The 284771-nt window shown below is 33.0% G+C and overlaps 4 protein-coding genes across 54 annotated transcripts; 3 read left to right on the top strand and 1 right to left on the bottom strand.

Annotated features, from left to right (window-relative positions):
• The first annotated feature begins 28898 nt into the window (after positions 1-28898).
• On the top strand, positions 28899-198666 carry LOC147069105 (alaserpin-like). Of its 50 annotated transcripts, none has more exons than XM_085951308.1 (10): positions 28899-28967; positions 68438-68565; positions 68819-68962; positions 69491-69700; positions 70382-70480; positions 71588-71728; positions 72509-72718; positions 73168-73312; positions 105786-105954; positions 198343-198666. In XM_085951308.1, the coding sequence occupies exons 1-9, from the start codon at positions 28940-28942 to the stop codon at positions 105926-105928; spliced, it is 1248 nt and encodes a 415-aa protein (XP_085807434.1). In that variant the 5' UTR covers positions 28899-28939; the 3' UTR covers positions 105929-105954; positions 198343-198666. The 50 variants fall into 50 exon arrangements, with proteins under 50 accessions (XP_085807434.1, XP_085807438.1, XP_085807428.1 ...); XM_085951312.1 differs by lacking the exon at positions 105786-105954 and adding an exon at positions 106298-106469; XM_085951302.1 differs by lacking the exon at positions 105786-105954 and adding an exon at positions 114709-114861.
• A 5495-nt stretch (positions 198667-204161) lies between these two features.
• Positions 204162-234159, bottom strand: LOC147069106 (uncharacterized). Its single transcript, XM_085951355.1, has 19 exons — positions 233901-234159; positions 233227-233393; positions 232096-232266; positions 230180-230387; positions 229107-229444; positions 227515-227678; positions 224184-224368; positions 221442-221629; positions 220754-220853; positions 219803-219892; positions 217627-217739; positions 216551-216740; positions 213149-213254; positions 210660-210769; positions 209814-209998; positions 208397-208494; positions 207974-208160; positions 206423-206587; positions 204162-205044 (listed from the first exon to the last, which is right to left on the bottom strand). Exons 1-19 carry the CDS (start codon positions 234049-234051, stop codon positions 204655-204657), a joined length of 3306 nt encoding a protein of 1101 aa, XP_085807481.1. The 5' UTR covers positions 234052-234159; the 3' UTR covers positions 204162-204654.
• Positions 234160-239695: 5536 nt separating this feature from the next.
• Positions 239696-241062, top strand: LOC147069107 (uncharacterized). Of its 2 annotated transcripts, XM_085951159.1 has the most exons (5): positions 239696-239743; positions 239835-239896; positions 240133-240269; positions 240544-240729; positions 240821-240955. In XM_085951159.1, exons 2-5 carry the CDS (start codon positions 239845-239847, stop codon positions 240953-240955), a joined length of 510 nt encoding a protein of 169 aa, XP_085807285.1. In that variant the 5' UTR covers positions 239696-239743; positions 239835-239844. The 2 variants fall into 2 exon arrangements, with proteins under 2 accessions (XP_085807285.1, XP_085807286.1); XM_085951160.1 differs by having other exon boundaries at positions 239721-239896; positions 240821-241062.
• Positions 241063-245886: 4824 nt separating this feature from the next.
• On the top strand, positions 245887-280464 carry LOC147069108 (uncharacterized). The gene is made up of 17 exons (XM_085951359.1): positions 245887-246074; positions 249169-249327; positions 250658-250853; positions 253367-253560; positions 258414-258577; positions 259630-259829; positions 261167-261300; positions 262623-262734; positions 262895-263053; positions 264922-265034; positions 266057-266246; positions 267832-267934; positions 268675-268787; positions 274065-274234; positions 275086-275183; positions 276473-276644; positions 278415-280464. Exons 2-17 carry the CDS (start codon positions 249202-249204, stop codon positions 278586-278588), a joined length of 2418 nt encoding a protein of 805 aa, XP_085807485.1. The 5' UTR covers positions 245887-246074; positions 249169-249201; the 3' UTR covers positions 278589-280464.
• The last annotated feature ends 4307 nt before the right edge of the window (positions 280465-284771 follow it).

Genomic DNA, 284771 nt, shown 5'->3' on the forward strand with positions numbered 1-284771 from the left:
AAGTAATTTTTGATGTTTTAAGAAAAGTGTGTCACAATTTTCAATGACTAACTCATGAAATAGTGTACTTTATTACGATTTATTGAATATTTTTATATGCCAGGACAGGAATATTTTTATATGCCAAAATTCGAATTAAAGGTATGTTTTTATATGAAAATAGTGTTCAAGGGACTTTTTTTTTGCAAAAATTTCGAATTATCAGGGTTCTTACTAACGAGGTTTTAGTGTAATATGTACAATATCAGTTATCTCCATTTATTATGAGATACTTATAACTGCTTGTCACACTAAGGACTTAGGCAAATATGCAATTAAATAATAAGATTTACACCGATCTAAAACCAAATACTTTGTACCATACCTAGAGTGATTCATAAAATTTTGTGATATTGCAACACTTTTATTTAAATTTGGAATAATACTTTATGCTTTGGCAACATTGAAACATGACAGGTTCAACAAGATATCAGCATAATCAGATATTTCTGGTATAATGACAATTTACAAATTTTATTTGTTATTTGGGTTTTTTTTTGATTGTCAGTTAACCGGTTCTATGCCTTCAATGATTTTTCTCGCTCTAAGTGATCGACGAGACGAGTTATCTCGTCTGACTTTAAACTCAAATTACTATCCACTGTTGATTGAGTAGCATGATCTGAAAATTAAACACACTGTGACACCTGTTTGAATAATTATGAAATACTAAGCCATAAATTATTGGTATTACAGCGATTTTAGTAAGAGCTTCGTTCTACATTGAACGTGTGTCATTTAAAATCTGCGGCCTGTCAGATACTGCCGTAGTAATATCGTGAGGCATAGAAAAGGTTAAAATTACAGTTCATTGTATAAAAGCTTGTCGCAGTGCGGCCTTGGTAAATAAATATCAGCACAATGGTGGAGTGTTCATTTCTAATCAATCTGCAATGTAAAATTAGTTGCAGCTAGGGGTTACCCGAAGAAAAGTATTAATAGCAAACTTTTGAAGTATTGATTGATATTGCATGATTGTTGTCTGTGAAAGTTTTTTTGCTAATGAAAAATCTCAAAAGATCAGTATCATATCGAAAAAAGAATATTGATACTTTTTTGACATCCCTAAATGCAGCTAACTGAACCATAAGCTACCTTTTTTCAACTTCACTTCTCTATATTTAGGCTCCACCTTTCTTCAACATTTTTGACTATTTTATCACTATTTTTAAGTCCACGTAAATTGTTGATATCTATCAAAAAAATATGTACATATTCTACATTATGTAATTTCACGCAATAAACTTCCAAAACCGTATGTAAAAAATTTAATGATCGATTAATTAAAATGATACAAATATATGCTGATATGTCCAATTCTATTTCATTTAAATTTATTGTGATAAACAATTTATTAGTTAATAAAAATGGGCTGTTCAAAATTAAGAATACACTACAATGAAAACAATAAACTAAATTAAAAAACAACCTCTTACGCAAAAACATTGCTTGCCACAATGAAGCTGTTAGTTTCAAAGTCAGTAGCCTCCGTATTCAATGTTGTTGAGATAATTGCAAAAAAACCGTCAAGCACATTAAGGACTGTTTTTTTTGCAAACATTTTAGTAAAAAAAATTAGAAAAAGCAAATGTCAATCAAAAATCATGTTTCAATTTAGTCGTAAAATAAAGAAAATTTCAACTGATTTGCGATCGACCACCGGTTAATTTCTCTTTAACTAACAGACAGAACTGTATTTGATATTGTTATGAAAATACATATGATAGAAAAGAATGTATTTAGAGAAATAGAATCAAGAAAAATGTTAAAATAAAAATGGACATTACCGATTTTGAAACCGATATCCTCAAATATATTATTGTGGACTTATCGGTGTTTGGAAATAGACGGCTAAAATTACGTTTTGTTGCACTGCTTTATTTTTACTATTAGGCTACTAATCTTATTTAATTTTTCATTCCTAATACTCTTATGTTATATTATTATAAAAATGGTATTCTGACAAAAACTCCTTTATGCATAATATATCCGTCTATGGCGTGAATATGTTAGTATGTGAAGCCTAAAAACATCAATTCTCAGGATAGCTATTTGTAGGTTGGTATTCTGTGGTAAATCAGGAGGAAATTTTAATTTGTTGAGAATTTACAAGCATTTTACTAAAATGTAAAATCATCCAAAAACATTAATCTGATTTACCACAAAATACCAACCTTACAAACAGCTGCCCTGAGAATTTATGTTTTTAGACTTATCAACATATTCACGCCATACACGGATATTTATTAAAAGTATTGTATTCAATTATATTTAAAATAATTGGAAATGTCTGTATCATAAAAGTACATTCCCATTGGTGGGGAGATTATAGAATTAAGTACCTATTGAATTATTGTTTTTTATACAAATTAATTATATTAAATACAACTACCTAACAAATATTTGTGTTTTATTACATATTTCATATTAAGGTTGCACCCATGTTGGCCTAGTTGGTAAAGTGACTGTCTCTGCCGTGGGTATCGATACTTTCTTGATGGCCCTACCGGCGACGTGTCGCACCGTCTAGCGGTTGTCGTATACGAGTCTCACTATTATTTATTTACTAACAATTTTATGATATCATTACACACGATTGTTTTGAATATTTAAATGATGTCAGGTATGCCCTTAACATCATAGTATCGTATATCGTGGGTATTCTGCGAAAAAGCACTATTTTGCTGTTTTGACTTAATGATGAGGTAATCTTATTAAGAGTACGCTCTATAGTCTACAAAAACACACACAGTCATATCTATAAAACTGGCGAAGATAATTTATGTTATAAGTCAAAAAGACATACATCAATTCAGAGAAAAGGCACTAAAGGGACTTAGTGCATTTGCTTCTCTCATTCTCAGGCTGTATTCACAAAATTCTGCGTGCGAAACTGCACTAAGTCATACTCAAAACAATATCGCAGAAAGGAATTTGCCTTTTATATGTATAAAACAAGTTAAGACCGTCCAAACTTTCAAACTCGATTATCTCGAAACTAGTATTTTTGACTTAATGCTTATTAGCAGAATACCCACGAATATTTAGTTAAACTCATACAGTGCTGACAACACGCCTGCCGTGTCAGCATTGGATGGTCATTAGATACTATTAGCATGAGAATTAAATAGTAATTAACTGGTCCGCAGTGAATGAGTTATTATATTATACCCCTTATTATATTAAACGTGTAAGGGGTATTTTCCGATATATTATGCTTTATATGTAACCATTCGAAATTCAAAACGCATTATTTTGATATCCACTCATTCTATACAAGATTTAAAAAAAACAAATGAAATTCCCATCTACTGTCACTTACATAAAAACTACATTTATATGACAATTTATTTTCTAATGTCAGAAAATGCACTTATGATAAACGTACATTCAATTTTTTCCCGAGCTTAGATGGATCTAAGAATTTTTCCTTATCTAATAAAATTGCATGTGGAGTGGGCAAGGTAAACAAAGTACTTCAAAAAAATTCAAATGCACTATAACAGCATAACATACAATTATATCGAAGTGATTGGACCTAAGTACCTGCAAGGATGTAATGGTATTATTCGGGTATGGGATAAACTTAAACACATGTAAAGAATACGCTTGTCCTTCATTCTGACCACTGCTCTTGGCTTATGCGCTGACGCTCGTTCAATATTGGTGTATTTGATGGTTGCAACATACTATTAATTGCATGTACCTATCATGTTCATTTTCGTAGGACACTCGCACATTCAAAACCCTGCGTCAAAATGTAGTGTATTAAGGAATAATCTATCGGAATTATATTTATTAATCTGCCAGTCCCCTATAGAACGAGACTTTGAAACCTTGGTTTACGCATTAATGTCGATCAAGTCATAATACACAAAAAAGTCAAAGCCCGCCTAAAAGTTCTCAAATATAATCAATATTGAATGCCCGTTTCGTTTGCGTGGCAAACTTTAATGCATATTATGATAGATTGAATTAAGTTTATTCCATATTACAGCCCTTGTTACAACGCTCGAAATGGAACACTTTACGAACTGGAGCGCTCAAAAATTTTACGAAAATATTAACATACCTAATTATCTAATTTTATGTATATTTTGGGTATACTTGTTATATGGCCTATCTAACTCGATGGTCAAACTATTTTTCCACGAGACGGAGCGATAATTTTAGGGATTTTATGAACCGGAACGGCGCTCCGGTGCGCTCTGGTCCATTTAAAACTCTGCTTTGTTAACAGATTCACTACCCATTATTTTTGTGTTTCTTGATACCTACTTATTTAAACAAGCGATTAAAATAATTAAAAATTTTCACAATAATTATTGCTCCCAGAAGAAGCAGTACAGGGCATAATAATAATAATAATTAGTAGGTAGTCATAATAATAGTTGTAGGTTATTATAAAAAATGTTGTTATGTATATTTTTATGTAAATGTAGCGACTTTTGTAATGTGTAGCGATTTTGTAACAGGTATCATTGACCCCAGATTTTTTGTGTAGGAACCTATCCTAGATCTTTTTCGTTTTTTTTTATTTACATACCTACGTAATAAAATAATATATTTATATTGTATACTATTTCCCACTACAGGTTTTGCAAGACTTGAATGCTAATTTTCCATAGATTAAATTTAATAGATAAGATAATATTACGATATTCTATACGTGTCTTCTCAAAATTGTTTGTTTTAAACATTAATAACATCTAATGGTTTTTGTCTGGGTCTAATTAATTGATCTATAGTTAGTGGCCATATTTTCTTGAAATAAATTTCCTTAAATTAAAAAATATAATATGTTTCAGTGGAGCAGACTGAAAAGTCAGTAAATATTCTTCGATACAGAAGGCACTGAATATTTTTCCGAGAATAATGAATATGGCCAGCACCATTTTTAGATACAAAGCCTGAGCGTATCTTTTTGTAGGTACAAGCATATTTATTAAACGACTGGTCCCACTGTTCAGCTGTCAAAACCACATCCCTTGACATATTGATTCGCAAAACCACATAATTATAAGCTCTTTCTCGTTTTGAAATGAATTATAAAAAAAATCGCAAATCAAATATATTATCTATCAGTGTTATTTATAAATATTCATTCCTGTTACTCATCCAGTGATGTCCCTAGATAAAATGCCGTCCCTAGACAGCGCCAAAATGCCGCCTCACTTACAATACAATTACTTATTGTTTTTCAATTTGTGTATGAGTCGTATGGACCTAATAGGTTGAGCAAGTGGCTGACATCCATTTCTCGTAAAAAACAAAATCTGTTAATACAAACCTCTACTCTGTGGAGGCCCATTTATGATCCTATTAGGATCGGACATGGTCAAAAAAAAAATTTTTTTTTAGCATCCTTTCATGAGTCCAATATCTAAGAAATGTGTTGTATGTATACCTACATTACTAATAACATATCAGACTAATAATTATTCGCAAATCTGGTCACCAAGGACGTCGAAGGGCAACGGAAGTAAACTAGATATCGCGAACCCGATAAAACCAGTGAGCTGATTTTTTAATGGAAAATTTTTCGTTATTACTAAGTTTCGGTCAGTACCTAGCTATTTCTTTAAACTCCAAATGTTTCTCCTTGATTTGCCGCCCCCAAGCGATGCTCAATCTGCCTACCCCCACAGGACGTCACTGTACTCATCAGCTGTCAAAGTCAGACTATTCCTTCACACAAAAACCGGTGGTAATATCGATTTCCAAAAAATGTATTATGTATCATTGAACTATGCATTACGTTTTTTGAAGGTGTGTTAATGTTAGTGTATTATTTTTTATCATGTCACGCAAATCATCTATCAAAATCAAACCATTCCCTATGTCGGCTGTGATTGGCTGATAATATGATGGTCGAATTCATTCCCGACTTCCGATAACGGATACGGCACGGAAAGAAGTCGCCAGTCTGTAATATCAGCAGTTAAAAACTTATAAAATTATTCTATTAAATAAAAAATATTTGTAGCCTGTCCGTGTAGACTGTAGACGTCCCGTGGGGGTAAGTAGGACATACGTTGCTTAGGGGCGTCAAACGACGGAAACAATGTTACAACTTTTGAGAGTAGTGGCGGTTTCCGTGAAGCAGACGATGCAGTCGTTTCGTTATAAAGTTGTGACATCTTAGTGAAAAAAATAATGGAAGCATAAAAAGTCCTGATAACCTATTCTATTTTGTGTTGTAATACGCTATCGAGGTCTATGTATATTTTTGAATTGGGGCCTCCAAACCTGGCAGTGTCTCAGACCTCAAAGTGTGCCTATAATACTCTTGTTCGAAAGTACGTTTTGTGGAAATGCCCCAATCCTCAGTAGATTATGTGTACCTAAATACTTATATCAAGTTTTTTTAGCTACACTTATCCGTGTAAGATAGCCGAAAATAAATAGGTACATACCTAACTAATAAAATAGGTAGGTAGCTCGCAAAAGCGATCAAATGAAGGAGTTTTAGTAGTCTTCACTTTGCAGTCTGCCAGCGCTCGAAATGGAAAAGTTTACGAACCGGAGCGCTCGAAAATTTTCTGAATATATTAACATAGTTATCAAAAATTTTATGTGTATTTTATAAAAATAAGTGTGTTAGATTTTTTTTATAATGCCTATCTAGCTCAGACGGTCATATTATTTTTTCCACGAGACAGAGCGATAATTTTACCGATTTTACGAACAGGAACGGCGCTCCGGTCCATTTCGAGCCCTGGTCTGCCCTGAGAGTGGCAGAGAGACTGTGAGGTCGGGCAGAAGATGACTGCACTTCAGGGTATTCATGATCCTCAGCCACGAAGGAACGACTGATAAGAGAGATAAGGCAGTGAAGTTCAACTTCTTAAGGTTAACTTTGATTGTTGCATGAGTTAATTGAACAAAACCGAACTAAATTCCAGTGAAATATTGGAATGTGAAAGCGGTCATCTGAAATTCGTAACGGACGTGTATTTTCTTCGTGAATTTCATTCGTGTGTTTGTCTTCCAGTTGTCCCGTCATCCAGTCGTCGCGTTGGCGTCAAATCAACCAAGAAACAAACTAACATTTTTCGGGTATCAACTGAAAACTATTTAATATATCAATTAAACTATACCTCCTCCGCAGACTTCAAACTAAACAAAAAAGAATAGATTAGAACGATTAAAATTAAGAATATGATGTCTGTCAAGGTGAAGAATTACTAAAAATATAACAAACACAAAATTAATAATCATCATCAGCCTGAATCTATCCACTGCTGGATGAAGGCTCTTCAAGCTGCTTCCACTTCTCTCGGTCCAGTGCATTGCGTTGCCACGTACTTCCGCAGAACTTTATCATTTCATCGATCCAGCGACCTCTAGGTCTACCGTGCGGACGTTTTGTACTTCTTGGATACCACTGGATGACTAGATTTGTCCAACGATTGTCTCTTCTTCGAGCTGTGTCCAGCCCATCTACATTAAGGCTTTTAATAAACTCTATTACATCGCAAACCCGTGTCTGCTTCCTTATTCACTCATTCCTCTTTTTGTCCTTTCGTGTTATGCCCAGCATGCACCTCTCCATACCACGTTGTCCTACTCTAAGTTTCTGGATCTCTCTTTTACTTAGGGTCCATGTTTCACACGCATATGTGATCACGGGAAGCACACACTCGTTGAAAACTTTGCGCTTTAGGCACAGTGGAAGGTCATAAAAAATATTAAAGAACTAAAATATTCGCTTTCGCTTCGTTTTGTTGTTACATTTTTGATCAGAGGTTTTTGAATGTCAGAATAACTTGCTGTCTTTGGAGTCCAAGCGATTTCTGAATAGGTTTTTTCAATTATTGTAACAATCAACTATGTTAAAACATACTTAAAATATTATGTAAAACACAAGGCAGTCTACTGAGTGAGTATATACGACGGATATCTCATGAACTTACTTATAAAACAAGAAACCACTTAAACACACCTCACTCTAGTGGAATGACATATACCCGCAGTTATTTTGCTAAACATGTACGTATTGAATGTCTTAAACCAGAGCTTCCCAACCGGTGTGCCGCGATACGCCAGACTGCCGGGAGCAGTTGCGTAATGAACCCACTGCAGGATATTTTCGGTGATTTAAAAATTGCATATTTTGTGTTACCCCCCCCCCCCGGTTTCGATAATGCTGTAATAATATTATTTATTGGTGACACAAAGCTCTACGTCATAAATTATATCCGTTTACAAGATATAGTTGGGTAAATTGTGCTTTTTTACCATCTTTTGGCAGTATCCCCACGATATATACCTATATATCAATGGCGAAGGGTGGAGGTAGGCTGTGAATATCCAGCATAGATAATGCACATTAAACTTGTCAGTCATACTTGTTTGTTTTCATTGAATTATGAATACAAATTGCAGATGTTATTGTTTTTAAAATAATTCTAGCTAAGTGCGAGTTAAATTTATTGTTAAAATGTGAAACGGCGGGTTTTGTGAGTCGGTGTGCAGCTAAACATTAAAAGTCATTCAAAGATAATCAATTATTTTATAAATGCTGCCGAATAATGGAGCCGAAGTTATGTCTCCCGGATTCGATAGCAAAGAAATTAAACTTAAACATAATAATTCCATATTAATACTATCAACCGAAGGTACTTGATGGAATTTGAATTTAAATTTTGTACTCTTAGATTATAGAAAAATATAGATGGAGCTATTGCATGTGTTTGTCCTTCAAAACATGAGGAACTTTTTCATGCACTTGCCTCGCCCCCTTCACGCTTCCTCCGCGACCCTTTCCTGGGTTATTCGAAAATATGTGTGACAGTGTGCGTGTCGTAGTGTTGTTGCCAGATATCGAATATTTATTCCAATGTTATAACTTTACAAGCGATGTTTTTATAAATTATATTATGGCAACACTGGCGTGTTGGCTATGCACTTGGTAAAACATTACTCACTAAAATCGACTCATGCGGAGGACTTGTTTGTACTATTCCATTTTATATCTCATTAGTTAACTCCATTAATTCCAAATGCGTTGCCATTGTTCCCAGAATGGACGATTTTACACCTCTTGAGTGTAGTATTTTTATTGTTATAATGTAATAATTGTAATAATAATCTATTATTAAGTTTTGACGATTTATTTTATCATGCTTATCGAGTGTATCAATAAGGTGTGGGGTTTTAACACTTCAACTATTAGTAGGTTATAGACAGCGCTCGAAATGGAAGATGTTACGAACCGGACCGCTCGACAATTATTTTCCGAAAATATTTACATATTCAAGTATGTAGCTATTATATAGAAATGCCGAGCTTAGACCGTCAAATGGAGTAACTGTCTTTAAACTTGTGGCATGCGGCATAACATTGTCGATGACGCTGACGAAAATCGAGATTTAGGTACCTACGTCACATTATATATGTATTATATTGTACATTTTTTTTCTATAGTTCCATTTTACTAAGTTTCGTATTTTAGTAGATATCTAATTTTAATGATTCACAAACCACAATGCATTATTTAATTATTCCACGAGACGGAGCGATAATGTCCGGGATTTTACGAGCAGAAGCTGCGCTCCGGTGCGTTCCAGTCCATGTGCTGGTTATAGAGTTTTTACCGACTTTATTGTATTGATTTGTTATATAAATTAGAGTTAATAGTATTCTTTGTCAGTATGTATTTGCGTTTTGGTGAGTGTACACAGTGCCCGAAGATGCCGAAAGGCGAAACCCGGGTCGCAAAAAAACGACTCAAATGGAATAGTACAAAACTTAAATCCATTAGAATAATAATTCCGATAGTGTGCCGCGACGCGAAAAAGGTTGGAAAGCGCTATCTCAAACTCTCAAGGATTGAGAGTGGTTAATTTAGTAGTATAAGAAAATAAATTTGTTTAATATTGGTGTGTTTTATTTACTTAATAATTTCAAACATAAGAGGTATTTTATATTTATGTGTTAAATTAATTGTATGTTTGTACTATTAGACAAACATTATATAAAAACTGCATATCTGCAATCTTGTCAATGTTGTTTGACGTAACGATATTCAGTGGGACATAGCCGGAGGCCCTCGTTGCCATTTATTATGGTCTACGACTAAATTATTAAGGCTATACTTCAGCTGAGGCATGATCTAAAAAGATCGTGACTAGGCGATGCGCGAATTGTGCAAATGACGCGAGCCGAACGAAACATAATTTGTCATAAAAATTCAACATGCGTCCATTTAATGTTATGTTTATTGTTATATTAGTAATAATAATAATATATTCATTGACATGTTTTCTTTTTAAAGTACATGCGGAACGTTTTTTAGTCATCTTTACACGATTTTAGAATATATTCCCCCGCCGCCATCACAAAACAAATTGAAGTGTTCACAGCTCGACTTTCGCTCTCCGATTGCCAGCCAGTCTGAAATTTAGTCGCACCTATAGTTGAAAATTATTTGCCGTTTTCAAGTAAGTGAGTAACCATGTACTTGAAAAAGAAAACATGTCAATGAATATGTTATTATTGTTACTAATATAACAATAAACAGAACATTAAATGGACGCTTGTTGGATTTATATGACAAAATCTAATTTGTCATAAAAATTCAACGTGCGTCCATTTAATGTTATGTTTATTGTTATATTAGTAATAATATTAATATATTCATTGACATGTTTTCTTTTTCAAGTAAATTGGTAAAGTTTTTTGGTCATCTTTACACGATTTAAGAATATATTCCTCCGACGACATCACAAAACAAATTGACGTGCTTACATCTCGACTATCGCTTTCCGTCTCCGATTGGCAACGAGAGCGAAATTCAGTCCCACGTATCGTTGAAAATTATTTGCCGTTTCACTGATGTATGCTCTTAATAATATTTTTAAAAAATCTTCGCATATCGACAATGAGCCCTTCTCCAATGAGGAAGTAAGGTTATCCTGAATCTTCGTATTGAGATATTCAGGAATGGTTTTTTAAGGCCTGATAGAACTTGAAATAATTGTAAAAATAACACAAAAATAAAAAATAAATATTCGCAAGATCAAAACATGGCATTCATATTTTAAAATAACTTCGGCTAGGTATCCGGCGACCACGGTATGTTCTTGAGAAAGCGCATTCTGATCGTCCAGTTTTGGGGAAAATTTTCGGGCACTGCTGACCGTATATTTCCTACGATTAACACGAACAATGTTGACTTTCAAGGCGTCTATTGTTGCTGGTTTATCAGGAAATAATCCAGAGGTGTCAAATCGTACGACCTTGGATGCCAATTTATTGACAGGTAAATTTCTCGAAATGTACTTATCGCCAAATTTTGTTTTCAATAAGTCGATGGTTGCGGTCGTCGTATAGCACATAGCGCCATTCTGTTTAAACCACGTCCAGACCAATGCCATCCATATTTAAATAAAAACCATTGATCATGGTCCAGTAATGATCTTCACTGGCCGTAACGCGAGCTCAGGCATCATTTTTGAAGAAATAAGGTCCGATGATGCTACCAGCGTGTAATCCTCACCAAACGGTGTATTTTTGTGGATGTTATGGAGTCTGTAGGGTCTCTTTTCTGGATTGGTCTAATTCACAATTTTGCTTATTAATAAACCCGTTAGGCCAAAATTAATCGATAATCTGGTAGCGTTATTCAAGCATGACTGTATACATGATGATTTGCCAGATTATCTTCTTCTTTCACCTTGTCACGAACCGGCATTACACACGGCAAGCACAAGTTCGCGCCACTTCCCTCGATCCATCGCCAACTTTTGCGCCTCATGCCATGCCAGACCTGCAGCGCGTAGACCACTTTTGTAGCGGCCACGGCGACGGAACACTAATTGAGGCTGTGAAAAACAAAATATATTGTGTATCCAAAAGAACTTCAATAAAGAGAATTGAAACACAAACACTTTCTTTCTTTGAATGGCATTGCAACGCATGCCGGGTACTCGCTAGTCTATAATTTTGTTAACGACAGTTTCTAACACTGGTGTAGGTACCTACATATTTAATTAAAAGTAAAGAAAATAATAGCATTATCCGCGACACTTGGGTGGCCAACAATTTAATATAAAATGGATAAATTATTGGCCTTAATCATCTATTAAAAGGCTTTGCATCACTGAGATAAATAAAGGTAGTATTATTTCTATCTTCACAGCACGTCGTCCATTGAATTATTAATGCCGTCGTAAGACATCTTTTAAGAATAAATTATTTGCTATTATTTACTCACCAAACGTGTTTTTTTCTTGATAAAATTAACAGTAGATTAAATATATCCATAACCTTTCCTTGAATATCAATCTGCATTTCGGTTTATGCAATGATTTCCGTCTGAAGCTCGGCATTTTAAATATAACACTAATTTTAATACAGTCGAACATAGTTATTACGAGGAAGATGGAACCGACTGAATATGGTCGTTATAAGCGTTACTCGGTATATCAGAGAATAGATATTTTTAAATGAGAAGGTCACATAACACAAAAAGTCGCAATTCAAACAATACAAAAGAAGACCCAGTGACTTCACAAACCTTGGATATTTTACATGCAATTTCAACCATGTGCGTGTATACTTTTTCAATATTGTCGGCGAAAACCGCCGATTCCGGCGGCACCCTGTCCGGTTGGATTTTATTGCTAGGGTCGAAATGTTTTTAAACGATCAACACAGTAATAATTTTAAGAAAAATTTTGACCATATTTTAGCTCAGAATAACCGATAACTAGCTCGTTATAAAAGTGAATAAATGTATGGAAAAAATCATATACTAAATAATGTGAACGAATGTTTTCTCGTAACATCCGATATCTCCCTTTATCCGTGATCGTTCATGGTGGAACTGCATTGTATTGTTGTTTAATTTAATAAAACGCATTTTTTTACTCATTACCCACTTTAATCAATAAATTAGGACCGGTTTCGTCCGCCTCAGAGGGACATTTTCAACTGAAATGTCCCTAAAAAATCATACATGAATAGATACAGATATTTTTTTTTATCAAGTTATGGAAATTGAATCCACAGATCTAGCATGATATGCCCGTGGTAACCACTGCGCCACGGTGGGCGCTGGTGAAGTTAACACGTATTTTGTTATTAACTATACGGAGTTCATGAATCAAGATCAATTGATTAATTGCAACTTCAATTTACGTTAATCAAAATGATCAATTTTAGCCAAGAAAATCTTAAGGTTGTATGTGATTGGTGTAGGTAACCGATATGTAGTAGGTATCTATGTTACAACAAAGTTTCTCGTCATAATAGCACCAACGATAACTATTATGAGAATAGCATGAAGAAAATCTAAGCTTGATTATTTTGCAAGTGAGAAAGCATTAGGCATGCGTGTAATCTACGCAGTTTACGTTAGAGCAGCGTTTTCCAACCGGGTGACAGGTCAAAAATCAACTTTTGAAGGGGCACAGTTAGAATAAAACATTAAAACTGTACGGAAGCCAATGAAAACGTTTACAATCCAAATAAGTAAATAATTGTTAGGTACAGAAATAGAAATTCATAAACATAATAACGATGGTCTAACATTGACACCTCGTATCTGACATTCAATATTTTTGATAGGGGGTAGTTAAAATGTTATACATAAACTATTAAATTATAATAAATAAAAACAAAAATATAGTAATTAAAAATAATTACATGATAAAAAGAACTTTTTAAATTTTCTGTTGAATCATATAAACTTGACTTGACTAGCTTAAACGATCAAAAAAAATGTACTTGGTAGAAATAATACTGGAATGTCATTTTGACATGTCATATTCATTTCCATAGTAACGCACGTATATATTAATAATTTAGTTGCTAGGATCCCAGACCACTAGCAACCATTAATGGTGTCGAAATAACTTTTCATACAAAACAGAATTAACTGAAAATGACCTCAATTCTACTTAAAGATGGCTAATAGTATTAAAAAAATGCATTGGCATCGTGTTCTGATATATTCTAAAAGTTTCAAATGTCTAGCTAGTCGGGAAGTTAGTTAAAAATCGATTGGAAGATTTGTACCGGACAAAGAACCACCGGACGAATAAGAATACGAGCTAAGAAAAAGTTGTAATAAACTAAATTATTTTTGCACTAAGCGTATTTTTGTTTTTATTTAATATCATTTAATAGTTTTTGGATAACATTTTAACTACCCCCCTGTCAACAATATTGATTGTCAGATACGAGGTGTCAATGTTTGAGTATTGATAATTTAAATTTGATAGGAAATGCTCGCATATTTTGTAAATCACACACAAGGACAAAAAAACAAACGAACTTCGAAGCGAATTTCAGAATGCCGGTCACATGCTCTGGGAGTGTCCCCAGTGACGGCCCTAGACAAAATGCCGCCCCTAGGCAGCGTCAAAATTCCACCCCATTATACAGTATTTTTTATTATCCTTCCATGACTTCAATATCTAAGAAATACATTATTAACAAAATATATACCACAAAATTTAATTTAAATGTCATCTCTACTTCAATAGACAATATTGAGACTATTGCGAGTCCACGGTTTCAGATATATTTAAAAATACACCCGACAACTTTCAAAACTCGCGAATGCCTGACAAAAATATTTGGATAAATTAATTAGGTACCTAAGTATGTACCTACCTATAATTTAAATATAATTCACAAATCTGCACGTGTCATTGCTGGTCATCAAGGAGTGATGTCCAAAGACAACGGAAGTAAACTAGACATCGCGAACCCGACGAAAAACTTGTTAAACCTTTTATGCTAATTAATACATTTTGTTTCCAACCAGTGAACTGAATTGTTTAATGGAAAGATATTTCCGTTATTACTAAGTTTAGATACCTATTCCTATATATTTAATGATTCTTCGAGATTTTCCGCCCTTCGAGTAACTGCCGCCCCCAAGCGACGCTCAATCTGCCTACCCCCACGGGACGTCTCTGAGTGTCCCCATATGTCTGTTGAAAGGAAAGAGTTTCTCAAGTTGGTCAGACCCTCAGTTAGACTGGTTGGTCATTGGGACTTGGTATCTACGAGGGATTGCGCCATTTTACGGCGAGCGAGAAGGTCTACTCTCATCAAGGATTGACCGTAATATATTGTATTATCAACATAGAAAACACGCAAACCATGGTCTTGGGAAGTTGCGCATTGGACACTCTCAGCACAACATTGACGGGCGTCTAACCTTCGTTATGCACGATATAGCCTAAATAACGGATGTGGAGACATGGCGAGTGGGGGAAGGAAAAGCATGTGGACATGATAATTTCAGATTGGGTAATGAACCATTTTTATGTGAATGCAATGATTGGCACTGAAATTGAATTCCAAAAAAGTCTCACATAACGGAAAAGTGAGATAATAATTGTGGAGTTACTGCCATAAGTTGGTAAGTCTGGAAATCGTGCTATGGAGTATATAATTGCAATTTGAAGTTTGACATGCCCTCTGAAAGCAGGCATAAGTGTACGTCCTGAGTGGCAGCGTTCGGCGTAGCGTTGAGCGTTTCGCGCAACTCAAACGTATAACCGTGTGTGAAAATGTTCATAGGCAATGTCTTTTTTTGGTTATACATTTATATGGTTATACGTTTGAGTTGCGCAAAACGCTCAACGCTGCGCCTAACTCTGGCACTGAGGCCTCACACTAATGCTAATTCTGCTTTTGTGCATGGCCTATATATCGGATGAGCTTGAATTTTCTTCTAGCATACTACATAGTTATATATATTGTCTGACAACAGGAAATCGGCCATGACATGAAGTCGCTGTAGTCGCATGTAGAAGACTTCTCAGTGACGTACCTGCCATGGCGGCGACGCATGCTGAAGGTGTGTTTAAATAATGTATCGGCAATCCTTTTCTTCTTCGCAATGAACCAAAATTTTACTAACAATAATTCTGACATCACCTCTGATCGTTTTAGATTTATATACTTATTATATTACGTAAATTGACAGATCCGTACACCACGAGAGCGTAAAATGACATGATACATTTGGGGGTGTTCCTCATTTGAAAACGAAAGTGCGAATAGCTGCACTGGATTGGATTGTTGGTTCACAAGAAGTCAAGTTATTGTTCGACAGTAGAAAAATACTCTGTTACATCCTTTAAATACTTAAATTATCGACTTACCAGCTTTTGGCAGCAACGCCACGATTATTACATGCGTGTGGTGAATCAGCGAGTAGGTTTTCTTAGCTATAAGAAAGGGTTAACTTACAGTTTATTGCAGTTCTCACATCTTATTTTCAATTTATAGGCCATCCATGGACTGAAACCGTATGCGGTTTTGAATCGTCTGCCATACTAAGCTTATCTTTTCTGGTCACGGAAATATATTTTCACAAAGTATTTATTATAAGCATCTGATCGTATCCGTTTATACCATACACTTACTTACCTTACAAACTTAGTGAAAATATATTTTCATGAACAGAAATCATAAGTTTAGTATGGCACACGGATCTAAGCCGCATACGGTTTCAGTCCATGGATGGCCTCTTAGTCGCGTTAATCATCTGCTCTCAAAAATACGTATTGATGTTGTAAATAAAGCAACCTTCGTTTTTTGTCACTGACAACATTTCAACAATAAGTATATTAAAATATTTGCTAGTTTGCATCAATCACATTTAAATTAAGGAAATGTCGGTTTTATTACTGTATCTTATATCACGTGATTAAAGGTTTTAAAATTAAGATTATCATCGTTATCGATTGGCTCGTTTGGATGTTCTGAAACAGGGAACTCAGAAATAATGAAAAAATGTTACTTTTTATGTTCTAACAACAAGTGTCTATAGATGGATGTATATTCGATGAAATTGTTCGCAGAGTAAAGCTAGGCTGGAGTGCTTTTGGCCGCCTGAATAATATCTTCAAAAGTGACCTTCCACTGTGCCTAAAGCGCAAAGTGTTCAACCAGTGTGTGCTTCCCGTGATCATCACATATACGTGTGAAAAATGGACCCTAAGTAAAAGAGAGATCCAGAAACTTAGAGTAGCACAACGTGGTATGGAGAGGTGCATGCTGGGCATAACGCGAAAGGACAAAAAGAGGAATGAGTGGATAAGGAAGCAGACAAGGGTTTGCGATGTAATAGAGTTTATTAAAAGCCTTAAATGGAGATGGGCTGGACACATAGCTCGAAGAAGAGACAATCGTTGGACAAATCTAGTCATCTAGTGGTATCTAAGAAGTACAAAACGTCCGCAAGGTAGACCTAGAGGCCGATGGATAGATGAAATGATAAAGTTCTGCGGAAGTACTTGGCAACGCAATGCACAGGACCGAGAGAAGTGGAAGCAGCTTGAAGAGGCCTTCATCCAGAAGTGGATAGATTCAGGCTGATGATGATGATGATTGAACTGATAATATAGTTATACCTACCTACATTATCTTATTTAGTATTAATACTTTGCAAGCAGCATAGACATAATCTATCGTTGATGTTAATATACCCAGCTATCTTGATCCAAGTGGCCTCCAAAATAATTATTCTACATCCAGAGACTATTTTTTGTTGACTTCATTAGAAGGTTATCAGTCCAGGCAATTCTTATTACTGCTTAATTAACCAACTTAATGTTTTCTTGTTGTTTTGTATAAAAAATATAATATATATTTATTTATCTGTCTTATTATTTCAACATAAGTTGTTGATAAAGTTCAAATAATATTAAAAGAAATTATTTTTGGACATACTTACTAAGTATCTCTTTATAAAAAAAATATTAGCAAATAATGCGATGAGATTGTTAATATTGTAAAGGTTCCCAAAATTCATAAACAATATTTTGGATGTTTTATTCATCCATATTATGGATACCACGTTTTTGTACCCTAGAGCAGTGCTCCGCAACCTTTTCTCACCCACGGCACACTAAAGGTTTTCCCAGAATTCCGCGGCACACCCACCTAAAACAATTTACACACCAAAACATGGACCCCAGGCCAGAATATTCGCCACCCCCCTACCTATCGCTACGGTTAAAGACAGTGTGATACTTTAAAATAACGTTTTTCAAATGGTGTTCGAGGTAAACTTAACCGTATTGATTATATATTTAGCGATTTTTTGTACTTATTAATACTTTGGACGCTGAAGACGCACATGCGCGTAATGAACAGGCGGCCGATCGATGTAATTAACGTGCATTTTAAAGGTGCTAATTAAAAAATCATTATATAGTCAGCAGCGAATGAGTTAATACATCCACTTGCATTATGGTTAATTGTCGGGTTAACAATAATTAATTGTATCCCACAATCGTATGTGTTAAAATATTAATGTCAGCGAAATAAAACAGCGCAGCAGGCGACTTTTCTTACTATTAGAGAAAATTAGTATTCTGTGTTTATCTTATCTTTCTAATTTATCAGATCACGTCAATATATTTTCATTTTGACCTTGCATTGTTTTATTAAGTTCATGCAGGTGCTCAAATGTATTACCAGCCATGTACGCAAGTATTGTATGATAATATACAAAATTATTTGTGTTTCTTTTTGGAAGATATGCTCCGCGGCATCTAAAATCGTCTCGCGGCACACCAGTTGCGGAGCACTGCCCTAGAGTACATTTTAAAATATCGGTACACCACCTATTTTTGTTAAAACAAATTTATTAGTTGGACATAGGTAATAAATTACACACAAAAACTAATTTTAAAATATAAAAATTATTGTTGATTTTCTGTTAAACGAATACACGTCATAGTTGCATCATATATACAAAGAAAACGTTATATAAAAATTATAATATCTATCTTATAGTCAGTGTGATCTTTGGCATTACATTTCTTTGGCCAGTTAAGAGAGTAATATGATGATATTCCTGTTAGTAAACAATCATAAAGATGCTCATCGGTGAGTCGACATCTATATTTTGATTTTATTAAATTCATGATTGAAACAATGATTTATATGCCGTTTTTTTATTAAATACTCGTTAGTATATTTCATGAAACTCGTGAAAACAAAATTGGAATATAAAAAAATCCGTCACGGTCGAATAGTGGTGGGCGAACACAAATCGGTCAGCGGGCGCCATGGTGCCCGCCAGTGACGTCCCGTGGGGGTAGGCAGATTGAGCGTCGCTTGGGGGAGGCAGTTACTCGAAGGTCGGTCCAACCAGCTGTGGGCCCATCGGGCCATCCGACTTGGTTGCTACTAAGGCCAATTATCTTGCATTTAAAAAAATTGCGGCGTCTTACTGCGGGCGTGAAGATCTCTTCACATAATTTTTGCTGTCCGTATGATCAGCTTCATTATTTTGTTTTATATAAGTACACTAGCATCATTTTTATTTTCATAACTTCCCTGTGCTCTTCTCTCCCCGGCACTTTGCATTAGAAAGTAACTTTAAACTCAGTCAGAGCTCACTTTGAGCGTAGCAACCTTGTCCTGGGTATCTCCTCCTAGGGCATTCCCGGCCTAAAACTTAACTAGATGCTTCACATCGCCAATCGAGGGCCACGTGATTAAGACCGGGTGTGGTGCGTGGCGGGTTTTGGTTTGGAGGGATTAACTTCAATAATCCGAAGAGAATCATTTGGTATAATATATAGAAATAGCTACCTAAGCTTGGTGACAACGAAAATATCTTTCCATTAAAAAATTCAGCTCAAGACAAAATGTATTAATAAACATAAGAATTTTAACAGGACTGTAATTTTTTGTCCGGTTCGCGATGCTTAGTTTACTTTCGTTGTCTTTCGACGTCCGATAATTACAGTGTGACTTTTGTTAATTGGAAGCTAATTCCTCAAAACAGAGCAAATGAATGCATCGCAAATTAATGTATCGCAAAAATGACATGCAAGAAGCAACTATATTACCAACGTCAAAAAAACCCCCACATTCAAAAAAATTTGATAAATATAATTTAATGTTTTAGTGGTATATATTTTTTATATATTGGCGTCATGAAAGGATAATAAAAATTACTGTATAAAAAAATGGGGCGGACATTAAGCGCTGCTTAGGGGCGGCATTTTGTCTAGGGACGTCGGTGGTGCCCGCGGGTGCTGGGTTGGTAATACCTGAACAGCTTATTTATTAAAAACAATCAAATTTGGCAGAGCTATTGATTCCGTTATATATCTAGATCAAAAATATCACGGATATCGCTCGAGTCAATTCTGTATACAAGGCGGTTATCTAAATGTCATTTTGACGTTTGTTTAACCTTAAAAAAAGAAGGAACTTAAATTGTATTGGTGCTATATCTCGGTTAGGTTTAATGTTGTATTATATATTGGGCTTATAATCTCTATATATAAAAATCTCGTGTCACGATGTTTGTGGTCGAACTCCTCCGAAATGGTTCGACCGATTTTTATGATTTTTTTATGTATATTTGTTAGGTATGAGAATAGGTCAACAAGTATATTTCATACCGCTAGGTGATTAGGGTATCTCTATCCAGAAAATTTTTCTTTGATTTTTTTGACAATTTTTTTTATTATTTGGCATAAAAAAATACCTATAACCCCAAATTTTCACCCTCCTACCCCCACCCTCCCATTTTTATATCGCGATTTTATTATTTTTGTATGAACAAATTTAACCGTCGTTCGTATTTCAAACAGAACGAAATTATTTATGTTGTTGAATGACAGATGGCGCTACGTCCGAGAAGAATTCAAGAGAAGCGTCGCTCATTTTGACATTTTATTCGGCATATCACAACGCAGTGCGTGCAAAATTTTGTACGATTTATTTCAATTTATCTATTTTTATGTGCGTGTATTACAGTGCACAATGCCAGCAAGACGCAAGGGGGGCCGTTTGGGCCTTCAAACGAATAAAGCAACAAACATGTGAAATAGTAGAGCAGAAAGAACAGACGAACAAATCCAACAAGATAACAAAAACGTGCGTGTAAGCATGTCACAATTGCGTGCATCTCAATCACAAGAGGCACGAGCTGAACGAAATCAACAACGACAATTGTAACGGAGCCAAGCGCGCCGGTTTGTAGTTAACACACGCAGAGCAAATGACCGACAACGCCAACAAGTAGATCGAGCATTTACATCCGCTTCGTTCCTTCGTCTCGCATTCGATTACGAGCCAGATGTTGAATATTCCGCTCATCCGAAAGTGCTGATTGGTGCTATGGACAAAGAATGTCCCCATTGTCATGCGCTCAAATTCAAACATGAGTCAGCCGGGATGTGTTGCGCATCAGGAAAAGTGCAACTATCAGAAATTGAGATACCACCAGAACCATTGAACGGCTTGCTCATCGGCACGGTTCCAGATTCAAACCTGTTCCTGAAGTCCATTCGCACATTCAATTCATGCTTCCAAATGAATTCGTCCGGAGCAACAGAAATAGTTCACAATACTGCATTTTTTCAATTAATTTGAATTTAATTTAATTAATTGAAATTAATTTCAATTAATCATTTTTCATGATTTAGGCAAAATTTTGCCCATTTCATGTAATATTCAATTTCGCACATTCGGCGTAACATATATACAGCCGCGATTTGTGCACGGCCACCATCCATGAGGCTATAAACGTTCGTAAATAATTGTGGAATAGAGCATCGGCGCCCCTGGCAGTTGCGGCACACAGTTTGGATACCACTAGCACAGGAAAAAACGACGCTGAACTCTCTGTTTGCAATATTATTGTCAATAAAGACAATAATAATATGATAGGTGAATTCTGCGAATGTGGAGAAACCCCATTTTTATTTCGTGTTTACGTATTCAATGTAACATTGTTATAATACGTCAGTGTAAGCGTAAGCCTTGTGTGTACACAGTTAAACACACAAGCACAGAAGCATAAACACGGCAGTACAATACAATGTTGTTGATTGATTATTAATCAATTCAAAAAATAACATACAACGTGTTGTTGTCAACTGATTTGACATTTTTTATAAGAAATTGAACTACTTCCAAGAGGCTTCCAAATAGTTTATATACCTAATACAGATAGGCATTCCTGGATTTATAATAAAGCTAAAGGGGCTGTAGCACAGGTTCCCTAATTGGCGGAGGCCAATTTTCTCCAAGAGGAAAACTTTATTAAATAAATAAAATAAAAAGAAGAAAAGTCCTAACTGATTTCTATAAAATAAAAATGTTTTACCTGATTGGTCAATATTGATTACATATAAAAAATTTAGCGGCGTAGTCCTGCAACATAAATTATTTTTAATTTATTGCGACCATGACTTTGAAAAGAGACCCAAAAATGACGCTGATCGCTTGCCTGGAAGTCGCAAGCGTTATGCAGACGGGATAGGATTTAACCCTATGTTCACTTCGTAATCTTCACTCATAATCTCTAGTCTGATTAGCTCTGACCTTTTTGATCGCACATGTCCTCCGTTTTGAGACTAACCACCTTACACTACTGAGATCCATTTCTAGTGCTAAGTGTGGTTATCTAGTTGTCAAATGCGATACACATCTGAAGCGAACTAATCCTTTGGCATGGCAAGTTCATCTGTTTATTAGGTCGATAGAGTCATCTTATCTTGTTAATCTATTTCCGTGTACCGTTTGAAGTATTCTCTTTCATTGTTGATCAGTCTCTGTGAACTCTGAATAAAGGTGTTTGTTAAACATATTTTTATAATAAATAATAATCTTATAGATTATAATTGATCTGAGTTTTGTACTATTCCATTTTACTCATTTTATTCGACCCGGGTTTCGCCTTCGGCATTTTAGGGTACTATGCGCATTCACCAGTGGCAAATCACTGGCAACGTATACTTACTTACTTAGGATATGTGCTAAATTTTTGGGCCACCTAGGCGATATTTATGGCCTAAATCCCCTTTATATGTCGTAGCTATATGGAGGGTTGCATGATTTTTTCAGTTGAATGGAAGCTGGTCTCGGTGGCTTCGCAACCGACCGGGGCCAGGTTGGAGGTATGTGTGAAGTGATCTCTGGTGAATTTAAAGTGAATCTTGCATCCACATTCGGGTGTCCGTCGATTCAGGTGGACTTCTTCGGCATCGTATCTTCAATCTGGTGATTCGGTTTTAAGTTTTCGGGTTTTTTAGGAAGAAGGTGCGCTGGTTCCTCTGGCTGCCCTGCTCCGTGAGTGGGCATTCCTCGTCGCTGTCGTTTTGCGTCGATTTTGGGGCTCTTTACTTTTTGGAGCTTTTTGACTTCTTCTTCTTTTTTTGAATAGTTGATAGGTCTGGGTCCGGATTGGCTGTTGTGTTGTATATTTTGGCGATTGGTTTAAGTTTATCAATGAGTTCTGCGTCACTATATTTTATAGTTAGTGTGATTTCCAAGGAATTGTCATCTTCTATGAGCTGCTCCAGCTCTAGTACCGCTTCGATATCGCTCTTGTTTTCACCTTCTGAGAGCATGAAGTGAGATTTTATTTTCTTCAGGATCTCCATCAGTTTGGCTCTAAATTCAAAATCTGGAGGGGCTGTTGGTTCCTCTTTTCTGGTGAGGATTTCATCCATATGGTCATTGTAGTCTGTAAGCGTTGGTGTATTTGGCTCCAATTTGTTTTCATCGGTGGACTTGTCTGGTGATTCATTCTGATTCTTATCTGTTTTTATTTAGAATTATTAATAACCATGTCCTTGCTTTTTCGTACAAGGTGGTTGTTAGTAATTTTGAACAATCACAAAGACCCAGGCTTTAAGAAAAACACATAAATATTGTGTGTCGTGACCAGGAATCGAACCCAGGAACTCTCGGGTGGAAGGCAAGCGCCTTACGCACTGCACCACGAGAGCCGCAGGATTCTTATCTGTTGTTGGTGGTTCTTTCGGCACTTCATGCTTTGCGGAAGCGTCTTGTGTCGTTTCAAGGCTGTGTTTACCTTCCTCGGCATCGAGTCCTATGGGAATCCCTCTAATTACTATTTAGAGGGTCTGTTTCAAGGCTTGGGAGGAGATCGCCGGGGCAGGTTTCGTTTTGAGGGCCTGCTGCCTGAGGGCTTCAAATTCCATGTCTTTTTTTCCCTCTTCGTTCGGGATTTGTTTTCCGGTTACTTGTACAGGATTATCTGTATGGAGTGGTGCGGAGATCGGTGCGTTCAGGAATGCGGTCAGCAGTAGCATGTGTAGGCCGAGGCAGTCACGTAGAGTGAGGGCCTTGGCCCGGGCCAGGCTGTTCAGTTCCTGAGATATGTTGGCCATGTTTGTTTCAGTAGTTCCGTAGTAGTTCATCTTGGCGAAACTTGTGTTGTCTGGGCGGAAGTTGAAAAATCTGGCGGGCTTGATTCACGGTTTTGGTTGTATCTGTGAGAGTAGCTGGATAGGTAATACGGCGGGAAAAGATGATGCGGCGCGCGCAATAACCTATGAGCGATATCGATAGATATTGGGTTGATCGGTACGCGATTTAATGGATAAAATTCAGTAATTCGAATATGTATCTGTTTGTAAGCGTTGTGATTATATCGGATGGAGAGCGATTGCGGAGTGCGTAACGTGCGACTGACCGCGGCGAGTGCCAGTTCGTGTTGATTCTTGGTGGCAACGTATGCAGTTAATTATTGTTTATATAGCAATTACAAAACCTAACCTAGCACTTTATAATTTCTGTATTGATGTAATAAAAAGAATCAAAATAATAAATGGTGACATGTAATGATGATTCATGCCTTTCAGATCCAGTGTACTGCAGTCATATAAGATAGGATATGTATATGCTCAGAATATCAGTCCTATGCGACATTTATTTTACCACGGGAAACTCGGCTACAAATCTCCCCAATGAATGAGTACGACAAAATATTCATCAGAATCACCACCGCCTTGCGCCACAAAGAATTTTCCAGGGTTTTTGCAAGGTGGTTTCATAGGCCCTGGCTGAATTCAAATTGGCAATACCTGATGCGGGTAGAAGAATAGTTTTCAATGAGGCATATTCTCTCAGCCGGCACAATTTTCATTTGACTAGCATTAAGTAGAGTAGTTTGCGTGCCAAAGTCCTTAAAGAAGCCTCGATAGTAAATGCGAGGTATCCATAAAGGCATCTAGGAAAAAAAACCTAACCTAACCTAACCTAATAATAATACTATTATATTATGTCTAATTATAACTAATAAAACCATCCGTATTAAATTTACTTTTTCTACTGTCATGTTGTCAGTAAGAATTCCACATCCTGCCAAATTCACACACTCGGCAGATAATTTGCCTAATTCATGAATAAGGCAACGGGCTTGCATTTTTCATGAATTAGGCAAAATTTTGCCGGTTTCATGTAATAAGCAATTTCACACATTCGGTGAAACATAATAATATATACATAATATATATCATCGATTATTATTACTGTGTTATGTAACGTTTTGGTTAGCATTTTTATTGGTATAACAGATAGTTTTTTACTTACAAAACAAAGTTAATTCAATCTAGGCTGAAACTAAAATAAATTGAAATTTTCCAATTTTTAATTTTCCCACGAAACGGATAGTCTCGGAGATTTCACGAAACGGGGTTGTGCTCCGGTCCATTTCGAGCCCTGCTAAATGTGTACACAATATAATATGCGATTTGGTTGAAATATGAATATGGCCGCGATCGACATGTTGGCCATATCTGGTATCTATATCATTATCATCAGCCAGGGTCGATACATTGCTAGTTAAGCCCTCCCCATAGCTCTCTCCACTCTTTTCGGTCCATAGTTATTTGCTGCCACGTATATCCACCAAACTTTATGAGTTCGTCTATCCAGCGGGTTTTGGGGCGTCCCTGTGGGCGTTTAGTGCCCCCGTTTGTCCAGCGGTTGTCTACTCGCCGAGCCACATGACCAGCCCATTTACCGTTTCGTCTGCTTAGCGACCTTTATCATATCGCGTACTCTTGTCTGCTTCCTTATCCTTTGTGATTTTTACGCGTTATGCCCAACACGCACCTTTCCATGCCACGTTGCGTTAGTCGAGTCCATACGTGAGCGTTGGTAGCAGTGATGTCCCTAGACAAATTGGCGCTCCTAGGCAGTGCCAAAATGCCGCCCCATTTTTATACAGTACAAGCTGAAGTACCCGGCTTCGCACAGGGTCGCTTCATGGATACATTTATCTTAGATATTTAAAAAATAATAAAAAATCTTTTTAATATTGAAATATCTGTGTAATACAATATGGCAATATGAAAATAATTCTAATAGGAGTAAAGGTCAAACAAAAAAACACTAAATAAAATCGAATTCAAAATATGCAAACGTTATTAATAGTATTAATAAGTAGTAAAAAATTCAAAATTGGATGGAACAAACAGACAACAAACTTTGTATTTTATATAATACTAATTTAGAAACCTTCGCAGGTGTGCGCACAACGACTGACAAAAGTTTCATCGCAATCGGATTAATGGTATAGGAACGCATACGAATAGAAGAAGAAGATTTTTTCTAATTCAGAAATCTTCGCAGGCGTGCGCATGACAACTCACCAAAGTTTCATTGCAATCGGATGAATGGTATAGGCAAGGAACGCATACGAATAGAAGAGAAGAAAATGGTTGTACTAATTCAGAAACCTTTGCGGGCGTGAGCACAACACTTGATCAAAATTTCATTACAATCGGATGAATGGTATAGGAACACATATGAATAGAAGAAGAAGAAAATAGTTGTACTAATTCAGAAACCTTCGCGGGTGTGTAAACAACAACCGGTCAAAATTTCATCGCAATCGGATGAATGATATAAGAACGCATACGAATAGAAGAAGATATAATAGAAGAAAAAGAAGATGAAAATGATTGTACCAATTCAGAAACCTTTGCGGGCGTGAGAACAACACTTGATCAAACTTTCATTGCAATCGGATGAATGGTATAGAAACGCATACAAATACAAGAATATGGAATAGAAGAAGAAGATGGTTGTACTAATTCAGAAACCTTCGCGGGTGTTGGCACAATTACTGACGAAAGTTTTATTGCAATCGGATGAATAGAATATGAACGCATACGAATAGGAGAAGAAGAAAATAGTTGTACTAATTCAGAAACCTTCGCGGGTGTGGGCATCAACTGACGAAAGTTTCATTGCAATCGGATGAATGGTATAGGAACCATACGAATAAAAGAAGATAGAACGAAGAATAAAAATTAGAATATGGTTGCACTAATTCAGAAACCTTCGCGGGTGTTGGCACAACAACTGACGAAAGTTTCATTGCAATCGGATGAATGGAATAGGAACGTATACGAATAGAAGAATATGGAATAGAAGAAGATGGTTGTACTAATTTAGAAACCTTCGAGGGTGTGGGCATAACAACTGGCGAAAGTTTCATTGCAATCGGATGAATGGTATAGGAACCATACGAATAAAAGAAGATAGAACGAAAAATAAAAATAAGAATATGGTTGCACTAATTCAGAAACCTTCGCGGGTGTTGGCACAACAACTGACGAAAGTTTCATTGCAATCGGATGAATGGAATAGAAACGTATACGAATAGAAGAATATGGAATAGAAGAAGAAGATGATGGTTGTACTAATTCAGAAACCTTCGCGGGTGTGGGCATAACAACTGACGATAGTTTCATTGCAATCGGATGAATGGTATAGGAACCATACGAATAAAAGAAGATAGAACGAAGAAGAAGAAGATGTTTATACTAATTCAGAAACCTTCGCGGGTGTTGGCACAACAACTGATGAAAGTTTCATTGCAATCGAATGAATGGTATAGGAACCATACGAATAAAAGAAGATATAATGATGATGAAGAAGAAGAAGATGCTTTTTTTAATTCAGAAACCTTTGCGGGTATGCGTACAACAACCGACGAAAGTTTCGTCGCAATCGAGGAACCATACGAATAAAATAAAATATAACGAAGAAGAAGAAGAAGAAGATGATTTTTCTAATTCAGAAACCTTTTGCGGGTGTGCATACAATCACTTACCTGTACTATTTTTGGTTTATATTAACTTTCCATACAAAACAGAATAATTAACTGAAAATGAATTCAATTCTGCTTAAAGATGGCTAAAAGTATTAAAAGAATGCATTGGCATCGTGCTCTGATAGGTATATTCTAAAAGTTTCAAATGTCTAGCTAGTCGGGAAGTTAGTTAAAAATCGATTGCAAGATTTGTACCGGACAAACAACCACCGGACAAATAAGAATACGACCTAAGAACAACGTTGTAATAAAATACTATAAGTCCAGATACAGAAAAATCACTCTCAAATTTAATGTTTTTTGGATGCACTATGAATGTTGGATCAATAGTTATAGAATAATTGTAAATATCTGCCACGAATGTTTTCTTTTTCGAAATATGAATCGTTAATCCATCACGACAATTCAATAAGTATATTATAGGGATTTTGTTTTAATATTAATTAATTTTTGTTGGTTTCAGTCAATATATTTGCGGTTTGGCAGCATTAATATTTACACTAAATTTAATATAAGTACAGTATAGTAGTAAGTAATGAAATAAAACATAATTAATTTTCAAAAAACATTAATGTGTATGCTTTCTAAATACCGAAAATACCGGTATTTTGGATTTTTGAAACCGGTATTTCGGTATTGATAAATGATTTAATACCGGTTTTGAAATACCGGTATTGCAATCCCTGATTGAAGGGACTTGACAATGGTTTTCAAGGGGAGTGAATAACTACTAACTATTGACATTATACAGTATTGCTTGTTTAGAATAAATTGTATATTTTGACCATGGTGTTCGTAAAAGCTTTTTTCCATATGCTCCGTCTGGGACGTGAAGCGAATCCAATAATCTCCCTCGCATGGCAATAATCGCATGCCCTCTTGGCCTTCCGGGAAAATTGTCATAATTTTTGTTTTGATTCAATCGGCCGAAACTCGAAACTGAGAATCAATAAAAGTTTCCGTTGAAAGCGAAATCTTTAGTCTTGTTCCAGCCGTCGATCAGTGAGCATCGTCGTCACCATGGCCTTCATTACCAAAATGCTTTTCGGTGAGTGATGCCATGATATAAATTGTTAACAATAACAAAAAATATATTCTATACATATTATCATGATGTGCAAACGTGTTTTATGTAAATAATGAACAAACAATGGAAATCTAGTCTATACAGTAAAATTAATGCACGCGCGGATAAATTCACAAGCAAAACTATTCATTTATAAATGTTTATACTAATAATATATTACAACGTTTTTAGCTCGTATTCTTGGTTGTTTGTCCAGTACAAATCTTGCAATCGATTTAACTAACTTCCCGTCTAGCTAGACATTTGAAACTTTTAGAATATATCAAAACATGATGCCAATGCATTCTTTTAATACTTTTAGCCACCTTTAAGCAGAATTGAATTCATTTTCAGTTAATTATTCTGTTTTGTATGGAAAGTTATATTATATATATTAGAAAGTTATATTAGCATAGTAATATAATACATAAACAATCCAAGGTTCGGTAGTAAATTAAAGTTTTGGTTTCATCTGAGATAAATGAACTTGAAATATAAATATCGGAGTTTTCATGGAAAATCATTAATATTTCTTATTTATTCGTTTTATATTAGTTAATACGATTAAATCGTTAATATTGTGTACTATCCAATGCTTATAATTATAAATTATAATAATATCAAGAATTTAATGTGATTTAAGATAAAATAGCTCCGATATGTTATGAGTGTTATGACTATTAACTGATATCAGATCTGGTTTCGCATTTTGTAATATTGAAGACATTGAAGAGTTTGTCTGTTTCTCAGTAAATTTCGAAATTATTTAATTACCTTTATAAATACTATTAGGAACCGGTTTCAAACAGGATTCTATGAATTGTTGTGAACATATTGACCAGTTTCATTGCATAAATCATAATTAGTTGTTGATTTTATTTGACACTGAATTAATAATTATGAAATGTTGGACTTGACTCTATGGAATAGTAAACGCAGGCCCGCATCTTCCTTACTTGCGAAATGTGCATTGCGCGTGGGCGACCAAAACTAGATTAGTAACCACCGATGTTCACGGAAATATGAAGCGCCTAGTTTCAAATGCCCTTAAAACGACTTTATGTAGTTCTGAGAAAAATGAGAAAAACGATTTTAGGTAGTTTTGAGAAAAATAAGAAAAAATCATTTCTATTAAATTTGTGAATTTTATGTATTTATTTTGTAATTCGTAACATTCTAAAGAGTATTTTGGCTTTCCGTTTTAGGGGTATTTGAAAAGCACACCCAACCATTTTAGCGGATTTTGAAATGTACCCTAATCTTTTATCATACATATTAACGGTTTTTGGCGTTTTTTCAAGCTCGATCTTTGGCCATCATATAGGTAATAAAAATATCCATCTAAATACATATCTAACTCAAAAAATTTCAAAAACGTTTTAGGGGCTTTTGAAACTAGGCGCTTCATATCCTCCCAGGCAACAAAAATGAACAATAACTGTATTATATATACTATTGTTGAAAGAAATGATCCAAATGTAAACATATGTTTTGTCATAATCTATCTAATCTAATTTGGGCCACCCCCATATCAACATATGAATACGTGTATTAATGAAGGCGCTAAGTACCAAAAACAAAAAAACAGACATTTTCATAGAAAAGTGTTCTACATATTAACGCCAATAACTTCAACTATGCTCTAAGTGCCTCAAGCGAGTCAAAAAAATACAACAAAATATTTAAACCTGTCGACGTTGTAAGTCCGTTGGCCTGTTTTATTTATAATGGTGTAAATAGCACTACAGTGGTCAATGTCATTCAATATAAAATGGCTGACGATGGTGTGTTGACACTTGCGAGTTCTTAATACCTAAAATTATAGAAGCTGCCGTGATTGCTTCACATTGAAAAACCACATTTTACAAAAGGTCTGCTTCATGAAATTTTACTGCAATGACTCGGTATTTTGTAACTAAAAGCAATACTACTTTTTGGTACTTAGAGCCTTATTTAATACACGTATTCAAATTATGTTTTGTTCGTTTGCACAATCTGAGCGTCGCGTAGTCACGATCGTTTTAGACCGTGCCTCAGCTGAAGTATAGCCTTAATATTAAGATTATGTATTCATTAATTGGATTTAAAAATATATTTAATTTGCATAACGTCGTGTCAAATCTAAGTTTCTATAATCTAAGGCAATGACTCAGTATTTTGTAACTACAGGCAATACTACTTTTTGGTACTTAGAGCCTTAATTTATTAATACACGTATTCATATGTGCATTTTAATTAGTAACTACAACAGAGAACACAACATGATTAGGAGCTGGCTTATTCTACAGGGTGTGTGATAACAGACTACGGATCTCAGAGAATATATAATTTTCAAGAGTTACATTCTGTATCATTAATAATACGCATTAAAATTTGTAACGTAATAAAGTCATAAAGTATCCTGCTTCAAAACCTCTCTTTATGGCAATGAGGCAAAAAGATTCCGCAAAAAATAAATAAACAATGACATTACCAATACTATAGCACATAGCGGCTCTCGTGGTGCAGTGTGTAAGGCGCTGGCCTTCCACCCGAGAGTTTTGTTTTCGATTACCGGTGAGGACAAAATATTTATATGTTTTGTTGTGTTTGTGTTTATACAAAATTACTAACAACCACCTTGTACGAAAAAGCAAGGACATGGTTATTAATAATTAATTCAAAAAAAAAATACTTTAGCACAGGGATATATCAAAATATACACATGTGGAACTATTTAAAAAAAATAGTTTTTGTCGTTGTTAATAATTTTCATGTATTTTAAATTGTCAAAGAACGGGGACGGCTTTTTGGATTTCGCAAAAGGGCGGCCGACATCCGAGAGGTGGTTCTGACTACAAACACGTCATTCTTATACATTATTAATTTCTTTACTGTTAAAGTAATACCATACTACACATTTAATATACGCAATATAATTTATATAGTACATATTGTTCTTAAAATAGAAATCTACTAAGTACATTCTAACTCAATTAACAATGCAGACAAATATCCTTGTTCATGGGTTGCGAACCTTTTTTTATATGTGTGTATATGCCTATTTCTTAAAAGAAAACACCGCGTTTTAAATTGATAGAATGAGAATATAAAAAATAAAAATATATTTTTACGTAATAATTTATTGTAAATATACCAAATTACGTATTCACGTACTTATGTATATTTATATTTTTAAAATTATGTAAAATATTTGTAGTGGTTTGTCACATAATAATTAATTCGTTTACATTATATAATTTAACGTTAAATATTGTAAAAATATTTGTTGGTCATTTTTAGATAACTGTTAAGGCTATACCGCAGTTGAGGCAAGGTCTAAAAAGATCGTGGCTAGACGTAACTAACGTACTAACATAATTTGTCATATAAATACAAAATGCGTCCATTTAATGTTCTGTTTATTGTTCTATTCGTAGCAATAATAATATATTCATTGACATGTTTTCTTTTTCAAGTAAATGGGTAACGTTTTATAGTCATCTTTACACGATTTAAGAATTAATACCCCCGTCGCCATCACGAAACAAATTGACGTGTTCACAGCTCGACGTTCGCTCTCCGATTGCCAGTGAGTCCAAAATTTTGTCGCACCTATAGTTGAAAATTATTTGTACCGTCTTAATTTCAATTGTAATAAATCAAGTCAACTTTACTATATACAATTTTAAATTTGACGGCGTGTCACAAACTTGGTGACACGCGAGTGTTAGGTTCGTCATCCCTGGAGCTAGTTCACTAATCCAATATTATATTATACCAATAATTTTATCGGCAAAACTACTAATATAAAAATATTTTTTGAAATAAATAATATGAGCCAATCATGCAATGCGAATTCATTTGATATCCTGCACTTATTACGAATTATTACGAATGACATTATGGTCTAATCGTCGTTGGTTATTAACCACAATCTACATAATTACCTATAGTATTATTATTATTTATCAAACAAGCCATCTAATACAGAGGTTTTTAAACTTTTTCGTTTCACGGCCGCCCTACATAATATTTGGGAAAATATTTTAAACACACGTTGTTTGCAGCCATTTTGTTAAGATTTTTTAGTCGGCGAGCAGTCTTTTTATAAAATACAAGCTGAAGTACCCGGCTTCGCACAGGGTCGCTTCGTGGATACATTTATCTTAGATATTTAAAAAATAATAATAAAAATATCTTTTTAATATTAAAATATCTGTGTAATACAATGAAAGTAATTCTAATAGGAGTAAAGGTCAAACAAAAAAACACTAAATTAAAATCGAATCCAAAATATGCAAACGTTATTAATAGTATGAATATGTAGAAGAAAATTCAAAATTGGATGGAACAAACAAACAACAAACTTTGTATTTTATATAATACTAACCTTCGCATGTGTGCGAACAACAAAATTTCATCGCAATCGGATGAATGGTATAGGAACGCATAGGACAGACAGACAGACAGACTTTCATTTTTATGTATAAGATATAGCCTATAATCTGCGCGCAAGTGCAGGCAATAAGTTGACAAAGTTTTATCGCAATCGGATGAACGGTATGGCAGCGCATAAAATACGAACAAACAAACAAACAAATATTGATTTTTATATTATAGATATATATTTTATAAAATATTTGTGTATTTTATTTAATTTATAAAAGGCGTATGCACCTAAGAAAGAAAATTTATAAAATACAACAGTTAAACTGAGAACATATAATAATAATGATAAAACATTAGGTATACAAAAACCAAAAATACATTTAAAAAAATATAAAACATACAAGCAGTATTTAAAATTATGAAAAGAAATTAAATAAGGAGACGGCACAAAAAAAATCATTTAATGGAGTGCTTGAGTGTTTGAGTGGAGGTGTTGAACATGTCAATAAATGAACTATTTGAAAGATAATGAATCCTTGGCATTGAAGACTAGATAGAGAAGTTCAATTGAAAAAATCAACGTGAAAAGGGTCGCAATTTTTTTGTCTGTCTAGTAGGGACATGAAACTAGATCATATTATTCAATAGTTTGGGGCAGTTGAAAAGTGAATCTTCAATTTTAAACATAACCAATAGGTCAGCTATTTTGCTGCATTGATTTTAACGTCTGTAGATTAGTTATCTCTTACAGAATAATGTATACAATAGATTCAGATGGTATACCAAGTATAAGGTTTTTATGACCAATCTTTATTAATAGCCTTTATAATGTAACGTTCCTGTACTTCTTCGCACATTTCATTCATATGTGCCTAGAGTTGGGTATTTCCCGAGAAAATCTCAATCTCGAGATTCGGGATTTCCAGAAGAGAATTCTCGAGATATCGGGAAACATAAAAAAAAGCCTGTAAAAATCCTAAAATCAGTGTAAAACAGACAAATTCCATTTTTTTTTTATTTACGTAAGAAGACAAACAAAATAGAAGTAGGAAAACAAAAATAATTCGAAACATTACTTATTAAAATGGAATTTCAAAAAACACAGACTGTCAATCGCTGCGTCTGACAATCGCGTACGCTTTTGAGACACAAAATTCCCTGATGTTGCAAAAATTTCACTCATTTTGAGTCGACGTTGGCTTAATTGTGTGATCACTCTTTGAACGTTTTGTGTTTTCTGTCCACTTTTTTCATATAGAAAATTGTTTTTTTCAATTAATATTTGATAATAAAGAAATCCCGAGAAAAGATTCTCGAGATCCGGTATTTCCCGAAATGTTAAAAATTTCCATTCTCGAGATTCGGGATGGAAAATCTCGAAATTTTCTCGAGAATTCCCGAAACCCAAATATATATATATATATATATGCCCATAGCTTCTCAGTCCTTGGCCCAGTTGATCTGGCGGTCCAATCTTTCCATTCCCATTTTTTTATTCGAATTTAGAACAAAATTATGCAGTGGATAATTAGTTGAACAAACATTTTAAAAAGTCATAGACAAAGATGTCAAATAAAACTTAGGTAGGTAATCAAAATATATTAGGTAGGTATATTATATTTGAGTGTTAATTCAATTCGTGTATTTAGTATGAGTAGGTAAGTTAATATATCCTTAGATAAATTTTCCATATACTTATGTAATCTTTTTATAATAATTATTATGTAAATTTGTCTTTTAAAATGGAAAACACTATATTATTTATTTTATATTCAGTTCACACGTGACTCGACTTATGGAATACGAGTCCAAAGTGTTGGGATTTCCCCCGTTCTTTACCAATGTACTAAAACATGGCCTTCTCTGATAATAGCTTTAATTGAAGCAACAATTTTCCAGGTGTGAATTATTTGATTACTCACTCATAATATGTAAAATGCGCAGGTACAGTAAAGTTGAAGGGCGAGGACTCACGTGATACAAGTAACATTAATGCAAAATAACTTTATAGCCCCCTTTTACCCATAATAAGGTTCAAAGAATAGGTGCGTAAAATAGGTATCTAGCAAAATAAAAATGTGGAATAATATGGGTTAAACATGTGTTAAAGAATACGTCATTTTCATTTGTAACTTTTGTGTCATACATGATAAATTATGACATGCAAACAAACTGTATGTCACGTAAACAGAATGCGTATTCAATATTGGTACTATTTTAGGACACTCATCGCGTTTTGTGTTTTATTACTTGTATGGTCATAAAATAATAAACTGAATCCTGCTTCAAAGGCTTGGTCCATGGCGACTGGTTTCTACATTAAATTTATATTTTATTGATATATTATGTGATATCAAATAATATTGTTTCACATTGTATCTACTTATTGATTGAAAAATATGTTATTATAATCGTTTGAAAAAGTCGTCCTTTAAAGCCGCATTTAGACCAAGCGAGCGAATGTTTGTTCTTTCCCCACTCCAGCGAAATTAACTAAAGCGACAACCATACAGCGTCGTCTCCAATTAAGTTAAAAGTGCAAATGATTTTTTCCTTAATCAACATTGTTGAGTCAAATTTTTGTTACTTACCTACATATGACTGTCAATTAAATTGCACAAGCGATGCTGGGAGTCGTTGGATTTGTATAAGAGCGGTCATCTCATGAAATATATTTTACACATATTGGTGATAATATAACATATTACACTTGAATTCGTTGTCTTCTTAGCACTCAAATCTACGCAAAAAAATGTATGCGCTGGCCGTCAGTAATTAATGATGCACTGTGGTTTTATTGTAATGCAATGGTTGCATTTTCTTTACGTTTGCATATAAGTATATACTAATAATATATAGGTATATGAACAATACGACATGGTCATACTCTTGACATTAGATTTATTTGGTAAATAAAATTAATGTGACCATTGTTAAATTTTAAATTCGTGAATAATTATCGATAATTATGATAACATTGGTAGTGTGAAATTGGCGTGTAAGGTTAAAATGTTTATTTACAATTTACGTGGATCATAATTATATACGCGGTATCAGAAACACAATAATATGTAAACGCAGAATTTTATGCGAACCGTGAAAATAATCATAAATATGATCAGATTAACGTTTGCCTAGTAGCCAGAGAGGACAAAGGTTTTTCGACTGATTCTAATTTAGTTTTTTTCGTTGATTACTAATCTGCCAGGTGCAAAAAACGCCATATTGGTAAAATGGTGACCAAAAACGGTTTTTGGGTAATATTTTCATAATCGTTATCCCGACAGAAAATGTATTCTAAGATAAAATAAACCTCGTTAAATTATACTCAAAAAGATATTTAAAATGTTTTTAGTACATAAACGGTTTAACTATAATTTGATAAATTAATGTTATCATTTAGTTGTCCTCTTGTTTTTTGACTTGTGTCTATTGCGAAATGAAAACAAACAATAATTCTGTTTTATTCTTTGTATCATTATCAGACTGTTTCCAATATGCTAGATAAAGAACTCCTCAAGTTCAACTTAGGCCCGTTTCAGACGGGACACCGGTATCGCGCTCGATATAATATAGGAGGCCTTTGTATTCGAATAAAGGGGCATTTGTATTATGTTTATGAACGTCTAGAGCTAATGAGTCAACTCATAATTTCGCGTTATAAATTAGAACATAAAACTGGCTGCGGTAATAAAAACAAGTGTATTGCCGGCTTGAGAATGTAGCGGCCGACGAAAAAGTGTACCGGACACGAGTTGACTGATTAGCTCTGGGGCGTTCATAAACATAATACAAGGCCCACTTATTCGAATACAAAGGTCTCCTATACTATATCGAGTGCGACACCGGTGTCCCGTCTGAAACGGGCGTTACGTTTATTGGTTCTTTGCCGAACCAATAGTTCGTCTATCCAGCGTACCTTTGCCACGCTACGCGATGAAATGTCACGTGTGTGGAGTGCTATCATAATACATTACCTATGTTCTATTAACTGTGAACAGAGCATGGTAACATATTATGATATCACTTCACACACGTGGTATTTCACAGTGTAGCGTGACGTGTTCCCAATCTGTTCCGATCGTAAGTTTATTTTTATGCCCGTTCAAAAGTCTCAGCAAAGAAAAACACTGTTGGTTCAAAAGAAACAGAACATACGTTGACATAATAGGTTCTAAAGCAATTTATTTGATTTTTAATAAAACAGTCCCTCAAAATAACGTAAAATCGAGGATTCCGTAGTAAAATGTCTCTATAAGTCTTGTTTCGCTCTCTCGTCCAAGCATGCTGCATCATTATTCAAAAGCACGCAATCTTTACAGAGGTAATCCTTCAAAATGATGTCTTGATGATTCCAATACCAATATTCGATATCGTCTTCGTGTTTCTCCAGCAATGTCTCGCATTGGGTTTTCATGGCTGTGATTTCAACAGAGGGCTTGTCCCACAGCTCGTAAGGCATTCCAAGCTCGTCTCCCGTGGAGAGTTTTAAACGTTTCACCACTGGATCATAAAATTGTTCCAGCAACTACTGTCTATGATCTATGTTCGGCCCATTAAACTGAGTGACACCCAGTCAAAAAAACCTTTGTCCCCCGACAATACTATGTCATGCTACGTTTGTATGGGCTAGTTGACCAGACTACTGGGCCATAGGGCTATCGACATAATAAATGTTTGAAAGAATTAATTCTTGTCTATTCTACCATCCCCACGTTTGGTGCCCTGGTTTTAGAGTCTCCTTTGAGGAGAAATAAACTTAAACTGATACTGAAGCTAAGAACAGGACACACAATAGGTAAAAGATTTGATTACCTCATGGGAAGAAGCGATTCGCAGCTCTGCGATGAATGTAATGTTTTGGAGGACATTATACATATTATTATAGCAGTACAAAGCCCTAAATATGAACGACACAGAGTACAGCTGTATATTGCGGTATCTTTTAAAATGTCGACGAATTGAAAGGTGCCCTGGCGGTGAGTAGCACGGAAGAGCTTGTCAAAATTGTAAAGTTCTGGAGTGAGGACCTGATCGGCGGATCCTCATCTAGATGAGAAGAGGCGATATGACAGCGAGTCACAGTCAAAGCCTCGATAAAATCATAAAAAAATCTTTGTATTCAAATTTATATACTCAGTCATTCTACGAGTACCATATTGCTAGGAATAAAATGCTTGTATTTTTTTTATATTGAGTATAAATTTTTCAAGTGTTACATTTAAAAAAATCTATTAATAACATATTGAACTTGACAACTGACCCCTCCTTTACAAAAATATATTTACGTATTTAACGATATATCTCTATGATTATTTTTATAAATAATATTACATCATAGTATGTAGTAATCGTTACGTAATTTATTTATTTAAGAAAACAACATTGTGGATATAACAAATCTAAATTTAAGACGTTCACAACATGAGTTTTACATTATAACAAATATTACTGTACAACTAATCACTGAAAATGTCTACATCTTTGGGGAGTGTATTCAGTGACGTCCCGTGGGGGTAAGCAGATTGAGCGTCGCTTGGGGGCGGCAGTTACTCGAAGGGCGGCAAATCGAGAATCAATTGATATACCTACATAAAAATAGCTACCTAAAATTAGTAATAACGGAAATATCTTTCCATTAACGAAATTAGCCCACTTGTTGGAAACAAAATGTACCTACCTATTATTTAACACTTTAAGGTTAACAGGACTTTATTTTTTATCTGGTTCGCGATGTCTAGTTTATTTCCGTTTTCTTTGGAGGTCACGTCCTTGAAGACCAGCAATGACATGTGCAAATTATCGAATTATAGGTAAGTAGGAACGTATACTTACCTATTTTAGAATTTATCCAAACATTTTTGCCAGTCAATCGCGAGTTTTGAAAGTTGTCAATTGTATTTTGACGCAGATATGGCATTTAAATATTAAATTAGATTAAGTGGTATATATTTTATTAGTAACTATACAACACATTTCTTAGATATTTTAGTCATGAAAGGATGATAAAAAAATACTGTATGGGGCGGCATTTTGGCGCTGCCTAGGAGCGGCAGTTTGTCTAGGGACATCACTGAGTGTATTGACTAGTCTTGCACCCCTCGCTAATGGTGCCTAATAGGCTTGACACGAGAAAACGGCTTCGACCCAGAATAGATCATGTCTGCGACCACGTGGATAATTGCAGGCGACATGAATGAAGTGTCATGGATAGTGGGAATATTATCTAGCTTGCTAACGAACGTAGCACCACTACGCCGTAGAGGGTGGCGTAGATAGGTTTTACCGTAGATTTTCGTAAAGATATTAATAATATAGTAAGATCAGAGCTTCTCAATTAATTTTAGACAAGGAATCCCTTTTTAGCATATCAAACAAACGACGTGATTCTACCACGAAGTTCGTCTGTAATTTATTCAAATTATTGACAACACGTCTCAAGACAATTTTGAGTAAACGAGAATATTGCTCAATCATGTTTATCGTTTGGTTCAGGAATGGGAAATCTACGACCTATAGGTCATTTGGTAACGGCCCTTTGAATGTATACAGACAATAATTAGTAGATTTTTTTTTAATAATGTACTTTTTGAAGACCATATATGTGATGTTTATTGAATGTGACTGAAGTAACTAAGTTCCAGGTACCTTAATGTGACCTTTCAATATTAAAAACTACCACACATTTAGTTTGGTGGATATGTATTAAAGTTTTTTTTACAATATATTGTGCCAATTGAAAGTTTCTTTCAGAATTTCGACCAATATTGTAAATATGTACTATTGCACAATATTGCTGCAGTTTAGTGCAAGATTATAGTGTAAAAAAAATCATCGACATGAGTATTTGCAATTACTATAAACCATGATTTATTATATATACTTTATATTGGATTTTTTCGTCTATTATCTGTTGGTTCGGATCATTCAGACGTATGTTATCAGTAGCCATTAGACACGCAATCGAGTCATTTTCTCTTCTTCTTCTTTCTCGGCACTACATCCCGGGGCGGGATTTGGCCTCCTCTACAATTGTCCTCCACACGCTTTTTTCCCTGGCTGCTCCTCTCCAGTCTCCAGCCCTCCCCATCTTTCTTCAGTCCTCTTCGATTCGTTTTAATCGATCATAATCCAGATTGAACATATGATCAGATTGATGGATTGATGCGCTGAATCGAATTGGTTTTCGACACATGTCGTCCAGCCTCAGTAACGTCCCTAGACAAAATGCTGCGAATTTTTTTTATACAGTATTTGTCATCATCCGTGGACATGTCGTTTCTGGTCACCATGTACGTCAAATGGCAACGGAAGTAAACTAGACATCGCAAACTCGACAAAAAATTACAGTCCTTTTTAATGGCAAGATATTTTCATTATTACTACGTTTAGGTAGCTATTATAATATATAACAAATGATTCATCTCAATTTGCCCCCCTTCGAGTAACTGCCGCCCCCAAGCGATGCTCATCTGCCTACTGCATCCAGACGACGGCGACGAATCATCGTAGAGATTTCAGACCGAGCGTAATCTATTCTTTCCGCTCCGAATATGTCATATATAACTTAATTTTGAAAAACCTCAGAAACATACATATTAGAAAGAAATCTAGAAAAAAAAGTTTGACCGGGTGGAATTTTAACTCACTTCTTTCAATTTCCAGGTGTGTGCTTTACTGCTTTAGCCTCTAAGTAATCGATACGTCTATGATTCGTGCTAATTATTTCTTTACTTTGAATCACACCATTCGAAAGACAATTTGTTTTGTGATCAATTAAAGTAATTGATATTACTAACATAATTGAAACACGTCTGGGCGCTAGTCACGTATTTATTATTGACGTTCTTGTGCTTACGAATAATGATGTTTTTAAATTCAATATTGACTTTATTATAGTAACTAATGACATATTTTGAAAAATATCTTGTCTCTATAATAATTATTAATAATCTAACATTCTTAAAGCCTTGTGTATATTCAATATTGAATAAAAAATTAGTAAATTCATAATATTATATAACTGTTAATACATAATGCAACGGCTAATATCATATTAAAACAGCAGTAACTTGAATAATAATGTATATGGATATAAAAAAAGACATTTTAATCACCGGGGTTTCCATTAGTTATTTAATATGACAATAATCTCATAATATCTGTTGCCAACGCATCTGAAGATAAGTGGCAATATTGTCCATAATAAACATAATGGACAAATATTAATATTTTATAATAAGTTATCCTCTCCGTTATAAAAATAAAATATTATTCATGTTGCACTAGTGATGTCCCTCCGTGTATTAATTATTATTTTTTTGGAAGTTTGTATTTCCACCCTGTCCCTCGTCCTACTCATCGCCAGGCAGTGTTGCCATCTTTTTCTATGCTGATTATAGTACAAAGGCTTAAAAAGAACATTTTTTGGCTTAAATCCTTTAAAATTATAGTTTTTGGCATATTTGGCGTAAAATTACAGTATTTTACATTTTTTGCAGAATCAAAATTACAGTATTGTACTATAATTATAGTACGGTTGGCAACACTGCTGCTAGGGCACCTTTCAATACGTCGACATTCTCAAAGATATCCTCAATTCGCAGCTGCACTTTGTGTCGTTCATATTTAGGGCATTGTACTGCTATATGTACAATGTCCTACAAAACATGACATTCATTGCAGAGCTGCGAATCGCTTCTTCCCATGAGGACATAAAATCGTTTACCCATTGTATGCCCTGTTCTTGACCTCTCCAAAGGAGACTCTACAAACCAGGGCGCCGAACGTGGTGATGGTAGAATTTACTTCATTTTCCCTTTTCTAAACTATAACAGTTCAATAATATATTTGGTGTTCATAAAGACTAAATAGACAATAGCCTGTTCTAAGAGAACCGGTGCGATCGATTCGGGGGCATCACTGATATAACCGCACACATACACAGGCATTTACAATCGTGAACAGGTTATGTAATAATAAATTTAATTATTAGGCATTATTGAACACGTTTCAGTCTGTGATTGTGTAAAGATGGGAGGCAGGGGTCAGGGTTGTTAATAATATTTTTATTACCGGACAAGCTAATATTGTTGTCAGATAAAAATAATATGTTTATGCTAATTAGTCCTAAAGTTGTTTATTGAAATTAATAAACATGATAATACAATCATAATTTGGTGTTAAAATACCTACTTGTATCTATTTATCTATTTATAATAAATAAACAAAATTAATGTCTCTTGTGATATTTTTGAAATCATTATGACGTCCCAAATATGAGAGCAGTAACTGTGTTCAACTTTTCGGATATTGAAATATTCCACTTGCGTGAAATGAGTCCACATGGACATTGTTTTAGTCTACTCCAGTGACGTCCCGAGACTAAATGCCGCCCCTGGGCAGCGCCATAATTCCGCCCCATTTTTGTATCTACGTACTATTTAAGTACCTACAATATTTTTTATTATCCATGTTCGTGCCGTTTCTGGTCACAAAGGACGTCGAATGGCAACGGAAGTAAACTGGACATCGCGAACCCGACAAAAAATTACAGTCCTGTTAAAAACCTTTTATGTTAATTAATACATTTTGTTTCCAACCAGTGAAGTGTTTTTTTTTTTAAGAAAGATATTTTCGTTATTAAGTAGGTACTCAGTTTAGGTAGCTATTTCTATATATACCTACCAAATGATTCTCCTCGATATGCCGCCCTTTGAGTAACCGCCGCCCCCAAGCGACGCTCAATCTGCCTACCCCCACGGGACGTCACTGGTCTACTCTGTGTACTCTTATAATAATTACGCTGTTTAATATTGTCAATGCTGTCACATGTTTCGACGTCATTCACTGGGAATTATGTATTTTAAAAAGACACACTGAGCACATAACAAATTATTAATTCAAAACGTTCACAACATGACATTTAGAATAAAAAGTACAGGTAAATCAACTTAGTAGAGAAAAAACAAAATATTATAGCAAAAAAAAACAACAATAATTCAAGAAAAATACAAATTAAATAATAAATAAAATTTAAAAAAAAATACATATTGCATTGCTAAAAATGTCTACATATTATATTATAGGGAGTGCATTAACCAGCCGCACAGCCCTCGCTATTGGTGACTGGTGAGCCTGTCATGTTATGAACGTCTTGTATTAATAATTTGTAAAGTTGATCTGTTACATCAAATTTTTGTATATATGTATTAAAACAATTTAAAAAGCACTTAATTGACGTCAGTTAGTTAACGATCAGGACCGGGTTCGTCCGTCCGAAGCAGATTAATTTTAATTGTTTTTTAATGTCACAGTATTTCTGGAATACTGTAAATATTTATTTCTGTACTTTGTCTTGATAGATATCGTCTTTATTATTATTAATTATTTTTCAATGTAAACACGCTTAATAATCATTTAGTGAGGACTAGGAGTCTTCTGGGTTACCTAACCACCTAAGAACTGTTTATATTGTTATTTATTTCGCTATATTGTGTAGGTATGACAAGGTTCTAAAGTCTTGCCCCAACCACAGTTTTGGAACCGCTGTATTCGGACAAGGTATAGTCGAATAAATCGTACTGTCAGTGTGATATTATTTAAAAAGAATCTAAGAATACGGTATTAAAAAAATAAACAAGAATTTAAAAAAATACGTACATAGGTACCTACCTACCTAGTTTTTTTTTTACCTTGAACTTGATGAATAGATAATATAATAGACAAATAAAATTAATGTACGGCCATGTTTAGAATTATTTGAACACACAAAAACTTCATTTGCATTATTTGTTATTCGAATTTCAAATCAGGTTTATTTGTTTTGTTTATCATTATTTCCCTGTGATGCAATTCAAATGATTGTCTATTCCTAACACAACACTGTTTATTGGTTTTTATAACAATGGTATTTATTATACCTACCTATCGAAGTTATTATGTATATTTGAACCATTATTACTATAATATATCACTATTGAATTATTATTTTTCGACATTTTTTGTTGGGCTACGTGAATTTATTATGTTTGTTTTGATACAATATTTTCCACAAGGTGAATTAGGACAGTTAATAAAATAATCATAAATAAAAATACTGTTTCTAAGAATTATGTTGGTTAGCGTTATGTTATATTAGAATAGTAGATAGGTACATACTTGTTCATTGTTTTTTTTTTACAACGTTTTTATTAGCTCGTATTATTATTTGTCCGGTACAAATCTTGTAAATCGATTTCTATCTAACTTCCCGACATAGACATTTAAATTTTTTAGAATATATCAGAACACGATGCCAATGCATTATTTTAATACTTTTAGCCATCTTTAAGTAGAATTGAATTCATTTTCAGTTAATTCTGTTTTGTATGAAAAGTTATTTCGGAAGAAATCCGTAATCCAATCCACTATTATTGGTTGCTAAGTGGGTAGTCCTATCAACTAAATTATTAATATATACGTGCGTTACTATGGAAATCAAAATGACATTTCAGTATTCAGTATTTCTATGTATTTGTTTGTTTGTTTTTTATTTACTTCATAATCAAGTACAAGTTTGAGCATATTGTGCATAATACTCGTAATTCAACAAAAAATTTAAAAACGTTGGATATAAAAAGTTCTTTTTATCTTGTAATTATTTTTTGAATATGTTTCTATCTTCTAAAAATATATTCCTACATTAATTTTACATAAAAACAAATTTTAATTATGTTCAAGGCATTTGAGTAATATTATATACATACCTACCAATAATTTGGTACACCTACTATACTTAATAATCGTAATATCATTATAATAGAATTAATTTAAGTATTTACATCTAAAATATATACAATTATTATGTAGCTACGTACCTATATCGTTTAATTTTACATCCTTTGTTTTTCAATTTGAGTATGAGTAAGTACAGGAACATTTTTCGTCTTGAATCCTTTAAAATTATAGTATTTGGCGTAAAATTATAGTATTTTACATTTTTCGCGGAATTAAAATTATAGTATTGTACTATAATTATAGTACGGTTGGCATCACCGATACGTAGGTACCTACATAATATTTGTATGTATTTTCCATGTAATTACTTAAATTATTATTATTATTAATGTTTTTCTATATAATTTATTAATTTTTCGTATAATTCTCAATGTGATATAACTGTTTATTTGCAAATAATTTAAAAAATAACATCTAAATACCTAATATATTTCCTTTCGATATAATCCTAATAAATAAAATATCAATGCAAAATAAAAATTCGTGTACATTATTCTACTCATCACGAGATGTCGTTGAATTAAAAAAATATAGCGACATCTATGTACAAATAGCAAATTTATTTTGTATATATCTATTATTGTAGATATCTACTCTAACCGGTATTAATAAATTAATCTACTCACAGATGTCACTGCCTATTTTTTTTCTAAAATTCAACAAGAATCTGATTCGAATGAGCTTCGATGCTACCTACCTAGTTCGATTTTTTTTAGAAATAATAGTAAATTAATGGATTGTGGATTGTAAATAATTGATTGTATTTATGGACATTCAAAACATATTTTTCTATTTGATATACCTAGATAGATTACTGAAGTGGTATGTAAAAATTGGGCCGCGGCGCCCGGAATTCTATGGATAAGGTCACACCACCCCCAATCCCTAGACCACTGACTCCCAACCCATGGGGTCGCGAGGGTATTTATATTTGCACCTATAACCTAGTAATGTTAGTCTTTTATGTTGAACAAACACTGTAAACAGATAGGTAATTTGAAGTCTCTTTCGGGGAAAATCTTTTCTGACCAAACTGGTTTGACGATATTATTAAATATATCGCGAAATCTTTCGTGTTCCTTCATTTATTATGTGGTATTTACACGTAATATCCGCCATTAAACCTGCTGGATCCTAAAACCGATTATATTCGCGAAAAATACGAGACAGTAAAGCATTAAGGACAGGTAGTGACAAAAGAAACTATTGAAGGCCTTCATTATGAAGTGGATGAAAACCTCCATTATTTAGGTATTAATATTTTACCATAGATAGACGAAGATAGATAATTTTAAATAATACGAGTAATATTTTTTCTGTTTTATATTCTTCGTTTTATTTTCGCAGATTGTGAGGGTGGGTTCACAGCCCGAAACAGCTATCGATATCTACAATAAAATCAACAAAATTCTTTTTCTAAACCATTAGCAGCCACATAATAACATGTGATGGTTACTGATCAATAAACATAAACGAACACAGTCAAAGTGAGAGAAAATTTAATAATACCTAATATGATTATTGATGGCGGCTTTCGTGGTGCAGTGCTTAAGGCGCTGACCTTCCATCCGGGAGCTTTGGGTTCGATCCCGGCGAGGACACAATATATATATATATGTGATTTTCTCAAAGCCTGAGTACCTGGGTTTCTCAACCACCTTGTACGAAAGAGTAAAGACATGGTTATTGTTATTAATAATATTAAAAAAAAAATCTTACCATTATCACGATATTAACTACCTTTGCCACGACATTACCTTACTTCGAGGACCTAGGAGTTCAAAAAAATATTATTATTTTAATAGATGCTAAATTTACAAATCCTGTTTAATGTCGATCACTAAAGTAAAGCCCAGGATTTTTACTACCATACCTATATTGCAATTCTAATATGATGTAAGTCCACATTTTCATAGAGTACTTCGTAAAATCTATCACGGATTTACCTCCCCTTACCCTGTATATGAAAAACACAACCACAAACGGCGTTAATGGGTGCGCACGCCTAATATTGTCAAACTCCGGTTTATTTATTATAATGCATCTGAAATAGTTCATCACCTTTTGCGAGACTAAAAGATGAAATTCGCAAAATAGGCACAATGATTTATCGATTTATTTCATGAGCCAAATATCATCGGTTCTTTTTTCTTAGTTTTTTTTCTATTTGTTTATACGATTATCTGCTGATCTTTCCGCGTGTGTTGTGTGTACGATCACATCGAGTGGCGGCACATCGCATGAATATGATTCCACCATTACGTATTAAAATAAATTCCCGAATTTCTACTTCAAGTAGAAGGTTATCTCCTTTTAGCACTATTTTACAATTCCATTGTTGGAACCAGTTGGAACTCTATAACGTACGTAATTAGAGAATCAGCAGATTGACTTTGGGACAACGAAATGTTAATTGAAAAAAAAACAAACAAACATGTCGATCGATCGATACACATTTTTGGTCAAGGTCTTTGGAAGTGGGGGAGGAAAGAGTAGGTATATTTTGCATTAGATGAGAATTAGATGACAGCATTTCTGGCGCCAGATAGTCTGATTTCCCACACCACATTCTGATATTTACGACGCCTTTGACCTGGTGTCCTGAATATGAAAAGCATTTTAGATATTCGTATAAACAATAATATAAGGAAACGTACCCATTTCTTCTGAAATATCTTTTGCGGATTATTTCACAGGCTAGTACTACCTAGTACTGCTAGTTCCTGTCGTAAATAATTATCAACAAATTTAATACAATAATTGATACATGATATAAATAAATAAAGTAAGTATAAATAAGTACATTTAAAAACAAATGCAAAAAAATATTTATTTAAGTAATTAAACACAATATAACAATTTCAGTGGCGAAGGGTGGAGGTAGGCTGTTAAGATGAGCCATAAATAGTGCATATTAAACTTTATCAGTCATACGTATTTTTTGTTTTCATTGAAATAAGACTACAATTAGTGATTGCAATACCGAATGAAAATATCAATACCGTTTTACGGTATTTCTTATTGAATACCGGTATCAATACCGGTATTCGTTAAAGCACAAAAAAAAACAGAATAAATTACTTATTAGTGAATATTGCTATTAAAATCTCTTTAAAACATTATTTTACAGCAAAAACCAACCTCCTACATTTATTATGTTGACATTTAAAAATAAGTATTAGGTATTAATATTGTAGAAGTGTAGAACTAGTGATTTTTACAAATAATTTGAATAAATTGATAATTAAGTGCAAATAAGTGCGAATGCAGGAAAAGCTTATTTAAATCAATACAGTCATCAACAATTTTATTATAGAATAATTGAACATTTGTCACGGATGTTTTCTATTTCAAAATAATATTAGGTAGGTATTTAATTATGTTAATAATAATTTATAGCGACAATTTTATAAATACTTTTGTTTTATTTTATTATTATTCTGTTGGATTCAGTCAATATATTTGCATTTTAGCGCCACATAGCTTATACCTTCACCCAATTTAATAGGCAATACACTACACAGTAACAAAGATATTATAACATTAAATTAATCTTCAAAAACGTTAACGAGTGTGGTTTCTTAATACCGAATATTCCGGTATTTTGGATTTTTAAAACCGGTATTTTGGTATTGATAAATACTGGAATACCGGTTTTCAAATACCTGTATTGCAATCCCTAACTACAATTTACAGACGGCGTTAGTTAGTTTTTAAAATTCAATTAAATCCTGCGAAACCAAGCCATAATGAATAATAATCAAAAAATACTCGTCTATATATAAAATATCTAAAATTATGCAATTAAATCATACATAATTGGATTTCGGATAATTTATAGATAAGTAGAATAATATTTTTTTATCTATTAATTATAGTTTGGATTAGGCAGGGGTTAATGAATTAAAAAAAATGAACCAACAATGTGTGTAAATAATATGTATTCTTAATCCAACGAAAACAAATAAGTATGAATGAAAAAGTGAGCACAATTTTGTCGTATCACCCAAATTATACCAAAACTTGGTTTAGTTTGGGCAGGGTTTAATTGGTTTTTAAAAACTAACCAACATCATCTGTAAATTGTAGTCTTAATTCAATAAAAACAAATATGACGTATGACTGATAAAGTTTAATGTGCACTATTTATGGCGGATCTTGACAGCCTACCTCCACCCTTCGCTACTGAACAATATGATATTTACGTTTCACAACATTTTGATTCGTTTAATTTCATATTATGGGTTCTCAAATCAATCAGCATCTGGAACCTCCCCTAATTGAAATCAATCGTAATCAAGTGTAGGTATAAGAAGTACGTTTTATTTCATACTATATTATAAAATGGTAGTGCACACTCTTCGATTTTAATTTAATTTCGAGGGCAGTCTAGAATCGCTAGCGCACTTGGTTTTCGTAACACTTTTATGACCAAAGGAAAAATCATATTTTAATTAAAATTGAATTCAGCTGGCTGGTGTAATATTATTAGGTAAAAATACATTTTCGAGCGTGTGCGGTTTTTCGGTAGATATATTTTTGGCATCTAATATAATTATATGTAACATTAACAGCCGGTAGAGTATTACCAGACACACTTTAGTGACGTTTCGCGACTAAAATTCAGTAAATCAGTTATAGCCACTGGTACAGTGACGTCCCGTGGGGGTAGGCAGATTGAGCGTCGCTTGGGGGCGGCAGTTACCCGAAGGGCGGCAAATCAAGGAGAACCATTAGGTATATTATATATAAATTGCCACCTAAACTAAGTAATAACGGAAACATCTTTCCATTAAATAGTTCATCTCACTGGTTGGAAACAAAATGTTCCTATTCATTACTATAAAAGTAGTAAAAGGACTATATTTTAATGGGTTCGCAATGTCTAGTTTACTTCCGTTTTCTTTGGACGTCACGTCCTTGGTGAACATCAATGCCACGTGCAGATTTGAGAATTATATTTGGTATAGGTAGCTACATTATTACTCAAATTTGTGTAAAATGTTTGCTAGTCACTCGCGAGTTTTGGAAGTTGTCAGGCGTATTTTTAAATGTATCTGAAGCCGTGGACTCGCAATACCTATTGTCTATTGAAGCAGGGATGGCATTTAGTGGCATACATCTTGTTAGTAATGTATTCATACAACACATTTCATAGATATTAGAGTCATGAAGGGATGATAAAAATATTGTACTTATGAAAAAATGTGGCGGCATTTTGTCTAGGGACGTCACTGTACTGGTATAATACTTAGGGCCTCAGGTTTACGTTTACGAACGTTTTACGAACAAACCACATCTTCTGGGAATGTCCTAAAATGTATACGGAAAGCGAAGAGCTGCTCAAGTCGGTTCAACCAGCTGTTGGGCCCATCGGACCGTCCGACCTAGTCGCTACAAAGGCCAATTTTATTTTATTGCATTTAAAAAAATACTGCATATCATACTGCCAACGTGAAGATCTCTTCACTTAGAATGTTCGGCAGTTTTGTATTAGCCTTTGTTACTTACTACAATTTTTATTATTGCATCTACGTGCTCATCTCTCACGTGGGTACTCTTAACTTAAAGTCATGTAAATTTAGCCAAAGCACGTTCGAGTGTATGGTGACCTTAGTCTTGGGTAACTGCTCCTGAGACATTCCCAGTCATAAAAAAAAAATACTTCACATCCAAACTTAGGTGAGTACACCCACCGGGTGTGGCTTGGTGGGGCCATTAACTACATTAAAACAATAGCGGTTTGTCTTATTCTTATTACTAATGCACCAAAAAGCTTTAGTTAGATAGTAAATATATTTAAATTTTGTTGTATAGTATAGAATATAGATAGACTATGGGTAATAATGCTATAGACAGATTTATAATAAGCTGAAGACGTATTGAAGTGTGTGCACACAAAGTTTTATTATGCGAGAAAATTTGTACGAGCAAACATTTTTTTTAATATAAACAAAACTGTGAAGAAACTTATGATACACACAGGTCTGGTTTTACGCATAAACGGCCCCTGGAGATATATTGGGGGCCCAAAACAACATACTAAAACGTATCTATTTTTTTTTTAAATAATAAACCATTTGGTTTATACATGCTAAATCGATAATTTTATGAGACCGTAACATACTGCCTTAAAACCGGGGGTGTTTCTGATATAGTTGTTCAATGTAAATATTAGTTAGGTATTACATTATTAATGCCGTATTTTTTTACGATTCACCTATTTCAATTATAATATTATTTTAAATTAAAAGAATCTATGTAGCAGTGGCGAGGGGTGGAGGTAGGCTGTTAAGATTCGACATAAATACTGCACACTAAACTTTGTCAGTCAGATTTATTTGTTTTATTTGTACTAAGAATACATATTGCAGATGGTGGTAGTTAGTTTTTAAAATTCAATTAAATTCTGCCTAAACCAAACCATAATAGTTTAGGTATGCTATGCGCGATCCGACAAAAATAGTGTAGACTTTTTCAGTTACACTTATTTGATTTCGTTGAATTAAGAATAGGTACATATTATTACAGATGGTGTTAGATACTTAGGTATTTAAAATTCATTGAGTCCTGTCTATACCAAACCATAATCAATAAAAAATATTCTTCTATCTATAAAATATCTAAAAATAATTAATGATGTATGGTTTTGACTGAAAAAGTTTAGTGTGCACTATTAATGTCGGATCTTAACAGCCTGCATCCACCCTTCGCTACTGCTATGTTATAGGTATCTACTTCTGTCGAGTACTGGGGTATAGTTTCTTATATGTTTGTTAATTGTAAATAGGTATAGCGGTTAACGCGTCGGTTTATAATGTCGTGGGTCCCATGTTCGGTTCGAATCCTGGGTCTGGCAGATGTACATATTGTTTTTCAATGTGTGTTTGAAGTCAGAGGAGGGACCTAATAGGTTGAGCTAGTGGCTAACAGCCATTCCTCGTAAAAACAAAAATCTGTTAATACAATCCTCCATTTTGTTGAGGCCCATATTATGTTCGGATACGGTCAAAGAAAATATATCTAGTTTGTGATAAAAACGCATTATTTTCAAATTTCGGTATAATTTAATGGCTGCATGACTGGTTTGAACTGTTTCGAGGCCCCATTTTATTTTTGGCGAATCGATCTGGTTATTTGCGTCAAATAAAATCGCCGCTGCTGACAGATACTTATCAGTGGAATTGGATTTTTTTCGTGAAGGTAATTTGGACATACCTACATAGTTAGTTTTGTAACACTTTTGGTTGCTTAGCAATGATTCACGATTACCTACACTATGTCGAAATATGTACAATACTTCACGGTATTAAGGGCCCACGTGCGCCACGTAGGTCAACATGGAGATTTTATGGTATTTTCAGAGCATAATCCTGGACATTCCTTAAGCATTTTAGATAATCTATTTATATAATTTTGAAGCCTTATTATCCTATATATTTATTTTAAACATTTGATGACTGCATAAAGCATTTTTATTACATAAAATAGTATTCTTTTAAACCTCTCGATATAATGTTTTAGAATATAATCATATTTCAGTACATCCATGTGCAGTGGTGTTAAATTTTTTTAGGTTTATTAATTTTTAAACGCATTTATAAAACCATTGGTAAAATTAATGTTAACATTATATAGTGAAATATTTACGATAAAAAATTATATTTTATAATCTCTGTGATCCCAAATTTGACAAGAATTAGGCATTTTATTATTCAAAAAATGGGCACGATTAACACATTTGAAGATAATTCTAAAGATACTGATTATAAGCTATGTCTTTGACCATTCAAATGTGATAAAACATTCTACGAATAATGATTGTTTTATAATAATTATTGACCTAAGAATAAGGTAGTATTTTTTTTGAAATACGCCATTTCTATTGGCATTTCCCAGTGGTTGAGCTACAACATACGGCAAATTAATAAATAAATAATAATTATAAATTATAAACATAGATTGACAAACGATAAATGTAGCAAGGAGTAAGATCATGTTATCGCGCGTGTTTGAACATGTACCCAACCAAGAAAAAAAAAATCGTTTTTTTTTTTTTTTTTTAATTTTGCCATGTCACCAGTTTGTGTACTCAAGTTTCGGATGAAACTTCCGATACTTAGTATGTGTGGCCCAATAAACGTATTCCAAAAAACTTGTGATGATATCATCGCGAGTCGGTCGCCAGCTGGTAGACTTTCAAAAATATTGACATTAAATGCGCGCGAGAGAGGTAGCACTTGAATATAGGAATATTTTAATTTATTAGTATATTGCGTTCGAATGTATGAATAATAGGTCATAAATTTTGTGTCGCAGCACAGTGGTGAGATGACGCACAGGCTTAGGTTTGTTATATGATCGCTCAAAACATGTTTAAAATTTAAAAAAAAATCACTGTTATTCATTTTTGTTAGTAAGAATATTGTAACCTAACAGAAAAACAACTCATAAATTTAAAATGTGTCTAAAATTTTATAATAAATGGGACTATTCGACAAGCGGAGCTCAGCGTATTTTTAGCGATTTTATTGAAGCCGAGCCGTATTTCACATATTATATGGAGTTGGTTTTAGTTTCAGTTGAGTATGAAACTTTTGTCGCATACGCACGCCAAACGCTCTATATAGTATATACCAAATACTAGAAAGTATTTTGGAACAAGATTCTATACTAAGTATTTTTTTATACTGGTAGTAAGTATGTATACTTATTCAAAATCGACCAGTTTTTCCATCTCTAATTTTGACCTACGTGGCGCACGTGGGCCGTTAACGGAAGTTAACACACTTTTTCACGTAGGCGCATACCTGTACGGGAAACTAATTACCTACCTGGGTGGGAAATAATCGATAATTCCATGTTATCTACTCACCTACATTAAAAGAGTTGACTGCTCCACGCTATCACACATAGTTTGAGGAAATCACCGTAAATAGAAAATAAAATTGTGATAAATGATAATACAATATATTGATAAAACACTTCAACGTATTATCGACATGTTTAGGAAACGGGTGTAACCCATAGAAACCAATATGATACACGTTATATTATAGGAAAATGTATATTCATTGATGTGATGATGACTCAGCTAAACAAATAATTGAGTCGGTCGCAAAATCACTCTGGGAATTTTACAAAACCCGCTTTAGATATTTTTCAAACCTTCTTTTTTCAAAATAATTGTAAACATACCCTTTCAAATTAGGCTACAGACCTACAAACTTATCTGTAGAATGGCCAAAAATGGACCAACGAACTACCATAGGACGCCATTTTGAAAATGTCATTCGAATGTCAGATTTTGTCCAGTTACGAGTCTGGATTGGGTAGTTTTCGACAGTGGCTCCCCCATCCCATTCTTCAGATAAGTCTGTACTGCACTATTTGCATCATCGTAAGACATTATTATAGGGCAAAATCGATTTAAAAACATTCAAATACACATTCCATCTCACTCTAGCGTGATGTCGGATGTCTTTTCACTCGCACTCATGATTAGATTTTGTTCATGCCTTGGTCGTAGATACCTACCTACTTCATTTCGCAAACAATAAAATTACATTTTTTCTCCTAATTAAATAATTAGTACTAAAACATCCGTATTTTTTTGTACACGCTTAGCCTTGAATTTAGATAGGTAGGTGAGATGTCTGCTGTATAGATACTTCTATTTTTACCTATATACATTTTACTATGTAGGTAAAATGATATTTTACAGGCGTGCACACAGAAAATAGTTTGGGGGAGAATCCATTTCATAAAAATATCCATAATAGTTCATTTTTGATTGCTAAAGGCTAAAGGATTAACACAATATATTAATCCGTGGGGTTGCTACCAAAAACTGGTAAGTCGATAATCTAGGTAAGTATTTAGATTTTAGAGTTAACAACGGATTATGTGTATATATATATATATATAAATACTTATGTAGGTACCTATACCTAATAGAAAAAAAATCAAAGCCTTCCGATATACCTTTATAACATGCACATAGATATTAGCTCCGCTTTTTGAGTCTCGCGATGCTCCTGTCGCTATAACAACGGGTGCTAGTCTACGAGTTATTGCGGCATACCGCATCTATGAATACGCGCGGTTTAACGTTAATAATAAGTCAGAACATTAAGGGGGGACATGCTCGTCGAAGGTCAAAATTGAGTTTTTATTGTATTTTCAAACCATGATCCTGGACACTCCTTAAACGTTGTGGATAGTCTATTTATATAATTTTGAAGCCTTATTATCCTTTATAGTTATTTTAAACATTTGATGACTGCATGAAGTATTTTTGTTACATAAAATAGTATTCTTTTAAACCTCTCGCTCTAATGTTTTAGAATATGGTCATATTTCGGTACATAACTGTGCAGTGGTGTTAAGATTTTTTACATTTATTAATTTTTAAACGCATTTATAAAACCATTAGTATAATTTATTACGAGATAATTTTTGTAAAATATTCACGATAAAAAAATATTTTGATAATCTCTGTGATCCCAAATTTGACAAGAATTAGGCATTTTATTATTCAAAAAATCGGCAAGATCAACACATTTGAAAATGATTCTAAGGATATTTATTATAAGCTATGTCTTTGACCATTCAAGTGTGATAAACATCTTATGAATAATGATTGCTTTATAATAATTATTGACCTAAGAATAAGGTAGTGTTTTTTTGAAATACGCCATTTCTTTTGTCATTCCCTAGTAATTAAGCTACAACATACGGCCGTAGCCATAAAATGACAAACTATAATTAAAATAGGGAGTAAAATTATGTTAACGCGCGTGTTTGAACATGTACTTAACCGAATTTTTTTTTATTTTTTTTTAAACGGTACATGTTCAAACACGCGCGTCAATATCATTTTACTCCCTACTTCAATTATAATTTTTCAATTTATGGCTACGGCCGTATGTTGTAGCTTAACCACTGGGGAACGACAAAAGAAATGTCGTATTTCAAAAAAACACTACCTTATTCTTAGGTCAATAATTATTATAAAGCAATCATTATTCATAAGATGTTTATCACACTTGAATGGTCAAAGACATAGCTTATAATAAATATCCTTAGAATCATTTTCAAATGTGTTAATCTTGCCGATTTTTTGAATAATAAAATGCCTAATTCTTGTCAAATTTGGGATCACAGAGATTATCAATATAATTTTTTATCGTAAATATTTTACAAAAATTATCTCGTAATAAATTATGCTAATGGTTTTATAAATGCGTTTAAAAATTAATAAATGTAAAAAATCTTAACACCACCTCACATGGACGTACTGAAATATGACTATATTCTAAAACATTAGAGCGAGAGGTTTAAAAGAATACTATTTTATGTAACAAAAATACTTCATGCAGTCATCAAATGTTTAAAATAACTATAAAGGATAATAAGGCTTCAAAATTATATAAATAGATTATCTACAACGTTTAAGCAGTGTCCAGGATCATGGTTTGAAAATACAATAAAAACTCAATTTTGACCTTCGACGAGCATGTCCCCCCTTAAAGCAACATTGGATGCCTCAGATGGTCTCATCAACAATTCATGAGTTCACTGCCATACAATATCAAGAGGTGACAGGATAATACGTTGAGAAGGCTATTCAACAGCCAAATAGACCGTGTCATCATACATATTCAGTCATGAGGTTGCCTTGAAGGAAGAAAAAATCCCTTAATAATTATAATTCTGAATGGCAAAATATCGGTTGACAAAAAAGTAGATTTTTCTCTAATTTTTGAAGTTATACTTCTTTTGGCGCGTTTAGTAGAGGGTAAAATTGAGAGCTGCGCGCGCACACCATTACGAAAGTGCGACATGATGAAGTTAGCCGTCAACTTGATCAGGGTTTACCCAACGCGCATGTGCGAATCAGTCAGCTGTATACATTGATATACTACTGGATGAATCATATGCTTCTTAAAATGACGCCCGATTTTCATTGACTCGGCCTTTGTTAAAACTTACTGAGTAAGCCCGATCTAGCTTGCATCTTACTCTAACTAATAGTCAGCGCATGACGACTTGCTCTGTCTGCTTTGCGTTGCAGCACCCTTAGGTTCACTATTCCAAGAACGCAAATTTAGTTTTACAGCCAGGGCAATACGGGTGAAATTCGGGAATCCATGTTATCGGTCTTAACGCATTATACCTACAAGGAAATATTATAAGACGATATTCGTAATATCTTTTGTGGTATATTTTTAAAATGACACTTGTATGGGAACTGCTCATCTAGTAGTATATCAATGGCTGTATACAAACGCAAGGTACCTACTCGGCATTACACATGGTTATTTTTTTGTTTAATTGTGTAAAAATAATAATTGAATTGTGTATAAATAAATATCATTTTAATTTGATTATGCTTTTTAATCAAAACTTTATTCATTGTATTAAATATCTTGGTACTGTTCGGTTATCAGGAATACAGCGGAAAACACATTTTGAAAATAGCCGATAAACTGGGTTATTTGTTAGGTTAACCTAACCAAACATAACCTAACCAAACTAACCCAAACTAACAAATAATCCAGTATATCGGGTATTTTCAAAATGTGTTTTCCGCTTCTTCAATTATTTTATCGTATTTTCTACTTACGTAAATTATCGGCTCGCGGGATAATATTTTTTGTTTTGTTTTTTTCTGCCTTTTCTATGTGTTTTCGATTGAATTCAGTGCGCCACTGACACGATATGGCGGGCTATTTTGACAGCGCAATGTAAACTACAATGGTAAAAAAATGTAGACAACATTCTGGGCAAAAATGCGAATATTTGAATATCGCTGTACTGATTTAAAAATACATTTTTAATACCTACTACGATACTTGATCTCTGGTGTGCATGTTAACTTTTAAATGGCGCCTGTAAAATTCATCAGGGAATTATTATACTTAGGTACCTACATAATATATATGGCACATTTCCAAATAGGTACAAATGCATAAATATTACGTCTTTTAAGCAATAGTGTAATTTAAATGTATTGCAGATCGAGGGGATAGTGGGTAAGGCTCATGGTCCCCCACAGCGGGGGGGGGGAGGGCTGCAGGGCTCTAGCCTAGGGGCCCGGGCTCAAGGGGGGCCAGGCGTAGCGGGTTGACCAGATAATTGAGATAAACGCACATCTTATATTTACTCAAATTGTAAAAAATTCGCCCGTGGCGCTATTTTATTTCGGGGTTATTTTATAAACCTATCTACGTTCATTATATTGTCCTAAGTCTTCTGAACGCGTTTTTAGATTTATTGTAAAAATACAAATGGTATACGGACTCCACTTAAATTACAATAAGGGTGATTTTATAGGGTTTCGTCAGATGTATTGGATCTATTCTTTCAAAGCGTGTCTACTTTGGTGTTGAGATTTTATAGGAATGTGAGGAAATACCTATACTCAATAGGTAATATAATTAATGCGTGTACATTTATAAAGGAAAACCAAAAACACAAATAATTATATAGCAGAGCGAACTCAGATTAAGTTAAATACACAGATGTAGTTTTTATATACAAAAATGTTACGCAATAGTTTGTAATACAATTTTGAAGAGACTTCCAAGAATCGTAGTACTGACCAGATGACACGTCACGCTATTTTGCAACAGAAAATTCGTCACATGACTATGGCCAGTCAATGCAAATGATATACTAAAAGTTAGGTACCTAGATACTTTATTTTGAATCGAAGTATGCTCCATACTTGAGAGTACTTTTTTATTTCTGAAAATGGAGAAATGAATTAGTTAACCGCTTCATCTCAAATATTTTTGAACGTGTAAGCAAAAATTATAACTTTATTTTCCCGATATTTCAACAATAATATCTTTTTTGTAGCAACACTGCTATGCTATGGCATAATCGCTGCATTGTATCCACCGGCCGGCTAAAATGTTCATTTATAAAAAAAAACGAATAGCGAGCGGCGTCATAGATCCAAGGTCAAACCAAAACTAAGTTTTGCTAATGGCGAGCGCTAACATTATAAATTTATCAAGATTACTCGAAAGCGCTGTAAAAGGTAGATATTTTTATATTTATATAGAATTTAATCGTTGTCACTAAATAGGGAATGTTTATTTACTTTATTGTCTATTGTTTATAGTACTACTTTATATTATTATATTTATTTTGTCTATGAGTCATAATTTTATAGGTTATGCTGTCAAGAATATCAGAATCAAAATAATCAAATAATGTCTGTTAATTGTTTTGTCTGTTTGTCACCTCACAATGCAGTTAATGTTACGTTATAATGATCACTTTACGTTACTGACAAATGTTTTTGGGTTTAGGTAATAGGTAGGCAGTTGGCGTAAAAAATAATCACTGTTTTAGAAAAGATTGGAAGTACCTATCAACGGTTGGACGACTTCATTTATTAGTATTTGAATCTATTATAGACGTAAACAATAAAAAAGTAGCTATTTCACAACAATTCTGTGTATTCCATGGAGTCACAGATGCGTCAGATATACAAAATATGCCGGTCGATCACTCACTTCGCGTGATTCTATTAAAAAATCAGCCAAACGAAACGTCAGTTGACATTTGAGAGCGGTGCTTGCCGGTCGTTCAGGTCTCTGAAGTAATTTTCATACAGTAAGATAATTATTTCGCATTTTTTATATTATTTATACAATCGCTGTTATTAGCACAGCTTATGTTTGTATTTCAAATAAAAAACTCTCAAGGAATACTGTGCTCATTGAATAAACACGACATTTATCGGTAAATTAAAACAATTTACTTAACAAAACTCGTCATTCCATGAGTATTTTTGTCTGGATCTAATTCGTATAAAAAGTGGGTGCGGTTTTTTGTGATTAGTGGCAACACTCCTACAATATAGTTATTTTATATTAATTTATTGATATTTTTATGATCTTTCTTTTAATATTGTGTTTTAATAACAGTCACTATGAATAACGGTGAGATATATTTCCGTCTAAATAGTTGCAATGTTGAAAAAACGTATTTATTGAGTACCTACCTACTTTTTTTTAGGGAGCTGTGTAACAATACTAATATAGAGTCTGTGCTGTGTAATTAAGACAACACATCAGTGGCGTTCAAAATGTACGTCGTCGGCTGTTTGGAAGAAAAATTATATTATTTAATTCCCGACAATGTTAATTCAATACACTGATACACAATTACAATGATAGATTCGTATGCTTCGGTGCCAGTTTTTTTCAGGCGATATCAAAATATAAACTGCTCTTCTCTTATCTCTAAGATGACTACCATCCTTTTTCTTTTAAAAAATTACATTTTATATTAATTTATTGATATTTTTATGACCTTTCTTTTAATATTGTGTTTTTAACAGTCACTATGAATAACGGTGAGATAGGTATATTTTCGTCTAAATAGTTGCAATGTTGAAAAAACGTATTTATTAAGTACCTACCTACTTTTTTTAGGGAGCTGTGTAACAATACTAATATAGAGTCTGTGCTATAGTAATTAAGACAACATATCAGTGGCGCTCAAAATGTACGTCGTCGGCTGTTTGGAAGAAAAATTGTATTATTTAATTCCCGACAATGTTAATTCAATACACTGATGCATAATTACAATGATACATTCGTATGCTTCGGTGCCAGTTTTTTTCAGGCGATATCAAAATATAAACTGCTCTTCTCTTATCTCTAAGATGACTACCATCCTTTTTCTTTTAAAAAATTACATTTTATATTAATTTATTGATATTTTTATGATCTTTCTTTTAATATTGTGTTTTTAACAGTCACTATGAATAACGGTGCGATATATTTCCGTCTAAATAGTTGCAATGTTGAAAAAATGAATTTATTAAGTACCTACCTACTTTTTTTAGGGAGCTGTGTAACAATACTAATATAAAGTCTGTGCTATAGTAATTAAGACAACATATCAGTGGCGTTCAAAATGTACGCCGTCGGCTGTTTGGAAGAAAAATTGTATTATTTAATTCCCGACAATGTTAATTCAATACACTGATGCATACTTAATTACAATGATACATTCGTATGCTTCGGTGCCAGTTTTTTTCAGGCGATATCAAAATATAAACTGCTCTTCTCTTATCTCTAAGATGACTACCATCCTTTTTCTTTTAAAAAATTACATTTTTCTTTATTTGGTTTTAATTAAATTTTAAACAAAAATGGAAAAATTAATAATACTACGCATAGATTGACATGTAGATGAAACCTCTTAATAGAAACACTTTCGATTGGCAGGTCGAAAAAGTTAAAAAAGGTCTCGTAAGTAATTCTAAAGTTTACATTTTAAATTGCATGCTCAGAGTGAATCGAAAAAGTTTTAAACCCTGCCATAGATTATGGTATACTTTGCAAAATAATTATTGTTATTGCTCTGGTGGCAAGGTTGCCACAAAAATGCTATGCCAACAGCCAAAGCCAAATACACAATTTTATTATTGTCCAATTTAGTTAATTAGGTATTTAAAAATAAAATTTCTATTTTCATCTTCTGGTGATGAGTAATAATAAATGGATATTATCGTAATAATATTATCTGCATTTTAATACGTAACCGATATAAATCATGATAAAACGATATGATAAAAACACTCAGCAGTTGAGAGTATTAACACTTTGTCAGTCTTTTATAATTGATTAAAAATAAATTGTCATTTTGTTAGGTAGGTATGTAGTATGTAGGTATTGACTTTGAAAGCTATTGGTAAAATCATTCATTTCAATTTTGTTAACTTTCTTAGTGGACAAAAAACATTAGGTAGGTACATACGTAAAATATAGCAAAATGGTAAAACTGTGTTTAAGTGGAGACATCTATGCATGACGTCAACCTTACAACTTACTCAATTACTCAGTACCTACTAACATTAAGTATGATTCATTCTGTATAGATTATCAAAATCTAACCGTATCTTCAAGGATGTCGGTAAATGTATCACTAATTCAATAACCCTCTTTACTACAGTTAACTTTAATATTGAACATTCATAATTATTAGAGGTTGCTATTGAGAGTTCCCGCCCGAGAAATAATGATAAAAGTTGATTCTCGTTTCACGAGATATTTTTCCTGAGTCCCGTATGACTTTTCTGGATGATTCTATGCCATCCACCGATCTGATAAAAATGCGCTCGCATGGATCGGTGCTGTACCGGTGCCTCTCCGGTGATAATAATTTTGTTTCTGTGGATATTTTTATATTGTCATGTAAAATTGCCCCCATCTGCTGCTGGTTGATTTTGCCACCCCTGTTTGTAGAATCTAGGCTAGACAACCAAAATGCATTACTTATATTGAATTTAATTCATGCAGAGGTGTCTGAAGTATTATTTATTCCACCCCCATATATTTCATGTCAAATTTTTAACGGAACTACCTACACATTTTTTCAAAATAGTCTCAACTAAATAAAAAAATATATTTAGTGTATTAATAAAATCCCTAACTTTATTACAATATAACGTGCATAAAAATTGTGCTTGAATTATGCCATGCGGGCATTAATTTTTTTTTGCACGTTACGTATCTACTGCTTGCAAATTCAATTGATACTTGAACTTTTTATACAGCTGGCCATTTCTGTGTGATTTATGGCTATCGCCCACTATATATGATTCCATTTTTAAATGATCCAAACTGTATTATTCCATTTTAAAATTCAAATTTGACATTCCATCTCTATGATGCATATTTGCCCATTAATAATTAAAATTTATCCTAGTATATTTGGATTATTAGCATCAATCAAATTAAAATAGACATTCTCATTTTAGAATATCTAGAATAAGTATGTAACATTTTTATACTCAAGAATGTTGGAGAAAACCTACTTATCATCGCTTAAGAAACAACACGCGGAAGTCAATTAATTAAAATTTTCAGGGGAAACAAAAAACGTCTCAAAAAATTGTAAACTGATACCTTTTAACTTATTTTTTTTTGTGTTTAGTTAAAAAAAAACATTTTTTCATTCAAAATTTTTTTTTCCATAGAAGGAACACAGTGTAGGATTTTTTTACCTACCGAATGTTATTCAAAACTCAAAACCGCCAAATGGGGACTTACGCGGTGTTGTTTCTTAAAAGACGTTATGGTGATTTTAAACGATCAGTTTTGCTGTCGGATCAGTCTCCGTTTCAACCGAGCTATCAGTTAAACTGATGTGTAAATGCAAAACTGAAGCCTGAGAAAACTGAGACGGGACAAGATGGGTTATCTATCAGTTATCGTATCTGTTTTAGAGTTGCCAGTTAAATTAACGTGTAAATTACTATGTTGGTGTATTTTTTATACTACTTTTCCAATTTCGATTTAAATATTATTATTTTTTCATATATAGGTACTGCATTATACCAACCAATGTGTTTAGAAAGTTATTATAAGAATAACATTAGTTTTGAGTGGATAAAAAATACGTAAATATACATCGCCGTTTCCCAACTGAATTATCAACTGAGACTGAACGGACAACTAAACTGATCGTCTGAATACATTGCCGTTTCAAAACTGAACAAACAACAGAACTGACATCTAAAAGGACCTTAGTATAGAGATGAAACCTAAACATTTTTGTAAACTTTCATAGGGCACTTTATTTTTTACTGTTTTTCATACAATCATGGCATGCGTCTGCAATTTTTATTGGGAAGTCACAGAAGTCTTCATGTAGATGTGGAAAAAGATTCAATTTCCATCATTGATGGTACTTTAGTAACTGTTATAATGTGACCAAATACCATTGATATAACATATTCTATTACAGTAAATAGTAACTTACAGATATAGCAATAAAATATTATAGTTAAAAAATTCTTCAATTAAAATTATATTTTAACTAGTCGAACTTTGGCCAAGATACATTATTTCATATGGTCAAAATGACAGCTTTCATTTTCATGAATTGATCACAGTGTTGCCGACTGTCGTTGACAAAAATACGCCAGACGGGGTATGAAAACATTGGCAGGAAGAAATGCTAGATTTTGTGAAAATAAAATTGCAAGTAATTTTTTTTATTCTAACAGGGACAAAGTCAACTTTTGCTTTCGCGTATCGAAAAAAAGTGCAAAAATCATGTAAAAACAATACATTTTTAGAAAAATATATTTAAAAATTGACAACAAATATTTATATTGTGTCAACGGCGTTCAAGTTTCATTTCATGTTTGAATACAAGAGCTTCTTTCTTGTAGGACAGACAGAGAATTAAAGAAAATACCTTTAGATGAAAAATTATTATTTTATATATGCGGAAATTCGGAATAATATACAAAAACATTAAAAATAATGCATGAAATTGTTTTGCCTTGTTTTATTTCTCACTAAAATAGGTAACGACCTTCCTGCATTAAGTATCTGATAGTCAGAAATTTGATGCGCATGAAAATAATTAAACTTGTAGGCTATTGGAGACATCAAAATATGCTAGTAAAAACTCCACGAGCCAGATGCGTTTTTTACAAGATGCCTATGGAAAAATGCTAGATCTGGCAAAGCTGCTTGTAAACGTCCAACAAAAAAATCTCACATACTAAGACTGTCTCCTTTTGACAATAATCATGGCTTATATTATGTTGTGAAAAAAAAGAAAAAAAAAATCGCCATTTCTACAATATGGAGTACTTACTGGCGTACTGTATAATTACCTTATCATTTAATAATCTTTGCCAGTTAAATATTATCTATTTAAAAATGTGTTAATTTGAACAACACATCGATAAAGACAAATTGTAAAATATATAAATGGTTTTAAAATTATCGTCAAATACTTCAGTTTATCTCGTAGATTAGGTTTAATCTATGTTTATATGTTCGTCATAAAACAATGCCAAGCTCTAGATTATACCAGAAGTACTCATTAGCTGTATAATATTTTTTAAATGATTATAATTCTCCGTCTTCCTGTGTCATCAACCAATGAAGGCTGGCCACCATCAGGGAAACCTTTTGTCATCTGCTACCTGGAACAGTTTCTCCTTCAATTGGCATTATAAATACAGCCTAGAATTTTTCTTTAAAAAATATTTTAATGTCCAGGTTTCGTAGGCGTACGTGACCACAGACTTTATAGCTTTTATTTGTAAATCTTGCTTTGGTAAACGTGCAGCAGTTTTTATAACATTCTTTTTAGACTAAACCCAACCTAACCTAACCTACCCCAACCTAATATAGCCTAATATAATCTTAGTACATGTAATGATGCATCGAAATGTATGAAACTTTCAAATTTTAAATTAACAATTATTGGATCGAAAAGCATCTGCGCCAACAGAAAAGGGTATTTGATAAAAATATCTACATGGAATAAACTGTGTTAGTAAAAAAAATATATGACTGCGGCATATTTACCCTTGCTTTTAGTTTAGCATCCAAATAATACCGATCATAATAAAATTATTGCCATTAATTTTGTCAGTATCACCAGTGGCTCGGTCAAATTTGAACTGTTAGGTCATCACTTGAACCGACAGGTCACCTTTGAAATATTTGATCACTAAAGACTGTGTTGCCATTATGAAAGAAATATTTTCCATATTACCTTTTTATCCATATCCACCAGTGGCGAAAGGTAGAGGTAGAGTTTTAAGATCCGACATAAATAGTGTACACTAAACTTTATCAGTCATACATATTATTGTTTTCATTGAACTAAGAATACAATTTGCAGATGGTACTGGTTTTTTTTTTTTTAAATTCAAATAAACCTTGCCTCACCACCAAACCATAATAGTTTAGGTATGCTATGGGCGATTCGACAAAAATAGCCCGTCGTCAAAACCTTGGTCCGGGGTAACTGGCTTTCATATTTTTATTTTATTGATCTGTGTAAATGTAAGCGCTAAAGTAAGTTACATTTGGTGATTTTGAGTTAAATATGGACATAGTTATGCAAAAAGTAGCCAGTCCACAAAAAATAAAAAATGAGATTTGATATAGATCAGATGCGAGAAGGTTTTCTCTACATTCTGCTGAAAATAGCCAAGCTGCAAAAAAAATATTCTTGAAATAAAATACTATTTACAATTTGACATTTTACATTTTTATATATATTTTTAATAATCATGTTGTTACTAAAGTGCCATTATCTCAGCTCGACTTTAATATGGACTGGCTACATTCTGCATAACTATGTTCATATGAGGTTAGGTTTAAAAAAAAATGTCTACAGACTGGCAAAAAGGCGTTCTTCATAGATGATTGTGAACAGAGTTATGATTTTCCAAATTGGACGTAAGTGATTACCCTAGACATAGAAAGCCAATAAAAATTAACGTACCTACCACTAACGTAACATACCAAAATTAAAATGATTATAATAAACAAATATAACATAACAGGAATACATACAAAAACATGAATAAAATAATGGCAAAAAAAACAATTAGGTGTTTTCCTTATAAACTATAGGTATAACTGTATTTTTTCTTGGACAGCCAAAAGGAATTAAGTGATTTAAAAATTCTAATTGCAAATAAATAAATAAATTAACACTACATACTCCAAAATAATATTATTCTACCGTAAATGAAAGAAAAAAAACTACAATAGGTACTAAGAAAGAAGTTGTAAAGAAATGAAGTTGTTCTTATTAAGATAAAAAATTTTCACTCTTTTTGCTCTCCTGAAAAGTAGTGATTTGTCGCCCTTTTGGCTTGGAACAGTCTATATAAACAAAATTTTGTTGTTGCAAGTCAAAAACTGTGAAATTCGCTAATGACTAAGTCCTGTAAGATAGGTAAATATTTCAGTCGTCATGACTATAGAATGTATTAGAATATTGCACATTAAAATTCATTTGCGTGGGTACATTCTTAATATAGAAACATGATACAATGTAATAGATTTTCAGTACAGGCGGTTTTATTTTCTTATTTTGATGTTCAAATTTGTAGACAATAATATTATAATATTAATTATTTGATTTAATTATACATTCTGGAAGAAAGTTCTAGTTTTAATCTAGCTGGTTTCTATAGTTAGAATTATAGTATGTCATTGGTTCATTAGTCAACTGTAGATTACGCTATTATTAAAAATTCTCAAATTACTTTACAACATAACAATTGAGTCACTAGGCATCATGTGTTTATAAAACAGCAACTGTATTGCATATATTATATATATGTATAATTATTATTCATATTAACATGTGATATGGTATGCTATTTTGATAAAATTACCCAGTACTGACATTAGTTCCTGTATCAGAGGCTTCATGGTTCAGTGTTTTAAGGCACTGGGCTTTCATCTGGGGGCTCCGAGTTTGTTTCCCGGTGAGGTCACAATATATTCATGTGATTTTCTCAAAGCATGGGTGTTTATGTGATCGTTTCACTTCTACTATTAACTCCAATACTGTCATTTGGCCTCATGGCCTGCTGTGGTGTTAAAAATAATATATTATATTATGAAAGTTGCATAGGTATATATTTTTTATCTTAAGAAACAAGCGTAAATAATTGTGGTATACTATCTGTGAATCTTCTTTTTATTGTGCCATCCCTGATGGGAAGTCAGTCATCATCAGGACGATCTTTGCTCTATGATCTGCTACCCCGGAACAGTTCAGTGGAGTTGCACTTATACCAATCACGGAGGTGCTTTAGCCACGAAATGTGTCGTCATCATCTGCTATGTTTACTGTTGATCTTTTCTTGGATAACGAGATGGGGAAAGTTATACTTTTATTGTAACGTAATCTCCGACGTACTGTAGTTTTTTAATTTTGATATTACGCAGAAATTCTCAGTTATTTTCCCATTCGTTTGTGTCACCATGTCAGTATAAGAATTTTTGAGGACGCATCTAAATACAGCCACATCCTGAAAGCCTTAACTCTCCTCGATATCTGGCTTAGTGTGTCCATACCCATGACATACTATAATAAAAATAAAACTCTCTTTAAATTTTTTATCTGTCTGTATCGTTATAACTCAAGAACTACTGAAGCAGTTTTGATGAAAGTTGCACAGTATTGTAACACTTCTTAATTAAGTTTCTAAGTTAAGATAAAACTTCTTGAAAATAACACACTTGCAAAAATTCATCATGAGTAGTTAAAGTGTTCAGATAGCAACTGTATACCGAAAATTATACAGATATTATATACAATGTATGTCCTTGTTTCTTGGATATAAATACCATTGCACCGATTGCATATGTATTAAAATATGTCAACACTTAAAGTCAATTATCTCTATTGGCATGCGCATACATACCCATCAGGCGAATGAAAGTTATTTATTTATCGTTTACTAATTATTATGTATATTTTTTTGTTCACAGCTTTCCTCTTTGTGTCGTTTGTTGTCTTTGTGGCATCCAAACCAGCAGATATGGCGACCGAAAAGGAACAGCAGGAGGCACTTACCCTCAAAGAGTCAATCAACCAATTCTCCGCACAGTTCTACAAGGTAAATATTATAAACACATTCATTTTCATACAAAACACTAGGAATAACAAATAATTAGAGATAATACTTTTGAATTTGGAACAGATCAATTTAAAAACAAAAGGAAATTTTTGAATTTGGATCAGAACAACTTTTAATAGGAAATCATTAAAAAAAAAATGCCGCTATGAAAACACAATGTTCTCTAGTGTTTTCATAGCGCAATTTTCCGATGTTTCTTTCGTGTACTTATATTATTATATTATTTGTTTAGGAAACTGCAGCTGAAAACCCCGGCAAGAATCTGATTATGTCCCCCCTGTCTGCCGAGATTGTGTTGGCTATGCTTTCTCTCGGAGCTACTGATGAGACCCTCGCCGATCTCAACAAAGCCCTCTACCTTCCCGACGCTAACTTCGTAAGTTTTTTTGTCACTGTTTGTGTTTCTTTTAATGACTGTTGAAAATTCACGCAAAATTCATTCAATTAAACAGCTCGGGTGTCACAACAAAGCACCAGGAATTATTTATTGTTTCAAAATTTTGTGATATCATATTTGGAATTTACGAGTATTTTGTATTCACGCGTTCTCCATGATTTGCAATAAAAATGCCAAGCATCTTTTTGACCTTTGGGGTACCTATGGCGCACTGAGATTTCTCATATACGGAATATTACTTATGCATATATAGGTACCTCAGTAACAGTGGATAGAAAATACCAAAAGAGAAACCAATGGGCCAGGATCCAAATAAGAGTATGTGATGTAATATGTTTTCAAATAATTGAAATGGCAATGATCCGGACATGTTGTTCAGCGTATGAATAATCACTGTCTGAATTGAGTTTTAGTAACCGGTATTTTGTCTTGAATAATTGAATGACTGTCACAAATTATCTCAACTGTACACGATTAACTTGAATTCTCTTGTCTTTCTCCCAACAGACCCGGTCCGCTTTCAAGCCTGCCATTAAGAGGTTGAACTCCGTCCAGGGAGTGACCTTGAATGTCGCCAACAAAGTCTTCGTCAAGGACGGACCAAAGTACCTTCTCCACAAGGACTTCAAGGCCAACGCCGTTGATATCTTCCAGTCCGAAGCCGAGAACATCAACTTCGCAAACTCAGTAGCGGCCGCTCACACCATCAACACATGGGTAAGTTTATCTGCATATGGTTCATCAACTGATACTGTATCATAATTTCCTTGCGTCGTTAAGTAGATATTAACATGATCAGCTTATGATCTGCGGGTGACATACTTGAATCCTGCTGCCTGGGTCACTCTTTGGACTTAAGTTAATGGACAATAATCGATCCTCTTAATATAAATTCTTCTCAACTGCATCATATTGACTTTGTCGATGTGATATTGTTGGCATACATAAAATACTATTAAAGTAATTTACAGTCGCACACAGCGTTGATGCAATATTGTTGGTTGGAAAAAAATCTGTTGGCGCTAACAACATAGTTGAAAGTGTTTGGTGTGAATCCATACTATTCATAGAGTGCCAGTTGCTTTTCAAACTAGTCAAATCGCGAGAGGCGAAAATGACAATAGTCGCAATCATAATGAAATGACATTTCACATTAATTAATATCATTCCAACAATTGAAACACTGTGCATTGGTGTATTTCTATTGATAACTAATGCATTATATTGTCTTGTTTTCTTAACCGAAAATACATACATGTCCTGTCCAGATGATGGCACCAATCCAATATTAATTAATGACACATTTTTTTAAAAATAAAAACAAAAAAAAATTGCACATGTTTTAACTATGCATTGATAAGAAATGTTTGAAAAAATATGATTTTTTTTATTTTTCAGGTTGAGGACAAGACTAACAAAAAAATCAAGGATCTGATCAAGTCCGACTCTCTCACCGAAGATACCAGACTGGTCCTCGTAAATGCTATCTATTTCAAGGTAATGATGAATCTATTAAACCAGAGATTACCAAAGTTTTCTTCCTTCATGGGCTCCCTTGGTTTATCAGGATTTTTCCACGATGCCCTAAAGTGAATTTGAAAGTTATTGAAATTGTAATGTAGTAGGCATGCCTTGTATGGAAACAGGTGTTTCGTGCATTGTATTTTGCTGCACTAAAGTTGTGATTATATTGACATGCACGTCGCGTAGTCTATAGTTTCTTCATTTTGCAGAATATTTTGAACGATCACCATCTCTGTAAATTCAATGATGGAGAGTGCCAACTCTAATGTATTAATATTTTTAATGATTATTTATTATTAATTAAAATTAATTTTAACATTTTCTACGTTAAAATTACTTGCGATTTTACATCCATACATAATATTTTGAATAGAACCCAACCTGCAGTCCATAGATAATGGAGAACATTCTTATAGAAAATACATAGTGCCAACCGCTAAAAACAAAAAAGACGCGATTTTGACATGAGTTGAAAATGTGTATGCATGTAGAAAAGATAAAAAACGTTCATTGAGTCATGCAGGTGTCGATGCAGTGCGACACAACGTGAGGTGACCTCATTGTTTTGCTGATTTCGGCAAATTTTTGACTTGGGAAGGGAGCATCAGTCTGATAACATTTTAAACACCAGAAAAATGACAATACACACTTTTTTCCCGTAGTGGCAGCTTACTGTGACGCCACGTGATAGTACGCGTCGTGCAGCATAGTATAGTCACAACTTTATAGACTTAGTTATCGGAGTGCCCCTATTTCATTATGTTGAGTCAGATCTGCATTGCCATAGTTTTCAGTCTGTTGAAGGTTTTACATGTCTGTTGCTTGAGAGTTGTTTCGGGCGGGAGATGCTCTTCTGGCTTCACTCGTACCTACAAAACAAGAGTCAAGCTAGTTGAATTAATATTTGAATCTTTGTATGCAATTGTTCACGACAATCAGTATGAGTCTGCTCATGTAATTAGACCTTTATAAATAAACATCAATACACCCAATGGTTGTCAATGACACAATTTCCATGGAAAAGGGTTTTCTTTCCATGCCGTTGTATCACATACTAATTTTTTTTATTATTTTTGACAGGGATTGTGGCAGAACAAGTTCAACGCCGGGGAAACCAAAAAGATGGACTTCCACCTCAACAACAAGGAAAAGACCCAAGTCGATATGATGCACAAGACTACTGATTTCTTCTACGCTGACATTCCTGAGTGGGACGCCAAGGTGACTAGCTTACTTCAATTATACTACATTATCCTATAATCAAGCTGTAAGAAGTCATATAGCTAGATTGGACATGTTGTCCTTGTCTTTTGGCATAATATGTAACATTATATCTACATAAACCATTTCTTTTATTCAATGACTAATTCACACGATTTTGAGAATGTAACATTCCATATATTGAACATACATAACTTGAAAACACCCAAAAAAATACAAAACCTGACGGGATTTGAACCTGTATAACCATCGGTGTCGGGCCAATTTGTGCATTAACCAATTATGCTATGAGCCTCCTATCTAATTATAACAATTTAAACTAGTAGGTCATACATGAAATGATTATCAAATTGCGTTATTATTGACTATCGGTTTTTGTGTATTAAATCAAGGAATATTAATTACTAAAGATTACTAAGCATTTCAAATATGACCTACTAGTTTAAATTGTCATAATAAGATAGGAGGCTCGTAACATTGGTTAATGCACAGATTGGAGCGACACCAATGCTTATACGGGTTCAAATCCAGTTGAGTTTCTAATTTTTTTCAAATATGATTTTTTTCTAGTGGGTAATATATCTGAGGTGTTTTCAATTTTTGGAACATACACAATTATGTCAAGAACATGAACAAACTAGTTACTAGAGCAATCCCGTTAATATGCTCCATTCTGTAGTAAACATTGTGATCTACCTTACGTGTCAATTGAAGACGATTACGGGTCTATTTCTCCTAATTTTTGACTGAACTTATGATTATGTATTTGTCCGTTTGCAGATCCTCGAGTTGCCGTATGAGAAGAACGAGATGTCCATGGTCATCGTCCTCCCCAATCAGATCGAAGGTTTGGCCGCCCTCGAAGAGAAGCTTGCCGCAGGTGCCAGCCTCAACGAGATGCTCCAACGCATGAGGAAGGTCGAAGTCACCGTTGACCTGCCCAAGTTCAAGATTGAGACCACCATCGACCTTAACAAAGTTCTGCCTAAGGTGAGACATGCCTCCTTATTCTTATTTCCTATTTCAAGTTTTTAAATACCTACTGTTATTTCTTCACATATTTTATTCATCTTTACTAGCATCAAGATGGATGTTGTCATGGTGTCCAAATTGCGTTGTCAAGTTGTCCGATTCCTCAACAGAAATACACAGATTTGAGATAGAATGTAATGATAATTTAATATAGTATGAAAAAAGGTTTTGATATGTTTACCCTCTGATTGGTCAAGGTTAATATTTTTTTTCATTTAGTGACCTTGATTTGTTTAAAGTATTATCTTTGGTACTATGTATGTTACGGGTATATAAGCAAATGTCAGAGCTTTGAGAATTCAGAGAATTATACCGAAACACTCTGAATTCAATTTCCACAAAGCATGCTCTATTAATGATTGTTAAAACATACATAATTTTATATACAAATGTTTTCTCTTTCACAGTTGGGAATGGCCCGTATTTTCGATGAAGTTAACGCGCAACTCAAGGGATTGTTGGAAAATGATGAGCAGCTGTACGTATCCGAAGCCATCCAGAAGGCTTTCATCGAAGTCAATGAACAGGGAGCCGAAGCTGCCGCAGCTACCGGTAAGCACATTCACAAATCTGCACGCTTCGAAAGAATGCGAATCTTTCTACCGCGCGCTGCAGGAAAACGGGGCTAAGTCGAAATCAAAAGTCCGTACAAAAGGAGACAACCAAATGCTCGGGAGGACAGCTATGTTTGAAATTTAGTTTGTCACTGAATTTACATTATGTATTGAAAATAATGCTCAATCTCCCTGACTCCACACAATGGAGTTATAGCAACAGCAATTCACATTCAATTCAGTGAATAATATACGGTATTTTAAGAATGTATAGTTTCGGTAAAATTTGCATCGACATCTTAATCGGTAAAATGTCATGGGTTCAAGTCCCATTTGTTACAAGTTTTTTTCTACAAAAACTGAATACAATACGTATAGAAACTCTAATATTATATTATTAACATATAAATTTTCTATGGATTAGCGATATAAGTCTGACATGTCTCTTTTACTTAACCCTGTTTTTCTGTATACCGCAATGCATTGTGTGTTTTCGTTTTTTTTGTTGTGAACAGCTTAGTAATAAGTCCCCGATAATCTATTAAATACGAAGGAGTTTTTCTTGACTGTTTTTTAGTTATAACGGTATTCCGCTTCAAGAAAAATTGTTAGATGTTTATAGGTTATAATTCAAATGACAGATTTGTCACTATTTGACACAGGAGAATTAATATTGAATATTAATAGGATATTAAATTAAAGTGTAATAATTATTTATTATTTTTATGAATATATTCTGACTATTCATCATAAAACATTATTATCATTCATCATAATATATTATATTTGCACTTTTATTCATACAAAAGTGAAAGTTAGAAGTATATCATTATATACACGTCTTTATTTTATTTCTTTTCTATTTGATTGGACAAGTTTTTATGAATTGGAAAGAAAATTTTACCGTTTCACCATCATATTTTGAATTGTCACATTATTCTTCTGAAATGTGGTTTTTTTTTACCATTTATAAAATCTTGTCTAGTGATGTAATAAAATATTATCTCTTTATTACACGTTTATTATACTTTACCATTAAATATCCATTTATATATTTTTTAATATTATTATAAAGTATTCAGTTCTTTTGAAATCTAGTTATGACCCAATCTACATTCATCATCTTGTACATGCCTAATTTCTTTTCAAATACTAATATTACCCACTATCAAAATATCTCTAAAACCCTATGATTTTTCACTATTCATAGTTTAATTTCAAGACCGTCATATATCAGATCATGACAGATATAAATCAAAATATATCTATCATTATAAACTATGCCATGGCTGTAGGTTTTCTATTATTAACAGTAATTATTATTATTAAACTACAAAAAATATTTTTTTACATTTTTACCATTTATGAGATGTATTCGTTTTGATATTGATGCTGTTGGTAAATGCACATATTTCAAAATTAGTATTGATGCAAAAAACATATTTTGCTTCTGAGGCAATGATATGCCACCGTTGATAAACTAACCTAAGTCAATTGATTTGGTATTGATAATAATTTTTGTTAATAATGGTAAATTATTTGTTTTCTGTTCATCTTTCACACATTTTTCAACATAATTAATAATTATTTTACCATAATTTTTACCGTTCTTCCAGTTTCACAAGATTCTGTTTGTGTTTCACATTATTACACTGTGTAGTCTTATCACATTCATGTTATAGTGATAGTGTCGGAGATTTACCGTTTACTCTCCTTCTACTAAATGTGTCAGCACATTTCTGAAAAGCCTGAAATCAATGTCATTCTATATGAGAATACATACGTTGTCATATTACCATTTTATTTCCGAGAGAAAGGATAGTTTATGCCATGACGGTAATTTATAGTGTAAACCTTATAGAATTCCATATATATTCTATAGATAGTTAATAATATTTAGTAGAGATAACTATGAAAAGTGTAAAATTGTGTGCGTGTGCCTATATGTTTATATTATACTATAAAATTACTCACAACTTCTATATGACATAATATACCATATTATATCTCTTTATCTCTTAATACTAAAATATATATTGAATATCGTTAAAAATATAACAAAACAAAACCCAAATGATCCATGCTTTTTGACAATGCTTTTTGATCGTGCTTTTATATTATAATTAATTTAATATTATATGAACATAGTTAGATGAAACTTAATCTTTTATAGTTATGATTACAATATGTTATAATGATATATTACAATATACAAACAAGCCTTCGAATAACATAAGACAATATGCCATTTTATAATTATAATTCCATCATACATATTATCCTATCCACGAAAATGCATTTATTTTAAGGTTATGGCAGTTTCATAGTTTGCCTCCAGAGTAACGATCGGGAAACTTTTTTTGGACATTACCCAAAATCTATTTGTTTTATTAAAATATCAATACCCATCCAGACTTCACGGGAAACAAAAACAACTTAATAATTGCCTTTAAGAATTGGAAGAAAATATTTCTCATAAGGTCAAGAATTAATAAAAATCTTTTAATTTTTGATATAACACCATTGATATCAGAGTTTTTTTTTGTCAAACCAACTTCACTATCTTTGGGCTCAACCGATTCCTATACATTCTCTATTTTCAACTTCATACAGTTAAACCTCTCGTTCACAAAGATAGCATCATCTTTGTAGCTGCACATGCACTATTTTTAAAGTCTTACGATTGTTTCGTATTGTAAATATAATATAGACATTTATTTGATTTTTATTTTCGGGCCTCAATTGCCACCAAAGTTAAATTGGGTTAATTTACCACTGCTATCCGATCGTTGCTGTCGTGGTAAAACTGAACTGTAATATCTATTATAAATGTTGCCATAGTCATGTTTATGAAATTAATAATATAATACATACGAAATATGATATATTTTATACACCTACTCACTACTATATGATTACTTACTGTCTTCGTTAACAATAAATTGCTATTTTATTTAGTTATAAATGATTTATACCTACATATTTTGTTACTTTCTATAGTCACGAGTTCAAATTATAATTACTTTTATGTCCAAATAGTTTTAATTTAATAAAGTGTAGCCCATCATAATAGGTGTCTCACAATACTTTCAGGACGTTTTTAGTGTGGTTAGATTGGTAACGATAGAATAATTTATATTATTTTAGTTGGCAGCATTTTTTGCAAATTTAAAACAAAATGGCGCCCTTGGTCATTTACTTACGTATCGTTATTTGCGGTTTCACGAGATTCTTCATCCAAATAATTACGTGTATTTAAAACTACTTTAATGGTGTAACACTGATGCGAGGTTGTGAGTGTGTGCCATAAATCTTGCCACAAATGAACCTGTAATGTGAAATTACTTTAATAATTAGCGTTAGTAACCGTTATTTCACCTTCACTGTCATATAAATATTATACCTAATATAAGAAGTCTTATTTACATAGAAGATTTTTCCGTAAATTACTACAGTGACCGCATTTTCTACTGGGCGTTTTTTATTATAACAAGATTGACACAGTTCATTGCTGTCTTGCTTCATCATTATTGTGAAACAAATAAATCGCGAGTGGAGAACTACAAGGTCCTAACTGTTTGTCCTTGGTGAAACAAAACTAACAATGAGGCAGCGTAGAATACTACTTCATTGTTGGGTTTGTTTTCTCAAGGATGAACACTTAAAACCTTGTAGTATTATGCTTGTGAAATGTCTGAAATGTTCCATATTATGTAATGATGGGTAGAAGGGACGTTATAAAAACCTAAAATCATTTTTTGAACGTCACCATATCATTGAATTAAATAAAAATATTTACACTAGAAGACTTTTAACGGTTTTTTTCAGTAAGTTGTATATAATATCATGTTTCTTGATTCCGCCAATAGATGTCTCTGCCACCGGTAATTGTGAATATTTAAAAAATATGGTGTTTTGACTTTTTTTAATATTCATTGCATACAGAGTTCGACGTGGAAGTAACATCGGCTTGCAGAATGTCACGTCCTGCGAAGAGGATATATTTCCAAATCGATCGGCCATTTTTGTTTGCCGTTTTAAACAGCAACGGCGACCAGGAGATTGTAGTTTTTGTCGGTTGCGTAGGAAAAGTCATCGGAGCCTTCTCAAATGAATGTTTAATTCCATTGTTAAAAATTTAATTCATAACATTAAGTACGTAATATACATAATTTAAAAAAAAGAATTCGGTTGACATATTATATACATAATGAAGACTGAATAATATACAGCATTTAAGAATGTAACATTCTTCATTAAAGATAGATAATTTTGATCAACCTCAGAAACATAAACTGAATTGCATTTCATCTCACATACATCCTTTGTAATCAAACGAGCAGCTTTGTTAATTAAGTTACTGGTTTAAATGCTATCTATCCATGTAGAAATTGCCTAATAGCTATGCATTTGAGGTGTTGATGGAATTTGAAATAACATCTCAAATGCATAGTTGTTAAGAAATTTTTGTAAATACATATAGTATTTGAGTCAGTGGCTTAATTGGTAAAGCTGTTTGCTCGGATTGAAATGGATGTGGGTTCATGTCACATGCCCCATTTAAAAATAATATGATTTTTCTAAACGACGATGGCCGAGTTAGGTTACATGTCGGCGTATAATGGAAAAAATTCACATGTCTGTCAATGTGTGTTTAGACCTAATATGTGAAGCAAGCCTTATACTACAAGGTTCTAAGTGTTCATCCTTGAGAGAACAAACTCAACAACGAAGTAGTATTCTAAGCTGTCTCATTGCTAGTTTTGTTTCATCAATGCAAACACTTAGAACCTTGTTGTTCTTCACTCGCGAAGTTGCTAACATCCATTTCTTGTAAAAAAAATCTGTTAACAAGAAGCCCATAATATTATCTTCTTAGAAACGTGGTTAAAAAAAAATTCTGACGTGGTTCCGAATTATGTACCGTCTTATAACTTGACGAAACTGGTTCTGATTTTGATAAAATTATCTAAGTATCTGTTATATTATTGTCTTTGATTTAATTAATATTACTATAATGGCTCTCCGCTAAGGAATGATAGTTTTAACACCGTTAAACTAATATTTCGTATCTAACATTATTTAATTTGGCTCGGTAACAAACAAAATTATGCCATTCCTAAAACCAGTAATTCAAATCAATTATACCTACAACTAACGCCTATTAATCTGTTATAATATATTATCTATATAGGTTATACAATTATTTAGAGTAGTTAGGTAAATTTAAAAAAAGACAACGTTACGTACGAAATATTTACGTAATATAATACTCCTTAATTATTTTAGTTTCACGCAGTATTCAATGAAAGAAATTACCAAGTATTACACACAAACCTCAGTTCGATCACTGTGGAAATTATAAAAATAAACTATTACTATAAAATTGCAGTGGCGAGGGGTGGAAGTAGGCTGTTAAGATCCGACATAAATAGTGCACACTAAACTTTGTCAGTCATTCTTATTTGTTTTCATTGAACTAAGACTACAAATTGCAGATAGTGTTGGTTAGTTTTTCAAATTAAATTAAACCCTGCCAATAATAATATAAACCATTATAATATAAAAAATATTCTTCTGTCTATAAAATAACCAACATTATGGAATAATTTTAGATGTTTTATAGTATTTTTTTTTACTTTTTGTTGAATTAAGAATAGATATGACAGATGGTGTTAGTTAGTTTTTTTTTTAAATTATTAAACCAAACCATAATACATAAAAATTATTCTTCTTTCTATTAAATATCTAAAATTATGTATGATTTAATGGCATAATTTTATATATTTCGTAGATAGACAAGTATTTTTTTGACTATTGTCTATTATGGCTTGGTTCACGCAGGGTTTTAATTGAATTTAAAAAATTAACTAACACTTTGCAATTTGTAGTCTTAGTTCAATGCACTATTTATGTTGGATCTTAACAGCCTACCATCAGCCTTCGCCACTGTAATATATTAAAAATATATCTAAATACTCGCCGCTTCTTCATTTGTTTTATTGCTTTATAACGATAATACTTAATTATTAACAGGGTTTATGTATTATTGCTTTATTTTAACATATATACCTAATATGCATAATAATTCACAGCTGACACTAAGTGCGCAGGATATCGTGAATACATTTGTGAATTATTATGTGTTTAGGTCTATATAAATATTGTGACCCTTACTTAAAGAGTTTGGACTATACTTAGACAAAATCATATAAACTTCTTGTATGCAAAATGATTTAAGTATGGTCGAATTGGTAACTATAAACAAACGTCAATGTGATTTCGGAAATTGAGGAGCGTTCAGAGAGAGATATTATTATTGATGTTAAAAATAGTTTCTGTTATTGACTCATATTTATTATTAATTTAGGTATCGTCAAGTGTTTTAAGAAAAGTATAAACCGTCGGAAAAAAGAGATTGAAGAATTTATAGTTGATCGTCCATTTTTGTTATTTATCAACATCAAAGATGGCGGAAGTACAGTGCTGAATGTGTTTATATGCTGTGCAGGAATTGATCTGAGCGTATTTGTTAATGAAAAGAATTAATTGGAATATAGTTCTGAGTGTGTAGTTACATATTATTGTCACCTAACTATTGAAACCTTGTAAGTCTGTTTGAGAAGAATGTTGAGGGGAAGGAAAAAACTTAATAAAAACAATATTTTAAACACCTCTCCAATCGATGAATCTGCTAACACTGGTTGTGAAATACGAGGTTTTAATCCCATGTTTGAAATCACGAGACCTACGAGTTTTTAAAATATTTCTATAGATGGACAGCATACTAGTCTAGAGAACTGAGGTTTTGATATGATTTAAAATGTTTTTTTGTTTAAATTTTGTCGAACAAACTTCATTTTTCCATAATATCGGACTTACGAGGTCTTATTAGTAAGGTGACAATATAACATTAACACCATAATATACCATAATATCTGTAACCTATTTTTGAAAGATTTATACTACGATTATTAATGTTAAATTGTACATAGAATTGCATGCTTAATTAATTAATTAGCACGTTTTGCTTGTTTTCTTGTTAACAATGAGTGTTTTTGAGTTTCAATTTTGCAAAACATCTTAAAACATCGCAAATTCCGATGAAGACGTTTTTACATACAAAACACAGTTATATTTTACATGCGCATAGACCACATGGTTTGAACGATTGAAAGCATTAATGAGATTTATTTCGAAATAGACGTGAATTTATTAAATTATTATATTACAATTAGCTCAGTCCTAGACACAGTTTGTTTTGATTTGTAGGTATACGTTAACGGTACGTAGATAGATGGAGCGAGCTTTGTGTGACAGTATGCAGATGTTAAGTATTCACATAATGTCAGAAATTCGTATTAATTAATGTATCGTTTGGAACCGGCTTAAATACACGTGCTTTTGCTTCTAACCACTGTTATTTTTGTTGTGCCGTCAAATGGTTTATTGTTTTTTTTTTGTTATAGTCACCGATGATAGTTAATTAATATGCCATCACTAGACTTCAATAAAGTATACCGTAATGCCTTGCAGCCCAGTTTCAATAAGTCCGGTTTTTCAATATTTTTTGAATTATAATTACACATTTTAAAAATACTCATAATGTATGAAAAGAAAATCCGAAAGCGTTTCTGTGATTAAGAAACATAAATGGCTAATGTTTCTGAAAAAAACATTTACATTTAGTTCTATAGCTGGCAACATTTCTATAATATGTGACACCATTTTTTTCTTAACCTCACTTTGTCACTGTTCATATACAGATGTTTCAGTTAATTTTACCCTTTATGTGTACTTATTTGATTGTTGTTCATGAAAAACTTGTTAAGCGATTCCATGTTATTCAGAACAATGAAATAAGTTTTCCTTAATAACATCGTTCTTCTTTTTTTTTAATAGGATTTCACATGATGTTGAAATGTCGTAAACCGATCCGTCGAGATAAAGTTGACTTCAACGTTGACCGACCTTTTTATTACGCCTTAGTCGACATGGAGAGAGTTATCATATTTAGTGGATGCCTTATCGTTGCTTAATTAATTGATATCATACATAACTAACTGTCACTATATTCAGAGAAGTGTCCTTGTCGAATTTATTATCATAATATAGTCTTGGTTTTATTTCAATTGGCTTATTTTAAAATGGCAGCTATAAAACACACACGTTCATGCAATTCATTAATTAATACTACACTTACTGCTTATTTGTAATTATTATAAAACAATCAACATAGTAGGGATATTTTGGCAATATGTCCTATCTGACATTTCTCTTGTAATTGATATTTTGCATGGATATGTAGCAAATTAATATCACACAACCATCGTAATTGATCATAAGTGCTCAAAATGTGTGATGCAATAATCCTATTACAAAAAACAAATTTGTCTTATCAGAACATATTACAATATAACACACAGATTTTAACAGCAAAATTTACCTATCTACTACATTTTACGTACTCAAGATGATGATTGATTGAAAATCAAAATTTAAACTAAAAAAAAACAAATTTTAGCTTCATATAAAATAAATGCTTCGGTCAAGAATTTTTAGCTTTCCTGTAAAGTTAGTTATTCCGTAGAAAGCCAGAATGTCTATAATTGTAAAATTGTAATAGATTGTAAAATTATTAAAATTTATGTTTATTTATTAATCACTACTGTTTCCGTATTAGCATATTGTCAGTGACGTCAAATAACCCAGATGTGTCCGGTCCCGTTGTTGTGTTTATGTATTTTTTGCAACCAAAATCAAAAGTTTTTGAGCAGTAATCTTCTCCGTTCTGTTTTACTAATGATCAATATGTTTCTTTGTTTCGCCAGTTATGATGATTGCGATGTGTTGCGCAATGGTGCAACCGCAAATAAAGCCCGTATTTAACGCGGATCATCCATTTTACTTCGCCTTGATCGACGGCGAGAGGAACATCATCTTTAACGGATGCTTTTTGAATCGTTAAACATCCCGATCATATACAACGCACCAAAAAAATCCTAATATTCTTTAACGCACAGTTAAAATGCGCTATTAATTATAAAATTTCAATGGTTACATTATAAACAGACATCAAACAGTTACATCGCATTGAAGTAATTTGTTAGCAAAAATTTACCCAACGACGCCGATCGTCCATTTTTCTTTGAATTGAATCATAAATACAAAAAAGTGTAATTTTTCAATTGTTATATTGTAGATAAACGTTTAAAATGTACATTTAATTCAAATGCTTTATTAGCTTACGAAAAATCAGCCAAAACATATTAAGTAATAATTATTGTATACACTTCAAATTTGATCTGTAGAAGTGTTCTGTTAAATGTTCTATATGCCTACTCACAAAATTATTTAATATCGCAGACGATATAAATAATATGTTCCAATTTCTAGTTAATAAATAATCTTTTTTTTTGTTTCTTTAGCTATTATGGTGGTGGGATATTGCACAATGATACATCAACCAATAAAGCCAATATTTAACGTCGATCATCCTTTCTTCTTCGCATTGATTGACACCGAGAATCGAGTTATTTTTAACGGATGCTATTCATCTAATTAAGAAGCACTGTTATTTGTAATTTGTCAATGGTTATGTTACAATTGACATAAAAAAATTACATTCGATTAAAGATAGCAATAAAAAAATCAGTTAAAATATATTTAGTATTGTTTATACTTAGGTACTGAAGGTTTTAAAAAATTCCGAGAAGAATATTAGTACTGTATTATGTTTTCAGTTCTCATTAACTTATAATCGATTTGTTTCTTTGTTTCAACAACTGCAGTTATAGAGTATTGCTTAATGGCTCGTCGGTCAAAAAAACTAGTATTTAACGTCAATCGTCCGTTTTTCTTTGCATTGGTCAACAGAGAGAGGCAAATCTTTTTTAATGGATGCATGTACAAATAATAGTGTAATCATTCGTCACTTCTAAAATTGTTATATTATAATAATACATTGAAAATTTACATTAAATTGAAATGCTTTGTTAACAATCTAAAAATCAGCCAAAACGTATTAAGTGTTCTATATATTTGAAATTCAATGTTGTAGCGTGTACAAATGTATGTATGTATGTATATCCTCTTCTATGCCGCAATTAGTTAATTGGTAGAATTAACCTAAGAATTGGTGTAATTACGGCGAGTAAGTTCGCTTTCGGCAGTTAATCGGTTAAAAGTCATTATATTCTATATAATTTCACATTTGTGTATTTTAGATTAAGATGGTAGTAAGAATATGCTATCTTAATTTAACTCTGCGTATGCACTAAATGAAGGTTTGATTTTACTCTACTCAAAATTTGAGTTATCTAATAATTACAATATATTTATTTGTTTCGATAGCTGTTCACGTCATGATGAGATGCGCTCCCATGGTCCGCCGTAAAGAAATATTTTCTGCGGACCATCCGTTTTACTACGCCATGGTTGACAATGAGAGGACCATCGTCTTTAACGGATGCTATTTGAATCTTTGAAAATCCTGATCGAATACAATACAACGTGCAATTGAGATTTATAAAATTTTCAATGCTACGTTAAATTGAATTATTTTTTGGCATTTTGAATTTTCCAACCAAGTCCATAATATGTACTTAATTTTGTGTGTAATATTTACTCCGTAAAGTCGTTAATTAAACTCACTAAAATAAATGCCTTAACCTCACTTCTGTAAAATTTTAAGTGTCTGTGCACTTGTTGCTTTATGTCTGCCATTTTAAAAATCATTGATTTCATACTTAACATTAAAAACATTTGATACAGGTTAAACTTATTAAGTGATCGAAAAAAAAAAAATTCTGCATTAATAAAGTTTTAATGTAGAATTAATCAATTGTTGATTCTCAATAATATTTTTTTTTGTTTGGCAAGTTTTCAATACGTCATTTAGAGAGTTTTACTTGTAATACTACTACAATAATTATGTTGTTGATTTATGATGTTTAAAATGTGTTTCGATAAATTGTCATATTCAACTCAACACCGAACAAGACTCTATGACAATTTTTCGGTACGCATTTTATTTATTCATCAGTTTCATAGTAAAAAAAAAAAGTTTTTGATGGCATGGGTTTTGGTGCTAACATTTTACGATGCAATTAATATATTATATTCCTTACGATAATTAATAGCGCATTAATATATTATTTTAACTAAGTAAAGTGGAAACTTGTAAAATATTCCTCAGTTATTCTTACATTGTGCTTATAGTTTTTTTTTTATATAAATTTGAAATAACGAAAAAAACTTTACTTAGAATGCATTTTAGAAATGTTAATGATATTATGTAAACCAAAATTAAGTTTCACTGTATTTTATCAGATATTATTGTAATTTTGTTAAATAAAATTATAAAAAGCAAATCTTTTTTTTTAATTAAACCATCCCACAATCACATTAGTTTTAATATATATTATTTAGATACAAACATTTGTTTTTCGTGAAAACAACGTGTTCTATGAGGGTACTACTTTTTATTTTTGTTAAGGCCTTTGAATGCGTCATGACAAAATTATTGTTAGAACATCAAAATTTTTCATTATCATTAGGTAGGTAATTACGCAACGCAACATGAATTTTTACGAAGGGCAGATACCATGACGTTTATTCCACGTGAAAAATTATGTTATTGTATTGAATACTTTCAGAATTAGGTATTTTTACCATTTAGCACACTAATTTATACAGAATATTGTACAAATGTGACTTCACTCATTAACCACTATATTACACTAGTTCTTAATGCACATATTTACACTGTATACAAAACAAAATAATATGTGTACATATATATATAATATAATATATGTACTTTACTGACACCTGTGGGTCTATTCTATACTTATCGAACACTAAATTGATAAATAGTATCAAACTTAGGGTAGGTTTGTATCAAAATATTAGCACTTATTGTAACAATTACACGAAGCCGGTTTTTATTGTTGCAATAAGCGCGATATTTTAACAGCAGCAAGATAGGTGCTGTTAAAATATAGCACGTATTGCAACAATAAAAACCGGCTTCGTGTAATTGTTACAATAAGTGCTAATATTTTGATACAAACCTACCCTAAGTTTGATAATATTTTTCACTTTATCACTTTAGCGGTCGATAAGCATAGAATAGACCCACTGGTATTAATAAGTAGGTAACATTATTATCAATTGTATATATATATGAAAAGAATATACATTGTAATTAATCCGACATTACTGTACAGTGTATAAAATCTAATTAATTATCTTGTGAACTGTTTTAAAACAATTAACCTAACCTCATTTTATTTGATTACGAGATACTTAAATAATAATAAGTTCTACATGTAAAAATGCTCATATTTTTGCAAATGCAATAACTAATAAGATGTACTTAATTATTTTTACAAGTTATTTTAGTATTTTTGTAAGAAGTTTTGTATAACTTAACTCAAGTATCGTAAACTTAAATCCATTTTGATACAAATTTTCATTAAGGTTATTTTATGAGGGTGGACTTGGCGTGTTGATTTAATCAGTTTGCAACAGACCTTGTTACATTTTAAGCCCTGTGTAGGTTACAGGTTATATTGTGTACTAATAAGGTTAGCAAGTAGATCCGCATCGGATTGTAGAGCTGATGAAAAAAGTACTATTACGTTTAATATTAAATTTCCTGTTGTTTGGTTCTATTTTATCCAGGAGTATTGATAAGATGCAGGAGGTCGATGGTGATTAAAAGAAAGGAAACATTCCGCTGCGATCAGCCATTTATTTTCATAATTTGCAACACCGGCCAAGATATCGGAGAGCAATTGTCGGTGTTTATAGGACGTGTCGGCCATGATACCTCGGCGTTTAATATTAATGATATTGCAACTGAAAATGAAGTTATCGATGATGAGGTTGAAAATATTGAACAACTTCAACAGCATATTGAATTATAAAGACTACGTCTCTATAATACTATTATTTGCTTGTAAAATTGTCATTAATTTGAGAAAGAATGAATCAAATACTACAACAGCGAAAATTCATTAAGTGTGATGGATTTTATATTAAATATATGCGCAGCTAATATGGTTTATTAAAATTGATATTTTTAGAAATATAATACCTACATGTCTATACTTCGATACCGTTTGGATCGTCTCGTCGCTTGTTGTGATTGGCTTATTACACCGATCTGGGTTGCTAGTGTTCAAAAATATGAATAAGTACATAAAAATATGTATTTATGTTGACTTGGTGGCTATGTGGCTACTTATTTCAAATGTTATCTCAAACGTTTAGAGATTGCATTTGGATGTCATGTAGTAGTATCACAATAATTATAGTCTGATCTGGCAAGAATATAAATTTTCTTTCAAAATGCCATTTTCATGACACAGACGATCGTGAGAGATGGAGTCAGCAGAGATAGCATTATTTTCTATAATTTGAACAGGTGTTCGGCTATGGATGATTTTGTATGGTGACAATTATTAAATCAACAATGTTTAAACATTGAAACATGTTGCATACACTTATCTCAAAATAGCCATTGCGGTTTTGTGATAAACAAATATAATATTATCCTAAATTACTGTTAATTGCATTCTTCATGATACACATACCGAAAATGATCGTTTTTATTTGTATTTTGTACAACAATAGAATGTAATTATTAGGTATAAGTTGATAGCCTTTTAGAGATATGAGAAATAAACATATATTATACAGATATACTAATGCTTGTTTGATGCCCTTGATGCTTTGTGTTTCTCTGCAAGTTGTAGAAAAGTTTTGTGTGAATTATATTGAGAATAATACTGTCACTGATTGAGAGAAGGCAAATGTAACACAAATGATGTTACACATGCCTAATCAAAAATTGTTACAATAACCTTATAATGTGTTAATCACTTTCATATTTAAATAAAAATCATTCTTATTTATTGGCCAATCCCTAAAGTGTGATTTATTTGTAATTACAGTAGGTTAGGTTGGGTTGTAAATTAGTTTATATCTAAATATATTGTTCTGGCCCGTAGGGCTGAAGGCAAATCTTTGTCGCTTGAAGCCCTATATCGGTGCGGATCGTCCATTCTTCTACAGCCTCTGCATAGACTCCCAGATTGTGTTCGCAGGAAGATTTGTGAAACCGGACAGTAACGAGACTGAATAAAAAAGTATTATAGAAGTAATTTTACCGACGTTTGTGTTTTTGTATCAATCGTCTACTTTTGTTATGAGTTTCTTTCGTATTTTTCATATTATTTGGGGCGCTGAGGATTTAAGGAGTACATTGCAAAATCTAAAATAGAGTATTAATTCATAGTGCACGTTATTTGTAAATAAAAAAACGTTACCAAGTGTATTTTTGGAATTGTTGAGATTCTGCTCGATAGTTAAATTATTAAGATTTTTCTATTTCCTGAACAATTTACCCAAATGTAGTTCGCCTGCAATCAAAGATTGTTACAATAACCTAATAATGTGTTAATCACCTAAATATATTAAAAAAAATCATTGTTATTTTTAATGGCCAATCCCTAAAGTGTGATTTATTGGTAATCAAAGCAGGTTAGGTTGGTTTGTAAATTAGTTTACATCTAAATGTATTCTTCTGGCCCGTAGGGCTGAAGATAATTCTTTGTTGCATGGGGCGCGATTTCAACGTGGATCGTCCATTCTTCTATAGCCTCTGCATAGACTCCCAGATTGTGTTCACAGGAAGAATTGTGAAACCGGACCTGAGTTATTAATGAGACTGAATAAAAAACGTATTTACCGAGCTTGTTGGATTAGTGTTTTTAAAAAGGTCTCAATCGATTGCTTTTGTTATGAATTCATTTCATATTTTTTATATTAATTGGGGCACTGAGGATTTAAAAAGGACATGTCACAAATGAGCTAGGACCCGTTTTCGTATGACCACATACTCAGGATTCAACTAGATTACCTTTAAACATTAAAAATACTCCTAAACGTGTAAAGAAATAATTTTTTCTTATTTAAAAATTATTGTTGAAAACAGTTAAGTATGTAGAATTAGTAATCGCGTATTTAACTTTGAATTTAATTTACTCAACTCGATTACCTGTATGCACTTGAATCTCTTAAATCCTCGGCTTCTCAATTAGTATTGTTTTGGATTTCGCTGTTTTGTTTTGTTAATAACAATCTTGAGCATTATTTGCTTGGAGTTATCGAATTTTCTCATTTTTTTCAATCACAATAATAACCATATAGTTGTTGGACGTGTCGGACAAGAACTTCTTGTACACGTGTTAAAACTGTGAACTAACAATCCCCTCCAATGTAGCTAATCACACTTCCGTTTTCAAATTAAGAATGCTCCCAAATTTATCATTTCAATTTACGCTCCCGTGGTATACGGATCTGTCAATTTACCTAATTTGAAGTTTTTTATAATAAAATTATGTCTAAAATGATCAGGAGTGATGATAGAATTATTATTAGCAAATTTTTTATTTATTGCGAAGAAGAAAAAGAGTAGCATCTAAAAGGAGAGCCGATAAATTATTTATTTAAATAAGCCTCTAGCTCGCGTTGCCGCCATGACGGGTACGTCACTAGAAGTCTTCTACATGTGATTACAGCAACTTCCTGTTATCGCCAATTTCTTGTTGTCGGACAATGTAGAATTATGAACCTTCCCTTATATTTTAATAGTGTTGATTTAGTTCCAAATTCTTTCAATGTAATTTTGCATCGGTACACTACAGTAGTTGTGTTTTATATGAATGGTGTTGGCATCCTTAGGATTGATGCTGTATTGTCGTATGGAGCCCGATTGCTTCGTTGCAAATCGCCCCTTCTTCTATGGCCTCAGTGTAGACTTGCAGTTTGTATTTGAGGGAAAAATTGTCAACCCAGCTCTGGAAAACTAAACATACATGTAAAATATTACACAAAGCATCAAGTGTACATGATACATAGTAATATTGTATTGAATAATTGTTTCTATACACTAGCAACATTAAATAAGTATACATTTTGTTTGTTTTTTTTTTTTTTTTTTTTAATAAATGTTAGTCAGATAAAAGGTTACATTGTTATGGAAATTTTTTTGTTTTGTTTTTACTTTTATTGTGTGAGCATTTTTGCTTAATCAAGGACATAATAAACACTAACCTCTCTGTTTTTAGTAATTCAAAACTGTTGATTATTGTCAACATAACTTTTCGCCCTTTTTGAGAAATTTAACATAATTGGGTAATTGTAACACATCGTCCTATGCGTAACATTAAAATAGTTAATTGTAACACACATATATTACAAGATTTTAACAGAGATTCAAAGTGCAAAGGGTTCACTGTACTAGGGGTTGCAATACCGGTATCCCAGTATTTTTCGATACCGAAATACCGGTTTTAAAAATCAGACAATACCGACATATTTGGTATTGACAGTGTAAATAAAATGTATGAATTAACATAAAAGGCTTAACTGGACTGTAATATTTTCATCAAATTACGCAATGTCTGGTTTACTTCCGTTGCCCTTCATCGTCCTTGGTGACCAGCAATGACACATGCTATAAAATATTTATATTTTAAAGAGATTTTTACATATTATAATATATTTATTGGTAGATACTTCTGTTTTTTTTCCAATTATTTTACGAATATTCAATAGGAAATACTGAAATACCGGTATTGATATTTTCATTCAGTATTGCAATCCCTACACTGTACGGGTCATTTTACTTTGATTTTCTGAACACGGAATAGTCCATTATTTTCAATCACAGTATTGTTAAATAAAATATATTTTTTTTAAAAATGGAAACATTAAGTACAGAATTTAATTGTTACAATCATTATTATTTTGCCGTCATAACACTATTTAATGGTTTTAACTTCATCATTGTATCGTGGTTGTTTCTCGTTGTTTATGAATGCATTTAATTGTGTTGTCGTGTTCATTTTTTATCATTAATGTGCTGTGTTTGTCCTGAATTGGTGTAATACAATTTTTCTATAATTTCAATTTGAAAAAAAAAAACACTTGAATTACGAAGTACTTATATTATTTTTTCTCAAGATATATATTGGAACCGCACTAATATATTGTATTTTGCACAATTACTTTTAGATACTAATAAATAATTAAATATCATAAGACATTTCCGTCTCATAATTTTATTTTCTTTATTTTTATTTCTTTTGAGAAACACTTTGAATGGTGTTACTCTTTTGTTTACAAATATTGTTTTTGCATTGATTGATATACATGTTACAAAAATATTATCTGTTATAACATAGTATGTCCAATTTTCGTTAAAGTCTTGGGTTGTATAACCACTACACTTACATTATCAAGTGAGATAATAGGTATTAATTGAAATTACATTAACCTTAAAAAATAGCTACACAGTAAGTTAGATTATAAAAACTCTTTCTGACATAGAAAAAAACTTCATTCTAATCCTTAGGAATGATCGCTATGTGTCGAATGATGCCAATATGTATGGAGTTCTGCGCGGATCGTCCGTTCTTCTATGGCCTCCGGGTGGACTCACAGATTGCGTTCAACGGAAGAATTATGAACCCGGTTCTGGAAAAATAATTAATATTAATTTATCTTTCGCACTCTCATGATAAAATTAATGTTTTCACCATGTATTACTGACTAAGTGCTCCACAACCGTTGTAACAGACATTTTCAATTTTTAAGGTTTTTAATCTTATTGAGAAAGGGTCATGCAATTGTTATGAATGTTTGGTTTGACAATACTGTAGGAAATTATATAAATGATAAAAATCCACTTTAATTATATTTAAATGTTTCCAAAATTCACAAAAAAATAATATAATGCAAATATTTCATTCAAAAATAAATATTGCGTAAAGGAAATAATAAAATGTTGTTACAATTCCCTATTTGATAAATTCTATTACACCTTTTTATAGAATGTTCTTTACTTTTATAAATGTGTTCATGTCGTATTCTGTGTATGTCACACTTTTGAATTAAACGCATAGTTCTGTCATTCAGACCGATATATAATCAATCACAACCATTGCCATTTATATCAGCCAACATTCAAATTGTATTATGGTCTCATTTCAAAAATATTTTTCTTTTGTTTTGGTTAGCCATTTACGTGGTCCGGTATTGCGGCAATGTCTTCGAAAATGATGAAAAATATACATTTACTGCCGACCACCAATTCTATTACGCCTTACTTGATCAAGAGTGGAATCCCATCTTTAATGGATGCGTTTCAAACCCAGAATATTAGTAACACTCGAAAACATTGTAATCATAAATTTTAATTGCAAAATCAGATAATGTTTTGTCGTTATATCAGTTTGTTATAAAAATAATATCAGTATATAAATTATAATGTTCAAGTGTCTTTGTTTTGTGATTGTCGCTTTTAATCCACTTATTAACGAGGAATCATCATTATTTCGATTAATTTTATCGATAAAGAAATAAATACATTTCAAAACTATATTATATACTGCCCATTTAGAATTATTTTTAAATCCTACTTAAAAATACTGACATATCATTAATAATAAATCAATATAAATTCATAAAGAACTGATGATTTCGATGACAATTAATAAATAAATAATCTTTCATTATTTAAATTAAAAATTGAAAGGTACCTACATAATATATAATATTATTACAATGTTTACAATTTTTCCGAGAGTTTATTACAAAATTATTATCATAACCTACGAAATTTCACCACGCATTTAATTAATACACATTTTAGGGATACAATATTTTGCACATAGAAATATTTTTTAGCATATAAGAGCAACTGTCTCTTGCATTGTAATATGACACTGGAAAAATTCAAATGCCGGAATCTTTTTGTTACATTATTTACAATACAAGAATATTTATTAGTTTTTACTTGCACTAAAATTACTGATAGCACACAAAATATATATTTATAGAAATGTTATAATGTTTTTAAGATATTTCTTGTAACAATTTAGTTTATTATGCCTTAACTATATTGTTCTTGCCCACAAGATAATTTCCGTTGAAATATTTATAAAAATATATGTACGGCTTAAAATGAGTATAAAATTATACAAGTATTTCATATTTCAAGTGGTATATTTCATAAAATTAGATAAAAAGTTATTGGGAGCATTAGTGTCTAACGATATTAATTGACTGTGTCTCGAACCATGCTTATGTTACTGATATCAATAGTTGTATGAACCCCGAGTTCAAAGGGTTATTATTATTAGCACATAATATTTCTTTTTCCTTTATGATTCAACAGCTGTCATGATGATGTGCTTCTCCGCTCCGTTCATCGCGGATCCAGCATTCTTTATGGCCGATCGTCCATTTTACTTTGCTTTACTGGACACGGAACGGTCCATTGTTTTCAATGGCAATGTTAGAAAACCAAAAGTTGAATAAAATATCACGACAATCCAGAAAGAAGTATATTTCACGTATATTTTATTGTTACAAAAAATATCTAAAACATAAGCCTTGTATGTCAAAATTATTCTGTCCAAATTACCAAATTTTTTTTAACAAAGACGGTATGAAACTGTTAATTTCTTTTTAGAGAATATTGGACTATTTTTAATTAGATTCTGTATTGAAACATGGACTTAGAAGGTTTAGTACTAAAAATCATTGTATTTTATTTTCCTCTACAGAATTATTCAAATATTCAATTTATTCTGTTTTCATAGCTACTCGTGCTAGAAAGACATGCTCGATGAGTGTGAATGATGAGGAAGTCTGGTACTTCAAGGCCGATCGTCCCTTTGCATTTTTTTTGCTCGTCCCAGAGAATACTATTTTATTTGTCGGCAACATTCGAGAAAACGATTTTTCTGAATAAAATAGTAAATATTTTTTTTTTGAGTGTTTTGTTAATATTTTTTTAAATTTTAATTATAGTAACACTATTGAGAAGTATATAGCATATTAGTAACGTTATTCAAAATGGCGTTGATTTACAATCCGATATTAATGTATGATGCATTGTAATCCTAACACCGTCGGGTGATTTTCGATAGTGTTACTACAAAAATTAATACCTGGCTAAATTATTAACCAAAACCGGTTTTTAGATTATTTATGCTTATAATTATTTTTGACATTCTGTCGTTATAGAAACATAAATACTTTTACTGTCATGAAGTTTTTACAGTTTGCTTGTAATTTTAGCAGTCTTTAATGTTTAGTGAGCAATTAATGTGAATGTATCTGCTATTTGGTTATTTTATTGTATTTTTAAACCACTAAAATCCTAAATATTAGATGTTATATTTTTTTTATTCCATGGCTTTTTATGGCGTGAATATGTTGATAAGTCTAAAAACATCAATTCTCTGGGCAGCTATTTGTAAGGTAATTCTGTGATGAATTAGGAATGTTTTTATATTTTAGTTTGTTTAGAATTTACAAGCATTTTACTAAAATTTAAAATCATCTGTCTATATATAATCCAAACATATAGCTTCCATGAGAATTGATGTTTTTAGACTTATCAACATATTCACTCCACACACGGATATTTAAATTTGAATATTTTAGTGGTCAGGCTACTCAATGTGATTCATATTTTTTTACAATGTTTGATTGAAGATTTCAATATTGAATATAAAATATGTTGTGGTAACTTGCTGTATATAAATTAACATCGAACAAGACTCTATAGCAAGTTATCATAGCACCTTTTATATAAATATCAGCTTTAATAAAATTGTTCATTAATGTAGTAGGTAGTATTTATGAAGAATGCATTTAAGAGATAAATGTTATATTAAGTTGCAATATCATTAATTAAACGCCCTCCATCTGTAATATAATATAAAAAGAAATATTTTGTTTGTATTCCTTTGTGGCTTACTGTTTTGAATTTGTACAATAAAAATTAATACAAGCATTTTTTTTTTGTTATTTTTCACCTTGACACACCTAATTTAAAAATCAGCATTTTATTCTGCTTTAGTGAATACATTGTTGTATATAATTTATTAAATTATTATCAAACATTTGCATTCTGTAGTACAACAGAAAAAATTGATTTCGTTTGTATAATATTATCTAATTTTTATATTAGTGACATCTAACAACTGTCGTGTATAACGTTTTATTAAAGAATAAGTTGCGTCTGAGATATTTATAGTAACATTCAGCTATTCTCCGACAGATGGCAGTAGGTAGTTGAATAAGAAATATTCTGTGTCTTCTATTGAAAAATAGATGCCTACAATGAATGTGGTAAAAATAGATAATTTATTTATATTATCATTAAGGGGGATGCTTATACTATCAGAGGCGAAAAGAGGCACCTAACGGAAAAATACGAAGCTTGCAATTTGAGATTTTTTTTGATAATTTACAATTTCAACTGTAGTAATTAATAAATATGTATCTGAAAACACTAAAAAGATTTTTTATTTTTTTAAAATTTTAAAGATAAACTGGCAATTGTAAAAAAATGTAATAAAATGTGAATTCGTTGCAGGGTCAAATCTTATTATTACATTATATTTTATAGCCATATTTATTAATAAAATTTAGTTTATTAAGTTTTAGATTTTATGTGATGTAGATTTTTGACTAATTCATCGTTTTAATATTTTTTATATATATTTTAAAAAACATCGATTTTAAAAAAAATATAAATGTGTATAACTTGAAATACTTTTTATTTATATCAAATTTTATTTTAGGCATGGTCACAATATTGAAGCACGAGTTGATATAAATAAAAAGGATTTCAAGTTATACACATTTATATTTTTATAAAAATCGATGTTTTTTAAAATATATATAAAAAATATTAAAACGATGAATTAGTCAAAAATCTACACCACATAAAATCTAAAACTTAATAAACTAAATTTTAATGATAGTTATGACCATAAAATATAATGCAATAATAAGATTTGACCCTGCAACGAATTCACATTTTATTAAATTTTTTTACAATTGTAAGTTTATCTTTAAGTTTTAAAAAAAAAAAAAATCTTTTAATGTTTTCGAATACATATTTAAATAATACAGTTGAAATTGAAAATTATCAAAAAAAAATCTCAAATTGCAAGCTTCGTATATTTCCGCTAGGTTCTCTGCTGGCATGCGTCTCCCCCTTAAGGTGGATAGTAATTTTATTGAGAATATTTTTTTTTATTTATAAGTACTATCAGTGATTATCTATTTTTTAGTGATTATTATATTATTATTATGAATGAGTGATTTGAAAATAAGTTGAGTTCTCATTTCTAGGATGTTGTGGAAACACTGAAATATTGTTTCTATGTCGTATACAGGTCGAAACGCTTTATTAAGGACCTATGCCTGACCTAATAAGTAAACTTTGTAGGAAAAATATATTATTATAATATATCCGTGGATATGGTAGCATTTTTCAAAATATTCTTTTCTCAACATGCGTATTGTACATTTAATTCAATTTTCATCTAATATTATATTGTAAAATATATTCGGTATAAGTTTATATTCAAGTTTGCAATTGACTTGTAATTTTGGACAAATTTCAAATATTATGTGATTTTTATTTATTATGTATTTTAGGGTGGTTTAAAATACTATTGTTTCAGGGGGCATTCTTTTCAATTAATAGTCCAAAGTTTTCATTTTTCATCATTAGAAAACCAATTAAATTTTAGCGAAGATTGGCAAATTTGAAAATTTGAAAAGGCAAAAAAAAAAAAGTTTGCATGAATTTTTCCTATAAATTAATAAACACACAAATGACGGCTTTAGAAACAACAGTTTGCATTTTTGATAATTGTTAGCAAGTCAATAAAAATGTCTCATTTCTCTCCTATTGGTATAATTTATGAGAAAAGTATTCTAAAATGTTATTTATTATTGTAAAATATATAAACATTAAGAATACGTTTTTTTTCAGATATTATACATATTATAAGAAAGAAATAAGACATTTTATAAGTACGTTTTATTGACACACAAAGAATTTATGAAAATGGAAACTGCCGTTTTTGTTTATAGATCCATCAAATATTTTTTTTTTTTTTTTTTTTTTTTTTTTTCCGACCATGTCCGATCCTGATAGGATCATATGGGCCTCCACAGAGTGGAGGTTTGTATTGACAGATTTTTTTTTTACGAGAAATGGATGTCAGCCACTTGCTCAACCTATTAGGTCCATACCCTGACACACACAAATTGAAAAACAATATGTGTACTTGCCAGACCCAGGATTCGAACCTGGGACCCACGGCTTTATAGTCCTTAAACTAATATGTTAAACTAATACTTAAACTAATATGTTTTTTAATTTTTTTTAATAGGGGTCCTTGTCGGTATCAGGCAAAGTGGTCGTGATGTCTATCCAAAAATCGTTTATACGTTCAATGCGGATCATCCATTTTATTATAGTCTAGTTGGTAAAGACAATACTGTCGTATTTAGTGGTCGCATTGTTAATCCGCAATAAATCTGTTAAATTCAGTGCAAGACTGCGTCAAAACCACCGGATTTTGTCGTTAAACTGTAAATTGCAATAATAATATATGAATATATCGATAGACTACTTCAATACGGAAACAACTCAAAAAAACATTCTTTTTCAGATGATGGTATTTGAATTTTTTGCATAAATTTTCATTTCAATGTATTTTCTTGTTTTTTTAGCCTAATATAATTCAGAAATGCTCAATGACATTTTATCGTTCAATAAGGAATCGATTTAGATATTCTTGTTTAGAATTAATCTGAATCTCATCAATTGTCATTCTCAAGTTCTTAATTAATATTAGCAATATCTATATATAAATATGGTATCGATATGTATTCAGTGGAATATCTTGACTGTAATACTTTTAATTAGATTTTTAGGTATTTATGAGTCTAATGAAAAATTATTTTTCTTTTTTAATAGGGTTCCTTGTCGTTAACAAACTCAGCAGCAGGGTTGTCCATCCAAAAATTGTTAAAACTTTCAACGCAGATCATCCTTTCTATTACACCTTGATTGATAGTGGTAGAACGACTGTATTCGGCGGTCGCATTTTGAAACCACAATAAATCAAAAATCAAATTCATGTTCCTTGTTTTTGAAAAATGTCTCAATATAATTTGTGGCATTCATGAGTCTAATAAAATGTTTTTTTGTTTTAGAAATGATCCTTTGTCATTATGGTGTTCAGTGGTCTTAATATGTATTCAAAAATTGTTTACACAACAATCCAGTATTTTATGCATTGATTAATGGTGACCAAACCACCATATTTAATGATGATACACAAAAAATACAATAAATCCTATATCTGTGGAATACTGTAGCAAAACAAAAAGTAAAATAAAATTCTTCAATATCATGTTTTTCAAACAAACAGTTTTACCAAATGCGTTTATTAATTATTGTATAATGACAACTATCTTTAGACACATTATATAGCCACAATAAATCTTATTAATTTAATTATATACATAAAACCTAAAAATCTAATTATCTTTTAAATTGACCACAAACACAAACTAAAAATTACAACGTTGTTAAAAAATTGAAAGTCTCAAACATTATATTGTTTTAAACCTTTATTATTTATCAATCGCTTTTCCATAACTACCAAATAATAAAACCACTACCTATGGTGGTTGTATGATAAGTTTGTAATTCTTAATTATAACCAATGAAAAAACTATACAAATGTCTTATTGGAATTTATTTGTAGAATATAACAGATTATAAATAAAATTACAGCATGTAGTCATTTGGTATTGCTCGTTCGTTCTCAAAACTCAAATTAATTTGTTTTTTAACATTCATCAAAGTTTTAAATATTTTTTACCTATATTATTTATATCTATATGATAATAAAAACGTGATATCTCTATCACACTCACTTGTATTTGAAGAACAAATCAAAATTATTTTCTTAATAGCTACGTAATCACTTTAACGATTTTATCTTTTATTTTACAATTATTTTTTGTCATAATAAACTTATTAATACTGAAACAGATTAAAAAAACACATTTTAAACGTGTGTTACTTATCTCGAGTTGCGAGTCTTTTGTTTATAAAGAACTAACTATACATAACATTTTCTATGCTTGATTGTGTGCAATACATATTTAATATTTTCCTATTAAGATTGGTGTTAATGTATTTTTGTTTATGATTTCACCAGATGTTTGCTTGAGACGAATTTACATAGATACACCTTGAGGCAATGTAATGGGAGAATTATTTAGTTATTAAAAAAATCGTGTTTGAACAAACAATCCAATTATTTTTATAATATTCAGAGAAGAAAATCATACTCCTACGATTTGCTAGTTTAATCAAAACCGTAGTAAATTTGAATTTTATTAAGATCCTGATTTTTATTATTATTTATTGTGATATATTATATATTTATTTATCGTACTCATTGGAGTAAAGAACGTATTGCTTTATTTAAACTTGTCATATTTGGCTATTGACGGTGACGTCATGTGACATAAATTTCATATATTAATAAAACTTTTTATTTGAAGTTATATATAAAAATCATTCAGAGAATATTCTATACAACGGAAGTTATCGCGTTTTTATAACATAGTAATATAATAATTACAATATATCTCGAGGCATCTCGGTTTTATTGGGAGTTCCGTACACATAAGGTGTGACAATATTTTATGATGACTTATAATAATTTGATTATATTACCAGCTATCATGATGCGACGGAATTATGCCAAGTGGATACGTGATGATGACCATGTAATAATGCTATTCGAAGTTAACAAACCATTTATGTTTGTAATGGTCAACAAAGAACTTCTCCCAGTATTCCTTGGATGTGCAAGAACGATTAAAACCGATTAGTAAATATCACATTTTGTAACAAGTATGCTTTATTTTCGATTTGTTTTTTTTTTGTATTATGCTTGCGTAACCACATAGTATAGTACCTACTAATGTCGTAAACAGTCACGACTACAACTTTGATTCCGTACACCTACTTTACAATATATTATGTAATATCTATACGTGGAGATATTATTTAAATTTATTTAGAGTTATAGCTGTATTGTTCTTTGAGTAAACAACACTAAATCTTGTCAAAAACTACAGATACTATTGAAATAACCATTTTCTAGTACCTCTAAAATTTGTTTGAGTTTTAACTGTATGTTTATTATAGATATAGCATGGTTTTTTTTTATAGAATTTAAACACAAAGTCTCATACTATTGTAATAAAAATCTAACATTTTTTGTAATTTGCAACAACATTGTCAAGTGTCATAAATTATTCGAATCACAACATACTTATCCTTTGTTTTTTAGTATGGCATGTATAATAATTAATATAAAAAGCTTATTTGTAATTTGTTTCTTTTCTATTGTATCCGTTTCAATAAAGATACATTGCTAAAATAATATATTGTCTTATTATTTTTATAAATAATCGATCAAAGAGTCAATAATTTATGTATTAGTTTGAAAATCCCTGTAAATATTAAAATATTTATTAGAAGATTTTTTTCTTAGATTCGAAAATATAATTTTAATCATATTTTTTGCCAGGAATTCAAGTGAATCTCAGAAGGTTCAGTCCTCGACGCGTAACACCAAGTTAACGTACACTCTCAACGCGCATCATCCATTTTATTATGCTATCGTTGATAAGTATCAACCCTCCATGTTTGGTGGTCGTGTGTTGAAACCACTCGCAGAATAAAAACGTTATTTAGCAATTTTGCTAAAATATTTTAACTTTCAGAAAGTGTAAACTTGTGTAAATTGTTATTGTGTAAACTATTGATAACTCATGTCAAAAAATAGTTTTAAATCGATTGTAAAGTAGGAAATAATTTGAGGAAAAACTATAACATGACTTAGTTTACACCTCAATATCAAAATAATTTGAGGAAAATAATGATGTAACTCAATTAACACTTTCTTGGTGTATTACGGTATCAGTGTAACACATGCGACGCTTGTATTGTCAGTATATTTGTTTATAATAGATCTTTTAGAAAAAGTAGATTGATACAACAACTGATTCTATCAATTTGTTAAAGATTTTGTGAGATTTTATAAAATTGCAATATAATGCTGACTTATTTTTCTTTCCATTTTGTCAGGTAAAATAATCAGAAAAAATACCCTTCCTGGCGTCTTGATGATGACGAAACATTCTTTTTCAAAACAGGCAGACCTTACGTGTTCATAATTGTCAACTTTGAGAAGATCCCTGTGTACTTAGGAAACGTTAGGGTCTTTTTGTGATAGGTACCGCAGTAAATGTGCCTGTAGTTATTGTGTGGTTATGAATTTCTTTTTTTTAATTCTTCACTAACTGCGTGTAAATTTATGAAAGTGTTTTTATTGTGTGTAACTAGCCTCTACCTAAGAGACAGTGTATCTTATGTCGAAAATAACACTTACGGCAAAACGCAATTTAAGATTTTTCGTGCCTTTAATCTGAGTGTACTTACGGACTTGTTATTTTCAGAATTTCATATTGATTTGTTACTACCATTATATGAATGTGCATAATAATTAAATCAATAATTATTATTAGAGTTTCCAAGACTCCCGCCAGATTGTAGCGAACGTAGATATGCCCTTACGTACACAACCAATTTCTAATAAATTAGATAATATATTGATTATTATTTCTAGATATTATTCTATTGAACACACAAGAAAGTGACAATAACGTATGGCAGATGTCTATATATAATCTATAACCAGTAGTGCTAAATATAATCCCAATATTACGACAGATGTCGTATTCCTCTGCCCGATAAATAGTATAATTTAAAAATTCCTTTGTGATAGTAAAACTTAATTTATTGTTAGAATCATAACAGAAAATGTATAACTATTTCATTAGCATCGGTATCATGACATGATACCACAGTTCCAAAGTGTAACAACTCAAAAATCATAGTTCTGATATAATTAGAAACACGATTTTGGGCAGGTTCTAATGTAGGTATATCTAATTTTAGTAGATTTTAATGAAATTCTAGGAGTATCTATCTAAAAAATATATTTATAATATTATTAATATAAACATAATGTTATGTTTTCTAATATTAATAATATGCGTTTTCAGAGGTTTCCACAAGATTAACGTGTAATTCTAAAGAATTATAACCACTGTCATTCTAAAATAATCACATATTATCACTTGTTACATTTTGGGACTAGTATATATCGGTATTCTAAGCTCATACTTAACTCAAAACTGCAAATTTTTGAGTTGTTATACTTTGGAACTGAGGTATCAATGTGTTCATTTGTTTATATTTTGGTTGTGTAGAATTTTCAATTGCATATTTGAATTTAGAGTCGATTTACTATGTTTTGTCAATGGTACACTAGCATTCCTTCAATCTTAAACTCTAATAATAATTAAAATATTTGATTACCTAGTTAATATGTATTTTTTTCTTAATTTGTGACAGAAACAGACTGTGTTTTGAACTGCTTATCACTCTCCAACTTGTGGTACAAGTACGCCGTAGATCGCCCGTTTTTATTTTTTCTATTAGACGAAGAGAAAGACACCATCTTTAATGGTTGCATTTTCAACCCTAATGATTGATATATTATTATATAACTCATTAATTCTATCCGCGTACTATGTGTGTCTACACATTAGATTGTTTGTTTTTGTTTTTGATTTTATGAATAACATACTTATTAGTAAAAGAATTATTTGAAAGTTTTGTAATTTTCTAAATATCGTTAGGTTAGTGCACTGATATTGTACCTATCAGTGGCGAAGGGTCTTGGTGGGGTGTTAAGATCCGGCATAAATTGTGCACATTACATTTTATCAGTCATACGTATTTGTTTTTAATGGACTAAGACTACAAGTTCCATAATAATTATGGTGTTGGTTAGTTTTTAAAAATCAACTAAACCCTGCCTAAACCGAACCATAATAGTTTTGGTACGCTTCAGGCAATTCAACAAAGTTATGTACACTTTGTCATTCATACTCATGCCTATTCGTTGAATTAAGAATACATAAATATTCTATATAATTATACTAGATACAAAATATTATTCTATCTATAAAATATCCAAAACTATTTATAATTTAATGGCATATTTTAGATATTTTATAGGTAGACCAATATTTTGTTCGCTATTATCTATTATGGCTTGGTTTTCGCAGGCTTTATTTAATTTAAAAAAAAAACTAACCAGTAGCTATAAGTTGTAGTTTTGGTTCAATGAAAAAATATATAATATATGACTGACGAAGTTTAGCGTGCACTATTTATTTAGGATCTTAAACATCCTACCTCCACCATACGCCACTGGTACCTATGTATGTCCAGTCTGTGTATCTTGATAAAGTCGAATTTAAACGACTCGATTGAAGATCGTAGACGAAATGCACAAGGTTTTTTATGTTTAAATGAGACAATATTGTTAAAAAAACACAGCCTTTTTAAATATGAAATAAAATGGACATTTTTATTATCTGCGTACAATAAGTTAGTGCGCAGATATCGCGAGGCAAATTTAAATGTTTCGAAACAATTATTGAAAATAAATTGCAAAATTAATAAAATATTGTATATTTAAATTAACCCAATTTCGGTAAAAAAACTGGACATACAATATTTGAGCATTAGCCCATCTATATATACGTTTTTTGAAAAGAAAAAAAAAATTGTTCGTTTTGATAACATAAGCCATTCGTAATTATTAATTTTGTTTAGTATGTTATGTCGTTTGGTCTGTTTTTGACTTACATAAATCAATTAGGTACTGCCAAAGATAGACGTTACTATTTATGTTCACGTAGTGAAAATATTAATATTGTTATATAAATTAAATATAATTTTAAGTGTTCATTAAGATAATATTAAATGAAAAAAAAATACAAATGGATTTTATTTATATTAATAAATTCAACATGTTACTAATAAGCCTTAAAATCAAAACTATTCTGTAGCGGCGTTGACTGGACGCCGCAAGCGCTATGTAGACGAATTAGGATTTAACTATATGTTAATTCCGTAATTTTTATCTCTCAATCTTACAACCAGTCAGATTCAATCTTAATCTGATTAGCTCTGATCCTTTTGATCATACAGGTCCTCTATTTACTAAATAAACTAAGCACCTTACACTATCGAAATTCTAGTGGTTTCTAGTTGTCAAATGTGATACATACCTGAATTGAACTTACCCTTTGGTAAGTTCATCTGGTTATTTGGTTGAGCGAGCCATCTTATCTTGTTAATCTGTTTTCGTGTACCGTTTGAACTCTGAATAAATACTAAAACCGGAAGTGTTTCTATTTTATAAATAAAAAACATACTATAACACATATTTTTGAGAGTTCACAGTGACGTGTTTATAATTATGTAATGTGGCATATTTCAGATATGGTACTCTTATATCGAGTTGATCAATAATCTATTTAGTAGTCGATTTGGAATTGTGTCACTGTTGTTCCCTGGGTAAAATGCTAATGGAAAAGCGTGGAGTTGTATTTATTATATACGTATTTGTAATCATAATTATTGTAAAAAAGTTTAAGTACAAAATTCGATGTTTTAAATCAAGACAAACGTCAGTTGAAAGTTTGAAAGTCATGATTTACTCACTGACAATGCACTGTTGATATACAGTATTTAGACACAGTGTTGTTTACCTAGACATTGACTAACATCGACATAGGTACTACATTTTTGCATTAAACTGACAGAAATAATATACCCATAAAAGATTGTACATAAGGTGAATACTGAATAGCAAAGAAGTGGAAAACCTCCAAAAAACGTGCCCACCTCTGATATCGCGGGTAAAGATTCGAATCCGTAGCAGGCCTAGCAAAAATTACATGTTGATTTTTTAATGTAGGTATAATTGATCATGAGCGAAAACCTAATAAAATTGGGCTAATGGCTAACAACCATTCCACGCAAAAAGTTTGTAAATATAACCAACATTATTTGATTGCCGATGTGTCCCGTTCAGTTAACAATTACCATTTTTATTTACATATAGGACTGGTCATTTCTGCCGATTCCCTCCGCCCTCCAAGGCCGAAGAAAATATTTAATGCCAATCGTCCATTTTTATTTAGCATTAGAAATAAAAACATTGGACCAACTTTCATTGGGGCACTCAAAAACACAAATAACTAACCAAATGGGACCCAAATACCGTGTAGAGTAGGTATGTATTTATTATTTATCAGGTATTTCATCGTCTGGGTCGATTGATTGGGCACCGTATCAGTTGAAGTACGGTTTTACGTTGAGAAGAGTTCAGAATAAATTGTTGATTCTACTTTACTTGATGCTGTATGGATACTGCTTGTGGCTTTATCAAATTAACTATATTAAGCATGCTTATGTACTGTAGCTTATGAGTGGTGTAAATGTGAAGTTTTTCATTCTTGTTAGTGTTGATATGGGTATCCCTGATAACTATCTAAGAAATCGGGAGCATCTGTTGTTTGTTATTTTAAGATGTGTGATGGTAATAGTTTTTTTACAACAACTTTACTTCGGATAGAATATAGCGATATTCCTCTTACGTGATGGTAACTTTGATGGCTATTTTTTATAATTTTTACAAAAAGAAATGTTTAACTCATTCTGTAGACAGCTTAATGTTCTTCCTACTTTTATCGTGTTCTTACTGTATTCTTTACTAATTTACAACTTTTTCTTTAAAAAATCTAAGTCATATTGTAAACTAATAATTTGTAATGTACATGATGTGTTAATGGGTCGACTATAAATAGTGTCACATGTTTTGGGTATTTTTGACCACTTCCATTGTCACATCTCGACATAAAATATTTTACCCCCCCCCCTGTTTAAATTACGACACCTTTTTGAACCGAGGGGGGTTTATTAAAAAATAAATATGTTGATAATAATCGATATTTTCAGTATAATGTTATCAACTTAGAAAGAAATTGAGTTTATTTATTATTAATTTAATGACGTAAAATATATTAGAGTTTAGAAAGGGACGCCTCTAATGGTAAATATTTTGTTTAAACCGGTCGGACCCTCAATGTCGGCGAAACGGGTGTTAGAAATATGGCCTCGATAACTGTGTTCCGACGGCATTTTTATGTGTATAACTCTGATCCGGACGTTTTCGTTGAATTGATTTTTTTTAAAGAACCGGATCTGAACCCATACGAATTATCCACTGGAGGCGATTCCAGAACCATATCTTTGCGAGTTCTAATAGCTCTGGGTACAATGTCATTGTGAAAAGTCTAATGCTGTGTATTAATAACATATTGTAATCATAATTGCATAAGAATATAAAAAACGATTTATAAACAACGTATATATATTTAAAAAAATAATGATAGAAAGAGATATAATAAAGAAGAAATTTAATGTCAAACGTAAATACCTACGACTATATTACATTATATTATCGATGAAGTGTTTATTTAATTGTAATCAGAGAAGTTATTTAATTAAAATTATACGTATAAAGTATTTTATGGTAATATGATGTTGATTTCAATAGGATTAAAAATTCACGCTTACTCTGCGCCTTACCCTCCTCAAAAGCGAAACTTCTTCAATGCTGACCGTCCATTTTTATTCGGCATTCGACATGAGAAATTTGGACCAACTTTCATTGGGTCACTTAAGAACCCGAGCAACTAAAGAAATCGGCCAAGTACAAATACCGTGTACGTATGTAGTAGGTGTTCATTATTTATTCGGTATCTCACCGTTTTCAATTGCGACTTACCTATACCTATGTCATTGCTTACTAATATGAACGCACGATTATAATTAATATTGCACACCACATAGATAGTTCATTAAAACATATCAATATGACAACAGAAACTACTTAATATTCTGGTTATGTTTAAAAATATGAGATGTCAGATTTTCAGGTTATCCGTCGTACGACTATAACAATATTATATTACCGACGAAGTGTTTAATTAATTGTTATCAGAGAAGTTATTTAATTAAAATTATACGTTAATGTATTTTATGGTTATATGATGTTGATTTCAATAGGATTCAAAATTCAAGCTTTCTCTGCGCCTTACCCTCCTCCAAAGCAAAACTTCTTCAATGCCGACCGTCCATTTTTATTCGGCATTCGACATGAAAAATTTGGACCAATTTTCATTGGGTCACTTAAAAACCCGAGCAACTAAACAACTCGGCCAAGTGATACAAATACCGTGTACGTATGTAGTAGGTGTTCATTATTTATTTGGTACCTATTTCACCGTTTTCTATTGTAATTTACCTATACCTATGCCATTGCTTACTAATATGAATGCACGATTATAATATTGCACACCACAGAGATAATTCATTAAAACATATCAATATGACAACAGAAACTACTTAATATTCAGGTTATGTTTAATAATATGTAATTTCAGATTTTCAGGTTATCCGTCGCGCGAGTGTATTAATTCTTGTAATAACAAAGAAATGTCAAACGTAAAGAGATTATAACATTTTATTATCGACGAAGTATTTATTTAATAATTATTTTAACAATTATTGTTATCATAGAAGTTATTTAATTAACATTATAAATGTAGGTATAAAGTATTTTATGGTAATATGATGTTGATTTCAGTAGCATTCGCAATTCAACTTCTCTCTGCGCCTTACCCTCCTCCAAAGCAAAACTTCTTCAATGCCAACCGTCCATTTTTATTCGGCATTCGACATGAGAAATTTGGACCAACTTTCGTTGGGTCACTTAAGAACCCGAGCAACTAAACAAATCGGCCAAGTGGTACAAATACCGTGTACGTATGTAGTAGGTGTTCATTATTTATTTGGTACCTATTTCACGGTTTTCTATTGTGACTTACCCATACTAATATGAATGCACGATTATAATATTGCACACCACAAAAATAGTTCATTAAAACATATCAATGTGACAACAGAAACTACTTAATATTCAGGTTATGTTTAAAAATATGAGATGCCAGATCTTCAGGTTATCTATCGTTCGAGTATAATTTATTGTACGTTATTGCCAAAAGTTGGAAAGTCTTGTAATCATGTTATGGAGTAATTGCAATTTTAAGTTTGACATGCCCTCTAAAATCAGGCATAATACTAATTTCTTCGTGCTTTATGTGCGTATTCTGTATATTGGATGACCTTGAATGTTTGTTCTAGTATGCCAACAAATTTATATATGGACACCCGATCCGTTGTTAACGCTAAATATCTAAATTATCGACTTACCAACTTTTGGCAGCAACCCCCCGAAAAACGGATAGGTTACGGACAGAAATGATTAGTGATATTCTATGCATCTCGCCCTTATATTAATGAATTTAAAATATTTAAAAATTAATATGATATACCTGTCAATAGGATTCAATATTCGCCCTCTGAAGGGCCCTTCTCTCCGTCCATTGCGAAACTTCTTCAATGCCGACCGTCCATTTTTATTCGGCATTCGAATTGAAAAATATGGACCAACTTTCGTTGGGTCACTTAAGAACCCGAGCACTAAACAAATCGGCTAAATCCAATTACCGTGTACGTATGTACTTATATGTCATTATTTGCTTACTAACATGAATACTTACACGATTACTATATTACTTTATATAAGTAAGCTTTTATATTTTTAAATATTTTTAATTCAAAATGATAGATATTCCCATTAATAGGATTTGATATTGAACCGTTTTGCGGGTTAATATAAAAACAATACAATGTTATTAAAGGGGTACAAGTAACATGCATTAAAAACTGAGTAAGGACCAGTTTTAACATTATCTATAATGTTGAGGGTCCCAGGCTCGAATCCTGGGTCTGGCAAGTACACATATTGTTTTTCAATTTGTGTATGAGTCAGAAGATGGACGTAATAGGTTGAGCAAGTGGCTGACATCCGTTTCTCGTAAAAATAAAATCTGTTAAAACAAACCTCCACTCTGTGGAGGCCCATATTATCCTATTAGGATCGGACATGGTTGAAAGAAAGATTCAATGTTTGTATAAAAAAAATGTAAACATTTTATTGCTAGAGCATAATATACTAAGAATATAATTAAGTATGTGGCCAATATTTTCCATCTACAGCAGAATAAATAAAAAAACAATATAGACATTAATTGTATCAGAATATGGGAGTAACATTGAATTCAATAACTGTTTAGCAACGTATCTAATTCGAAACTTGTATCCCTTGGAATATGAATAATTTATCATCTGAGAAACAGACAACAGTTACAGAATATTGAAAACGGTTCTGTAGAATTTTGAATCGCATGTTTTTTATTTGAAATCGATTTACTCAAATTGGTTGTCTATGCTCAACTGTATTCTATTAATTCAGATATCATAGAAGTCGATTGTCATGCAACATAGAACAAATAATAGCTCACAAACTGAAATAGATTTGAGTACCTACTATTGTTTTAGTACAGTAGCTATACAAGATATATATTTTTTTAAATCGTATACACGGTTGAGGAGTTAACAGGTGAATAATAATAATACATAATAATATAACCATACAACTTAGTACGAGGGTGGGTCAATAAGTCCTTAGAAAAGCCGACAGGTGGCGTGACTAGTACTATAAGCGGTTTGTTTTCATGCAGCGGCACTACCGATTCAGTATGCTGCGAAGTTTCAATCAGATTGGTCGGGTTGTTGTTTTTTATTTTCGTACATTTAAAAAAAAATTTGCTTGTTTACAAAAATGGAGAAAATTGAGTTTAGAGCTGTTATTAAACATTTTAATATAAAAGGGTTAACAGCAAAGGAAATAAAAAATGAGTTGGATTTAGTTCACGGCATATCTGCTCCTTCACTTGCAACTATTTATAACTGGTTAAATGAATTTAAACGTGGTCGTACATCAACAAAGGATGAACCACGCTCAGGACGTCCTGTAGAGGTGACTACACCAGAAATGATCAATAAAATCCACGATATGGTGTTAAGTGACCGAAGATTAAAGTTGAGTGAGATAATTGAGGTTACAGGGATCTCAAAAGGTAGCGTCATTTCTATTTTACATGACAAATTGGGCATGAAAAAAATTTCTGCAAGATGGGTGCCGCGTTTGCTCACAGTCGACAATAAACGCAATAGGGTGGTGGCCTCTAAAGACCTGTTGTCGCTCATGCAACGCAATCCGGATGAATTTTTCGTCGCTTTGTGACTGTAGATGAAACATGGATACACCACTATACTCCCGAGACGAAAGAACAGTCAAAGCAGTGGATTGCGAAAGGCGAACCATGTCCAAAGAAGGCGAAAACCGTAAAATCAGCTGGTAAGGTTATGGCTACTGTATTTTGGGATGGACGTGGAATTATTTTCGTTGACTATTTGGAAAAAGGAAAAACAATAACAGGGGATTATTATGCATTTTTATTGGACCAGCTAAAAAACGAAATTGAAGAAAAACGGCCTCATTTAAACAGGAAAAAAATCCTCTTTCATCAGGACAATGCCCGTGTTCACACATGTTTACGATCAATGGCTAAAATTGAAGAATTGAAGTTCAAATTGGTCGACCACCCACCGTATTCGCTAGATTTCCCCCAGTGACTTTTTCCTTTTCCCAAACTTAAAAAAATGGCTAAGTGGACAACGTTTTTTTTCAAATGAAGAAGTCATCGATCGGACAAATGCTTATTTTGAGGACCTTCCGAAAACTTATTTTTCTGACGGTTTAAAAAAAATTGAGAAACGTCTAACCAAGTGTATTGAGCTCCAAGGAGATTATGTTGAGAAATAAAAAAAAAATACAAAAATAAAAACTGTTTTAATGCTTTTTTCTAAGGAATTATTGACCCACCCTCGTATTTAAAAAAAAATGTCTTTCCAGCAATAATGACCGCAAATGCAGCTGCATTTGTCAGCTATCCTGCGTCCGAACCAAAGCTTTTCACGGCAGACCACCCCTTTGTCTTTCATGTTACGGAAAAATACGGTTATCCTGTATTTTCCGGTACATACAGATACAAGTAAAATACAACGCCTTCCCCAAAGATAAATAACGTACCAAACTATACGGTAAATTAATATTATTATTTTAATAATAATTATTGTACTTAGTGTATTTTCACCGAGAATTGGCAGTTAATACTATTAGAATGATTAGTGTAGAAATTGCTGGGTTACAAGGACGAATTTTTATTTAATTTTAAAGTAGGTAGTCATAGCACTAAACGTTACAATATGTACTATAGTAGAGTAGAGTCGCCTAGAGTCATAACTCACATTTTGCAATTTTGTCATTTTTGAGTTAAATATACCAAGTGATTCTAAACGCATTGATTTATATAAAGAAAAATAGTTGGCTATCAAAAGTCACTTTAAACCATGTGAAAATCGTTGACAAAGTTTACTGTTGGTGTCATAACTCACATTTTTCAATGAATAATGTGAGTTATGTCATCTAGGCCAATCTAACCAATATTTTTCACAGTGTAGTGTGTCTGCAGCATACATATTAAAAAAAATATATAAATCGACTCACTCACTCATTCAAGTTCACAAGTTCAATACTTTTCTTTTAATTATCAAAAAACATTGCTCTGGTGGTTTTTGCGATTATCTCAAAACTCGATTTTTGGAATATGTGAGTTATGACTCTAGGCAAATCGTCACTCACTCTGTAAATCTCTAACAACAATAGTGTGTTAACAAATCAACGGATTTTAAAATAATGTTTCAATCAACACATTGTTAATAATCGTGTACTTGAAAGTCAGTGTATTGTATATTAAAAAATAATACCTTCAATATGTTATAAATATTTTTCAACAGATGAATTGATTAAGGTATAAAATATGTACTTTTAATATTCATTTTCTGCTAAATCGAAATACGACACAGTACACACTGGCTCTGAGGTACAGAATTGTGTAATTAACTTGTGTCACTAATATAATAATTGTAATCTGTTATATATTTATAAATCAAGCGACTAAAAAAAACAGATAATTTATAAGTTTTTTCAAAAGAACACGAAACGTGCCTTTTTATAATTGTTTGAAGTTTTTGTAAATCAGTGAGAGTGTTGATTGCAAAGTCAATCTCAATAAAGACAGTTATATTTTTTTTGTTACAAATAATGTTGTTATTTAAGTAGTTTTCTGTTATGTATTAATTCATTAGCTTTCAAAAATCCAACTTGAAAAGTCGGAAACTATGTTGCTTGACATGTAAATATATACCGATGTGTAATTAATACATACACGAACTTGTAATATTAATGACAATCAAAAATATTCCTTCACAAAAAATTCTCATTTATTTAATTTTTTCCTACAGGTTTTACCATAGTTCTCGAGATGTATATCCCGCCAAAGCTTTTCAATACCGATCATCCATTCTCATTTTATTTGATGACAGACAATCGTGAGGTCATATTCAGTGGAAAATATGTCACCCCTTCATAGGCAGTCAAATTCAATATTATATATATATATATATATATATATATATATATATATATACTTGTATCTTTTCTTATCTATAATATATTATGAAATATAATACTCAATGGCATCTTATATAATATCTCTAAACGACCAATACATGTTAAGTCACTTTAGCTGTTTTTGAAATACATTTTGTCGAAAAGGCGACTAAAGACTAAGGCGCTAATGAGAATATCTCCTAAGCAACAAATTATGATCGAAGATGAGAGGATTAATTGGTGTCCCTCATATAAAATTGTCTACTGTGTTAAGATACATTAGCAGTTTATGGTCGATATGTCGGTAGATCAATAAATTTTATTAAAACAATATTATATTATAATTATTATTGCTGATTGTCTATGCCAATTTCGTTTTAAATATGATACATATTTTTTTAAAATTAGAATGTTTATAAACAAATCCATTACATAGTATCATTTGCATACTAGGTATGTATTTTGTAATAAATATATTATCCATTTTATATAAATATATATATATATTTCCAATATTTTATTTGTGTTTTTTACCCTTTTGTCCCATTGAACGATACGATCTCGTCAAAATTACAATATCCACTTACGAATTAGTAAAGTAAATTGATAAAATTGACACTTAATATGTTTTATCTAAAAAGGTGTAGAAGTATGTTTTTTAGTGAAAAACAAAACTTGTTTTCAGCTATCAAAACTGTCGTTTATTCGTCAATATCTTTTAAAGACGATGAATCTAAAATATTCAGTGCCGATCACCGATTTTTATTCTACATTCGGACCATCGATGATAATTAAAAAATATTCATCGGTTCATATGGAAAAACAGCCTAACTGACAGTTCTGTATGTATTCTTCAAATCATGTAATGTGCATGTATTTATCTCAATGTATCCTAACTGCGTCAGATGTTTAAAATATATTTCGATGTAAGCTATGAATCAAAAGATTTCATTTCTTCAATTTTAAGAACTTACGTTTGTGCATATGACTGCATCGCAATTTAGTTTACAGCTTTACCCGTTACAGTTTTTAACAATGATTGTATACGATAAATGTATTTAAATAATACATTGTTATTTTCAGCAATACTTGTACTTGATACTTTATCTGACGTGGAGACCGAAGAATTTAAGGCTGACCGTCCATTTTTATTTGTCATTCAAAATCAACATGGCGAGAGAATTTTTAACGGCGTACATCGAATGAATTGAAACATTCAAGAAAATATGGGCATATAATGAGTTATCACGTTTATATACTTACTTAAAAATGTATTTAGAAAGTAATAATAATATGGAATGGTAATAGTATGAAACTAAAAATATATAATTATTTGAGCATTTTAAGCAGTTGTTTTTATTCAATTATAACTTTTCCCGATGGCCACTATTAATTGATGTATATACATATTATGTACATAAAATGGATTATATTATAAAATCTAATCACCTAACCATTACTTATTTTTATTCATATTATAATCATTTGAAGAAGAAAACAACTTATTCAAATCTTAGTTTATTAGTTATAACCGCGCGCGTCCACTTAACGTCTGGCCGTCGGGACCTGACCTCATTATATTAAACGTAGAATATACCTGGCGCAGTATGCGTGCGCGAAGTTTAGAGGGGTCCATATATAAAAATCAATCACAGGCAAAGATAATGGGCGCGCAGGTCAAAACGAGTTTCTTTTCCATAAACGTTATTAATAATTTTACCTCTCTTCCAATATTATGCACAGTATCAAAAAGCTTCGTCAATTTTGTCACTAACCAACAAACGTATTCAATTAAGTATAATTATACTAATCCACAAAATAATGTAGATCAGCTTTAAATACGTACTTATTTCAAGTTTTACATAATTACCAGTATTGTAGATTTATTTACAGCCTGAATTAACTATGGTAGGTTATTTTAAATATCCTACGAATTAAATTTTATTTTACGAGTCTTATATCAAACAAAAACATTAAATTACCCTTAGTGTTCAACTAACTACATACCTAAATTCCGTTTGAAAAGTTATGATAAATTAATTAGTCTATATGAAGTCTATAAAAAGATTTGAATGTTGCACGTTATCTTGAAATATAACGTTATTTTACAATTAATTAAAAATTATGCCTATACAGAAAATGTAGTCTTAATCAAATAAAAAGGATTTAATACGAATAAAATAATAATTCAATGCGAGAATAGGCAATTGTGTCACTATTGTATATTTCTGGCTACGATTTATATTATGATTTATATCTATATAGCACTTATGGGAGCTGGAAGTTCAAGCCCTTGGAATAATGTAGAACAAATAATATACCTATTCAAAGCTGATCGTCCTTTCCTGTATTACTTGGTTCATGAAGACGGTTCTCAAATATTCTCCGGAGTACTAAGAAAACCTTAAATAAGTATCCAATATCCAAGACATTAGAAGGTACATCATTTATCCTGTTCACAAGTAAACTTCCTTATTATATATATATGATATATGTCTATTATCTTTTACTATTATAATGCTTTAAGCTTAGCTTTTTATCACAATTCATTTTCATCGCACAATATTATCTATGGGACATTATTGGAATTTCAAATTCTTAAAACAAAATACTACAGTATTAATTATAATATATAACTATATAAAATTTGTAACATATCATATTACAAGTATACATAATTTAGTTGTTTCGTAGAATTTTTTGTGTTAGCACCGCAGGAGTAATTTATTTTTATTTATTATAAAAATTTGCTGACATTTTGGTCAGTGAAGTAAAATATAAAGGCGATTTAAGTCGTGTAAACCCGCATTTAGACGAAGCGAGCGAATTTTTGTTCTTCCCCCACTCCAGCGAAATTCTTATGCTTGTTCAACAAAAAGCGTTTACGTCAAGAGAATTTCGCTGGAGTGGGGGGAGAACAAATATTTTCTCGCTTGGTCCAACTGCGGCTTAAGAGGAAACTTGGCCTATAATATATGTTATGTTTGATTTTTAGCTGTTATTGTAGCCGTGCAACAGTCTTTGGTGGTTTATTTGGGGGATCCACTAAAATTCAACGCCGACCACCCCTTCCTATTTTTCATTAAATACAACAGTGGCGACCTTGTTTTTAATGGAGTTTATGGAAAACAGATTAAAGCATAAACACGTATAAACAAACACATTCTTTGTCTAATATTATAATATATTTTTAAACAATAAAAGTGGAAGTATGACTATAATAATTAAAAATTTAAATATAACACATACATTATTGAATAAAATAGTTATACATCGTATTCTTTAAATGCATACATAATGAATGTCAGGGCTCGAAATGGAATGTAACGCACCGGAGCGCCGTTCCGGTTCGTGAAATTTGTAAAATTATCACTCCGTCTCGTGGAAAAAATATGTTGACCGTCTGAGCTAGATAGGCCATAGAATAGAAAATCTGACATTTATTTTTATAAAATACACATACAATTCGATGACTATGTAAATATCTTCAGAAAATTTGTCGGGCGCTCCGGTTCGTAAACTTTTCCATTTCGAGCGCTGATGAATGTATTTGGTGGTAGTGATTAAATATACATGCATATTATGTATTTAAAAAAAATACTTTGAATCATGCCAAAGCGATAAATTTAACAACTTTAATCCTTTCTATGCCGCAATTAGTTAATTGATAGTAATTAACATAAGAATTGGTGTAATTAGGGCGTCCAAAGACGCTTTGGGCACTTAACCGGTTAATAGTGGAGAAGATGCAAAAATTAGCTGATCATTTAGCAATACACTTTTGTGCTTAGCAGGCAATATAAATGATACCTAAAATTACTAATTATTATTACTTATTAAATACTATGACTTTTGTCATATTGCGTTGCATCGTATAACGTGATAATTAGATTTATTCACTTGTTATTACGATAGGAAAAATGTAAATAAAAGAGACAACGAATCACATATAATTTACCGACCCTGTTTAAAACGTCCAGGTAAGTGGATGCCACAAATCTCCAGAAAAATGCGTAGATGAGAAAATCATCCTCTTTTAGATTCTCTTCTTCGCATATTAAGCATTGGTGTGCATTATAAAAAAAAAGATATTTAAAAACAGTTATAAAAAGTGTTGCACTATTGACTTTGATAATATAGTTTATTGTTCCTATCCTTTGACACTTTTTAGTATTTATAATTGAAGTAAAGATATTATGTACAAAGAATTATGAAATATAGCGAGTTCAGGATTACATGACTGCAAACTTTCATTCATTCTTTCATTCATGACAGAGAGAGTATTTCCGAAGTCGATCACGCTGAATTGTATGTGTCGGGTCGCTTGTGCGCAGACGACTTATTTGGCATTGCAATTTTCTAATGTTGTCGTTGTCTAAATTAAATCTTCCTGACTTGCCACAGTTTCAAATCCTATATCCTCAACATATATGTTTAGAATATTGGATAAATACTATATATATATATAAAGGGCCTATCTAGTAATTATTGGGTGTTTCTTTTCAGGCGTGATCGTCACTCTTTTGGGGTCTTCTAGATACCCGAAACCGAAGCCTCAATTTAATGTAAACCGCCCTTTCATTTTCTACATAAAAGAAAGGGACGGATTCGAAGTATTTTCGGGGAGCTTGAAATATCCCACCGTTCAGTAATTTTTATACAGTTAGTGCCTGAATTCATTAAACAAATCCAGCATAAAAATGTACATTTTGCTTTCTTCTGTAGTCATTAGTTACTTTTAATGCTGACTATGTAACTCTAAGTTAAATAATTGTGACTACTAAAAATAAAAATTTACCTGCACATATGAGTTTTTTCTCTCTAATTGCTTGCAATAATAAATTCTCAACGTTATAATATAACGTATATTATTTGACAGCTATTATTTTTGCTTCAGTATATTATATTTTATATTAATTATACGTATCAACCGTATTTTTTGGCTTTGTTGCTTACGTCAGTTCTTTCCAACCTATTTCGCATCACGGCACACTCTTCAAAAACTATAGAGAGACACTGTAGAATTTTAATGAACCGATAGCTTTTTTTAAACTGTTATGTTGCGCATGTGCACATTTATGAATGACTCACGACACACTGGTTGGGAAGCTCTGGCTTAAATGTTGATTTCACTTTATTATAAATATATAGTAATCAGTATTATGCTATTATGTCGAATTGATGAGATGGTCAAGTTAACGCACTTAACCTTCTCCGTCCTGGCATGTTGGAGTCTAATTCAATTTATAACAATAATTATTAATATTAATACAAAGATTGCAGTCATTTTTATTCGGCACATTAATTGAATAATGTCACTTTTATATTATACTATTTAGAATATGCTTCTTTGACGGATATGTTTAATTCAAATCTAAAAAAAAAATAAGATGTCTAGCGTTTTTTAGCTAAGTTTTTAGGACTAGTCGCTGTAGGTGCTACGGTAGGTAGATACCCGAGACCGAAGCCTTAATTCAATGCCAATCATCTTTTTGTATTTTATATAAAAGGAAGGGATGATTTTCAAGTATTTTTTTGGAAGCTTGAAATATCCAACTGTTAAATATTTAAAAGTTAGTATTGCTTGAATTAATATTAAATATTACATCATTTTGATTATTTAAGGTGGTAGAATTTAAAAAAAAATCCAACATTAAGACCATACTTTTCGCTTCCTTCTTCTGCAGTAATTTTTAGTTACTATAATAATTAAGTACTTAAATAATATACAATGACGTAATATACAAATTTCTTCATTTTTTTAAATTCTTCAGGCACCAAGAACACTCACAAATCACAAGCAAAAATAGATTTAGGAAAAAAGTGTAATTCTGATGAGTTGATACGGGTACTCTTCTCCTCTTAATCGTATCGAATCTGATCCAATCCTTAGTACTTCTTTCAATTTAATTAGGTTACGTTATAGAAATGCATTTTTCTTAAACACAGTAACTCCACAGTAAAAGAAAAAAAATCCTGTACCTACGGCGTATTTTAATAGTTAAGTATTTATGTTGATTTCAACGAATAGACTACTGATAATGTAAAGTTAACCTTTCCCATCCTGGCATTTTTTTGAGTATTTTAGCATCGCGAATAAACAGAATATTAATTTATTTTAGGTCTATCTTTATTAGAATATATTGATTTTAATTATCGTTATTAATTAACCTTCTACGCACTATCATGTCAGAGTTTAAATTGATGGCACAACGTAACCAAATATTACAATATGGATTCGTTGCAATCATTGTTAGTAAGTATTGAGTATAGTGTATAAATTAAATTGAAATATTTTTAGGCTATCATGGGTTGCAGACATTCTCAAAACGCCGTTCATATCAATTCAACATCGATCGTCCATTTCTATACTATTTAAAAGTAAAGGATGGATCACAAATATTTTCGGGAAGATTCATACAACCAACATCTCAGTAATGATTACTCAGTTCAGTTGGTATATTTTAAGTTTTAATATGTATTATTTATCTCAAGTGAAAAAAATGTAAATCTGACATTATCTTTGCTTTTTTCTTCTTTAGTAATATTTTCCTTCTTAGGAACAGCGCCGATAGTAAATTTATTATTGAAATCGGCTATCAAAATAGTTATTTATTAGATTACATTTATACAGTATTTGGCCTTCGATATCTTGGTGGTTGAACTTAGATTTAATTTTCTCTTTGTAATTATTATTTATATACTAGTATACACCATTATTATTATTATAAAACACACACGACTTAAAAAAAGCATTCTCAATTTGCACCCGATCATCCTCAAAGAAAAAACTCACATAATGCAATCTAGATATATTAATTCGTTGTTGAATTATGTGGATTTCTTTATATATGTTACACCGAATGTGTAAAATTGCGTATTACCTACTTGAAATCGGCGAATAAGATAACGGGCTTGCATAATTACGAAATTTATCTGCCGAGTGCATGATTTTGGCAGGGTATGGAATTCTTAAACTGTCAACATGACAGTAGAAAAAGTAAATTTAATATGGATGATTTTATTAGTTATAATCATTGATATACGTTATAATTGAATATAATATAATATTATTAGGTTAGGTTAGGTTTTTAAATTCTGAATTCAACTGAATGTCCATTTTGAGGTTAGCTAACAAGTGTCAACAAACTATCAAATCACACTATTACAAACAAACAATCGACTATTGCCTGAGACTTTCGATTTTCGCGATTTGATTAATGCTTGGACTAATCAAATCTCGAAAATACCTTTTAATATAATTCTTCCGTTATCATAATATTATAGTGCTAGTTTTTTTTTGGGCATAGTAAATGGATATGAACGTCATTGTAGTTATTGATTGGTATATTTTTATTTTTTATATAATCAATGACGTTTGACACATTTGGTTAGTTTGATTAGTTGCAGAAACACCACCGGAGCGCGACCATCTATTTTGAACAATGCATGAGCATTTGACATATTTGGTTTAGTTGCAAAAAACACCACCGTAGCGCTACTATCTAATTTGCCCAATGCATGAACTAGGCAGAAAAAATACTGCCGAATTCACGCACTCGGCAGATATTTTGCCTTATTTAAGAATAAAGCAACGGGCTTGCATTTTTCATGAAATCACATTATTTTATTTATTACATTTCTATTGTAATATAAAATTCTACCAATTAATTAATTAAGTGAGTTTTTGCTTGGAGGAAACGATGTTTGTATTTCATACTAACACCAAAATCGCTGTTCTGCTTTCTGCACAATATTCCTCCATATCATTTATATACCGCAGTAACACAATTTTCTCCTATATTATATTAGTACATTATTATATTCACATAATGTTTACATTCTTTCAAAATAATACATTATTGTATAACAATACAAATTACATTTTAATACAAACAAAATATTGTATAAACCTAAATACAATGTTGTTATTAGTTCAATTTTATGATATTGCTTTTATATTGAAATTCAAAATTGAAATATTGTATTATATTAATATATTATGTTACGAAGAAAATTATATCTAATTAATTGTTACAGAATTAGGAATTGCTGTAGGCGCAGGTTTCCCTCTGGTCATTGATAAAAAAAATGAATTTAAAGCAGATCGTCCATTTATATTTCACATAATGCATACAGATTCCTCAAACATATTTACCGGAATATTGATAAAACCATAAATATCATGGTAGTAAATATATTATAATTCAGTATTTTTTTTAAATTATTATGGTATATTATGTCTTATATATTATGTCGCTGTTGATAATACGGTGTCTTGGCAACAACAATTTTATAACTAACATTATTATCTCTACATAAATTCATGTTATTATGAAATGAATTGTTCCCAGGAATAACGCATGTATCTCTACATATCACGTTATAATTATTATCTATGTTCTCTTATTACTACTCTACGTTGTCACGTGTGATATTTATTATTAATGAAATTAAAACTTAGGTTTCATTAATTCAAAACAAATTTTTAAACGATCATTTTAGGTTTCCAGATACTCAAAATACGGCGTAAACCAAAACCAACACAATTCATAGTTGAGCACCCATTTGTATTTTATTTAAAATCTAATGACGGTTTGCCTCTATTTATTGGGACGTTGAAAAATTTCGACCAGTAAAGTTGTAACGCTTTGTCAGTATAATTTAATTTACCCAGATAAAGTAACACCTGATTACGGTGGCATGCGGTTTTATTACAATTTAAGTAACATATATTATAATTTGTAGAACCAACTTATACTTTTAATTGCTCATAACAATCTTGTGACGTTAGTTTTTATTTTATTATAATTTATTAACGTAGGTGGAGGGGTATTTATTTTTATACGTAAACATATTATGATTTTACTGTAATCAATTTTTCAATGTTGCAATTTGAATTATTTTTATCTAAATATTTTATAGAATTACTAAATACTGCATCAAATTAAGAAGAATAAAATTATACCCAATTATAAATACGTATAATATTTTGGTTAAAATATCATATCAGTAATGATTAAAATTAGAAAATGATAATAAATACGAGAAGTATTTGTATTTCAATGGTCAGAGTTTTCACTCAATCGCAAGTATTTATTTTGAATTATCAGTAAAAACACAAGTCGTATTATTGAATATTTAGAAAGTATTAATATTAAAACAATCACTATTAAAAATAAATGGTTACCTAGTATTGTCTGGTTTGAATTTAAATTTCTAAAAACCGATTCCATTGAGAAACTTGGGTAGTTAGTTTGTATCACATAACTTACAGAGAGGGAGAAACTATTTTAAATGACAATTTTCATATGCATGTGATTTAAAATTATTTTGTGGTATCAATCCGAAATAACATTTTGATATTCGAATTGGTATTTAAAGAGGATTTGACCTTTATATTACAGAACTAGGAATGCGTCCGGGATCGAGCTATCGTCCGCATATTATTAAAAGAAATGAATTCAGGGCAGATCGCCCATTCATTTTTCATATAATGCATACAGAATTCTCAAAAATATTTACAGGAGTATTGAGAAAAATTTGAATACTCCTAATGCAATTACACAAATGTTAGTAAATACATATATATATATTTAACATTCAGTTTTTTTATTGGTCTTTATAAGAGAACTTATTTTTTATATATATTTTTGTCGCTATCGACTGTTCTGACTAATAACGCATGTATCTCTACATAGCACGTTCTTGGTTTTTCCTTTCGACCCCTTTATTATAGAACATATTATTACGTATATTCATTATATCGTAGTTATTGGTACTTTCAAGCAATATGATTCAACAGACTGGCAGCGGTAAATAAAGGAACTACAGCAGTAAACTCTGCGTGCAATCATTACATTAAATTGCATGTGTTATGTGAATGTCAACTACATCGACTGGATAAAGTTGACAAGCTGCGGTCACCTCGATTTTGTATGTGCGGGGCGGCATGGGGAGGGAGGGGGGGGTTATTAAATGGTATCACGTTGGTTACTTAGTTGTGCTATCTGTCAATAACGACAGATTTATTTTAATTCTCTGGACAATTATATATTTTTAATAACACACTAAACAGGGATGATACCAATAAAAATATCAACAAAAACCACGTAAAAATATTAATTTAGGAATAATAAGTATAAGATGAGGCGAATATTTTCAAATGCCGATAAGTCCACAATTCAATTCGACGTTTGATTTTTTCTGTTCATATGGTTTTGTCAGGCTTTCGATGTTATATTGGGTTAAAGTTTTTAGAATATTATGTACCTATGTATTTTTCGGTATTAGATTTTGACCAAATGGGGACTTATCGGGTCTTGGAAATATACGCTTTTATTACATTTTTTTACAGAATTTGTAGGCGGTGTTCCATTAAGCCTAGGCATAATCACAAAGAATTACCCGTTCCGAGCCCATCACCCTTTTATGTATTTCGTAAAAACTAATGATAATAACCATACTATTTTCACCGGAAGAGTGAAATATATACAGTGAAAAAGGTATCAAATATTTGAATAAAAAAAAACACAAATCTACCAATATTAATACTTACAACTGCTTTAAAAAAAAAACTTTATAGATAATATTATATAATTTTTATTAAAATTATATAATATTATCTATTAGCATGTTAAAATTTGTGTAATTATATGTTAATGGTGGTTACTATTAATATATTGCAGTGGTGAGGGATGGAGGTTAGCTGCTAAGACCCAATAAGACCCAACATAAATAATGCACACTAAACTTTGACAATCATAGTTTTCATTGAACTAAGAATACAATTTGCAGTTTGGTGCTGGTTAGTATTTAAAATTCAATTACACCTTGTCTAAACTAAATCACAATAGTTTAGGTATGTTATGGAGACAAAAATAGTGCACACTAATTTGTTTTCGTTAGATTGAGAATACATATTACAGATTGTGTTGTTTTTTAAATTCATTAAATCCTGCCTAGCTCAAACCATAATTATTAAAAATATTCTTCTATCCGTAAAATATTTAAAGTTATGTTTGCTTTAATAGCATAATTATAGATATTTTATAGAAAAACTAATATTTTTTATTATTACCTACTATGGCTTTGATTAGGTAGGGTTTAATTGAATTTAAAAAAAACTAATAAACACTGTGTATACATTGTAGTCTTAGTTCAATGAAAACAAATACGTTTGACTGATAAAATTTAGTGTGCGTTATTTATTCCGGATCTTAACAGCCTACCTCCACCCTTCGCCACTGATAATATATTGTAGGTATATTATGCTGGGACTAACACATTTTATTGTTAACAAATTTACAGGGGTAACTAAAATTAAAATAATGTTTCCTTTTTTTAAATATATGACTTTTGAGGACGTATAATATATACGTATGCTTGTCGAGAATAAGGTCACCCGCCGACATGGCGTCTAGTTTCTGCAACATGTTGCAAAGGATGATAGGTGGACTTAACCACGAGAAGTTTTCGTTGCACATACACATTTGCCGAACCGACCTATCTTATTTCTCGTCGATACCGTACTTCATTTTATTAGTTCCGCTTCCTCTCTTCATACCTAGATTGTACACACTCCTAAACGAATTCGTGTCTAGAAATTTGTACGTATGCAGTTCGCCGTATCACACTTCACCGTGAAATTTTGTATCGGAAATATACGGTTGTATATTAAGGACCGTCCAACCTCTTTGGTTCGTATAGTCCTGAGATTAAATTCATATCTAAATAAAACACGGTTCTTGTCGGTTTACAAGAAGCCAGCGGCAAACAAATTTTGAAAATAGCCGATATACTGGATTATTTGTTAGGTAAGGTTAGGTTTTCATTATTAAATTGATGAATTTTGCCAAAATTGGCCTTGAAAATTGAATTAATGTTCATATTGAATCTAATAAAATTGGAGACCGTATAGTTTACGGTCATCTATTTCCGATAGAAAGCTAACGGCGAACTATGCTATGGTGAAATGTTTTACGTAAAATCTATATGTAACCACACGAATTGCAGTGGTGGCTATGTCTACCTATCAGCCGTTGCGACGTGTTGCGGCGACTAACCGTAATGTCGCGGGTATTTTCATACCCTATATTCTACAAGATAATTTACTTATTGATAATAAATCACATTTTATGATTTGTCGAAGTACGTGAAGATAGGCACTCACCTACTTATAATTCTAACACTAACACTAAAAACTGGTTAATAACTCTTATAATTAATAATCATAATCTCAAAGTCATTTCGGATTGCATACATCATAATTTTGTGTTCTGAAATTTATTTTCCACGGCTGAAATGAGATAAAATCGCCTTGCATTAGTGTTACTTGCATAGCGCAAGTTTCTTATACAATGAACCATCGATATTTAGATGAATAATCGCAAATAAATCGTAAACAATGCGTAACTTATCACAAAACATCAAACCAGGGTATCAAATATTGCGGCTATAAATAATTCTTGTTTAATGTGCCAACTTATAAAATATAAATTGTTCTATACTACCAATTCAACCATATTATTAAAAACGTTGTAGAATAGACATCGATTAATGTTGTAGTACAACAAGTTTATACGAACCCGTTTCTACCTAGTGTGACTAATCCATCCTATGTACATGGCCCAGCCATGGACTTGTTATACAAAGCGCTATAGCTCGTTGTGGTATCTCCATATTCACCCTCACTTAAGATAAAGAACAAACTTATTATGTTTTTGGTTTTGCGCTTGGTTTCTGAGCCATACATGAGTACCTTAGAACGCAGTACCTTGTTTAGGTTTAGACCCTAGCGACAATTGTTGCTTAGAACAATAAAATTATTCTCTTTATTTCGTTTAGATTAATTATTAGGTTAATTAACTATTATTATTACTGCAGGATCTCTGGGTATACGAAATTATTAACCGTGTCAAACCGCTGTTTTCCACCATGAAAATGTCACATTTTCGTCCCGTCCCACAAATACTTCTGAATTTTATTAAAAAATATAAACATATATAATACCATGTTTTTACAGGAATAATGGTGTTCGCCGTATCAGCTTATGAAGGTCCAGTAACACTCCCTAAAGAATTCAAAGCTAATCATCCTTTTAGATTTATTATCAACACTAAAGACAAAACTCCCGTATTTTCTGGAAAATTCCAAAAATTAGAGTAAATTTTATATCTTTATTTTGATATAATATGGTTTGCATGCGAGTACTTGGGTAATCACTATAATTATATTAGTAGATATTCAGTATTGCTCCCTATGTGAGCAAATTTAATGCGGTGCGGTGCAGTAGGTCTTGGTATCTGGTGGTGATTTTTTTGCTACAACAAAGTAGAATATTATTATTATCAATAGTAATACAAACTTATTTGTATGTACTCATAGATACGTTAATAAAATATATATTTTTACTCTACGCCAGTGCAAATACTGTATTTATTTATTTTTTACTACTTGTATATACATAGAATGTGGTGTGAGACAAAATATTATAGTATACGCTTATAATACGCATCATCTTCCCATATACCTATATATTATACTCGTACATATATATGAAAATACCTCTTATGATTTATATAATATATTATATGACTGACGAATTATATTAATTCTGGATTAAAATTTATTAGTATGACCATCAGAAGAATAAAATTACACTCAATTATAAATACGTATATTTCGATATTATTATATTAGTATTATAGTATTAGTATTTCGATAAGTATATTTATTTCAATGGTCAGAGTTGTAACTCAATCACGAGTATTTATTTTGAAATATCGGTAAAAAAACAAGTCGTAATGTTGAATAATGTTTCAGAAAGTGTTAATATTAAAAAAATCAATATTAAAAATTAATAGTTGTTACCTATTGTCTGGTTTGAATTTAAATTTCCAAAAACCGATGCCATTGAGAAACTTGGGTACAGTCGTACAAATTTATCTAAATAACGGTCAAAAATAGAATTTAGAAAACGTCATTCGAATGTCAGATTCTGTCCAGTTGCGAGTCTTGATTGGGTAGTTTCCCTATCCATTCTTTAGATAAGTTTGTAGGTCTGTAGTTAGTTTATATCACATAATATACAATTTAAAACTTACAGAGAAGGGGAAATTATTTTAAATGATATTTTTAATATCAATATGCATGTGATTTTTAATTAATTGTACATTAGGTATTTCTTAGTTATTTTGAGGTTACCTTTATATTGTGTTATAAATCCGAAATAATATTTTGATATTCATAAATTGGAATATTTAAATAGGATTTGACCTTTTTGTTACAGAACTAGCAATAGCTCCGGGATCGAGCTATAATCCGCATATTGAAAAAAATGAATTCACAGCAGATCGCCCATTCATTTTTAATATAATGCATACAGAATTCACAAAAATATTTACAGGAGTATTGAGAACAATTTGAATAGGGACTTCTAATGCAATTACACGTGTTAGTAAATACATATTTAACATTCAGTTTTTTTATTGGTTTTTATTAGAGAAATTATTTTTTAATTGTTTTTGTCGCTATCGACTTTTCTGACTAATAACGCATGTATCTCTACATAGCACGTTCTTGTTTTTTCCTTTCGTCCCCTTTATTATAGAACATTTATTATTAAGTATATGTATTATATTGCAATTATTGGTACTGTCATCCTGAGTTAACAGACCGGCAGCGGCAAATCCAGGAACTATAACAGAATGGGACAATCCTGTCGAGTCCCTTTTGATTTAGTTGCAATACTTTTTTCCAACCAGCAACGTTGAGTCAACTCTGCTAAATATTATTAACTTTATATCGATTTACTTAACGTAGTCACGGTTAAGTACATTGTATTCGTTCTATTCTGAGAGCGCGATGCAGAACCATGCTTAGACGCGTAAGTCCTAAAATCCACGCCTATCTTTAAGAGACCAATTTCGGCGACCTAAGTTCAGTGAGAAAATGCCTAAGTGGAAGAAAGAAAGAACATGTGACGTGTTTCTTAATATTCTTCTTCTTAGAACGGCTGCTTAACGTCGACAACTCTGCATTACGCTCTTAACTTTTAAACTGTGCTTAAAATTTATGTTCTGTTATTTTTTACAGAGTTTGTTATCAAGGAGATATCTCTAAGATACCCAGACGAATTCAAAGTCAACCATCCATTCAAATACTATATTTTGAATACTACATCTCGAGAGCAGATTTTTGTTGGAAGGACAGTTAAATTTTAAGAAAAATCAAACTGACTAATTTTGACATCTTAGATTGTCTTCGAAATGTTAGTTCATTTATCAATACTTATTGCCCGAGGGTGCCTATAGCATACTTAAACTATTGCGGGTTGGTTTATACAGGGTTTAATTGGATTTTAAAAACTAACCAACACTATCTGAAATTTTTAGTCGTAGGTCAATGAAAATAAATACGCATGACTGACAAAATTTAGTGTGCAATATTTATGCCGGATCTTAACAGCCTACCTCCACCCTTCGCTACTGATATGCATCATCTTCTCATATGATGCGTCTAATTCCAAAAAGCGATAAGTCCACATTTGGCCAAAATCGAGAAAAAAATATGCACGTATTCTTTGTATAATTTTACACAATATGTATTGATCTATATATTCCAAAACGCGACATAACTCTACGAAAAAAAATATTTTAAGTCTCGATTTATTACAAAAAGCGCCATGTCCGTGTTTCATATTATTTAAAGCTTGGTTGATTTCGCGCGTGTTTACGTCAACCAATAAGGGAACGTTCAACATTGAAAAGGGCGTCTCCCATGCTGTAGCATCTGGTAAACTCATGACAGTGCCACGGAAATATGTGCCTTATGCGGAGTAAATTAAAAAGTGAGCTACAAATAGCGCTACGTCCAATTTTATTTTGCCTATATTTATTACACTCAAAAGTTTATCGGAAGAAACAAATTGCCATTTAGTTCTAATTTTCACATAGAATACAACGGAAAAAATAATCTCACATTAAAACAAATAATTGAAGCTTGAAACATAAAAACGTTGTTTCCCGAAAATATTTAATTGTGGACTTGTCGCTTTTTGTAATTAGACGCCTCATATACCTATACATACATCTGAAACTATCTCTTACGATATAAATATTATACGACTAACGAATTATATTAATATTGTGAATTAAAATTTATTAGTATGACCAACATAAAAATGCATCAGTAAAGGTGGGTGCATTTTCAATTATCATGATTGGGAATATATAAGACAAAACAAGATGTTCATTTAGTATTAATTTTAAGTTCATATTCCATATGATTTGGTCTTTTGATAGAAGTTTCATCAAATTCCGATAGACGTTTATAAATTTTAGGATTGATTTCAAATGGCTTTTCGGAGTACATAATAAATGTACACATTTAACAGTATGACTGAGTATCAAAGGAGTGCAAGTGTCAAGATAATATATTTATCTTGTAATATTATGTAAGAATATTTTTAAAATACTCTTAAGATAATCTTATTTCAGAATTTTGAAAGCTGCTATGTGGAATTTACAAGCGTAGTCACTGGTACATTTTGTATTCGTTAAATTCGTAGCTTTTAAATTGTATTTAAAAATCTTCGTTGTTATTTTTTTCAGCGCCAGTTATTATGACAATATCTGCAAGATATCCAGACGAATTCAAAGTCGATCATCCATTCAAATACTATATTTTGAAAACTACATCTCAAGAGCAGATTTTTGTTGGAAGGACAGTTAACTTTTAAGAAAATCTAACTGACTAATTTTGACATCTTTGATTGTCTTCGAAATGTTAGTTCATTTATCAATACTTATTGCCCGAGGGTACCTATAGCATACTTAAACTATCGCGGGTTGGTTTATGCAGGGTTTAATTGAATTTTAAAAACTAATTAACACTTTCTGCAATTTGTAGTCGTAGGTCAATGAAAATAAATACGCATGACTGACAAAGATTAGTGTGCTATATTTATGCCGGATTTTAACAGCCTACTTCCACCCTTCGCCGCTATTTTCGTTGTGTTTGTATAAATTATTAATGCTCTGGCTTGAAGCAAAATATGTATAAGATATTTAAAAACATTTACTTTTTTGTAATCAAAGGACTACAAAACCAACGCATAAATTGTACGTGAAACAGCATTTAGCATGCGCAATTTAGTACAATTTGAATGTTTTAGTTAGGTACATGGTCGTGAAGACAATTTATTAACAAATAGTATAGTACCTACGTATTGAAAAAATGATTGCCTTTAATGGACGAATTATAAACATGATTAGGTAGCTATGCTGTATTGAAGTGACTGAACTGCGAAAAATAAATATGGTATAATGCTTTATAGGTGTGTTAATATGATTGGTTCTCGAGTATTTAGACATTGATTATTTAAGTGTTTAATTACTCACATTGTATGATTAAAAACAACAAAAGATGTGAAATTTACACTATATATTTTACATGTGCGCAATGTTCGTGGCAATTTAATGGTTCACAGAATCCAGTCGTATATAGTCGGGCAATTTGACATCTCATTAGTGTAGTTCCTCTGAGATCTAAAATGGTATTGTAGACAACATAATATAACATTTGCACACAAAGCGTCACTGCGTCAAACAAGTGCGACTTACTACTCATCACATATTACCGTCTCTTTCCTGTCGTTTGACGTATATGAAAATGTACGACTCTCAAAACTATTTTGATTTTTTTTACAGAGATCCAAGTAGTATCGAGAGAACCATCTGAGCAATTGATAAGATTTATTATCAATCGTCCATTTTTGTTTTATTTGAAGTCCAAGGACGGCTCACAAGTTTTCGCAGGGTCATTGAAAAACATGACTGATCAATAGTTAGCTAACCTTTTTTTTTAAATCATAAAATACTTAATTAACTAATTAAAAGGTATTGGTGACTTGACTGGGTTGGGGTTTTCCTTGTACAATGATGGTATATTTAGGTGAAATGAGTTTCAATCATTACAATGGTAATGTAATATAGTCAAGAATTGAAAAATGGTTTAATGGGTACCTACATAGTATTTGAATCAATGTATGGTTATCTTCTCCGAGAACACATATTTATTTATAATAACTCATGGTGCATGGGTAGCGGTCGATCGTCGACTGGTAGTCCATCGGGTAGTATCGAGCATGTTTTTGAGCGTTAAGTACGAATGGTAAATAAGATTTAGTTGGTGGGATGAATACCTGACACCGATTCACGAACGCCGCGCAAAGAGATATCATACAATAGAATCAAAATAATGTTATTATGAATTTACAGTGAAGTTATTGTGAAAGACCAACTAAGGAAGGTTCTGACATCTAAATACCATTTTATAATGTATTAGTTTCTAACTAATAATATTAAAAAACACTTTATTAAAAAATATTTGAAGTAATTTATTGTATGAATGTATAATATGCAAGGCAATGTTAATGTTTCATTATCTGGAAAGGTAGATCGACAACAACTATTTTTTTTTACATTTCTATCTGAAATCCGTCCATGGCGAATCTACTATTAAAGGTTTCAAATCGACAATATTGATAAAATAGAGATATTCTATATTTGGGGAACCGGACCGCCCCCAATTTGGACTTAAATGTATCGTCACCGTATTATTACCGTTACATTAAACACTATTTAGTGTTCTAAATATGTACAGCAATAGTTATATAACCAGGATTTTTTTCTCATTTTACTGATCTTTTTAGAATTTTTAAACATTCTGATTTATAAAAAATCGTCACTGTCCATTGTTTTTACTGACATTGTTTAAATATTATTTGCAAAATTTTTATAATTTTTTTGATAGAAATGGTAATGAAATGGCTTTTCAGAAATATATGCGATACGGAAATGGTTATAATCATAATATATTAAAAATGAAATACATACCTTTTACAAAATATAAACACCATTTTTATTGACACTTATGATACCGTAGACCACGGAAAGAAATACCTAAGTTTCTCAACGTTCGATCGTTTTTTTACAGCGATGATAGTATTTACATCTATGAGGGATGATCAAACTCCAAAAACATTCAAAGCAAATCACCCCTTCATATATTATTTGAAAAATCGATCAGGGGATCAATTGTTCATCGGACGATTAACAAAGTTCACCGATCAATAATAAACGCACGCTTATCAATACTGTATTAGAATATATATTTTTTAATATGGGCTTATAAAAACAAAAATAATCATGAAAATTGATTATCACCCACATTTATAATCATGCTTACATTATTCAGCGCATCTATTCTATACACAAGACGACTTTCGTCCGCTAAAACAGCTATATAGAAAAGGAAAGTATCAAAATATTAGCACTTATTGTGACAATAACAATACGTTACCTAGTTGTAATTGTTACAATACGTGATATGTTTTAACAGCACCTCTCTTGGCTATAATAAATTTCAGAGCGAGATAGTCAGTTTTGACTGTTTAGCCGGCTAACTTAGTGTAATTGTTACAACAAGTGCTATGTTTTAACAGCACCTCTCTTCGCTATGATAAATTTCAGAGCGAGATAGTCAGTTTTGACTGTTTAGACGGCTAACTTAGTGTAATTGTTACAATAAGTGTTAATATTTCGATAATTTCCTACTCTATTTAGCTGCCTTAGCGGGCCGAAAGCAGTCTTGTGTATATAATAGATGCGCAGAAATACTAAATGCGTATCGAAACTTGCAACAATAATAATTATTCAATGGTGTATATAAGTAAGCTATACTCGTAATACTGGTTGCCCAGTACTAATAATACATGCAACCTACACTATTTCTTAGTTAACCATTTTACTAAAACTAATGTCATATTTATAGATGTGGTATAAAATATCAAATTGAGTGATTATATACACATACTACTAAATTAGGCAATCAAATCCAAGAATGATCCCAAGAATCGATAATTTTGAACACATTGTACTGTTGGGGTCACTCGTGTGTGTGGTGTTCGATGTGTAGGTAAAGGATGATGATAATGACGAAGTCTACGATGTAGCGGGGTGAGATTTATTAGCAGCGTATCGGTACAATAGTATATTATACATGATAGTTACTAGCTAAGTACTCTGATTCGAGTGACATATTTAGTTAAATTATTCTTCGTTATTTATACAATAAAAATGATACATTAACATAAAATTCTGGTACATAATCATATTAAACTAATTATATAATCAGCATTTTAAATCGAGTAGTGAAATGAAATATTATTTGTTATTACAGTTGTACAAAAATATAATACATGAAAAGTGATTATTCAGCTCATACACCGTAATGGTATAAAGTATTGTGATATGTAATACTACACCGTCTCTGATTTTGCCAACCGATTTGCTCAGTTGTTTACTAGAAAATGGATTCGCTTGGGAATGTATAATCGCAGAGCAATTTGATATCTTAAACAACAGATATTTGATTCGCTATTATTCTGCCGCTACAGTACTACCGACTATTTTTGATTTTTCGGGGACGAACCGTCTTGCGACCATGCTGATAGCATGGTAAAAACTATCGCATTTCCAATCGATACGTGTTTCCCTATTACTTTTATTGAAGAACTCAGAACAATTTTTGATTGGTTTTTATTATTTTTTTTTATTACCTCAATAAAAAAAAATTGACCACTAATATTTCCTGGCAACATCGGATATTATATTATAATATCTTTGTGACCAAGAACTCAGAATGCGTTCCGCATATTATGTATTCGGAAAGTCTATGGGAGCCTGGACTATGAGGCACATAGCGGAAAAATATGAGGCTTGTAATTTGTGATTTTTTTTAATAATTTATAGCGCCTGTACGCGTGCATGGAGTTACTGGCAGCAATAGTGCGTATTTTAAACTATCGTGACAATATAACTGTTTACACGTAAAAGCGCTGACTGTCTCACCAATCTCATTCTTCAAGAGTAATAAGTACATATAAATAAAAAAGGATTTCATGTTATATTCATTTATATTTTGAAGTCGATGATTTTTTTAAAATAAAATATAAAAAAAACAGTACTACTACGAATTAGTCAAAAGTCGTTTCTGTACGCTAGAGTAAGCCTAATAAACAGAATTTTAAAAATAAACATGACCATATAATAATAAAATGGGATCGTTGGTAAATATTGTTCTTTTTAATGTTTTAAGATACGTAAACAAAAAAATGTCTCAAATTGTAAGCTTAGTTTTTTCCCCACTAGGCGTCTCTAGTAGGTAGAGTAATAATATTATCCTCACACTTTTTCTCCGTATAATATCGTATATATTATGTTTGCTTGTTTTATATTATACCTATAATTATATAATATATTTCATTTGTAATTATTGTAGTAATGACAAATAAAATGGCTTTTCAGAAACACGTTTCACATTTAATTGTAATATAATATTAAAAATAAAATATCTTTTGCAAATTTAATTAGGTTATTATTTTTATAGATATGTACGATTTCAAAGACAATCGAAAAAGTTATGTTTATCTATATTCGATACTGTTTCTTACAGGAATACTGGCAACACATTTTTTGTCTTTAAGATATCCGATTGAGCCACGAAAAAGATTCACAGCTGATCACCCTTTCATATATTATTTGAAAGGTCAATCAGGGGCTCAAGTATTCTTAGGAAAATTGACAAATTTCACTGAACAGTAGTCTAATAAATGACTACATCTATGAAAACGTTAGTGTCTTTTTTTCCTGAAAACATGGATTACATCTAATCATGCTTAAATAATTAAGAAAAAAATATGCTGAAAGCTTATTGGAAATTGCAACAATACTAATTATTGCATGCTGTAGTTAATACTTTAACTATGGTAATATTAGTTGCCTGATGCTGCTCCCGTGGGAGTAAATGTTATTACGATGGCGGTACTTGCTATTTGCTGACAAAAAATACGATTATGAGTGGATTTTAGAAATTTTGGAAACGAGCTATTAAACAGTGACCGGAATTTTATTGAAGTATATTATATTATACGTACGTGTTTTTTTAAAGATACTTATGATACTATAACATTAGTACATAGTTGATTTAGGTATATAATATATTTGTCAATCTATTGAATTTTGAAAAATTCAACCATAGACTAATCTTTTATAAAATATAATATAATATATAAAATTATTTTTATAAAATATATAATCGTAAAAGATTTCATAAAAAAATCTTCATAACAGATTATAAATAATCAAATAACGGTCGTCTTAAACGTGTTTGACGCTCAATATGATGAAAGATTGAAAAATATATAATAATGCATAATTTCCATATAAACTCGTTGATAGATTCACGAAACAAATGAATGTTATTTTGCTGTCATTCAAATTAAGAATACCTCATTACACACTAAAAACGTTAGCTACCTACATAAATATTATATTGTATTGTAGAAAAGTCATTTATATGAGTGTTGATTCAAGTATTCAGATCATTGTACCGTATGAGATCTCCAGATTATCATGATATTATATAATATGTTCGTTTTTATTACAGCATTCATAACTGAGGTGTTTGTGTCTCTAACTTATCCAATTGAACTGCCAAAAATATTCAACGCAGACCATCCCTTCATTTATTATTTAAAAGGTCAATCAGGGGTTCAAGTATTTCTCGGAAAATTGACAAAAATCACCGAACAGTAGAACACTTGACTAGGTACGCTTTTCAATGCGTTGGGTGAAATATTTTTTGAAAGCATGGGTTTATAATTTGTTTTTATTAATTACCATTGAAATCAATTATTACATCCAATCATGCTTATTATTATGAAATAAAATTCTAAAAGTTTATTGAAAACTGCAATTAATAATTATAATTGCATGAGATATAATTTTATTGTAATACAGCATCCCGGAAACAGCTCACTATAGAGTAAATATTGTGTGGTGTTACCGTGGAGTGTTTTAAATTTTGATTTGCAAACAATTTAGCTTGCCCACTCCACACTTATGCAAGTTTGATGCGAATTTTTTAGATCCATACTCGGCAAAAACCACGAATAAAAAAATAATATTTTTCTTCATTGAGTATGTACTGAAAAAGTTAGTTGCCTATGAAAATATACCACTGTAAGTTGTAAAAATGATTCAATTATTGATGTATTGAAAGGTATTTAAATCTTTGTCCCTACGTCCTTGTATAGGGGTTTCCTCTTTGTTGTTATTAATAATTATATTACCTATAATAAATTTTATGTTCATACGTTTTTCTTTTTAGCTTTAATAGAGCAAATCACGTCTCTAACATATCCACGTGTGCTTCCAAAAGTATTCAATGCAGATCATCCCTTAATATATTATTTGAAAGATCATTCAGGGTCCCAAGTGTTCCTCGGAAGATTGAATAATTTCACCAATCAGTAGTCGAATTGACTAAATACTCTTTTCAGTACGTGGGTGGACTGGCTTATAAAAACAAAATATACCTATACGTAATCATGAAATAGGCTATTATCTACATTTAATCACGCTTTCGTAATTTATTATACAAAATGCTTATAGAAACTTCTAATAATACATCATTATTTATGCATGATTTATTTAATATATTATATGATTAATGATATCTGCCAAGTACTACTCCCTATGGGAGTAAATATTGTGTAGTGTGCCACTGTTTGGTAGTGAAAAATAAAATTAGTAAGTAGATTTTTTTAAAATGTAGATGTCAAAAAAAAGTTTAAAATTTATATTATTTACCAATATTAGTAACTAATTTGTAAACGAGTTATTGCAATTTTGCCTACCCAGTCTACACTTAGACCTGTATTCGACTTATCAAGATATATTATCAAATGTTTTATACTATTTCTATCATGAGAATTCTTTTATAAAACACGAGACACCATGGCGTAAAATATTTTATAAAAATATATATTTAAAAATGGACAAAGAATGTTATGTTGGTTTGTACGTATATATACGTTTCCAGTCTTTTGTTTAAATTTTTGTGATCTGGGTGGCGAGTATTATAAATAATATGTCATATTTTACTTACAATCTGTTTACCATATTACTTACAATCATTTTTACATATTATATATACATTTAAATATTATATATATATATATATATATATATCACAGCTCAATATAGAGTAAATATTGTGTGATGTTTCCGTGGAGTGTTTTAAATTTTGATTTGGAAACAGTTTAGCTTGCCCACTCCACACTTAGGCATGTTTGATTAAGTTTTAGATCCATACTTGGTAAAAACCACAAATAATGGAAATATACTACTGTAAGGTGTACAGGTGATTCAATTTATGTATTAATTGTTGACATGCATTTACATCGTTGTCCTCACGTCAGGTACATATAGGGTTTTCCACTTCGTTATTATATTATCATAAATTGTATGTTTATACGTTTTTCTTTTAGCTTTAATAGAGAAATTTACATCTCTAACTTATCCACTTGTGCTTCCAAAAGTATTCAATGCGGATCATCCCTTCATATATTATTTGAAAGATCATTCAGGGTCCCAAGTGTTCCTCGGACGATTGACGAATTTCACCAATCAGTAGTCGAATTGACTAAGTACATTTTTTCAGTACGTTGGTGGAATATATATGTATATTTTTTTTTATTTTTTTTTAAATATTTGGCTTATAAAAACAAAATTATCTAAGTATACATCTAAACATGCTTTCGTAATTAATTATACAAATTGCTCATATAAACTTACAATAATACATCAGTTTTAATGCATGCTTTATTTAATAATATATTATATGTATACTACCTACTATCTGCCAAGTACTGCTCCCTATGTGCGTAAATATTATGTGGTATAGGACTTGATATTTAGTAGTGAACAAAAAAATTAGTACTTAGGTCCTTATAGAGGATTATTTTTAAAATTCAGATGTCAAAAGTTATATAATCACCACTATTTATAATTATTTTTTTAAATGAGTTCATACAGCTTAGCCTGCTCACTTCACACGCAAGCTTTTTAGATTATTAATTTTATGCTCGGCAAAATACTAAATGAAAATTTATTTTTAATCGCACTATTAGCAAGTGAATGTTGTATATATATATTATAATATGACTATGTAACAATATTTCCGTGTATGGCAAAACATAAATTCTCTGGGCAGCTATTTGTACGTTTAGCTTTAGTGCGTATATTAAAGACCGTCCAACCTCTTTGGGTAGTATAGTACTGACATAAAATTCATGTCTAAATAAAACACAGTTCTTATCGGTCTTCCATAGAAAGTGATAAAATATTATTCACAGCAAATTATAATAGCGCATTAATTATTTTGCGATTTTTGTGAGAAAATAATTTATTTCGATTGAAAGATGGCATACAACGAACCAATGTCGAGGTTTGTTTTTTTACCGCGCATCGATGTCTCATATAGAGCTCTACTCTTGTGTCCGGAAACTTCTACGTATACAGTTCGGCGTATCACCGTTAAATGTGGTATCGGAAATATATGGCTGTATATTAAAGACCGTCCAACCTCTTTGGGTCGTATAGCACTGACATAAAATTCATGTCTAAATAAAACACGGTTCTTGTCAGTTTACATTTTACAAAAAGCCAGCAGCAAACAATTTTTGAAAATAGCCGATATACTGGATTATTTTTTAGGTTAAGTTAGGTTTGGTTTTCATTCTTGAATTCATGAATTTTGCCAAAATCTGCTATGAAAATTGAATTAATGTTCATATTGAATGTAATACAATTGGAGACGGTCATCTCTTTCCGATAAGAAAGCTCACGGCGAACTGTGCTACGGTAAAATGTTTTACGTACAATTTACATAAAAACGTCACGTATTTGAATATTGACAAATAGAATATTGTCCCACCTCTTTGGATGGGGTATTTAGCTCATTTTTTAAAATTTAATATTCTTATGTTATGGATCTCTCTATTATTATTTCGTTTTTAATGTTGTTTAGTGGTGTACAAAACTGTTAATAATAAAATTATTGATCTAGTAATGGCAATGAATAGGCTTTTCAGAAATATCTATGGGGAATGGGACGATTTGGCACCGCGAACTGGCCTCCGCCGATTGGCCTCCGGTAATTGGCCGCCGGTACAATCGGACGCCGGCCCAATTGGACGCCGACCCAATTCAACGCCGACCCAATTGGCCTCCGGAAGGATTGGACGCCGCACAGTTGAATTAAATGCGCAAAGGAATAGGCGTACGTTACGATTTGTTGGAGTAAATAAGCAAGTCAGTTTAATATGCTTCTATCTTCTCAGTAGTTGTACCTTATACATTTCGCGCTTGATACATTTTTAATATAGATTGAGAATAATTATTATGCCTTATGATGTTTATTAAAAGAAAATAATTCTTCACTCGCTAAAACTGAAAGATGTGCATAATCAATTAATTTATAGTCTATACATGGGTAGTTATTTATATTTACAACAAATATTAAAAATAAAGTTAGATGTTAGAATGAAAATAACATTATATTTCAGCGTTTTATCGACTTAATATTATAATAAAGCTTAAACATGTATATTATTATGCATAAATGCGTATTTTAAGATAGTATGATTGATAAACTACTTAGGTAATGGGTGCCGGATGAAATCCCGAAGGCCAAAATCCCAAATGCTGAAATCCCGAATGGCCGAAATCCCGAAAAATAAAAAAATACAAACATCAATAATTGCGCAATCGTGAGCGCAATTTTTCTAAGAGACAAATCCCATTTTTGCGGAAAATGGGGTTTTCCGATTGCGCAATTTTTTTTTCCAGGAGAGACCATTTTGTAGAACGAATGGATTTTGTGTCTCATGTAAAAATTGCGCAATTCACGATTGCGCAATTATTGGTGTTTGTATTTTACATTTTTTTTATATTTTTACAAAAAATGGGTTTTTGTGTCTCTTGCAAAAATTGCGCAATTGTTGATGTTTGTATTTTTTTTATTTTTTGGGATTTCGGCCTTCGGGATTTCGTCCGGCACCCAGTACCCAAGTAGTTTATCAATCAAACTACTGAAACATTTATACTTAGCAGATAACTTACTTAATATTTTGTATGTAATTTCATATTATCTTAAAATACGCATTTATGTATAATAATATACATGTTTAAGCTTTATTATAATATTAGGTCGATAAAACGCTGAAATATAATGTAATTTTCATTCTAACATCTAACATTATTTTTAATATTTGTTGTAAATATAAATAAGTACCCATGTATAGACAATAAATTAATTGATTATGCACATCTTTAAGTTTTATCGAGGGAAGAATTATTTTCTTTTAATAAACATCATACGGCATAATAATTATTCTCAATCTATATTAAAAATGTGTCAAGCGCGAAATGTATAAGGTACAACTACTGAGAAGATAGAAGCATATTAAACTGACTTGCTTATTTACTCCAACAAATCGTAACGTACGTCTATTCCTTTGCGCATTTAATTCAACTGTGCGGCGTCCAATCCTCCCGGAGGCCAATTGGGTCGGCGTCGAATTGGGTCGGCGTCCAATTGGGCCGTCGTCCGATTGTACCGGCGGCCAATTACCGGAGGCCAATCGGCGGAGGCCAGTTCGCGGTGCCAAATCGTCCTAGACCCATATCTATGACATTAATCGATACGTGTGGATACCATAGACTACGGCAAATTGTCCATCTTCGTTTTTTTTCTTACAGCGTTGGTACCATGGGTTTATATTGTCAGCTGTTAGCTATCCTATAGGTGTAGACCCACCAAAAATATTCAAAGCATATCATCCCTTTATACCTATAATATTTGCAAAGTCGATCAGGGGCTCAAGTGTTCCTAGGAAGATTAACAAAGTTCATCGATTAATAGCAAATTGAAAACGGATGTTTTATAATTATATACGACTTTTAAAATACTTTTTACAAATTTAAAACTATTTTAATCGGTACGTATGATAAGCCAACGTTTATGGTCGTTTGTTTTACTTACAGAATTTGGGACATGGGTGTTTGTATCTGCAAGACATGAAAAAGTATTCAAAGCAAATCATCCTTTCGTTTATTATTTGAAAGGTCAATCAGGGGATCAAGTATTCCTCGGTAGGCTGACAGAATTTACAGATAATTAGTGGTATAATTGACTACCTTTTCAATACGTTAGTGGAATATTTTTTTTAATAAAAAAATTTATCATGCATAATTTCGAAAAGTGATGCATGAAGCTTATATTGAAACCTGCATTAATAATTATTATTGTATGCAGTATTTGAGCAATGGCCCCCACAAGGGGGGAGGCTGACAGGGCTATAGCCTGGGGGCACTGGCTTAATGGGGGGGCAGGCCTGGCGAACTGACCAGCCAAGTGAGATAAACACACATTACAAAATTGCACTAATAGTAAAAAAATGTCGCCGTGAAAAATGTAAAATAATTAAAAATTTAAATTATGTGGTTGTGCGATGCAATTTTTGATTATTGTTTGTCAAAATTCGATAACTCCATAATTCAAATGGGTGTATTTACAAAAAAAATCCCCAAAAATACCCTAATTTTTACTTCTAACAACACTATTTGGAAAACACTGTTGATAGTCACACTGCCTTTAACTTAAGTAATAGTTAGAGGGGGCCGCCAAAGACTCTAGCCTGGGGGCCCGCTTCAGGATGTGGGGGCCATGATTTGAGCTATACCCAATTTAATTATAATAATTTACTAATAGCGCATGTAGGTACACGTGCATGGATTTACTGACACCAATTGTGTGTATTTTAAACTATTGTAATAATAAGTGTTTATACGTAAAAGTTCTGACTGTCTCGCCAATATCATTATTCAAGCGTAAGCGAGACGCGATGTTGTCATTGTATGGTGCTATTTAACCGGTTGTGAAAATTGGTAAATATCGAACATATTTTGCTCTGTGTAGTTCGTTTTTTTTGGCAGGTTTTCCACTGTCGTTCGACTGCGCAGGCATAGCTATCTCACAAATTCCAACTGTGAAAATTCAGAAGCGTCTGAACTTGTTGATCGATGCATGGAATCTTGCAACTTACCTGATATTACGTGGTTAATTAATTGTAGAGGCGTTATTTTTGCGGCGACACGTGTTAAAAGATACTGTTCATCAACTTAGTCAACTGTGGTAAAGAATTTAGTCAAACGTCTATACTTCTCAATTTAATTTAAAATTGTATATATTTTTTAACAATATTATAAATATATAATTATATTTTTAAGTCTACCATGTAAAGTTTCAATTTTTAAATACTTACATATTTTTTAGTAAAACTTCAATGACAGATTTACATAACAAATAAAATGGTTTTGTTGACGAACGAAATGTATTCTTGACACGTGTTTATCCCATATTCTTCCCCACTCGAGATTGGTTGCCTGTTACTCCACACCCGTTAGGTATTTCAATTCCCATTATCTCTCAGTTCTCCGTTAATGACAATGAAATGGCTTTTCAGAAATATGTACGATTTTTAAGACACGAAAATGATTATAATATCATATTAAAAATGACACAACTTTTTTACAACTTTAAAAACTATATCATAGACTACGGAGAAATGAAGATGTCTATGTTCGTTTATTCGGTTTACAGGTTTGGTGGCAGTGGCTTATGCATCTGCAAAATGGTCACCTGATCCACCAAAAGTATTCAGAGCAGATCGTCCTATCATTTATTACTTGAAAAATCAATCAGGGGATCAAGTGTTCCTAGGAAAATTGACAAACTTCACCGATTAGTAGTAAATTTTACTACGAATGTTAGTCTAATGTTTTTAAAGATGAGCTTATAAAAAACATAAAAAAATAATCATGCATACACAATTAAAAACAAAATGTGACAAGCTTATTAAAACGTGCAACAGTAATTATCTATTATTTTTTACGCTATACCTGCTAATATAATTAATACTATAACATTGATAATTAGTAATTAAATACATGTTGTCGATGCATTGTTATTGTGTCGACACACCTTAAAAGATACTAATTAACTATTTCTTTTATTCAACGAATAATTCAACGGCAGGAATCGAACCTGTATCTCCTCTCCAATCCGCGCATTATCCACTATGCTACGAGGTGACATACTAATGACAACAAACTTTTCAACAAAAACCGATCGCCAGTAGTAGCTTGATTTGGAAAAATGCTGATGAGCAGGTATTAAAAGGCCAATAGTTAAAATTTGTCGTCATTAGTATATTACCTCGTAGCATAGTGGATAATGCGCGGATTGGGGCGTAAACCCACTAGATGCAGGTTCGATCTGCCGGATATCGTACTTTTTTTTCAAAAAGATTTTTTCTATTGGTTATAATATATTTTCTCAGAAGTGTTTTCCAAAATTATGTATGTTCAATAATTAGAATGGTACATTCTTCAATCTTGTGAATTATTCGTTGAATAAAAGAAATAGTCTCTTAAAAGATACTGTTCGTCAACTTGTTAGTCAACTATTTCTTCTGTCTAGACGTAGGTTAAGTAACTTTATTATTATTAATCATCATGTGACATAATTCGTCATTATTAATAAGTATTAGTGTTTAATTTACACAGTGGATAAAACAGTATACTTTATTACTTAAAGTTAATTTCACACTAATCCGATTTTCGGAAAATTGTTGGTGGTATTATCCAATACTGTCGACGGTATATGTCTTATACTTCTCTTGTGGTTCCTATATTTTTGTATTATATTCTATTCTATCTTCTTAATCATCTTTAACCTTAACTTTTGTACTTATTTTTGATAATATTATTAAGACATTGATTAGTTGTACGTAGTGAATAAAACTATAAATATTAAAATATCTCTTTATAGCATATGAAATCTCTGCCATGTCAGCTTCAATGACTGTATCCACCACGCCCGAACACATTTGTGGCTGATCATCCTTTTGTATTTTACTTGAAAACTAGCAATGGCGAACATATTTTCAACGGAGTTTTCCGAAAGGGAAACTAACAATTCAAATTTAATGTCAGTATAATTTATTATGATGCTACCTGTTCTGCTATTATAATAACTTGCATATAAACAAATGTGGTAAGGTCTATTTTCCTTCTAAAATTAAAGTTGTGAGGAATATCATCATTTTCATTATTAAGCATTGTACACACAAGATAATAGGTACAGCTCAGCAACACAATTTACACATACATTAGTGCTAAAAAAAGTTAACAACAATAAATACATAATGATTAAAAATAATATATTTTGTACGATTACATTGTTTTTTAGTGACCGCAGTATCTGTGGGTTCTGTGTACGACGGTCAATTGTATATTTAACGATCACCATGATATCGTACGAAGCCTTCACCAATTAGAATTTAAATTCAAATTCCGTCAAGTACCCGCAGTTGATAGTATTAATTGTTTAAATAACATATTATTAAATAACTACATGGCGTATGTATACATTAATACAACATGCGTAGACAGTTTTTTTAAAGGTAGTTCTCACAAAATATCTTTTTTTTAGAAATTGGAAACCGAGGTGATTCCGTCTCACTCGAACCAGAGGTTCCGAAAACATTTAGAGCACACCACCCATTTGTATTTTACTTATTAAAAGCTAGCGATGACGTGCAACTGTTCAACGGAGTTTTCCGAAAGGGGAACTAATAAATGAATGTCAGTTTAGTACTATAGTGCTATTTGTACTGCTATTACAATGCTATCTAATTTAAGGAGGATATATTGCTACTGGAAAATTCTAGCGACAAAATACGATATACTTATCTAATTTATAAGTAATTAACACTTTAAAGCATTTTATGATTAATGAGTACAATTATGAAAAGTTTTTTTTTTAATTCAGTTTATCTATAAAAATATTTTCTTTTTAAATCTCTTTGGATACGTATCGATTAATTAAAACAATTTAAAATGTAAATCACCAATAAATTTAGTTTGCTTTCGTGTTTCGTTTTCTGTCGCTGGATATAAATGGAGCAAAACAGCTGCTTTACACCTCGCCTTAATGAATGTCGTTGTGGTAAATTCGTTTGTTAAAAATATAACGAATATTACTATATAATAGCAGGGGAAGCATTTCATTTTCATAATTATTGTCATATTTCCTAATGTGAGCATCTTTTGCACATAAGAAAACATTATCGAGTAATACCTAATATACATCTTTACATAATTGGCTATTCAATAGTTGATACTAATCAACGAACGAATAAAAAAGTCGAGCTGTCAAAAGTTGCGATTATCGTAATGTCTTCCGATAATCCTATAATTTTGTATTATTTATATGTAGGCGTGCATAAAATAATATAGCAGTGAAAACAACACAAATTTTAGGTTTTCTTTTATGAATTTCATAAATACAAATAAAAAAATAATTGATATAACAGTATACTTTATTACCTAAAGTTAATTTCACACTTATCCGTTTTCGGAACATGTATCAAAATTGTTGGTGGTATTATCTAATACTGTCGACGGTATATGTCTTATACTTCTCTTGTGGTTCCTATATTTTTGTATTATATTCTATTCCATCTTCTTAATCATCTTTAACCTTCACTTTTGTACTTATTTTTGATAATATTATTAAGACAGTGATTAGTTGTAGGTAGTGAATAAAACTATAAATATTAAAATATCTTTTTATAGCATTTGGAATCTCTGCCGCGTCTGCTTCAATCTCTCCACCGCGTCCGAACACATGTGTGGCCGATCATCCTTTTGTATTTTACTTGCAAACTAGCAACGGCGAACAGATTTTCAATGGAGTTTTCCGAAAGGGAAACTAACAATTCAAATTTAATGTCAGTATAATTTATTATAATGCTACCTGTTTTGCTATTATAATAACATGCATATAAACAAATGTGGTTATGGTATATTATTTTCCTTCTAAAATTAGAGTTGTGAGGAATAGCATTTCATTTTCATCATTAAGCATTGTACACACAAGTTAATAGGTACGGCTCGGCAACACAATTTACACATGCATTAGTGCTAAAAAAGTTAACAACAATAAATACATAATGATTAAAAAGAATAAATTTTGTACGATTACATTGTTTTATGTGACCAGAGTTTCGTCTTTCAGTATCTGTGGGTTCTGTGTACGTCAATGGTCAATTGTATATTTAACGATCACCATGAAATCGTACGAAGCCTTCACCAATTAGAATTTTAATTCAAATTCCATCAAGTACCCGCAGTTGATAATATTAATTGTTTTAATAACACATTATTAAATAACTACATGGCGTATGTATACATTAATACATGCGTAGACAGTTTTTTAAAAGTTAGTTCTCACAAAATATCTTTGAAATATCTTTTTTTAGAAATTGGAAACCGAGGTGATTCCTTCTCACTCGAACCAGAGGTTCCGAAAACATTTAGAGCACAGCACCCATTTGTATTTTACTTATTAAAAGCTAGCGATTACGTGCAACTGTTCAACGGAGTTTTCCGAAAGGAGAACTAATAAATTAATGTTAGTATAGTTAATAGTGCCATTTGTACTGCTATTACAATACTATCTAATTTAAGGGGGATATATTGCTACTGGAGATATCTAGCGACAGAATACGACATATGTAATTTACAAATGATTAACACTTTAAGGCCTATGGGTTCATTCGTAAGAATCAAATTTGACGTAAGAGCCACAACAAAATAGCAATACGCGGAGCGCGCATAAAAAAACAAACAGCGTCTCTGGGAGTAGATACGAAATCAGAGGTTTTAAAAGTGTTGAATTAATAATATTTTTTTCCTAACAAATTTTATAAACATTTTTGTGGTAGGTAGAATAAATTATAAGAATAAAAATAGTAGACCTCCAAATAAGAACCTCATATTATTGATATGCTGAATTTGTGAAGTGACACCTTTTCTTGAACCTATCATATTGTGGGTTCAAATTCAAATATTTTTCAAAAAAAAATCTAATACTTATGTATGTTTCTGAGGTGTTTCAAATTGGTATATTATTTATATATATCGGTGTGTATGAATACAAAAGTTATTCATTTTTTCATGAGCTCACATTACAAATTATAAGTTTAAAACATTCACAAGATGCATAAAAGATTTCTGTTATTATTGCGTTTTTATTGAATTATAAAAACATGACTCATAAAAGAAAGCAATTCAATGAATATTTACAACTTTTTACAATTTTTTTTAAATTTATTATGCAACAATCAAGATTTAAGAAACCATTATTATAATAACGTGTATTTGACGGCAGTACGTTTTGGTCACCGCGGAGGATTTCGGAACATTAGTGTGTATAGAAAATTAATAATTGGTTCTTTAATTAGTGTACAGGCTTAACGGTATGTAATGTATTAGAATAACTATTATAAATTATTATTTTTTATTATTTTTTATTTTTTTTTCTTTTCTATTGATAGCATCTAATATAATTATGATATTGAGGGTTTCTTATATCCATCGACCGTGTTAGTCTAGGATCAATGAGTTCAGGCAATATACAATTCATATAAATCTTGTCAGTTGTGATGTAAAGAGTAATATTGTTTTTATTATTCAATGAACTAGGTTCTTACCTCAATATATTTTTTACTTGTGTTAAATAATTACTAATAAATGCCTAAGGTGATTCCATTCAATTCAACTCGGCATTAAATATATTAAATTCTAATGGATTTAAGTTTTGTACTATTTCATTTGAGTCGTTTTATGCGATCCTGGTTTCGCCTTTCGACATCGTCAGGCACTATGCGCACTCATCAAATACACACTGACAACGAAAGCAGCTAATTCTCACTTAACAATAAATTAATACAATAAAGTAAGGTAAAAACTTTAACACCTACCTATTAAGTCAAAGTGCACAATGAAAAATTTAACAAACAATTAATTATGAATAGTTGAATTGTGGCAGTATGAAAAAAAAAGATTTTACCACAAACCATCTGAAAAATACATACATCATAAAACATATACGTGCTTTTCTGCCCCAAAACACTTATTTTATTATTATTTTGACGATTAGGAAAATTATGACACATGTTTCAGTGGCCATTACTATGACAGCATTCGAAAACGTATTTTACTTTAAATTTTCTACAAATTTACTATTTGTGACATAAACCACTTAAGATCGATAATAAATAGACCTTGAAAAATAATATTATTTTGTTTCTATTGATAATGCCAATAAACATACTCCTGGATACGTCCCTTTGAAAATAACAAAACATGGCGACCCAGGTACATAAAAACTGTATTAAGTACATGCAAAGTTTTTCAAATCGTTTAAAGCCCAACCAAGTAGGTATTTATCAAAATAATTAAAGTCCACCTATATTTTATCTAAACTGCTCAAGTCCAAAATATTTTTTTTTTATAAATGTTGCACCGAACGAATACCTTTAGGACTTCTTTGTAGACACCGTGGTTATAAGATTCAATTATCTTACAATATCTCACATGCTGCAACCATTTGTATTACAAGATAATAAATAATATAATATAACTACATTTTTCTCAGTTTGACATTCACTGGTATTTTATGATGTTTGATTTGTCAACACAAATTATAACACCTGGTCTACGTCATGTGGTCTTGCCAATTTGATTGTTACTGCAATGCGAGTAAAGGTCATTTTTCTATGAGTTAAAATACTGTTCGCGACGGATAAAAATTTGGAAAAAAAGACGTCCTCACCCGTTGAAATTTAGAAGCCTACTAAGGTTAGAAATGAGAAATTAGAAAAACTATATGGATTAATCGATCAAATGGTCTCTTTTTGTTAATTTTGCAAAATAATTATATATCTAAATTGTCTGAAAATAGGATAAATACATGAAAACGTACGACGTGTTTTGGTAATATAGCGTCACTAATTGTACCGAATTTATAGGGTTTTATTTATTTTTTCATTGTTAATTATTATTTATAGTATTACGGAAATGTTATATTATAATAAAAAAATATTTTTATTGTGCAGTATATATTATTTTGTGAGAAAAAATCATTCAAAATTGGCTGATGTATACTCAAACTAAAATGGCTTTAAAATCTTTATTTTTCTGAAATTAAAAAAAGTACGTGAGTTAATCAATGAAATGTATTGTTTTACCCATTTCTTTCATACAATATATACCTGCCAAACTATTATTAAGTTCAAAAATTCACTGTGGCGTGACAGTCGTTTTGGCCAATTTCGAAAACAGGACCGACTATTTGTCATTTATTTTAAAAAGTAAAGCGAATCAGAAAATTTTAATGACACAAAAAGTGTTATTTGAATATTATTTATTAGATTTTAAATAAATAAAGTGTTTATTATGTGTCAATTCGTGTTAAACGTCCTTGCCATTTCCACGATTCTGAGAAGACAGGAAAAAACGGGTCCAATGGCCTTAAAGCATTTTATAATACATGAATACAATATGTATGTATATTTATGATCAGTAAAAAGTTTTTTTGTTCTAAATTCATTAAAATATTTTAAATTTCTTTGAACACGTATTGATTAATTAAAACAATTTAAAATGTAAATCACCAGTAGTTTTAATTTGATTTCGTGTTTCGTATTCTGTCGCTGGATATAAATGGAACACAACAGTTGCTTTACACCTCACTTTAATGAACGTTGTTGTGGTAAATTCGTTTGTTAAAAATGTAACAAATATTATGTAACAGCACGAGAATCATTTCATTTTCATAATTATTGTCATATTTCCTAATGTGGAAACCTTTTGCACATAATAAAACATGATCGAGCAGTACCTTGTATACATTTACACATAAATGGCTATTCAATAGTTGAGAAATATTAAAAAAAAAAACCAAATATATTCTGGTACTTAACTAGTTTGGGTGTTTCTGAATAATATATAATACCTATATTATGTTACCTTATTAAATATACTGTATATATTACATTGAGTGATGTTACACTAATGTAACAATGAATATCTTTTAGTAAGCAAAATGTCGTCAACAACACTGTTGATCAACACGTTCTCACTCAAATGTGTTGTTGACAAATCATGTTTTTAAGATATTACGAAACTATGTATGGTTGATACATATTGCAATATAATTATAACTTAAACTACACTTGATTATAATTATATAACTATGGGATATGAGAATCTATCTAGTTTTTTCTTTAGTTAACTGTTTCATGTTATTCAGTAACTTTCAATAGTACAGTCACTTGACTACGTGTCAGTCGAAGAATAATTTTAAAGAAGATGTCTACAAATAGATTTACATTGAAATTTGTTTTTACACAACTTCAGATTGATTAGTTTATAATACCTATACAAGGTGATATTCGTATCAATACAATTTTATGTTTAACGGTTTTGTCTCTGATAACACCGTTATTAGAATGACATGGAACATATTTATTATATTATGCATACCTACGTTCATTTGTTTCTCAGTTAATCTCACACCACGTTGGCACTAAAATGACATGGACAGCTGAACAGCAATATTTTGTTCATTAATTTATTGAAAATTCATTAAATTGAATGCATTTTCAATATTGCTTTATAGATTTTGATTGTTGTACTATCTAATGCCAGCGCTCCATTGGCGAGCGAAAAGTTCGAGGACATGAAATCGTCCGATTTGTCTATGCCTATGTCTATGTCTACTGATCAACGAACGAATAAAAAAGTCGAGCTGTCAAAAGTCAAAAGTTGCGATTATCGTAATGTCTTCCGATAATCCTATAATTTTGTGTTATTTATATGTAGACGTGCATAAAATAATATAGCAGTGAAAACAACACAAGTTTTAGGTTTTCTTTTATGAATTTCATATACACAAATAATCGATAAAACAGTATACTTTATTACCTAAAGTTAATTTCACACTAATCCGATTTCTGAACATATCAAAATTGTTGGTGGTATTATCTAATACTGTCGACGGTATATGTCTTATACTTCTCTTGTGGTTCCTATAATTTTGTATTATACTCTATCTTCTTAATCATCTTTAACCTTCACTTTTGTACTTATTTTTGATAATATTATTAAGACAGTGATTAGTTGTAGGTAGTGAATAAAACTATAAATATTAAAATATCTTTTTATAGGACTTGAAATCGCTGCCGCGTCTGCTTTGATCTATTCACTACGCCCGAACACATTTGTGGCCGATCATCCTTTTATATTTTACTTGAAAACTAGCAATGGCGAACAGATTTTCAATGGAGTTTTCCGAAAGGGAAACTAACAATTCAAATTTAATGTCAGTATAATATTATAATTCTACCTGTTCTGCTATTATAATATGCATGGTATGGTCTATTTTCCTTCTAAAATTAAGAGTTGTGAGGAATAGCATTTCATTTCCATCATTAAGCATTGTACACACAAGTTAATAGGTACGGCTCGGCAACACAATTTACACATACATTAGTGCTAAAAAAGTTAACAACAATAAATACATAACGATTAAAAAGAATACATTTTGTACGATTACATTGTTTTTTAGTGACCTCAGTATCTGTGGGTACTGTGTACGACGGTCAATTGTATATTTAACGATCATCATGAAATCGTCGGCATGTTTGTTGTTGATGGTCCATTCGTAAACTATTGTGACGTTCAAATAGGTTACCTACAAAATAAACGCTTAAAACATTGTCGCTGATGACGTCATTTTCACCACAAATATAATATCCTGACTTGAATAATTAATTATCAACATTATACGATCGGCAACAAATCTTCATTCGCTTTTTACTTAATACCTGAAGAAGGCATACAAAAATGAAGCCGTTCTCATTTGTTTTTAAAAGCATTGATATTAGGTTGGTAATTTTGTTAATAAATATGCGTACACGCATTTAGTTGACCAAGTATGCACTGACAAACGTATGGGTGGGTAAGGATCCACTAAAGTGTTTACAAACGGTAGATCAACATCATATTGTCAGTTTGTTTTGCTATTATATTTTTTTTCATTTACAGCATTATATATGTTCGAGTCGGATTCTGTCTATGAATTCCCAAACACATTTATGGCAGATCGACCGTTCTTATACTATTTGAAGTTCAAATCAAATGTTGTTTTATTTACCGGCAAATTTGTCACAGACATTTAAAACTTTTGTCGCCGATGATGTCATTATAATGGTAAAAAATACATTTGAATCCTTATGAAACATAATAATATCCATTAATAAGCATGATTGCTTAGCGCTAAGGATTCATTGATACGTTTTCGACAACATTCTTTTTTCACATTATGTTTCTAATTTAATATTTGCAGCATTTATGATTGAATATTATTATATTAAATTAAAAATTAACTTCCATTAATGTGTTTACAAACGGTAGATCAACATCCTATTAACGATTTGTTTTTTATTATTATATATTTTTTATTTTACAGCAATTTTAGTCGATGATTTTGATTCGGATGTTTTCTATGAATTCCCAAACACGTTTATGGCGGATCGACCGTTCTTATACTATTTGACGTTCAAATCAATTGTCGTTCTATTTACCGGCAAATTTGTCACAGACGCTTAAAGCTTTTGTCGCCGATGATGTCATTGCAACGGTAAAAAAAATAAGTTTGCATCCTTAGGGAACATAATAATATGCATGATTGGTTAATGCTAAGGATCCATTGATACGTTTTCGACAAGATTCTTTTTTCACATTATGTTTTTAATTTAATGTTTGCAGCATTTATGATTGAATATTATTATTATTAGATTGAATATTAACTTCCATTGATGTGTTTACAAACGGTAGGTAGATCAACATCCTATTGTCAATTTGTTTAGTTTTTTTGCCATCATATATTTTTTTCATTTACAGCACTGACACTCGAGTGGGATTCGGATATTGAATATGAATTTCCAAACACATTTATGGCGGATCGACCGTTCTTATACTATTTGACGTTCAAATCAAATGTTGTTCTATTTACCGGCAAATTTGTCACAGACACTTGAAAGTTTTGTCACCGATGATGTCATTGCAACGGTAAAAAAATACGTTTGCATCCTAAGGCCATCCGCTCATGCAGAAACTAAAATATGAGAAACTGGTTGGTGATGCAACTCATAAACTAACCAGTGATTGACGCTTCACACACGACGCTATTGAAACCCAATAATCTCATAACCTCAAACTGTCAAACACATTGTATTCCCTACTTTATTCTAAGCTTTTTCCGTAATATCTTTACGGGAATATTCTAGCACGCTGTAATTATACAGGCAGGAGTATTTCTTAACATCTGCCACATAGTTTAAATTAAAAATCGGTTCGCCCATATTTAACTTATGATGTCTTGGCTTGTTATTTCTTGTTCAGTGCTACCAATATTGGTAAGAAAATATAATTTTTCATCGAATCTACTGATATTGGTATCTACCACTGTTTAATGGGTGAATGGCAACTGAGAGACTGGGAGACTAGCATGTCGCGTCTCCTCGGTTTCCAGTCTTACCGTCAGCGAGCCGCCATTGAAATACATTAGCTAGATACTGCAGTTTCAGTCACGTCTTTTTTGAGTAATCACGTGAGCGGACGGCCTTAGGAAACATAATAATATTATGCATGATGGCTTAGTGTTAAGGATCCATTCATACATTTTCGACAACATTATATTAATGCATTGTGTTTTAATTTAATGTTTGCAGCATTTATGATTGAATATTATTCGGACACAATCTATGAATTCCCAAACACATTTTCTGCAAATCGACCATTTGTCTACTATTTGACGTTCAAATCAAGTAATATTCTGTTTATCGGCAAATATGTTACAGATGCTTAAAGCATTTTTCGCTGATGACATCATTGTTACGGTAAAAAAATATATATGTATGCATTTTTAGGTAAAATAATATGCACTCATAAGCATGGCTGGGTAGCGTTGTAGATTCGTTGACATGTTTGACCAATAATTAATTGTTGCTTTTTTTAAATTTTATTTAAGTACTTTTTATGAATTTCCAAACATAATATTATTATATTATATTTTGCTGATTAACCGTTACATTCGTCACTATTTGACGTTGAAATCAAATGTTCTATTTGACAGTAATATTATGCATATTATAAGAGATCCTTAAATTTTTCGTATTTGAATGTTATAATGCTTCTAGCAAATAGAGTTAGGACACATTGACGTAGGTCGTAGACCAACATTTGTGAATAGTTGTTATCATTTGGACGTTTCTAAAATAGCTAACAATAATATTGATATCTTAGATTATAGAAAACTATAGATAGAACTATTGCATGTGTTTGTCCTTCAAAACATGACGAACTTTTTCATGCACTTAACCCGCCCCCTTCATGCTTCCTCCGCGACCCTTTCCTGGGTTACTCGAAAATATGTGTGACAGTGTACGTGTCGTAGTGTTGCCAGATATCGAATATTTATTCCAATGTTATAATTTTACAAGCGATGTTTTTATAAATTATATTACTTATGGCAACACTGGCGTGTTGGCTATGCACTTGGTAAAACATTACTCACTTAAATCGACTCATGCGTAGGGCTTGATTGATATATTAATTAATAGTTTGTGAGCAACAACCATTTCGTAATCACCGTGTTTATATAAGCGTCATGCATTAAATTTGGACAAAATGTGATTTTTCAAATAAGTATGTAGATTGTTATGCAAATCCATGGAGATTTAATTACTATGAGTATAGAGCTTGTCCAGATGACGCGTGGCTCGCCGCGAGTGCACGTGGACAACTCAATGAGGTCACCGGTGCTTGGAATGGTCGCGAATTTTTACGCGCGAATCGAATCACGCCATCTGAAAAAGGCCATAGGTAGAAAGTAAAAAAAACAGTAGCAAGAATGAAATTAAGTTAAATTAATGTCTTTTTAAATCTTTATTTTACAGCAATAGTAATTGCAGCAGGTGACTCTGGGTATTATGATGAAATTTCAATCACATTCCAAGCCGATCATCCATTCATCTACTATTTGAAATCAACCAGATCAAATGTTATTGTATTTAACGGCAAATATCTGACGGGTGCCTAACATAGTAGTCTCTGCTGACGTCTTCATTCTCATGGTGAATAGAAACACGTTCGCTCGTAACTACACTGCACTTGAATGTTATCTCTAGTTACGATCACAATAATTGGGAAATAAAGAACTAAAACCAAAAATCGAACCACGCCGTTTTTATAAGTTAATACTTTCACTACATAAAACGTTTACAGGAGGCGATGACGCACGCGTCAATTTTTTGAGCGGCGCGTCAACTGAATCAACGATAAATGTGTTGTGGCGGATTGCTCAACAGCATTCAATCTACCCATCTATCTTATTCTATCAATCTGAAATTTTCGATAATCGATTCATTGTACTTAGTGGGTTTTTAGATAAAATTAAAAAAATATATATGCCGTCGATGTATTTACCTAAATCAGTGCTTTTCAAACTTTTTTATACCACGGCTCCCCTTCCCTAAAATTTTATTCTTTACTGACCATCAGTACTTAACTTACCATTAATTATTATTATAATATGTACATTTTTATCATGATTTTCTAGATTATGGTGAATCTATTCCATTTGGTGTCGCCAAAAGTTCCCTACAGAAAGGCAAATCGTCATGAATTTAGGAATCACACTGTCATCTTACAAAAACCGTTAACTGTGCGTAGTTTGCAATATCAGTAGATTCATGGAGTTGTATTGCAAAGAAGTTGCTCTGTTTAATGCGAGATATTAATCACGTTTTTATGAGTTTTTCTTAAAATACTGAAATATTTTGCGGCTCCCTGGCAGAAGCTCCAGGTCCCCCAGTTTGAGAAGTACTGACCTAGATAACGAAAGGGACACATTTCAGTACCTCGGTTCTATATGGGTTGAGAACCCCTCGCGAATTTAACACTTCCTGTGAACTTTTTCATTTATATCTCCATTGGCTTGGTGAGTTTCATAAAAATTACAATACATAGTCGAATGCATTATAAGTAGACAGTTAGGCCGCTTACGCAATGTCGACTGGTCTCCTGCAACCATGGTTGCCGCAACCACGTGCTTAAATGCTGATTTGGTTGACAGTGCGTGAAGGTCTTCGTTAACGATTTCCAACAGAAATTGCATACACAGTAAAAAAAAAAACACAGTTTTTCCATTGTTGACTAACGATGTTTGTATAAGCTGTGATTGTTTAGTTGAAAAGTGAATTGGAATTAGTGTTTAATGATTATTTATAATTTTGTTTTATAGGAATTGTAGTTGATTCAGATCGGATGCTTGTAGTTCCAGACGAATTTGTTGTTGACCATCCATTTATATACAAGCTGATGTTTAAATCAAGTATTGTTTTATTTAACGGAAGATACCTGTATTAAAAATATTAAGTTTAATACTTTGGTCTCCGGTGACGTCATATTTCTACCGTAAAGGACCATGCTATAACAATCAATGCTGTGATGTTAAGTGGAACTAAAATTATAAAGCTGCGCACACATTATAATATAATATATAAACATAGTTGGTCAACTACAGAAAATATAACAGATTATTCAATGTGGTGAACTGCATTCGTTTTGAGTTTTTTAATCTTCCAACATAACAATACAGGCACAATAATAAATTTTCTATTGACTAGCAATTTTGAAGCACAGAAAAATCAATTTATCAACTGTTTTTCAACACGACGTAACAGATAATTTATTTTTCATGTTATTGACCAGCTGTGGTTGCTTACCCTGTATTCACCCTATGATAGAGCATGACGTACTATAATATGACGTAATATGGGGGATGATTTTAACAGTTGTGTAAAACAACTAAAAATTCCACAATATCTTTATACCCATACAATATATTCATTCTACGTTTTAGATATGTTACGTACGTATATAGGTAATTTAAGTTTCTTTTCTCCAATTCAAAATATGTACTAATTTTAAAATACGTATACAGGAATCAATATTTAGCTACATATTATGTTTTTTACTTGCTGTTAAATATTTTTAACCCTTATCTTAATTGCTGGATGTCGTTATGTTCGATGTATGTAAAATAAAACGCCCGATGGTAGTAGTGTAGTGAAACAGTTAGTAATAGAAGTGAAACAATCACAAACACACTTTGAGAAAATCATTTAAATATATTGTACCACTGAGAGCCACTGCTGTTGTAGATTATGCCATTTCATATGATTGTATTTTTTACTATTTTACAGAGCTCACCTTGGAAGAAGAGTCATTCATTTTTAACTTTGAAATCATCGAATTTAATGCCAATCATCCATTCATATACAATTTAATGGACCAATCTAGAACTGTCGTATTTTTCGGCAAATACTCCGGAGTTTGATTATTGATATCATCCAAAACCAATGTGAGCTTAATTAATTTATAATATCCACAGGTAGTAAAAGCATGCCGCAAAAAATATGACTTTTCTTCAATAGTTTTTTTTTAATTCCTAACCCTAATACATTGTACATGCATATATGTACATGTAATATCTTCTTCTTTAGGTTTCTTTTTTCCGTATCCAATTCAAAATACCAATTTTAAAATATGTATACAGGAATCAATATTTAGCTACATTTTATGTTTTTTACTTGCTGTTAAATATTTTAAACCCTTATCTTAATTGCTGGATGTCGTTATGTTCGATGTATGTAAAATAAAAGGCCCAATGGTAGTAGTGTAGTGAAACAGTTAGCAATAGAAGTGAAACAATCACAAACACACAGACTTTGAGAAAATCACATAAATATATTGTGACCTCATCGTGAATCGATCCCCGACCCCTGGTCCCGTGGGGTAGGCAGATTGAGCATCGCTTGGGGGCGGCAGTTACTTGAAGGGCGGCAAATCGGGGAGAAATATTTGGAATATATAGAAATAGCTACCTAAACTTAGTAATAACGAAAATATCTTTCCATTTAAAAAATCAGCTCACTGGTTTTATTGGGTTCGCGATATCTTTCTCCTCTCCGTTGCCCTTCGACGTACTTGCATTATTAAACCATGCCCTTGCTTTTTCGTACAAGGTGGTTGTTAGTAATTTTGAACAATCACAAACGCCCAGGCTTTGAGAAAAACACATAAATGTTTTTGTCATGACCGGGAATCGAACCCAGAACTCTCGGGTGGAAGGCCAGGGCCTTACCCACTGCACCACGAGAGCCGCCTCTCTGATATTTTATTAGTAATATATCCATACAACACATTTCTTATATATTGTACTCATGAAGGGATGATAAAAATACTGTATACATAATGAGGCGGCTTTTTGGTGCTGCCTAGGGGCGGCATTTTATCTAGGGACGTCACTGCCCCCAATGAAAGATCAGCGCATTATGCATTGGACTAAGAAGGCAGTAGGGTAATAATGAGTATGCGTGAAAGCTATCTGTTAACCGGTTAACCTGTTGTTGTTTCTAATATGACTGGCAATTACTGTAGAATGTAGATGGTGCTATTTTATATGATTTTACTTTTTACTGTTTTACAGAGGTCGTCTTGGAAATGGATTCATTCATGTCTTTCTTTGAAAACATCGAATTTAATGCCAATCATCCATTCATATACAATTTGATGGGCAAATCTGGAACTGTCGTATTTTCTGGCAAATACATCGGCGTTTGATTACTTACGTGTCATTGATATCATCAGTATAATGGTAATTTATTGATATCAACCAAAATCAATGTGAGCTTAATTAATTTATAATTGCCACATATAGTGAAAGCATGCCGCAAAAAAATATTAGTCTGCTTCAATAGTTTTGTTTAATGCCTAGCCCTAATACATTGCACATGCATATCTCGTAGCACATGCATATACAGAATTATATATAATATCTATATATAATTCTTCTTCCTGTGATATCCGGTTATATGTAAATTGTACATATTACATTTCACCGTAGCACAGTTCGCCGTGAGTTTTCTTATTTGAAAGAGATGACCGTATCCTATAGTAATACGGCCATCTCTATAATACGTAATCGTGAGTGTTTGTAGAAGAATTCTGTTTTAAATGCGTGTTTAACACTTAAACTGAAATTATTATTGAACATACATAACTTGAAAACACCTCAGATATATTATTACGGGAATGGGACAACTGGACTCCGGACAATTGGACGGCGCACTGTCGTAGACACGTATACAGAACGTAGACGAGGTATTTTAATCAGTTTCTATCTACTACTTAGTAGTTTTAATTCAACATAATGTATTCTTTATTGCGGATTGAGAATTACCATGCCTAAGGCTTTATATAAAATAAAAACTCTTTTTTCGTTGGCACTTAAACATATGCACGATTAAATCATTATTTACGTCTGCATATTTACATTCTCACCAACTATTAAATCATAATATAATCATTTCAATATAAATAATAAAATTAAATATTTTTTTTATATAAGTACCTAACGTCTATTTATTTTCGAATTCCGTAGCGTCCAGTTGTTCGGTGCCAAATCGTCCTAGACCCATTATTACCCACTATATATATGAGGTGTTTTTTAAGTTATGTATGTTCAATATATGGAATGTTACACTCTCAAAATCTTGTGAATTATTGGTTACAAAAGAAATGGTTTATTAAAAATTGTTAGTAAGTTCAAGTAGACGTTAGAACTAAAATATTTGGCGAAAGCCGGGCGTCGGTTAGTAATTAAGTTAATTAATATTCTTTGATAATACACAAAAACCGATAGTCAATAATAATGCGATTTGATAAGCATTTCATGTAGGAGCTACTAGTTTAAATTGTCTTAATAAGATAGGAGGCTCGTAGCATAATTGATTAATGCACAGTTGGCGCGATACCAGTTGTTATATGGGTTCAAATGCCGTTGAGCATTTTTTTTTTCAAATATGATTTTTTCTAGTGGGTATATATTTGAGGTGTTTTCAAGTTATGTATGTTCAATATGTGGAATGTTACATTCTCAAAATATGGGGATTATTCGTTGAATAAAAGAAATGGTTTCTGAAATTATTACGTCTGAGTGACAACATGAGAAATTGAAACAGGGGTATTAAATAATATATAACAATTATTATTCATGTACAGGAGACATACTAATTAATTAATGAGTTAGAAAGTTAATTCAATTTGTGTGCTGTTATTAATTCCAGGTATTGTCATCACCTTGGAGTCTTTTAAGGAGTATACGATCGAATATAAATTTGATGCAAGTCATCCATTTATATACTATTTGGTGGACAAATCTGGAACTGTCGTATTCAGCGGCAAATTTATTCGAGTTTAATATTAGGTAGATACTTTACTTCTAGTATTGGTCACAGTAATTGTCGTTTGTAGCATGTTAAACACATAATAATATATTGAATTATGGTGTATGGTTAAGTGGTAGTATGGGAAGGCTACATCTTTCATTTGATTATAAAGCTTATTAAATTTTATTTTAATTAATTGTATTCTGTATTGGAAAGTCCTCTTTTAAATTATTTTAATTTAATTTATAACACCCTCTAGAATTTAATTTGAAAGACGCGGATTGAAAATTGAATGTTAAAAGTACTGCAATAGTTGCTCTACTCGCATAAAATGCTGCCTTGGTACCATTATGATCAGTGGCGCACCCAGGATTTAATATTGGGGGGGCCCAAGGAGGAGAATATAAATTAGTCCTATAGGCTCTTTTTCTTTTTCACAGCCTAATTTCTCGCTTATCGGTCTTTTGTATATTGCACTCGGTGTACCTACACCATGGTCCCCACATCCTGAAACGGGCCCTCAGGCTAGGATATTTGGCGGCCCCCCTACTTACCGCTAAGATTAAAGGCAGTGTGAAACACTACATTAACGTTTTTCAAATTGTGTTTTGTTGGCGATTTTTAATACATCTACTTTAATAATGGAGCTGTCAAGTATCGACACATAATAATCAAAAAATATATTACACAATTATATAAGTAATTGAAAATGTTCATGCCCATGAAGTACCTATAATAGTGCCGCGACTTTTTTTTACTATTAAAGCTAATTTATGATGTGTGTCTATCTCACTTATCTGGTCAACCCTACACGCCGGGACCCCCACAGCCCAGGCTCCCAGGCTAGAGCCCTCCCCAGCCATGACCTACACCACTCCGGAATTCGGGTGGACACCGAGAATTTTTTGACAGTTCCATTAGGGATTGGGTTTCTAAAAAAACCTGACATTAGTGTTTCGACATTTTTGTGTTGGAAATTAAAATCTAAGAATTTTTTCTAAAAAGGGTGCTGGAGAATTATTACAAATCATTTTTTTGCCGTGTCTTTATTTGTCTAAGCCCAAAGGTATGGTTTATTGGCTTTCAATTTCAATGTTTGAAATCATTCTGATAATTTTCATTTTTGGGGGGTGCCAGGGCCCCTTGCCCCCCCCCCCTGGGTGCGCCACTGATTATGATATTACGCGACGAATTTTGGTCAAACATTTCGCAAACTACTGCAAATAAAAATGTTTAGTTTTAAAAAATATAATTAAAAAATTTAACACATTGTTATAAATATACCATCATAAATCGTCCGGTGTTTGAATTTAGAACTAAACTCACCATGGTATAAAAAGTATTGAATGCTATGTAAAATGTTGGCATGTTGTGGCGCCTTCACTCAGCGGACAACTTCTACTGGTGTATCTACCAGTGGCGAAGACTCCATACTAGGCGATTATTTAAAGCCTACCTTCTTAAGAAAAATATTTTTTAATTGCATATTGGCATATTTATATACTTAATCACTTCATTATTATTTATGTTACATAAAAATAATTTATTTTGCCAACGAGAGATGTCGTATATGTAGGAATGTATTACAGTATTACACTGTTTACAAAACAACTGCAAAGTTATTAAAAAACATACCACAGCGCGCCGTAAATAAATAATAAACGCCGCGACGTCTCGACGTAAATAAATCTCCGATTATGTTTGAAATAATTCTGATTTTTTTTCGTATGGACTTTACGTCTCGTAACCTCAGCAAGTCTGCTGATTTGTACGAAATAGTGTAAGCTCCTATCGCAGAGCCTAAACATTCGCGCATAATAATGTTGTCACGACTGCGCACTTTGTCCAAAATCATTAATAATTAGATAATTAAAAATATTATATAATTATTAATAATTAATAATTTCAACGGCGTTTAATCAAATATTAATAAATAAGTAAGTATAGATTGTTTTTATAAATAAAAATAAATTGTATTTAAAGATTTTTGATGAGTATAGGTACATGTTTGGAAAAATACGTAATTTAAACAAATCGCTCATTTTTATGTCATCAATGAGTTTTTGAAGTTTCATTGAATTAGTGTGTCGTTGTCATTTACTAGTGTGTACCTATTCATTATTAGTAAATATCATAGTATTCTCGTATAAGTATACCTGACAAGTGTGCTCTTTTTATCAGATCTCCACAGCCTACCTCTTTCCAAAAGTCACCCTTCGCCACTGGTATCTACAATATTAATATATTATTATAAACTTATTCTTTTATCGTGTCAACGTTAATACTGTGATTTTGTATACAGATTGAGATAGAGCCTACTTATAAGATGTAGAGAATAATTATTAATTTATTTATGGATTATTTTTAGCAGCGGTGATCATAGGCCCTCTCCGTCCAATGCCAAGGCCTAAGAAATATCGGTTCCACGCCGATCATCCCTTTTACTTCGCCTTGTTGAATCATGACGTTGGTCTTGTATTTAATGGACGGTGCAATATAATCAACTGAACGTAAATGTATTAATAACAATTCAATATGGCAAGATTTAAATATAATAAGTATATAGAATTAAACCTGCTCGCACGAACGGAATTTTGCGGTCCATCAACGGATTTGCATCCCACTGGACCGCAAAATTTGATCAGTGTGTCTCATGCTTTATGCGCATTATTTTATTTATTATATCGCTTGGCTTAAATATTTTTATATATAGGTACTTGAAAGACTAACTAAGAATCTCGTGAAATCTATATAGGACTTATTTTAATATTTAGTTATACATTAAGGCAGTTACACACAAACAAACATAGTTTATCAACACTAATGAAACATTTTATAGTTCATCGACAGTGTTTATAATAAATCATACATATTATTGTAAATTCGCGGTTTACGTTGAATATAGATTGAGGTAATGTCTATTGATTATGTTAGTCGATGTGAATGAGAATTCAAATATGTTGTAGATAGAGTATATTGTTTCATTTATATAATTGGGTTAAAAGATTTTTTTATGATGGCATCATTTCGGAGAGCACAATGCTATGTCGATGATGTACTTAAAGAAAATGATCTGTATTATCTAATTGTCCTGTATTTGGCACTGTTACGAGTCGTAGATAGAATGACATGGGAGATAAACCCTTTCTCAAAAATCTAACGCAAACTATTTGGTTTCGGTTATTTTTATCTACAGAAACAACGATTTTAGTAAGTAGGGCTTTCGATAAAAGTATTTATTTTTATATTAAAATTAATTTAATACGGGGGGCTAGGAGGATGGTTGAATATTATTTACTAATTTATTATTAAGTCTATATAGAGTGGTGCTTAATACTCAAGATACTGCTCAATTGTACAGTCACGCATATTTCTAATGGCATACTAGCTGTCCACTAAATACTAATAACTAATTCCTAAACATTATTAATTTACTCGAATTATTTGTTAGTATTTAATGAGTAATTACAGTCTATGGATATGTGTTCAGGAATATGTAATACATTTAGAGACTAGTTAGGGGTCAATTATGCTACCGCCCATAGATCAGTCATTTGAACGGGAAAGATGAGGAACGTACAAAAACGTAAATAATAATTATTTTCCTTACTTGGTTAATAAATAATAATACAATAGTTCTACTATATATCTCACAATCGGCATGATTAGTCTCAACATAGTCATAATAATTGAATCAGATTTTAGGTCATCTTAAGACAATATAAACAGGTTTAGAAATATTAATAACACGTGCTATGATTTACTGGTTTAATGTATTGTGAAGTATAAAATTGCATTTCATCACTCGTATCCATAACTATCCTAAGTAATTGCGAAATGCGATAGAAATTTCAAGTGTGAATTCTCTGTGCATATTAAATTTTATTATTCGACCATGTCCGATCCTAATAAATAGGCCTCCATAGAGTGGAGTTTTGTATTAACAGATTTTGTTTTTACGAGAAATTGATGTCAGCCACTTGGTCAACCTATTAGGTCCATACTCTGACTGACTGAAAACAATATATGTACTTGTCAGACCCAGGGTTTGAACCTGGGACCCACGATCCATTTTAATTGATCAAATTAACATTATACAATGGAAAATCCACCATATGATATAATATTTTCTAAAGCACATTATTGTTCTAGCAGTAGTAGTCTCCAGTAAACGCAGTGGAAGGCCAAGGCGCTTGGAAAATCATATGTTTCAAGCTGATCGTCCATTTTATTTCGCCTTGAAGAATGCCGGTGGTATTGTATTCAATGGACGATGCAATAACATAAGCGGTTAAACGTAAATATGTATATCCATAACAATTCTATAAGGCAAGATTTAAATTTAATATGTGGGAATTGTGGGATTAAAACTGCTCGCACGAATGTAATTTTGTGACTAATCACTTGTATTTTAACCGCAATTTTGGGCTTGTGTGCCTCATGCTTTATGTTTTACTTGAATACACCCGATTCTCTTTTTGCACGGTTTCGAAATAACGCAGTTTAAAAAAAGTACCGGTTATTTTTAATATTTTTTTATTTAGACTGATTCAAAAAAAACTAAAAAGAATAAAAATACGTATGTACGTACATATTTAACAAAAAATTGCATTGCAATGGACCGCACGCCATTGGTGCATACATAATATTTTGTCACCAGGTGCCGCCCAGAGATACATACATGGCGCCACTAATCAGTCACTTCTGGTTCGATACATGTTACGCGTGCTTCGGCGTCAGCGTCATTAAATATTTCCAGCGATGAGAGTGATTTTTCACCAGCGAAAAACAGCAGTAAAGGGGCACGTTTATTGTCAAGTAGCGACACTGAATGAATATATTTATCTATGCTAAATTTAATTTAAATCGAAAACTATGTATTTTTATTTATAAATATTTTTATGTATAAATAATAAATAAATTCGATTTATTTTTAAGTTCAAGAATTTAAAATTACTAGTAGATTTTAAGTGATGGAACCTATCTACCATTTTTATATGGACACCTTATCTTTGTTTACACGGTTTTGTTTTGCACTGTAGTCTTTGGTACGTATCCCCCGTGCAAAAAGAGGATCGGGTGTATATTATGAATCTACGAATCCCGTGAAATTTATATAGGTAGGACTAATTTTGATTCATTTTTTTAAATATACATTAAGGCGGTTATACACAAAACAAATATGGTTGATCAACGCTATGAAACATTTAATTTAGTTCATTGATAAAATTTATAATAACGGTACAACGTATTGTTAATTCTCGATTATGTCTTTGATTTATTCTGCTATAGTGTCTACTGTAATCATGAAACTTTTTTGTTAATAGATGTTGAATATAGATTGAGATTTATAAGTCATTATCAATGATAATTATGTAGAAGATTGTTTTAAAAGAATAAATAGAATTAATTGATTCATTGATTCAAGAACGATTTTTAGAATGACTTCGTCAATGATTCACTTATACACAATATACAATATTGTCCAATTGACTGGTGTCCATCGATGTTGTGAATTGTAGACAGCACATATACCTTTCATCCAAAAGCTGGTCTAAGCTTTTAAAAGTTTTGTTGAAGAAAAAAGATCTTTTCTGATCTAATAGATAATTAACCCTGTGTAATAGTATTAGGGATTACAATACCGGCATTCCGGTATTTATCAATACCGAAATACCGGTTTTAAAAATCTAAAATACCGGAATTATCGGTATTAAGAAAGCACACTCGTTCACGTTTTTGAAAATGAATAATAAGTTATGTGCTACTAAAATGCAAATATATTGAGTGAATCCAACAGAGGTGAAAAAATAATAAAACAAATTTCATCAAAAGTAATTGTCGCGAAGAATTATCATAATATTATTTCGAAATAGAAAATATCTGTGACAAAAATGTTCAATTATTCTATAATTTATTGATGACTGTACAAGCGTTGAATTTAAGAAGCTTTTCCTGCAGTCGGACTTATTTTGCACTTGATGTACTTTTGAGGGCTTTTGCTAAAATTATCAATATATTACAATTATTTTAAAAAAATCACAAGTTCTACAATTATGATCAATACATATTTTTAAATGTCAACATAATAAATGTAGGTATGTATGTAGGTTTTTGCTATAAAATAATATTTTAAAAAGATTTTAATAAGTACCTATATTTTTATTGATAAGCACCTACTTCTGTTTGTTAGTGTTTATGAAATACCGGTATTAATACCGGTATTCAATAAGAAATACCGAAAAACCGGTATTGACATTTTCATTCGGCATTGCAATCCCTAAATATTATATTAACTTTCAGGATTAAATGCGCAATGTCTAATGATGCCAATGATCTACCCGTTCGATGCTAGTCATCCATTTATATACTATTTAATGGACGACTCTAGGATTGTCGTATTTAGCGGAAAATACATTGGAGTATAATATGAATAGGTAGTAATACATTACTTTGTAATTTAATATCGGGTACAATCTGCTTGTACTTTAATTGCCACAGGTGTCGCTCCAGAAGTTATCAAAGACAACACCAATTTTCTCAGCCTTTTTGAAATTGCTTTTTAGTCAGTATAACATGTATGACAATAGATTTCACAGGCTTTGCATTTAGTCGCATTTGCAGACTTGGTCATCGGAGATAACGCATTTCTCCATGGTTCAGTACATATGCTGAGGACTTTCCATGTAATTACCGATACCGATGAGAGACGCTCTGGTTACATTATGCAATCTTCGAGACCGTCATATCATGATAAATTCGCTTGCTATTCGGGTGAGACGATCAGAGGTGTCGCTATAAATAAAGCTTCTCCCGGATTGTCCATGGTTTGTGTGCTTTATTTAGTGCACAACTTTCTAAAAATATTCATACCATGGCCCCCAAAAATCTAAAAAAAAAAACAATCTCTGATAATAATCTTCGCCGAAAATTAAATTATTATAGTTTTCAGAAGCTTTATTTGGCATTGACAGTTGCAGATACAGAAACTAGTATGGACGCCATATAATTAGTTCGCATCTAGAGTAGGTTACAGTATCTGGAACGGCTACAGTTACGTTTCGCTAATGAGTACCCGGTTTTATATCACTTGGCTTGAATATTTTCAACTTTAACGGCTATCTCGAATCTCTAAATGAATCTCGTGAAATTTATATGAACTTTTTTAAGGAACGTTAAGACAATCACATATACAATGAAACATTTCATTTGATTTATTAATAAAAGTCACAATAGGGTTTAGGTACATAATATAGCAAACTCGACTTATTTTGTAATCGTGTCACCTTAATTATCAATAACCGTGTCCCTGCTTTTTCGTACAAGGTGGTTGTTAGTAATTTTGAATAATCACAAACACCCAGGCTTTGAGAAAATCACATAAATATTGTGTCCTAACCGGGTCGAACCCAGAGCTCCTGGATGGAAGGCCAGCGCCTTACGCACTGCACCACGAGAGCCGCCGTCACCTTAATTTTGAGATTTCGTACAGAGATGTTGAATATAGATTGAGGTAGTGTCCACCTATAAATTCAATCTAATAATGTATAAGCAAAACAGGTGGAACTTGAAATCTTTACTAGAGTATTAACAAAAACTATTTTTAGGTGAAGAAAACTGTTAATACGTTTATGGATTATGTATTCAAATTTTCAAAGTTTTGTACAATAATTCCATTTACGTCGTCTTTTGCGACCCTGGTTTCGCCTTTCAGCATCTTAAGGAACACACACTGGTGAGTATACACAGTGCCTGAAGATGCCGAAAGGCGAAACCCGGGTCGCAAAAGACGTCTCAAATGGAATAAATAGTAAAAAGCATAAATCCATTAGAATTTAAATTCAAATCCCATCAAGTAAGTTTGGTCGATAGTATTAAGAGCATAAAAACAGTGAGTAGTGAAACGGCAAATAATTTTCAGCAATAGATGATACGTAATATCGGCCGCGTTGCCAGTCGGAGAGCGATAGTCGACCTGTTAGCACGTCAATTTGTTTCGTGATGGCGTCGAAGGAGTTAATTCTTAAATCGTGTAAAGATGACTAAAAAATGTTACGTATTTACTCGAAAACCAAAACATATCAATGAATATATCGTCTCTGTTCTGGCAGAACACACTAACTGGAGAATACTAGTTTTGAGTAATTTGACTTTGAAGTTGTTAAAATGTTTGAAATGGTCTATCATGTGAGTAAGTAATCGTTAAAAGGATGACTTTAAAATAAGGTTTCCAGACGGTAAAGTTTGAAATAAGGAACATTTTGGTATAACTAACTCAATATGTCATTTTTTCGAATTAGTGTCTTCTGCCAGTGACGATATTATTATTATTACTTAAATAACAATAAACATAACATTAAATGGACACATGTTGAATTTTTATAACAAATTATGTTTTGTTCGTTTGCACAATCTGAGCGTCGCGTAGTCACGATCGTTTTAGACCGTGCGTCAGCTGAAGTATAGCCTTAATATTAAGATTATGTATTCATTAATTGGATTTAAAAATAAATTTAATTTGCATAACGTCGTATCATAACTTACAGCTGTGAGGCCACACAAGCAATCGGAGCCTGAGTATTACCCGTTCGATGTTAATCATTCATTTATGTACCATTTAATGAATGACTCGACTGTGATATTCAGCGGAAAATACATTGGAGTATGATTAGGTAGTAGAAATATATTATGCTTCTAATATCGCGCTATCTCCAAAATTTTGTAGAAATAGATATATATATATTATTACTTTTTTGTATATAATTTAATTATTCATTATTCTTCCTCATTTTTCTCATGTAATTTTCTTATTTCTTTATATTTATGTTATTTTTTTTTGCTTATTTATTATTTGGCTTATTTATTATTATTTATGGCTTAACCATATTATAATGTATACATGGAAACTTTGCTGGTTGCAATAACTTTTCATTATTATATTTTAAATTTTTGTAATCAATTGTAACTGTTCGTTTCCTTAATAAAAAAAAAACTAAGTAATCTGCTTGTACTGCTATCGTCTCGTTTTTCAATGACGACACGTGTCGCTGCAGAAGTTAGCAACGTCAACATAAATTTTCTCACTTTGGAGAATCACGATTGGAGTTGGGTTTCGGGAATTTCCCGCCGGGAATTCTCGAGAAATTTTAGAGATTTCCCATCCCGAATCTCGAGAATTGAAGTTTTTAACATTTCGGGAAATCCCGGATCTCGAGAATCTTTTCTCGGGATTTCTTTATTATCAAATATTAATTGAAAAACGAAGATTGTTGAATTTAATTGAAGTGGACATAAAACACAAAACGTTCAAAGACTGATCGGGGCATTTAACACAATTAAGCCAACGTCGACTCAAAATGAGCGCAATTTTTACAACATCAGGGAATTTTGTGTCTCAAAAGCATATGCGATTGTCAGACGCAGCGATTGACAGTCTGTGTTTTTTGAAATTCTATTTTAATAAGTAATGTTTTCAATTATTTTTGTTTCCCTACTTCTTTCTATAATGTTTGTCTTCTTACATTAATAAAAAAATATTTTTTTTTGGAATTTGTCTGTTTTTAGACTGATTTTATAATTTTTACAGGTTTTTTTTAAATTTCCCGAAATCTCCACAATTCAAAATTTCATCATTTCGGGAAATCCCGAATCTCGAGATTGAGATTTTATCGGGAAATACCCAACTCTAATCACGATGAAATTGCTTTTTAGCGGGCATGGCGCGCATGAAAACAGATTTCCACGCTTTACATTAATTCGTCATGTTGATAACTAATTTTTACATTGTTCAAGAATTCGCTTACCTTGCGGGAATAGTCAGTTCTCTTGAGATGAGACGGTGACAGATGTGGTTGTCACCATATAGCTTCCCAGTTACATTCTCGCCTGCTTTTTGACATGACACTATCGTGTTGGAACAGCATTTCGTCCGGATTTCAAAAAGATAGTGTCGTGAAATTAATTATTTTGTTATAAGCGTATTTATATTTTTGTCTCCTTTTTCACGTTGACAAAGCGTGAGAGATATCGGTATATTCCGTATTATATTTAGACCTTGTCCAGATAGCGCGATTTCACTCGCTCGTAAAAACTCGCGCGCATTCCAGGTACACGTGACCTCATTGAGTTGCCCACATGCAGTGACCAGATACGCGTCATTTTGACAAGCTTTTAGTCATTATTTACCAAAACCATGTACGGCAGGCAACTGTGAGTGTCAAGATTTTACTTCAAGTGTATAGAGTGATAAATGATAATAAACGATTTTAGAAGGTCGCATGCACGACAAACGTATTTTTTTTTTATAATAAAGTTAATTACACTAAGCTAGTAGGATAATCGTCGAATATTCTGCATAGTCTCAAAACAACTAAAATAGCGTGGTTAAAATGTTTAAATCTCTCTACTAGATTAAAATAGGTTCATACAGGTAGCTGACGTTTGAAATCTGGTAGGTAACACATATTGATTTTATATCGAAACTTCTTGTGAGAAAACTGCGCGAAATTACAAATTTACAGATATTTACTCGAGATGTTTCAGCTAAATTTCCATGCGGTTTACATGCTTTTCCGGCGTATTATCGCGTTGTTGACAGTAAGTAATTATTATAATCCGAGAGTGAAATAGCACTTCGCTAAACAAAATGTCTGTAGAAAAATGGAAAAATACAATATATCCGTTTTTTTTAATTGTTCACGATAGCAATTTAAAAATTCGACTGCCATTAAAAATGGATATAACATATTATATTGACACAGCTTTTTCTCCCAACTTATACGACCTATACATACCATATCTTGATATCTTGCAGATATCATTGAGACGGGTCTGGAGGTATAGATGTCATAACTCAATTTTTGCATATTATATATTATTTTGAAATCTTTACAAATATACTATTATTAAACATAAAACACGGGAAAGCTCATTCAATTCGTATTATATCGTTAACTTGCAGCCATTCGCGTCGTTCTACAGTCAGCGATTCCACATAGGACCCGGTACACATTTGATGCTAGTCATCCTTTTGTGTACTATTTGAAGGACAACTCTAACACTATCCTATTCAGCGGGAAATACATTGGAGTTTAATTCTTGGGTATTTTACTTTCAGTATTGGAGACAGCTAATTTTTAATATTATATTAATAATTATTAATACATTAGCAAAGTTGATATCCTTGTGTTTATTATATTATATATTTCGTCACCTCAATACAACAACTAAATAACTAGATTTTCACTGTTTTTGTGATAGATATTGAATATGATTATACATTTTCTTCCCTACAAAATGATACAACCAAGTAAGTCAGAAGTTAATGGGAACTGTATTAATTTTGTATTTGAAAATATTAGATAACTTTAAGACCATAAATGTATTAAATAAATTAAATAATATATCTACAATTTTTTTATACATTTCCTTCCCTACAAAATGATCTAAGTAAGTCAGAAGTTAATGGGAACTGTATTAATTTTGTATTTGAAAATATTAGATAACTTAAGACAATAAATGTATTACAATATTTTATTACTACAATATTTTTTCTTACAATTGAACGTTATTTAACTGTTCTCAATTAGACAAGGATAATTTTCCATTTTTATTTTAAATAAATAGATTTATGTCAATCAAATAAAGTGTAAATTTCATTTTCCCAACAAACAACCAAATCAGACTTATCTATCTAGTTGTAGTATTGAGGTGATGATAATATATAAAAGGATGTAGTGTGGTGTTTGGTTTATGGCTATAATATAGCATTATTTATATTATTTAAAATGTACAAAAGCTCGTCTTCAATTACAGTATGATCGAAAACATTTTCTACCGTGTATAATAGATATTATTATTTTGGACTATTCATTGTGTCAAAATTTAAAATTCGATTAACTCGCTTAGCAAACGAAGGAAAAAACAAAAAGTATTACAAATTGTCAATTATTCAGACAAATAATAGCTAACACTTAACAAACATGTCAATTTTGTTTGACAGTTTGATATTTTGTAGTGATGTTCTCTTATAAAACACTTATATCTAATTAGTCACTGCACTAAGTAATGATATATTAAATATAAAACTAGATGGCAGTAATGCTACCAAGTATATTATATTATTGATAGCATCACTGCATTTTGTACCTATAATAAATAACATCTGATTATACTTCCAAATAATGAGTAAATAAATAAAATATTTTTGGCGATCGACCTTATTGACAGATCTATTCTATACGGTCTCAATGCTTTTCCACGGTCTATAATAATGTCAAATATGTACATAATAATATTATGTCTTCGACCATATTATATTCGTGCATTTATGTTTTCTAAAAGCTTATATATAATATTATGTACATGTCAAAATGTTAATATGATTGTAAGCTTACTAAAACGTCAGTTGTCATGTTTATTAATTATATTACAACGTTTTTATTAGCTCGTATTCTTGTTTGTCCAGTACAAATCTTGCAATCGATTTTTAACTAACTTCCCGACTAGCTAGACATTTGAAACTTTTAGAATATATCAAAATACGATACCAATGCATTCTTTTAATACTCTTAGCCATCTTTAAGCAGAATTAAATTCATTTTCAGTTCATTCTATTTTGTATGGATAGTTATTTCAGAAAAATCCGTAAAAAGTAAAAGACTATTATTGGTTATTAAGGGGGTTGGTCCTAGCAACTAAATTATTAATATATACGTGCGTTACTGTGGAAATCAAAATGTAATGTCAAAATGACATTTCAGTATTCTATATTAGTTTGTTTTTTTATTTACTTCATATCAAGTACAAGTTTGAGCATATTGAGCATAATAATTCAACAGAAAATTTAAAAACGTTGTATATAAAAAGTTCTTTTTATCTTGTAATTATTTTGTCATTTATTTTATATAATAAATAAACTTCTACTGACATATCTCATTAAGATTTTACAATGGAAAATCCACCATATGGCATGGTTTATAAAGAATATTATTATTTTCACCAGCACTGCATATTGAACGCTACACTGCACGACTATCAAAGAAATTGAGCGAAAAGTTCGAAGCCAAACATCCATTTTACTTCACCTTGAAGATGAAAAATGACGGTAGTATTGTATTCAATGGACGATGCAATCTAATCAAGTAAACGTAAATACATCCATAATAATTCAATATGACAATATATGTAATTATACCTAATCGCAAGAATTGAATTTTGCGGTCTACATGTGCATCCCGCATTAAATTTGAACCGCAAAATCGGACCCGTGTGCCTCGTGCTTTATATGCATTATTTCATTTAGTATAGCGCATGGTTAAAATGTTTCTTCCTTGAATGGCTACAGGATGTGCCGCAGGGGTAGGCAGGTTGTGTGTTGCATGGTAGCGACACATTATAAAGGACGGCGAATGAAAGAACGAATACAAATATTAGGATTTTTATAATTTATATACGCTGCGTAGCGTACAACCGACGGATGCGACTCACTGCGTTCGACCACTATCTTTCCGCGTCACGTCTATTACAGCGTGGAGCCTGCACTTTCCCGCGTACATTCAGCATGTTCAGATACGAGAGTCAGTCGCACAAACAATTAGTAGTGCTACCGTCTTTTATCTGCAATACCTATCCTCCGCCGAACCAAAGAATACTACATGTATACAAGAATAGGTACCACACGTATGACTGACATACTCGTAGTTTAGTGTCAGTGACGTCCATGTGGGTAAGCAGATTGAGCATCGCTTGGGGGCGGCAGTTACTCGAAGGGCGGCAAATCGAAGAGAATCATTCGGTATAATATATAGAAATAGCTACCTAAACTGAGTACTTAATAGCGAAAATATCTTTCCTTTAAAAAATTCAGCTCACTGGTTGGAAATAAAATGTATCAATTGACATAAAAGGTTTAACATGACTGTAATTTCGTAGGGTTCGCAATGTCTAGTTTACTTCCGTTGCCTTTCGACGTCCTTGGTGACCAGAAACGACACGAGTACGGATGATAAAAATATTGTACTAACAAAAAATGGGGCGGCATTTTGTCTAGCCTTTTGACAGCCTACCCCCACCCTTCGTCACTGGCCCACCTATCCAACATAGTATAAATATTATTATTATTATTTTCAGCTCCATTATTAGTGACACGTAGTCGGATACCAAAAGAATTTCTGAAGAAATATGACTTCCAAGCTGATCATCCATTTTATTTCGCCTTACTGAAGAATGACCGTAGCATTGTATTCAATGGGCGATACAATAATATTAAAGAGTAAATAATTCAATATGCCCAGATTTTAATTTAATATGTGGAACCAGACTGCTCATTAAATAAAATTGAACGGTCTATGTGCTTTATAAAAATTTTATTATTTCGCTTCGCTAATTTTTCCTACTTAAATGACTATCTATGAATCTCAATTCTATTCTATCTCTTTTTTTTAATATAGATTAAGGCGCTAACACATAACATTAATACCAACACTAATGACTTATTTAATTTGATTTGTTGATAAAAGTTTATCAACTATTTGATTGAAGACTTAGCAATACTTAGCACCGTTCCAGTTCGTAAAATAGGTAAAATTATCGCTCCGTCTCGTGGAGAAAATAACAAAAAATCGAACACAATTATTTTTATGAAATACACATATAATTTGATAATTATCTTAATATCTTCAGAAAATTTTCGAGCGCTATATATAAGTAGGTATTCATATTATATAAATTTAAATACTTGATCATTGAAATTAAGTAAGTATGTTAATGAAATAATATAATATCTATAGCTTCCCGCCTGAGCTCAGTCCATTGCAGACCTCGGTAGAAGACAATACTTTTGGCCTGTAATGGACTGATCTCAGCGGGACGCTGGATATCTACTGTATTTGCTTGAATTCTGTATAATTGTGATATGTTTGATTATATTGACGGCGGCTACCTGTAGTTTGTCAATTCCCTCACTGCTTAGTAGCGTCGCTAATTACTAAACGGATGATTTCTGCCGTTAAAAATTAAGCGATAGTTAAGATCCCTTAAGTATGGTTAAGAATTTCTCATTCTGTTATGACCATTACCAACTTAGTAGGTACATATGTCACCAATAATAGAGTTCTACCAATTCAATCCATAACTTATTTTAATTAATTAATTGTGTAATTATTACAATAATATATGCGGCAGTTAAAGAAATGTAGGACTCGGAATGTATATCGGTGAGTCGGACCGGAATCCTATCGGTGGAATCCGGATATGAAATTTATTATTATAATTGATTCTACAATAGGGCATAGAATGTGGGTGTTTGCCGGTTCCGGAGTAGGTTTCTTAGTATTTTTTTTTAACGAAAAAAGGTTATTAAAATATACAACATTTGAGTTACTGGATGAGCGAATAGAATCTTCAACCCGCGGCTTCAGAATCCGATATCCTGTCACTAATCCAACGTGGGTGCTGAATACAATAATGTCAGTATTATACTTGTATAAACATTTATATAAAGTGTATTGGATGTTTCTATGTTCTTTGAATCGATTCCTTTTACATAATGGGATTGTCAACACCTCATCTGTTTCCATTCACTGATGGACGAAGGTTTCTTCAAGTTGATTTGAATCATCTCGGTTCTGTTCTATCTATTACCACGTACTTTCTCAGCACTTAAATATTTCGTCGACTCAGCAGCATCTATGTCTACCTTTAGGATGTTTTATACCCGTTGGGTACCGCTAGATGACAAGATTTGTCTGGCGATTGTATTTTCATTTCATTTTAGCCAATCTATTACATCATAGACCCTTGTTTATTTTCAAAATAACAATACTTCTTTTACAGCCCTGCAGCTTGGGTCTAGGAGGGCTCATGTGTTACGGCCTACCCCCGTAGAGTTCGTTGCAGACCGCCCCTTCTACTATGTATTGAAGACCAACGCCCATACACAAATATTTGTCGGGTCATATCGAGGTCTATGATCAGACTAAGGTTGAAAATAAATACAATATGTATTATTGATGATAATGCATGTGCTCTGCTTGACATTGGGGGTTTATTTAATAAGCATTATAGATAGTATGCAATGGATTAGTGGACATAACCCTAGCCTCGGAACTAAATACAGGGTTGCGTCTTCTGTTTCCTCAGTTTGATCAAATCCAAACTTTTTTCAATGTGTGCTCTAATCCAGGAAATGAACCCAAAGAGCAACACACATCGTTAAATGTAATATATTGAGGAACGGATATCATATTTCACGTTATTTATAATCCGGATCAGCGTACCGGTTTGCAATATCCACACCGCGATCGTTCCGGTTTGTTAAATTATTGATAAATTACTCCAACCTCGTTTCATGGTAACCGAATAGCTTCATGATTACTGTTTCTTCATCTTGAAGTGAAGCATATGAACATTTAGACGAATGTTTATAATTCTGTTTTGACCATTACCAACTTAAAATGGAAAATTAATCAACAAATCTTGGTAGGTACCTATGTCACCAATAATTATAATAGAGTTCTACCAATAGGTATAATCAATAACTTATTGTCCCTTGACATTAAACATATTTTCACTAATTAATTGTGTAATTATTACAATAATATATGCGGCAGTTAAATAAATGTAGGGCTCGTAATGTACATATATGGGTGAGTCGGACCGGAATCCGATCCGTAGAATTCGGATATGAAATTTATTACAATATTGATTCTACAAAAAGGCATAGAATATAGATTTTTGCTGGTTCCGGAGTAGGTTTCTTAGTATTTTTTTTAACGAAAAAAGGTTATTAAAAAATATACACAACATTTGAGTTAATGGATAAGCGAATAGAACCTGCAACACACAACTTCAGAATCAGATATTCTGTCACTAATCCAACGTGGGTGCTGAATACAATAATGTCAGTATTATACTTGTACAAACATTTATATAAGTAAAGTATATTGGATGTTTCTATATTCTATGAATCGATTCCTTTTACCTAATGGGATTGTCAACACCATCATCTGTTTCCATTCACTGATGGACGAAGGTTTCTTCAAGTTGATTTGAATCCTCTCGGTTCTGTTCTATCCATTACCACATACTTTCGCAGCACTTAACTATTTCGTCGACTCAGCAGCATCTATGTCTACCTTTGGGATGTTTTATACCCGTTGGGTACCGCTAGATGAGAAGATTCGTCTGGCGATTGTATTTTTGTCGACTATACTGTCCAGCCTATTTTCATTTTCAACAAATCTATTCACATGCCCTTGTTTATTTTCAACATAACAATACTTCTTTTACAGGCGTGGTGTCACTGGTTAGGACGGCTCATGTATTACGGCCTACCCCCGTAGAGTTTGTTGCAGACCATCCCTTCTACTATGTATTGAAGAGCAAGACCGATGCACAATTGTTTGTCGGGTCATATCGAGGTCTATCATCAGACTAAGGTTGAAAATAAATACAATATGTATTATGGATCATAATGCATGTGCTCTGCTTTACATTGGGGGTTTATTTTATAAGAATTATAGGTAGTCTGCAATGGATTAGTGGACATAACGCTAGTCTTTAAATACAGGGTTGCGCTTTCTATTCCCTCAGTTTGATCAAATCCACATACTTAATCCAGGACATGAATGTATGTTGACATGTATGTTGAGGAACGGAGATTATATTTCACGTTGTTTATAATCCGGATCCCACCGGTTTACGATATCCAGACCACGATCGTTCCGTTTTGTTAAATTATTAATAAATTACTCCAATGTCGTTTCATGGTAACCGAATAACTTCCATGATTAGTGTTTCTTCATCTTGAAGTGAAGGCACATTATACAGTCTTCAAGTATCCCATGTTTTCACCAATAAATGGTATTTAACAACTTTCCAAGATAATAAGCGTAGATATAGAAAAATAGTTCTTACTTATCGCTGTTACGAATTCTAGATCGACTGTTCGTTCGAACTTTTTTTTGAATTCACGTTTATTCTAGGTTATGTTCACTGGAATAAATGACACTTCTGTCGTAGACTGCTTGGAACATTTTTTTAAATTTCAACGGTTGTTATCAGTTTTCATAATGTTATATTGTTTACTTTTATTTAATACATAAACACACATTAAAAATTATTCGCGCTTATTTCTTGTGAATACAGATTACGTACTCCATATTTACCGCACTTCTTTATAAGCTATGAATCTCCTCTATGCTGCCTGCTGCTTCTTGAAAAGCTGTGGGAATACTCACGTTTGTTAAATTATACCATGGTTTACCGTATAACTAATGTCCGGCTAGCAAATACGCGCTTTATTTATTATCTTCATTATAAATATCATTAGTTATGTATTTACTTTAAATTGTGGCGTGGCAAGCTGTATTAGGTATATTATGTTAATATTTTAGGGTTCTGACCATGGCCCCCACATCCTGAAGTGGGCTCCCTACGTATCGATAAGGTTAAAGGCGGTCTGCTCTACAGTGGCTTTTTTCAAATGGTTTTTAATACATCAAATTATGGAGTTGTCGAGTATCATCACACAACAACCAAAAATTGCATCGCACAACCATATATTTTAAAATGGCAATAACTCCGAAGTAAAATAGCAGCGCAGGCGAATTTTTTTTTACTATCAGAGTTAATTTAAGATATGTGTTTATCTCATTTATCTGGTCGACCCGCCATGCTACGCCCTCTCCTGAGCCCGGGCTCCTAGGCTAGAGCCCTGTCAACTCTCCCCCTTGTGGGTCCATTGTTCTGACTATACTTGAACTTGGTATTGAATCCATGTTGAGCTTATTTTTAGCTACATATTCCAAAAAAAGAGGCAAGAGCTTTTGTAGGTTATACTTTTCTATACAATTATCCATTCCGATTCAATGTGAACTCTGAATTCCAATTCTGGCACATATTCCTGATACAAATCTCTCTTTATTTCTTATTTATAAAAAAAATAAAACAGACATTAATACTTTCGGAAAACTATCGACGGTTTTAGTTCGTATAATTTCCCATTTAAAGCGCTGAATTAAATACCTGTTCACTTCACGTACTAATCGTACTATACATTTTACAGGTCTCGTCGTGGCATATATGAGAGTTGGGATTGGTAGACCGATTCCGAAATATTTTTTCGTGGATCGTCCATTCTACTACTGTTTGAAGAGCAGTGATAATGTTCAACTGTTCATTGGATCATATCGTGGTCCATTTTACTAAGGTGCACCGTTAGTTTCTCACCATATTATCCGCTCTAGGCGGAGCCTAATGGTCTTGATATGTTAGTAAAAAGTATATAAGTATTATATTGAGTAAAAATATAAAAAAATACTCTTTCTTCTAAAAATGAATAGTTTTTAATTAAGGAACCAAAATCTAGACGTGCACACAAATTTCTACAGTGTAATAGAATTAAAATTTGATGGTTCAAAAGGATAGACCAAGTTGCAAGTTGCTTCATCTGCCTGGAACCAATATTACACGGTCATTTATTTTTTTTGCATTCAATCCTTTTTAATTTAATAATTTTTGTTTTTTAAAAAATTTAAAAATTGTCCACAGGAAAAAAATCGTCTTTATAAAATTGTCATATGCAAGTGTTTTATTTTCATTGCATTTTAATAATAATTATTAATTTCCATAATACTACAATGCATATTTTTTTCTGTAATACTTTATACTTAATACGAATTTCTTTGTGAATGCGGAGTACCTACTATATATTTGTGTGCCTATTCTATACATAAGACGGGTATCGATGGTAATTTATCATATTATATTGAGGTACTATAATTGTTATAATAAGTTAGCCGTCTAAACTATCAAAACTGTATCTCGCTCTAAAAGGTAACACAGCCAAAAGAGAGGCTGTTAAAACACAATATTTTTTAACAGTTAAGACGATTAACTTATTGTAACAATTAACCGCATCAATACATAAATGCCGATTGCCACCTTGTGTATAGAATAGACCTTGCCGCTTGAAAAACTATCTCAATACCCACTTTTGTTGGATTATTCCATGGTTTACACTGTGTACAGCATATCCAAAGTTCGGTAAAGCAAACGCGCATTGTAATATGTTTATCATATTGCATTGGTGTTGCTTGAATGATGTTGCTTGCCTTTTGCTTATATTAAATTTTAGTTAAATATATATTTTTAGCATGACAAGTTGACATCCAGTATTTAGGTTTTAGCTCACAACCAACACATTAATTAAAAAGTATGATTTTATTATTATTGTTCTAAGGTTCGCAAATATAATCATTCATAATATGCTAGTTCATCACTGTACCAAAAACAATCAAAACAATGATTTATTATAGCAGTTTTTCATAACAGGTACTTAATTGGTTTTACTTGACATAATATCTTCGGTAATTATAAACGTGTATCTATTTAAAAAAATAATGTGTAAAACTGGTGATTATTACTGCGGCTAATGCTTCAAATACACTCTATGACGATCGGTCATATATATGTCGAAAAACCCGTTTCTTATGTTGACGTCCTGAATTATCACTACATACACATACTATAAAACATATTAATATTTCTATATACTTATTCTAGGTTTTTAGTGATGCCAAAACATTCAAATTATATATTAGTATGAACATAATTACAAACAACAGGAATCCGTGGAATGTAATTTAATGTTTTTTCAGGGCTCGAAATGGAACGGAACGCAACGGAGCGCCGTTCCGGCTCGTGAAATTTGTAAAATTATCGCTCCGTGAAAAAATTAGCTCTCGTCTCGTGGAAAAAATATGTTGACCGTCTGAGCTAGATAGGCCATAGAATAGAAAATCTGGCACACTTATTTTTATAAAATACACATACGGTTTGATGACTATGTAAATATCTTCAGAAAATTTGTCGAGCGCTCCGGTTCGTAAACTTTTCCATTTCGAGCGCTGTGTTGTTTGGACTAAAACGTTTATAACTTTTAATACCGAGCAGTTACAATGTGTTTGAATCCTGTTTCGTAATAGATAAATCATCAGATCTCAACTATTTATTTCACCCACCATAAGTTTATTTATAATGTTATAAATTTTGCAGCAATTACAGTGAGTATGTTCAGATCTGGACGCATTAAGCCAGATCCCGTACAGTTTAACGTGGATCGCCCCTTTTACTATTGCTTGAAGAACAAAGAACATGTTCAAGTATTCATTGGATCATACCGTGGTTAACCATCCAATTAAGGTGCATACACACTTTCCACTATATTGATGTCGCTAAACCAAAGGGACACTTTGGCGAAATTTATTAAGTAACTTATGAGTTAAAATCATTCGAGACTTATTAACTTTTTTAGTGTGAAAAGATATATTATGAAATACTAATTTTAAATTAAAATTTCATTTCCTTTGTGTCCCTTTCGCCTTAACGCCGTCAATATTGTCTAGTTTGATCTGATTAGAATAATATGACATATTCCCTGCGTGCCAATTTACTTACTTACTAATTTATAATTCACATTAATTTTTGCATGTACCTATTTAAAAAAAACCGATAACTTCACATATTATATAATTTTATACAATATCTAAAACCCGTCAAAAACCTATCAATTATTTAAAATTATATAAATGAGTTGCCTAGATAATCGCAAAAAACCATCAGAGCACTGTTTTATTGAACTCCCTTGAATATTAATGAGTGAGTGAGTCGATTTACATTATTTAAATATATATATTAAGAAATAGAGCTCCCTGATTGGTTAGAAAGGCCTTGATGACAGAACTCATATTATTCATTGAAAAATGTGAGTTATGACACCAAAAGTCAACTTTGTCAACGATTTTCACATGGCTTAAAGTGACTCTTGATAGCCAACCATTTTTCATTATATGGGTTAATGTCTTAGAATCACTTGGTATATTTAACTAAATTGCAAATTGAGAGTTATGACTCGAAGGTCTAGACGACTCAAATAACTGTTGACATGTTGGCCAATTGTATTTATCAGCTATCTTATAAAAATAGGTTAAAATCAACAAGTTTCGCTTGATACTATAAAAATACACAAATATGTGGACTTGTCGGTTTATGAAAATAAATGTCTAAAGAATAGGTATTTTTCGATTTCAGAATTCTGGAATTTAAGTATACATAAACAAACTTCGTGTTTGTTTATGTATACTTAAAGAAAAAAACTTTAAGAGAAAAATTATGATTTGGCTGTAGAAGATTTTTTTATTGTTATGTAAGCTTTTGCCTGTTGAGGCATGGTCTAAAAAGATCGTGGCTAGGCGATGCGCGGATTGTGCAAATGACGTGTGCATGAAATATAATATGCGTCCATTTAATGTTATGTTTATTGTTATATGTATTACTAATAATAATAGTATTTTCATTGACATTTTTTCTTTTTTAAGTACGTACGTAAAGTTTTTTAGTCATCTTTACACGATTTAAAAATATTTACATCCGACGCCATGACACAACAAATCGACGTGCGGACACCTCGACTGTCCGTCTCCGATTGGCGACTAACGAGAAATTTCGTCGCACCTACTGTTGAAAATTATTTGCCGTTTCACTGAAGTACGCTCTTAAAAATCTCCGGCTCTTAAGATTCACTTGGATCCGTGTATTGCATACCCTACATACTTACCTACTGCATAATTGCGTACTAAATTTATTTTATAAAACACAGTATGTACTATAATACGATAGACTTCTTAAACGCCCTTATAACTCTTATAATAATATAATATTTGTGAAATATTTTTTTTCGTAACATCAGGGCAATAATTCTAACATATCACTTAACTCCAAAATCAATAAAAAAAGTAGTAAAATATGATATGTCGTATTCAGGCAATTATTTTATAGCACGGATCCCCATGACCGTGTTAACTGCGAGCTATCAAATGTTGTTGCGTAGCATAATTAACACGTATTACTTGATTATAATGGCATGCATTTGGAATCAATTAAGACGTGTTAACTGTGCTAACAATTGTCTTGTTTACGGAATTATTCCGAGTGATATCCGTGTTATTTTGGAGCAATAAAAATAACGTAAACGTGTTAACTATTTAGAATAGCCCTGCATGAATGTAAAACCGCTGGTAAATATACGTATTTTAATACTGGATTTTGTTGACTTAATCACGTATGCACTATACAAAAGTTGTATTCATATTCCAGCTATTTCTTCAGTATATTATTTGATATACACATTGTAGTATGTACAGACTTATATTTTATTAAAGTGAATTGATAGCATTACCTTAAAATCAGTTAAGACTTTTTTACACTGAGATTACGATAATAATGTTCAGCGAGTATGTACATATATTTTAAATCTATGGCGTGCATGGCTTATTGTAATGTCTAGTCCACACAAATATCTGTTCGTGAACAAATGAACATTGTATAAAAACTATTCGAAACATTAAAAATATTCCGATACTAATGTCATGTTGCGATTTCTCAAAGAATATGAGTCAATTGCAAACTCCGATAGAAAGTTTACCGAATCCTATACTATACAATATTATAATATAATATTTTATATCTAATATTATTTTTGAAGTATATGAGTATCATATTTTTATACACCTAGTTATAATCAGCGCTCGAAATGGAAAAGCTTACGAACCGGAGCGCTCGAAATTTTTCTGAGGATATTAAGATGGTTATCAAATTTTATGTGTATTTTATAAACATAAGTGTGCAAATTTTTTTGTTATATGGCATATCTAGCTCGGACGGTCAAATTATTTTATCCACGAGACGGAGCGATAACTTTACAGATTTCACGAACCGGAACGGCGCTCCGGTGCGCTCCAGTCCATTTCGAGCCCTGCTTATAATATTATTTTTTATGTACTTATAATAAAATTATAGGTAATAATGCAGCTTTTGATAAGATAATAATTTTAAATATGACATAATACGGACATTTGATGTATATACTAAAATAATATGCATTTACGTCGTTTCCAACAATACCTATGTTTTGGTATTAATATATTTTATATAATCATGAAATTTTTTTAGCTAGGATATGCATAATATATATATATATTACAGCGTCTACAAGATTATTCGGACTCAACTTCCAGAGAAACCTCACACTCTTGTGTTTTTACCGTTATACTGCATCTGGTGCTTTAATTCATGAATATACATGCATGTAAAAGAATAAACATCGCATTTGAATGAGTTTTCAACAGTGTCTGCCGTTATATATATTTTAAATACTAATATGTTTTACCTGTATAAGAATTGCATTGAGATAAAAAAAAATAACCGAACTCCATTACCTCACAAAGTTTGAAAAAAACATATAGGTACTAAATCGTCACGGTTTAGTACATTTAGATAAAAAAAATTACAAACGACATATTAAGTAACAATACATCGCTCGTATAGCCGAACATCGCCAACAAGTGTTGCAATGTAAAAAAATGTATACTTATACCGTTTCAGGTCAAAAGTCATTAAGGACTAATAGTGAGTTTTATCTTCATTTAGATTGAATTAATTGAGACATCCGAACAGATGCAGGCTTTTCCGAAAACTTATATGCATATATTATGTATATGAATTTTTCAGTTGCCGATGTGCTTGACATCAGGGCTGACATTCCACATGGCCTTTTTGCTAAACCATTTGTCGTGGACCATCCATTCTACTATGCCTTGAGAAGCAACGAAAGTACCCAAGTATTTGTTGGGTCATACAGAGGTTTCAGGTAGAGATGGTGAACCAAAATGTAATTTATTGTTACTAATCTCATGTACCTACACATAATATTTATCATTCCCATTAAATTACTAACGGCTTTTTCCTATATTCTCCTTGGCATTTAAACCCAATATGGTTTTGGTCTCTTACACCACTGCATCTATTCTGATTGGTCCAAAGCTGTTTTTTCGCAGATTAGGACGCCCGAAGTCTTTAAATCCAATAGACACTTTCCCCCGAGGTCGACCAGTTCTTCGTTTATCTATGGACTTCTGGAATCTCAGATTATATATATGAGTGACTTGTCCATACTATGTACATGGCCTAACTATCTAAGACGACCCAGTTTGATGGACATACTGTGTTCTGTACAAAGCGTTCATCTTGTTATATGTCCGTTTCCACCCGGACTGCGTATCATTGATGAGTCCAAACAGGGAACTCACAAATAATGGGAACTGAAATACCGATCTCGAACTAACGAAGAATACGGGATAAAGTTAAACACGTGTCAAGAATGCGTCATACATCGAATACTGACAACTGCTCTCGGTTTATGCATTAACGCTCATTTCATATTGGTGTATTACATACACTAATGAATGTCTATAATGCGTGGTTAATTTTCGTAGGAATTGTCAAATTTTACTGTATTGGTATATTATAGCCTACCGAAATTCTATTTATTTTCTGTTCTGTGAGTCCGAGATACATTCAAACGAACCCGACACTCTTTCCATATTTTTGGTCCTTATAATATATTAAGACTTGAAATTCGGTGCATGTGTCTCGTCCTTATATATTATTAAGACTTGGTGCATGTCTCTCAATCCAATCACAATGCACTATGTTGAAACTGGAAAATTTCTATAATCTTTAGTCCTATTTTAATATTTTATTCATAGTTCCTTAAATGACTAATTTATTAGATGCCCACTAGTAGCCGTACTTGGAACAATATTTTTCTAATCGCGAGCATAATACTACAAGGTTCTAAGTGTTTTTTTTTTACAAAAGAAACCTAACATTGCAGTACCTAGTTAGTATTCTAATCTGCCTATTTGTTAAGTACTTATGTTTCTCTAAAAATTAACACTTAGAACTTTGTAGTTCTACACTCAACGTTGTGATGTGACACATTGACATTACCGTCGTCGTCGGCGGCCGGTAGTTGTGAACGTATTAATTTTATCATTTACTTTTATTTTTATTTTTACAGCGATGAATATAAGAGGTAGGTCAGGGCGTACTTCGGCACATAAATCGTTTATTGCAGACGTTCCCTTTTACTACCTCTTGAAGAAAAATAGTGAAGATTCCCACATTTTTGTGGGATCATACAAAGGTTGAAATGAGATAATAAGGTTCGATATTATAATTTAAAAAAAAAAAAAAACAGTACTTCACTAACAATGTGTCGTTTTTGAAAATGAAACTAAATTATTAGAATAGCATGAAGAATATTCTTTATTTCGAGAAATAATTATGACTATGTTTATGTGTTTATTATACCGCATGATTATTAAAAACATTAACAGTTTTGATAACAAAGTGCGCCGTTGAAATAATAACTATTTAAAACTTAGAATTTGTAAAGACTTGTTTGAAAATGTTATAGTATTACAGCTTATAACTTGTGCGGATACTAGCAGAACAACTGGCGATAGCTAGTGGTTTGTCGCTAGTTATGTTTTAAACGGTAAAAACATGTTACTTATCTCAAATATCGCGATACAAAGTTATGTAGGTAGGTATATGTTTGTGAACGGTCTGTTCCAGCACTTGGAATGGACCGGAACGTACCGGAGTGCAGCCCCAAAAATTAAATATTGCATGTCAATTTGTGAATTATTAAAAAGTAGGTATAAAAATTAATTCACTTTATATAATTTTTTTTTAAGTTTATACGAAACTTGTCGGAACCTAAACCTCGATTTTCGTCTATAACATTATGCCTTAAATTTGAATGCCACAAGTAGATAATTACTCCATTTGACTATCTGAGCTCGGCTGGTATATTTCCATGTTATACATACAACTATTCCATAAATATGTAAATATTTTCGGAAAATTGTCGAGCGCTCCGGTTCGTAAAATCTTCCATTTCGAGTGTTAGTCTGTTCGAAAAGTATCAGAACATCGACCGGGGAAAATACAATTACTCATGTGGATGTCTGAAATCGTAATTCTCTTCAAAATAGCCTTCTTAGTATACATTGGTTGCATTAGTACATGGCAGAATAATACTGTATTTAAATGTTTGAACTATAGTCGTAAAATCTCATAAACTACACATTACATTGAAATGTATAAAAACGGTGGATATTAATTAGGTACATGGTTATAATGACACAAAGCGGTATTACTACATATCCCCTTATTGTTCTTGCTTTCACAGGAATTAGGATGCAAGTCATAGAAGCCCGGGTGTACGACTATATAAACTTCTTTACAGTAAATCGCCCCTTTTACTATATAGTGAAGACAACGGAAGGGGGTTCCCAAGCATTTGTGGGATCATACCGTGGCAATTAAACATAATAAATAAGGGTGATTTGAAACCATCAATATAATATTTTGAATGAAATTTGAATGTAGGGGGCACATTTCTTAATTAATTATAACATGTTCCGATGCATGACTTTTCAGAATTTCACACGTGTTAGTTGGATCTTATTTGCAGAAATACGTCCAATTGCGGTTATTATGTCATTACGTACTTACTCGCATTATAACGTTGTAAAATTCCTGCATTAGTTATGTAGGTATAATAATATGTTTGTGTACTTCTGTGTATAGGAAACTGATAATATTATGTTTAAATGGTTATTATCGTCGCTAAGTCTTATTAAGTATCATCCTATTACAATGTAGTTATATAAACGATCGAAGTTACATTATATTACATAAAGTGGCATCATTGTTCGTTACACATCAGTCGTCCATCACCTTATTATTATTGCTTCCACAGGACTTGGGATTCAAGCCAGATCGGGTCGTGTTTACGAATATATAAACTTCTTTAAAGTAAATCACCCTTTCTACTATCTATTGAAGACATCGGAAGGGGGTTCTCAAGTATTCGTGGGATCATACCGTGGCAATTGAATAATGCAAAGGGTGATTTGAAACTATCAATTTAATATTTTGAACGAAATTTGAATGTTGGGACACTATATTGGGATGTTTTAATTAATTATAACATATTCCGATGCATGACTTCAATAGACGATTAATATCATAATGGCTTGTCAAGGAATATTAGATAAATGTCAAAAGGTCTTAACTACATATTACTTCATTTTGAGATAGTTTCACGTTTACGCTAATATGCTATTAGTGATACCTATATACATGTATTGCAGCGCTCAAAATGTTAATTTTACGGACCGGAGTGCTCGTTCATTTTCTGAAAATATTAACTGAGTTATCTAATTCTATGTGCGTTTTATAAAAAGAAGTGTGTTAGATTTTTTGTTATAATATCTAGCTCAAATGGTAACATTATTTTTATTTGCGCTCCGGTCCATTTCGAGCCCTGGACTGTATTGCTATTATATTATAAGTATTTTTTTACCAAATGGTTTTAAAATGTGTGCGAAATCTGTAAATTCTATTTTATTATAACAAAAAAACGTATCTACAAAATACATGTTTGAAATAGTCGACGAAAATAATATACTTATTATAATAACAGTATTAATCTAACAGTCTAGCAGTTGCTGCCAAAAGTTGTTAAGTCGATAATTTAATAATTAACAACGGATTATGTGTCTTACAAATTCAAAGCCATCCGATGTTATAGAACATTGTATACATCAAACACAAATAAATTAGCTTTATGCCTGATTTTATAGGGCATCTCAAACTTTCAAATTCTAATTACTTCATAGCTTGATTTTGAGACTTACCAACTTTTGGCAGTAACCACACAATAATTATAGTACTTACAAACGATCCATATTGGTTTCGATCGATAATGGGGAATCTGATGTTAGTATTGACAATATCTAAATACTAAATTTATACGTAAGTTTAACATAATTAAGTTAAGTAGATATATATTGAAAAAATAAATTCACAAAACGATTAAGTAGGTAATACAGATTATTGGAACCAATTAATTAGAGGCAAGAATCACTGATTTTACAATATAGATTATAAATTATGTATAGTATCAAGAAGTACATCTAATTTATGAGTGAGTCCTAAAAATACTGAATGCTTATGTTTGTATAATTTTTGATTTTACAGGAATTGCAATGTCCTTTAGATCGGCACGTTTTATCAAAAGGACCTCATTTCATGTCAATAGGCCATTCTATTACTTATTGAAGATAAATGGAGGTGCCTCTCAAGTATTCGTTGGATCTTATCGCGGTTTGAGAATATAAAAAATGAGGTGTGACATAGCACTTTGTGTGAATCGGGCACAAACGCTAAAAGGCAAATATTGTGTGTTATTGTGTCCAATCTAACATGATTTTCAGCGTGTGTGTGAAACTTGGTTTTACAGGATTCGCAATTTTCTCCAGATCGGCAAATTTTATCGAAAGTTCCTCATTTAATGTCGATAGGCCATTCTATTACTTATTGAAGATGAACGGATGTGACTCGCAAGTATTCGTTGGATCTTATCGCGGTTTGAGAATATAAAAAATGAGGTGTGACATAGCACTTTGTGTGAATCGAACATAAAAGCCAAAAGGCATATATTGTGTGTTATTGTGTCCAATCTAACATGATTTTCAGCGTGTGTGTGTAACTTGATTTTACAGGATTCGAAATTTCCTCCAGATCGGCACGTTTTATCGAAAGGTCCTCATTTAATGTCGATAGGCCATTCTATTACTTATTGAAGATAAACGGATGTAACTCGCAAGTATTCGTTGGATCGTATCGCGGTTTGACATTATAAAAATGAGGTGTGACCATAGTACTTTGTGTGAATCGGGCATAAAAGACAAAAGGCATAAATATATTGTGTGTTATTGTGTCCAATCTAACATGTTTTTTCTGCGTGTGTGTGTGAAACTAAAATATATTTTTTTTTGTTAAAAAATGGGCGTAACTAAAAACTATGTCTTAAGCTACTTTGAAGGCAATTATTTACATATTCAACAGCTGTGTATTGTGTCACATTACTGTATTATACTATTATAATATTACACAATAAAAAGCTAATGAACTGTACATATATTTTGCTTGATTAACTTAAGACTATGTTGTCAGAGATACGTTCATTTGACACCGGACTCTATTTGTATATATTACAATAAATTGTAAATTTAAAATAAATTATAGGTACTATTATCGTATCTTGTCGTTCATGAAATACGAAGCATAGCTATTCATGAAAGACTTAATACATGGTATCAATATTACATCGAAAGAAAGTATCGAGTATCGAATTTAAGAAAAATCTTGTAGAAATAATGCGAGACCCACTTTAGATACTAGTCCCCACTTTTATTTTGTTCATACAGAACTGGGTAACCGTTTTATCTATTTGTTGATATATATGGTAGTCAGTTATCTGTTAGGCTTTTTTTTAAGTTTTTAAAGATACAGATACATATGTACAGTATAGTATAATATTATAATATAACAGCTAGGTATTTGAATTGACAGCGCTCCTATTTTTTTTACAGCTCTAGTATCGAAGAAAAAATCGGCTCGTCAACACTTCCCAGTCATTTTTAATGTCGATCATCCCTTCTACTATGTATTGAAGACAAACACCGATAACTCCTCTGTGTTCATCGGATCGTACCGTGGTTGAGGTTCGATTTGATATGATTTTTAGACCCCACCAATGCTTACGTTTTGCTCGCCACTGCATGATCTAGAAGTCCACGATCGAAGGCTTTTATCGAGAATAAATTTGTATTATAAACTAATCGAGATTCTATGCAGTTCGAGAATTTTAATGTTGTATAAATAAACTACATTAAAATGTATACATTTAATTAACTTAATGTAACTAACTGTTACTAACTTTAGCCATGGGTGACGATTGTAATATTGTTAAATAATTATACCAAATTCATATTATATTAAACTTTACCCTTAACTAGACTAAATAAAAAAAGATATAAAGCTAAATGTAAATGCGGGGTTAGATCGTGTTTCAAATCAAAACAAATTTATTTTACATATAATGAACATAACAAATTATAAATTTAAAGCGTTCACGACATGGCATAACATAAGTGTTAACAATTTTTGAAATAAAAATACAGAGAAATGTGAGTTAATAATACAATAAGTAATAAAATAAGAAAATAAAATAACAAAAATAAAAGTAGATGGAAGAACACAGAGTGAACTTTGATAGACCATATCTTAAAAACTTATAAAACAACGTCCACCTAAATTTACTCTCACGTAAGTGGAATATATCAATATCCGAAGCGAATTCATTAAACATGGTTATTGCCCTCCCAATTGGCATGCTAATGGCCTAATGTTTTATTACTAATGTTTTACCATTCCCCTACCACCTGTCGCCATAAAAAAATAATTAAAATGGATATTTTTCGAAATGGACCATTTTTCTGTGTGCGCAGCTCGTTAGTTGTCAGGGATTTTTTTAAGTTTATGCATAGGTCGGTACAGTATATATTGTAGTTATCTGAATTGATAGGAATCCTGATTTATTACAGCTTTGGCAGTGGTGACTAAATCGGCTCGTCAACACTTCCCATCACTGTTTAACATCGATCATCCCTTCTACTATGTGTTGAAGACAAACAACGATAACTCCTCTGTGTTCATCGGATCGTACCGTGGTTGAGGTTCGATTTGACACTCTATTAATTTTTACACCCCCACCAATGTTTACGTTTCGCTCACCTCTACATTAGACTTACATGATCTTGAAGCCGCGATCGAAGGTTTTGATCGAGAATTCTCAAGAAATTATGAATAATTTTTAATCTCATGTGTCGAGAATTTATTTTTATTATACACTAATCGAGATTCTTGATAGTTCGAGAATTTTAAAGTTGTATAAATAAGCTAAGTACATTAAATTTATACTTACAATGAATAAACTGACTATAATTAACTTCACCCGCGGGGTGATGGTTTTAATTATACTAAATAAAAAAGTTATGATTTATCTTCTATAATCTTTTATGTTCGAATTACACGAGCCAATGACATTAATATAGACGAAGCATCTGGAAAAAAAATGACACTCACTTTTTTGTCGGATCTGCTGAATGGTATAATCTGTTCTAACGCCATTACAATAAAGGTGATATTGCTATAAATTCCCGATGCTATTTGTCGGGTCTGCCCACTGATTCGGTTCGAACGGATTCGCTCAAATGAACATTGACACTGGAAACACTGTTCTAACACCATTACAATAAAGGTGATATTGCTATAAATTCCCGATGCGTGATATCGCATAATGGAAATTGCGTGACGTCTACCTATACATGTGCGAATGTCGCTATGCGCGAATTTACTTGCTAGCTACTGTATTTAGTGCGTTGTCCATTAATAATGTTATTGACACGAGCAGACTCTCCCGGATTGTCACGTTTAAATGGGAATTTCACGTAAAGATTCAGGTACCAATACGATCGTCTCGACGAGTGTTTTGATTAATTCATAACACGATAACATATTGAGATTACTTCGAGAAGAAAATAAATATATTTTTATTGTAGGACGCCAAGCCATACGATCAACTTTACTGTTAGTATATGAGTGATAGAAGTTAACTCAGTAGATACGCCCGTAACCTACGTTCGTAGAGAACACACACAAGAAGTTACTAATAATAATTGAGGTTTTAAGCTTACTATTTGTTTTAAATAATAAAGTCCATTGATTTTAAAAATCGGCCAGCTGAGATGATAACTTCATATTTACTAGAAAAGAAAATACATATAAGTACTTTGGCCGCCTTCGTTCAATCATAATATGGACAGGGCGGGTATGGCTATAAGTAAAAAGTAATTTACCATTTAGCTCATTAGCAGAGTATAGAAGCGTCCACAAAATGGAGGTTATATAATTCGACTCTGGAAAGGAAAAAGGACGTAATCCACACAAATCAAAATTTATAGGAAGCACAAAAACGTTTTTGTTATGGTTTTCGGTCAAAGTTACAATACAAAATAGACATAACCTTGAAGTGCATGATAATTAATAATCTTGTTTTTATATCCCTAATCTGGTATTAATTATTGAGTGAATTTAATAAAAACACCAACAAAAATGATGATTAAGTCGTTTTTGCCACGTCAATTCCTTCTTTTTTTTTTTAAATTGCTAGCTAAATTTAGTTAATAAATTGGCATTTGCAGCTTACATCCTTTGGACACAACGCGTATTTAGTCGTGTAGGTACAATGTTATTATGTAATAAAACCTATTTTGAAAAAAATTATGTTTACGCCTTTTTTACTTTCTAGAGTCGAATTGTAAGTATATATTTTATATTATTACAAAGAATGGTTATCAATTATTCTTCTACCACATTTTTTCCCAATGTGATTGAACCCGTAACCCACGACTTCATAGACGTCCGCTTTACCTTGGCTACTCTGGGATAAAAATATTGAAAGTAAAGTTAAAAATATTATTAATATTGGCTTGGTAGTTATATCTACTAAACGGTAATATTATGTTCTTATTTCAAATAATGTCATCGCATACTCTTCAAGTTTGTATTTGGACCAGTAATGAGTAGATAATATTGTATTTATTTACTTATAAATAGTTTACCGCTTTTGTTTCGTATTATTGTCTGTTAAAGTTATAAGCACCAGGGTGAGGGAGGTTTAGCCACGAGGGTGTGGACTGTCACATTCTACCTATTACGGCATTCGGAACGCATGTCTAAGCCAAGTGAAGCTCTTCTTAGCATCTTATATCATCGAACTCGAACTGGCAATGTTCCACATCTTAAGCGTTCCGCAATGTACCGCATGTACTTGAAAAAGTAAACATGTCAATGAATATACTATTATTATTATGAATATAATAATAAACATAACATAAAAAGGATGCATGTTGAATTTTTATGACAAATAACATTTCGTTTGGTTCGCGTCATTTGCACCCGCGACCCGCAATCCACGCATCGCCTAGTCAAGATTTTTTTAGACCATGCCTCAGCTGAGGTATAGCCTTAAGGGACAATGAGAGGTATTTTTTGAAAGGTACTATTGAGGCATCCAAATGTGCTCCATCCAGAGCCGAATAGATAAGACCCTCTGCTGTGGATTCTACAGGAAACTACACTTTCAAATCGTACAGCATCAGGGCTTGGCATGGCCATGCATCTATGTCTTTAATTCTGAGAGCAACCTCGTTTTTTGTAGAATATACCCATTCATATACAAGTGCCGGTGTGAGAGGTTACGACCTTGTGTTAGAATCACGTGAAACCCTCGTGTTAACGATTTATTCACATTGCAGGACTAGATCTAGACGATAAAATCTTATCGGTGCCAGTAAAAAAGGAATTTAACGTAACCCATCCATTCTTGTTCGCGCTGATGATGAACTCTGACGACAATTCTGTTTTCTTTGGGTCATTGCGTGACCCAAGAAATTAATAAGGTCTGCACATAATCTTACTAAAAAACCAGAATCTACTAATAAATTAATAAATATCGCTCCCGTAATGATCCCTGTAGCTCCTTTCGCTCTTCTAGATTAAAATTTGTTGGCCACCACGTACTTACACCGAACTTGACGAGATCTTGGCAATCTAGCTCATTTTAGAGCGGTCGCTTATTATCTCCCAGGCAGTCCATAGCGGGCCTTGGCAAAGTCAACACGCACACTCACAAGTTAAACAAATACCGTACAATTGAAAAACATAAAGTCTCATCGTTAAAATAACCAACCGGTAGCGAAATAGCATTGACATGATAGTAATATATCTATCGATAAAATTGAACAGTGACTAAATACCTACGATATCTTACCGATAATACTAAGTATTCACGTTACCCAAAGTTTCCCTATTATTACCATTAAATTATTGTACAACCCTCTTCTAGATACCTATTACATAATTTATCAATCCTGACATTGTTTCTAAGACGTTATTTTTAATTATTTCATTCATCATTACTAAAGGTATAGGTATTAAGGTACCATAATCAGGAAACATATCTTGGCCTACATATCCCCAAGCGAGCTCTAAGCCAGTACATATCGCTAACGTTAAGGGCAGTATGATGTTGTACAGTAATGTTTCCCAAATGGTATTCTGCGGAACCCCTGTGTATTTCTAGCGATTTTTGTATTTTTAAATAAATCCAATTAAATTATCGAGTTATCCGCACTCGGTATCATATTAAGAAGCGCTGATCGCGAACCCCTTTTGTCGTAGCCAAGTAAAATGCGACCCTTCATTTTTATTAGTCAGGAAACACTAAAAATAATTACAAAATAACATTCAACACATGAATTATCATTTAATTATATCAATAATCATATCACATCAAATTGCATCGCACTGCCACATATTTTTGTAACCCATTTAAATATATATATTGCAGAAATTCAGGGGCTACTCGATAGACTGGTACCAAGGCGATACAGATTTAACATTCGTCATCCATTCTTCTTCTCACTGAAGATGAACTCTGACAATAGTTATGTTTTCTCGGGTTCATTGCGTAACCCAAGAAAGTAATAAGGTCCATACACCATTTCACTAAGTTAATAATTTATTTGAAACGCAAAAAAATTGTACTAGCATGTGTTATATTAAATGCCAGCGCTTTTTTTTTGTGATACCTGCCTATACGCAACATTTAAAAAAAATGAAAGATTCCACAAATTAAATCTATATGTAGTAAAATAAAATATAGTTATGGTGGTACCTACTGATTTACAGCTGAAGCTATGGGGAAAAGCTTGCCAATATTAACGGAAGAGTTTTCCGTTGATCGTCCATTCTATTTTATGTTAACAACGGAGATTGGTAACAAACACACAACGTTTTTAAACGGTGCCTACAAAAATATACGATAATAAAGGTATATTGTAACGAGTAGTTGTCATGACAATGTTTAATTTAAGTGAATGTTACAGTAGTGTTACAGTAGTTATCTCTCCCATTCTATTATGTCATTGACGCGTATTTGTAACAAACACACAACATTCATGAACGGTGGCCACAAAATTTAAAAACATTAGCAGTAATTTACAGGGTTTAAGTCAATATTTGGTGATGTTACATTATTTCGCTCATTTTATTTTGTGTCAAAAACACATTGTTTTAACAATCATTTTAAACGGTGTCTATAACAATATAAAATTATATTACAAATGTATTGTAATTATTTGTATTAATCTATTACAAGGTTTAAGTGAATGTTACAGTAATGTTACGTTAACTGTATTTTACAATGTTTTGAATGAGTATTTCGATTCTGATCATAATATCAAAATAATTCAAGTATTTTTGATGTTAATATGAAATTATTGATGGAAATTGTTAGTAATTTCATATGCACGGTAGAATTATAAATGCTTATTCTATTATTATAATTGCGCCACTCATTTTAATATAAAATACCCATCACTAATACAATTAATAGACAATTAAATTATATACTATAACTTAGTTAGTTAGAAAAACTATAAAAAATATCTGCTAGAGCTGAAATACGGCAACACGTGCATATTCTGGAAAATACAGATATGTTATCCATTACTTTTCATCCAAAAAGATGGTTGAAAAACGGTATCATGCTTTTGACAATTAGATACAAGAAAAAGATAGCATGTTTGTGTTCTTCAGAAGTATGTACATGTTATGTATCCAGTGGTTAAAGTGTATAATAATTTAGTTTTATCTTCAATGTCATCGGTTTTCATCCATTGAATTGTCGTTAAGCACCTGTGCAGTCGGGCCATAGTAATTGTGAAGAAAAAATACATTTTACTATGTGATAGACGGTTGTGTACATACAAATCAGTATTTTAAAACTTAGGTGTTGATGAATTTTTAGGTTTCACCATTGAAGACAGATTTGCTGAATTTTTTACCGAGGAATTCTATTTCAATGTGAACCGGCCATTTTATTTTTTCCTACGACTGACGAAAAACAATGGACTGGTCACATTTTCGGGATCGTATAGACAGCCTCGACAATAATTATAGTGTAATTATTATTTATTCCAAAGGTATCACATGTTACAGATATTGCATCATTTAAATACTAGTTTTCAATCAATTACCTTTAACGAGGGTTCTAAGTACCTACCTATAAGGTTAGCGGACAAAATAATGTACAAATATAACTTAACGCTTCACCTATTGTCATGTACTTTTTATCGTGGTACGGTTAACGCGATCTTAGGAATAAGCCTGCAAGATTTAGATATATATATATAACAGCGGTGAGCAGAATAATTAACACCTATTGGTTACGGCAACGCTATTTTTGTACATTTTTTTATACACCATCTACAGAAGGTGTACCTACCAAAATTATTTTTGTAAATAAGATCTGACTTTTGATTAGATGATTAAATTTGATGGAAAGTCAAAAAAAATAGTCACTGCGTACTTTATAAAATAAATATATTTCAACATTTTTAAAAGTTTATGTAGGGCTATTAAATTATGAATTAAAATATTGTTTTTATCCATATATAAATAATAAAATAAATTATAAATACACATATCCGATAGTAATAGACTATTATAGAGCATCGTGTTATATGAAAATAGTTTAATCACAATTGTGTAACAACGCTGTAACATATTATTATCAATCATATTAATTTGTAACATTTATAAAACTTAAATATAATTAGGTTATATTTTCAAATGTAGATATTGACCGATACTTTTTAATTACAGGATCAATAATTATCTTAAATGGATTCGATTTACCAGATGAGTTTACGTTTACGTTTAAAGCGGATCGCCCGTTTTTTTAATCTATCTTAACAAAAGATAAACTGAACCAACCCATATTCCTTGGAAAATGTGTCATAAGTTAAATGGAATTGACGTTGTACATAATGTTTATTTTTTGTTACAGTATTTGTACAGTTTAAAAAATGCATATTATTTGTACATTATTAAACATTTTTGTTAATGTTCATTTCAAACTGCCCTCAACATTTACTTCCCAGTCAGTCCCGGGGTGTCAAAATATATAATGTCATCAGTGACCTAAATACCATAATTCTACGGTGATTTCTTTCATAAATATTTGAATGTTTTCACTGCTATCTTTTTATATTCGTTGTATTGTGACTTGTTTTTAACCGCATATGAATTGTTCAAGTGTCCCCAAATACATATTTTACCCTCGATCGTCATTTGCATTACAATTGTCTGTTCAAAATTCTTATCCACGACATATTAACAAAAACATGAGAAAACATATTATTAAAATGTTTGATAGTAACATTATATGGACGAACAAAAAGGATGCGTCACCGGTAATAGTTTAATAAATAAAAAAAATGCCTATCTATCTACGTTTTACTACATCTGTATAAATAATCACAGACTAATCTTATTATATACAGGTATCGAAAATGTATCAACTTTTCATTCAAAGTTATTATAAAAAGGTTACACGACAACAAATTTAAAGTATGTAACTTACGTGGTTATATTCATGTACAAATATAATAATTATTCACGTATATTATAATATACATTATGTTATGTTCTACAATACTAAAATCTTACTTATATAATTTATTCTTTAAATATTTACTTCTTTTTAAGAAATACCTTTCCTCTAAATTTAATGTGCTATTTAAAATGCTTTTATTTTATTGCTTTATTATATTGGATTTTTAGAATGCTTTTTAAATTATTATAATGCTTACGCTTCCACTTTTAATAACTATTTGCATGTATCTAAATAATAACACTATTACTTTATTAACTTTGATAAAAAAATGCTTCGGGTAAGGTTTTGGCTACTAATAAACACTAATTTATTTAAGTTTTTTTTTTCAAATAAATTTTCTAACGTAAGCATTTTTTTGAATAAATTAAATTACTTTTTAAAACAATGACTTTATTTAAAATTTCTCTGTAACATCAATTTGTTTTTGCTGATAATATTTTATTCTTAATTATTATTTGACTTTACATAAATTAACTAAATTCGTCAGCAGAATGCAGAACTATTCTAACATACATTTGAATTTTTTTACGAGAGAGTTCATTGAAACGACTTATTGAAATTATTTATTATTTTTATGGATAAATGTACGCATCGTATTTTAGTAGGATTATTGATGAAAAAAATGATGCATACACCTATCTATATAAATAATACATAACTGAAGTAGGCTGTTTGCAAAAAACTCTGCTGTAAAATATTTCAAATGTGAGTTAGAATAGTTTTGCATTCAGCTGATGTATTATCAAAATTAACTTAAATTTCAACTTTTAACTTTCAAATCGTAGTTATATATAGAATTTTATGATTATTAAATAAAAACACATGATATAATGCCATTAGCATTTATTACTATTTGTAACACTATTTAAACGTTTTAGAACATTTTGTGTAACAAATTTGTTAAACAAGTTTATATTTTCAGTTTATTACAATAATTTTAATTCTAATATATTATTATCTTTCACGTACTCACAATGTGAGACATATTATCTTAAACGATAAATAATATTGTTTGTGAATAATGACATCTGTGTTTTTATTTTATAATCTATTTTGAAAAACTTGTATTCATGAATACTAATGATTTTTTTTGTTTTTAGGTGAATTTCTTCGCTACCCTAGATATAGTTTACTTTTTTCGTCAATTTTGTTTTGCACAAAAGATGTCATTGTACAAACAATATACGTTTTTATAGCACTTAGTATAAGTCTTAAATTGGACCAAAAGAGAATGGATTTGTCACTTCCTAAAAGTTATAATACTATATTCCACAGATGTCCGTTTAATAATTGTTTTTTTGATTCGTATAAATATCAGAGTTTATATTCTTGTTACAGTCCAGAAAAACCCATGGATATAAGCATCCTTTGGGCATTGTTGTTAACATTTTTTGTAATTAAATAATAATTTTTCACTAACATAACCATGTTTTTTATTTTGTTAAATTGTTTCTATGTAAAAATCCTAAATCTTTTCCTGTAATCCCCAAAAAATACACAAAGACTGAATGAATACACACAAGTTTTAAGAAAATAGCATTGAATATCAGTATAACAGTTAGAAAAGCCGATTGGGTTTGATTTGAATACACATCTTCAGTTTATTTACTTCAGTTTAATCGACCAACCGAATCAGTGTTTTGTTTTTACTGTACTTATTTTTTTTTTATTAATTGCATTCGGTTGGTTAATGGGACAAGCACTAAGACCAATTCTGATCACCTGGAAAGGAGAAAATGTAGCGAAGTCTTGTTTTTAGATTAATTTAAATAAGTTATGGAACGGCGGGATCAACTTCATATAAACACGTTTTATCTGACCATGTCCGATCCTAATGATCATATAGGCCTGATCATGGAGGTTTGTATTAACAGATTTTTGTTTTTTACGAGAAATGTTTGTCAGCCACTTGCTCAACCTAGTAGGTCCACACTACTCATACAGAAATTGAAAAACAATATGTGTACTTGCCAGACCCAGGATTCGAACCTGGGACCCACGACGCTATAGGCCGACGTTTAAGCCGCGTGGCCATCGTGGGGGGGGGGGGTTATTAGAAGGTAATAATATAATATAGTAGATTATGTTTTAGACAATAACTTGTTAACAGTCTGATTTGATAGAGTGATTGAATGCAGTCGATGCGTCCTAGTTTAAGGTTGAGTTAAAATTGAATTGAAAAGCTATTTTGATACTGTATAAAACAAACATAATTAATATTATTAGCAATGGCATTCTCAGACATTTAGTTTGATAAGAAAAGTGGATACCTATAAAACAATATCCGTTAGACTGAAGTTTGAAACAATGAGCGATAAAGGTGGATTGCATTCCAGTTGTGTAGATTGATGTGATGAAATGATAAAGTTCTGCGGAAGTACGTGGCAACGCAACGCACAGGACTGTGATAAGTGGAATCAGCTTGGAGAGGCCTTCATTCAGCAGTAGATAGATTCAGGTTGATGATGAGATTGATAAGAACAACAGTGCGATAAAGCAAATCTTTATCAAATGCATTTCTCCAGACATTCATTATGTTGCTTATTTATACTTGATAAGAATTCAATTTTTATTTTCAATTTATTTATTTTTAACATATTGTGGACATTACAAATTATAAGTTTAAGACGTTCACAACATGACATTTAGAAACAAAGAAATATAAAACAGTAAGTATTACATAAAGAAAAGAAAAGAAAAAAAAGAGATAGATAGTATGTTATTAAACAGTAGAAATATGTACATACAAAAATATTAATTAGATAGGTACAAGGAAGTACACCGGATGAGTTAAGCAGACCCTATTTTAATAATTTATAAAACAACGTCCACCTATACTCATCCTCACGTAGGTGGAATATATCAACACCCGAAGCAATTTCGTTGAACATAGTTATCGCCCTCCCAATTGGCATTACCAGTGGCAGGTTGGTTCTGCACCTTGGGAGAATAAACAACTGATGCTCTCTATTTCTAAGATAGTTATCAGGGACACACAGGTCAACACTGCCCAGAATGGCAGAGTTCTCATTTATACCTCGTATAAGTCGAAAAAAATACGTAGCTAAATAAAGATTTCTTCTAAATTGCAAACTGCAGTAAGCATGCCTAAGAGAAAGTCAGTTGGATAAAGCCACGTATAGTATCCGTACAACCTCAAATAAAGGAATCTCAAGAATTTCTTCTGAACCCTCTCCACCATAAGGCCATACTTCAACTGATGCGGTGCGGTGAAGAATACAAAGATAGGCTCAAAAGTGCGAAGCTATAACAATAAGCATACTATGTAAGCACAGAAAATATGATGTAGTCTGTCTTCTATAAACTGGCGTGCGGTTTCCCCCCACTTCAGCATTCAACACTGCATTCCCTCTTGTTCCCTCCCATTGAAAACTTGCAACAGTCGAACGCGATGGCACAATGCTCTCCGTCCGCGAACGCCAGCTTATAGAATACAGACTCTAGATAAAGCAACGTCAAGCGAGAGAGAACGATACAATTGGCTTTATGTAAGAGCAGTCAGAAGTAATAACACTAACAATTAAATTTACCATATTTAATTTATGCGCAGCAGTAGTAATCTGCGCAATTTCAAGGTTAAGTTATTCCACTATAAATCATAAAACTATACCATTTAGTTTTGATTCTATAATTCAATTAACAAAGTTTAAAATCAATTGTCTGAAGTCACTTCTCGTGAGTTACCTACTTTTTTTATACATAAAAGAAAGATGTAAGACATTTTTAATGATTCGCCAACATATTGCGAAAATAGAGACTGCCGTTTTGTTTCCAGAGCTCTCACAATAGTTTGAATCCGAATTAAAAAAAAAAACATGAAAATTATGTTGTTAAATGGAATAATTTGAAGCCGGCAAATAATTAAATTGTTAATACATAATAGAACTCCTTCAATTTTGAGAAACCAACGTAATATATTGTTGTTTTTATTTAATAAAACGCAATTTTTTTATTATATACTTATTCCACTTTAATTAAATAAAAAAATTATTTTAAAAATTAATAAAAAAATTGCGTTTTATTAAATAAAAACAACAATACAATGCAGTTCCACCTTGAATTGACAGTTAACAAAATAAAAGAAATCAACGTAATATAGTTTAAAAAAAAAATACTGTGAAATCCGCAGCTGCATATTTGCTAGAATAGTAATCAGTGGTGAAGGCTCCATACTAAGCGATTATTTAAAGCCTACCTTCAAGAAAACTATATCTTCAAGTATTTATTTCAAATTTAAATACATAAATAAAATGTGGAATATTTTAAAATATTGAGAGTCATCTATGGCCAGGGGCCTTATGTTATAACTTGTGACATGAAGTCACCCGACGACATGACATAACCTCAATACACGCATCGAGGCAAGCCGCCCAAGCACACGGCTACCAATAGATATTATTATGTTGAAACACCTATTTGTGTATGGGGACAATGAAAAACGCCAGTGTTTGAGTAGCGTTCATTTCTCGAATGCTATTATCACTCCGGTAGTACGTCACAATGATGTCATGTCGACCGGGCGACTTCAACTCGCAAGTTACAACATAAGGCCCTAGAAGTTGAATTTAGAATCGCGACTGTTTAAATTAGTCAAGTTTAGAATCAAACAAAAAATTACAAGCGAGTAGCGACATCTGTTTTTGTTCTATGAATGACGAGTATTGACATCATAATCGAAAATTGTTTTCTATACTTATGATGACTCATCTCTTCAGGCAAGTCTACAAATTTTGTCTCGTTTGGTAAGCGCTCGCGAGACCCGCTTACAACTCTTTTTGCAAATTTTATTGTCTATGTCTGCCGCTTTAAGCAAATAATAAATAAATAAGATGATTTAAAAAAAATAATGTCCATTGGGTTCAATCAGATATAATTATTAATTGTTTTTAAAGATAACAAATAATTGTATCTCGTGATTATTATTTAGATTAGTTCAGTCATAGACAAACAAAATTTATATCATTTTAATTCAGTCAGATTTTTGTTCCAAACACGGTGGTAAAGTTTTATTTTGTTGGACAAAATTCAATTATTTATTGTGTTCTGAATGTGGTTAGATTATCTTATTTTGTACCCTAAATCAGTGGTTCTTAACCTGGGTTCGATCGAACCCTAGGGGTTCGGTGAGTCAGTCTCAGGGGTTCGGCAGAGGTCAAGACACACACCCAACTCATATGATACTTCCCCACAAGAGAGTCATATCCAGCATGGGTGAGACAGTCGTTCACGTTTAGTGTTGAGACAACAGATGTCAATGATGAATACCTTGATGAAATGATTGAAATTCAGCAGAGCCAGGTTCAACAGCAACTCTTCAAACAACAACGCTCTCAACGTTTTGGTGTCAACAAATGGTAACGTACCTTGTTATTGCTAAGAAAGCTCTGGAGATTTTCATACCGTTTGTTACAACATATCTTTGCGAGCAATCCTTTTCGAGGATGCTGAACATAAAAACGAAGAAAAGGAACAGACTTTGTTGCGAAAATGACATGAGAGCGGCACTTGCGAAGGTGAAACCGCGCATTTCTGAACTCGTCTCTGAAAGGCAACAGCAGAAGTCACACTGATTTGCAGTAAATATTCATTATTATGTTTTTCTTTTTGTGTGAAAATCATGTTTTCATGGTTTTGTTCTTTGAACACAGTGATGTTGATGCACGGTTCATTTTGTGCACCAGTAAAATATATACCTATGTTTTGAATTTGAAAAAATCATATTTTATTTTTCCAATTAAGAAGGGTTCGGTGAATGCGCATATGAAACTGGTGGGGGTCAGTACCTCCAACAAGGTTAAGAACCACTGCCCTAAATCATTCGTCAGTGCTTTAAATATATAAGTATTTATTAAATGTCTAGTTTTCTGATTGATTTTGAAAATTGTATGACAGACCACATTTTAAGAATATCATTCTCGAGTTTGACGTTTGTTAAAAAATCATATATTATCAAAGCTGGAAGGTCAAGGGTTCATTTAGATTTGCACACAGCAAAAAAAACTTATATTAGATATTATCACAACAATTTATATGATAAATATTCGTTTTTCACTGGCAGTTGTAAAATGATTCAGTGTGCACCTATTCATCAGTAGTAATATCGTAAGTATACCTGACAAGTATGCTCTTTTTCTCTGATCTCCACAGCCTACCTCTTTCCAAAAGTCACCCTTCGCCACTGATAGTAATGATAACTGATAACTGTGGCTTCAGTACTGTTTCGTAAAGACAGAGTGCTGCATTCATATCCATTTGGTTTCTTTGTTTCCTTTTTATTACTGAATTTTCTTAGAATTTTTGGCATAGGCAATTTTTATATGAGCGACAATTTCTTGCGGACCGGCGGTCAGGAAACACTGGTATGGGCACTAAGATAAGTAGCAAAATGAAACATAGAGTATAATTTGTAAAAATCTTTATTAATTTACAATATAAATCTAAAAACAAAATAAACTACATAACCGCGAAAGAAAACAAACAGTTTTTGTTATAATTAAAATAATGCAGGTCAAAGTTAGACCGGTAGGCAAAGTAACCTGAAATAATTGTAACAAGAAAATAGTCCCTATGTATTTTTTTCGAGTAACTTGATTTTTTTTACAGAATACATGTAGAGTATAAGAGCATAAATACATTTTTAAATTGACTCACATACTTAGTTATAATACAGAAAAAATGGTATGAGACAAAGTTACCCGAAATGGCAGTAGTAAGCATTGTGATAGTGTTCGTCAGTAATCTCCAAGATAATTCATTTGCCGCTATTTCCAAGTCGGTAAAAGACCGACTATAATATCGTCTCTGTTCTGGCAGAACACACTAACTGGAGAATACTAGTTTTGAGTAATTCGAATTTGAAGTTGTTAAAATGTTTGAAATGGTCTATCATTTAAGTTTATTAAGTAATCATAAAAAGGATAACTTTATAATAAAGACTGTTTATTTATTAAGAAGGTTTCCAGACGGTAAAGTTTGAAATAAGGAACATTTTTGTATAACTAACTCAATATGTCATTCTTTCGAATTAGTGTCTTCTGCCAGAACAGTGACGATATATACTTAAGCTGATTTTATAAAAACTACTATTTCGGATAGGTAACTTTAACCTGGCAGTCTAACATTGACTTATCTTTTCTGATGTACTTTGAAAGATTGTGAGTAGATATACTTTCATAACAAGTAATAATATCCCACATGATCGCCATGAATAATTCATCCCACCCACTTTGGTTCCATATAATAATCTTTCTTGAAACACATTTAAAAACAGATATTATGTACACTTCAGAATTAAATATCCCATGTAATAAACGGAAAAAAATGTAGGTCAAAGTTAGACTGGTAGACAAAGTTACCCAAATGACAACTCTTAAATTTAACCATCATTATAATTATTTGCTCTCGTCAATGACCTCTATGATAATCCTTTGGTTGCTACTTCCCAACTGTTGTAATACTATACTATTCTTCTTCCCGAGACCTTGAGATTCCTCTCCATCGTCACATTGTACCAGATCCGAAGTCGGGAATGATGCGTCCGAAGGCGGGATGATAATGATGTTGTGCGTAACATGTTTATCTATTTCTTCGTGTGCAGTAATTTCTATATCGACGGGTTGTATGATGGTTTTGCTGTCGTCATTTGATATTTCATCGAATTTGACATCTGAGGAAAAATGGTTGTCTCCCGCTGCTTTGTTGACTTCCCATTTTATCACGTTTGCGGATTTTGAGGTGTCCGTGGTAAGTTTTAGTTCGCCGGAGGAAATCTTCGAGAGTATCTGGAAGAAAATGAAATACACCGCATGAGTTATATTGACAAAGAACAGAAAAAAATAAAAAAAGACACCAAAAGACACTTCAAATTCCTAGAATTTTTCTAATATTGTTCATCAATCAATAATCATGTTCAAGCACGCGCGTTAACATCATTTTACTCCCTACTTCAATTATAGTTTGTCAATTTATGGCTACGGCCGTATGTTGTAGCTTAACCACTGGGGAATGCCAAAAGAAATGGCGTATTTCAAAAAAACACTACCTTATTCTTAGGTCAATAATTATTATAAAGCAATCATTATTCGCAGGATGTTTATCACACTTGAATGGTCAAAGACATAGCTTATAATTAGTATCTTTAGAATTATCTTCAAATGTGTTCATCTTGCCCATTTTTTGAATAATAAAATGCCTAATTCTTGTCAAATTTGGGATCACAGAGATTATCAATATAATTTTTTATCGTAAATATTTCACTATAATAATGTCGACATAAATTATACTAATGGTTTTATAAATGCGTTTAAAAATTAATAAATGTAAAAAATCTTAACACCACTGCACATTTATGTACTGAAATATGACTATATTCTAAAACATTAGAGCGAGAGGTTTAAAAGAATACTATTTTATGTAATAACAATACTTTATGCAGTCATCAAATGTTTAAAATAAATATAAAGGATAATAAGGCTTCAAAATTATATAAATAGATTATCTACAACGTTTAAGGAATGTCCAGGATCATGCTTTGAAAATGCAATAAAAGCTCCATTTTGACCTACGCTGAGCATGTCCCCCCTTAAGAAATAAGTTCACTATAGGGTGAATATATTAGATAGCAAGGATTCTTACCAACCAGTATAAAAAATATCATACAAAAAAATAGTACAGAATTTGTAATTATTTTTTTTAATTTTCTGTTTGTGACATCTGTTGATTGAATCCAATATTTAATAAAATAGTTCAATGTACAGAATAAAATGATGTATTCATGTTTCCGTGATGGAGAGCACTTAAAAATATGTGTCACTAAGGTTATTGACCATTTTTCTAACGGTGTGAAGAATGAACATCTGTTAAAATATTTACAAATCTTGGAAGCAATTTTAGATACAGGATAATGCAGAGAATAAGTATATTATAAATAATTATCATTTGTATTTCGGAACAAAAAATCTTAACTTCTGAAACATTGGAATAAGTTTGCGAAATTACACTTATTGCTAGAAATGCGAAAAGTCCGGCATTTGTCAATAATTTTCAGATATTTTATGGATTATTATATGAAAATAGATTACGCATTATAAAACAAGCAGTTTTTTTAAAATCTATAGGACGTCACTGAACCTCCATATCCTCTCTATAAAATTCTCTCACCTCCTCTTCCTGAAGTAGAGTGAAATGTGACTTCATGTGGAAGCGAAGAGCGCCAGTGGTGCAGAAGGCGCGGTCGCATACCCGACATTCAAAAGGCTTCTCCCCAGTGTGGGTACGCATGTGACCCTGCAAGGTCCCGTTCCGTGCAAAGGCACGTCCACATTCCTGCAAAAATAAAACATTTCGTTTGATAATGATAATAATGTGCCTCATCATCGAAGTTCCGTTATAGTGACTCACAAAATTCCTGCCGCACTCTGATATGATATCTCCACTCAAATGCCGGCTCTAAAGTCAACAAAGCCATTTTGGATAGCTGTAGAGGAGGTGGTTTAAAGAAATGATGAGACTGGGGAAGCCTAGCGGTATGAATGGCAGACATCTGGGGTGAGGAACTCCCATCTGGTGATAGATCCAATGGCAGAGCTCCCAAGAGCCCAACTCCCGCAAATACACTATATTCCTATATATGATATGTGTATAATAGCATAAATGGTAAATAAATCTCTCTCCTATGAGTGTGGAGAAACCCAAACTATTGAGAATGTTGTTGGGATCCTGTATAGCTTCCTTGGGGGACTTTCTGCCATCCACCAAGCTGATGAAAATGTGCTGGCGTGCATTGAATCTCTACAAATACCTCACTATAAACAGCGTGTGGTTTAATTAGAGAACGCAAAATGAATGGAACCCGGCTTACCATATCAGGTGTGGTATAACAGGGTACAAATCTCAGGTCTGGAAAAATATGGGATAAATTTAAACAGGTCATTTTCAATAGTTACAATTGTCATTTAAACATAACGCACATTCAATATTTGTGGACAGTCAACTCGCTTTGTGTCCCTTAGTTTTATGGACTACAATAATAAAGTGAACCTGGCTTCAAAACTGTTACCACGCCCCGTAGGCAGACAGTTTCCATTAATTTTATGTTCCCTGGGTTTGATAGTTTTTGCACAAAAAATACATAATGGGAGGGGAGGAGAGCAAGAGAAAGTAATGCAATAAGTTTTATTATAAGTAACTTGACAATAGCAACCGTAACAATAATCACATTAGCTCTTGCATATCACAAGAAAGCGTGGTTTTGTTTCTGTGAATATCTTTATGCTGTCACCTGCACCCTGCCGGCATACGAGTGAATATATTATATCATCAGTGAAATCCACAACTTAAGACTTCCCCAGGCTAGTTCTGTCCATTCGTCTCGCTTCCTGGTTCTTCAGTGCTACGCAATTCTGTCAAACTCAAAGAACCTATCAATCCAACGGGCGTTAAGATGATACTGCAGTCGATTAGTATTGCTCGGGAACCATTGTATAATTGAATTTATTACACATTGCATGGTTTTAAGCATTTCTAAAACAACTGGGTCCAATTGGGTCGCACTGCTCAAACTGTTTCCTGTAAAATTCTGCAAATCTGATTTCCAAGCTTTTAGCTCCGAGGTATAGAATTCTTAATTAATAAAAACTAAGCTGTATAAATTAGAGGTGTACGGAATTAACGATGAGCCCAAATAGCATTGTCAACAAAGTCTTAGCTTACCGTGCAAACAAACGGCTTTTCACCAGTATGAGTCCTGGTGTGATGGATTAGCTCAGGTTTCGTGGCGAAGGTCTTGTCGCAAAAGGTGCACGGCAGGAATTCTCGAGTTTTCAGGCAGCGAATCTCATGGGTGAATAGGCACGAGCGGGTGTTGTACGCCGAGTTGCATTTGCCGCACACAAACGATCTACAAACAGTTTATATAATTTTATTCAATTTAGTTAAATTTAAAGGTTATACAACACTTGATCCGACGATTTTTAAATTTTAACGTAATGGTGCTGTATATTAAATACCTCCTATGTGGTAATTTTGACGAAAATGATTTACTGATACTACGTGATGCGCATTTTTTCTCTCAATGTTTTAATAGATAAATTTCATAAGGGTATCGATTTTATAATCATAGTGTTTATTTATTACCTTGTTCCCAACGGATGCGTCCTCATATGCATGGTGAGGTTTTTTTCCAGTGAGAAATTCTTCGGACAGATCGGACAGTAATGCTGAGAGGTGTGAATCTGCATTGAAAGAAATCAGAATATATAATTATTACCACTTGGTTAAATTTGCAACTCCCATTGGAAAAGGTTTTAGAGGACATTAAAATTGAGCATGCTTTTATTGTTGTTTTTATTTAATAAAACGCAATTTTCATAATCATAAGAACATTTAGCCTGTGCCAAAAATGGTAATGAATCTTCATCTTTTGGAAATCATTTAAGTTTAAATAATCACTCTTTTAATATCAGTAAAAAATTTTAAATCCTGCATTTGAATGAGAAATCTATAAAATTGGATAAACAAGAAATCCTAGAAATTAAGTGCCCATACGCACTTGCGGCAGGCCGCCTCGCGACTAGCCGCGGCGGCCTGCCGCCTATCGTTTTTTGTATGTCGGCTAACCGCAGCGGCCTGCGCATATCGCACTTTGCATACAAAAAACAATAGGCGGCCTGCCGCAAGTGCGTATGGGCACTAATAGGTATACATTTTTGCCCAATTCTAATTTGTTAAATGATCAATTATATTTTATGTCTTCTCCATTATTATACCCTATTCAATATTTGGGATTGTTATAACATAACTTTATATATTGTACATTATTTATTATTTTAATTTTTATTGGTTGTATTTAATGTTTTGTTGAATTGTAATATTTTGGTTGTATTTGTTTTTGTATTCGATCTTACTTCAATTGATAATATTGTTTATTTTTTATAAAAAAAAAATATTGTAAATTTTGACTAATCATAATTATTTGTTGATATTAATGTTATTGTAAGTGTTGATTGTTTCATATTTTGTGGTTTGTTAATATTTAAAATAATTTGTTTAATGTCCCTGACGTAGTATGAAATATTAATGTCCAACCTCATTAATTTTAAATCAATCTGTTATTGGGAAGGTATTATTGGACGGATAATTATTTATGTACCTATTGTTATATTATTTCTATCGCTTTGGATTTTGTTTGATAAATATTGTTTTTTAAAAAAAAATGTATTCAGTTGAAAATGTCCCTCTGAGGCGGACGAAACTGGTCCTAATCTATTATATAAAAGTGGAATAAGTACTACAAAAAATTGCGTTTTATTAAATAAAAACAACAATACAAAGCAGTTCCACCATGAATTGACAGTTAACAAAATAAAAGAAATTGAGCATGCTTTATAAAGAAAATCAGAACATCTGAAGGGGTTATTAGTTAGTTATCAGACACTAGCACGAATGGCAAGATACATAGCGTTTCTGACACGGCTTGTACCAAATAGGAGTAAAATAGTACATTTTTAAATTACCTTTTGGCAAAGCTTATTGCATTGTAAAAAAATCAGACCTTCATATGCTGCGTCAGTTCCGGCACACTGTTTTTGACGTCACCGCAAACTTTACACATCATTGGATGATTTTCAATGACACCTTTGGGTTTTACACGTTCGTGTATGTTTGAAGTGTGTTTCTTTAATTCCGAAGGTATTTTAAATGTCTTCCCACATATCTGGCACATGTGCGGACGCTCCCCTGAAAAAGAGATTAATTATTTGTGATACAAGTTGGCGATACATCGGCCTGACAGTGATGCACTGCGATCTTCTCGCAAAACGAATAAATCATTTTACATCCGACAAAAAAACAGCAATTACGTTTTGGGGTTTAGTAAAATAAGAAGGTGAAAATATTGGGTACATTAATTCGATGACCCAGTATTGAACGGTAACAAGTTAAAAATTCGACATTTCGCGATATTGGTATCAAAATACTAGTAAAAATGAGCTCTTGTCGGTTTTGTACAGAAACAATTCGAAAAATATAATTTAGAAACCTTGAGAGCCAAAAAACTCATATGAAATTTTACAAACTTTCAAACAAAACCTGTTCTGTATAGATTAATTTTGAATTGTTTCTATTTAAAACTGGTGATTGACCTTACGTTTCAATTTAGAATAGATAAATTCTGACATGTATCCTTTTTAAAACTTGTCAAATCATGTGTATTGTAAAATATTCCAAATATAAACATGATTATCTCAAACTACGTTTTTTGAGTTGTTACTGTTTAATACTGGGTCATCGAATTATCATCAATTAAAAATATACGAATACACAGCGATCCAATTGTTGGATGGATATGTTGTAACCTGAAATAGGTGGAATGATGGAACTAATATATATACATACAAACCTGAATGTATTTTTAGATGATAGTTGTATCCCGTTATACTGTTGAATGTTTTGACACATATGTCACAGGTCAAAATTTTGTCAGAGTGGATTTTCATGTGGTATTTTAATCTGAAACAAAATAATGCATATGTTCATTAATTCATATTGAATTGTCTGTTTATATCAGTAGCGATGGGTGGAGGTAGGCTGTTAAGATCCGCCATAAATAGTGCACGTTAAACTATGTCAGTCATACATTTTGTTTTTATTGAACTAAGACTACAATTTACAGATGGTTTTGGTTAGTTTATAAAAATCTATGAAACCCTACCTAATCCAAACCATAATAGTTTGGGTATATTTTGGGCGATACAACAAAATTGTGCACACTTTTCCATTTATACTTATTTGTTTTCGTTGGATTAAAAATACATATTATTACACATATTATTGGTTATTTTTTTTTTGAATTCATTAAACCTTGCCTAAACCAAACTATAATAGATTAAAAATATTATTCTATAAAATATCCAAAGTTATGTATGATTTAATTCCATAATTCTAGATATTTTATAGACAAGTATTTTTTGACTATTACCTATTATGGCTCGGTTTTGCAAGGTTTAATTAAATTTTAAAAACTAACCAACAACATCTGTAAATTTTAGTCTTATTTCAATGAAAACAAATATGTATGTCTGACAAAGTTTAGTGTCCACCATTTATGGCAGATCTTAACAGCCTAGCTCCACCCTTCGCCACTGGTTTATATAAACTTCTAAGCTTTGTTTTCCACTGAAACAAGTGAAGCAGGGGGTGTCTCCTAATTTGGGGAGGTGAAAGGTACCTCCATGCGCATGCGTGAATATTTTTCGGCCTGCATTTCTGGCGGCTTTCAGCCTGGGGAATGTTGTAATTTTGACCTCTCGTCATGTGACCGAGGTATTGTAGTTTTCAGATTTTAATACCTTACACAGTGTTGCCAACTGTCAACTGACAAAAACATGCCAGACGGGGTACGAAAACAAGCTATTTGGCAGAAAAAAATGCTAGATCTTGTGATAATAAAATTTCAATACATTTTTTCCTATAAAAAAAGTGTCCAAAAAATCACACCAAATTTTCACAGAAACTCGTTTTAAAATTGATAAAAAATAATTAATTAATCTAACAACCGACGGTAAGTAATAATTAGGTAGGTAATACCATAGAGTGGAATCCCCGTTAATCTTCAATCCGATGCCAAATGCCTAAGCACAAATTAAATTATAATATCTGATACCATTATACAGTAAAACCTCGTTTATACGAATTCCATGGGACCGAAAATCGAAAAAAAATTCGAATTACGAATTACGAAATGTATTTGGGAAAAATATTAAAATTTTGAAAAAAAAAATTGTTTTGATTTTCATTAATTTTGTTTCTGATCATAGATTACCGAATTGGGTCATAAAATGTCTGGATTATTTTTATTACCATCATAAAATAAGTAATTTTTGATGTTTTAAGAAAAGTCTGTCATAATTTTCAATGATTGGCTCATGAAATAGTGTACTTTATTACGATTTATTGAATATTTTTATATGCCAGGGATTCTGAAATCATTACGAATTACGAAGTTCGAATTAAAAGTATGGTTTTATATGAAAATAATGTTCAAGGGACTTTTCTTTCGGGGAAAATTTCGAATTATCAGTGTTCTTACTAACGAGGTTTTACTGTATCACTATAATGCCAAGAATAGTCCTATTGTTTCATTGTGTGTATTATTTCTCAATTACCAACGTACCTTCATTAAATATCTCAATAAATAAATTAAATATCTACCTTATTTTCAGCACATTTAAAGCTGTTGAAGGCATCAAAACACGCTAATAAAAACGCCATAAGCTAGATGCATTTTTTACAATCTAGATGCCTCATCAAAAAATGCTAGATCTAGCAAGAAAAATGCTAAGATGGCAACAGATGCCAATCAAAAAATGCTAGATCTGGCAAGAAAAATGCTAAAATGGCAACGCTAACTACACAGAACTTCTCGGTTAATTGCCATTCATTATCATGTCATCGAGTACATTTCTCACCCTGTCAGTACCCAAGGAATATTAAAAATACGTTTATAAAGTCACACCTTGAAATAAATTTTTTAATCATCATTCAATTCTTCGTGTCATATTCTTTCGATCATGTCCGATCCTAATAGGATCATATGGGCCTCCACAGAGTGGAGGTTTGTATTGACAGATTTTTGTTTTTACGAGAAATGGATGTCAGCCACTTGCTCAACCTATTAGGTACATACTCTGACTCATACATAAATTGAAAAACAATATGTGTACTTGCCAGACCCAGGATTCGAACCTGGGACCCTCGACTCTATAGGCCGGCATTTAAGCCACTCGGCCAACTTGGGTGTTATGTCATATAGATTTCATTATATTAATAAATCTATTTATTTTAATTCAACATTTTGATAAAATGAAAATTAGCAAATAAATGAATAACCTGTCTTTTGTTAGGAAAGGACTTCCGCATTCGCTACACAAATAAGGCTGTAGGTCCGGCCGGTGAAGCCTCTCGTGAGACTTCAAATGCTGTAAATGAGTGAAACCTGAAACAATTAATTTCTTTTAATAATCACTTTTTTTTGTGAACGACTATGAAGGCCTTCAGAACAGAATGCAGGAGCATGCAAATGAAACTTACGAAGCAGGTTTAAAGATAAGTGTCTCAAAGACAAAAGTAATGGCTAAGCTGCTTTGCTGAAAAGCAATCCTCATCAAATCGAGCGGGCCAAGAACTACGTCTATCTTGGACAACAAATGTCGATTGACAGTGGTATTTATGACGGACGTATGTATGTGCAGAACCAAGCTGGCATGTAGTGCATTTGGGGTCCTTTATAGTATCTTCAAAAGTGACCTTCCATTGTGTCTTAAGCGAAAAGTGTTCAACCAATGTGTGCTACCAATGCTCATGTATGCATGTGAAACACGAACCCTTAATGTAAAAGAAATCAAAAAATTACGAGAAGCGCAGTGATACGGAAATGGAAATAAATGTATGGAATTGAAGCAAAAAAAGAACCACTGTTCCACTGATTAAGTTAGCTACAAGTGACCGCATTGCAGGTTCATTTGCATAGAACTTCACACTACTGCTAGGACATTTATTTACCAATTATTATAAAAAGACAATCCGTCACAATGAGCATATCTGGAAATTTGTATATATGCAGTTCACCGTATCACACTTCACCGTGAAATGTTGTATCGGAAATATATGGTCGGATATCAAAGACCGTCCAACTTCTTTGGGTCGTATAGTAGGTACTGAGATAAAATTCATGTTTAAATAAAACACGGTTCTTGTCGGTTTATTACAAGCCACGGCAAATAAATTTTGAAAGTAGCCGATATACTAGATTATTTGTTAGGTTAAATTAGGTTAGGTTAGGTTTTCATTCTTGAATTCAAGAATTTTGCCAAAATCAGAGATGACCGTATAGTATACGGTCATCTTTTTCCGATAAGAAAGCTCACGGCGAACTGTGCTACGGTGAAATGTAATACGTACAATTTACATGTAACCCACAATGAGAAGAAAAACAGTCGATATTACTATACTTTAGCATTATTATTTAGTTGAAAAATCATGTAAAATTTGTATAAAACTGTTTAACTGCACTCAAGTAAGCAATCACAATGAAAATAAAAAATGGCCACCTTTGCTTGAGCAAGAAAATTGGAATGGCAACTGAGCGATCTTAATAGTTGCGGAGTTTACCAATTTAATCATGCTTCATGCGCTTGCAAAGTAGTTTCAAATGACAACAGAAATAAGGTATAGGGGAGAGCAGGTAGGATTCGTACACAGGGAGCATTCGTACAGTGGCGATATCTTCACTATCCAATTCATTGGCGTGCTCACGTTTGTGTGTAAGACTCCCGCTCATACGCATAGTGTAACCGCGGGGCAGGGCATCAGTGCGGCCAACAGCTTCGACGGAGCACGCCGATACGTGTTTTCGCTCTACGTAAGTATTTTTTGTATTCACTTTTGAACACGCTTAACTGTTATAAGTTTTGCACGAATGTTATAAGTGATTTAGTATAGTTTATGAAGTGATAACTTTGTTTAATATGTAAATAGTCATTTTAGGCTAACTATAGCGGTTATTTTTATTTTCAATTAATTTGTTGATTTCGTGGTTTGGGGTACCTTCGTGCAGTTATGAGTGGGGTAGATTCGTACTGTACGAATGTTCCCCATTCCTAACTGCGTGGCAGTAGAAAGATTGTTCACCAAAAATATTATTGTTACAGAACCATGCCGCGAATATATGTGAAAAAGGGGACAGGAACAGGAGACGTTGATGAAGATGCAATGATGCAAGATGCAGCCGTTAGAATCCACGTAAGGTTGACAATCAACTTCTACAGCGGGCCAAGATGCCAATGTGCCAGAAACTCTACTTGCAGAAACAGAGATTACTCAACAAGATCTTCCATGGAGCTCAGCGCCCGTATCACCCTCTTTGCTATCACCTACAACTGCACCTGCATCTTCATCAACTGTAGGATTAATAACTCTAGAAATTATCCGGCCCTATCCCAGAGTAGACAGAAATGCGTTAAAAAGTCGAAGAAGGGAAAACTACCAGGAAAATCGAGAATATATACAGATACCCCTGAAAAAAATAGACTAGAAGAAATAGAAAAAGCAAAACAGTTGAAGAAGCAAGAGCAAGAGAGGAAACAAAGGGCTAAAGAGATGTAGCGAGCATTACATTTACTGTCAGATACAAGAACCAAAACAAAGAGACAGAAGAAAACTTCAGGGACAACTAAACCAAAGAGGCAAAATAAAACTGTAAAGACTGATAGTCAGGATGAAACTGATTGTGAGGATGAGGCTAATATGAGTTTAAGAGAAAGTTCTTGTTCTCTCATCGAAGAGACGTCTGAAGGATTGGATACTGACAATGAAACTCCAGTTACGTCAGAGAACATCAAAGAAGAACGCTTTGTGATAGTAGAGTTCAAGAAAACAAAGACCGTTTAAATTATCTTGGGCAGGTGCTTAAAAAATATAGTCCCGTTGAATACAAAGTTTCATTTTTGAGGAAGAAGCCTCATACCTGGAAATTTGTCTTTCCCACTACCACAGATGAAGGAACAGTTTACATATCAGATGTGGTATGTGTTTTCCCGTTATCAAAATCTGCTTTTACAGCAAGAACAGCCCGGATAATATTTAGCTTCGAAAAAGACTTATCTATATATAATGTTGGATAGTACAACTATTAAATACGATTAAGACCTATTACTCTAATGATTAATTTTATAATGTTGGTTTATTCGTTCCTTTATTTACAAAAAAATAAATAAAAGTCTTATGTTTTTATGACTAAGTAGTTATAAGCACTTTAAAAACAATAACTGTTAATTATTATTACATGAAGGCTGATTCTGTGTTAGCTTTGATCTCAATACATGATTATATTAGATTGAATAAATAGCATTTTATTTGACTGTACGAAGGTTCCCCATTATGTACGAATGTGCCCCACACTATGTACGAAGCTACCCCACGTGTGGGGTAGTTTCGTACGTTTTCCATTTTTCAGAATAGTTACCGTAGCTTCGCCATGCTGATTTGTATCTAAACTATACTTCACTATTATTAAAGCCAAATATATTGGATATATAACAGCATTGAAGTTATTTAAAAATATCTTACAGTTTTGTTTTTATACGGCTTAGAGTAAAAAGTGTACGAATCCTACCTGCTCTCCCCTACGACTGATTCTATTTATAGTTCAAATTCATTGAGTTGCACACACCGGCCATAGTAGTGTTTTAGCTGTAATTCATAATGTTTTTATGGATAAATGTGAATGCCGACCTTTGGGACAGTAGCTGCACTTGTACCGTTTGGTCGGTCGATGAGTCATCATGTGCTGACGGAGATTCTGGGAATGTTTGAAGGTCTTCTGACAGATACTGCACTCTATTTTGCTGCCTTCCGAGTGATAAATATTCACGTGGACCAACAGATCGAATTCCGTCTTAAACGACCATCTGCACATTCCAAACTAGAAAAGAACATTTTAATTTTGGGAGAATTCATTCTAAAATTCAAACATACAGTTTCATTTTTCTGGTGGTTATACATTTCTCTGAGGTACATATTTTCAAATTATAATAAAAAATGTTGTATTCTTAATCAGTCAGTACCTATATATTAAATGATTTCGTAATTTTATGAGATAGCGGATCTGCAATTTCATAACATTACGAATTAATATGATTTCATAATAATTTCAACCATTATTTCATAGTGCGCAATCAATAAATAGCGGGTCATAATCGATTGGACATCTCACTCGTTTACAAGTTTCCGTTAAAGACACATCGCACCAAATTACCATTATATTTATTATATTGCATCGATTGTACCCTTGCAGTTATTTGAAACAGTAAATAAATTCTCGCCTCCTCCATAATCACAAACAACTACTAACGTCTTTCATCTGCAATACCTATCCTCCGCCGAACCAGAATACCACATATATAGACAGATCCTGACGCCGGTTAGAAATTAAGGTAAATTATTAATACTTTGATTTAAAATACAAAAGACGACTGTCAAATAATAATGAAATTTAGAGAGATTCAGTGAGAATTGTAAAAACCGCTAGTTAACTTCGTCGCAGTTAGATAGGATACAGATAGCTTAATGATTAGAGCACATGAGTATGAATCCCAATGTAAATTTACTGTATGTCGATTTGCATTATTTCTAACACATTTTTTAATATAATTAACACATACACAAGTCTTAAATATTTGTTTACTATTGAAAATTAGCCATTGGGACATCATTAAGCTTGTCAGGGCAATCTAGGTATAAGTGACTTCCGACAGAACTGTGTAATGGGAAAGTGAAGAGTGTAATAGGAAATAATTAATACAAGATACCTGGCAACGGTGTGGTTTGTTCGGATCATGAGTGGCGGAGTGTCTGGTGAGGACTTCTTGGGTCCTGAATGATCTGTCGCACAGATCACAATAGAAGCTACCTCTTCCTCGTCCTGCAAAATCAAGCATTTTTTCAACCATATTTTATTATTATTACATATTATATTATATGACATTTTACAAATTATTATTTAAACAACAGCGATGTTTGCTTACATAAGTACACGTGGAATTCTTGACAGAGAATCATCTGAACCCTGGTCCTAATTACTCCAGCAGAATCGCAGACCTAGTCAGGTTCAACGATCCATGCTGATCGTTGTGAGCAGTCGTCGACTTCAAATAGTAATTGCACAGAACGATTTGGCAACGAACTCGATCGTGTTGATACTTGATTTGATTGGTTCATAATATACACTCAGTTGCTAATGTAAAATTATAAGTAAACCAAAAAATATACTGAACATACATAACTTGAAAATATCTCATGCATATACACACTAGAAAGAATCATTTTATAGAAAAAAATACGACATTCGACGGGACTTGAACCTGTATCTGCTGGATTCGCACCAGTATGCTTTTCCAATTAAGCTACGGGAATCTTACTAAATTACGACGATTTCACCTGGTAGCTGTTACATGAAATGCTTATCGAATTGCATTTATAATGTAGGCTATCAGTAAGTTGTAGTATATTAACCCATAGCCGTACAAACATGAGAATTTTTCGTGCGGCATTTTTTTGTCTTTTGTACCAAGCACGAGAAATTCTCGTGCCTGAGAAGGCAACTTATCGTTAATTTTTTGAGACGTCCATAGGCATCTATTGAAAACATAATGAATTAAATAAGTTTAAGAAGAAGATTTCTGCACCAAATAAAACTTTGGTTAGCGAGGTTTCTTACCAAATAAATATATTATAGATTTTTTCAATGCATCACCATGAGAAAGTGGCGCTGCGTGAATTCAAACTGAATATATTTGTGAATTTTTTTGTGATTATGTGACATCTATTGTTTAAATTGTTGATCTAATATGTTATAAAACAGCTTCCTATACTCTACAAATCAATTATTAGTGAAGTTTTCAACGAAATAATAACATAAAACATCCCGGGAAGGAAAAAAAATCAACAAAAGTTCTTATTTATTGAATTTTGAATCTCCCTGTCTCCATTTTCATGTGTTTTATTATTTTTATAACTCTGAAATTATAATAGGCCGTCCTTTTTTTATATATGTTCCAAAAATTAATTGATTTCAAGTTAGGTATATATTTAAAAAAAAAAAAAATATATATATATATATATTTTGAGTTATTGATATTTGATTATTGGAAGTCATTTTACTGTTCTACATACAAAAATAAACTTGGATTGAATGACCAATTTGTTTCGGAAAGTCGGACACCAATGGGTTAAATTACGGTAGGTATCAATTAATTCCTCAATTACTATTCGACGTAGCGGATCCCTCCATTATTTAGTTTTTTATAACATACTTAGACCTGCTAATAATTAATTGATTAAATATTTCTTTTATTCAACGAATAAGACCCAAGATTTGAGAATGTGTGTGTATGTATATGCATGAGATGTTTTCAAATTATGTAAGTTCAACATATACATAGAATGTTACATTCTCAAATCTTGTGTCTTATTCGTTGAATAAAAGAAAAAGTTTATCAAACAATATACAGTGGTCATCTTGGCGGCAACACTTAACAGTCTTTCCTCATAATAATATGTTGTTAATTTAAATGCCAATAGAAACTATTAGCGATTACATAGAGATAAGTGACAAGATGCTGTTATATAAATACAATTACTAGCATATTATTTTTGTTTCGTATTTCGTAAAATGAATCGTCGGGCGCCTTCATTATGTAAATATCAAATTTGCTTTATGTCAAAAGCATGACGGAACACGCCAGAAATAGAAAACAGTCTATTTTGTCCATGACTCCGGGGAACGATCCTAAGTGACATTTCACGATCGGTGGCAGACCGTCAGCATGACAATCTGACAAGTAATTTGAGGTTTAGCCCAGGGTGCTGTTTTACACGGCCTACAATACAAATCATTTCCAGGAAATACTCAATACACGTCAAGGACTGCAACGGGTAGCTATAAAAAAAAGAAATTTGCTCAAATTTGAAAGTTGAAATCCATACCTTTTTTTTTATTTTCCTTTTTCAATTTGGCAACATTCAATTTGACTTCCTTCATGACAGATTTTTCTTTCGATATGACATCTTGGCTACCTGCAAAATTATTTAATTCAATTTCACAAATCTCATACGACATGGTGAAGAATTGATAGTAAACGGTTATTTAACGTTTACGCATTAGTCCCGAAAAGATCAGGCGATGAAAACATAGTGCTGTAAAAATACACGATCCTATTACGGTTTGATTGGGTAGGGTTTAATTTTGAAAACTAACCAACACCATCTGCAATTTGTATTCTTAGTTCAATGAAAACAAATAAGACATCTGACTTACAAGTTTTACTGTGCATTATTTATGCGTTATCTCCAAAGCCTACTTTCACTCTTCGCCACTTGTAAATCGTTAGCTTAAAACATTTTTTTCATATGATTTTTTGCGCATGTTAGAAGTTATCATCCAGAGACACAGATAAAGGAACAGCTCTCGACAATATGTTTGAGACGCATTCTGTAGTTTTTTGGACATATGACTTAAGGACTTAAGAAGTACAGAAGAGCGTCAGCATGCTGGAGCGCACCAAGTGATGGAACTAACTGGGGACAGCCTTCACTTGAGAGAAGCGGAGGATCGAGAGCGGTGGAAAGTCTTGGTCACTCAAAAGATTCCACATAGAATATTATGTATGTATTTTGACGACATGTGTGTCTTGTCGGTTCTTGTTATTAGACATCTCAAATATTCATTGCAATTTTTTTTTCGAGTGCAAGTATAGAGTTTTCAAGTCATGTTTTTATATTCATAATCAGACACGTACAAATGTGCGTTGCATAGTTAATGTCATGCTGCTTTGCTAGGTGTATAGCCTATCTGACGAATTTGACAGATAATTGGGCAAACATTTCACAGATTGAAGTTAAAATATTAAAAGGTTAACAAAAAGAAGAATATCTTACTATTATGTTCCAATTTGACGGTAGTACAGTCAGATAGTATATTTTCACTATTTTCTTCTGTATTGATGTTTTCTATTTGATGTTCTTCAAGTAAATGGCGCTAAAAATATAATAAAAGCAAAATACTATTTTAACATATCTAATATCTTCAACAAGAAACAGGTCAATGGCTTCATCTTTATCGCTACGACTACGACTTTATCGGAAAGTGGACCATACAACCTCTCAATTCATCCAAGGTAAAGATGTGATGTTAGAGTAATTAGACCTAGCTCTTTTTTTCAAGCTGATCAGTTGATAGCCGATAATATTGCTAATTGAAGGCATTTAAGAAATGGCCGTATCACAGTGGTGACAGGATAAAAACCCCCCGGACAGGCCTTCTAGGAAACTCGGAGATGGGTCAGAGTAGTGTATGAACGCTCCACTTAAGGAGTCAACATACACAACAACACAGCAGCAAACAAATTTTGAAAATAGTCGATATATTGGATTATTTGTTAGGTTAGGTTAGGTTTTCTTCGATTCATGAATTTTGCCAAAATCAATCTAATAAAATTGGAGACCGTATAGTATACGGTGATCTCTTTCTGATAAGAAAGCTCACAGCGAACTGTGCCACGGTGAAATATTTTACGTACAATTTACATGTAACCAAGCTAAATGGGGTGAGAATAGTTTATCGTACCTTTAATAATCGGTGATCCTTGAATAACTTGATACAGATGTGGCATTTGGGTTTGTTTGACTTCTTCAATTCATTTTTTTTACTAACGACAGTCTTTGATTTCTTATTAGGCCGGCTCGACGAATTCTCAGACTCCGATTGGTTGGAGTGAGCGCCGCTGATAAAGGTGTCTAATGTGTAATTGTCATCTGTAATTAAATCAGTAGGAACCTTTGAACGGAGAGTACCTTTTGAAATTTCATCCAATTTGGGTACAAACATCTACAGTATAACCTCGTTTCGTGGGTATTCTGCGAATAAGCATTAAATCAAAAATACTAGTTTTGAGATAATCGAGTTTGAAAGTTTGGACGGTCTTAACTTGTTTTATACATATAAAAGGCAAATTCCTTTCTGCGATATTGCTTTGAGTATGACTTAGTGCAGTTTCGCACGCAGAATTTTGTGAATATATCCTGAGAATGAGAGAAGCAAATGCACTAAGTCCCTTTAGTGCCTTTTCTCTGAATTGATGTATGTCTTTTTGACTTATAACATAAATTATCTTCGTCAGTTTTATAGATATGACTATGTGTGTTTTTGTAGACTATAGAGCGTACTCTTAATAAGATTACCTCATCATTAAGTCAAAACAGCAAAATTTTGACTTAGTGCTTTTTCGCAGAATACCCACGGTTTTTACGTGCCCGGAATTCACGTTTTCCCGGCAATTGCGTGTAATTTTTTCAGTCCTGATGTATTTCAGTACATTTAATACCCGCATTTACGTTTTTCTTTACCGCGACGGAAATATTCAAAATATGCGAGTTACGCGTGCTTGACAGTGATTGGGTCGTGAAATTCCAACGGCGTAAGGTGTTTGGAGGGAAAACTCCGTGTCTTTAGAACGGCGCACGGTGATTGGTCGGCGAGCGACGCTGTGATTGGCCCGAGTTTGGCGCATAACATGGTGATTGGTCCATTCGTCGCCATCTTTTCTTTTGGCATCGTGTTTGTGTTTTGTATTTGTATTTGTATTCTGTCATCAGTCTAACAAGTTACAAGTTCGCGGTTTATTTATTTCATATTGCTTTTGGTTCGATTATCATTCATTTTTACGTCCTCATTCTTTCAATCACATAATGTCTAACCAAAGGAAAGCTTTGTCAGTGCAAGAGAAAAGGAACATTCTCGAAAAAGTGAATAAACACGTTGGCTCACGCGTTTCACTGGCCCCAAATTTAGGATTACCCATTACTACTTTGGCCACAATCATCAAAAACCGTGAATCTATTGAAAAAAGCGCTATTCAATGTGAACCCGGGGCGAAAAAACGTATGTTACGTAGGATATACAAGGAGCAGGATGAAGACGTACCCAGTACCCAAGAAAATATCCAGTGTGATGTTATAAAAGGCTGGGAAAGGATTTCAGACCAACCCCTGGAGGATTATGTAAACCTTGACTCCAATGTTATGACATCAGACTTGGTGGAAGTTGATGACATTGTTGATTAAGTTTAATACTGACATTTAACACCAGCAGACTTGTCTGCTTAAGAACTGTCTGATGAAGAAGAAGTTGATATTCCAAAAAAAGAAGAAGCAATGAGGTTCATCGAGGGTTTAAAAACCTACTTTACAAGCCTTGCTGATATTCAAGATGACACTTTTAAATATTTATATAGTTTTGAAATAGAATTACATAACAAAAAAACAAAAATGCAACAAACTAATATACACGGTTTTTTTAATAAAAAATTAAATTTTTTTCAATAAAAATTTAAATTGAATGTTGTTTTTTAACACATTGATTGCCAACTAGTTTTACATAAAATAGTTAAAAAATGATTATTTGTTTCTAAGGTATTATTTGATAGGTTATGAAAGAATATAGTATTTTTTTTCATTTTGATGAATTTTTTACGTAAATATTGGTTTTTGGCGCCAACAAGTTAATTTATTATATTGCGCCGGGCCGGCCATTTCGCCGGTCACCTGTCCATATGTGTTGACAAAAGCATGGTGCCATTTCGTGGTCGAATTATATTTAGATTTAGATAGTATAATAAACAGAAAAGGCACAAATACGGAATAAAAGTTTTCAAATTGGGTAGTATAATAACCTGGATACACATAAACTGGAAATATACATATACATACATTATAATCATTTTTGTAATTCTATTTTTTTATTATTTACATAATATAATTTTTATAATCTATTTAATTTTTATTTTTATATCAATAAAAACAGATTTACAATTTAAAAGGAAAACTTTTTTTTTCATTATGTACATTCTTTACATTAGTGAGCCTATATTTTGTGACTGGGAAGAAATATTTTCAGGCCAAGTGGCAGTAATATACAGAAGGGCCATGCCGGTCACCGCGTATCGAAAAATTCACTGCGCGCGTGCCCGCCGGCGCTGTAGAACAACTCTAAGGGAGGTCTTCTTTGCCGGTCACCGGTGACCCCCATGGCGATCAACGTGTTAATAAAACGTTATTTTTTTAGAAACATAAAATTTAAATGTTCTTTTTTTCAATACCCCCTTTTTACATTTTCCCTCCAATTAGGTTTTTTTTTTCAGTCCCTTAAAAAATTGTATTTGGAAAATCGGTAATAAGATTGGTATCTTTGTTTAGACATTTGTCATTTAACATTATTTACTACCACGATCTTCAATTAATAAAATAATACCATTCATTCATTTCAAATAATACGTAAATTAAAAAAAAAGGATTAAAAAGACATAATTACCATCGCTGCAAATCTCTTGTTTGATTCTTGGGTTAGTGTTGTCAATTTTAAAGAAGCTGTCGCCAGTTGAATGATTGGCCAAATGGTATTTCAGCTGATCGAATATTTTCCACTTGTTTCCGCAGTATCCACACTGAAACCTCGCTATGTCAGCGTGCGCTGACCGTATGTGAGGGATTACTAATCTGAAAACAATATTATATCATTTGCCTTCGAAACCAATATGGACAATTATCATGAAATGTGGTGTTTATTAACCTTTTCTATGCCTCACGATATTACTTTTACCGCAGATTCTTAACGACACACGTTGAATGTAGAGTGAAGCTCTTACTAATTACTAATTTGTGGCTTACTATTTCATAATACGAGGGTGGGTCAATAAGTCCTTAGAAAAGCCGACAGGTGGCGCGACTAGTACTGTAAGCGATTAGTTTTCATGCAGCGGCACTACCGATTCAGTATGCTGCGAAGTTTCAATCAGATTGGTCGGGTTGTTGTGTGTTTCTCGTACATTTAAAAAAAAATTTTGCTTGTTTACAAAAATGGAGAAAATTGAGTTTAGAGCTGTTATTAAACATTTTAATATAAAAGGGTTAACAGCAAAGGAAATAAAAAATGAGTTGGATTTAGTTCACGGCATATCTGCTCCTTCACTTGCAACTATTTATAACTGGTTAAATGAATTTAAACGTGGTCGTACATCAACAAAGGATGAACCACGCTCAGGATGTCCTGTAGAGGTGACTACACCAGAAATGATCAATAAAATCCACGATATGGTGTTAAGTGACCGAAGATTAAAGTTGAGTGAGATAATTGAGGTTACAGGGATCTCAAAAGGTAGCGTCATTTCTATTTTACATGACAAATTAAGCATGAAAAAAATTTCTGCAAGATGGGTGCCGCGTTTGCTCACAGTCGACAATAAACGCAATAGGGTTGTGGCCTCTAAAGCCCTGTTGTCGCTCATGCAACGTAATCCGGATGAATTTTTTCGTCGCTTTGTGACTGTAGATGAAACATGGATACACCACTATACTCCCGAGACGAAAGAACAGTCAAAGCAGTGGATTGCGAAAGGCGAACCATGTCCAAAGAAGGCGAAAACCGTAAAATCAGCTGGTAAGGTTATGGCTACTGTATTTTGGGATGCACGTGGAATTATTTTCGTTGACTATTTGGAAAAAGGAAAAACAATAACAGGGGATTATTATGCATCTTTATTGGACCAGCTAAAAAACAAAATTGAAGAAAAACGGCCTCATTTAAACAGGAAAAAAATCCTCTTTCATCAGGACAATGCCCGTGTTCACACATGTTTACGATCAATGGCTAAAATTGAAGAATTGAAGTTCGAATTGGTCGACCACCCACCGTATTCGCCAGATTTAGCCCCCAGTGACTTTTTCCTTTTCCCAAACTTAAAAAATGGCTAAGTGGACAACGTTTTTTTTCAAATGAAGAAGTCATCGATCGGACAAATGCTTATTTTGAGGACCTTCCGAAAACTTATTTTTCTGACGGTTTAAAAAAAAATTGAGAAACGTCTAACCAAGTGTATTGAGCTCCAAGGAGATTATGTTGAGAAATAAAAAAAATACAAAAATAAAAACTGTTTTAATGCTTTTTTCTAAGGAATTATTGACCCACCCTCGTAATTCAAACAGCTGTCACCGTGTGTTTAATTTTTTAGATTATGCATGTCAATCGACAGTGGCTAGTAATTTGAGTTTAAAATCGGACGAGATAACTCGCGAAAATTGTATGTGCGGCCTGTCGATCACGGCCTCATAGAGCGAGAAAATTCGCTGAAGGCATATAACCGGCTAACATATTTCCACTTACTAATAATTTAATAAACTATTTTTTTTATTCAACAGATGATTCACAAGACTTAAGAATGTAACATTCTTTATTGAATGTACATAATTTCAATGTACCTATTAAAAATATGTTTTTTGGCGGGAGTTGAAAAGTTATGCTGAAATTGGGTAATGTTTGGTAGTAAGTAAGGTAAGTGTCTATTGTTGATACCTTAATTCAAATCGCAAAACCCAATCACCAATATTAGTGAAATTTGAGAAGCTCTTCAGTTGCATGACTATTAGTTAATTTCGTTGTAATTAGGTAAGTTACAGGTGGGTAGATTGGTAAAGTGCATTGGCTGAAATCTGAAGGATTCGGGTTCGACTCCCATCCAACGTCATTTTTTTTTCTAATAGGTGAGGTGATTCTGAATTATATATACACCTGATCCTCTTTTTGCACGGTTTCGAAACAACACGGGTTAAAAAAAGTACCAATTATTTTTTATTTACACTGATTTTTTTGCTTTAACACGGCTTAAAAAACTAAAAAGAATAAAAATACATATTTGTGTACATATTTATCAAAAAATTGTGTTGCAATGGACCGCACACCACTGGTGCATACATATGTTGTCACCGGATGCCGCACAGACATGCATATGTACATACATGGCGCCACTAGTCAGTCACTTCGGGTTCGATACGAAAGACGCACCGGGTGCTTCGGCGTCAGCGTCAATAAATATTTCCAGCGATGAGTGATTTTTCGCCAGTGAAAAACGGCAGGAAACGGGCACGTTTATTGTCAAGGAGTGACACTGAGTGAATATATTTCTCTATGCTAAATTTAATTGAAATCGAAAACTATGTATTTTTATATATAAATATTTTTATGTATAAATAATAAATAAATTTGATTTATATTTGAGTTCAAGAATTTCGTATTTTGAGATGATTTTAAGTGATGGAACCTATCTACTGTTTTTGTATGGGCACCTTATCTTTTTTTACACGGTTTTGGTCTGCACGGTAGTCTTTGGAACGTATCCCCCGTGCAAAAAGAGGATTGGGTGTAATAGATTTTACTGCCAACAGTTGGTAAGTCTCGAAATCATATTTTGGAGTAATTGCAAGTCAGGCATAATGCTAATTTTTATGTGCATGTTGTCACATTGGATGACCTTGATTTTTTTTCTAGCATACATATTTATATATAGACACATAATCCGTTGTTAACTCTAAATGCCTAAATTATCGACTTAAGTATCAATTTTTGGCAGCAACCCCAAGTATAAAACTTTACTCATATATCTCCAAGCAATCAATTCAGTACAGAGAAGGTTGTTTATTTAAAAACATCGGTAAGTAACGACACAATAGTATAGTACGAGTAGTCTATATGAGGAACAAAAAATCCTTTTCACAATAATTTCACGTACACATCTAAACCCCTACCCCTGCTTCTATCACAGTAAATGCAGCTCCCTGACTATAATATAAAAATAGTTTTAATTGTTTACCTTTGATAGGTGAAGGATTCATCGCAGTACCGGCAGACGAGTTTCAGATCATCTGTGACATGAGGGTGGGTCAAATTGTGCGTGCACAACTCGTCGAAACTCAGGAAGTGCATTTCACAATTACGGCACGCAAACGCTACGACAGGTTCAGGATTTTTCACCTTCTAATATGAAAATAAAACATTAAAAAAAATGTTATTTCGAACGTATGGCGTGCGGTTTATACAGGCAAAAAAGTACTGCATGCATGGTCTGATATTTAAATAAAAAATTTTGAAAATTCTCAAAAACATACGTATGACGTCTGTTCAAAAACTGTCTCGCATTTGGCCTGGAAAAACATAATTACTGTCCGACAACAAGATATCGGCGACAACAGGAAGTCGCTGTACTTACATATAGAGGAGTTCTCAGTGACGTAGCGTGTTTAAATAATGTATCAGCTCTCCTTTTAGATGTGACTCTTTTTCGTTTTCGCAATAAATCAAAAGTTTACTAATAATCCGAGGGTTTCAGGGTATGGACCTAATAGGTTGAGCAAGTGGCTGACATCCATTTCTCGTAAAAAACAAAATCTGTATTAACAAACCTCTACTCTGTGGATGTCCATATGATCCAATTAGGATCGGACATGGTCGAAAGAAGAAAGAAAGAATTACTAATAATAATTCTAGCATCACTCCTGATCATTTATTATTAAAAAAGCTTCAAATTACGTAAATTGATAGATCCGTACACCACGGGTGCGTAAAATGAAATGATAAATTTGGGGGCGTTCCTCATTTGAAAATGGAAGTTCGATTAGCTGCACTGGAGGGGAATGTTAGTTCACAGTTTTAATATGTGGACAAGAAGTTCTTGTTCGACAATACTCAAGTGGACATCTAAATCTCTAATCATCTTCTCAATTCAAAATCATAATTAAAAAAATGGAAACATTTGATCACCAAAAATGACATTACCATGAAGTGATTATTTTGTTCTGTCATCAATTCATCAATTCAATTAATTTATTATTTAACATATTGGGGACATTACAAATTATAAATTTAAGACGTTCAGACGACATGAAACATTATTATAAAGAAGAAAGAAAAAGAGAATTAATAAAAGGGATAAAAATGATAATATAAAAAGAGAAGATAATAATTAATTATAAACATACAAAAGCAGTTTATAGAAGTTCAAAGTACACCGAGTTTGCTAAGGAGGCCCTATTCGAATAATTTATAAAATAGCGTCCACCTAAACTCAACTCACGCAAGTGGAATATATCAACACCAGAAGCAATTTGGTTAAACTTAGTTACCGCCCTCCCAATTGGCAGGTTGGTTCTGCACCTTGGGAGAATAAACAACTGATGCTTCCTATTTCTAAGATAGTTATCAGGGACACACACAGGGCCACACTGCCCAGAATGGCAGAGTTCTCATTTATACCTCGTATAAGTCGAAAAAAATACGTAGCTAAACAAAGATCTCTCCTAAATTGCAGACGGCAGTATGTAAGCATGAATGAGGTTCATAATCAGTTAGATATACATAACATTGATATTATATGGATTTAGAACCTAGAAAAAAATTCATACAAACCTCAAGAGTTGAAAATTTTCTTTTTCCTTCCATCTTAGAAATGTCATTTGACAGTAAATTAAGGGGGTCGTAACTGGCGTTAGGCATATTCAATTCGTCATCCGAATTATAAAATTCATCAAAACCACTCTGGAGAGCATCAGACGACTCTTGGATACTTTTAACTGGTGTTCGAATCTCTTCTGTAGATTCGCTGGTCAAACGCTTTGATGGCAGTCTCTGGGTGTTTTTAAAAGCTGACGTGTCATGGTCGAGGTTTTCAGGAGATGTTTTGATATAATTTACGCCATCCATTAATCTCTTTTTCTTATTGTGATTGTTTAATGTGTCTGTATCATCTGTAAATATTAAAATTACTAATATGTAATTAGACATCCAAAAGAGTTATTCATCGCATTTGAAAAAGCTGCACAAAATGCATGTCTGCGAGCGAGGCCCTATTAACCTCACGATAAATGGGTACAAAAATAAAACATAAGCCCAATTGAAATTGTCATCCAATGGAAAACCCAATGACATTAATATGGACGAATCATCTGGAAAAGAAAATGACACTCACTTTATTGTCGGGTCTGCCGAATGGCATAATCTGTTCTAACGCCATTACAATAAAGGTGATATTGCTATAAATTCCCGATGCTTTTTGTCAGGTCTGCCGAATGGTTCGGTTCGAACGGGTTCGCTCAAATGAACAATGACATTAGAAACACTGCTCTAACGCCATTACAATAAAAGTCATATTGCTATAAATTCCCGATGCGTGATATCGCATAATGGAAATTACGTGACGTCTACCTATACATGCGATTGCGCGAATTTACTTGCTAGCTACTGTATTGAGTGCGTCGTCCATTAATAATGTCATTGGGAAAACCGCACTTAAGTTTAACAACAGTACAAGTCTGGTACAGTTGACAGTTTTGTTCAACTTGTTAGTGAATTGACTCACAGATGAATTAACAAATGAATCATGCCAGTAAACCAATGCTACTCTGGTATATTACGATATTTAAAATACCTACCGTGTGTAATAGGCTTTAGGTCCAAAACCTCTAAAATGAAATGAAAACTACCTGTATTAACAAAGAATAAATCTTTCTCGGTATCACCGTGCCGCGACAATTCTAGAAGATCCTTCAAGCCCCTCTCATCAGGGTTACGTAAGAGTTTACGCAGGCACACGTCCACTCTCGCACATTTTGTTTTGAAAGTGAACAGATTCGTTATCTCATCCGCGCACATTATGCACAGCTGGCGTGGCAATCCGTCGTCTTTTATGATCTGTAAAGGTACAATAAAAAACTAATTATGTACACATAAAATGCTTCCTTTGGTGATCTAAGGCAGTGGTCCCTAACTCCCGGTCCCTGTATCAATTGGTACCAGGCCACCCAAGTAACATTAAATTATTTCCATTTAATTTACTTTGGTGTATTTCCCTCTGGTTTGTGCGACTTTCCTGGTAAGGAATGGATCCGCGACCCATTTGTCAACAAACCAGGCGAATCTAGCATGTCTGTGCAAGAAGATCAACTGCTTGAGATTGCAGATGATGGCGGCCTTAAAACTACGTTCGAGACAACAACTTTGCCGGAGTTCTTGATTAAAGTCATGGCGGATTACCCTGAGATTGCCACCACAGCACTTAAATCCCTATTGCCATTTCCGACATCCTATCTGTGTGAAGTGGGGTTTTCTGCAATGACAGCAACCAAAACAAAACAATGGAATAAATTGGACATAAGCAATACACTTTTGGTGTCATTGTCTCCTATTACCCCCAGATGGAACCGTCTCGTTGCAAAGAAATAAGCTCAGGGTTATCATTGATTTAGCGTTCTAGTGAGTTAAAATGTTAAATCACTTTATATTAATTTTTTGGTGTAACTGTATTTTATTTTGAAGGGATGTTTAAATACAATTAAATTAAAATTATCAAATCAAAACAATCTAAAATATAAACAATCAACCCCCTCCCCCCCTCAGCGGACCGCGATAAAATTATCAAACGTTGACTGGTCCGCGGCTATAAAAAGGTTGGGGACCACTAATCCAAGGTGATCTTGGAGTCATAAGCAGCGGAAAGAATAACAAATTGGCGCGAGATATGCGATTATATAGTCTGCAAGGTGGTCAACGAGAACCTGTCTACCAACCGGAGCTACGCAGGACTTTGCATTTTGGACGACGATGAATATGACAAAAATTAAAAACAGTATGAAGAAGTGGAGATACTTCGATGATTCTTCAAATTGTGAATGAGGCGCTGAGGAAACTGCAGAATAAGTCCAGTATCGAACTGTATTATCGATAGAAATAAAAAAACAACCTAGTGTTACCATATTACGATTGGAACTAATCAAGTTTTATCAAGTTCTCGATTTAGATTCTTCTTCTTATTTCTTATTTATTTATTTATTTATTTATTTTTTTTAACATATTGTGGACATTACAAATTATAAGTTTAAGACGTTCACAACATGACATTTAGAAAGAAAGATATATAAATATAACAGTATTACATAAAAAAAGAGATATATCAGTAGATGAATTAGATAGGTACAAGGAAGTACACCGGATGAGTTAAGCAGACCCTATTTTAAGATTTTATAAAACAACATCCACCTAAACTCATTCTCAGTTCAGTGGAGCTGCACTCGTACCAATCACAGAGGTTCTTGAGCCACGAAATGCGGCGCCGTCCTCTGCTTTTCTTGAATGACAAGTTGGGGAATGCTGTACTTTTGTCCTCTCACAGTATGGCCGAGGTACAGTGGTTTTCTGGTTTTGATACTACACAGAACTTCTCGGTCCTTTCCCATTTGATTGAGAACTTCAACATTTGTAACCCAGTCAGTCCATACAATAAAAATTATTTCGAGCAGTTACCATGCCTTCAGATGTACAAAATTTTGCACCTAGGCGTGCCATCGTGAAAAAACGTCTTCATGCTCATTCATTAATATTTCCATCCGAATGAAGCTCTTACCGATATTCCTGTGCAGGATGTAATCATCTCGTGATATTCTCTGTTGGAAGGAGGGTCACCGACAGAGAACAGTCCCCGCATGACTTCGGATCCACCTTCCACCAAGCATGTCCTGCACAATCTTTCCATTTTCGATCGCACCTCGTCTTTTATATCCCTATTTTTGGATTCCTAAAATCATAAACCAAGATTTTTTATAAGATTTATTTTTCAGTTCTGGTAATTCTAATGAACGTGGATACAATGCTGACATCAAAAGGAGAATAGGAAATGCAGAAAATGCTATGTTGAAACTGTCGCCAATTTGAAAAAGCGATATACAGTATACCAGTGGGCCTATTCTATACTTATCGACCGCTAAAGTGATAAAGTGATAAATATTATCAAACTTAGGGTAGGTTTGTATCACAGTATTAGCACTTATTGTCACATATTTTAATAGCACCTCTCATGGCTTGATAAAATTTAGAGCGAGATAGTTTTGACTGTTTACACGGCTAACTTATCGTAACAATAAATTATAATACCTCAATACAAAAATATGTAATAAATACTATCACTTTAGCGGTCGATAGTTGCCTTGTGTATAGAATAGACCCGCAGAGCAGATTTAGTCAGTGGAGCTATTCAAACTTCATATAGACATCATATTTTTTTTTTTTTAGAATTATTAATAACCATGTCCTTGCTTTTTCGTACAAGGTGGTTGTTAGTAATTTTGAACAATCACAAACACCCAGGCTTTGAGAAAAACACATTAATATTGAGTCCTAACCGGGAATCGAACCCAGAACTCCCGGGTGGAAGGCAAGTGCCTTACGCACTGCACCACGAGAGCCACCTATATAGACATCATATTATCTAATGAGGAATGGAATTCGATTGATCAAATATCTCACAACCATACAACCAGACAATATATTTTTGACACTTAAAGGCACAAGAGATCTCTTGAGAATGGCATCTGCAACAAGCCTGAAATTTCGAAGAATGAAGGAGGACGAATACACGGTGACAGCCGAAAAATCTATTACGATAACATAAAATCCACGCGAATTTGATATATAGTTTTAGAGGGCCCACTGGCCGTAATGTATGACAATTTTATTAAAATATAATACAAATTATTACCATAACAGTTTTTGGCGAACTAAATTTGATTAATTCAGAATATGAATCAGGTTCTGCAGGTAGATTTTCAGTCGGAAGGGCATCGGGTTTAAGGCGGCAGTGGTTCGAAGACGACAGATGATCTGGATCCATGTTTGATGCAGAGAAATGAGCGGAGCATATCGTAGCTGGAAGTCATAAATTTGTAAAATGTAATAGGTTATGGTAATATCTATCGGCAGAAAATAAAAAATAAGGCCGAAATGTAGTATTATTGGCTGCTTATCTACTCATCGAGACAAATAGTCTTTCAGTACACCCTGCAAATTGGCAAATACGTGTCATAGCAGTAGTGTGAAGTTCTCTACCAATGAACCGGCAATGCGAAGTCACTTGTAGCTAACTTAATCAGTGGACCAGTCGTCCTTTTTTGCTTCAATTTCATACATTTCGTCTCCATCTCTATAGAATAAGGTTTGCTCAACATCTTTGGGATCGCTGGATAGATATAAATATATCATAATATTTAATAGGACTCACAATCTATAATGAGAGGGACACGAAAAATAAATAGATTTAAAATGTTCACATTGTAAGGTACTTTATCTTGTTTATCTTTATTACAATTGATGGTTATATGAAATACTGTTTAGTGTCTAGAGATGTACTTTAAATATTTCTTAAATGGTAATTACCATCGGTCAGTAAAAATATTTCTTTCCGTTTGCAAGCACTGATCCATTGTTTCGCCAAGCATTGATCTGTCGGGAATTCGTGATAGCTTATATTTGAACCGTCAGTTTTGATCGAATCGTTAAGGCACCCGAAAACAGCACAGGTTGGCATTATTAATTAGACACTAAAACGTTAAATAACATAAACACAACATTTTCTATAAAAGTAAACAGAGGTAAAACATTTTACTAAAGATGACAAAGTGACGTTTAACCCATTAAACACATTCTTCAAATTTTAATTCTTTAATAATATTGTTGTCTATGGTTAACTATATTTTTTTATAATTTTACGCAAATGAATACGCCCTCTTAATTTAAAAAAAACACAACTGACCATTATTCGACTTTAACTTTGAAGTCCTTGAGATAGGGTTTGCTCTTCCTTCTTCGCGTGAGGTTATATTCTACTAATTTATGTTCCTTTTTCTTGTCGTTTGGTCATTCCTCCCTTTTTATTTATTGGTCATACCAGCGCCTCCCTTTTTATGTAGGTAGTTTGGGACTCCTTTGTCATTCTGGATTTGGCTTCCTTATTGTTTAGATCATGGGTGGCCAACCCGCAGCCCGCTGGGTGTCAACTTGTGGCCCGTGGAGCAGTGAGAAAATAAAAATAATATCAAATGCTGCCGCTAGATGTGCCAATTTTGCAAATTGAGATTCGATATTGGCTCAAGATTTTTAACAGCACCCTGTGCGTTTTGCTGCATTTGCAACGCCATTCTCCGTAGATGTGAATTTATAACCGGGAAATGTACAAATGGAACATTGTGAAAATATGTTACGACGAACAATTAAAGGAGAAATTCTATCAGGTTGATTTGGAAGAGGTTAACAAAACATATTTGGACAAGGAGAAATATCCTGCATTTTACAAACATGCTCTAATGATGACTTCGCTATTTGGGAACACTTACACGTGTGAACAGCTTTTTAGTCGGATGAACCATATCAAATCCCGAGTGAAAACACGAATCACTGATGTGCAGTTTGGAAAACTGTTTGCGTGTAGGAACAACCTCACTCGGTATCGATATTGATGCACTTAGTTCTGCCACACAAAATCAAACTTCTCACTAAAATTTATTATTTTTATATTATTTTGTTTATTTTTTATTATTTAAATAAAGTCTAATCTAATAAATATGTTTGATTTTCATTTTTTTTTATTTTATTAATATATATACCTAATATAAGTATATTTCTTTTTTGTTTTGTACAATAAAAAAATCGGTTCTGCAGCCCGGTAGGAAATCTCATTTTTAGAATCTGGCCAGGCCGCTGAAAAGGTTGGCCACCCATGGTTTAGATGTAGCGTCTGACATTTCGTTCTAACTATCAAAATAAAATATCTTGGACGAACGTTAAGTGATCGTAAGTGAACGTTAAGTGATCAGTGATTATGGCGCAACATCTGGATGACCGTGAGGAGGATATTCTAAAAGCAATAGACACCAGACGGCGGAGCAGAACTGACACAGGAGAAAAAGTTCAATATGAGAACATCGATTAAGATGCTGATGTTTGAGGTACCCTCGTTACGTACCTTATTTCAGCAGGGGACCGGCAAGGAGTGTTACAACGCCCAAAAAGTAGAGTTAGGGCTCAATGACGAGTTGCGTTGGTACGACCACTCGTCATCAGCTAACCATCCGATGGAGAGGATCATCGCGGCCCTCCAGAATGCGATGTTTACCCCACGGGACAGCTTCTGGAAGGGTATGCAAGGGTTAGTGGATTGGGCAACCAATCCTTAAAACATCATGACATCACGATGGGCCTGTACAAAAAAAATCGCAGAGGGTTTTGGGGACAACGCATAATAACATTTGCGTGAACATGACTCAGATCCTCACCGGGAAACGCGCCGAAATTATACAAGCTTGGCGCCAGGTGATTTTGTCCTCAGCGAAGGATATATGGTGATATTATATATTACAAATTGAATTAATAGGCATTTCCATGTAGGTATCAAGTTATAGCTAACTTTGTAGATCAATGACCGCGACAATAATCTTTGTATATGTGTTCTCACTTAGTTAGTTAATAGCCTAATTATTCTGCTGACTCACGCCCACTGGTAAAGAACCACGGCCGGCGATTCAACAGCCGCTCACGAAGCCGTACAAGTGGACGTTCATCCAGTCGCAACAGAGAAGATAACCAAGGCAAATGCTGGTACCACCATATGTTCGGAGCAGCCGCACAGAAGTGCAGACAACCCTGCAGCCATCAAGAGGGAAACGCTCCGGGCAATCAATGATAGCGGCCAGCGAATACAGCCCAATGTCAAGTCGCCTATTTGTCAACGACCGCAACACGAAAATACAGTTTCTAGTCGACATAGGCGCCAATCTCTGGGTGTACCCACGTTCTAAGGTTCCAGGACGTCTAACAAAAACGACATACGAGCTGTCAGCGGGGAACGGTACGGTAATCGCTACATACGGGAACCTTCCGTTGACATTAAACTTGGGCCTACGACGAGACTTCACACGGAGGTTCGTCATTGCCGATGTTAGTAAACCCATCATTGGAATTGATTTTTTAATCCATTTTAGATTTTTAGTCGACGCCAAGAATAGACGTCTGTTAGACCAAACCACTCATCTCACCACTTCCGCAAACCGCAGTACGGGAGAGGTCCTGTCGATCAAAACCGTTTCAGGCAGGTCTGCGTATCATGACCTGTTGCAACAGTTTCCAGATATCACACGTCCTGATGGCACAGTCGAAACGCCGCATCACACAACGAAAGATCATATCAATACAACACCGGGACCACCAGTGGCAGCGCGCCCAAGGCGACTCGCTCCGGACAAACTACAGATTGCGAAGAGGGAGTTTCAAGATATGATGAGACTTGGGATCGCTCGAGCATCAGGTAGCAGTTGGGCATCGCCGTTACACCTGGTCGCCAAATCGAACAAACAATAGCGTCCGTGTGGTGACTACCGAGGTCTGAACGCCAGATCCATACCAAATCGGTATCCGGTACGTCACATCCAAGATTTTTCCCAAGCTCTCCGCGGGAGGAAGGTATTCTCCACCATCGACCTGGTCCGAGTATACAATCAAATCCCAGTCGCCGAAGAAGACATACCGAAGACTGCCATTACGACACCTTTTGGCCTCTTCGATTTTCCATATATGTCGTTTGGTCTCCGTAACGCGGCGCAAACCTTCCAAAGATTCATCGACGAAGTACTACAAGGCATGGACTTCTGCTATGCCTACATCGATGACATCTTGATCGCTTCAAGCTCAGAAGAGGAACACCTCCAACACCTGCAAACGCTCTTTATACGTTTGCAGGAGTACGGAGTCGTGGTAAACTCGAGGAAATGCGACTTCGGCACCTCAACGGTGAAGTTCCTCGGATACCTCGTATCTTCGGATGGCATCTGTTCACTACCCGACAAGGTAGAAGCCATTCGGGAGTACAGCCGCCCAGAGAATATCAAGGGCCTACGCCGGTTTTTGGGTATTTTGAACTTCTATAGAAGGTTCATACCCAATGCTGCAGGTACTCAAGAACCTCTGCACACCCTTCTCCAGGGCAACATGAAAGGCAAGCAGCCTATTCCATGGACTCCCGAGACTATCAGAGCATTTGAAGCATGCAAGAAAAGTTTGGCTGACGCAACACTGCTAGCTCATCCAAAAAATGATGCACCGCTAGCTATCATCAGTGACGCCTCAGACACCGCTGTTGGTGCAGCACTCCACCAATTGGTCGAATGGTTGAGAATATTCAATTACCTAGACGATTTCTTAGTAGCCAACCGATCAGAGAAAAAGTCTCGGTTCAGGTCTTTCTCTTCACAGTCTTTAGGGTGGATAATAAATATATAAAGAAATCCTGTCTGATCCCAAGCCAACAAAGAGGGTTCCTGGACATCACGTGGGACACACACAATAATCGGAGGTTCCTGTGGCCGGAGAAGTGTGTAGCACTCCTTCACCATCTGCTAACGCAGGTACAAAAAGGCAGTTGGACCCTCAGACAGGCACATGTTCAATTCCTTCTGGGGCGACTCAACTTTTCATTCTACCTCCACGAGGAATGTTTCATTGCCGACGGCTGCAACGCTCCAGTCATCAATATTGTCGAGGTCCCATCCTCGCCAATTGGCGACAATCCTACCACAGGCCCAGCAGGACATCATGTGGTAGCTCCAGGCGATAGGATCCTCAGAGTGACACACATAATGACATTCAATCACTTCCTGACGACAGACGCAGCCGACACAGGCTGGGGGCCCAACTGAATGAACACCACCTATCAGGTACGTGGAAAGAAGACCAGTTGGCATGGTATGGCATTCCAACAGAAAGTAAATGTATGCTGTTCTCTCTGCAATTCAATCTCGGGTACCAGCAGAAAGTACAACTGCGTGGCAGATCATCTCTCCCGCAGACAACTCATTCCCGAATGGCACCTCATCAACACCGCAACCATCACCTGTTTCGAAAATGGGGAGTTCCTGAGGTGGATTTATTCGCAAGAGAAACAGCACATTTCGTTGCAACGTACGTCTCACGAGACGTCACAGACAGTGGCGCTCTGTTTCACGACGCCTTCAGTCGAGTATGGGACTTCAGACTGACGTGGATATTTCCACCACCAAACTTACTTGCAAAACTTACTTGCAAAAGGGTAGTACTTACTAGTGGCACCGAGCTGAAAACAATGCTTTTGGGGAGCGGACTTACGATGATGGGCGATAATACCTCCTTATACAATATCACTCACCTACATACGACACTAGTAGATACGGAGACCAACCGTTTACCTCCAAGGACCCAGGAACTGTGCCTTCAACTATGGATAATTTCGGATGGGGTGAAATAAGATCAAATTGAACGGTGAAAAAAAAGGGGGGGGGGGGCACTCGTTACTTCCAGATCCAGGCAGCCATCGACTCTAAAAACTTACAAACCAGCTTGAAACAAATGGAAGACATGGTATAACATGAACCTAATGGATCATAATAGCCCTCAACCAATTGAATTGGCCAGATACCTAGGCTACTTGCACAACAAGGAGGGTTTGTCGTACACCACCATCCTGGTGAATAAGTCAGCCATAGCCACATTTTGCAAACCGATGATCATTGGAGATATCAAGCAGCAACGTGGTAGTACAACACAATATGTTAAAGGAAATTTCAGTACATAAATCCAAACCCGTCAAACCACCGGTTTGGGATCCAAGACGAGTGGTAGATCATCTTAGGAAAACAACACCGGTGGAGTACAACCTACACGAAACGTCTCGCAGGACAGCTACTCGGCTGCTTCTCGCATCGGGACGAAGGGTTCATGACTTTACACTGTCTACTCAGTAATAGTAGACAATGGATTAGTGGATAAAGGTAACCACATAATTATATGGCCAATGTTTGGCGCAAAGACTAAGCTAAGACAAAGCTAAGCACTTCCACGTGTCAGAACATTGACCCAGTATTCTGGTTACGGAAACTCGTCTCCGTGTCAAACCCAAGGAGAGAGGAAGGTAGAAATATTTCGGAATTATTTATATCTTCAAGAGGATCACCAAAACCAGTCACCTGGAGGGCGATTCATGAATTTAGCATGGCCGACGTGAGTAGTGTGAGTAGTCATAATTGGATAGTGATGCTTCGACAGAAGCACACTGTTCCTTCCTGTGTCCAATAATGCAACCTAATAATTGCCAAAAACGGGCGTACATTTATGATCGCCTAAGAGTTTTTTTGTCTATGCCCACATCTGACAGCTATTTCTCGCGCGCAAAAACTTTCATAAGAACAGATACGTCGGTAAGTCAGATTTGATTTCAAATATACTGTTTCTTTTATAAAATAATATGTAGGAATCATACTAAAAGTGTATTTATTTATTCCTTTACAGAATTAACAAAATGCCAGCGGCAAATAGCCACCAGATGGAGCAATTGGTAGAATTCATGGAATGTCAGTATCTACCACGTTTTTATTCAATACTCGTAAGAAATGTAGCCTACTAAAATTATGCCAACATGTGGAATTAACACAGTTCGAGGCATAGCCTGTGTCATTATTATGACATACTTATAATTGTGTAATGACCTCGTTTTATGAGACTAAAAACCAAACCATAACTTACTGTAACTCAAACCAGCTTAACCGCAATGATATGGAATACTATAACATTACCATATTTTCCGTAGTGCATCCAGACCTCGTCGCCGGAAGGCTCACCGGGCAGTTCACCAGCCTCGACATGGAGAGGTTGTGGACAGAACTGTCGGAGCAATTAAATGCTTGTTTGGGCGGTGCTACAAAATCCCACAGACAGTGGAAAAAGGTGATTTACTATTTATTACTAGTATTGGTAAAAATGATTATTTATTTAAATATAATAGACTGTGTCAACAACCTATCCAATATTATTTTACAAAATATCTTACTCTCCACATAAATCCACCATAGGTAGCTATAGATAGCAAGTTCAAGTAAGAAATGTTTTCATAAATTAAACCACATCTTTTGAAAGCATCCCAAATGTCACTGCTGTAAATAGTACTAGATCGTTAGTAATATTGTTGAAATTGAAAATTTCTAATTATTATTGTTTACAGGTATGGCAAGACACGAGGCGGAACACGCGGGCCAAAATGGCCAAAATCCTGATCTCCCAGAGGAAGACAGGAGGCGGCCCGCCCTGTAGAATCCGGCTGTCTGCTCTCCAGCAGCGAATTATGGCTCTAATAGTGCCATTTACAGTTACTGGGGAGCAAGGTAGACAGGGCAATTACACTGGGGGGGTAGGTCATTCATGAAATTCTATATTGATTAACAGTATAAAAGGGTTCACCCGTCGCATGTTTACTTATGGTGATAACATTTAATTCACAGGTACCACAGGAAATTTTGGGTCGCGTCTGTGTCAACGTCGGAGCCCCAGCGGTGGATCATCCAACCCAGCACCAGCAGCATGGAGGTGGCACTCACCGCAACCCCTCTTACTGTACCTACTACAGCATATTCTGAATCATCATCAGATGCAGATATGATGACAACCCCCGAATGTGCAATTTCTGCGACACCACGGCTCACGGCTCAAACTGTTGCACTGGAAGACAGTGCTGCTTTCACAAGAGCCCATGCTGCTACAAGTGAAGGCAGTGCTGTCTTCCCAGCAACGGTGAGAGCCCGCAGGCTCTCGTTGTCACAAACTTCTGTGGCAACGCAGACAATGGGTCCGGTGCCCGTGTTGAATGCCGCCGTAGAGTTGCTGACCATCAACATTGCTGCGCTCAGGTCTGACATGGTGGCTCTCGGCATTGCAACCAGGTCAGACACGCAGGCTCTGATCATTGCAGCCAAGTCAGAGACTGCGGCTCTGATCGGTGCAGCCAAGTCAGAGACTGCAGCTCTGATCGGTGCAGCCAAGTCAGAGTTGAGCGCACTAATATTAATGCTAGGTGCAAAAATTGACAATCTCGGCTATGCACCGTAATCGCTTCTTTGGGGTGGTTGTTGCTATTTCGGGGGTTTCACTGAATCATAATTACCGTGTTGAGCCGAATATAAAATAAAATTTTACAGCATCGTGTATATCAGTATAAGTGATCCTTGTTACATTTTAAACGATGTATGATTTCACCTGTTTACAATCAACTGTGAAACATTATTTTATATTTGTCTCAAAACAGTTTTTTCATGTAAATACTCAAAAGAAATCCATTTCAAACTATACATTCATGTCAGTATCCTTATGAAAAACCAATAATTTGTCTAGTTCTGTTTCAATGCAGTGATTTATTTGAATGGAATTGTTTAATGAGTATTTATGTGTTTCTGCATCTATGATTTTTCCAGCCTTATATTGTTTGTTATTATTATAATAAGTGTCTTGAAAATTTGCAAATTTTATGCAAACCTATATTAAATTTCATATTTTGTGCGTATAATTACTATGTATAATTAGTCTATAAAATATTTCTAAGGAATTGTTTAAAGAGTGTTTATGTGTGCCAGCATAGTGTATTTTGTTTGATATTATAATAAGTATCTTGAAAATGCAAATTTTACGCAAAACTATATTAAATTTAGTGAATTGTGCTATTGATTGTGTACATAAATCATTTTTTGAGACAGGATGAAATAAAATTCCAAAGTATATGAAATAATCATTTTTTTTTATTGCTTTCATATTTCACAAGAATATTCAAATATTCTAATATTAACATAGAGTAACAGAATCATAGTTTTGATTTTTAAGTATGTGTCCGATGCATATCGTCGTCAAGATATGAAAACCTCATAACTTCACAGTTTTTTTACTTATTTTATTTTTGATGAGCTATTGAGGCGTCTTAACTCATGTGGTATTTATTTATAGTTACTGATAGATACTTCGCTGCCTTATTTCCAGGTTATTCTATATCACATTTTTTAGCAAAATGGCTTTTTGATTGATTCGAAGTGACATAGAACAACCTGGAACTGATAAGATACTTGATAGATATCAACACGCTCTATCGTCTGGTAAAACAAGCGTCGTCAAATTCATTATACCTAATTCCTCCGTAATTTTATGATATCACTACGTGTTAAGTCGATATTGAATATATTATTACTGGAAAATCGCTATAAATAACTATAACGCTTTTGTAAATCAATATCTATACTGGCAAAACACGATAAGTCAACTAAAGATTATTTGCCAGTAGAGATTGGCGCGTGTTCGCATTGACCAAGTCATATTGGGCGGTCATTTAAGTTTAAGACAATGCCTGTGTATAGTTTGGTATGTCGTGGAACTAGTACTAAAAAATTATTTTTTATTTGTATTAATAAAGTACACTGATATTAAATCGCCATGATTTAAATAATGTGAACATTCCTGTAATTGTAATATTTAACCATTTATGTACCTATTTTGGTTTTCATAAATAAATTTTTTGATAAATAAATGGTTTTATACAAATACAAACATCTTTTTTCATAATTGTTGAAATATCCGACAAACTGTTTTTATATTCCCACATTAATTCCAAAATTCTGCTGGACAAAGACGCTATGTGATGCCATTTTACAAACAAACAAGTAAAACTATGTGTTAATATAACAGAAAAGGTTCACTGTTACATCCTTAATCGTAATCATAAACCATTGATGAATAATATAAACTAGTTGTCCTAACAATTTGTGGTTGATTGTATTTAACCTTTAATCCTAGAAGCCAGTTATCCATAAAGATTACAATGGAATTTATGATTCGCTATTTACATGGATATTTTTTATCCAATTTTGCTTAACCAGATGGCTGCCAAGAACGTCTTAAGACGCGCACTTTTCCGAGAACGCCTTGGACGTACCGCTTTAAACGGGATTTCACTAATGTAAATCAATTATTTTAAACATACAAATATGTTGAACACGTATATTGGGAATATCGTCACACACTCAGAATTGAAACAGAATCCGTTTAAATACATTTTTAAAAAGATATATTTAGAAAGTTTTATTTTGGTACTATTGGTCACACGTTCGATTGGTTTTTTCGGCCCTATTTATGCATGGAGCTTGTTCACATTTATTAAGAGTATAGCCAATAGGTTCCCTATCATCATCAAACAGATTTTCAATATATGTCTTCCAACGAGTCAGCTTCTTTTCTATATCTAATATAATACGCCCATTTTCGTCTTTCAAGATAGTTGATGAGGTTCCTTTCGTAATTCCCAATGTTTCCTTTATCTTCTTGTGCATATTAAAGGAATCATATTTACGTGTAGATTATTAATTATTTTATATAAGTACTCACTCTTGTTTCATAGGCTCCAAATTGTCAGAAGGGAATAGCACCCATTCGTTCAACAAATGGTCATCAATGGCCATCGTCACTTCTTGAACGGCTCTGCTGACAGATGCTTGGCTTATCATAACTGTGTGCTCATCGCCGACACCCGTTTGATAATTTCCAGTCGCCAAGAACCGAAGTGTGGCTAAAACCTACACACAAGAAACAATGTTAAGCAACAAACATTTAATATTTTTTTCATTACCTATATAAATAGACATCAAAGTTCACCACTCACCTTAGTTTCGACGCTTAATGCCGAAGATCTGGGTGGAGGTGCCATCAATTCTTCCAACCTGGTAATAAGTCGATCTGCTAATTTTTTTCGATAACCGAAAACGTTTTACAAATGAGTTGTCGGTCATTTTGAACGCATCCGTTCGATTACCGAATTCTGACTGCGGGACTTCCATTTTGGGGGCGTAAAATATGTTAATAACATCATATTTAATCAGTATTTACCCGTCAACGTTGCGATATAAAACGTACGTAGATAATTAAAAGAAAGAAACGTCTCCATTATTAGAATATTCAATACAAGATACAACAATATTTTACAGACAAACTATTACAAAATCACAATAAACACCTCCTTAAATGAGAATTGAAACACGAAATAATAATTTTAGCGGTAATATGTAGTAATAAATGGTAAATGTATAACAATTTATTAACAGCTTTCTCCAATATTACATATGATACGAATTGAAAATCTGACGTTTATTATGTCAAACGGAAAGTTGCGAGCGCCTCTACCGTCAAAGCATGTGTACTACCAAAGCCTGGCCTAGTGACATCCAGCGGTCGACTTTTAATATGCTACGGTTGAAGCAAGTTGTGCAATAGTTGTGCAACTGGTCACTTGTGCTAAATTCATGAATCGCCCTCCAGGCAGTGTCCGATATCAGCGGAGGCTTCCTTAAACTGTAAAAATACCCGATAGATGATATCTTAGAGAGAGGTAACTGGCGTAGTGAGTCGACATTTTACGATTAGGTACTACCAGAGAACGATGGACATACCATTATCATAAGGAGAAAGGAACCCATTAACTTTTCTATTCAACCATATACATTGAACGGCACGATGGTCTATACCTCGTCGGCTCGTCAATGAATCATTGTCACATACAGGAATTTGGCATACCGAACACCAGTTGATAACAAACAGATATTCTAATGGATTCAAGCTCTGTACTATTTAAATTCAAATTCCATCAAGTACCTTCGGTCGAAAGTATTAATATTACAAACAGATATCTCAAGGACTTCAACGTCAAATTGAATAATGAAAGGAGTTTTACCTACCAATAAAACTCTTATTATTCATGTTGACTTTGAAGTCCAGGCAACTTCTACCTGATTCCTTGAGCCATATCATAATGACAAAGGAGTCCCAAACTCCCTACATAAAAAGGGACGCGCGGGTATGACGAGTAGATGAAAAGGGAGGAATGACCAAACGACAAGAAAAAGGAAAATAATTTAGTAGAATAGGTATAACCTCACGCGAAGAAGGAAGAGCAAACCCCATCTCAAGGACTTCAAAGTCAACATGAATAATAAGAGTTTTATTGGTAGGTAAAACTCCTTTCATTACTGCGAGCTCATGACCATCCAGTGTCGGAAGGAACTTAAAGTTTGTACTTATTGACCTTAAAACAGCGCAAGCTTTTGGCTCGTATTTATTAACTAATTAAATTTATTTATTGAATTAAATTATTCTATAAAACCAAAGAGGTTGTATTGCATAAAACTAGGTAATTATTATAAATATTTGTCGTACGATAACGACCACTGGTTTAAACCTCTTTAAATTTATGTATTGTCCATGAACACATGTAATTTTAGTCTATGGAATTCAGTGCTGCCAACCGTACTATAATTATAGTATTTGTACTATAATTTTTGGTCGGAAGAGGTACCTACCTAAATAAAAAGGGGTCTCGAGAGTTTTTTTAAATTCTCCGTTATTTTTTTTTCCTGAGAAACAAAATACCTATACATTTCAACAGTTGACAACGCGTACTATATTTTTTCCCCAAATAGAATAATTATGGAGTCTCTGTACTTTAATTGCACTGATGGCAACACTGATGGAATTGCAAGTCACCATAGACAAGTGACGTTAAAGCTGTCAGATGGCCTACAGCATAGCGTCAAAAATATGGAGGCTTATATTATTAACTACCTACTAACTATGGTATAAAATACTATAAAACTTGGATGTTATTGTATTTCAAAGGAGCCCAATCACTTTGTGTACACATGCAATAAGATTTCACAAAAACAGCAACCAATGGTATGAAGATAAGCACTAAAGATATATTTCTAAATAATTAAAGAAGCCAAATTGTACAGCTAAAGTCTACTTCCGCGATCTAATTCGGACATAGGATTCTGTCTGTCCTTATCCTAACGAGGAAAATTTATTGAAGAAATGTGTATCACTAACAGTGACGTCCCGTGGGGGTAGGCAGATTGAGCGTCGCTTGGGGGCGGCAGTTACTCGAAGGGCGGCAAATCGAGGAGAATCATTTGATATTTATTATGTAGACATACTTAGCTACTTAACTTTAGTAATAACGAAAATGTCTTTCCATTAAAAAAATTACTAATTGGAAACAAAACCAGCGCTCGAAATGGAAAATTTTACGAACCGGAGCGCTCGATAATTTTATAAAAATATTAAGGTTGTTATCTGATTGTATATGTATTTTACAAAAATAAGTCTGTTGGATTTTTTATTATATGACATATCTAGCTCAGGCGGTCAAATTAATATTTACACGAGACGGAGGGATAATTTTGGAGATTTTATGAACCGGAACGGCGCTCCGGTGCGTTCCGGTCCATTTCGAGCCCTGAACAAAACATATTAATTAACATAAAAGTTTTAAAAAAACTGTTTTTCGTCGTATTCGCGATGTCTAGTTTACTTCTGTTACCCTTCGATGTCCTTGGTAACCAGAAATGATCTAATTTATTAACCAGTACGCACGGAAATTGCATTGGCCGTCGAAACTGAAGATGCACCCCCCTCTTACAGAGTGTCCCACATACCGCTCTTCGTCCACGATTTAATTTTGTTTTCAGTGTTACCTATATATTTTGTTAGTATCCATACAACACATTTCTTAGATATTGGAGTCATGAAAGGATGATAAAAAATACTGTATAAAAAAGGGGCGGCATTTTGGCGCTGCCTAGGAGCGGCATTTTGTCTAGGGATGTCACTAATCACTAAATTGATATTTTCATTATTAATTCATTTGTTTACTTAAGGGCCTATCTGCCATATCACAGTCGTAAAATAAAATAAATGAAGAATATTAAGTATCTTTGGGAGCCAAGTTTGAACAATAAAATTTGTAGACTTTGTTCATTATGATATCGGTCCTAGAACTCTTCACATAACGTAAAATGTTAGTTTTATTGTAAACGTCATTTTACATTAAAAATAAAGCCATATTTTGCACATGAGATGTCTATGGTTATAGCATTTTTTCAAATTATTCTTTTGTGTACACAATATGCATTATACATATTTTTTATTGTCAACACATTCGCGGACACAATATGTTAGTGATATGATACCAATGACATTAATATGGACGAATCATCTGGGAATAAAAATGACACTCACTTTTTTGTCGGGTCTGCCGAATGGCATAATCTGTTCTAACGCCATTACAATAAAGGTGATATTGCTACAAATTCCCGATGCTTTTAGTCGGGTCTGCCGAACGGTTCGGTTCAAACGGATTCGCTCAAATGAACATTGACACTAGAAACACTATTCTAACGCCATTACAATAAAGGTGATATTGCTATAAATTCCCGATGCGTGATATCGCATGATGGAAATTGCGTGACGTCTACCTATACATGTGCGAATGTCGCTGTGCGTGAATTTAATTGCTAGCTACTGTATTGAGTGCGTTGTCCATTAATAATGTCATTGTATGATACATATATAGACTACATGCAACGAGATTATATTGATTAATAATATAATGATGGATGTTTGGTTTTTTAATGTTGAAGATTGGACAATGAGAAAGTACAGTGAGTCCTCAACTTATGCGAATTCGACTTACGTGAATTCGTACTTCGTCGACACCTTCCATCATGTCCAGTGACTGTTGAATAAACTCCTCATGTCTCCTCCAGTTTTTAGAGTACTTCGGGTTAAAAAAAATGAATCTCGATCACAGCTATCGTCGGGCAATCTACGATATTTTATAAATAGGAGCAAAATCCCTTAAGGCGAAGTCTTCACTGAGCCTTTTTTAAAGAGGCACCTAGCGGAAAAATACGAAGCTTGCAATTTGAGACATTTTTTTGATAATTTACAATTTCAATTGTATTAATGAATAAATATGTATCTGAAAACATTAAAAAGAAAAAATATTTTTTATTTTAAGTCAAAGATAAACTTACAATTGTAAAAAATGTAATAAAATGTGAATTTGTTAAATCGGACCGCACCCTATTATTACATATATTTTATGGTCATATTTAGTGTTAAAAATTAGTTTATTAAGTTTTCTAAGCATCACCTAAGCGATTTTTGACTAATTCATAGTTTTAATATTTTTTATATCTATTTTAAAAAACATCGATTTTTATAAAAAATATAAATGTGTATAACTTGAAATCCTTTTTATTTATATCAAATCAATTATTTTTATAAATATAAATAAAATATTTATATAAATATAAATAAAAAGGATTTCAAGTTATACACATTTATATTTTTTATAAAACTCTATGTTTTTTAAAATAGATATAAAAAATATTAAAACTATGAATTATTCAAATATCTCTTAGGTGATTCTTGGAAAACTTAATAAATTAAATTTTAATAATAAATATTACCATAAAATATATATAATAATAGGGTGCGGTCCGATAAAACAAATTCACATTTTATTACATTTTTTACAATTGTAAGTTTGTCTTTGACTTAAAATAAAAAATATTTTTCTTTTTAATGTTTTCAGATACATATTTATTCATTAATATAGTTGAAATTGTAAATTATTAAAAAAATGTCTCAAATTGCAAGCTTCGTATTTTTCCGCTAGGTGCCTCTATAAAAAAGGCTCAGTGAAGACTTCGCCTTAAATATGCATTTATTCATGAAATATGCACTAATGTCTCAAATATGCTCTAACGTCGCAAATATGCATTTATATGCACAATCAAATTTAATTTTTTGATTCTACGTGTCTCAAAATGGATTTCTGTGCAACTCTCATAACTGTGCATACACCCTAACAAAACATGCACTAGCATATAAATCCATTCCTTAGTCATAATACTGCACTTCCTTCTTCTAACATTTCTTATCTTTTTTCATAATGTAATGTTTAATAACATTGTTTTTATAGGAATCTTCAGTCGATGAATGTAGCTGAGAATTTATGCAATTAAAAATGGAGAATTTATGCAGAGTGTGTTTGGAGGAAGGTGCTTCTGAGGGACTGTTCTCAATCAGCGATTCATCATTAAGATATTATGAAATAATCTCTGCCTGGACTGGAATATCTGTAATAATTATTTATAAAAGTTATAGTATGCAATAGAGCCCCATATGATGTAAATTAATTGAATTAATATTATTATTTTTTTCACTGTTAATTTAGAAATAACAATCACTTCAAAATGTTTAGTTATAATTTTATTATGTAGTATTTATTATTACAACATTTTTCTTAGCTCGTATTCTTATTTGTCCGGTGGTTCTTTGTCCGGTACAAATCTTGCAATCGATTTTTAAATAACTTCCCGACTAGCTAGACATTTGAAACTTTTAGAATATATCAGGACACGATGCCAATGCATTCTTTTAATACTTTTAGCCATCTCTAAGTAGAATTGAATTTATTTTCAGTTAATTCTGTATTATATGAAAAGTTATTTCGACACCATTATTGGTTGCAAGGGGTCTGGGGTCCTAGCAACTAAATTATTAATATATGCGTGCGTTACTATGGAAATCAATATGACAAGTCAAAATGACATTTCAGTATTATTTCTATCAAGATCGTTTTGATCGTTTAAGCTAGTCAAGTCTAGTTTATAATATTCAACAGAAAATTTAAAAACATTGTATATAAAAAGTTCTTTTTATCTTGTAATTATTCCTATTAAAATTATAACTATTCTGAAGTGTAAATAATAAAAATAATAATATATATAAATATTCAATTAACAATAAGTACTGTGAATTATACCTATGTTAGAAAGAAGAAAATACATTGGTATTTACCAATGACATTAATATGGACGAAGCATCTGGGAATAAAAATGACACTCACTTTTTTGTCGGGTCTGCCGAATGGCATAATCTGTTCTAACGCCATTACAATAAAGGTGATATTCCTATAAATTCCCGATGCTTTTTGTTGGGTCTGCCGAACGGTTCGGTTCGAACAGGTTCGCTCAAATGAACATTGACACTAGAAACACTGTTCTAACGCCATTACAATAAAGGTGATATTGCTATAAATTCCCGATGCGTGATATCGCATAATAAAAATTGCGTGACTACCTATACATGTGCGAATGTCACTGTGCGTGAATTTACTTACCAGCTACTGTATTGAATGCGTTGTCCATTAATAATGTCATTGGTATTTACAGAGATAAATTTTAATACATTTGCATAAATATTACTGATACTATGACAAGTAGCTTGAAAAAAAGAGAATTTATTTTATGGACAAGTCTAGTCATGCGGCTCCGATCGGCGCCGGTGGCAGCAATCCTGTTAATAACCGATAAAATATAGCATTTATCAATACTGAAGTCCAGTTTTTTAAATAATTAATAAAAATGGCTTCATTATTTAAAATGTCCTTTTATTATTTCTTTCAGATAATGGAGGATGATGGCTTGCCGCAGCGAATTTGCGTTACGTGCATATGTGAAATAACACGCCTGAATGAATTTCGAAGCAAATGCTTGAAATCAGACACATTGCTTCGAAATATGCTACAAGATGACAATATAAATAGATTAGAGGAATATCAGAGACTACCTATTCATAGAAAAACCAATGAAAATAGCAAAAGTATGTATAAAAATATTCTTTTATTGTGTAAACTGTCAATACATAGCGGAACTATATTGTATTATTGATTAATTTAATAAAATGCAAAATTTCTTGCTACTTATTCCACTTTTAATAAATATATCTGGACCGGTTTCATCCGCCTCGAGAGGGACATTTTCAACTGAATAATATCTATAAAACAGGTATTTACCAAAACAAATTCAAAAGGCGACACAAATAATCTACCAATACATTGCATTATCCGTCCAATAATACTTTGTCAATAACAATTAAATTAAAATAATTGGATATTAATATTTCATACTACATCATTAAGGACACTAAACAAGACGACTAGTGTCCTAAGTGGAATAAGTACCAAGAAATTTTGCATTTTATTAAATTAATCAATAATATTCATTACTGAAATGGCAATGAGCCGTACATATAGCTTTTCAAGTGGACAATTACTGGACAAATGCAGTCATACAGTGGCAATCTAAAGGCCGCCGGAGTTATAAACAGGCCGACAAGAGTAGAAGGAGCTAAGGGAGGCTTTCATTCAACAGTGGATTGACCCTAGCTGATTGTGATGATTTTTTACTGGTCTATTATCACATGGGATTGATCCACTCTTAAATGAAATGGGTAGTCTGGTCGTGCACTGTTTAGGGTTTGTAAGGAAAATAATACAACTTTTAACAACAGGTGTAATTTGTGAAAATGGGCCTACGGCGCTGACATAACTCCAGTGATGCACAACACAAAAATGTGTTGAATTGGGCCGGACATATAGCTTGGACTAAGGGACTGACAATAGTAGGTGGATCTAGGAGAGCCTTTTATTCATCAGTAGATCAACCTGTAGTTGATTATGATGATTCTTTACTATTGTATCATCGCATGGGATTGATCCATTCCTGAATAAAGTGAATAGGCTGGTCATGCACTGTTTAGAGGTAGTAAATGAAGTAAGAAAAATCTAATATATTCCAGTGATGCACAATTATTAGACAGTGTCCAGTGACAGATTTTTGTTTTTACGAGAAATGGATGTTAGCCACTTGCTCAATGAATTATGGCCATACTCTGACTCCAAACACAAATTGAAAAACCTCGTAATTAGACTCCATCTATCAGTAGCGAAGGGTGAAGGTAGGCTGTTAAGATCTGCTATAAATAGTGCACATTAAACTTTGCTGGACATACATATTTGTTTTTATTGAACTAAGACTACAATATACAGATGGTATTGATTAGTTTTTAAAAATCAATTGAACCCTGCCTAAACCAAACCATAATCCTTTTGGTATATTTTGGGAGATATGACAAAATTGTGCACACTTTTTCATTTATACTTATATATTTTTGTTCCATTAAAAATACATATTACACATATTATTTATTCATTTTCTTAAATTCATTAAGCCCTGCCTAAACCAAGCTATAATAGATAAAAATATTATTCTATCTATATAATACTCAAAGTTATGTATGATTTAATTACATAATTTTAGATCTTTTGATGAGTATTTTTTGACTATTATCTATTATGGCTTGGTTTTCGCAAGGTTTAATTGAATTTTAAAAAGTAACCAACACCATCTGTAAATTATAGTCTTATTTCAATGAAAACAAATATGTATGACTGACAAAGTTTAGTGTCCACCATTTATGGCAGATCTTTTTTTTATTTTTATTTTTTTTATTAAGGAAACAAACAGTTACATATTGATTACAAAAATATAAAATATGATAATTAAAAATTATTGCAACCAGCAAAGTTTCCATGTATACATTATAATATAGTTAAGCCTAACAAGATAGAGAGTAAAAATAACATAAATATAAAGAAATAACGTGAGGAAAATGAAGAAGAATAATGAATAATTAAATTATATACAAAAAAAAGTAACATGAAAAATATATATATATATCTATTTATACAAAATTTTGGAGATAGCGCGTTTAAATGAAACAGGTGAATTATTAAAAGGATCAACGGTGGAGAAATACATATTATAATTTAAACAAGAGCGCCGAATAAAAGGGTTTTGTGCATAATTAGAACCGCTACGACTGATATGGTACAAAGCTTGGTTTCGCGTAAATCTTGATGGACAATGGAAACCCACCCTTTCAAGTAGGTTTGGCGAGTCAACAAAACCATGGATAATTTTAAAAAGAAAATATTAATTAGATATAGAACGTCGACTTTCCAAAGATGGTACCATAAAAGTTGCAGTGGTCAAAATAGAATTAGGTAAATCATAACAGTAAGCTTTACATTTTACGTGTTTACGAAATCGCTTTTGTATCGCTTCGAGACGATTTATGTATGTAAATAATATCTTAATAATAATATTTTAACAGCCTAGCTCCACCCTTCGCCACTGCCATCTAGTAGAAAAGGCTCTTTACGGGTTTTGAATATTTCCAAAGATTTGCTAGTATTGTCGATGTTCTCTACAGCAGTTTTCCAATAGCATGTAACATTTCAATATATCCAGTCAAAACCAATGAAATTTTAGTCAACAGAAAGCAAAAAAGACCAAAGCATCTGCAGAAAAAGGATCATCAAAGCGACAGTCGAACTTCGACGTTCTTGCAAGAATACATACAGAATGATGACAATGATGATGTGGCAAATTGGAGTTCATACGATTTCGACGCTTCCCATTTTGTGTCTGTCGAATGTCTCAATAAGGATTCAGATATTCCTCAGGTATTATTTTAATTTAATATACATCATTCGGAATAGCCTAAGAAATATAACTGTTATTCTAATATTGGAGGCTGTTAAAATCTGGCATAAATAATGCACACTAAACTTTATCAGTCAAATGTATTTGTTTTCGTACATAACTTGAAAACACCTCAGATACCCACCCACTATAAAAAATTATATTTGAAAAAAAATTCAAAACTCGACGGGATTTGAACCCGTATAATAGAGGTGGGAAAACTGGTCGATTTTGAAGACTAAGTATACTTACTACCAGTATAAAAAAATACTTAGTATAGAAACTTGTTCCAAAATACTTACTAGTATTTGGAATACTATATAGAGTGTTTGGCGTGCGTATGTGACATAAGTCTCATACTCAACTGGAACTAAAACCAACTCCATATTAGTATTTTAAATATCAGTTTCAATAGAATTACTAAAAATACTCTGAGCTCGGCTTTTCGAAATGTCCCATTTATTATAAAATTTTAAATACATTTTAAATTTATGGGTTGTTTTTCTGTTAGGTTAGGTTAGGTTAGTGTGACACCCCCGTATGGTCCCCATTTGGGGATGTCTTTGTGTATCTGGAGACGCCCGAATCGGTATCAAAGCCAACAAATAATAAAGCGCTGATTACGAAAATTAAATAATAATAACAGAGCCGAGCCGGCAATGCCTTAGAGTAGATTATAATATGTTGAATGGCAACAATGCCATAATATAACCGTTGACGATTTGCAACGTCGCCTTCTTTCGCCAACGGCTTTCGTTGAAAAAAATCACAAGATGGCGCGCAGATCGCGACAAGCAGCAAAACCGCGAGCACGCCGATTTCGTACAGATAAAATAAAATATTCAAAATGTAACCATATAGTATAATATTAACGTAAATAAACTCGTCGTCTTCCATCATAATTCCGGTGTGTCAATTATCCACCTCCAAATCCCGAACCCAGACGATAAAAAAGAAAACAAAACACAAAGTGACAGTTGAGAAAATTCTCTTACCGAAATGGAGGGAAGTGATAAGTGGCCCCAGTCAACGTGGGACTACGCTTCTTGATTTTGATCGTCTGGAATCAAGAAGCAGGTGAAATTTCTTTCACCCGGACACACACCCTGAGATCCAAACACCGGAATAGGAAACGGCGAGGAAAAAACGTCCAGAGGCTTGCCTCTGGTGGCGCTCAACAAAGTATAATAATAAGCAGTAGAATGAGGATGCTGCCAAAGCCAAGCCAGTGAAGAAAAGAGCAGAAACACCCGGATTGCGAAGTCATGGCTCCCGATGTACTCCCGACCAACTGCATCCGCCAGCGAACTTGGCCCACGGACGAGTGTATCGGGCAAGACCCTGGCTCCAACGAGGGAAAACGGCGTCAAATGCCCTGCATCATCAGCCGCTTGAGCCCTCTTCGTCAACAGCAGCGTGTCTGTGAGCCTTGCAATCAGCCCTGGCCCAGATGCACCAGGATGAAGAGAGCTGCAAAGCGGCCTTCTTCAGCTGAGCAAAGCAGCCTCCATCAGCGGAAAGCAGCCAAGCAGCATCCTCAGCCATTAGCATCATAGATTAGTTAGTTTTAAGTGTTTTGTGTTTAGAAGCGATGTATAATAAGTTATTTCAGTGCTCGAAGTGGAAAATTTTACAACCCGGAGCGGTTGTATGAGGCAGAATGGCGTTCCGGTCCATTTCGGGCCCTGATATATTTTTTAAATTATTTTTATGAACTTTAAAGCCATTTTAAGTATTAAATTAAGTTTTCTGCATATTATATTAGTATAATATCAGTGTAGTGCGTGTAATTCGATAGCCGCGGCAGGGCAAGCGAGCAAAAAAAGGGGGTCGAGTAATGCGCCGGTATGCATTTTCGTGAGGGATCGACTGATTTTCGGACGGTCGCTGTTGGGAAGGCTGGGTGCGACGTCCTCTCTCAGCATCCGCCCGTACGGTAGACATGGGGAGCCGCGAACCACTACGCCCACAAAGCGGCGTAGTGCTGCATCCGAAACTCTCCGGTTGCCGACGGTCCGAGGGTGTTGAGAGGGCTGGGCGCGACGCCCTCCTCTCTCAGCAGCTTTACGGTAGGCCCGGGAACCGCGAACCACTATGCTACAGTGCTGCATCCGAGTCTCTCCGGCCGCCGACGTACCGGGAGGGCTTCGATCCTTTAACGTCTAGAGACGCAACCACCCCTTACCAAGCCGCCGCACTGTCCAGTTACACGCGCTATCGTAATCAGCCTTTAGTTGGCCTGGCCCCCATTCGGGCCTTTCCGGAGAGGTGCGCTTGTGACACCCCCGTATGGTCCCCATTTGGGGATGTCTTTGTGTATCTGGAGACGCCCGAATCGGTATCAAAGCCAACAAATAATAAAGCGCTGATTACGAAAATTAAATAATAATAACAGAGCCGAGCCGGCAATGCCTTAGAGTAGATTATAATATGTTGAATGGCAACAATGCCATAATATAACCGTTGACGATTTGCAACGTCGCCTTCTTTCGCCAACGGCTTTCGTTGAAAAAAATCACAAGATGGCGCGCAGATCGCGACAAGCAGCAAAACCGCGAGCACGCCGATTTCGTACAGATAAAATAAAATATTCAAAATGTAACCATATAGTATAATATTAACGTAAATAAACTCGTCGTCTTCCATCATAATTCCGGTGTGTCAATTATCCACCTCCAAATCCCGAACCCAGACGATAAAAAAGAAAACAAAAAACAAAGTGACAGTTGAGAAAATTCTCTTACCGAAATGGAGGGAAGTGATATTAGGTTATATTTATATACAATATGTTTTAAGCGGTCATATTCATACCACTCATAACGAGCCTGTGCGTCATCTCACCATGAGGGAATGTGCTGCGACACAAAATTTATGACCTATTGTTCAACTGGCGAGCGCCTCGCGATGATATCATCACAAGTTTTTTGGAACAAGTTTATTGGGCCACACGTACTGAGTATGGGTAGTTTCATCCGAGACTTGAGTATAGAAACTGGTGACAGTATTTCCAACTCACCTCTACCGTATAACCATTGGTGTCGCGACAATCTGTGCATTAACCAATTATGCTACGAGCCTCCTATCTAATGATGACAATTTAAACTAGTAGGTCATACATGAAATACTTAGCGAATTGCGTTATTATTGACTATCGATTTTTGTGTACTAAATCAAGGAATATTAACTACCTTAATTACTAACCGGCGCCCGGCTCTCGCCAAATATTTTTAGTTATAACGTCTACTTGAACTTGCTAACAATTTTTAATAAACCATTTCTTTTTTTCAAATGAATAATTCACAAGATTTTCAGAATTTAACATTCCAATTATATTGAACATACATAATTTGATTTGAAATCCCGTCAAGTATTGTATTTTTTTCAAATATGATTTTTTCTAGTGGGTATATAATTATCTGAGGTGTTTTCAAGTTATGTATGTTCAATATATGGAATGTTACATTCTCAAAATCATTTGAATAAAAAAAAATGGTATTTGTTTTCATTGAATTAAGACTACAATGTGTTTTTTGAAACTCAATTAAACTCAGCCTAATCTAAGCCATAGTAGATAATAGCCAAAGAATATGTCAGAAATCTATGAAATATCTAAAATTATGCCATTATTAAATCATACATCATTTTAGATGTTTTATAGATAGAAGAATTTTTCGTATCGATTTTGGGTTGGTTATGCAGGGCCTTATGAATTCAAACTAAAAACTAAATAACACCATCAATATGTATTCTTAATTAGATGAAAACAAATAAATAGGGCTGAAAACGTGTGAACTATTTTTGTCGGGTGGTCCATAGTATACTTAAACTCTTAAGGTGATACATCAATGAAACGGCAAATAATTTTCAACTATAGGCGCGACGAAATTTTGGACTCGCTGCCATTCGGAGAGAGAATGTCGAGCTGGGAACACGTCAATTTGTTTCGTGATGGCGACGGGGGTATTAATTCTTAAATCGTGTAAAGATGACTAAAAACGTTACCCATTTACTTTAAAAAGAAAACATGTCAATGAATATATTATTATTGGTACTGATAAAATAATAAACAGAACATTAAATGGACACATGTTGGATTTATATGACAAATTATATTTCGTTTGGCATGCGTCATTTGCACCTGCGACCCGCAATCCGCGCATCGCCTAGCCACGATCTTTTTAGACCGTGCCTCAACTGAGGTATAGCCTTAAAGGTTAGGTTTAGGCAGGGTTTAATTGAATTTTAAAAACTAAGCAGCACCATCTGCAATTTGTATTATTAGTTCAATGAAAACAAATAAGTATGACTGACAAAGTTTATTGTGCACTATTTATGTCAGACCTTGACTACTTCCACCCCTCGCCACTGGTGAACATCACAATCATCACAGAGGTGTGAATAACTTTTAACTATGAAACGTTATACCATCGTGTTGCTTCTCAGTACGGCTACTAAATTTAAACACAACATAATTAACCATATGTTCTACTTAAATAACTAAAAATAATTACCTCTAACTTTATATTTAACACAAAAACAATAAATTTCAGCAGCACGTGTTTGCAGATTTTAAACTCTAACGCATAGTGTGGAGATATACGCATGTTGAATGCTTATTCACTCGCACTTATGGTTCGTTTTTGTTTAGGCCTTGGGCGTGATCTTCATCTTAAATTGATTGTTGACATTGACAAGTCATCCTGCGAATAATTTCTAATAATATAAAATCTGAATCTGGTACTTTATTGTATGTAGGTTGCTGACCACTGATCTATACCACGTGGCAGTGGTCATACACGGATGGTTAACGTATATTGTGTTTTTTCATCAACAGAAAACGAAACGCGCTCCCATTGCCATTGCGTTCTCGTGCCGCAAATGCGAACTAAACTTCCTAAGCTGGAAAGAATTGGCGGACCACAACAACAAGCATGTAACCACCACTCAGGAGAAGACCCTGTCCTGTCGATACTGTGGACAAGAATTCACCCTTAAGGGGTAGGCCGATATTTCGATTACAGCTAACATAGTAGCAATCGCCATTAGTATTAAGGATCAAATGCATAGATGTCAACATTAACAAACTAATTATGAATAGCTGACAGCTTAGCAAAACGATAAATAACAATTTTGACAATCGAAAGTGCTGCCATTATTTAAATTCTGAATTTTCATGAATTTATTTGTTAATTAATACACAGTGGCAAAAGTATAAATTGAATAATTATAAATTAATGGTTGATATAAACATTAATTAATAAATTGGTTGCTTTTATCAGTTATTTATTTGAATAAATGCACGTACCGTAGATGCAGTGTTACTAACATTTGAACAATACTATTTTAATTGAAAATGTTGCAATACAATGTAAGTTGACGCATGCCTACAAAAAAAAGAATTTGGTTTCAATAGTTTGAATAACATAAATAAAATTTTTAATACTGTGAATCTTTCGTGTTTGCGATACCTACTCAATACAATTTTGAATTGTCAGAAATGAGTACACTGATAATATTAAATACTATATTTACTTGATTTCTGTTTATAATACGTATTTATTTGACACCTGTAATATGCTAATTTACATAAGCATGACTAAACATAGAGCCCTTAGAGTGTACAACTGTAATATTCCTTCTTCACAATGAGCAGTAATAGGGGCTATACGCATCTAATCTATACACAATACTGCTATCGGCAGCTATTGAGGGTAGTTTATCATATTTATGTATTGAGGTATTATAATTGTTACAATAGGTTAGCCGTCAAAATTTTCAAAACCCTCTATCTCGCTTTAAAAGTTAACACAGCCAAGAGAGGTGGTGTTAAAACATAGCACTTATTGTAGCAGTTACAACTAACTTATTATAACAATTATAATACTTCAATACATAAATATGATAAACTAGCCTCGATAGCCGCCAGTAGCAATCGATAGCAGTCTTGTGCATAGAATAGATGCGATGAAGTCCATTAAGATATCTCCATGTTTGGTATCTGTCGAAAACTATTTTGTACTTTAATTCCGTTGTAATGTGTACATTTCCAGGAACATGTTTTCTCACATCAAACAAGCACATAGCGATGTTCAGCGATTCCAGTGCGGCTATTGCGGAGAAAAGTTTAAGGAATTTAAGCAGCTGAGGAGGCATTTGACGCTTCACCGCCCTGGCGATGCCGTTATTGATATTACAGTCTCGAAAGAAAATGATGATAAAACTGAAGAAAGAAATACAGCTATAAAACAAGGTACATACATATATGCATAGATTAATGATGAAGAAGCTTTACGAACTTTTAAAATTACAACACTTCTGGAAAGTTTTCAGTGTGGTTGAGTTGGCAGAAAAAAATTAATATTTTGTAAGTTAGCAGATTGAAACGTGGAAGCATTATTATTTATATGTACCTGCAATTTTTTGCGGCTATTTAGACGTTTTGGTAATATACCAGTGGTGAAGGGTGGAGGTAGGCTGTTAAGATCTGATATAAATAGTGCACACTAAATATTGTCAGTAATACTTGAATACATATTGCAGACGGTATTGGTTTAAAAGTGGAATAAGTACTACAAAAAAATTACGTTTTATTAAATGAAAACAACAATATGTGAATAATATTATTATTTTAAGCATGGTTGATTTCGCACGTGTTTAACTCAACCAATAAGGGAACGTTCAATATTGGAAAGGGCGCCTTCCATGTTGTAGCATCCGGTAAAATCATGACAGTGCCACGGAAATATGTGCCTTATGCGGAATACATTAAAAAGTGAGGTACAAGTAGCACTACGTCCAATTTTATTTTGTCTATATTTATTACATTTAAGAGTTTATTGGCTGAAACAAATTGCCATTCGGTTGTAATTTCGACATAGAATACAACGGAAAAAATAATCTCACGTTAAAACAAATAATTGAAGTTTGAAACATAAAAACGTTGTTTCCTGCAAATATCGAATTGTGGACCTATCGCTTTTTGTAATTAGACGCGTCTTATGTCGGATCTCAACACCCTACCTCCACCCTTCACCACTGGTATAGGTAAATCGTTCTACAGTGGCACCATAGGCGATTCGCGCATATATTGAATTGCTTGCGACAATGCCTGTTTCAATGCTAGCAAACAATACCACTACAACTGCAAGCCTCATTTGCCGTACCCATGGTGCCACTGCAAAACGATTTACCTATATATACGTATGATATATACAATTTTTGTAGTTGTTCATTTAAATATTCTAAATAATTGAGGTGCTGAGGATTAAGCAAATATAAGTGCACTGTTGAGTAAGTTACGGTGAATATAAGTGGTGATTGTAAATATACATAACTGTATTTAATATTCTATAAAAATCAGGTATTGTTCTTAAATACTACAAATCTAATCACTGTATTACTCAAATTAATAAATACTATAATCGGAATAAATCACTTCAGTCGGTAGCTTAATTGGTAAAGATGTCCGTTCAATTTTTATTCAATCGAAGATTTTTCAATGATTTTTCTAATACGTATGCCTCGAAGACTGTTGTTAGATATTGAACGCAATTTAAACATTGTTAAACAAATTTTTATTTATTTCAGAATTGCACATAAAGCCCGAAGTGTCGGACAATTTTAAATCAAAAGAAAGCTGCCCTCCCAATTTAGAGGCTGACATTTTGGAATCAAACAGTGTAGCCAGTGAGAGAAATCAAGATCTCCCCGTTTGTAATGACGTATGTTATTCTGTACTCTACAATATTATAATTTACCAGGTATTTAACTTCAAATCATGGCAGGTGGCCTGTGCGACGTCTTAAATCCAAGATGTCAGCCGCTTCAGAGATGATGAGAGAAATCAATCATAACCCCTTTTAGAGTTATAAGATTATTTTGTACTGGACCTTTTTTAATTACAATAAAAAAATTAACAGAAAAGATATTCTATATGCTGAAAAAATTACATAGATGTATTGTGACGTCATCGGCATTCGAACCTGCGTATCTATTCTATACACAAGACTGCTATACTGCCCTCATTAGGAAAAAGGCAGCTTTTCGACAAAAATCACAAATCGAGTTAGTGTACAGATAATGCTCTACGTGAAATTCTGAACCCTTTGACATAAAGTCAAAAGCGGTGTAAAATTTATTTCAGTATAATAATCGACATATTGTTTTTCGTTTTTTTTTCACAAAAAGGGTAGTTATTCTAAACAAAAAGACATAACGAGTTTCATAAGCAAAAACACAGCATCGATTGAAAATATACTGGTTTTTCCTTATACCATATATCAAATAATTCATCCACATTATTTAAAAATTTATTAAGAAAAGTTGAAAAAACGTTAATGATTCATTATCTCAAAATGTGACTGGCAAATAGCTGCCTTTTTGCTTATGGGTGCAGTATAGGCCGCTATCAGCAGCTATCGAGGGTAGTTTTTTATTTTTCTTATCGAAGTATTAGCACTTATTGTAACAATTACAATAAGTTAGCCGTGTAAACAGTAAAAACTGTCTATCTCGCTCTAAAGTTTATCACAGCCAAGAGAGGTGCTGTTAAAACATAGCACTTATTGTAATTATTGTTACAATAAGTGCTAATACTACGATACAAAAAATGAAAAACTACCCTCGATAGCGGCCTATAGCAGTCTTGTGTGTAGAATAGATGCGCTGGTGTCTCTGGATGAGAGGCCAGTGGCTTACACATCGGACTACGAGGGCCGCTTTACAGTTTATGAAACACATTCCTTTACATCTTAGTCTGAATGAAAAATTTTCAATTTGGCTGGTCTGAAGATTTAAATAATGAGGTTTGTTTGAGGACTGTAAAGGGAAGATTTTCAATCCACTGACTATTCATATAATATGATAGTGTTTTATCTGGTCTGACCTGTACCATTCCATACATGCATACTCAGCTACCGAGTTTTAAAGTGCATGGGTTGAGATTCTTGAGTGTTTTATGTATAGCTGCTTAGATTCCTCAACAACCGTTCCTCGCCGATTTGATAAAATACACAGTATCACATGTAATGTATTTTTTTTATAGGGACACTTAATTGAAGAGCATGAGACAAAAAATATCTGCGGTAACATTCGATCCAGTGAAGAAAATTCAACCTCATTTGATAAATCAGTCATCATAGACAATGAAAAATCAGGTATGATGTTTTGTTAATCATTTAATTTGACATAACAGTTAAGAATAGCTCTGCCGGGAGTGAAATTGAAACTAAAGTGATAATGTTGTATGATGACATATTTTAATACAATATAAGAGTATTATTGTGTAGGTCGTCATATGACGTTTTTTATTTTCAGCTGTTGTAAAAGAAGTACAGAATCAAAGCAATATGGCTGCCGTTTCAAACAGTCCGATGGTTCTCGCCAGTGATTCACCAAAAACCATAGATAAGCGAGAAATATTAAAATCACATGATCTGACGGAACCGCCATTGAAAAAGACGAAAAAAGATTTAGGTAATAATTATGTTTGTTATATATATAAAAATGAATGTACATGCAACAAAATTGACACTTTTTGTTTTCTCTCCATGTTTGTAATTTTCAACATCGTCATCATCAATATTGATACCGGATGAAGGTCTCCCACAGGAGACGACCTCAAAGGGCGGACCGAACCATCAACTTTCCCATAACACCACAGCCTATGTCCACTCTTCGCGGTTCTCGCAACCCTCGGCCGAGCGGAGCCCGCCTCCTCAAAAATCCGAAATTCAAATTCGTCCACGCTCCCGCCAAACGTCTGCTGAAAACGGCCGCTCGCGCCGCCACTAGAATCCGTCGGTAAAACAGAGAGCGCCAGGATGCCGAATCTGACAGTTGGATACGCGCGAAAATCTCTCTTGCCCCTGACGCCGAACAAACAGCATCGACCGCCAAATCTCTCTTCAATTGAACGCCGGACAGCTAGCATCGCCTCTGCTCGCCTCGGACGCGAAGCCAAGCCAGCATCTCCACGTCTCCAGCCAAAAATACCGCGTCGGCGCCAAGCAAGCATCCTAAGCTAAAAGCATTCCGAACAGCCCAGCCAGCATCTCCCGCCAAAAAGACTGCATCGCCAAGCCGCAAGCACTGACTCTCGCCTCGGATGCCAAGCTTCAACAGCCCAGCCCGCGACACCACGTCTGCAGCCGCCAAATCGCCATCACTAACCCACCGCCAACGACAATACCCTGTATCTACGATAAAATAAACTAGCCTCACAGCATACACCGTGCGTTTCTGTCTCCCACCCCCGCTTCTTTGGCCATGACATTATCATGATCTGCCATCTCCGCCTAAGCGCGAAGAAGGCCGGTGATAATATAATATGGCATCTAAATCATTCGATCTTCAATTCCACTTAGGTTCTCTGCATACTTCCAAACTTACTCATCAGTTACAGTTTTTGTGACGTATTTGTGGATGTTAAAGTCAATGTAATAGTAATAGTCAATGAACGATCAGCGTGGGCTTTAAAATTGCATATTTTATCAGTGCGATAAACCTACCTTGTATAAAAAAATGTCTGTAGCTACTGACACACTTTATTTATGACAGGTAACCATATGAACGACCTCAACGCGTTTGTGGTATGATGCGCACTGCAGATGCATAAAGTGTTTTTCGTAATCAGTATCTGTTTTTATCCATACTCCTCTCCTGTACACATGTAGTACATGGAGAGAAAGAATATATTTTAGACATGCTGTAAATATGTAGTCTGAGATTCTTCTTCGCACACCCGTTGTGCAAACACAATAATGTATACCATCTTTGTAACCACCCTCACCAAAAACATTCCACCCCCTTATTTCCACGATTCCACACCATATTTGTCTGGAGCCAAAAGAGCGATTTGGTATACCTAAAAGTTTTTTTTAATTATTGACACAGATATCGAATTAAGTCTTTCTTGGTTTATTCTGTTTCTCAAAAACAATTGTTATTTTTCACGTATGTCATGTGAGTTGAACATATTATATTAATTATATGGAGGTAGGCTGTGGATAAATAGTGTACATTAACCTTATCACTGCCAGTCAATTTTTACTAGGTGGACACTTGTAGGCCAGCTATTTTCGGAATAAAATAAATCCTTTAACAAATATGAAATAGGAACAGAATGATAAATATTTGTGAAAACTTACCAACACAATATTTTTATCGATTTTAACCATCTGCAATTTTTATTCCGAGATCAATGAAAACAAATAAGTATGTCTGACAAAGTTTAGTGTGCACTATTTATGTCAGATCTCCACAGCCTACCTCCACCCTTTGCCACTGATACCTTAGATATGTTCATGTGACTTTTTTCAGTAATCGTAATATTGTTCTTTCAGTTCTCAAAGAGGAAGCACTGCACTGCAACATGTGTGGGAAGCGGTTTAAATTTAAGAGTTCTTTGAAAAGGCACGAGGCTTCACACGATCCTGACAAACCGTACCACTGCATGGTAATGCTTTATTTATTGATTGATTGCCGTGCATATGATATCGTTCTCTCCTTTAACTCTACCCGTGTATTCAGTTCTTTGCTGTCAAATACTTCCGTCGAATTGGATGAGCTCTTTGGCTCAGCAGGTTTTAGAACGGCTCTGTGCATTTTTAGTGCTCCACTGTATGACTGCACTTGTCCAGTAGTCATGTCCATCAAATTGCCATTACATAATATTTAATCAGCTTGGCAACATTATATTAAATACCATACTCTTGTCTGCCTCCTTTTCTATTGGTAAAAGGCATAGCTGCCAAAAGTTGGTAAGTGGTAAGTCAATAATTTAGGTATTTAGAGTTACAAACGGAAAAAAATCAAGGTCACCCGAGCACAAATAAATTAACATTATGCCTGATTTTAGAGGGCATGTCAAATTTCAAACTGCAATTTATCCATAACATGATTTCGAGACTTACCAACTTTTGGCAGTAACACCGCAAATGTATTAGGGCTCTTCTTTGATGCGTTGAATACATGATGTATTAAATTTAAGCGTCAATCGACGATTTCTGTTTTGTCATCGTTGAAATTTCCATTAGTCGAGAAATTTACATTTATCCACTTTGTCAAGTAGTTATATAATACTACCACCGAACCTACCCTACCCTATGTATCATTGGTGAGGAGTGGAGGTAGGATGTTAAGATTCAACATAAACAGTGCACACTAAACTTTGTCAGTCATACTTATTTGTTTTGATAAATTGACCTTTTAATAAACTAAATGGCTTTGCACCACCGCTCTAACCCAAAGATAAAGAACTCTCAAGCACCACCACGCAACATCCTGTCGGGAGGAGTTCACAAAACCGAATGTTCTAATAAATATTCACATTTAGGTCATCCTCGATGGTGCAATGTGTAGCTTGCTCGATTATCTATCGGATCCATGGGCGGCTTTCATTTTGTTTTTCGATTGTCACGGTTTTTCGTTACACATAAACCGGATTCACTCTACTTTTCGCTTCTATTCACCTTTCAGATGGGGCGATGTCGCTGGTCTTTTGCCACGGAATCGGAGCTTACATTCCACATGAAAGTTAACCACCGAGAGGGTGGAGACTACCGCTGTGATTTATGCGAAAAGGTCTTCGCACATCGAGATAATTTGAGACATCATATGTCACAACATCGATCTCCAAAGAAACACATCTGCTCATATTGCAATAAAGGTATTGTTGCTTTTCATTACATCCGACATCTTGGCAAGTTTATAGACTATAACTAGGTACTCTTCTATTCTTTGTTGTGTCGGGTTCCAAAAGTTATCAAAGGCAATACTATTTTCCTCAACTTGTAGGATCCCGTTGAAATTGCATTTTACTGCGTATGCCTTGCATAAAATATGGCGTTTGATGCTTTGTATTTCACTCTACTTGAAGACTTAGTCATCAGAGAACCCCTAATTCAACATATCGTCACTGTTCTGGCAGAAAACACTAATTCGAAAAAATGACATATTGAGTTAGTACCAAAATATTCCTTATTTCAAACTTTACCTTCTGGAAACCTTCTTAATAAATAAACAGTCTTTATTTTAAAGTCATCCTTTTTACGATTACTTAATAAACTCACATGATATACCATCATTTCAAACATTTTAACAACTTCAAAGTCAAATTACTCAAAACAAGTATTCTCCAGTTAGTGTGTTCTGCCAGAACAGACACGATATTGTCTCCACGATTTGCTTCCATACACTATCACTGTGCATATGACAAAGAATTTGGAGTATAAATAGAGAGAGCCTTATACCCCGCTTACACGTGCATGGATTTACTGCTGACAGTACATATTATCGCGGCCATAACAAAAAAATGCAAGTGTAAACATGTATTATCGTGCAAGTAGCAAGATTGCATGCATGAATCAACAAAGTTCGAATGCTTCTGATTTTGACAGTTGGGATTTGTTCGATATCTGCGCCTGCGCAGTGGAACGATAGTGGCGTACCTGCCGGTAAAAAAACGAACTACACCATCCAGAGACTCATTTTGAGGTTAACCAATTTTCATGACCTGTCAAATAGTACCAAACTGATAACATCGCGTCTCGCTTACTATTGAAGAATGAGATTGGCGATGCAGTCAGTTAACAGTTATTATCGCGATAGCTTAAAATTCACACTATCGATGCAAATAAATCCATGCACGTGTACAGGTGCTATAATATTATGTTATTTCTATTATGACCAGTGGCGGATTTAGGGACATGGTGGCCCGACGCACCGACTGATTTTGAGACATGATAAAAAATACAATTAACACCAGAAATCATATCCTTTAATCAAAATTAATTATTATTGAGGATGAGGTTTTCTTTTGGTTCTATGACTGGTTTGAACTGACGTATTAAGGTTAAGTTGGTAAATTCCACAAATATTAACATCACTCAGTTGCCATTCCGATTTTATAACACGCGCAATGGCTGCCATCTTTTTATGTTCATTGTGATTGCATGAACTTACATTGCTGGCTGCATATCTACTCATCGTGATGGATTATCGTAGCAATATGTAGTGTGAAGTGCTCAACAAATGAACTTGTTTGCGAAGTCACTTGTAGCCAACTTAATCAGTAGACCAGTTGTCCCTTTTATGCTTTAATTCCATACATTTATGCTCTTTCTCTATTGAAGAAGGTTGTTTTTAACATCTTTGACGTATGACTATTTTATACTACTGTTTGTTTTTCTGTGTAAAGTGCTTTGTTAGTATTACCTCCGCTCGCCGTTGACCCACAATCTTGATCTTTTCAGTTTTCGCCAGTTTGACTACCCACAAGATCCACGTCAGACTACATACGAAAGACTTACCGTTCGTGTGTGAAGTATGTGAAGCAGCCTTCGCTACTAAAGACAGGTAATAAAATCCATATCATTTGTTGGGAGCTCACTGAAAACTTACCTTATATATATATGAAAAAAAAAAAGAAATGTAAAATGTCTAACTTACTCATTGATGTTTGGATTTGTCTGTATATTATATGTGCATATATCCGCCTTTTGCTATGGGAGCTTCTCTCGCAGCTTTCTGTGGAGCGAGATTAAAAAGAATAGGCGCAAAGGAGTCACCCTGCTTCAGTCCAGGTGTCACCTCGAAAGATTCAGATACATTCCCCAGTATATATATTCTGCTTCTGGATCCGTGCACACCCACACCATATCGATCAGTTTCCTTAAGATTTGGAATTCTTTCAACATATTCCAAAAATCTTCTCTATGCACAGTCATATGCAGTTTTGAAATGCACGAAGAGACTGAACACCTTAGTTGAATTCCCATTTCTTTTCCAGTATTTGTCGTAGAAGGTTAATATTACGTAAATTAAATAAATTGTAGGCGCCCAGATGTCGTATGCAGTATGAGTTTATGGCTTGTAATACAATAAGTGAGTGATAATATTGAAAAGCTGTGAATAACAATAACACACAATGTTAAGCAATGTTTAAAAAAATGCAAGCAGTGCAGTGCACTTGTATGATGTTCGAACAGCCGCCACTGTCTGCGAGAAAATTTACACATAGGCTGGAGTGAATCGTTTACTATCGGTGGCTAATAATGTAAATTATTAAATATTGATTTTGTCATGTATTTTTTCAGATTGAAGAATCATACTCTCACTCACACCGGTGTGCGGGCTTTCACCTGTGATCTTTGCAACAAGGATTTTGTCACGGGATCATCACTGAATCACCATAAAAAAAAACATACAGGTGATTTCATACTTCCAATTCTGTAGAAGCCGAGCTGGTACTGGTTCGCGTTAGAGAACCCCATAATTATTTTGGGACTGAAAGCATCGATTATGAATCATTAGTTTGAAAGCAAAATTCTCTGTATATATGGGCCAATCCGGAACCCGAACATTTAGAGAAGATAACGCTGATTTCTATCAAAGCGCACTTGAGTGCGTGGCGACCTTAGTCTTAGATATCTGCGTGAGCATGGCCTCCACAAGGGGGGCTTTCAGGGCTCTAGCCTGGGGGCCCTGGCTTGCTGGGTTGAACAATTAAGTGAGATAAACACACCACAAATTTGCTCTATTAGTAAAAAAAATACTTACAAAGTTTTAACATTTTAAAATATATGGCTGTGCCATAGAATTTCATTTAATATCATGATTGATATAATTAAATAATAATCCACATGTAAAACTTTATTTTACAATGTTTTTCTTAGCTCGTATTCTTATTTGTCTGGTGGTTGTTTGTCCGATACAAATTTTGCAATCGATTTTTAACTAATTTCCCAACTAGCTAGACATTTGAAACTTTTAGAATATATCAGAACACGATGCCAATGCATTTTTTTAAAAACTTTTAGCCATCTTTAAGTAGAATTGATTTCATTTTCAGTTAATTTTGTTTTGTATGAAAAGTTATTTCGGAAGAAATCCGTAATCCAATCCACTATTATTGGTTGCTAGGGGTCTGGGGTCCTAGCAACTAAATTATTAATATATACGTGCGTTACTATGGAAATCAATATGACATTTCAGTATTATTTCTATCAAGTACAAATTTTTTTGATCGTTTAAGTTTTAAGTCAAGTCAAGTTTATTTATGATTCAACAAAAAATTTAAAAATGTTGTATATAAAAAGTTCTTTTTATCTTGTAATTATTTTAATTATTTTTAATGTGTTTTCGGACTAATAAAATGGCAAAGGGTCGTATGTTACTTGGCTACCACAAAAAGAGATCGCTATCAGTGCTTCATAATATCGTCACTGTTCTGGCAGAAAACACTAATTCGAAAAAATGAGTACCAAAATGTTCATTATTTCAAACTTTACCGTCTAGAAACCTTCCTAATAAATAAACAGTCTTTATTTTAAAGTCATCCTTTTTACGATTACTTAATAAACTCACATGATATACCATTATTTCAAACATTTTAAAAACTTCAAAGTCAAATTACTCAAAACTAGTATTCTCCAGTTAGTGTGTTCTGCCAGAACAGAGACGATATGATGCCGAGTGCTGACGACTGAATTATTCAAGTAGATTTAAAAATACATAGAATGCCCTTAATTTTACATTGTGGAACGCTGGGAATCCGCTGAATACCATTTAGGGAACACTACTCGACATTATACCGACCTGGGGCCATGCTCCTGAGACATGCTCAGATGTAAAAACTGCTGAGACTTCATACCAAAACGTAGGGTCTCGTGATACGCTTGCTTAAGACCGAGTGTGGTGCAGGACAGGTTGGTTTGGAGGGATCTATGTTTGTGTTGTATTCCTATCTCATTATTTTTGTTTGTCGCAAAAATATTATGCGTTTGACTGTGTTAAATGAAAAACAAAAACCAGCGGGTAATGTGTGTGAATTGTTAACATGAAATAGATACATATTCCTTTTGTTGCAATTGATTTCAATGATATTTTAATGAAAGTACCTACAGTAGAGCCTCGATTTTTTTCCGACCATATCCGATCCTAATAAGATCATATGGGCCTCCACAGAGTGAAGTTTTGTATTAAGAGATTTTGTTTTTACGAGTAATGAATGTCAGTCACTTGCTCAACCTATTCGGTCCATACTCTTGACTTATACACAAATTGAAAAACAAGATGTGTACTTCCCAGACCCAGGATTCGAACCTGGGACCCACAACGCCCACGGCTGACGCTTAAGCCGATATAATGGACAAAATAACCAGTCAAATGTCACAATTGTTAAAAACATCCTATTAATATTATACATGTTTAAATCCAAGTGTCTAATAACATTTATTGACTATTCGTCAAATAATGAAATTTAACTCTACTTATTACAATTTTCGTAAGTTTAATGAGTCGATTATAAAAAAAACAGCAGACTTCAAAAGTGAAAACAAAACTTGTACCTTTTTTCAAAGTAGGATTACCGAAAGCAAGCGCGAACATTACCGTGTGTCTGGATATATCATCCGTAGACGAATAAACAGGATTTTGTTTTGTGTTTTTATATAACGGACTTTCGGCTTTAACGGACACCCCCTCAACCCGCATTAATCTGTTATATCAAGGTTCTAATGTACCTACATACTGTTTCCAAGGTAAAATTTTTCAATTTATTGTTGAACCCTGTAAAATCCTATTCAAGTTAGTCCGTGATGGGTCTCAGGACAGAGCACACGCATATTACACAGTCACGCACACAAGTCTAAATTAACATTATGTACAATCAAATAAATCTAATTTCAAAAGTGTTCACACATGTTTCATTGTTCACCCACCAACTTCAATCCCACAGGCCTATAGGTAATTCGGCCCTGAGAATACATCCATAACACCATTGAAGTTATCTCAGATCCAGAAATTTAAAGAAACAATATTTAAAGAATATTGTTACGTAGTTGGAATAGATCTGCTGGTTGATACTAAAAATGTTGAGAAACTTTCAGATTTTTGTGCCTTGTTTAATGTTACTTCTAATTAGGCTTACCATACGTCCTGGTTTGACCGGGATTGTCCCTGTTTCACACATTGGTCCCGGCGTCTCGCCCGGTTTGGCATTTTTACCCGGCTGTTGTTCCGCGTATGAATGATTGTCAATAATACATTGCCATGATTGGCCATAGTAGCGTATATATTGTTATGACTGATGAGACGGCCGGGAAGGGTGCGAAAAAAGTTCATTCTAGTAAGAAGTACGGCTGGTATAATAAATAAATAAAATAATTTAAATTTCTGCTGCATCAGACCTTCCGCATTCTTCTAATGGATTTAAGTTTTGCACTATTCCATTTGAAATGGAATCATACTCAAATGTAATGGTACAAAACTTAAATCCATTAGAATTTAAATTCAAATTCCATCAAGTACCTTCGGTCGGTAGTATTACAGTAAACCCTTGTTAGTAAGAACACTGATTATTCAAAATTCGCCGTAAATCGAAATTTTCTCGAAAAAAGTCCCTTGAACATTATTTTCATATAAAACCATACCTTTAATTCGAATTTCGTAATTCGAAATAATTTCAGAGTCCCTGGCATACAAACATATACAATAAATCGTAATGAAGTACACTATTTCATGAGCCAGTCATTGAAATTTGTGACAGACTTTTCTTAAAACATCATAAATTACTTATTTTAAGAAGGTAATAAAAATAATCCTGACTCGGTAGGCACATCTATGATCGGAAACAAAATTAATGAAAATCAAATTTTTTTTTTTTCAAAATTTTAATATTTTTCCCCATACATTTCATAATTCGTAATTCGAATTTTTTTCGATTTTCGGTCCCATGGAATTCGTATTAACGAGGTTTTACTGTAATACAGGAAGATCTCGACTTTCGCACATAATTGGTTCCTGAAAAGGTGTGCGAATGTTGAATGTTCGAAAGTAGAGGGAAGTAAAAAAAAATTAAATTGTGTGTATTTTGGAATATTTATTTATCAAGTAAATATAAGATGTTTAAGAGACATGTTTAAGTGGGGTATGCGGGTGTTTCCCTTAAAAAGTTATCAAGAGTTAACTGTTTGCCACTCTTCTTTTTCTTATTTTAAATAAAATATTTTAAATGGTAAATCATTAACTTTACAATATTGCTTAACTGCTGGCACGAAATGTAAAGAGAACCAATCTTTTAATATTAACGCAGTAAACCCAGGCTTTTTTATTTGATTACTGGAAGCAATTCTTTATCCTTCCCTTTCAATGCTCTGGGATTTTCTGATTGATAAATTAACATTGGCATCAATTTTAAATCACCAGCCAAGTTTCCACCAAAAAGCAATGTCAATCGGTTTTTAGAAGGTTTATGCCCAGGGGCAACTGATTCTTCCTTAGATAAGAATGTACGGACTAGGCATTTTTTTCAAAATAAACCTGTGTCATCTACATTAAATATTTGGCTAGAGGAATATTCTCCATCTTCAATAATTTTGGATAATGAGGAAATAAATTCTTTTGCAGCATCTTTATCCGCATCAGCCGATTCTCCAGTGAATTTAATATAAACCAACCGTTACTTGCTTGAAAAATCGTGTTAGAATCTTCTTTTTCTAGCCTTCCAATCTTTGTACAAACTAAGAGCCTTCGTTTGAATAATTGAAATATTCAGAGGGACATCTTTTTGATGTTGGTCGTCTATCCATGATGACAAATATTTTTCCATTTCATCCATAACTATGCCGTGTCTTTTGGAAACAACCTTTAAAGATAATATATTTCCACAATTTTGAACGTATTCCTATTTAAACGTATTTATTTGTCAAAATTGAACATATCGTAGTAGACCTATTTGTATCATACGAACGTCCGATTGAAGCAAAAGATTCACCGCAATCAGAACGTCATGTGAAGTTTATATGTCCTTGATTTCTTTTTGTTCGTATCAACACTGCAGTTTTTCCGTTTCTCACTCATGTTTATAAATTTTTAGGGTGAAATATTTCAAATGAAGAAAATTAGCAAAACGCACAACATGACAACGCCCACACGCGCTCCTGCGCAAGACTAAACCTATCCTAGCTAGCTCACAAGCAAAGTGACGGGTGCGAGCAGGATGCAAGTGACGCAAGAAATGCACTTGCTTGTGAGCGAGCGAGAAGGGATATCTTAACCCCACGGCCAGCGCGACGTTTTGAAAAAACCATTTTTTTTGAAATGTGCGAAATAGCGAATTGTGCGAAAGTCGAACGTTCGTAAGTCGAGGTCCGCCTGTATTCTTCTTTTGTACTTAATTTTAATAGGTAAAAAAACAATTTTTGGTTGTAAATTTGTATCTTTGCTCTATACCCCATTCCTGTACCGGTTTAGAATTTCATAATTATGGTAAGCCTGCTTCTAATTAATTAATCGTCTATGTTTCCAATGCATATTTGTGCACTAATAGCATGAATTATTCGAAAATCTATTTTATTAATTAAACACTATTTATCGCCCTGTTTCCTTGTAATAAAACAGCATTCGACATCAGTCGTGTTCAATCCGCAATCGAATGAAGTTCTTCCCTATCTGCTTCCACTGAATCTTCAATATTTATTTATAGGCGCGCATTTAAAGACGTGTACTGAGTGTGGAAAGACGTTCTCGAAGGGATGCAAGCTCACTCTGCACATGCAAAAGAAGCACAAAAACATCACTGAAGAAACGAAGAATGTCGCGTGCGAGATATGTGGTATCAATTTACCCAAGGCGGAGCTGGACCAGCATTTGAAGGTAAGAGAATGACTAATAATCTCTTCTCGTAAGTTTATTGATGTCTATCTTGGCTCGTGTATTGGGGGCGTTTTCGTTGTATTTGTCCACCACCTCCGTTAATATAATATGTTCAGACAGGTTGCGTTTGATGTGTAGATGTGGTATTATAATGTGGGCCTTTACAAAAGGAAACGCGCGTGTGCATTTTTATCGTTTTGTATTTCGTATAAAGCACAGTAATACATGGCAGGATATACAAGAGTATATTATTAATCTATGATGTATGCGTACAGGTTTTTTAAACTTCATATTTTAGGAAAGACGAGTGCTTTGTAATCGACAACTGACGTTTCCGTCTCTTTATTGTCTATGCTCTAAACTTGAGCATAGACAATAACATGTCAGTTGTAGAGTTGGATAAAACCTCTACAATTGCCCCTTACCAAAGTTTCATATTGTAAGTAATTTGTAACCCTGGAAATATGGGAGCGAAAAAACTAAATGTAAATGTGCCACAGGTGCAGTGCGCCTCAGCTGGGCTGTGGAGTGGATAGGCGAATATCTCCTTGGAGTCATTGTGTGGTAATAGTGACAATATCCCGAACCGCTTTCGTAATGCGTTTGCTTGAGGAAAGTTACCTTTTCATGCTGTTGACTGCACAAATATTGTGAAAACTTAAGCACTTATTATTGACAACAATTTTTTTTAAATGTTAGTCGAGTCATAAAATAATTTAACGTCAACTTGGTAATAAATTTGGTTAAAAATATTTCTCCCATGCAGGGTTCTAGAGCTCTGGTTCCATCCAGTGTTTGAATTTTATTATTATTTTAATTCTTATTCCATGTTTCTTTTGTCCATTTATTAGATCCATACCACTCAGTACAAATGTACTGTGTGCTTCAAGACTTTTCCGCTGACCAGCTTGTTGGAGGCCCACATCAAGACACACTCCGTGGGATACAGGTAAATTTTAATCGGTCAAATATGTTTTAGATCTCGGTTGAGGATGTCCAATGAATGATCGCTCACTCCAGACTGTCATAAATTCATAAATGCAATTTTTAATTGTTAAAAGTTTTTTCTTTCCTTGGCTCGTAACATCCAGGATTCCACGCCATACATGATAATGAAATTCACCAAGGGATGCACCGACGATATCTTTTTATTTATTGAAGTATCACAAGCCATAATAGATAATAGTTTTAAAAAAATACTCATCTATCTATTATAGTTTGGTTAGGCAGGGCTTAGAAATAAGTACATATAAATGAAAAAGTGTGCACAATTTTGTCGTATCGCCCAAAATATACCAAAACTATTGTTGTTTTTGATTGGTTTAGGCAGGGTTTAATAAAAAATAAAACTAATCAACACCGTAAATTGTAGTTCAATAAAAACAAATTCATATGGCTAACAAAGTTTAATGTGCACTATTTATGGCGGATCTTAACAGCCTACCTCCACCCTTCGCTACTGTGGTAACTCAACGATAGTTTACTGTCAAAAGTAGTGCAAAGATCACTTACAAATGATGTTCGCGAGAGAACTCTACCATGCATCGAATATTGGAAAAACAATACTCATGGGGCACTGAATGATAAGATTAATGAATTGAAGTTCAGTTTGTTGCCGTGTCCGAAAATTTGTATGTATGCAGTTCGCCGTATCACACTTCACCGTGAAATGTTATATCGGAAATATATGGTCGTATGTATATTAAAAACCGTCCAACCTCCTTAGGTTGTATAGTACCGTGATAAAATTCATGTCTAAATAAAACATGGTTCTTGTCGGTTTACAGGAAGCCAGCGGCAAACAAATTTTGAAAATAGCCGGTATACTGGATTATTTGTTAGGTTAGGTAAAATATCAAATCAAACATCAAATTTAATATCTGATAATAATACAAGTGATCTCATTATTATCAGATATTTGAAACCAATCAATATTAAATTAATGTTCATATTGAATCTAATAATATTGGAACATTATTGTCTGTAATGCTCCACGAACAATGCGTAATTTTTTCATCTCGGTGCTATAGAGATGACCGTATAGTATACGATCATCTCTTTCCGATAAGAAAGCTCACGGCGAACTGTGCTACGGTGAAATGTAATACGTACAATTTACACGTAACCGTTTGTTACACCTTTCCCAATAGTATCTCTTATAGATGATCTTTGAATGACCATTGTTTGCCATTTATATAATTCGTGTTTAAGTAATATAGAATGCATGTTTGCTGTCAGATCGCACGTGTGTGGCAAGTGTGGTTCCAGCTTCGACAAGGCGGGCTACCTCCGAGGGCACATGGCGAAGTGTTATGGCGACTGTCCATCCCTGTCGTGCCCGTACTGTCCTAACAAATATGCCAGCACACGCGGTTTCGCGTCACACATGAGAACCCATACTGGTGAAAAGGTCTGTAATGTTGGATGCACTGCAAAAAAAATACTGTGTATTTAAAGGCTTTTAAAAAAGTTAGATGGAGCCTGAATATCAATGGGTTAGTGTACATATATTATATTGTACACCCAGTTTTTACTGAAATTTATTTTTTCTCCATCATACCTATATACTGTAATAATATGGTACCTAATTGAGACGATTCTGTCTCATTCAAATATATGATGTATTCCATTTTGTCGTTTTCATTTGATTCAAATCTTTTACATACTTTTTTTCAAAATATTCATAACTGGACCTGAGCATTAATCCAAAAATGAATCAATCCTAATTAATCCAAGAGTGAACCTGAAAAAGGACTCATGGATTAATGTTTAAATTAATTAATTAATTAATTAACTGCAAGACATTTCGCATTTCCAATACATTTGTAGCAACCTTCACACTATTATCATCTACATCTGTAAAAATCGCAAGCATTTCTATACAATTTTTCAATTAGTCAATTCCATCAACAATTAATTTTTCAGCGCATCTATTATATACACAAGACTGCTTTCGGCCGCTATCTAGGGTAGGTTTGTAGTTAGTTGTAATTGTTACAATAAGTGCTATGTTTTAATAGTACCTCTCTTGACTATGCTAAATTTTAGAGCGAGATAGACAGTTTTGACTGTTTAGACGGCTAGGACGGGTAGGTACCCTAGATAGCTGCTGTAGCGGCTTAAAGCCGTCTTGTGTATAAAATAGATGCGCAGAGACCCTAAACCTTGGATCTGTTATGATTTGGATGGTATTATCGTATTTAAGATTGATGATTTTGAATATATGAAGCGCCTAGTTTCAAAAGCCCCTAAAACGGTTTTTGAAAATTTTTGAGTTAGATATGTATTTAGATGGATATTTTTATTACCTATATGATGGCCAAAAAAAAACGCCAAAAACCGTCAATACGTATGATCAAAAATTACAGTAAATTTCAAAACCCCCTAAAATGGTTGGCTGTGCTTTTCAAATACCCCTAAAATGGAAAGCCAAAATACTCTTAAGAATGTAACGTATTAAAAAATAAATACATAAAGTTCACAGATTTAATAGATATGTATGTTTTTTTCTCAGAACTACCTAAAATCGTTTTAGGGGCTTTTGAAACTAGGCGCTTCATATATCATGCAACTGCTTGTGACAAAGTTTCCACTTGTGAAAAGATCAAAATTGAATTATACGATTTTTTTTAACACTACAACTGGTCATGAAGCCTAATGACAGTAGTGTAGTAGTAGCAATAAAACAATTGCAGAAAAAACCATGCGTTGAGAAAATCACAACTGAAAAATGAATTACGAATCGGACTACAAGGTCCTGGACTGACTGCGTCAAATACATGGAATCATCTGTGTTCAGACATGCCCTCTAAAATCAGGCAAAATGCTAATTTCTTTGAGCTTTATGTGCATGCTCTATATATCGGATGACCTTGAATTTTTTTTCTAGCATACATTTATATATAGACATAATCCATTACTCTAAATACCTAAGTTATTGACTTACCAACTTTTGGCAGTAACATTGTTCGGTACAATGAAAATGATAACAACATTTTATACATCATATCTGCGATTTGTAATCAAATAGTACGAATTAAATACTTTTCGTACAGTTCAATTGCGTGTTGGAATCATCTTTCACTATGTGTTGATGTCAAAAATGATCCTAACTTTTAATTAATTATTATATGTACTCATTTAATCCTCAGCCTCTCAATTCATGATGTTTTTTTTTCAGGCTGTTAAACCAAAATCTGTCCTTAAAAAGACATCTTCCGAAAGTTGCCCCGACACCGCTACATCTGGGTTGCAAACTAACAATGCGTTACCGTCAACAGGACCGACGACTGTTTCACAAACGCCGGACATCGTTCATGATATTCCTATAACAGATGACGACGATGATGTGTGACCAGTTGTTTATATTTTGTGCAGTTTTGAAACAAGCAAGGATGAAGTAAAAAAAGACACCGCCCTGACCATAGAGATTCGGTTTGTCCGACTACCTGAATCATCTTTCGTGGGTCGACAGTGAATAACGCTCAAGGAAATATCTACCCTTGTGATCGCTAATAGAAACTAGATTGTATGTTTATTTTAATAATGTAAACCACCTTTTTAACCCCCCTTCTGTAAATAGGTTTCTGTAGAATGTAAAACTGTTGAATCGGTAGGAATTGACGATAAAGACCTTAAATCTATTCTAGCATAAAGTATCACATTGGAGACAATCAACGCCAATTTGATGTTGCTCAGACAGACCTCAGTAAACAGTAATAGAAAATTTTGTAACTTCAAAAACACTACTTTACAGGGGAGACAAAATCATTGTTGTTTTGTATACAAATATATGGTTATGGAGTTTAATCATCCGTGATTTAACAATATTACATTTCTTTTGGAATTACATCATTTGACATAAAGATATTAACAACAACCACTAGATGGCATTCAAAGTAAATTTTTTATTAAAACGAGTTACACATTTTTCTAGTTTCAACGTCAATATATTACCATCTATGTAAATAGATTTAATCGTTTTATACTGTCGATAATAATATTGAGACGCATATCGTCTATGTTCTGGCAGAACACACTAACTGGAGAATACTAGTTTTGAGTAATTTGACTTTGAAGTTATTAAAATGTTTGAAATAATGGTCTATCATGTGAGTTTATTAAGTAATCGTAAAAAGGATGACTTTAAAATAAAGACTTTATTTATTAAGAAGGTTTCCAGACGGTAAAGTTTGAAATAAGGAACATTTTGGTACTAACTCAATATGTCATTTTTTCGAATTAGTGTCTTCTGCCAGAGCAGTGACGATATATTTTTTGGGATCAAATTTGATTCCTGTCTCGACCTGTTAGAAAATATCAGCTGCAACTGAAACAACAGCTGAACAGCAAATATGAGCTGTTCGGGCGTTGATAAATTCCTTTGTAATAGTTTCGGCAAAACATTATCAATTGTTAAAATTCGTAATATTTTAAACCGATCAGATAATGATAATCTCTGCGATACTGAGCCAGATTTAGGTGTTTTGGATGAAGATCTGCATATTTCAGATATGTGCTGTACGGAAGCCGACGATTAACTATTACTGTTCTAGGAAAAAGATTACAGAGACGCCTTTTTTTATATCTGTTATGCCACGGGCGAGATTTGAAACTTCTCTGAGAATGTGCACTTTGCGGACGACAAAGATGCGTCTCTAGTAATAACTCATCTGCGTAAGAGATTTCGCGATCTTTATAAACCGGACTATAAGTTTTCGATCGATTGATGAAGTTCCGGGGACATTTATGTTATATTCAGATCAAAAGGAATAAACATGCCCGGTTCGGCGTAAAGTTTTTTTAAGCTTTGTGAGTCTCATTTAGGGAATTGTTTCGATTTCAGTATTTATACTCGGATGAGAGAGGGAGATTCAGTCCTACCTTCTTGTGAAGCTATTGTGCACCGTCTGTATATAAGGCTGATGGACGCATGCTCTTCCTAGATAATTGGTACTCGTCTCCCAATCTTTTCCTCAGTCTAAAAGAAACTGTGTAGGTACAGTTCGGACCAACCGAAATATGCCTGCAAGTATGAAGCTCCATCTTCCAGAATATTTTGAAGAGTACCACACAAAGCTACATTTCCGATAGATATATCAAGGTTTAAGAAACGACACCTTGTAAGTGACATTTTGTTCAAAATAGGTTTATTGCATTATTGAATATTTTGATAGTTTTTATTATGGTTTTCTTCAGTTCTCTGGCATTTTGCAAATAAAATTTTATGTAAAAATAAAACTTTTTTTTTTAATACATTTCCTTCGTCCTACAAAAACACAGATCCCGACCATGTCCGATCCTAATAGGATCATATGGGCCTCCACGGAGTAGAGGTTTGTATTAACAGATTTTGTTTTTTTACGAGAAATGGATGTCAGCCACTTGCTCAACCACAGATACCTAATATAAAATACAACTGTACATTTAAATACATATTTCTATATCTACACAAATAAAAAAAAAAAATTAAATTCAAATAAATAATAAAAAAGTTATTAAACATTTCGCTGCCTGATTTCCAGGTTGTTCTGTCACTTTCAGTAAAATGTTCAGGAGAGCAATTTGAAAGTTCACATTGAAATAATACATTGCACCACCAATATATATTTCGCCGTCTGATTCCCAGGTTGTTCTATGTCACTTTCTGTAAAATTCTCCGGAGAGCAATTTGATAGTTCACATTGAAATAATTGCACAACCTATATATATCAAAAACTGTGTTCTGCATATAAAAGAATAACTTATTTTCGAGATTATCGACAAACGCGTTCATAATTTTTGCATTCTGACTAATGGATTAAACAGTTCTGGAAATAGATCAAAATGGCATTTTGCTTAAAAATGTGAAATGGAACAACCTGGAAATCAGGCAGCGATTTAATAAAACAGTAAGTATATTTGAATATTTACTACAAAATTATTCGTGACTGTTAGTCCAAATTTTTCTCCATTTTGCTCTGTCTCCAATGGGAGTCAACAATAAAGTGACCGAAAGCATTGAGATTCAAAGAGGAGCGATACAGGGCTGTATCATATCAATGATATGGCTATCAATTGTAAACCGGCGCTAAAAATGATACATACTTTCCGGATCTTTTTGGGTGTTACTGTATTAAAAATCCTTTATAATTCCTTAGTTAGAAGTCAGCCTGAGAGTGGGTCGATTGTTTGGGCCCTGTATCAGTTGAAAAACGATCTTATGGTGGAACGAATTCACAAGAATTTCTTGTGACTTGGCTTTATCCAACACACTTTCTCTTGGGTAGTGACATGACCCGGCTCACGGCTAGCTCAATAATGCTACCGGGCCGTCACTGAGGAGACTAGTGATGAACTAGGAGAGGTGGATCTCCTTTGTAGTATCACAACTTTTGAATTCCCGAATAAAACTCTCAGCTGGTGTGGTGCCGAATTTATTCAGGTACTAGAGTTCACGGTCACACAATAAGGTTAACTGTCATTGTTCCCGTAATTAAATCTCATTAAAGTATCAGCAAACTATTTATTTGTTCACTATAGGATCTCTGTGAAATCTTTCACAAGTTCCCAAAAAGTCACACCTAATTCAGAGAATGTATACGCAGATATTCTTTGGATATTTTTAATTCATGAAATATTTTCCCATAAGAAAGAAAATATAAATTATTCTTTGGTCACACAGTATTAGGTTTATAAAAGAATAGAATTATTTTATTGTTGTTTATAAAGTTTATTTATGTTCACAGTGTATTTACAAATATTTATTTGTGTTTACAGACTTGTTTACAAAAGGTTTGCTTAATGTTTACAAATTTATTTACTAAAATTTGTTTTTATGTTTATGAATTTGTTTACTAAAATTTATTTTATGATTATGTTTACTTAATAAAGTTTCAAAAATTTATTTTTTAATCCCGAAAAGATTTGTAAAATTTATTATTACAGACTGAGTTTATTAATTTGTTTTTATAAAACAAATCCGATCGCGTAATTTATCCCGATTACGTCACCTCGTAGGATGAGTAATGAAAAATAAAATTACTCCGCGTGTACGTCACTACCGGCAGATACGTGCTATTCGCGCTGCGTTTTAGCGGCCGACGTCACTACCGACAGATACGTGTTATTCGCGTTACGTTTTGCCCGCCGAAGGGGGACTTACTGGTACGTAGGAATCGCGAATGTACTGAGAACCATGTCTCACAACTTTGCAGTGAGGACTGCTGCTTGCTGAAGATCGCTGGTGAAGAGTGTAGAAACTAATGATTTTACGGGAAAAGTGGTCGCCTTTTATACCCTTCGGATAGAGGTTTAACAGGAAACAGTCCGTAAGGGATAGCAGATGTATATCTTTCTCTCACGGGATAAATTTACGTATATCTCCCGTTCCTGGCAACTTTCTAATAGAGATATCTTCTAATTTAGTCGGGTTAAATTTACTCTACTTTATTTTCGCAAAATTAAGACTCAATAGGGGTGTTTCAAGCACCCTCTAGAACATGTCCCTTAAATGCGCAGTTAGGATGACGTAAGCAAAATAGTTGATTTTATATGATTTTTCGTGTTCAAACGAAGGGGAAAGTTTCTAGCTTTCCATCGAGGTATCGGAATAAGTATTCGGGTACTAAATAAGGGAATGGCAGTCTTTAAATTTAAAATGTCAAAATGAAAGGTTGACACCCACGTACTAGTCCTTTCCACCACTCTTGGCCTTTTTAGGCCAATAGAATTTTACTAAGTTTTAATAAAACTGTTTGGAGCCGCAGAAACTTTCTCATTCGATATTTACTTTTCGGACGAATATTATTACGAGAAAATACTATAATATTATACTTAACATTTCAACTTAAATATATAAATGCTTAATCCTAACAAGATGTTATACACGAACAGTTACTAACTTATTTAATCTTGCATAGTGACTTTTATATAGTAATATGGATGTAACCTTGAATCTATTTTTACCTCGCGCGAGCCAGCACAGCTGGGCCGTAAATTCTAGTCGGACAGAATTCAGTTAAAGTTCAAGGTCACACGCCAATTTGTATTTTTAGTTGCAGTATTTAATTCTTTTATTTACCCAAGATGCGATTAAGATTTATTATTATTTATGGGTAGAAACCCATCTATGCCAGAATCTTAAGTTTTTCCAATTGTTATTTTTACAATATTCGTTATAGTCAGTATGTTATAGCATTAACAAAATCTATAATTATAATTACGCGTCTATAAATATAGGTACGCGTTTACAGTATTTTTATAACAGTAGTTAGCTTCTATCTTGTATTGATAAAATTAGTATAAAAATTCTTTATTCACAATTATACAGTATATAAATTTATAAATATTCAATTTTCTTTTCCAATTTTCATACACTTCCATTATTGCTATAAAAGTTATTGAAGCATGTACTTGCTAAATTTTACGTAAACAATCTCTTCCATAACTTATTTTCTAAGTTTAATGGAGATTTCCCGGAAATTTATATTAAAAAATACATCGCGCTGATATTTCACGACGTGACATTTCGAGGTCTGTGGTCACAGCGTTCCAATTACACTGGAGCACTCTTGATTTTCGGAGGCGGAAATTTTTTACGTAAAATTTTATTACATTTACAAAGAAAAGGTTAATAACATACATTTTACTTCCTAATACTAAACGATTACGCTAGTGGTTACCTGTTCATGGTCTTTTTGACCATTTCATTCTTGATTCTTCCATAGTTTAGAACCATGGGACTTATATATCCTGTCTGAACCGTGTCGTGAGGTTGTCGCAAGGCTATTGAGAAGTAGAATTGACTACAAGGCTAGATTTGTATAGTTATGTCGTTAAACCATACTCTGCCACAAACACTAACTGAAGGTCGGCGTTTTTGTTCGTGTCAGTAGGTATGCTTACAACTGTAGTTTAAACAAACACTGGAAGATATCTATATTTGGCCACACATTTTTTCCGACTTGTACGCGGTGTAAATGAGAACTTGGTAAGTACCTGTGTGTCCCTGATATCCCTATCTTAGAAATCAGGAGCATCAGTTGTTTGTTCTCCCAAGGTGCAGAATTAACCTGCCACAACCAAAACTCTTTGGATGTTGATATATTCCATTTTACGTGAGGATGAGTATTATTATAGGTGGGCAAATTCTTAAGATAGGGTCTACTTAGCTCATTCGGTGTACTTCCATGTATTTACTTTATAATTTTTGTATTAACTCTTTAATACTGTTTTTCTAATAGTGCATTAGTGTGCGTATTTCTTTATATACTGTTTTTTTATATACTGTTTTAATACTATTTCTTTGTTTTTAAATAACATCTTGTGAATGTCTTGAATTTGTAAAGTTCACCAAGTAACGATCAGCTACTCTGCATTAAATTGGTGACACACTTTAATATGTAGGTTTTGTTATCAAAACAAAACATCAATAATAATTGTCAGCATTTCTTCAATCATAACTGTACCGGTAGTGTTTGTTTTGATTGGTAATTACGACAATATCTATCATATGTACTGCATAAATAAGAAGGACAATACTCACTCAACTCATCGA

The sequence above is a fragment of the Rhyacophila brunnea genome, unplaced genomic scaffold, assembly GCF_057557595.1.
Source record: "Rhyacophila brunnea isolate RB1 unplaced genomic scaffold, BYU_Rbru_1.0 scaffold_24, whole genome shotgun sequence".
NCBI lineage: Eukaryota > Metazoa > Arthropoda > Insecta > Trichoptera > Rhyacophilidae > Rhyacophila > Rhyacophila brunnea.

Excerpts from the sequence above, each read along its gene's own strand:
- LOC147069106 (XM_085951355.1), bottom strand. The coding sequence starts at position 234,051 with ATGCCAACCTGTGCTGTTTTCGGGTGCCTTAACGATTCGATCAAAACT. Across the intron at positions 224,369-227,514 it reads GAATCCTTCACCTATCAAAG|ATTAGTAATCCCTCACATAC; the intron begins GTAAACAATTAA and ends TATTGTTTTCAG. Across the intron at positions 206,588-207,973 it reads AAAAGCCGTTTGTTTGCACG|GAATGTGGACGTGCCTTTGC; the intron begins GTAAGCTAAGAC and ends TTATTTTTGCAG.
- LOC147069105 (XM_085951302.1), top strand. The coding sequence starts at position 28,940 with ATGGCCTTCATTACCAAAATGCTTTTCG. Across the intron at positions 28,968-68,437 it reads CATTACCAAAATGCTTTTCG|CTTTCCTCTTTGTGTCGTTT; the intron begins GTGAGTGATGCC and ends TTTTGTTCACAG. Across the intron at positions 71,729-72,508 it reads TTCCTGAGTGGGACGCCAAG|ATCCTCGAGTTGCCGTATGA; the intron begins GTGACTAGCTTA and ends GTCCGTTTGCAG.
- LOC147069108 (XM_085951359.1), top strand. The coding sequence starts at position 249,202 with ATGCAATTAAAAATGGAGAATTTATGCAGAGTGTGTTTGGAGGAAGGT. Across the intron at positions 249,328-250,657 it reads CTGCCTGGACTGGAATATCT|ATAATGGAGGATGATGGCTT; the intron begins GTAATAATTATT and ends TATTTCTTTCAG. Across the intron at positions 267,935-268,674 it reads GCCTTCGCTACTAAAGACAG|ATTGAAGAATCATACTCTCA; the intron begins GTAATAAAATCC and ends GTATTTTTTCAG.
- LOC147069107 (XM_085951159.1), top strand. The coding sequence starts at position 239,845 with ATGCCAGCGGCAAATAGCCACCAGATGGAGCAATTGGTAGAATTCATG. Across the intron at positions 239,897-240,132 it reads ATTGGTAGAATTCATGGAAT|TGCATCCAGACCTCGTCGCC; the intron begins GTCAGTATCTAC and ends TATTTTCCGTAG. Across the intron at positions 240,730-240,820 it reads AGGGCAATTACACTGGGGGG|GTACCACAGGAAATTTTGGG; the intron begins GTAGGTCATTCA and ends TTTAATTCACAG.